The 243,793-nt window shown below is 42.0% G+C and overlaps 4 protein-coding genes and 1 long non-coding RNA gene across 22 annotated transcripts; 3 read left to right on the top strand and 2 right to left on the bottom strand.

Moving 5' to 3' along the window:
* Positions 1-811: 811 nt before the first annotated feature.
* On the bottom strand, positions 812-91,628 carry NEDD9 (neural precursor cell expressed, developmentally down-regulated 9). Of its 3 annotated transcripts, XM_031589362.2 has the most exons (8): positions 91,477-91,628; positions 66,431-66,645; positions 22,064-22,504; positions 7,452-7,553; positions 6,330-6,431; positions 4,654-5,877; positions 4,244-4,333; positions 812-3,348 (listed from the first exon to the last, which is right to left on the bottom strand). In XM_031589362.2, the coding sequence occupies exons 2-8, from the start codon at positions 66,431-66,433 to the stop codon at positions 2,839-2,841; spliced, it is 2,472 nt and encodes an 823-aa protein (XP_031445222.2). In that variant the 5' UTR covers positions 66,434-66,645; positions 91,477-91,628; the 3' UTR covers positions 812-2,838. The 3 variants fall into 3 exon arrangements, with proteins under 3 accessions (XP_031445222.2, XP_089993066.1, XP_031445221.2); XM_031589361.2 differs by lacking the exons at positions 66,431-66,645; positions 91,477-91,628 and adding an exon at positions 36,697-37,510 and having other exon boundaries at positions 813-3,348; XM_090136940.1 differs by lacking the exons at positions 7,452-7,553; positions 66,431-66,645; positions 91,477-91,628 and adding an exon at positions 36,697-37,510.
* Positions 37,520-137,459, top strand: LOC149918398 (uncharacterized). Of its 8 annotated transcripts, XM_090136943.1 has the most exons (9): positions 56,709-58,654; positions 61,551-61,695; positions 73,863-73,986; positions 78,746-78,866; positions 126,452-126,545; positions 127,303-127,357; positions 129,733-129,777; positions 131,953-132,038; positions 135,063-137,459. In XM_090136943.1, exons 5-9 carry the CDS (start codon positions 126,511-126,513, stop codon positions 135,133-135,135), a joined length of 294 nt encoding a protein of 97 aa, XP_089993069.1. In that variant the 5' UTR covers positions 56,709-58,654; positions 61,551-61,695; positions 73,863-73,986; positions 78,746-78,866; positions 126,452-126,510; the 3' UTR covers positions 135,136-137,459. The 8 variants fall into 8 exon arrangements, 4 of the variants coding, with proteins under 4 accessions (XP_089993069.1, XP_089993068.1, XP_089993070.1 ...); XR_016464986.1 differs by lacking the exons at positions 56,709-58,654; positions 135,063-137,459 and adding an exon at positions 37,520-37,839 and having other exon boundaries at positions 131,953-134,944; XR_016464985.1 differs by lacking the exons at positions 56,709-58,654; positions 135,063-137,459 and adding an exon at positions 48,708-49,918 and having other exon boundaries at positions 131,953-134,944.
* Positions 137,460-137,655: 196 nt separating this feature from the next.
* Positions 137,656-153,217, top strand: TMEM170B (transmembrane protein 170B). 2 transcript variants are annotated; one of them, XR_004166320.2, is made up of 4 exons: positions 137,656-138,055; positions 145,982-146,152; positions 150,746-151,593; positions 151,790-153,217. XR_004166320.2 is itself a non-coding variant. In XM_031589364.2 (3 exons), the coding sequence occupies exons 1-3, from the start codon at positions 137,959-137,961 to the stop codon at positions 150,874-150,876; spliced, it is 399 nt and encodes a 132-aa protein (XP_031445224.1). In that variant the 5' UTR covers positions 137,656-137,958; the 3' UTR covers positions 150,877-151,782. The 2 variants fall into 2 exon arrangements, 1 of the variants encoding a protein (XP_031445224.1); XM_031589364.2 differs by lacking the exon at positions 151,790-153,217 and having other exon boundaries at positions 150,746-151,782.
* Positions 153,218-174,533: 21,316 nt separating this feature from the next.
* LOC149918397 (uncharacterized) lies at positions 174,534-209,831 on the top strand. Of its 8 annotated transcripts, XR_016464980.1 has the most exons (12): positions 174,538-179,766; positions 179,914-180,065; positions 181,274-181,388; positions 183,516-183,684; positions 184,531-184,623; positions 185,492-185,654; positions 186,818-186,939; positions 188,464-188,578; positions 190,033-190,155; positions 204,016-204,103; positions 207,917-207,979; positions 208,069-209,831. It is a non-coding gene; the product is annotated as an uncharacterized LOC149918397 (long non-coding RNA). The 8 variants fall into 8 exon arrangements; XR_016464977.1 differs by having other exon boundaries at positions 174,534-179,766; positions 186,818-188,674; XR_016464981.1 differs by lacking the exon at positions 188,464-188,578 and having other exon boundaries at positions 174,540-179,766.
* Positions 191,875-216,576, bottom strand: ADTRP (androgen dependent TFPI regulating protein). The gene is made up of 5 exons (XM_031589435.2): positions 216,124-216,576; positions 208,987-209,121; positions 207,534-207,635; positions 197,102-197,217; positions 191,875-192,551 (listed from the first exon to the last, which is right to left on the bottom strand). Exons 1-5 carry the CDS (start codon positions 216,274-216,276, stop codon positions 192,266-192,268), a joined length of 792 nt encoding a protein of 263 aa, XP_031445295.2. The 5' UTR covers positions 216,277-216,576; the 3' UTR covers positions 191,875-192,265.
* Positions 216,577-243,793: the final 27,217 nt, after the last annotated feature.

The following is a 243,793-nucleotide window of genomic DNA, read 5'->3' as shown; positions in this document are numbered from 1 at the left end:
AATGTATCTCAGATGAACTGATCAGAGAATGCTCTTGGGTGTGAAGATGCTGGGGTGTGATTTGGTGATGGTCTGAGAGCTTGACTCATATCTCCTGTGTTTCCTTTGCTAGAATGGCAGGCAGTGGATTTGCTAAAGCTGCAGCCGTGCAATGCAGGCACAAATGTGGCAGCTGTGCAGTGAGAAATCCCAGAGGCAGCAGCAGGGCGTTGTGCAGGATGAGGTGCAGTGAAGTAGTTCTTCTGGGCTCTGATGAAATGTAGATATTGTTATGATGGACCAGAAAGTTTCCTTAAAATCTGCTTTCAAGAGTGACCTTTCTCCCTCAGATAGCTCCTTCACATGGGCCATCACTTGGCTGCCAAACAGCAGCAGTTCATTAGCAACAGCCCAGGGATATCGTGGCTCAGCAAGGAGAGAAAGAGAAAAGGATCTGCCTAATTCCCCCTTTATTGTTAGTTTTTTTAAATTTAGCAGAACAAAGCAGTACTCCAAGGCAGCACCTCCCTGCTTCTTGGCTGACTCTTTTCAAGGACAGGAGCCACACCAGAGCTTCAATCCCATGGCTTTCATGGGTACTTTCCCAGCAAGAACTTTTTGCCACAAGCATGCAGCCAATTCCAGCCACTCACTAGCTTCATTGCTGTTCCTTACACATCTATGGTGTTTGACAGGAGGACTGCCTCAACAACAGGGAAACGGGGAAATAAGGTTTGGAAAAGATCATCATCCTTAGAGCCGTGTGGTTGTTTCAGGTGCTGTCTGGAGCCTCGTGTGCTCAACTCAGCACACGTTAGAAGTAAAAGCAAGAAAAAGTAAGACCAAATGTTGGCTTTTTTATTTAAAAAAAAAAAAACAAAACAACAACCAACCAACCTAGACATGTAATGATTTTTAAAATGACTCTACGAAATAACAAACTGTACTATGGGCTTATGATTAATGTTCTCTTTTTGAAAGCACAAACTACTGACATAACAGGTAAGCTTCAAAACGCCTTCTCAGTTTCTAAGAATATACTATGAAAAAATGAACAAGGAAAACCAAAGCAATCCCAAACAGCAAAAGTACAAAGTAGGTTCAGGTTTTTGGCAGTTGGCTGTTGGTTACAGTAAGACAGCCAGTGTGTGGCACTAGGGCTGACTTTGGTGCTGCTGCAGTTGCACTACCTCCTATCTCCAGGCCTTGCTGGGGACCTTCTGCAGACTTGGGAAGCGATGGGATGGCAGCTAAGACCAGTCTTCTCTCTGAGGTGACGTATTAAGGCAGTAAAATATCACACACTGCTGGAATGGTTTTGTTTCAAGGCAACAAATCCCACTGCAGTAAGGCACGTGTTTAGATGTGATCAAGGAAGCTTACAAAGTTAGAAGTGCCTGTTCTCTTGGTGCTCTTGTGCAGTCCGAATGTATCAATGCAGGACTACCCTGACTTATCAGAAGCCAGTTGTATTTCTCCTTCCAAGGTGATTTCCAGTGATCTAAGCTAGTCTTCTAGTTTGAGACCATGGACAGTTGGTGTTCCAGGACTTAATTTTAGGGAATTCAAAAAGGAAAGCAAGAAAAACAGGCTGATGCATGTTTTGGAGCACTCAGCATATAGAGAATTTGTAAAAGAGCCTGCAACTCTGTATAGTTTTTTATGGGTCCAAGTTAAAAGTTACAGGTTGGGATTGTGTACCCTACTGATGGAGTGACCTCATTAAGACAGGAGGTCATCTCTGGCAACAGTGTAGTGCAGAAGGATCAGTAGCTCTGGAACAAGTTTTTTGGGGAAAAAAAGCCCAGTACTTGAATAGAAGACAAATTTGCGGTGGTTGCAATTAATTACCAGGAATATCTTAGAAACTGCACTTTTTTTCCTTCGTTAAACTCAGTATGCTCTATACAGATATTTAATTATCTAATATTTCAAATTCAGTTATTTTCTTCCCATATGAATGATGATCCTTATTCAGTGCTTTTGGAGGGATTGGTATTTTAAGATGTTACACATCTGCCACCTCAAAGATGAGCCCAAATAATTTTCTCAGGATAACTGAGTCCACAGTGAGCACAATGGCTACATTTAATTGCCAATGCAAGGATATACAAGGTAAACATGTAAATTCATGTTGCTAAGACTTGGAGTTTTGAAAACTTATCTTTACGATTATTAGAAACAGCAAAGTTTAAATGCCATGAGATAACAAAAATATACAATTCCTTCCTTTTTAGAAGGTTCTGCTTCTTACATGGCCTTGTATGGCCTTAAAATGCTTTTCTCCCAAATACCATATGCTTTGACTGTTGCTTGCAGCAGCTGTACATGTATGCTACTCAGAATGAATGTATCCTCTATATATAACAAAATAACAGCATGAAGAGTTAATGAAATTAACCTAGTAATTTCTAACAAGGGAAAGGGGTTCTATGAGAACCATTATGATTCATGGATTGCTACAAGCAGGTTTCACAACCGAGTCCATGTGCCAAAATTAAGATGGAATGAATCAAGATGAGTGCAGCATCCAGTTAAATATACTGAAGAAATAGCAGTATATACAAAAGATATGCACTGCTTACCCGACGCATACTTTTTAAGGTGCTTAATGATGTTTTAAAGAGTGTAGCAACATATACATATATGGAGGGTATACAGAACTAACTGTATAGTAGGAACATAATACAGAGCCAGATATTTTCCCAGATCCCTGATTTCATTAGATTCTCTAACTCATTAGAATGTATTTAAAGCATTTCATATAAAATATCTACACACCATAAAGGGTGATGTTCACATAAAACCACTCCAGTTTCTTTGATATTTCGCCGTTCACGGGTTGGGTTCTGCTGTGTTTCAAAAAGATGCCATCTGGATGAGCGAGAGTTTGAACAGCTGTGCGTGGTAGGACAGCTCTGTCACTCGGTTCACCATCTCCTGCAGTGCTGCTGTGTGTGGGTAATGCAAGGCTGCCATCTTGGTAGCCATCACGATGCTCTTCAGCAGTTCGCACAGCTGGTCGCTGGAGTTGCGCACCTTGTTGCGTATGTCCTGGGATGTCAGCTGCCTCGTGAGCGTGTCCCCGATGAACACCAGTTTGTGAGCACTCAAAATGACAAGTTTGCTGTGAGCGACGAAGATCCGGGGGGGCTGTGAAGCACTGACACAACTGAAAAAGGCATCGATGGTGTTCAGGAGGGAATTGAAATGAGTTTCGTATTGGTCAGAATAGAACAAAAGCGGTTGTCTGTCGTGGGAGGCAATAGTGCTGTTGGCAGTCTGGAGGGCCTGAGGTGGCTTCCATTTCGAAATGTCGTTCTCCACAGGCTTTGTGATCTCCTGTTCCAGTCGCTGGAACTGATTGATCTGAAAGGTGAATAAAAAGTCTCTCTTTAAAGCCCGTTCCTATAAGATGTTATGTATTACGATTACATCTGCTCAGAACAGCAGTGAGTACTCTAGGTTAGTCTTACGTTCAAGGAATACTAGCATATGCCTTTTAAAACATATTGGAGAGTAAGGGATGCTTTCATTAACAAAAGTCCAGACAGAGGTCAGAAGACAAAAACATCACATCTACATCACTTCATCTGTATTCAGAAGCCTACTGAATTTACAGGCTGCTGCTCATTTAGAGTATGCTGAAATCAGAAGTGGGAGCTGGACCGGAGTGGCACTGACACCTACGCAGCCTTTAAAAGCCAGCCATCTCCGTGGGATTTTGAGATGACAAACCTTCAACTCTCAGCTCCTAATTACTTCTAAAGGAAACAAAAACAAATGGGAAATTAAAGACAGAATGCTTAAAGTGATGACGAAGCTGAAGTTTAATATGCTCAGAAGGCAGGAAAAGCAGAACATGTAGTCACTGTCCTCTCCATCAAAAGTGGGGGGAATGGCCATGTTCTCAGCTCTTTTGTTTCTTCCATGTAGAATTTTCTGCTGTGTGTGTGGCAGTGCACGTTTTTGTTCTTTGCATTTCTAACTCTCTTAATTTTGGAGACTGATGGGCACAAATCTTGCTTGGAAAGAAACTAACCCAGTGCTACTTGTTAGCCAAGGTCCAATACCTTCCCTCTTTACAATATGGCACCTGGGCCTTCCCAACTGTTTGTTCTGGCACTCATACACACCTCACAGCCACACGGCTAACAGTCACACACTGCTAAGGAAAGGGCCTCTCCTGCTTTATTTGACCAGTGCTCCTTATGTGCAAGGAACATTACATTTCCATGTGATTATTGCACCTGAGCAAACATACCTGATGGTGTTCTAGCTCCATTTTGCTCTGCTTGATGATATTTTCTTTTTCTAGTAGTTCCTTCTGTTGCCTTTCAAATTCTTCTTTCCCCTGTTTTGCATAATGTAAAAAGACACTGTGTTAAAAACCATTCCTGAGCTAAATGACAGCCTGGAGGCCAAGCAGCAGGCTTCTTTGTGAGGGCTTTTTCACTGGCAGCACACCTCCTGAGAGCTCAGAGGAAAAAAAAAGGATAGTGTGGCAAGGGCAAAAGGCTATTGCTATCGTCTATGCAACAGACCTATCTGAGAGCAAGTAATCACCTAGGTGAACTTACTCTTTAGTTAGTTTAGCGTGACAATCTGTTTGCAGCTTTCCTGCAAACAGGTCTGTCTTGGTCTTGCACAGAATAAGATGTTGGTTTTACCTACCTGTAAGTGAACATAATCGTAGTCATCCATCCAGCTTTTTTCTGAGCTCTCGTTAGCAATATTGTGAGGTTGTTGACCTTTACTCAGGAAAGGAGGAAGAGAACTGAAGTGATTCTGTGTTTTTTCTCCATGATGCTGCATGTGAGGACTGTTATATGCGTACTCAGGAGTGTTCACATTCTCTGGGACGCTCCTGAAACGTGAGCTGCCTGACCCCTGTTTGAACAGGAGCTCTGCATTGACGCTGATGGTGGTGGTCAGTTGCTTGGCATCATCTGGCACTGTCTTTGCCACCATAACAAACCGATCCAGGTCATCGCACTTGTTCTGCAGTCTGTTGACAGCGAGAACATTCAAAGACCAGTTGTAGCTGTTCAGGTCATGGCTGGTTTGGGTAAGGATCTGGTGAGAGTCCTCCAACCTTTGCACCTCCCTCCTCATTTTGTTATGGAGGCTGATCTCAGAGAGAAAGGAAGCGTTGGCTGCTGATCCTTTTGCAAACTGAAGGTACTCCAGCAGTGACTGCTCTACCTTATCCACGGCAGTGTGAATTTCGTTGATGTGTTTCTCCATATAGCTGTAAGACCGCCAGTCTGCTGTAGTGAAGGCCATGAGGTTATTGACTGCTGTCTCCACCATCTGCTGAAGACGATAAAGCCTCTCTATAGCAGTGTCTGGATCAAGGATTAGTCTTTTGTCCTGTGCAGTTGATGCTGAGAAGGAAGAGTCCTTTGATGTTGTTGAAGATGTGGACATGTTACTCCTTGTGCTTCCCGTGCTAGAGAAAGACAACCTATTCATCCCATCAGTCACATCTTGTAAGCCTTTAGTGTCTTGGAGCATTGGTGGTGGCACATCATATACACCTTCTCTTCCCTCGGAGGCTAGACTTTCATTGAGTCCTGTCTGTTGTCCTGGGAAAGCAATTCCCCTCGGGGTATCATAAACATCTTTCTGAGGTGCAATTTGCTGTCCAAGAAAATGGTTTTGATGGTTTACAGGGATGTCATAAACACTCTGTTTGTGTGGCGCTCCATCAGTCAACACAAGGCCCTCAGAAGAGTATTTCTTAATCAGTTCTTTCCCAGTTGCTTTGGTGATAGGAGGAGGAATATCATACACTCCTTCTTGTCTTGCACTATGCCCCACTGGAGAAGAAAAATCCTGCAAATTATCCCTCAGGCCTGCATCATCTCGGCATGCAGACGGGGGTGTAGCATACATCTGAAACACAGAAAGCAAACCATGAAAACTCTGGCTAGAATAGCAAAACAATTTTACATTTTCCATGTGGCAAACAAAATGCTTGGATGGAAGATCTGCCGTTGAATTCCATGGAGTCAGACACTTATCTCAAGTTTGAAGGAGCATCAGCTTTAATACTTCACTTTTTAATTTCCATCCTGATGCATGTTCTCACAGGCAGCAAAATGCAAGAAGGCAGGATGCTGCCAGAAAGATAATTTAGGTCTAATGACCAAATCACATTACATAATATTAGAAGTTTTGATAAAATGCTTCACTATAGCAGTTTTAACAACCACCCTAAAAGCTTAAGGAAATCTTTAAAGTTCTGAATCTCATTTTCCTTTGGGATCATACATAAACTCTTGCTTAAACACGTCTTTGGTCACACAAGAAAATACAGGATCTTGTGGAAATTGTATGACACTTACTCCTTTGGCAGGTGGTACATCGTAGACTCCTAAAGCTTTTGCATCTCCAGTGGGAACTGGATGTGCAATCCCCTTCGCTGATGTGGGGGGGATGTCATATATCTGAAGAAAAAATAAATTGGACAGTTAGGAAATACACTCTGCAACTGAGTGAATGGCAGGCTGGAGAGATGAAGTCATGGCTGATTTCCATCCCAAAGGTTAAGTCAAGGTCAGTTTATTACAGATGTCTGTTGAGGTAAAAAGGGGAGCAGTATGTTCATGTGACTAGAACTGATGACACTGATAGAGATCAGAGGGATGGAGGAATAAGCTTGTAGTAATAGATGCTATTAAATTCTGAGATTAGGGCTGCCCGTGCTAGGACCACATATCTGCTTCATCAGGTGTGGGTGCTCCTAATAGCAGGGAGTACAGCTGCTAGCTGTTTAAAGTATTCCACTTGGTGGCACGTCCTGCATTCCAGTGGGTTCTACATATGGTCTAAGGCTAACTAACACCTGAATGTCTCTCCTTCAACATTTCTCAAAAGTTCCAGCCGCTCAGTTTCTGTCTGTTATGTACTATTGGGCATCAGTGATGTTCTCTAGAGGAGATGCATTGTCAAAAGAGCTACGGAGCAATGTGGGGCTGTTGAGTTACAGATCCTCCGTGCGTTTACTTTGGACGTCCATGGACTTGAGGACCATGTACCAAAGGTGTTCCCCAGAACAAAGATATATTTCAAGTTCAGTAACGTGGTGCAGCAGACATATGATGAAAACAATTCCCTGCATGGTAGTTGTTCATCTGGGAGATAATTTTACCCTTACTGAGAGAATTACTGTCAACTATGCAACAACAAAGTAAGGGGAAAAAAGTGTTCCCAGGCATTAAGTTTATTCTGTTTAGACATTCTGTTTGATCAGGACACAGAAAACAAATGGGATTTTTGTGTTTGGTGTGCTGCCAGACCTTACTCAACATCAAATACAACTCTGAAACACTTTCTGCACTCTGTGAAAAAGCTACTGAATCTAATTGAAACTTGTTTTCTCTAAGAGAGAACTCTGCTCATAAGCTTCTGGTAGAAAATAATCATCTTTTGTGCCCTTTCAGTGCTTCAGTTTTATTGATACTTACCCCCTGGAGAGGGCGAATGGGAGGGATATCGTAGGTATCCTTCTGGTATTTGGAAGGGAATTCATAAACATAACCTTGTCCTGACCTGACTGGAGTTACTACCTGTGAGATAAAAGAAGAGGAGGAAACATAAGCCTTTGAGGATGTTGGCATGTTTTCTCTGTAATTGCAAAGGGTCCTCAGTGTAAACATTCTAGTACTATGAACATTCCCGTTTTAGGTGGCAGTGTTAGTAACACCAGTCTACGTGTATGTCTGATAGCTGAACACTGCAAAAAGCTACGTTTGTACTGTTGTTTTTTTTTACTTTCAGGCCAGTTCTGACATGGCTGCTTGCTTATCTCTTATTTGTCAAGCATAGATTCTCCATCAGATCTAAGGGAACTTTGTCCCTTCATCTCACTGACTGCCCTTTAGCACAGACACATAATGTGATGGTCACAGCACCCACTCACTGAGATCAGCACTTGGTACACCTTGCTAATCCTACTGAGGTGCCCTTCCATATTGATAGAGGCTCAAAGTAACAAATGAGGCTCTGGAAGCATTCCCCCTTTGCTCATGGAAGTGCTTCCCACCAACTCCAGCAGAATGTCTTGCATTACTTTGCCCCACAGGAGAACATTCCATATGACAGAGTATGAGCAATGGCTTTGAAAGTTCTTTACATAGAAAGGCTATGCTTTAACTTACCAAAGTGAGACATTCATTTATGCTGTCTCCATTTGGTTTTTCTGTATTAGTGGCTGAGAGGAAAGCCATTCTTGAAGCATACAATGCAAGAACAATCTTTGGAAAAAAAGCTCAGAATTTACATTTTTGTCATTCTATAAACCATTAGCTACCATAATGACTTCAAATACATGTGGTCAAAAATAAATGCCTTATGTTTTGGACAGCATCTGCGTGGCAGAATTTCAGTATAATGTGGTATATAAAAAAAAAAAAAAAGATGTTACCTAACCTAGAAAGAGCTGATTTTATAGTGGAAATGCTGACATCTTAACCTCTGCCAGTGCTATTTAACTCCAACAAGAAAAAATATAAATACCATAACCTGGGGGCATAAAATGACAAATTCAACAGGGCCATACAAGATGTGGTTTTGTGCTCAATTCTTTAGAATTCTTTACCAGAGCTACTTAACTATCTTTAGAAACGTATGCAAGATGTGAAACTCAGTTTCTGACCATGAGCTCAGTAAGAATCTCATAGCAGTTTTTGATATAAGAGATCTTAGCGTCCTGGCAAAATTTCAATGCGAGTATCTTTGCTACCTTAACAATGCAGGCTTTGCTTCTTTTCACTTGCTCTGCAAATATTGCTGTGTAGTTTTTGGCACCGTACCACGAAACAGTCACTTGATTTTTTTTCCCCTAGGGTGACTGTCATTACCTGTTTATGGAATATGGGTTCCATTCAGTTGGGAGTAGCCCAAGGCAACGTTCCCTGCAGTGCCAGCACCGCACTGACTGTGAGGTTGTGTTAGGTGAGGGGGAAGGACAGCTCTGGCAGGTGAGGAAACACAGCACTTTACTGCAGCTGCTTTTCCTTGAATTAGCATCAGAGGACAGGGAAGACAGAACTGGAAGCAATAGTATACCCTGAGTGCTGAGTGGGAGCGCCCTTGAGAGGAGTCCTGCTGAAGTGAGTGTGGGATTTTGTTGGGGCTTAAAAAGAAACTAAAAATGTATTGAATTTACTGAGTTTATTCCTTTCCCCCAGACTCACCTACTGCATTGTAGGAGAGATCTACAAAACTTTAAAGCAAGTTTTCCCTTGTGATACTAGAATTTTACCAAAATGGATCACTGCAGACATTGTCCCTCCCTGGCCATTCTCATTTAATCCTGGCATTATGTTGTTTGCCTGAGAAACTTTTAGCTTATGTCAACACCTCTTCCTCATGCTATTTCTGGCCTGTGAGGGCCAGAGATCAGACCAGCACAGCTTGCATCCCTTTTTCCTTCAGTTGGGTGCTGCCAGACAAACACTTTCCACCCAAGTTAGGAAGAGAAGGACTTGGCTTTAAGCAAAGTACACCCCAAAGATCCTTCCAAGGGTTTCAAAATTACAGCCGTGGCCTTACTTCAATAATAAGCCACTGAACTTTTAAAGCAGCTTTATGGCACCTCAAGTTCTTCAACATTTGCACAGCAGCATTACCACGCAGCTGCTGTTATTCTTGTTGATAGTCCTTGGAGATGATCCCATTTCTCAGAGAAGGCTGATGTACCAGATGCTGTATGAAAGGCTTCAACAGCTACAAGGCTGCTGTTTTCATTTACTGTGCTAAAATAGCCTGAGAGCGGCCTTTCAGTATCTAAAAAGGGGCTGTAAGAAAGAAGGGGACAGACTCTTTAGCAGGGTCTGTGCTGACAAGATGAGGTTCAAACTAATACAGGGAAGATTTAGGTTGAATTTAAGGAATAAGTTGTTTACAGCAAGGGTGGTGAGGCACTGGCACAGGTTGCCCAGAGAGGTGGCAGATGCCCCATTCCTGGTCAGGCTGGACGAGCTCTGAGCAACCTGATGGAGCTGTAGGTGTCCATGTTCATTGCAGGGGAGTTGGACTAGATGACCTTTAAATGTCCCATAGAATCAACGATTCTATGATTCTTTGATAATGGAAGCCTAACTAAGCTGACATAGTAGTGAAACAGGGCCACCCCTTTATTTGAGTGAAACAAGCCCCTGCTCTGGGTGTTTCTGGCTGTTGACAATGGCAGTGAGAGCTATGAACATGACATACCTTATTCGGGGTATTCATGAGCACAGCCTGCCTACGTGGGTGACTGTGAACACAAGACCTGAGCTGTCTGTGGGGCTGCGCTTAGCAGTGCGCTGTATTGAAGGTGGCATTTATTTTCCAAATAAAATTGCCTGAGGCTATTATGTCTGCTCATTTTTAGGCTTTTGAAATAGCAAAGTTGTAAAAAAAAAAAAAACAACAAAACAGCAACACCCAGCAACAGCCAAGGTTTGTTGATAATATGAAAGACAACTTTGTTCTCCTAGTGACTCAGGTGTATTTTCCTGTGTGAGGATTATGATCCAGTAACAACATGTTCTGAGTGATTTCACCATAAAATTCCGCACAAATGCTGATATGTTCTGCGCTGAGTACAAGAACATTTCCTGTTGTACCCCCGCTCCTCTTCCCTCCCTACACTTCTCACTAGGTTAAACTTGCCTTCTGTTGGACTGCTTGTTCCCAGTCAGATCAGAACAGAAGCTGCTCATCACCAAAACATACCTTGAGCTAATGTTTTGTTACACTAATTAGAAGAATCATAGAATCATCGAATTACTCAGGTGGGAAAAGACCTTCAAGATCATCGAGTCCAACCACAACTTAACCATACTACCCTAACAACCCTTTGTTAAATCATGTCCCTGAGCACCACATCCAAACAGATTTTAAACACATTCAGGGATGGTGACTCAACCATCTCCCTAGGGAACCTATTCTAGTGCTAAAAAGAATGCCCATGCTGCTTGATGAAGTGAAAATGTGGAACAGTCTCTCTAACTCTCATGTTACCTGAAACACCAGTATCTCGTATGTGAAGCTGGGAGATGGGGCTGTACTGCTTCTTCTGAAGGAGGAAGAGGGAGGTAGCAGGGTGGATGAACTGAGAAAGCCATCAAACCCAGTATCTGCAGAAGCAACTTTTGATTTGGGGCTATTCACCAATAAATATGTTAAATGGACTTGCTGCTTCTGAACGGGATGCTCAGGCCTTTCAAGGCATTGCTGAACTAGATTGCATGGTTTTGCATGTTTGATGGCACTTTAGTTTTGAAGATAGTCTTCAGAAGGAAGGATGTGGCTGCAAAAGGAAAGGTCCCCTTTCTCTCACTTGTGAAAAAGTGATAGCAGCCCTGCCTGGTATGTAGGGATTTGTTTCCCAACAAATGTCACTGAACTTCAGACCACAAGACAATTCCTTTTTGTCTTACCTCCTCTATTTTAAGAATGCCTGTGGTTATCTGAGTTTAAATAATCCTGCATTTCAAACCAGCAATTTTCCTTGTTTACGTGTTAAAGGAAACAGATGGTGTTCCCACAAAATATCTAGCCCAACATTCTCAAAACATCGTTAACCACTTAATCCATGCAGAGCAACTAACAGGGACCAGGTTTGGCTCTGGTGAAACACGTAATGGGCCTACTTCAAACTTTCAGTACTGGAAAACAAAGGCAACTGAACAGAAAGTTTGTTCTGTTCTTGCTGTAGACCACACTCTTCCAAAAGCAATTACTTGTGCTTTTTCCATGCCAACTACATGCTTCTGACCAAGAAAAAGAGCTGAATGCACATGTAATTTGCAAAATATTGAGCCCTGTGGTTCATTAAAACCCTCTTCCTTAAACATAAGGAAAAAAAAATAACATTCTATTTCTTCTGGAATTAAAATGGAAGTTAGGTTACAACAGAGAACATTCCTAACCAAAGCAGTAACAAAACAGTTCTTGTGTTTCCTACAGGCACACAGAACTGTATTTTAAAGATTACATAGGACAAATAAGCCTACAGAAGCCAATTGAATTCCTCTGGATTTGCAGCAGTACTGTGGAGGCAGAATGCAGCCTCTTGTCAAGAACTGCAGCACTCGATGTACAGAATGGTGGGAAATGAGCTTTGCTGAGTTTCACAGGTAAGAAAACCAAAGCATAAGTATGCTGAACAACTTGCCCCAAATCAGCTAGCTGATTGCTTTTAAAATAGATGAGTGCTCTTCAGAGGTGAGAAAGAGAAGAGATGTGTGGTAAGATTTGATAGTTACGCTTTCAATCTGGATAGTGTTAAGACAAGGAGGAATGGTCTTAAACTGAGACAGGGGAGATTTAAATTAGATAATGGGAGGAAGTTTTTCACACAGAGGGTGGTGATGCACTGGAACAGGTTGCCCAAGGAGGCTGTGGATGCCCCATCCTTGAAGGCATTCAAGGCCAGGCTGGATGTGGCTCTGGGCAGCCTGGTCTGCTGGTTGGTCACCCTGCACATAGCAGGGAGTTGGAACTCGATGATCATTGTGGTCCTTTTCAACCCAGGCCATTCTATGATTCATGCAAGACAATGTGTTACTTTTCAGCTCTTTCTGTTTTGCTTCGCCTGTTTAGGAAGCCAGGTGTGTCTATTTATTTAAACTTTCTGGAACGGTTATAGGACTACATGGGACAGCAAGAATGTTGTATTTCAAATGGGTATCTGAAAAAACTGGGAAGCAGGCACAAGCTCTGTTCTTTCTACTGAAAACACAGTGGTTTCCTCTCCTGGCTTTTACAATCTGTATCAAGATTTTCAGCGACTGATAATGCGCTTCCTGTAAATAGCACCTATCGTATCACTCAGTATTGGCTGGTAATTTCAGTAAGCAACAGCTTTAACTTACTTACATGCTATACATGATGATACCCAAACGTTTCCAGCTGTTTGTGAATAAAGGTTGCATCTTCATTCTCACATGTGCTAAGTATGCCTGCACTTACTAGTGTTTGTTTCTGTGAGCTGCTATAGGTCTTAGGATCAACAAACCAGAACACTTTAAGCTGAACAGTGAATAGCCACCAGGCCACTGTAAAATGTTGTGGTGAAGTATTTTCTGTCATCACCAAACTGCTGGAAAGCGTTTGATCAAGGCTAACAAGCCTTGAGAGGAGAGGATGCCTATAGAGACACTTCTAATGCGCTAGGTTTGTAGATACAGCTGTGAGTTGTTTTCTAGTGCTCTGAGCCCAACCATTTCTGCAAGGTGAAAGGAAACTCACAGCACTGACTGCGTTCTCCTTCCTGGGCTCTGCTCTGGTAATGTAGTATCAAAACACACACAGTGACACTGCAGCTTTTGTGCAGGCTGCCCACAAGTGGGTGCTTCCCAGTGAGTTTTCTAAGAAGTGAGATTGAGATGTGTGAAGATAAGGACATGTGACAAATGCAGCTTTGATAAAGAATTTGTTTCTTGGTGTTGCATGCATCTTTACAATGCCTGCTTATGTCTCGTATCTTTTGTGTCTGTTTGTTGTCCGTGATCCTTGCTTATGATGATCTCCTTTTCTGCTCTATCTGCATGGACTAAGGGCTAAAGCATGTCCAGATGTCACTGACTCACAGCATGTGAAAATGCCTAACTTCGCAGACTCAGGGCTTTAAATGGAAACTATGATGTGGCTTAGAGTGCCTCACCAGTAGATATCCAGTCTTAAAACAGTAAAAATAAAAATACTCCATGGTACTGTAATGCAAATAATAACAAGTAACAAAAGTGGATGCTACTTTTTTTTCTTCTCCTTTTGAGGTCATAGTGCTTCAACAGGGTTTAAGCAAGTTTTGGGTAGTGATTCTTGACAATGTGAAACTGAAGTTGCGAAACGAATTTAAAAATAAAAAAAAAAAGTGAAATCACAAGCTGGTTTTGATTCCAACCATGAACTATTGGTGATATGGGTAGAGAAAGCAGCTTTGCAGCTAGCCTGATTGTGACTTTTTAACTCCTGGTCTAAGCCTTTCCATAAACCAGCACACAGAAGCCCATTACGCTGTTCTTCAGTTTCGTGTTTTTTCCTGCATCTGAAATACAGGCTTATTTAGTTTCCAAGTGACTTTGTTTTGGTTTTTGTTTGTTTGCTCTGTTTGTTTCTTAAGTTATGGAGTTACACAGATGAGCTAAGTTTCCACTAGCATAAAATCACAGGGCTGCAGTAAGTGCAGTGGAATGGTGCTGATTTGCATCAGCTGTAGTTTTGGATCACAGCACTGAATTTTCTGCTTGCTGCTGGTGTTCGTGATCACAAACTAAATGCAGTTGCAAAGCTCCATCTTTCTACAGACCTTACTGAATTAGCAATAGAAGACAGAATATAAGATCAGCAGTTTTATTTTTAATGATGCTTTCATGACTCAGTCCTGCTCTCACTCGCATCAGCTCTGGAGTTTTCTGCCAGTTGTGTTCTGAACAGTATTTCTGCTTGCTGCAGTGGAACATGCTTGGTGCTGGCTGCCCTTGAATAGCAAAGCTGACTGGGAAGGGGTACTCCCAGCTTCTGAAGTCATTCTTGCTTACAAAATCTCATTAAAAAGAGCCAAACTAACACTTCTGGGGGTATGCCACTTTAGAGAGGAAGCGCAGCATGTACCAGTTAGTAATGAACTATCAGCATTTTCAAGGGAACTGTGAAATAGGATACTTGTCCAAAACTCTCGTCAAGAGTTTTGCCAGTGCCATCCCTATGACATCTACTCACTTCTGACAGAGTGATGTTGTAATTACTGCATGTGATGGCCAACAAGGCTAAAGAGCTGATGTGTTACACCACTGGTGACAGAACAACCATGCGTTCTGGAGTGCTGAAATACATGTTTGTGGGGAAAAAATCTGCCAAAATTATTGCGTTGATAAGCTCTTCTGGTGGAGAAGTACGTGTATTTGCTAAGGTGGTCTTTGGAAACCCGTGATCAAATTTGAGCATGAGTTCTCACTGTGGTGAAACTTGGCATCTCAGTGCTTTGGTAGCTTGCTCCTGCTAAATACCTGCAGCAGCTTCTTGTCTGTCTGGTCTTCTCATTTTATAAAGGTTCCAACATGAAGAACACTTCAGCAAATGCACGCTTGTTTCCTATGTTGGTGATACTTTTCTCATCTCAAAGACAGAAGCCTAAATTTAGGGCAGGTTTGGAGGACAAGAAGGAACAAAGATGAAGTGCTGGGGCACTGTGGTGGAACAGAGAACAGTCTTGCTGTTGTGGATGACATGAAATCCTGAAGGCTTACAACAACAAATCAGTTTGGTTAAGTCCAGACTATCTGTTTTAATTCTTTTGAGGACTTCCATCTTACAGGAAAGAGGAAATAAATATTAAATTTCTAGGTAGAAGGTAGGAGAAGGGGGAGAAAAACAGTCTGCATTTGGAATATGTTGAAATCAGATGTTTTAATGACGTATTGCTTCTCTTCAAATATTTCATTTCTTCATTTGAGACGTTTCTCAGAAAAGACTCTACCCTGTCAACAGTTTCAGTTTTGGCAAATTGGCATTTCCCAGTGGGAGGAAAAACTGGTTGTGATGAAGCACTGCTGGTTTCAATTCCACAAGACCACTTTCAGGGGTACACATAAGCAGAATAGTGAAGTGTCCCTCAATCATTTAAGTTGAGAATCATGATTTTCCGAGAGAAGCGGGCAAATAAAATCTCCCATTAGGAAGAAGTTCAATGTAGTTTGATTTGTAGATGTTCCCTGGCTCATAATCTACACTCTGGCTCTATTTTTGTATTGGATTTCTCAAGGCAACTGTTCTGACAAGCTCTCCTACTGACTGGTTTTTACATTCACATAGCTTGTTTTGGCAAGTTAATGGGAGGTATAGACTCTTTGTAAACATACATTAATGCAACAGGCAATTAAGGATGTAGGTAATGCAGTGATTAGACTAGACCTCAGACAGGTCTGACTGTGCATGTGCATGTGAATGTTGTGATAAGACCCAACAGGAATATGTTAGTGCTCTTTAAGAATTGAGGATGGACAGTTTTATGGAAGGTTTTTATCTCCTAGGACTAACTGCATTTATTTCACTTTAATTCTATTCTAGGGGTGTTTTGGTAGAAAGCTTCATTTAGATTTAGAGGTTTTTGAAGGAAAAAAAAAAAAACTCAAAACACAATATTAACACTGCTATTTAAAAAATAAAAAATGCTAACATTTCATGCCAGATCTGGAATCATGATCTTTGGATGATAATTAGTTTTCTGCCAAAATAAATATCTATAAAATCATCCAACACCTGTAAAGCCTCCAGCTATCCACAGAACTGTATTTCCTGACAAAGATGAGTCTTCATCCATCCATTTCCCATCTCAGAAAAAGTGCTTCCTCCTCATGATGACAGCCACTTTTGGAATAATCAACTTTCCATTCAAGTTTTCCAAAATGCTCAACTGCTGTTCTGCCTGAGTTTTGGTACTTTGTGGGGAAATGTTAATTACCCAGACATATTATTTGGCTAATCTGTTTTCAGATGTAACCAAAGATCCAGTTAGTTCTAACTATCAAGAGAGAGCCCATAAACCTGTATTATTTACTTATTTAATTTAAGCTAAGGTTTGATCCTGTACTTGTGCCTGGGCAGGCAGATTTGTGTCCCCAGGGGCTCATCTGTTGGTTGAGGTAGCAGGACCAGCCTTATTTCTGGTGCTACAGGGAAAAAATGATGCCCTCTGGTCTACAAACAGAGCTGATTAAAAAGAGCCCTGTGCTTAGGGAGAAGCAGGGAGTAATGTTGAGCTCATATGTTTATTCAGCCTAATAAAACGCAGCTTTTTCTTAAAATAGTTCTCTAGAAATCACACTGGTGACTAACTACTGCTTACTCAGATGTGTGGATGAGGTTTTCTTCATTTGTTGGTTTGCATGGAGACTCCTGTGGATAGATTACTGATGCAGGGTCTGTGCAGTTAAAATGGCACTTCTCCTATTAATTCCACGTGGAAAGTTCCAAGAGAAATTCCCAAGTCTAAGGCTGTGTGCTGCCTTTACCATTCAGCTTGCATTTAATTTGAGACAATTTCATCCTTTAAAGCACACTTCACGAAACAGAGCCGCGAGTGCCGAGGTATGCATTACAATTCCTGCAGCACTCAGCAATTCTGCTGTGTTTTCAGCACTTTAACACTGAAACAATATTTTGTTACGAAGGTTAAAAATCCCCAAAGTGGAATTTACAATGTGAAAGTAATAGGAAAAGAGAGATGGTAAGACGACTGCTCGGGCCCTTTGAGTGAACTGGATCAGAGGACTTTTAGATTCAAGGGTAAACGGGGACATTATTCTATCCTGGAATACAAAAACATTGTTTTTATGTGAGGAAAAAGAAAGCTTGTTGGCAAAATGTGTCTGCCACGCTTAAAGGTAGCTCTTTGCTTTGCTAAATGTCTGCATTTTCATACTTTGTGAATGTGAAGCTAGACAAGTAAAAAGAGGAATGTGAAGCTAGGCAAGGAAAGGCAAGCTTATTTCTGGAGCACGCATTACAAGCAGCTGTTTGTACCCTCCCAGCTAAGACAGTACTTCTTTAACTGGAAGGAAAAACGCCATAACACAGCTAACTGACTCTGCTACTGAAGTCTGTGCCAAAGCAGTCAGGGTGGTGCTACATGTGGGGCTGCGTTTCCACTTTCTCATGGATCCATCGAGAGTGACTCTGATTTAAATAAAGACCATAGGGAAACAAGGCCTATTCCCTCAGCCTGTGCTTTACCCAAACCTCCTGCTGAAGGCACTGAACTCATGAAAAAGGTGGAGAACGCAGGATGGTGGGGTGTGAAAGGGTCTGCCAAGGGCGTGTTTACACCTGGAAATAGGCCAGGGATGTTCATGCGTGAATATGAGCTCCTTCCCTCCTCTGCTTCATCCATCTTTAAAAGGCGGATAAATCCAAGTGTTTCCTGAACTGTAGAGCTCTAGTTTAAAATAAACAAACAAAAAAGCTGTAGAGTTCCAAGTTGGCATTTGTCTCCATTTAGCTGAGTTACTCGGGTCCTTGTGAGAGCTGCATGTCAGGGCTGATATCTGCTGCAGAGCTGTCTCCTCCCCACTTGAGCAGCTGTGGTGTGTCAGCCTCGTATTCTGTTTTATGCTGATTCCTGAAAGCTATTGGTTCCTACAGAAAACTTTCAGAATTTGTTGTAATGGCTTTCCAACGTGCAAAAAATTTCCCTGGAACTTTTGGCTAAAGCTGTTTTCAGGATGGCTGAGACAGCAGAGCAGATCACTTAGGGAAACACTGAACTATGAGAAGAAAAAACCTGAGTTATGCTGGTGATGTCCTGTAATCATTAGTTCTCACAAGGACTTTAAACTAGGGAAAACTATGTGTAATTGCAGATGCTAAAGACACTTGATGTTTTGATAGCACCTTTCTCGAAGGATTTTCTGTACAGAATGAGTTCTCTTATAATTATAGCCACATGTTTTGTAGATGAGATCACTGAGGTGCAGAGACTCCACTCCAGACTATGTAGAACTCTGTGGCAAAGATAAAACCCAGGTTTCCTGAATACCAGGTATGTCTGAAGGTTCCTTCTCTTTGCTTGTTGCAATGAAAAGTGAGTAAGGCTGAGGGTTGAGCACAGATGGGAGAAATAAACTGCAAGGTGCTTTTGTACCTTTAAGTTCCCCAAATGCTCTTCACGTTTAAGGGTGTAACTGTTTTGTGACCCAACTTGCAGCAACAGAAGCTTGCAGCTGAACACGGCTAATTTTCAGTCACCCTTCCTTATCTCTGTCGTTTGTAGAGTAAGTTTTAGAAGGTGGCATTTTTATTTGATAGAAGAAGCTGTAAAGAGCTCTGTTGTTATCAACTTGCCTGGCCAAAATCAATTCATCATCATAATCACCTGCCTCAAGACTCCTTTTTGGTTTGCTTTGCCTTTCTGGTTAACTAGATGTGTTACCTCAGTGCAGCTTTATAACATGCTTGCTGTTGATTTACTGTTACCTGAGGCTAGACAATTACTGCCTGACAGCAGTTCCTGAGCTTTGCCTGTAAAAAACCTGTATGGCAGCCAAACCACACATTTGCACACACACACAAAAAAAAACAAAACAACAACAGGCAAATGTGCACAGAAATGCATAGGATAGAAACTGCTGCTGGCCCTGCTTAGGGTGGTGTTTAGGACATAGTCTTCTTGAGTTACAGTTGTGAGAAAGGAGAAGGCTTACATATGCAGTGAGTGTAAAGTAAAAGCCTTTCAACTTCTATAGCCCTGCCAAGATGCACAGCTTGCTGACCAGCTGTTTCTGCTAATGGAAGAAAGCAGAGTGGCTCAATTATGCCATTTGGGCATGTGTCACAAGTCTGAGGAAAAACTATTAATTCCTTTGGAAGTGCAAGCAAAGTTTCCTTGAATCAAATGTTCAAGATTTCCCCTTTTCCTCAATACTAAGGACTGTTCTTATGGATTCCTAAAGGAGGATTAGGAGGACAGGCTGTTACCTTGGACATAGGAGGCAAGTGCTAAAGTGCTTTTCCTTGGTTAGATTTGCTTTCACAAAGGCATTAGCAGGGAGTTGCAGCAGCTGCTTTTGGTGAGCACAGCTGTAAAGACAGCTTTGCAAGGTTAGGATGATAAAGAATGGAGAATTTGCTTCTTTACTTTTTGCCTCACTCTTCTGTTACTAATAAACCTACAGCTCTTACTTGTTCATCATCATTTCAGTTCCAACGGGCTCTTTTTAGTCTAAACCAGAGAATTCCACAGGACTAGACAGATGTCTGCCCATAATCAAAGCAGGACGCTGGAATGAGGTTTGCCATCCAGCAAGCCTGCCACTACATACTGAGCACTGAGACTTGGGGCCTGTACACCAAATTAACTGACTCAGGATCAAAGCAATCCCATCCTGAGTAACAAATGCTAGCCAGCACTAAGCATGTTGATAGCTACTTTGCTCAGGGTAAACTGCTTTATAAATATGCATTTAATTTATTCTAGAGTGGTCAATTCACTTGCTTTTGTGTAGCACAGCTCACTTTTCATAACTTGCAAAGAATTGAGCAAAACAAGTTGTAAGCCAAATAATTGGTCTTATTTTCCTACAGAGGGTGACTTCAGAAAAATGCATATTCAGATTTGCAGAAAAGTTTCTAGGCATAAACTTAGAGAAAACAGGTGCGTTAGCATCACTGATTTTTCATTTCCACTAGAAGTTTGCATTACTGAAATCTGTTTCAGTTCTGTGTATTTAGGGCTTTAGCATGCTCCACGTTGCATCCAGGCTTATGCAGAATGTTGTAATAATTTTGATGGAGCTAGAGAAAGCAGAGGGAACATGAAGAGATTTCTGTATGCAGAGTGCACACCATTACACCATGAATACTATGCCAGTGGTCATTTATACACTGGTCATTTATATTTTCTAAAAGGAAAGTAGCTGGTCAGTACATAGCACTGCATGTGAGCTAGCATCCTGGGCTTCCCATCATACTCTGCACAGCTCTGCAGTTTGGTGCACCTTGTGTGGCCTGAGATAGCTAGCTGAGGTATCTCTGCACAGGACTGTGCTATTATACGCACACCAACGCTAAAATGCGAACTCTCCTTTGAGTCAGCTGACTCTTTGCTGGGTGTCTGGTGACTGCTTTGGTGGGTGTCTAAATACTAATGTGGATAGATAAACCACACTGCCCTGAGAAAGGTTTAACTGTATCTAGCCAAAGGGAAAGGAGAGAGATGTGGGTTTTCTTGGGTAATAATTGCTCCAACAAAGACGCTGCTTGCAGGAAGTGCAGTTTGCTCATCTTATTCTCCTGCATGTCCTACACAACATAACTAGAAAAGCTGAGCAAACAAAACTCTCCTCTAACTTGATTTGGAATGATTTCATAGATTTTTTGCTCTTGCACAGGAGAAGGAAAACAGTCCATCTATTTTTATCAGTGAAAATGAAATTATAACAAGGAAATAAAAGCATTAGAAGAACTCTTCCAAGTGCCTGATGGACTGAGTTTAGGGGCTAAAAACAAACACAACAACCCAAAACAGACTGTCTTGCCAATATAAATCTGGAGTTGAAAATCTGAACTAGTCAACAAGTTGCTGACAGAGACATCCTCAGCTCATTTAACCTTAAGCTCTGTAGGTAAAGAAGATGCTAATTGCCAGAGGTGGGAATGGAGGGACAGTAGGGCAACTTCTTTTTGGCTGGAAGGAGCCTGGAAGGCTCCTCATGCAAACTCCTCTGCTTCCTCATACAGACACACCTTCTCTAACACTTTCAGCCACCAAGGCCCTGTTGCCACCTATGTAGGTGGCACTGCGTACCAATTTATCTGCAAAGGTAAAATGAGGTAAATATAGGAGATGAGGAGAGACTGAGATGGACAACAAGCACAAGGAAGGGGCTCAAGTACTGGAAGGTCTTTCCTATGCTCACTGAAGCCTTTGGAGCTTTCTGCTGTTCCAGTAATAGCTGCACTGTGTAGCTGCTGCAGCTCCCTCTTTTAGTTTAGAAATCTGCATTTTAGCTATAGATAAGCATCAAATTCATTTCTGTAAACTTCAGGCTCATTATTAAACATCTCTTGTTAACATCCTCATGCTCCTTCACTCTTCCAAGTATCTCATCTCAGCAATCATTGCTCTGTCTTTGAAGTTTAGGTCCACTGGGACTTTTCCAGCAAGGTACATCATATTTAATTAAATAAAAATTACTGGGGCAGATGATGTTACTGTTCATTAACTTGTGGGAGAGTTAGTCTCATTGCAACAGCTCTCCTTTGAGTAGATAATGCAAGAGTGCCATATGCCAGATGTGCTTCAGGCTCCTTAGAGAGCCTGTGAGGACATAGGATAACACACTTTCCTCACCTTCAGCAGTGCATGCTCTACTGAGTTATGAAATAAGCAAGCCATTAAGAGCTGGGCCTTTCTTTTCCTCCCACAGCAGTAAAGTTACAAGCAGGGAGTGGGTAAGCAGTTCAATTTATTTATTTATCCTTCCTATGTCTGAAGTCCGTAGCCTAATCACTATACATTAACTACATCACTGGCAATCAGCACAAGCAACACGAGTTTTGAGTGTGACATGAAGGTAAATGCACTCACCTTGTTAGTCAGAGGTGGACCGTCAAGGCATCTCTGCGTGGAAGGTGGCACTTGGTAGATATCTTGCCCTGCTACACCGTGACCAGTGGGTATTTGGTAAATTCCCTGATTCATATGGGAAGGAGGCACCTGGTAGACAGGGTCCCGTGCTGAGGCATGTGAGCTTGGCACTTGATAGATCTTTTGTTGGTTGAAGGATTGATGCGTCAGTCCTGAATTGGACATATCCTGGCTGGGAGGACTGTCCTGTACCACTGGACCTATCAAAAGCTTCACGCGGTTGCCTGGAACAATGCCTTGCCGGCCATGGAGGGAGCACAGCCACCATCCTTCGAGGCCTTCGGTGTTCTGCTCTATCACGGTCAAAATGTCTCCCTTGCGGAAGGCCAACTCTTCTGCACATTCGGGGACGTTATCATAGAGAGCTCTTGCCATAAGATTCTGGGGAAGAAGAAAGAGAAGAAAAACAAATGAACAAACATACTCTCCAAAACTTCAAGCACGTTCTAGGTAGAGAGAAAAAAAGAACTGAATTTGACAAAGAAGTGTGCGGGAAACCAAAATAACAAAGAAAATGATGCAACCTAACACAGCATTCCTCTTTCCAAAGTTGGAGAAGTGAGATGCTGGTGTATTAGCAACTCTGCAAGTGAGAGCTTTTCCAGCAATACAACGTCCAGTGGAGGCTCTTCAAATGGTTTCTTTCTTGATCCTGTCCTTTCCAGCAGAGCACTGCTCTCAGCTCTGAGTGTTGTTCTTGTTCCTTGGGGCTTGCAGCCTCACTTCCCTCCATGGATTTCCCTATTAACATGTATGATCCATGTATTGGTAAGCTAGCTAGTTGATACTTTAAGTCAAACTTGAGCGAGACTCCAAGTGATATAAACTGTGGATCACATGATGAGGGGAAAAAACAGCCTAAAACACAAAGAGAATCTACATCAACTTGTGGTATGTGAGGTTCAGATGTCTTACTGAGAAGTGCCATGTCTTCTCATGGATTGAACTAGCTCCTTCCCTCTCTTGCTGCAGGCCTGTATGGTATGTTTCAGTTCCAAATCATTAGCCAAGCTTAGGTATTCAGTGGAAAGTAGGCAGGCAGTACATGCTGACATTCTTGGATTCCTCACAAAGGCTGTGAACATTTCATTTCTTGGCTCTGGTGATGTTTCCAAATGTCTTGGCAGGAACTGTTCTATGCCTGCCTGCTTTTTGGTGAAGGCAGTCAGCAGAGACAGTTATAAACTAATTGTAAGCACCTGAAAAAACACAGGGAGCCCCATATCTGGAGTGTTCCAGCTAAAGTATTTGGATGCAAGACACAAACCAAAATGGTGCTAATCCATTGTAAAATAGGATATGCAGCTGTCTTGAAAGTTTATCTATCATAGGCACAGTGGCAAGTACAGGTCAGTGTTTTATCTATCATATTTATCCTCCCTCTTGGACGTAACACTTTTATTTTCTTCTCCATTTGTTACATCTTTTCCTGTTGTTAAACACTAGTTTAATGATTCCCCACCATTTCTGTGCTTCATCCATTTGACCTAGCTCAGTTCAGTGTTTCTTAAGTGTAGCACACAACCAGGAGGTTGCACGATGGGGTGATCGGTGGGTGAAGAAAGGGGAGCTTGAGTATCACATAAAAGGTAGATGAGTGTATGTTTTTCTCAAGACATGTGGTATTGAAACAGGGTGTATGAGATCAGTTTTTTCTTCTCTGACTGGGAGATCAGCTTTCAGACATATGAGAAACATTGGCTTTGCCTTTCATCAGCATCATTAAGGAGGTCAGTACAAATTAAGCTCTGGCTTGGACTCTGGCAGGACTGCCGTTCTGAGCTCTGCACTAGGAGCCACAATACTCTCTGAGTGAAGTCTGCTCCGTTCATCAATCAACAACACTGAGAAATACGTGTAGAGAAAAAGCACAAAGCAATTTTGCCCATGCCTTGGCAGAACTGTAAAACTCTTCTTTAGCATGGTTAAAAACAGTCATCTTGCTCTTGCTCTCTTGCTGGGCTGAATTTGCTGCTCATCCGACTTTTCAATAAGGAAAAGCTCCTGTCTAGTCTGGAAATACAAGTTAATCTCTCATCTTCCTACATTTCTTTTGAATGCATCTTTCACACGAGAAATCAACTAAGACGACTGGCTGTGTAACTAACCACTTAAACAGGGCTTTTGCAGAGAATGGTGTTTAAAGGAGGATGAAAGCACAGGGGGTCCACAAAATGAGCAGGCTAAACTTATGATAAATGTTTATTCTCCTATACTTTGTTGGTTTAGGGTATTTAAAAAGCCCGATTAGCTTCTACATCACAGCAGTTCTGAGAACAAAGAATGGAACGGTGGTACAATTAGAGCAGATGAAAGTTCCCATGTGATTTTTTTTTTCCAGTTGCTCATTATCTCTGTCCCAGTGACCTTCTGACCACCTGGCATACAGCATGTTAATACTTTCTGGATGTGTTTCAAGAACTTTGCTTCTAATAGCTTCAGATTCTTGTTGTCAGAGTTAACTTGGGCACCAGCATGTGAATTATACTAATTGGTTGCTGCTTGTTTCACAGCAATTTTCCCAAAGTCTTTTGAATGGCTCATGGTCATGTCACCAGCGTCAGTCACTGATGGAGCAGTAAAGCAGGCTAAATATTTCTCCATGTAAGCACTGGGACCAAAAACAACACTGCTGCTTCCTTGCCAATTACATAGTGCTCGTGCTAAGCAAACCTCCTGTGCTGAGTACTTCCCTGACTCTATTCTTCCTTCACACGATTTCTCAATACAAGCTACAGAAACAGTGTCACAAATGTTCTCATTAGTCAGCATAGTTGGCCTTCAGGGTTAAAAAAGCAACACGAAACAGTCACCACAGAAGGTCATCAAGAAAGCTTCTGAAAACCACAAAGCTAACATTAACCTGCTGTGGCAACTGAGCTGGTGGTCCCTGCTTCTCTACATGCAGAAAGAAGTTCCAATCAAAGACTCTCTTCAACACTTGCAGGCTTTATCTGCCCACTGACTGGACAGGCTTGACTAACTTTGGGATACTGGAGGCATCTGGTCACATCTCACAGCACACCGTTTGGCTCAGACACTGCAGAGGGTGTCCTCGTTTCAGCTGGAAATTTAATTGTTTCCTTCAGAGTGTCTGCTATGATGCAACATTTTTGGTTCTTGGAGAAAAATAATGTTGATAGAACAGTGATGTTTATACTTTCTGCAAAGCAGTGCTGTACAGAGCCAAGGCTGTTCTCAGCAAATGGCCCAAGGAGCTGAAAGGTTACAGGAGCAGGACAGCTAACTTAAACTGGCCAAAGATAATCCATGCCATCTGACATTATGCAAAAGGAGTTCTGAAGTGGGTGGGAGCTCATCTTCTCTCTTCTACTGCTAGGGGAGTTAGCTGGGCACTGGTCAGGGAGTGGTAAGCAATTGCTTGTGCATCACTTGTTATATACATTCATATATATATATATATACACACACATATATAGTCATGTCTATTATGCTTTTCCCTTTCTCTGTCTTAGTGAATAGTTACAAATATCTGGAATGATCTGGACCTGCCCTTAGAGGCCTGGTTCTATTGCTCATTTATCTGTGAAGCACCAAATAAGCACTAACACGTAAGATGACAAGGCAAAGGCACAGCAGAGATCTTTTTGCATGACCAAGTGCTAAAAGCCCTCAGCCATTTCCTAAAGAAATTGGCAACAGAGAAAAGGCTGATAAGAATCTTGTCCTGGAGCTTGTTTATGCAAACGGTGAATTGCACAAAAATCCCTTTATATTTTCAATATAAAAATGAAAAAAAAAAAAAAAAAAAAGGAGGATGACAGATTCAAAGCTACAGATTCAAATTCTGTAATTTAAAAGGAGAAATGATCTGATCCTAGATAGGGATAACCTAGGCTGTGCCATAGAAATCAGCTGTGCTTCATGAAATGAACTGAAGAGCTGTTACAGCCTTCTTCTGGGAAGATGAAAGATAGTCCATCCCTTGGTCCATCTAACCAAATGCTATGTGCAGTTGTGCTCCCTTTGAAAACTGAAAGCACCTGTGGTCTAAATACAGCTTTGTTCCCCTGAGCCTTGTGTCACAGAAGCCACGCTTCAGTTAATGACAGCTTTGACTTTCGTTGACTGGAAAGATTCAGTTTGACTTTTGAATCCTCGTGTCTTGTTAGTAATACTGCAGTGTTTGAAAGCCTAAGCCAAGGTCAAGCTTCCTCTGTGTTAACATTCTGTACAGACAAAACAGACACACAAAAATTCAACCTAATTTTTTTCATTCTATCTCTAGGTCCATTATTTGGACCTAAAGCCAATATGAGCCTATAGATTTGTTAGATGAGCCCTGGAAAGGATCCTCTCTCCCAAATTTACAGGAATCGATGGCTAACATGCCCACAGCTGAATAAAAACACATGAAAATACCCTGATGATCTGCTAGCTTTCCCTGCAGCCAAGAAGTCTGCTCTTTGTGGTCTGAAGGATGAAAAAGCTACTTGTTAATGAGGCTGAGCGGCAGAAGAGGGAACAGCTCAAGAGAGCGGTGGAAACATCTACACTTTCTCTTAGAGTAAACACAGCCAATGACGTGGGTAACAAGAACGTGTGAGGTGCACGCAGCCGTGGAAGTAAACACGGGAATAATAAATGACACGCCAGGAGATTAAACACAATGGTCTCCTTAAGCCTGAGGGCTGCGGTGCCAAGCTCCTCGCGCAGGGCTGCCTCAGCCAGCGCTGCCATCAATGAGCACTCATTCATGGGAAAGGTTCAGCCGACCGTGAGCTCAAAGAAGTTCAGTCGCTTCCCTCAGAGGTGCAATCTGAGGACGTTCCATACAGGGTTGTTGTGTGTTCTGACTTCTACTCTGGTGGTTGTTTTTTTTTTTTCTTTTTTTTCTTTTTTTTTTTTTTCTTTAAGTATTGCTTCTTAGGCGTAGAGTTTATGTGAAAATAGAACCAGGGAAGTCATCTTTTCTCTTATCTGAAAAGAGGTGGGACCCCTTACTTTATTTTTAGACAAACAACTTCTTAAAATTCCAAATGGCATCTCTTCTACGTTAAGATAGCTTAGGAAAAGGAAGGAAGAGAGCAACAAAAGAAGGAAAGCTGGGAGAGACGCCCTGAAAGAGCGGCTATGCGCAAACCAGTATCTTTGTCTTGGTTGAATCACTCTGAATTCACCATCACAGAGTATTTTTGTACAGATTCTTGTCTCCTTTTGGTTTTTGTTATCCCTTGCTTCTGCTTTAGGTTTCTTTAAAGTGAATCATAGCTATTAAAGCGTTTATATACCCTTCTATGGTTGCAGGCCTAGCAGTAATGATTTGCCCTTGAGAATGAATGCTCCAAACATCCAATAAAGAGTTACATTCTGAGAGAAACCACTTGACTACAAGCAGTACTGGTGGAAGAGGGTGAAGTTCATGCTCTACTGCACCTTCACATAGAAGAGCTTCACTGCAAGAGCCACTTAACTGCAAGGGCAGCTTAACATCGGTGCTTTTAAGCTCCTGTCTCCCTTCCTACTTCTTGTCTCTGCCACCGAAATAAAGAATCTGCTGCTCTGTGTTAGCAAGGAAAGAACCTGTTGATGCGTGGTAGGTCTAGCTGCAGTAAGCAACTTTTCACAATGGCTATTTAATACAAGTTGAGGTAGGTCAGAATAAGCCACTCTGCTTTGGAAAATGTCTTTTGCTGGTCTCCTCAAATAGGGAACAAGGCAGCGAGAACAGAATTTTCATGGGAAATGGACTGCAAAATGGTCCCTTGCTGCTTGCTGGTAGCAGCCCACAGGCTGGTAACAGCTGATTGCCAGCAGCAAGCTGGCTGCAGGTACTTACGTTTTATCTTAAGTCAATAGTTACACCACCGAGGAAGCAGGAAATGCTACCACAACTTGTATGAAACGGCTTGCTGCAGCACCAGGGTGTTGCTGTTACCACAGTTACAGGCAGGCAAGCAGAAGGGCTTTGAGAAGCCCTTAGCATCCAGTTCAGACTGTGGCTCTGAACTTCAAGGACTGAGCTTCCTTGGCTCACAGCTAAGGACCAAAGAGGGAGCCTGGTTGCAGAATCTCAGCATCATAATGTTTCAGACAAATGCCACAATTGCACTTTTTAGGTTCTCTACTGCTTTTTTCCTCCAAAGAAAACAAGCTTGCTTTTAGGGCAGACACTTTTCTGGTTAAGTGTTACTAGCCAAAGTAATTATAAGTCCTGTTGGCTGGAAATTAAGGCAGTTTTCCATGTACAGATTTGGAAGATTGACTTCACAGCTAATGAGAGAGCAAGCTAGGAGGCAACAGCCTAAGCAGAGCCCTAATAAGGACTGTTCTTCCACCCTGAATATACTCGTGGTCTGGTCCTCTGCATTTCTGGAACGGAGGCTGCCAGTCATGCTACAGTATGCCAAGCTGTCTGGAAGTTGTGATGTGGAAAATCTTGGGTCTGCAGAAGGGAAAGGCAAGTGTCTTATTTCAGAGATCCACTGAGCTGTTCGAGCTCCTCTGTCTGGCCTCAGAGGCCTGAACTGCAGAGTTTGCTCCAGGCTGCTTTTTGTAGTGCCATCAGTTATGCAGTAATGCTAAAAAGTGGGAATGTCCCCTCCTTAATGGTTCACAGTGGGGTAAACCAAAGAGGGCGTGATACCTGTCAGACTCTGGCTATACAAAGTCAGTTTATGCAGGCACAATACCCCAGCCAGGAGGGGTGGCAGGCAGCTAGGTCTCGGGCACTTCATGCTCCCCCTCAAAATGCTGAGGTAGTCCATCAGTTTTTCCAAGATAGGGATTCAAATGTTAAGTAAACACATGAGAGACCAACAGCTCTCAGCTCCAAGGACATTTTTGTTTCACCATAGCTATTCCATTTTAAGCAAATAGGAGACATTGGTGTATGCAGGTTTTTGCAGGCAGTCAGCAAAGTACTTTGCAAAACTTTGCTTCTCTGGACAACCCATTCTAGTGCCTCACCACCTTCTGAATGAAGAGTTTCTTCCTAACGCCTAACCCAAATCTCCCCTCTTTTAGTTTAAAACTATTCCCCCTCTTGTCCTATCACTATCAGACAACATAAAAAGCCTGCCCCCGTCCTGATTATAAATTTTGGAAGGTCACAGTGAGGTTTTCCCAGAGCCTTCTCTTCTCCAAGCTGAACAAGCCCAGTTCCCTCAACCTTTTTTTTTTACAGGAGAGGTTCTCCAGCCCTCTGATCACCTTAGTGGCCTTCCTCTGGATGTACCACAAATGCCACTGTATCATGTAAGACCTCTGCAGTGCATAATGATAATTCAGGGGAAGTTCAGCAGAGGCAGAGACTTCTCCTCACCTTCTGCTTGCCCTCTTTGCAATGGGACCAAACAGGCCATAGCTGGGCTAGAAAATGGCCTGCCTGAGGCAATGCACTTTGCTCAGCATCAGGGAACACCCATGAGATTCACACACTGCCTCTGTACTGTCAGACCACCCACTCTGTTTTGGAGTGATCATAGAAGGCAGATCTGGTTAGTGACAGCAAAATTTACAGTGAGGCGGAGCAGTGATCCACTGATCACGTATCCTGATGTTATTCCCCTGCCCTCCTGAGTTTCTGGAATGCTGAAATCCCATTTTCTTTGCTCTTTCTGGGAATGCAAACCACATCCCCTGACTTCTTACTTTCAAGACCTGCTGATATTTTGGGAAACTCCACCACACCTAACTCACAGTTTTCTGTACGGTATAAGCAGTTTCCTTTCCCCCCACCCAAGGAAGGGTGTGATCTAGCTCCATGACTTTAAAAAGCCTTTTCAAATCTGTCTGAGGGCTGTGTGCCTTCTGTGACATCAACAGGAAAAAAAAAAAAAGAAGGGAAAAAATAAAGCATGCAAACAATAGACTCAGTGTAAATATGATCTCACTGTGATTAAACCACAGTACATCAAAATCAAAGAGCATGTGGAAAACCTAACCTCTTTCCCTCAGGCAAGCAATTAAAAACTTACTGAAAGGAGACTGGATGATGAATGTGTAAGAATTGAAGAAGCAAAGCAGAAGGGGGGGGGGTGGAGCAAAAAGAAAAAGGAGAGAAAGAAAGAATGCAAAAACGTGTGTTTTGAGTTCTCAGTTTTACATTTTCTGGCATTGGTGAGCAGCCTTCTCCCAGACAAGTTTTCCTTAAAAGAACCCCCTGCTCCCAAGTTTAACCCTTCCATAGACACAGCCTTGGGGAAATAATCACAGCTCAACTCTCGAGAAACCACAACTGTGTAGCAATAAGACTTCAGTACTGTTGCAGACTTTTATCTGATGTCTTTGACTCTGGAAACTATGATTTATTGGTTTTAGCTCTAAAACTGAACCAGGACGTGCTTCTCTCATCTTTCTCCTAAAGTTCTCCACAGAAAGGAAAGCCAGCCTTCCCTGTAACTTTACCATCACCAACCAAGGTGCAGCTGCATCTTGTGGTGATGCCCTGAGAGTCCAGGTTACCAGCAGCACAGCAAGGGGACAGGAAGGCAAAGCTGCTTGCTGGTCACACTCTGGGAGGGCAGGAGGGCCTGGCTGGCAGATGAGGCACAGGTCCCACCCAGTCTTCACCAGGGCACTTGCTAAAAGCCAACAAGCATCCCAGCACAGCTCAATTTTTGGCAAGCTGACGTTTTCTAGGGAAGCAGTTCCCTAGAGATGAAAGCAAGGGAGTGTGTTTTGGCTAGTAATAATTACTATGCTTATTCTCAAATTGAAATAAAACTTCATTTGTGTTCTTGACTGCATGAGAGAATGGTTCATGTGATTTAAGGGCTGCAAATGAGAGGAAGAAGGATAAGAAAGGAGAAAGAAATAAAATAAGGCTATATCAGCTTGTAAACAAGGCCTTTCTATAATAATAAAATGCTTAGAGTAATAAATCAACTTTTATCTGAATGTAAAGTCCCTAGGACAAGGGCATTCATGAACCTACTACTGTAAACTGCATGCTAAGCAGGCAATGTACACTTCTAGAAGCTTTGCACTTAACTCTTTGGATTAAAAAAAAAAAATCCTTGAAGAGAATCACAGAATTTTCATGATCAGTGCTTTCTTCCCACTGCCTTCAAGTAAGCCAGACTGGAGGAACTGAAATCCAGTCCTAAGATGGCTCAGCATTTTTTGAGATTAGTTGTGATCAAATGATTCACATTATTTCATCTGCTGAATTCTTCAGCCCTGGTGTAAGCAAGTCCTGTTTAAGAAAGGGCTTCTGATGTGTCGACTGCATTTCTGTAGAGTTAAACCCGTTCTTATTATTTTTCCTTTTCCAGGCAACATAATCCACTCTGACTGCCAACGTAGCACCTTTAGAACAAATATAAAAATAGAAAGGCAGGAATAGGCTTCATCCCTACAGAGGAAACAAAAATGTACAGTTTTTGTCATGCTACGCACTTGAGTTTCTAGGACTGCAAACTATAGCTTTAGCAGTTCTGTTTCTTGTCAAACACAAGCTATGTCCAAATCTGCTGTGGAAAAATGAACTCCTTAAAATTAAGACAGTTTCCACTACTGTAATGTCTAGACCAATAGGCAAAAGAAAAAGATCACTTGCCAAGAGCAGCCTGTGATAGGCAGCAAAACGCAAGGGCTGTACTCTTTACTGCTGTAAAGAGACCCAGCTTCTCTGATATTGAGAGCTGCAGCCATTCACAGGCAGCAAGGAGTACCTTTAAATGCAGCTTTAGTTAGCAGTAGTCTGACTTACAGATATTTATGGTGTGTATTCAGCAATATTTGTTTGGCAGTACGGTCCCAGAGGACTGTCTGATTAACCCTGCTGCAGACCTACTAGAAAAGCACGCTTTGGCAGTCAGAGTACTGTTGTAACAGATGAATATTCACTGCTTTTGTGGGTATTCAGAGAGCTTGTATTACAAGAAGCATCTTATAAACGGCTTTCAAATTTATGATTCCTAATACAACTGAATGTGGGCTCTTTGAAAGACAGATTGTCTCTCCAGAAGTTCACCTAATATCTTTAGTAATGGCAATGAAACCCCATGCCTCAATCACGTTTTTCTACTCTACACAGGCAGGTAGTTCACAGATAGGATCCTTGTTTCTAAACTTTCCTGAAGTTGGCCAAAGAAGCCAAACAGGTACACCCATTCCAGTAGTGGAGTGCAGAGGTTGTGTGCGAGTCAGAATTTCCTCATCTCAACTTTTACTCAGGTCACTCGTCACACCTGACCCTAGTGCAATGACTCTGGTATTTGTAATGTTGAATTGCCTAGTGCCTGTTGCTTTACAACCAAATAAACTTTTCCTGAGACACCTCACGTAGGAGGTTCAATGTTCAGTGATATCAGTACAAGTACAATCTTTTCTAACCCTGACTGTTACTGTGCTAAAGATTATGAGATTCCAAAGGTGATGCTGTACACAGGACTAGGAACTGTGGTCCAGCTGTTAACACTGAGGTCGCAGTAAAACTTCCTGACTTCTCCAAACACAAGCCTGCATAGTGCAAAGTGGTGGCTGTTGGCTTTGAAGGGCTGCAAAACTTTTCTTCTGCACTTGATTTTTTTTTTTCTTTTGCAGAAGATGTTTTCATTACACCTTACCATTAGGCAGTTCTCCTGCTCTCTGTCCCAGCAGAGCCTCCTCTGATCAAGTCTTTAGATGGCACAGCATTGTCTGGAGTGATTAATGTTGTGTCAAGGTGATTCAAAGCAAAGTAATAGTCCAGTGTAACTGCATTCTTTAGTAGGCTCTTAAAAGTGAAGTGAAACCCCCACATAAGCAAACACCCAATGCCTCTTATAACATCTAGGGTCACATTGATTTGGAACGACCAAAAAATACAAGGAAGACTGTTCACATGGCAGTTCTGCTTCCCATCCTCTACAAGGAACTAGTGGACAGAGACAAACTGGACAACTAGTTCTTGATGAAACAGACTTACGAATGAGCAGCTGTTAGCATAAAAACACAGAAGTTTAGAAAACATTCAAAAAAACCCAAACTGCATGCTGCTGTTATCTGTAATGCTTTGTCATGGCTCTTCTCCTTCCTCTAAAACAAGTCCTGTAACGTCTCTAAGCCTCAGTATCTCCACCTGTAAAATGGAATTAACAGCATCTTGCTATCCTATGAAGTCTTTGGGACTGCAAACAAATTCTGTCATGAGTTTCTCAAATATTCTGAGGTATTAGGCCAAACACCTCTCTTAAGTATGCAAATGCCTACCTGACCCTAAACTGGAGACATATAAAGCAGTCCATAAGTCAACTGGGCAGCGAAGAGCAGAAATCTGAAAACGACAGTGGTTCTCCACCAGGAAGGAGCCAGTCCTACTGCTACTTAGTGCTGCTGATGCTAAATGCTACCTGGCCTGATCATGCTAAACTCTGTCCATCACCCTCCATACATGCACAGCAGAGAGAAAAATCATGAAACTTGCATTGTAAATTCACAACTGTAACAATGGCAGCTTTCAGTTTACTGATTTGTTTCTCTAGTATGTTTTTTTTTTTTTTTTTTTTTGAGGTTTTATAGCTCCTCTTTACTTCTAGGTTTGATTGTCACACTGTGATTGCTGAGATACCAAGAAAAGGGGAGAAAAAAAAAAAAAAGGAAAAAAAAAAGGAAAACAAAGAGGACTGGTTAGTAAAGTACAGGCAGTTCTTTTCCCTTTACATGGCCCAATGCTTGAAGTCTTTCATTGCCAGGGTTACAAGCAGCTTTTCACAGGCATTTCTGGTTGGGAATATAGTATTTCTTCCCAGTGACACTATTTTGTTTGTCTTGGCATGCAAGCATTGTAATCAAGTCTATATATTACAGCACTGTGCCTAAGCACAAATGGCAGGCATTTCAAGCCCTATTTACTTAGGTTTCTTCCTTGCCCAACAAATTATCTAAAAATAGATAATCAAGACCTCATACTTTACATCTACGTCATTCCTTTTGGCTTAAGTGAGGTAAGGAATGTAGTTGTTCTTTTTCTCTCCTCTTTCACCAACTGTTTGGAAATTTCAGTAAACAGATAAATCTCCTTTCCTCCTTTCCCCCTCTTTTTTGTCTCATTTGTGAACAGCCAGCAGGCCACAAAAGCCTTGTTATGATAATGCCCCCGTCCTTCTGCTCGTGTTACACTTGTATAACCAGAGATAGGACATAGAGTTACCAGGCAGAGAGAATCTCTCTCATCCATGAACTTTTTTTGATCACAGTTACCCACAGATATTTCTGTTCCTACAAGTTGCATTTCAGCTGTAACTGCTTCATCCTTGGAATCACAGTCAGGGTTTGGTTCCAGAACGGGTGGATTCCGCCTTCCAAATTCAAGAATTCTGAACGGCATCCTGTGAGAACTTGATGGGATGCAATTTCGTGGTACATGGAGGCTGTCATCAAATGAGGAAGAGCTCAGGTATTGCCATAGTAGAGCTGCACCCTACAGGAATTAGTTTCTGAAAGTAGCTTTCAGTCCAGGAGGACTAAGAAATGCTAACAACCAACCTGTATGTATCTGTTACGCTCAACAGTTCCTATCTTCCCATGGCTCAGTTAGAATAACTTTTGTATTCTCCAGTATTTAACCTGAACAGCTGAACAGGTCCTAACCTGGGGTCAAATCTGTCCTTGGTTTACATTCACATCTTCATGGAATTTCACACAGAAGATAGAAACGTACAGACATCTAAGGCTAAATTCTGAACTTGCTGAAATCCACAGGAATGTCTCACTGGCTTTCAGAGGACTTGGACTTGAGTATTCTCTTAGAAGAAAGTTTAAAGAGTGGAATGAAAAATAAAAGAACTTTGGGTGAAAGAACAAAGAAAGGGAACAAGTTTTCAAAACATTTCTGAGTGAAAAAGGAGAGAAGATACAGACTTAATAGCAGAAAACTGAACTGAACAGAACTGCAGACCAGGAATGACCCCAGGTTAGTCATACTGAAAGTAAAGACAGTAGTGCTGGAGAGATGCACTCGGGGTCTCCTACACAAGCCAGTTCCTGTTCTGCCCAGCTCTTATAGTATTTCAATCACTTCAGTAAATACGGCCTTATCTCATAGATTATCACAATGAAAGTAAAGAATGACAGCTTCCAAAGTAATGCCACCTGGAGAACACTCAATGCTGCACCTGGATGCTATGTCACCTCTGAAGTGCTGGCATGTTCCCAGGCAGGACATGAGTATGTTCTGTTATATACAGAAAATAAAGGATATAGAATATATAGAATAAAAAGCACAAGACTGTTGTTTTCCCATGGAAAAAAGAAAGACAATAGAGAAAGAAAATAAGAGAGACTGAATGAGCAGGTGTTTTCTTTATGCTACTCCAGGGGTAAGAAGTAGATCTAAAGATGTTTGTCCTACTTAAGCAGAGCAAGGAACTGCTTCACATTTCCCAGGGAAAGTAAACACCCTTATCTGACAGGGTTTTTGAGGCCCAAACTCTTCTTGTATTTAAGGCTTGCTCTTGAATTACGTAATCACTTCCTCAAACCAAAATGTTCATTCCAACCAGACAGAGCAAGAGAAGCATTGCATAGCAGGGAGGACTAGTGTGTTTTAAACCCTTAATTCCTATTCCAGCAATGTCACTGGGCTGCATAAGAAGCGTGATCCTACAGCGCAGGAAGGATGGATGGTGATAAGACAAGGCAGAAAGTTGTTATGACTAAGTAGGACCATTATTTTGCCATTGGGACGCAAGTGTCGCTCAGTCACTGACAGCTGGAACTCATCTCACGAGGTCTGCACTGACAGCAACACACTGCTCTGTTACTCCCAGTTGCCTGATGCTTTCTGGTAAAGCTTTCCTAAGCAGGTACGGAGTCTGCCTGGAACAGTCTGAGGGGCAGGAGAGGAATTCAATCTCAGCCTTGAAATGAATCAGTTGTCTGCATCTTATATACAAATCCCCTTTCCTGGTCGTTCTTACCACCGAGCTGCCAGCAGCTTTGAACACGACTTTTAACCTTTCCAAGTTTGGGTCTGAGAGCTCTAGAAAGTTTGGGCTGAGCTCAGAGACCCCCAGCAGAGCTCCTATGAGAACGTGTGCGCCTGCATCTCATTTTAATCCAGCGTCGCAGGGATGCGAGCTCTGCCCAAGTGCAGCCAGAAGACAGGCTTTGCTTCCAAAATCTCCGGGTCCGTAACGTGTGTGACACTCCTCCGTCACTTCTTCATTGATGCCAGAGTTATTTTTGGCGGAGAAAGGAAGGCTTTTCCTCCCCTCCCCTTTTTTTTTCCAATCGCACAAGATTGCGGTACGTCTGCACGGCAATCTCATGCGATCTAATGCAGCCCAGACGGCTTCATGTAATTTTAGGGTGAAACTCTCCACTTCTGCGTCTTCTGAAGGAAACTCCAGGAAAAGTCCCAAATCCCGGCTTATTATTTAGCGGCGGTAAGAGGGAGAAGCCATCCATCCGCCCATTTTTTTGAAGCAAGGAGTTGTACTGCTTTCGCGAACAGACCACCCCGAGAAAAGGGGATAACCAGCCCACAGAAAGGGAAGCAGCACAGCACCACCTGCCCCACTCACCGCACGCAGCCCCATTCCCGCAGTGCCGCCAGCCAGCGCTGCTGAAAGCAAAGCGCCCTCCCTCACCACCCGAGCGCCCCCTCCTCTCCCCGCGCTCACCTTGTACTTCATGGCTGCGGCCCGGGACGCCCAGCCACCCTCCGCTCAGCGCCGCATCGCCAGCGCCTCTCCCCGCCGCGCCGCCCGCCCCGCCGCCAGGCTACACCGCTCATTTGCATAGCGCTCTCCCATTGGACGTTCTCGTAGAGGCGGCCCCGCCCTCTGCCGCTCCGCCGCTCTGCCCCGTCGGGCCGGGGCTGGGCGACTCGTGGAAAAGCGCGCGTGGTCGTGAAGCCGAGGCGGCTCGTGCTGTGCGCGAACAAAAGGCCTCTGTCTGTGGCACCCGTCGCTGGCAGATCTCTGCTCAAAGCGCCCTGGAAGCGTCCTTCAGAACTGATCTTTCTTGCCACTGGAGTCAAAACGTCCAGCGCTCGCTTTGTGTGTTTAAACATCAGTTAGACACCAGAGGATGGATGGCCTCAGCCGCCTCAGTGATCTAGAGATGGCTGTTGGGAAGTAAATTCTCTCCTTTTTGCCCAGGCTGCCTCTTAGCCAACATTTCTAGGTCGCAGATGGACTCAAGACTATTTCTAGTGGCCTAAGGACAAACAGCAAAGAATAATCTTCCACTACCGGACCGCAAACATAACTTCATTCCGTGGCACAGTGATATCCTTACATTCTTATGCGACTAATCCCCTAGAGAGGGATCCTATTGCTGACATGGCTTCAGAGCCTCTAAAGAATGCAATACTTTTATCTGTAATCTCCTTCTCCGCTTTGTCGTTCTAGGATAAAATAAGTACTGTACGTGTTCACTGGTGTTTCTTTTTCAGTACTGTTTTCCTGCCTGCACATGCCCTGATAGTTCATCAAGTATGCGCTCTGTGACCATCCTTGGTCCCCGGTCCCTATGCAGTGCCATGGCTTTGCTGGCTCCTTGGCCTCACGTTGACTGCTTACACTCTTCTGAGTGTATAAAAATGGATAAAAATTTCTCCTAGGGTATTTGTGCGAAGGGCAGAGAATGCAGTGGCCAAAGTAGTAGCGTGGTGTTGGACTGGCACCCAAATCCCGTTCCCTGGATAAAGACTGTATCATCTCTTAATGTATAAACTCTTAATGTGAAAGCCTCCCTTTCTGGCACCATTGTCGTGAAGATGAATGCATTAAAGGATGTAAAAGCACGTTAATAAGGACTGGGTAAGTATTAGAGACAAAAGCAAGAAAAGTAGAATCATATTTCTGACTTAATCTATGTTTTTATGCAGAGTGTGTCTGTTTTCCAGTCATCCTACCAGTGCTGATACTTTTCATGTAATTGGTGTTTTCCCTTTTTTGAAGGGCTTTACAATCAAACTAAGCACAATTGAGAAGGTGTGCCACTTGCTTTTGTTTTAGCTTGTTTTGCTTTTGGTGTATTTGAAGTGTCCCTGACTGATTTTAATACGAGGTAACAGATGTGTGAATGTAAAATTCCGGCTGGGTTGTTCCCTTGTATTTACTGTTTTGCATGTACTGCTCTCCATAGCTCACATTAAAAACTTTTAATTATATGCTACTGGAATGAAATTTTGGGCATCATATCCCAAAACTGATTGATGCTGATAGCTATACATTATAGTCGTAATTAGTATTTCACAGGGAGGAAAAAAGATTGCCATCTCTCACCGCCTCCGTGGTAAAACCCCACTGCTCATTTGACTCACGCATCCTCCCTCTCTCACCTCCTCCATTTACAACCACAGCTTTTCTTTGCTCTTTGAGTGGGTCTTTAATTTCCCCAAGGGTGAAATATTCCCTCTTAGTTACACGTAGCAGAGCTCGCAGCGTGGCGGAGCTCCCCGGTCTATCGTGAATATCAGGAATTAGATATACCTTGAAAGAGAGATTTGTAAATATGATCCTCTAACCTTGGCGTGTTACTATAGAAAGTGATGATTGTGGAAAGTACATGTCTGTGGTTAGTGCAAGCACTTTGCTTTCTACGATGACCTTGTTGATGGTTGTTGCTTTTACTGTGTAATATTGTATTTCAGGCATAGTCTTATGAAGTTTTAAATTGGTTGCCTTGGATAATCAGCTAAATTATACAATGGAACATGCTGGTGAGGAAGCCAAGACCTGGCTCTGCTGATGTCTGTGTTGTAGAGGCAACTTGAACGATGCTGCCAGGATTTATAACGAGGGGGCCCTATTGAAGTTCTCAGGAGGGCAATTCATGTAATGTGTCTTTTTGCTTCACAGCCCAGAAATGAATTGAATCACTGCCTCATATTTTATGCTGCTGCAATTTCAGTGGAGTAGTAAATAGGTTCTGTGACTTTGCCTTGTGCCTGCATCAATGGCCTTTGTTTCTTTGCTTTTGCTGAGGGCAAATTAATATTACTCTCTGCTCATTTGGGCAACCCAGTGTCTCCTCACACACCACCCTGGTGAGCTTATTGCTTGCTTTATTGCCTGCTGTGCCACTGATGTGGAGTCCTCTCTGTGCCCTCCAAACTGCCAGCTGAGTATATTTGAAGTGTCTGGGGGTCGTCAGCAGGTGAAATGGCCCTGCAGCACAAGGGGTGCTTGGCCAAGATCAGTTCTTACCACACAGCCCTCAGTGTACAACATGAAACAGAGCTGTGGGCCAGGCTGGGAGGGGAACAGCCATTGAAACAAATCAGCCAGCTATCACCCTGTGACAACTGATAGGAGATGAACACGAGACAGATATCCTGCTCTGAAAGGTTACTGAAACAAAACTCCCTTGTTCCGCTTTCCCCATGACACAACCTAGGAAAAGAGAGGCACAGCAGAGTGTCTCCCTCACAGTTGAGAGAGCCTTTTCAGGAAGGGTCTGTGAGCCTGGTGTTTTGGAAGCACTGAGTGATCTTTTTTTTCCTGCACAAAGCCTCAGCTATCCTTTGGTTGTTGTGCAGCATCTGCATCACTTCTTGCTGTGATAGTTGGCCAGGGGATTAGGATTAAAATTAATTTAGTTATAATATCACTGCACTTCATGAACCAAGGAGAGCCTTGATAATCAATCTTGGTCCTATCACCTATGTAATACTATGCAGAATGGTTCAGCTGGTATTCAGTGGAGAGAATTTCTTCAGTATAGAACAGTTTTGTATACAGAATGGTGGAATTTGCTTGCTTGGAGAAATCTATGAAAAGAAGATGAAATGCTGCTGTTTCCTGAAAAGAAAGTTGACAAAAATTCACCACTGACGTGGGCTGAGTTCTATGTCTGTGTGGACAGAAAGGCTACCTCTCCCATCTTAGGAGGAGATAAGGAGAACAAGACTTCATTCTCATCCAGAGAAGGCAATATTTCGCATTTCAGTAGATCAAAACAAAATCTGCTCTGTTTTCCTCTGACTAATGAAGGAAATATTTTCAAGCAAGCAGTTTATTTCATATAACTGTAGCAGAAGTCTGTCCTAATGGCACAAGGTTAGACAGTGATCCTTGCCATGATCAGATTTAAATGCAAGGGTCAGATTGTGGAAGAAAAAATGTTGGTAAAACATGTTAATTAAAAAATGTTAACTATCTTTTTAAATGCGACTATACCATTCTGCTTAAATAGCCTTTAAACTGCAGCATGAGTTCGCTTGCCTTGGCCTATAATTCTACATTTCCTTTAACATTTATGAACTAAGGCATCCCACATCCTTTTTATAATAAAGCACAAAAGCTGTTAACATTCTCAAGAAGGGCATTTTATGTGGTGTTTGTTAGGAATCGCTCGCTTAACTCTGTAAGTCAACCATCAAGGCCCTGCTTATTGAACCTCCTTCAGATAAAGAGAATAAATGCAGCTCCCTCTGTCCCCTCTGTTTTGCTTCAAATGCCAGCCAGAAAGAAACACACTGGTGTCCTCCCACCCAAAAGATTTAAAACTGAATCCAGCCTTTGTTAGCCTGAGAAATCATGGAAGGCAATTGCGGTTTAGATATTCTGGCACTGGGTTATCACTAAGCTACCAGCCTGATCTGGTGAACAAAAAAATTCAAAATCTATTCCAGTTTAACATAAAGTATGAAAATAAATACTGCTGCAATTTCCACTTGTTATTTGAACCAGGCAGTCAGGTTTTCAGGAGGAAATGAACATGGGAAAGGGAAACAGTGGAATCGCTATTAAAACAGCATGAGGGACCCATCTCACTCTGGGGAAAGGAAAGGAGAGAATGCAAAATCAAAACAAAGGACATTTATCTCTACTCTAAGGCCGAGTACTGACTGCAGATGAGGATGGAGGAAAACAGCCCATCCAGGCCCGTGCAGCATAGCTAACCCAGCAGAGCAGAGCGTGTGGATGGGGATCGCCGAGGGGATTCGCATCCTGAGCAGCATGAGCAAGAATTTCTGGAAGATGGCAGGAATTGGAACTGAGCTGCCACCTGTACTGTGAGAAGCCAAAACAAGTAGGAGCCTTGGGAACATCAATACCGTTGGGTGTGAGAGATGGCAGAAACTGGTGCCACTGGAGGCAATTTCTGCCCTTCACAAAAGCAGCAGCACAGTGGCAAACTGGGTTCCTAGCACCCTAGGACCTGGTGGTGTTGAGGAGGCAAGAAGAATGTAAGGTATTTCGGAAAGGCTGGAGACAGAAAAGAATGTCAGGATGCAGCATGCACTGGCCCATTCCTTCCAGAGATACCGTAAAAGGCTTATTCATTTCCCAAACAAACAAAACAGTCTTAACAGTTGTGCTGGTAGAATACGCTCCTTTATTTTCCCTTCTGGCACTGAATGTTTTTAATACATGAGTTAAAATATACAGGCTTGCTTCCAGACGTGTGGCATGCATGCCATTCAACCTACTGATGCCAAAAGAGGCATTTTTTTGTTTTTCTTAGAAAAGATGAGAAATAGCACAACTATGGAGGCTGCAAAAGACTTCTGTTCTCTCTAGTTCACAGTTGTGTCCGTGACATATGATAGATATCATACAGGGAGATTGCTCAGGAGGAAGATATGCTTAGACATCATAGCTAGTTTTAGATGAAAAGAATGGAGAATTAGAATTGCCTCAGACAAGAAATTTCCCTGTAACTTAGGCATGTTAAGCTCTTCATGCAGTTAGTCAGAGTGTTAGCATTGAAAAGCTCAGATCTTTGCCTAGGCTTCCAATCTGAACATTACCCAGTTTGGGCAAAACTCTAGAGCTGAGTATTAAATGTGGAAGGTTCTCCTTCTCCCTAACTGGCAGAATGCATACTACTTCAGCTTGGCAAAAATTCAGAACTGCCCCTAAAATGCAGTTCCTTCTGATTATAAAGTACCCATCAGTTTTACACACAGTCCAAGTAATTGTCCTTTGACTGGACTAGGCAACTGTGTCCATTTTGATTGCAAAGCCTGTGGTTTTTTTGGTCTCTGCTTTTAAGAACCTCCTCTCAAATGTTTCTCATGCTTATTTTAGCATAGGTGATCTGATGTGTTGTACTGTATATTCTCACTTTCTCCTTTCCTCCACCTCTCGTCAACCAGCCTTTCATAGCACCAAAAGCATTTTCTCTGGTAGTGCCCCTTACCAGCAACCAGTTCGTTTCAGTGGGAGGAAGGGAATCAAAAGTGAAAATCAAATAAAATGCAAATTGGGGATTAAAAAAAAAAAAAAAAAATCAGTTTGAAGGGGAAAGTCCTGTTTTGCCTTTATCACTGAGCTTCCCATGAGGTCCTGGCCTGGGGGTGATTTGAGGGTTGAGGAATTTTAGGGAAATTTGCTTCTTTTGGATGTGTTTGGAGGGAAAATATGTAATAGGAAAGTGAGCGTCTTTCCTTTCTTTTGCTTCAGCCAGATTTGTGGAGACTCGTTGATACCCATAACAGAGAAAAGCACGTGAAATATCTCACACTGACTTGTGTTTTTCTCCTCTTTGGGTGTTGCTGTTTCAACTCTCATCTCATCCTCAGTGCAAATTTTAATCTTCACAAAACTGCCAAAAATGGTTATCTTTGCTGCCATCTGTTTATGGTCTGCACTCCCAAAATCATTCCTTAAAGGAAAATGACTGATTTCCAAACCCCTCCTCCTCTTCTGTTATTTTTAACAAGCAGTTCAGTCCAATGTCATCTAAAGAAAAGATCATTGCCTTACTTTGTGTTGCAGGATTCTCAGGAAACAATACTAGAAGAGAAGGAACGTGGGAACTGTGTTCCTTTTCTTTTCCATTGCTGTCGTTCATGCACTCTGAATGCTTCCAGCAATAGGGTAGCCAAAGATGGGGTGAAAAGGACAAAGTGTGTTCCCATTGGCAAAACTTCCTTTGACTTCATTGGGACCAGGATTTGGCTCACACAACACATCACCCCAAGCTTTGGCTTTGACTTAATTGGCTCCTCTTAGCAGATTGTCTCTGCGGAGGGAGGCAGCACTGCAGATAACTCAGCTGTCACATGTATCCACCACTGTTATTCTTTCACTGACTTCAGGCTGGATACTGACACTGGCTGAGCTGATAGAAGCACCTGTCTCCAGGCTACGTGAAGGGAAGGCTGCACATATCAGTTTCCTGATCTCTCCTTCAGCATCTATGTTCTCTTTTCTGTCTTTACCCTCTGGGTCGGACTTTTCCCACACATCCTGATCGACTCACGTCTGCTTCTGAAGTCTAATGTGGGCTTGAGTCATGAGGCTGACATGAAGATTTGACTCCCCACCTCCTCACAGTTCAGCCCTTTCTGGGAGTTGTATGGCTTTTATAAAACGACTTTCCAAGAAGAGGCATAGCTCATTTTTTGTGCCATAAAGCCCTGAAGTATGTATGTCTGGAAGCCATTGCTATAAAACTCTTGGATATGTCAGGGTGTTAGTGAGGCTGTCCTTTTGCTTCACAGTTTTGAGGCAGTGTGTTGGCTCTGCTTCTCTGGTCAGTAAATAGGCACTGTAAAAGGACCGCTCTTTCTATGAAAAGCAAGGCTTTTGAAAGGGCTCCCAGCTACTGTGGAATGGTTCCACAGTGGTGTTCCAGAAGCTATTGTTCCAATGAAGATCATGGTATGGATGAGTCTTCATGGAAAAAGAAGATTGAGAGGGCTGTGCATACACAATCCCCTCTCCCCAGAACACAAGAAATGATCGAACATGACTATCTAGTGGTGGAAATGTGGGCTCAGAAACACGAGAGTCAAAGATGTGCTGGGAGAGCAGTTTTCAGGTGTGTACACGTAGACAGGGTCAAAAGGTTTTGACTAAAATGACTTATCATTTCATTTTCCTCTTTTCTCAGAGATAGGTCTTCTGGTACAGACAGATCAAAAGTCAGAAAGCTGGAAGAAATGCAAAGATCTCATATGCTGAGTCCTAGTCTGAGCAGATGGGTGAAAGAAAAGTCTGTTGGACCAATCTGTATTTAAAGGAACAAGAACCACTGTTTGGAGGAACGGAGGGAAACATTTACTTAAATTTGTGGGAAAAAAAAAAAAAAAAAGCAAGAAAAGGAAGATGGGTAGAGAAACAGACTGTTATTAATTGACTTAATGAGAGAGAAATGGTCTCTTACTAGGATAGGAACATTAGGGATCCAAACTACCTCACACCTCATGAGGATCAGTACAGATGATACCCTTTTCTGCCTTTTGAAAAATCTGTTACCTTCCTTACTTTGCTATTTGAAACATTTCACACTTGGTAAATAACAAAAAATGCGGTTCTAAAAGATCAAATTGCATTCTGGTAGCAGCCAGGATAACTTTATGAAGACAGACAAACTTTTGTTAAATCAAATAAATATATATATCACACCAGAAAGTTATGTAAGATTCTATTTTAAAATCATCTGGTCCTAATTTACTAAATTTACTGCCTCAGAGCTAATGCCAAGCTGCTACATTTGATTTATAGAAATACTTTAGCACATTTTTCCATCAGGCTATTGTAGAATATATTTACTGCCTTTTTTACTATTGTGAAAAAAATGCAGGCTTTTTGAAGAGCTTACTGATAGTTTCTCACAAGATGCCAGGAGATATGCAGATAGTAAACAATGCTGTGTGCTTAGGAACATTCCATTCGATTTTCAACTCTTTTTCCATCTTTCTTCTTTGTAATTGAACAAAGTGATCCATCTGGTAAATGGATGTTTGAAAACGTCCAGTTTGTGCCAAACCACTTTTCTTAAGCACAGACTACATTTTTTTTTTATTCTTCAGAAAAACATTTAAACAGCAGCCATACTATGATGCATTACTAACCATTAAAAAAACACATACAAAACCCAGACAGCGGTTAGGGGAGAGCTGGGGTGGAAGAAAGCTTAACAAATATTCCATTAAAAATCTATCTAAAAATATCTTGCTAAACAACCCTCTTTTTTTAAAAAAAAAAAATCCCTTTTCTTTCCCTGAAAAGTCTGTCTAAATGGGAAATGAATGCTAGGGATTAAAACCTAAGTCCTGTATTCAACAATTCCGTTGGACATGTGCTTAACTTTACGCATGTGCTCAGCACTGCTTTATGCATGTGCTTTCATTTGCATGTGTGCTTTGCTGAACTGGATCCTTGATGAGTCTTTGTCTACTTCCACAAGAAAACTGTAGTCAGGACAGTTGTTTTTTTGAAGGTTTTGAGAAGAAGGTGTTAACTTTTTTTTTCTTCATCCTGCATCCATCTTCCATGGAACTCAACCCAAAGATGTAACGTGCTCTCAAGGGTTTTGGATGGAGCTCTGGTTCAAGCCTTTCTGTAATTTGTTTTTTTTTCATCTCTGTATACTGAACCCAGAAGTGCCAAAATACCACAAGCAAAGGGAATTTTTCTGGTATTTCCAGCTTGAGCAGAAGTAGGTAGCATTAGACATCTCTTCTATGATAATTCAGACTAATTCAGATCTAGTCTAATGTCTAACCATACCAATACTAGATGCTAGTCATACCCATACCTCTTCTCTAGAAGTCCCCATGTATCTAAACTACCTGGAAATTTTATTGCCTGCTTTCATTTTCATACCTTTCTTTTCTCTCCATCTCTACAATTACTCTATGTTGAGTCTCAGATTCAAACTCTGAAGTCTGCAAGCCAACTCCATAGAGCTTATCTTTAGCCCATTTTTGAGTCCATAAAATCCATCTCATTTTAAAGCTTAAATATTTGAAAAAACTTGAAGATCAAGGGACTGGAATTTTTTGTGTTGATGCAGAAAACATTGGGATCTGAAAATCAGCTTCAGAAAAGCATCAATGCTTTTGAATTCTCTGGTCTTATGGCAAGTAATCCTGAGGAGTTGGGTTTGTACAGCAGAACACTTCAGTGAAAGCATGAGGGCATTTGAGTAATCCTGATCTAGCAAACCTGACTTGAATTTGGCTATGGCTCTGAGACTTCGTGTGTTTAGTCTCAAAACGGAGAAGACTTTGTCAGCTCTCCCAGCCGTAAAGTGCCAAGGCAAAACTGATGTCTAGCTGATAGCCATGACAGTGTTGCATGTTTGTTTGCTTCTGACATCCCAAGAATTGAGGGCATTTCAGTTTGGTTTTCAATAAACAGGTTACCAGGCTGTTGTAGTTTTTGTAGTTGTTATGGTTGTTGAAGAAGGACTGTCAGAAAATGGGAACTCTGTTTTGCCCATTGTGAAAGGCTCCTGTTCACCAAGTACAAATCTACTGAATCTTCTCAAATGCTTCTGGGATGTAGATGCTTGAGAGCCACTCATAAAGAAACAAAGTGACATGAAAGGGAAGTAGAAAGGTCACAGATGGGAAAATAAATGATTCAGCTCTCGTTTTTTGTAGCCTGGCATTTGTGTTTGCAGGTCAAAGTCAGTGTAGAGTTGTAAATGTTCTGTGTTCTGCTCTAGAAAGGAGGTAAACGGCACATAACAAGGAAAGTGCTAAAGGCTAAATCTAATCTGACACCCCATGAAAATGAGACAATTGTGTGCTAGCTGGTTGAAGTCCAGAGATGTCACCTCCCATTACTATCATTTGTTGAGTGGTTGCCAACGTTTGTCCATTTTCACAGCCCCATCAGTGCTATAGAAGAGTATTTCTGGGAGTTCTCAGCACTCTGAGGAAGAGTGGAGCTTTGTTTTTTCTGGAGCTAATCCCCTTAAACCACTTCCTCTTCCTATTGGAGTGAGGTTTTCTTAATGCCTTTTTGTATGTTTTGTTTTGTTTTAATGACCACTGTTCTTGGGGCTGTTTCCAGGTCTCCCTGAAAGGTCAAATCTGCTTTTCTCTTTGCTTGCCATTCATATGATGAGTGGCAATTGCTCCTCCTGCCCTCATCCCTCAGGCTTTTAGGCTGCTCTGTTTGCTGACCTCAGTCCTATTCTTTGAGGTTAACAGTGGTTATTTCACTACTTTAGTCTTTACAGGAAAACAAACAAACAAACAAACAAACAAGAAGAGTTGAGTTTGTGAACTTATATCTGTTCCTGCTTTTATCGTTACTTCATCCAAATACCTCAGTAAATAAAAAGTGTGTTTACATCTTTTTCTGTGCAGTCATACAATGAAAGACACCTGATGCAGACAAGCATTTTTCCCCCTGCAGCCCTGGACAGTTTTCAGCCAGCCCTTAATGTTTGTTGTTTTCTCTTGCAGAGCTTGCTCTGCATTTTAGAAAACAAAAACAAGCATGTATGTGACATGTTTATCTAGTTGTGGTTCTAGAGCTACAATGTATTATTAGTAATTACACGTCCCCAGATAATCTAAATTATGTCAGGCATGTCATTTTTATAGATACATGTGCTGTAACCACTGATTAAACTAGCCATACATGCTGAAGACCACATCTGTCTTTAATTTGTGCAAGACCTTGGTGGTGTTGAGAACCCACAAGCTGTACTGAAGCTGCTCAGTTTTATGAGTGATTACTGCCGCTGGGACCAGTCCAAATGATAAAGCTTATGTTGGAGTAGGTGACAGTTGCATTCATATGTGTAAGGTAATAATTCTAACTTCCTATGTGTAGATAAATCCAAATAGATGAACTCTAGATGCTCACCATGAATGATGTAGTTAGATATGGAAAAGTTAGGGCATGGGAAGACAATTTAAAAGTGAGTCTAGCCTTCAAGCAGGAACTACTTCCTCTCTAATCAGGAATCTTCTTTTTATAACACTGTCAAGTTTCAGAATTCAGAGCTGAATGGAGTGATGAATTTTGCATCTCTCTTCATCACTTGCAAACAGTTTGTGATTTTCTTCAGGTTGGCTGATTTCTGTTCAATTAATTTGAAGGGTTTTTTGCTCATATCATGCTTTCCTTATTAGAGGTTTTCTCTTGAAATCCTTTCCTGCTAGTCATGACTCTAATAATTCCCTTCAAAATTTCATAAGAGAATTAATTGCAGAGCATGCCACTTTTGTACCAGGTGAGGTTAGAAAACAAGCGTTGAGATGTCAATATGAACTCCCTTCTGGACTACAGCTGTGACTGATGTGTGTAAAGAAGCACAGGAGAAGAAGCTGGTTTAGGTGTACTTTTTAAAAGAGGGAAATAAAGGAAAGCTTACAGATTTTTCTCTGGTACATGCTGTATGATGGCAATCTCTGAAATGCTGGCTGTGGTAGAATCATCATCGGTATTTTGCAGGAAGGAGACCAAGGCACTTAGTGACTTATTGATTATGACACAAAAAGTTCTTAGCAGCTGCAGTGCAGGCAGCCATGAGCTGAGTGGCAAGGATAGCTGGATACCCAGCTGTTACAGCATGGCTCAATAGGGAACATATATGATGCTTGTACTTTTCTGGATCTCTCCCAGTATATCCCTGACTGTATTGTAACGCTACAGGTAGCAACTAGTGAAATTTTCCTTGCTCTTGGCTCTGTGTCCTCCTTCTGTTTAAAAATCAAAGTGGTTTGGAGTTTCAGTTCACTTAAGCATGTGAATATTTGAGGGATGGATTTTCAAAAGTAAATGTGGGTCCAGCAGGAATGGGACTGGGTTGCCTAAGTAAAGAATCTATGGACAAGTATCTTAGGTTATCTCAGCTGACATTTAGCTGCTCTTCCAATAGATCCTGCCTCATTATGCCCACCCTCATGCAGCTTGCTGAGAGCTGGGTGCCTGAGCCTTCTGAATCCAAACTCTGAATATTTGTTGGGATTATAGCCAAGATATCTAAACAGCCTGGCTCAGTGAGCTAGAGTTTGAGACCTGCATCTCCCTGTCTACAGCTGCATTTCTGCTGGCAGAAATGAGATACGCAGAGGAGAAAACACATAAAATAATCATCATAATCTCTTCAAAATATGTTTGAGCTCTTTCCAGGTAAAATTTTGTTTCAGAAATTCTGGGAGCGGGAGAGATTTGGTAGTCAGAGTAATAGCAGTAGAAAAATCCAGGCCAGTTTCTGATTCCTAGGGTTCAGCCAAGTGAAAATTCATCCATTGTAAAATTTCAAGGCCTACTCACTTACGCTGCCATGACCTCTGTCATTTCTATCCCGTAAACAAAAAGTGGCCTCTTCCATGGTCCAGCAAGGAGCAGAAAAAGATTCACTGCAGACAGGCATCTCAGTGCTCAAAGTAGCCAGTATGATTTCTCCCAGAATTTCTGAAAAGCCTGTTAATTTCATGCAAGACATGAAGAACACAAAGATATGGTAAAAGGAAATCACTCCTTTTAGCTGTTATTTGTATCTGCTAATTTGTACCATGCTTAAAAGCAAAGACCCCTAAATGCATTACTGATTCAGTAACCTCTGCATCAATATCTTACTCTCTGCACTAAGCTAGCTACAGCTTCAAAATGTCTTTCTGGCTTTTTTTTTTTTTTTTTTTTGAGCGAAATCACACCTCACTCTGAGAGTTAGTAGGTCACATTCTGAAAGGATGTGGTTTTCCTGCTCTGTAGATTGCAAAGCAGAGCTGCATCAAAATGGACTCTGACAGTACCAGTGCCAGCGGTGACAAGCACTGACATTTTGTGGGTGCTGAAGGGATGGTGGTATTGAGAGCACCAAACCCTGCCTTACTTTCGAAAGCTTATGTACACTGTCTGCAAGTGTGAAGTTTTTACTACATGGCCAAAAGACAGCAGCTAGAAGGCCAAAGGGATACATGCAGAGTACTGGTTCTCAGTGCAGTTGTTAGTACAGCTGGCCCCTACTCTTTGCTTTTGCTTCTACTCATATTGAATGTGTGTAGCAGAAATGCTAAGTCTGAACCGGTGATTGAGCACCTGGTGGGAAGGCAGAGCCAAACCAAAAGAGCTCAGCTGCAAGCAATGCACTTGAATGGCCGGAGCTCACAGAGTCATTTAAGGGTTGGCAGTGGAGGTGAGGGTGTCTTACTGGGGATTTCTGCCTATGTGAGGCTTTCTGAAGGTGAGCAGTTTTTTTCCTTTGTTTTTGCATCTATGGCTGCTGCATTTGAGCTTATCTTCACTTACTCTGTAGCCTGGGGCTCTGCTATCCCGTTGTCATTGCTGTGTTTTCCATCATGTTATAGTGTTACAATGTGCCACTTTGATAAATCTCTTTCCTCCTCTTTGGACGGTACCTGACTAGACTTTGCTTCCTGCCTTGACTCCATATCTGCAAAGCTATGTTTTACAAGGAGTCCTTATATGGCACCACCTCTTTATCTGCTAAACATGTACTACATCTGTACTAGTGCTTAGGAGGTCTAGTCTGTGCTCTGCAGCTTTGGAGGGCCTTACTGTGCTCATGGATGCTAGTTTCTGTAACCAATTCTCACTAATTTATGAGATCCTTAGCAGACTCCTCAGGCATGTAGAATAAATGCAGATGGGGGACACTAAACCAAATGCTAGGGTAAATCTGCTGTAGTAGTTCACCTAAAGCTTTCTTCCAAACTTTCATATTTCACAGACCATGCCTCTTTATGGATGAGGACCAAAAGTTTTCTGTCCTCCTTCCTGATATTTTTCAATAGATCCACAAGTTGAAGAAGGAGTTCACAGTATTGATGATATTCTTCCACTTCATAGCAAGGAGTTGACACCTCCTGTGCTAGACAGTGGGGATAGCCTTGATCTGATCAGTTGTGCACAGCTGTGCAATTAAAACATCCACCCATGCCCTAGGAGTATCTGCCATACCCACTACTATCAGCCAGTGGATTAATGCAAGCTAATGCCTTAGTAAATCTACAGCTTCACCATGCTTGATGAAACTGGAACTGCTGAATGTACTCGGCATGGATTTATTTTTTTAATACTAGCGCTGAAATAGTCTCATTTAGAGAATAAATAAGTAGCTGTATAATCTAAAAGTCCTTAAAATCATGGTTTGAAAATGCTACCAAAGAGAAATTCTAGGGAAATATTTGACCAACCAGTTAGTCAACTCATCTTTAACAAGCTTTTGAGATTGTTGCATAATTCCCACTCTCCTACTGTGTAATGAAAAAAGTGTCCTTTCCCTAAAACCAACACCTAGCTACAATTCATGATTTCAAGGAAAAAATGACAAATTAAGTGGAGCAGTTCAATATATTACATTTTAGTAATCCTAAAACCATATAGTTTACACTGAAGTGGCTTCTCTTTTTTCCAGTGAAAATGTCTGAAGAATGATCATTATGCATAGGGTTGATTTCTTTTACCCACAAATCTGGTTTGTGTGTGAAGTAGAGGTTTTGCAGTGATCTGCTTTTGGGTATGATTTTGTGTGGGTTTTCAATGGTGTATACAACTGTGTCAAAAGGGCTTCTGACCTCAACAACTCATCATTTTTCCAGTAGGGCTGGAAGCCCTGTGTGACCCTCCTAACAGAAGGCTGTGTTTTACCCAGAGGAGGTGTTACTACGAAATTTTGGCCCTTTCTGAAGATAAAAAGGTTGGATCAGATACAGACTTAATAGTTTGGGACTGCGAATTTAGATGGCAAGCTCAGGGAGTGTTTGTACTAACCCACTGAAAGAAACATGATGCTTTCTCCACCTATTTCTTTATTCAATCACTGTCACAGGTCTGCATTATTTAGGTTTTCACGCTGCATCTTCCAAAAATACCCATGACAAGCCTGAGTATTTGTACTTAATGTATTTGTAGCCCTTATGTGCAACTGTAGAGCTCTTGAAACTCTTTAATCTTCCAGGAAAGAGGGTTCCTACTACTGGGAAGCCCTTGTGGTTACTGTGCAACCACTGAGTGTAACAGCAAGGCTGTTTGTTGCACTACTATGTGAGTGTCTTGTTCATCTCCAGTATAACTTTCTAAGCTCAGAGAATCCCAAAAACAGATGATGATAACTTCCCTCACCTTTCTATCAAGCTGGCAATACTTTTGTTGCTCCATTTTTGCAGTTCAGTGTGCAGTTTTAACAATTTGAAACTCACCTATGTGCATTTTGCTGAGCTTTGTTACACTAACAGTGAAGCTTAATGTGGAATAACATTATCAGTATATCTATTACCAGAACATTCTTGTCCCTAAATATTTTCTTAACACTGTTAAATTTCAAATAGTTTCTGTCAATCTAGCATTTAAATATCTAAATGGTGATGAGTGCAGCAAGTATTACTGTATGGAAGTCCATAAGCAAGATTAAATTCTCTACTCTCTCTTCTTCATTTGTGAAGTATCATAACCTACTCATCAGCTGAGGCATTTCCAGTAAGAATAACAAGATATTTTTTTTTTACTGTCAGATTCTTTCTTTTGGTAATCAAATTTCTAATTGATAATGAATATTAAAATGTCTGCACATTATATTATGAGTTAATATACTCATTTTACTGTTTTCATGGAATCATTCTATTGAAATCATAGACTGGCCTGGGTTGGAAAGGACTACAATGATCACCTAGTTTCAACACCCCCTGCTACATGCAGGGTTGCCAACCACCAGCTGCCCAGAGCCACATCCAGCCTGGCCTTGAATGCCTCCAGGGATGGGGCATCCACAACCTCCTTGGGCAACCTGTTCCAGTGTGTCACCACCCTTTGGGTGAAGAGCTTTCTCTTAATTTCTAACCTAAACCTCCCCTGTATCAGTTTAAGACCGTTCCCCCTTGTCTTATCACTATCCACCCTTGAAAACAGCCATTCCCCCAGTTTTTCCTGCTTACAGCTGATATGTTAAAACATTTTCCTGCTTTTTAAATACAGTGAATGTATCTTAGCAGAGGAAGTAAATACTGTCTATATGCTTCATTGAAAGCACTGCTCTTTCCTTACTCATGTTGGTTAATCTCATCTTAAATTGTCCATTGCTTTTATTGGTGCAACAGATGTAAATATTCTAATTGAGAAAGAGTGATCGAGTCTGACCCAAGTGACTGGATTGATCTGCAGTATGCAGTTCTGCTGCAAGACCTCAAAGGAAAAGGAATGTGAAATGTTTGATGTTTGTTCCCTATTTTATGCCATTTTTCTACTGATTATTAAAAGCCTAAGTTGGACACTGCAATTTAAAAGGTATTGTCCTGAGTGAGGGAAAGAAATGGCTAAAAATTCTTATTGTTTTTCACCAGTGACCCCTGAAACTTGATTTATATGGATATAAATAAAGCTCCATTTGATGTCAACTGCAGTCTGAAGGGTGAACATAAAAAGAAAAATCAGACTTGTCCTGAAAGATAAGAGTTAAGAACTAAAGTCAGTTTAATTTAGGAACAGCAAGCTTTCATTTCCCCTGGGATATGAGCCACTCATATCCAAGCAGGATGTAGTATGGGGAACATATCTATGTTGTTTCCTTTCAGGGATTTACAAATAGCTGCTGTTTTAAGGCACAGAACTGTTTAATCTTGAATATTTCAGGTTATTTTTACATAAGCCAAATTGACAGAAATCAGCTATTTCCTATTCCACTGTTGAAGGGAGCCTTTAAGACAATGGAGAAAAACACTTTCTTTTCCTTTCTGTTCATGTTGTATCTGTGAATACTGTCTGTTTGTTGTTCTCAGACATTAAAAATGTGGGCAGATAGCATGGGAAACAGCATTCCTGCATCTTCTTAGGCCTGCCTGGCTAGTGAGGGTACCTGATCAGATGTATGGTATGTGGAATCAAATGAATACAGTATCTTGAGGGCAGTGGTACAACAGTAATTAAGTTCTGTGTGCTCAAAGCCATTTGTTTTCTGCGGGTAATAATCCTTAGTCAGACTAGAAAACAAAAATATGTGCTTTTAACATGGAGTTGTTCAAGTTTTGCTGGCAGAGATTTAAAAAAAAAAAAAATGCCAGGTGACCTTTTTCTATGTAATTGATTAATTTCTGGGAAAAGAAACAATGTGCTTGTATTTTGGGGGTATTTCCACCCATTTCTCTCATTTTTCTCTTATGCGTAAAAAGATGGGGAAGCAATGGGGTTTCTAAAGGCTTAGGATGTACCTCATTCCCAGCTGTGAAAATAATACTGATAGTGTTTTACTCTCTTCCTCCTGAGCTTCTAAAAGTATTTTCCAGTATTTTTAAATGAGAGAATAAAAGCTCTATAATAACGGGTGGGGGTGTTCTCTTTATGTTCTACACCCCTTTACTAATGCAAGCTCTTGATATACTTCTCCCTCTTCCAGGGAATGTTTAGGCTGTTAGCACCATCCATTCCTTTAGTCTGATCCAATATCTCCATTCATCTCCTACAAGTTTGTCACCACAAACACTAACCACTAGAAGACTGAAGCTTTATGTTTATTACTCACCGTAGCTTTGATTAAAGCAGAAGCAGTTTATTATGCAGATTAGCAAAACAAGATTAAGGCTCTTTCCCAACACCTAGAAAAACAGATACTGAGCTCTTTCAGAAAGGCTTTAAAGGATCTTCCCCTGATATTGTGAATATGAACTCATCTAAAATACAGGCTGTCGAAAAGGAGGTAAATGGAAGCACTTACCAGATACTGTAAGATCTGGAAATCATTCACAGAAAAGCAATAAGGTATGTTTAAATACACAAGAATCTTCCAAATATTTGGAAACTTGAGTAGGTAGCTTTGGGAATGCCTGTAAGTTTAATACCTCCCAGACCTGCCCGTCACATCTGTTGCCAAAATTTAATCACAAAAGTGAGGAAAGAAGCTGGCTCATGAGGAGTGTAGGAGCGTTCCTATGTGCAGACAGATGCTCTTTTTTTTGCAATGTCCCTTACAAATCCCCAATATTTTCAATGTGCGGAATCAGCTTGTACCTGGATAACTCCTGTAACGGGAATTTCTGCATTACAAAGAGATGTTATAGGTGGTATTACTTTGTTATACATCAGTGACTTCACAGATAGTTGATATTTTGCTAGACTATGGATGAGCTACCAGCCCTGGTTCCTCAGAAGGCAATTGTGAGTTTCTTAAGTTCAGAAAAATGGTCATCAAGTTATACCAGGGTAAGTTTAGGTTGGATATCAGGAAAAACTTGTGTACAGAAGGGGTTGTTAAGCACTAGAACAGGCTCCCCAGGGAGGTGGTTGAGTCACCATCCCTGGATGTGTTTGGAAACTGTTTGGATGTGGTGCTCAGGGACATGATTTAGAAGAGGGTTGTTAGGATAGTATGGTCATGTTGTTGCTGGACTTGATGATCTTCAAGGTCTTTTCCAACCTGAGTAATTCTATAATTCTATGCACACAGTAAACTTTCCTAAGAAATACATGCGAGAACAGTCTGTCATTCCTTAAGCTTTCACTTCCTTTGAAAACTAAGCACTCACACACATACAGATTGACAGTGCACTACCTGAAGTGCTATTTTGTCCTGTTTCCCTTTTATGTAGGTTGCCTTGGTAATTGGCTTTAGGAGGGGAATTTGAGGGAATGCAAGCAAATGTGTGCGGTTGCTCTAATGCTTTCAACATACATATTACTGCAGATCCTTGCTTCCCTATGTGTTAACCAGACTTTGGTTGTGTTTTTGCGTAACTTCTATTTCTGCAGCAGAAAATCTCTTCCTGTATATTGAATTCTGATCACTGAAATCAGAACCTGAGAGGATAGTATTTTAGGTATTTTATGGCTGACAGTTCACATGTATTCATCCCATAGTTTGTGTCAGTGTTTAGGTATTTTGAAACTCAGCTTGATTAATGTTATGATTTCTCCTGTGTAAAGAAATGCAGGCTAGACTTCATCAGTTTCTCATGAGTATGTCTGTTCTTTTACTGCTGGAGTGCATGAGTTATTTATACAGTGCTAAAGTAGGACCAAGTTAGACTGCTTGGCTAATGTGTAGTTCAGGGATCCTTCCAGCAAGTGAGATGTGTAATTCATTGCAATTAATCAACTATTCAGTAGGATGATGTTATGGAGTAATGTGGGTTTTTTTACCAGACAGCAGATGAATGACAGCTCTCCCTGTGCCTGGAATGTTATTGTGGTGGACTCTTTAAAAAGTTTTGTCACCTTAAGTATAACAAATATGCTACCCATTTGCCTCTGGTTACAGAATAACAGCTAGGCGTTTACCCTTGTTATAGAGAACCATAATTATAACCAATTACTAAGTATGCAAACATATTTTGTATACCCAATGGATTTAGACCTATTTTCATTCCAGACTAATTAGAAAGCTACATGGTAATCTCCAGCCCCAGGCTTTTCCTACACACCCTTGAGTGACTGCTTAACCTCTCCCTTGAAAATAAACAAAATACTGCCACATCCTCAGCTCCAGATGGAGGCCCTGGCACTGATAGTTGACCTTTTTTAGTGATTCCCATTTCTTTCACTCTGCAGCATTGTCTGCTAACTACTAGCTTCAATGGAAAGTTTTACATTTTTACTTGATTTTTAGATCAAGTCAAGTCAAAGTTAAATGTTTTTCATACGTGACAGGAGAGGAAGAAAACAGCTACATTTGAAGCAAATACTAGTTAGCTAGCTTTAAAAAAAAAAAAGTCTAGGAGTTTGAAGTACTGAAGCAGGTATCTGAGTGTTGATAGAGACAACTTTCTTGTATGCTTTCCAGTACATGAAGATAAACAACCACTGGAGTTAGCCTAGGGATATCTGCCCTGCCTCTAGGCAGTCACAAGGTTGCTTTAAGCCCTAATTTCCTAAGATTAAACTCAAATTAGCTAGGATACTGAATTGTGTCAAACTTAATCCACTACTGCTATGACTGAGAGTGCCCACCCCGTTCTTCCTGTGTCCCAGAAACAAGCTTTGTGCCTTTTGAAAGAAGGGAGGCTGAGTTCTCGTGGTCTCCTCTTGAGCATGGGTTTTGGGTGGGTTTCATGATGAAGCCTGCTGTAGGATCTGTGTTCAGTGTGCAGTAGGCACCAAGCAGCTTTGAGATGAATGAAAGAAGGATGTTCAGTATCTTAGGCTGAGTTCTATGACAGAAGACAGTCTCATCACCTGATGTGCAGCCTCAGCCACCTAATGTGTTGGATGTCACAGCAGTAATGCTTCCATGAAAATGCGGAGAGTTTAGAATAGTTCTTTTGCAAGTTTAAGCGAAGGGCAGGTGGACACTTACAGTTTCAGATGGTGTGTGGAATGGCACATATAGGTTGGCTGTAGGACAAATATGCTTTTGGGCCATTGGAGAGACCAGAACTGCTTGTTTCCATTTACGAAGTTAGGCAGCCTGCCCCAGCCAAATCACACTGCTGTATTTCTCTGTATTATGTTTTTTTCTGTTCTAGGATACAGAGAGATGTTGTGACCTCAGGAAGAGCTATTTGTGCAAATTATCAGGCAGATCCTTGGTATGTACATTCCAAGGATTCATAACTCAGGCAGAAAAAAAAATACATCATCAGATGGCTCAAAGGAACTTGTTTAGGGTGGCAATTTCCTCGCCATATTTCAACTATCTGTCTCCAGCTATTCAGGTTGTCTAAAATAAATCATTACTTTTTTCTTGTATTTTCCTAACAATGAGGGAAATTAGATCAGTTTGTAACTCTTTTTTTGAATTCTTTAAAACCAAATAAATTGTCTGCTTTTGCTGACAACTCTACCCTAAGTCCTGAGCATGCAAAATGTTTCAGTGGGGTTAAAGAAGTGTTATAACTGGGAGAAGCCAAATAGCTGAACTGTCCTACCTGCCACTGGAATGCAATGCAAGCTGTTTACACAAACCAGGCCTCACACATTTAAAAAAAAAAAAAAAAAAAAAAAAACAAAAAAAACTTGAGTAAGAGGTGAGATCCATTCCCTCCTCTGGAAGCTTTCATCCTTCACTGGAGGGATGCTCAATCCTGAATCCTGTTAGGTGACCTCATCCTGGACAATGGTAAGTCCACCAAAAATCAACACTTGTCCTTTTTCTTTTTGGCAGCAGCTAAATGTATTTGCTTTTGAAGTAGTGATGGTGAGGAAGGTGTTTTAGTATGTATGGTGTTAATGCTGTTTCAAAATTTCACCTCTGTTTTCATACTAAAATAAGAAGTCTCATCCATGAGAGGTTGAGACTGGCTTTTTAATTACAAGCTCCAGTTGTTCTTTTTCCTCGTGAGGCTTCTCAAATGAAATAAAGGCACTACTTAGGAGTGGGAGACCAAAGGATGTTTCTGAGCTAAAAGGCAGGCAGAATAGGCTTGGCTTGTCACCAACTTGCACTGAATTTGACGAATGAAATTTCATTAGAAGTGCAGGGGCAGTTGTGAAACTGCCAGTAAATAACTGTCTCCCCAGAGTTTCACATGTTTTCCAGAGTCTATTTTTTCTTTGGACTCCATTGTGCCAGCAACAGTATTTTAAAAGCAAGAAATTGAGTAAAAGGTTAGAGGTAGAAGTTAGTAGATAAAGGTCAAAAGCATTTTTTTCCAGGACCTACTGGAATTTAAGCAGTTATTTTATCTTCTCTTTTCTTTCATTTTCTTCTGCAGCTGTTACCATAAATAGGCCCAAGCCAAGGCCATGAACCTAGACAAATTCAGAGATGGTTCCAAAGTTTCGTTTTGTAGCTGACTGCTTTCTATGCAATGAACCAAAGCAAAACCAAAACCTCATTCCCATCCTCGTGATCCCCATTCTCTGAACAGATGTGGAACTGTGTTAGACCTGAACCTGAACTTCATGGCTGATGACCTTCTATCATCATCATCCTTCAGCAGTTCAAAATATCATCTAAACCCATGTTATAACACCAAGATGGGAGGTCCAGTGATGGATGTGAAGTGAGAGAACACAGCTCCTCCTCAGTTACAGGGTCTGTATCACCTGTGTCTGAAGTACCTAGCAGCATCTCCACATGGAGAGTAATGTTAAAGGAGATGGAGGTACTCATTCTCTGGTTTCCCTTTTGAAGACTTCAAGAACTTGAGTGTGTTTTTTGGCTAAATGCATACCTTCTGCTGTCAGAAGGATGGAGCTGGGATTTCTGCTCTGTAATTTGATTTTTTTAAAAAAAATAATTTACTGGGAAACAAATCCAGCATATCACATGCTTCTGCTAGTAATATCAGCACTATTTTGCTGCCTTCTCTTATTAGTCTGTATTCCATTCGTTGCTGTTGTAAACAGAAATCACTGCACTTGTATTTTACAGCAGCTTAATTTATGTTATAGTGAGAACAGAGCTATACTCTTTGCTCTTCCAAGTTTCCTAAAGCTGCAAGTGCTTGCAGAACTGATGCAGAGTGTGTTTCTAGTGTAGATGAAGTTGGAGGAGTCAGTTTCTTGGTATAATTTCTGTTTTCTGGAATCTTAATTAGAACTTTCAAAAAACACTGATAACCCAGCTGTCTTGCCTCTGCTCTCAATGTAAGGTAATCCTAGATGACCTTCTGCAAATCCCTCTTAATTAGCCTTTTTCCCAGGGTGTGCTATTCCAGCAGATGATTAATACATTAATCTTACTGTATTTGCAGCTGCTTCTTTAAAGATGGAATTTTATTTTGAAGTTTTAGGTCACAGAAATCTACAATAAAATTTCACCCTTAGGGAAGTCTAGCCTTGCTTTTTTGGGGGAAAGAGAATCTAAAATAAAAGTTTGCGGATGATATTGCACAAAACAGCACTCATACACAATGCGCTGCCAGCAGTCCTGCTGCATAAAGATAAATCTCTCTCTCTCCTTCTGTAATCTGAATCAACAAGTTGATTATAATACTACTGAATAAGTTAGCAAATGCAGTATCGCTGTACTGCTCACACTGGAGGCAGTGCTAATGTATGTATTAACATTACCAAGGTGTGGGGTTGTAGCAAGAGATATATTCCTTATTACTGACAACTGAGAATTAACTTACGTTGTTTACTACTGAGAAATAATAGAAAACAATTATCAGAAATTTTTTCTTGTGTTTATAGCACTCAATATTTATCATGGTATTTGATAGGAAAGAGCCATGTGGATGTAAAATCAGGGTGATCTTGCTGAGTTTGCTTTATCCTGCATATCACCTGTTGCAAATTTGATCAGAATTTGGATCTCCAATTAGATGTGATATTGAAATCTAACATAATGCTGGGGAGAGTTCACAGTGTGAGACTTTGTAGTTAAAATACTGTAAGCCTTACCAGGCAGTGTCTATATCAGCTGCTGTGTATGCTACTAAACGAAGTCTTTTGCAACTGGTATCAAAATATTTTCCTTGAATCTTCTGTTTGAGGGGGAAAAAAAGAAACAGGAAAATGTACTTTTGCGATCATCAGCACTCTGAGTGACCCTAGGGCTGAGGGTGGGAGGGAGGATGGCAAGGGTCAGGGTGAGCAACTTGTCACAGAGTGCCTGGGGATCCTAAAAAGAGGAGCTATCAATAGGTTTATCTGTCCTGGTAGCAATGTGGGCACCAGCAGTTACCTGAGGGTTTATAGCTATCCATTCCTAGATGAAGGTTAGGGACAAACTTCCCCTCTGGGGAAACTGATGGGTTATTTGTGACTTAGTTGGGCAGCTGGTTTTGATGGAAAACTCTGGACTAGATTTTGAAAGAAGTACAGTGATTCCTGTGTGCTCCAGCTGCCATGCTGCATAGAGAAGCTCTGTCAAATGGTGAAAACACACTTGGCAAAAGACCTACCAGTACTTTCTTACAATAGCTGTATATGTACCATACAGTTAAATGCAAAGAATTGGGTTCCTACAAGGCTCTACAGTCACTCTCATTTGCAGATATCATTGTAAACTCAGGATGCTTTGCAGCATACCAACCTGGGCACTTGAGTTGGGAGGATGCCTCTCTCTTGGGACCAAAGGGAAAAAAAATTAGAGAGCTGTGGAATCAGATGGCAGAGAGATCTGAGTGATAGGCTGCAGAGAAGGGTTCAGCAGTGGAGTTTTGTACTGTGGCCCACAATATTCTGGGAGCCAGTAAAGATTTCTGAAGATGTTTGCTTGGTAGAACACCCGCTGCTTGTTTCAATTAGCTTGGTCTCATTTTTAATAGGCACCAGATGAAAATTTTGGGCAGGATCTTGCACGCATCTTGGTATTAAGGCAGAAAGATAGGCCTGACAGACTGAGCTTGCATCTCTGGGCCTGTCCTGGCAGTGCAGGGAGAGTGGCATTACCCAACCAAATTTGTTGTTTTGAGCTGTCTTTTGTGTTTTGCTTGGGAGACTTGAAACATAAAATGTTCCCCTAGATGCCTTGCTGTCAGTCTCTGTTCAGGGTTGCTGAGGTCTTCTTTTGAAAGCAGTTGAAAATAATCAAATATCCATTGCCAGTAGCGGATAGCTTTTCTACTAAGCGATAGTTAAAACATGTCAGCAGTCCTTGATTGATAGCAGACAAGCTAAGCTGCTCTCGTGTTCTCTCCACAAGACTTTTAAGTCTTGCTGACATGCCTGGGATTTGAAAAAGCCCATGATGAGAAGTGATAACTGCTTGCAAACACTGAGTGCAGCCACACCTTGCAGTGCCTACAGCTTGAGGGAGCAGATCTGCCGATCTGTATCTGCCCTTAAATTCCAGGAAGCAAGTCATTGGTAATACAACACAATGACTGCTCTCCATCTGCAACCAATTGCTGTTTAACTAATGATTTTAAGTAGAAAATAGCCACAGTCATTTCTTATTAGGTCTTTGAATAAACAATGGCTGTCTCTTGAATGCTTTGTTATCATGGAGGATGTAGTCACTACTTTTTCTTTTTTTCTAGGTGTTTGCAACTGCTAAGGATGGCAGAGCTCTGAGCAGGCAGGTGGGACCCATTGGGTTATGGCCACTGACCTTTGCTTCTCTGATGAGGGGCATGTGCCTCTGCTGCCCAGTCTGGACCAATGCACTGAGCTCACATCAGTGAGGTAAGATCTGCAACTTAGTGAAGGGAATCTTTCAACCAGTAGCAAATAGCTTTGGCATCAACTCCTGGACAAGAAGGAGTTGAAGCCTGGGCTGCTTTTGAGCTCTTCAGCAGAGAGCCTGGGGCAACCTGCCCTTAATTTTTCCTTTTTCCCCTTAAGTGGGCTTAGGGTACAGCTGCTGGTGGCATTGCAGCCCCATCTAACAACCCAGCTGCACATGTCAAGATGTTTCTAAGTTTTGAAGCAGAGATAGCTTCAAGATATAACGTGGGGATTGAGGTCCAGTGCAAAAGTTGTGAAAAGGCCATGATGTACTTTCAATTTGGCTCACAAAAAGGGATATGTAAGTACCCCCCTCTCAACTTTCTAAGCTTAAGATTATTCACCCTGAGTTAGCTTGTGTGACATCTACAAACTGCAAAGCCCTGCTCTACTTAAGTGGAAAGTCTTTGCCCTATACACAAACAGGGCTTGGCTGGTCTCTTAAAGCAGGATGTTATGCCAAATAAGTAATAATGAGCATAAGGAAATCTCATGAATGAGGGAGAGGGGAGGAATAAAATTAAATAAGACTCCTTGTAAAAGTATTCTGGAAAATGAGCAGGAAAACAAAGCTATTAATATTTCTAGATGGGTTTGGTGAACCTGTGCTCTTTAATGGAGTTCTAGTGCTGCTGCTAAAAAATGTGTTTATTCATGGGACTTCAGTAGCAGATAGATACCCTTGTTTTAGGATTAAAGTAAATAAATCTTAAAGGTATTTTCAGAGAGCTACTTCACTTCTAGTGTGCTCCTTGTTAGTTTAAAAAACAAAACAAAAGAATTCCTAGAAGAAAATATTTATGCTCATTTACGGAAATGCAAAGCCTTACATTTATTTTTGTTTTGAAAGGCAAATATTTATGTGGAGCCTGAGCCTGCCCTGCAGGTGCTGTGGCTGGCCCTGCTCACCTGAATAGACCTGCTCCTGCATGCATAAGGGCTGCAGGTGGCTTACCTTACCGCATTTATCTTAGCTTCATTCTTTTTTGGAGGTGTTACAGGTTGGTCTTTCTTGTGAAGATGTGAGCGTTGCTGGCTTGAATTAATCTAGAGGAACTGTGAAAGAAAGGGGAGCTGTTTTGTTCTCTCTTTCCCTTTCATCCTACTCCCTGCTAATTGCTTCAGGCAGATCCTTTGTATTTACCTGTATTTAGCTTACTATTCTGGATTCCCCCTCCTCCAACAGAATATTAGCACTGATTATGCATTTCAAGCGTGTTTTATGTAAAACGGCTCCTTACTGCTATAAAAACGCTTTACTTTGGCTGTGACAAAAGTGTTGTAGCTCTGCTGTTGTGAATCCTAGTGAGCAACCATACACAGCAGTAAAACATGAGCAGAGGCTGTCTTTAGTTGTGCAAGGCACTATTAATGACTGTACGAGCAGTCAGTGCAGCTGGAGTAGCCTAACCCTTAGCACCCTGCTTACTCAATGGCTGGTGATCACAGCAGTTGTGTCCCTGGTTCTCCCTTCTGTCCTTGGCCTTGTTAGTTGCTGATACTTTCTCTCATTGATCAGGGATGACAATGACAGCTTCTCCTTCATCTGTATCTCCTGTTCTCGTTGCTCTCCAGGAGAGCAGAGCTTGAGATGCACCCAACACATGCAGTGTTGTTCTGGGAAAGAGAGAGGCCTGAGCCACCTGGGGTCTGGGAGCTGCTGGCTTGGGGACAGCCACAAAGCAGAGCAGGCTGAAGTTTTTTCCTTACTCTTGTCTGCCAGCACCTCTTGAGATTAATCTGACATGACTTCTGCACTGAAGAACAGCAAATGCAGGAGCTGCTCCCAGAGCCAGGCTTCCTTGAAGCATTCCTTTACACAAACCACGGGTGCCCAACTGCTGAGTTGTTTCGTTCAAACTACTTAGAAGTTTGTATTTTATAAGAAAATCGAAGCACTTGGTATTTTTCCTCAAGACCTGTTAGGAGATGCTGTTTTCCATGCTGCTTCACTGGACACAAATCCCAAATTTCTCCATGGTAATTTTAATCACCTAAAATTTGGAACACAATGTTCCTGTCACGAGGTGTGTTTCAGGCAGTTGCTACTTCAGATCTTATTTTGCTAAATCTCAGCGGAGGGGAGCATAAACAATCCATGTTAACTGGCAGTAGAGGCTAGAGATGGAAAACTTTGGCCCCCATGAATGAAAGTATTATTCATGGAGTGAGGTGTAATCCCCAAAATCCAGGCTGGGAGAGCTGCTGCTCAGCTGAGGCCACTTTTCAAGCCTGTAAGGCAGCTGCTTTCCTTGTAAACTGAGGAGTTGGGTATAAATACACTTTACTGCACCTTTAAAGTACAAAACAAAACAGATGGCTGAAAGTACTGTGCTCTCTTGTCAGCTCTCACCCTCTTTACGTGGACTTGTTCCAGCCCTCCCAGTCTTTGTAGGTTTTAAGACAGTTATTAATCTTTATTTCCATCCCCCTCTTTTCAAGGGGCCTTTGCCTATCTCTGTCCAGACAATGCTACTGCAGCCTGACTCAAAACCTGATGATGATGCTGACCTGAGATTAGCTATTGTTTGGAAACCCTCTTAATTAGTCAGGATGTACCTATTCAGCTGGAAGCCACAGATCTCGTGCAGGAGCTGAGGGGATGAAACAGTTCACTAGGCAGGCAGTGCAGAGCAGCTCAGGTGGCTGTAGGACAAAGCATCAGGAGATGCACATCAAAAACCTGACACTTATGGAGGGTGTCCTCAGGAAAGGCATGTTGTCATGGACCGGGGTGCTTAGCTGTATTGTCTTGAACTGCAGAAGCAGATAAAACAGCGGGGGCCGTGTTAAAAATCAAAAACTTTAAATAAAATAGAATGCTGGTTGGTTGTTTCTGTTTTTCTACAGAATGTGGGAGCTGGCAGGGTGCTGTAGAAACCAGCACATGTTTCAAGTCTTGCGCTTCAGAAGATGTGTTGTGCTGGCAGAATAGGACAGCAGGAGGAAGGCTAAGAAAGGTGAAATACTAATGCTGTGTGCTTCAACTTGTGGAAGTAGAGGAGGAGGTGTTTGATTTGAATATAACTTGTTTGCAGGATGTCTGAACCTGCAGATCAGTTCCAGCTAGGGGAGAAGGAAAGTTTCTGCTAAATGGAAGGAATAAAGTGAGTCCAGCTGAAACCTCCCTAAAGTTAGGGAGTTACTTGCTACCTTTCAGCTCCTGTGATTTGGCAATACTCCCATTCTGCCTGCAGTTTCTTCAGTGTCACTGGGTTTTGTAAAAACCTCCTTAATCCAACACAGAAATACTTTATGTAACTGCATCCAGTGCAGTTCTGTTTTGCTTGATTTAAATAAGTTAAATCTCAGTCTAGACGGAGTGCTCTCTAGCTCTAGTGAATCTTGCACCTGAGGAGATGCATCATCTATGGGTATGTTTTTCATTTTCCTGATGAGCCCAGGGGATCTGTACCCCCCAGTAAAATTCCTATCTGCACAGAACTGCCTTCCACTCCTGATTTATTCCTCAATAAAACACATAACGAGAAGGAGAAAATGTTTAATTGTATAACTGCTGTGACTTTTGTGAGGTACATTTTTGGTGGTTATTTATGCACTTGTCTTCTTTTAAAGAAGCATAAAGACCCATTACTTTCATTTACAGAGGGAAGAGCGAAAGAAGAGGGAAAATAAAATTGGTGAAGGACAAGAAGTAAACCTTGAACTAGTGTGTTTTCTGAAGAAGGTCTTTGGTTAAAAGATCCTCTAAAATTAAGAAGAATTTCAGGCTGAAATTCAGTTTTTAAGGGCTCCCCAGAAAAAGATCCCTTCTGTACCCTAACAGACCAAGCCAGAAAGCAACCTCCAGTTGGGGCTGTTTGATTTTGATTGTTGGAAAGCACTTATTTTTTTCAAAGCAGTACCAAGTGAAATATTCTTCTGTGTTGCCTGTGAAATCTCCGTTTCTGTCTACTTGCTTAATTTATTTCACCTTTTCAAAATTAAACTGTGGTTTTCCTTTAAGATAGCTTGGGGGCTGAACATGGTCCTAGATCCAAGCAGCAGGCATGCAGGTCTGTCTTCAGGTTTCTGCTGTAAGGTTTCTACTTGCTACCTTGTTCTAGTGGTGACAGGCATTTTGGCAGCATCTTAAATGCTCAAGTGGTGCATGCAAGATAAGAAGACTCCAGGATAATTAGAAGGAGTGGGCTATTGGGAAGTTGGCATTATTTACTTAATTACATCATAAGCATGCTTCCTTATCTTTTCTATTGCTTGTATAATGATGTAGCTCCAAAGCTTGTTCTTTAGGGGTTGAAAACTGAGGAGCAAAGTTTAAGCTTGCTGTTGAGCTCCAATTTAGTCTCATTACTGATAAAGTGTTTATTACAGAATGGGAGTCAGTGCTGACATGTGCTTTGTTCTGCACAGGACTCTTGCCTCAGGGGCTATCTAGGCTTCAAAAGAGCGGGTGTGTGGTAATGCAAATATGTGCCTATATATCTGCACACTGGGTTGATAGAAGAGAAATGTCCTCAGTAGAGCTGTACCAAGGCTTACAGCACTGCTGCCTGCCCATTTGGTTGCAACCAAACCTAATGATGAAAGCCTGGCCTGACTTCTAAACAATGCGGGTGTTCAGTCAGTCTCAAGAAAGAAAGCATTTTTTTTTGCTGAACTCCATGAATAGAAAAAAGGCAGTTACACTTCTATTAAAATGGCTTTTGACTTTGTAGAAAGTGAAACTTACCATTATCTGACGTTTTTGGCCTCCACCTACGGTATGTTAATCAAAGAAACATAGGAGCTTTGTGCATCGTTGATAGTTATCTCTATAGGAAATCCAGTGTTGTAGTAAACCATCTGGTTCTTGCTTTTCCCAATTGTTCAATTTCTCTTTCAATTCCAGGATTTCCTTGTTCCAAATACTTCTTCACAGACCTCAGTGCCTTTTTCTTTTTTTCCCTGTGAAAGAAAATTTCAATGAAACAGAGATGAACCAGGAAGGAAAGTCTCTTTCCATTTACTTTTTATGGGTTTTAAGCTTACTTTCATTTAATATTTCTGTTGGTTTGGTTTTTGTATTTTTGGTGTTTTTTTAATTGAGACAGTGCCTGAGAGCCAGACCACCATTTGGATTATGCAAACATAAAGCGAAGGCTGATCTCTATACTGCAGATCATTAACCTGAATTTAACTGACCAATCAAGCTTTCAGAGGTCATTTTGGTTTGTTTTTCAAACCTGCTTGTTGTCTCAAGTTACCCAAACGTCACATTGTTGGGTCCCTGTCCTTACTCTGATGGGGAACACACAAGCTGCTACTGTGCTTTCAGATGCTGAAGTGTCTGCAAGCTGACAACCAGTTCCTCAATGAGAATGTTCTGAGATGCATACTTTTTCAAAGAGAGACCTTGGCTGCGTGAGAGAGAAGCATAGGAGTTGTCAGCAAATAGCTGTGAGAAAATTCTGAGCTAAGAGGGCTCCTGCCATGTGTGGAGGGAGTCAAGTTTTAGATGGGTTTATGATATGGCTGCAGGAGCTGAGTGGAGCTATTCTGCTTTGGGATCTTCTCCTTTTGCCAGGAGAGTCAGTCTGAAGGAAACTTTGGAAACGGAGTACATTTACTTGTTGTGTATTTATTTTTGAAGCTCTCGGTAACATTCATCACTTGTACTTCCAAATGCAGAAAAATGATCATCACATATGACCATTTCTCTTGAACTGTTGAAGTCTCTAAGGTGTGACAATGGCTCCTGACCTTTCACTATCCTCTGCAGTGAACAGAGAAGCCAGGAAGCGTGACTTCCCCATCAGCATTTTTCTAGAGAGTGCAAATGCCTTGTCCAAAAGCTATGGAAGACAAAAGTGCTCAGAATGAGGTAGAAATGATCATCTTTTTTAAAATACTGATGCTGACACCTCCCCCTCCCATACAAAGCAGACAAATAACGGTGCTGAGTAAGCTGACTGTGAGACTGCCAGTAAAGGTTGCACAGCAGTCGCCTTTCTCTGCTCCCAACAAATGAGGAAAACGGATGTCTTGGCAAGGATTTTTCCCATATGTCTGGGTCTCAAGTGCAGAAGCAGCACTTCACAAGAAAGAAAAAGATATCATATTTTTCTGTGTGAGTAGCAGCCGACTGCAGGGTGGCTGGTTTGGTTGTTTGTTCCCTCTGTCCCCTGACTTCTGAAACATGTTCATCATGTTGAACTCAGTTTCTAACCCCTCATCCAACATGGAGTGAGTTAAAGAACAAGATCAAATTAATACGTTGGGATTATTGCCCTACATTTCAATTAATAAGTTCGTTCCTTTAGTCCACTCTGAGACATACAGTTCGGCTATGTTTGTTTTGCCAAATGATGCCAGGGACAAAATGATCCTTCTGTGATGTGTGTGGCTTACCAGGGTAAATCATGGTAGTAAAAATGATGGAAAGACAAATCCAATTAAAATCCTTCTTGAAATAAAAATGCTAAAGAGATCCTTGTCGGCTGTGTTTAAGGAAGAAAGGCAAACATAAAGTCTTAATCCCCTCTCCTCTGAAGGACAACATTGTACTGAAAGGGCTGACTGCTGTTCTACATACTGCGTGTTTTTACTTTGTGCCCTTTCCTAGCAGTGAGGAAAGAAAATAAGGTGCAACCCACATGCTGTCCAGATCTGCTGTAAGGTATTTTCCTCCTTTTGCTGCATAATGAACAGGTGTTCTGTGTTTCTGCTTCACAAACAGGTTATTTACTGCTTGATGTTGAATTCCCCTTTTATTTGCTGAAGGATGAAATTCTTGCAACCTGAACAGGCAACGGTGAGAGCAAGCACTGCTATGGGGGTGTGAAATGACTTCTTGTAGGCCTGGCAAAGAATGGGGTGGTACTAGGAATCAAGTTCTTAGCTGGAAAAACCCATCCAACTTGATCTGCTCAAGGAGGAGTTGGTCAGAAGAGTCGTGCTGGTCAGATGCTTATATGGAGAGGAAAGTGTTAGTAATAAATGTGAAGAGAGCTGAGTGAACTTGGAGAAGAGCAGGGGTAGGTGGCTGACTTGTAAACCTTGATGAATTGGCTTCACTGTTCAGAAGTGCATGGAAGGAAGCTGAAAGGCTGCAATAATCATGGAAAAAGTGTGTTTAAGTTATAGAAACACACTCAAATAGTCATGGCAGCTGTAGAGCAGCAGGCAGTCAGAGTTGCCTGGTTCTTTGGGCTGGAAGATGTTTGTACCAGACTTTGAGCAGGTATGTGGATGTTCTTGGGGTCAAACTGCAGGCACAGATCCTGTATGGTCCCCGCTCATCAGCTGAGGGCCACTCCTGTTGTCACCTGGAACAAACCTCACCTGATGGTTGCTTCTGAACTGCAAGTAGGGAAAGGGGCACTTTAACCACCCCACTTAAACCATAAATGCCTCACAATCTGCTTAGCAGGCTGGAAGATGAGTGGTTGAGCATTACTCCAGAGGTCATTCCCCTTTAGGGCCTGGAGGAGCAGCCTGGGCCGTGTGTCCTTTCTCTGTAAATTGCCTCATCTTCCGTAGGAGTGTGAAGAATCTTGCTTTGCTATGGGTTCTTGAATTGGCTCAAGTAGGATGGTGTAAGCATTCTTTTCAGAAGTCCATTTCACAAGTAGGAATCTGTTATTCCAGTGTATTGTAAAGTATTTGGAAAGTGATGTTAGAGGCATCCTATTAAGGTTTGATGGGAGATATTGATGATACTGATAGTGTTTGTTAAAAAAACTAATGCCAAAGTTGAGGTGGTCTGTATGACCTTTACTTGAAGTCCATTATTTAAACAATAAAAGCTTTTCTCCCTATTACTCTTCTGTAGTCGCACCCTTTCTGTTACCATTTCATGCTGCATGGTCTCAGGTCTTACTTTGTGCAGTCTGTCCTCTTCAGCCCTGAATTGCATAGTTACTTTTATGTCTGGCTACCTGGTGGTGCTGTTATTGTAGGTGCCCACATCCTGTTCATGTCTCTAGTGAGGAGAGACAATGTTCTACAAGGAGCAGAGAGGGATGAAATTCATTCAGCATTGTTCAGGGCAGGAGTTGGTTTGCTTGCCAACAAGCATCTCATTTGAGCTGCTTCTTTTTATTGCTGTTGTTCATGCATTTCAGCAAAGCAGGCAAAAAAATTTTCAGTGTTGAAAATTGGTATTGGAATTGGTGGAATATGAAGCAATCAGTTTTTGAAGCTTAGGGTTAAATGAGGTGATAAGCATTTTGTGGGAACTGCAGTGCTTTCAGGTGCATTCTGAAGTTATGGGAACTGTTTGTTTTTGTTTTTTTTTTTAAACAGAAGACTGATTTTTTTCTTTCCACTAGCTACATTCACTATGTCAGCAGCATGTTATGACTTCTGCAACAAATACAGCAGGGCCATTTGAGACTTATTAGAGTAAAACCCCTGACTAATACTTAATTTACTGGCAGTGAATGAGGCAGTGGATTTGTGTGGAGAAAAGAAGTGATAAAATGCACATGGGTGAAGGCTAAAGCTAAGAAATTCAGGTATAAAGGCTGTTTGTACAGACTTAATTCAGGCAACTTGACTTTGTAATTAAAATGTTCTTTTAAGCTGTAATCATTTTTGGTGCCCCAAGTGCTAGAGTGAGATGTGCCAGAGAGGGTCTGGAGTGTGTGTCTGTGTACGTACATACCTAGAACACATACATGTGTACACTCAAAATGTATATATTATTCTTAACCCCATGTGTAGTGGCTCTTCCTCTTTGTTCAAGTTGTGTCCATGTTTAGAGATCTGAGGTGGAAGGGACCTGGGCTACTTTTGTTTCTCAAGAGCTGCAAGCAAGCAGACTGATGCTTCCTGATACCATTTATCTGCTCCAAGCAGCATGTGTGATAGCAGACAACATAGCTGGGTCAACAAGACTTTCCTGTCATTGAAACATCACTTCTTCAAGGCAGAAAAGCAGTTTTGATGGCTGCTTGTGTTATTTCATCTCATTCATTCACAAAAAAGCAGCTGGCAGCATGTAAACTGGTGATGCATGGTGCTTGGTTCTGGTGGTAACTACTTTGCCCAAGGTGAGAAGAGGAAACTGAAGATTCATTTTCTGAGTCTTCTGCTTAGAAGGATGAAATTTGTGTTTCTGAGTCAGATACATATGGGTACTTCAGCCTTGTCCCATGTGCCTTGCAGTGCAGTAAGTATTGCCGATGCTCTGCAAGTAGCATGCAGCTCCCAGGCCATGCTGTCAGCTCCCAGAGCAAGCTTTTGCTAAGTACTGCTAGTTTGGTGTTCAGCAGAGAAGCTGGGTTGCATATTGGCAGCATTTGGCAGTGTCTTTCCTGTCTGTTACAGAACAGCCTGAGTTATAACACAGGCAATTAGAAGAAACAGATGCAAGGTCTGAAAAAAGCTTCTGTACCATGCCATTGCTTGAAACTCTGATGTAAGCTGTTGCTTTGGGCCTCTCTCAACATATTTGCAAATAGTGAACAATTTTAGAGAGTCTAATTGGGATGAGTACTGCATCAATCAGAGCTGAGTGTGCACTGGGCCATGACCACATTCAGACACATCACTTTGGGTAGCAGTGCAAAAGCTGGAGGCATGTCTCATCACTTGGGTTCCAACTATATTCTGCTGAATGAGCTGCCTAGGGATAATTACCACACAAATCTTGTAGATAACACGAGGCTGTAAATTTTTCTACAGCACTGTAGATGGGACATTTGCCACCCACCAAGCCTTTAGCAGTGCCATGGGTTATAGAAGGAGGTAAGTTGTGAACTGTAAGAGGTCATAAAGAACCTAAGGAAAAGCAGACGTGAGTTAATGTTAAAGTAAAATAAGCAGAAAAGTTAAAAGCTAAAGGGAAATAAAGCTTTGGCTCTGTGTTGGATTTGCATGTATTAGCAGGAGCCCTCATGTTCTGATGTAAGTGAAGATTTAGCCATGGGTGGCAAAGCAGAGCCTGGGGGAGGTAACATAGCTCCTGTAGCCACTTACCCCATTTGTGCCAGGAACCATCTGGGTTCTGCCAGCGGGCAGATAGACATCAGTCCACTCCTACATTAGTACATGGGCTCTACTGAGCAGGACCAGTTGGTCCTGCAATAAATATTTTCACATTTGGCAATAAATGAGCTATAGAAGTTGGCATGTAACCAGGGAGCAGCTTCAGGCACCCGCAGGGCTCTACTTGGATAGTCTACAGGAGAATGGTGCTCCAGCTAATGGGAACACTGTAGTTGTATTTGATGATGGCAGTAATGATCAGAAAATCATCGTCGGAAGCTTCTGCTGCTTATGTAAACATAGCCCACAGCTGTGGCTGTCTTTTGCCTCATCATAAACTAGTTCACACTTGCTCTATCCCATACCAAGTGCGGAAGAAAAGATTACAAGTTGTGAGCTTTCTTCCTTGCACCAGCTTTGAAGCCAAAGATGTGACATTTCCTCCTTGAGATAAGCATTATGAACAAACTCTTTGGAGATAAGGCACGACTGGCATCAAACATTTAAATTTATTCCACTCAGAGTGTGAGGAAAGGCTTGCAATTCCTCTCAGGGATTTGAAATGATGATTAGATGATGGTGGTAAGGCATATTTCTACAGTTGTCATTGAAAGCTCACTGCAACTTGTATTTTGCTTTTGGCAATGATGCGTCAGCTCTTTGTGTTAGAATTTGTAAATGTCTCTTGGATTTGAGGGAGGAGGACAAATAATCTAGTTATATAGTTTAGTTGTAGGATGCTTGGGTGCATAGCCATCTAGATATGAAATTCCTAGGAGAAGGAGCATGAACTTAGAAATGTAGAGGGGGTATAGAAACTGACAGAGTCAGCAGGACAGTGATTGATCTCATCACTTGCCCTCCTGACTGTTGATGCCTGTGTTCCCTCTACTGCAAGAGGTGAGCTGGGAACCTTGAATGATTCTCCTGTTTCATGGTGTAAGCAGTGATTTGCACTGGTCTGAGTGTTAGGGCACATATATATCAAGAAGCAAAAGCTCATTCTGGAAGGCAAAAACCACAAGATTTGCCTTATGTAAACCTGTGAGTAACAGCTCTGGCTCTTTACCAAACTGGATCTTTTGGACCAAGTAGGGAGTCAAAAACTTAAGTCTCTAAATCTCAAATTGAGTAAGTCAGTTTGGACTTCAGTGGCCAGGATGTTTGCCACCCCTGCTCTGTGCAAAAACGTATGCCATGTCTGACAAGGCGGGTAAGGGCCTTAGCCAGCAAACTCCATCTTTCAAACACTGTGTGTGACCGTGGTGTAGCTGCCTTCAACCATTTGCTCCTGGTTTCTTCCTCCCAGCTGTCACAAATGATTTTCCATGTGAGATTAGGAGGCTGAAGTGCTTAAACATTAGTGGAGGGGACTTCTGTCCAAGGTGATGGTAGATTTTTAGTGCCCAGTCTCATGAGATGAATGACCACTGATGAGGTAAATGATGGTTTCAGCTGTCAGGGCTGTAACTGCAGACAAAAGGACTAGTTCAGACTTGCGTTCGAAAAGAAAAAACAAAATCCCAACTATAAGCTTTTATTGAAACCAAATGTGCTTGTAAAAGGCAGGGGTTACTTAAGAAGATGCATACTTAAGTGTGCATAGTTAAGTGCCAGTTGTCAGCTCTTCATTTGAAGCCCTATAAATAACTCCTCATCCATTTCTGTATTACGAGACGTGCATGTGATAGTAAGAGATTATCTCGGGCATGCTTTCCTCTCAGCACCCATCCAATTCTGCTTCAGAAGGATCAATTCATTCCCTTTCAAGTTTGTTTTCCCCTGACTTACTGCAGTACTATCAAATAGTCAGAATTCTTCCTGCTGAAGATTTGCCAAAGGATAATTGCTTTCAGCACTGGGATAAACATGAAAACACTACTTGTAATGTCTTAAGCCATTCATTGGCGTGTGAGTTTTTGTTTTTTGTTGGTTTTGTTTTCAGTCCACCAATCACAGCAAGTTACATCCCTCCATAAACATCTCACCAGCATACCAATTACAGTCATCCAAGTAGAAATGTATATGTGCTGTTTGCTAACAAAAAGAAGAGCACACCATTTGGCAGCAGAAGCTTTCAAAGTTCAACAAGCCTCTGACATATAGTAGTATACATATATGATTTGAAAAAAAAAAATTCTGCAAACTATTTTCTTTAAGCTTGACCAATAATGAAAACCACTTGTTTACAGAAACTCCTGTGCTGCAGCACGAGAGGCTCGCCTGGAATGCTGTGGCTTGGGAGGAGGATGAGCTCATGGCACGGATGGGGAGGTGAGCACCAGACGGCGCGCTGCAGCCAAACGATGCAAGCAGGTAATGGTGGTATTTGGCTTTCTCACATACAAAAACAGCTTTTGAGAGCTTCATGCTCCAGCATCTCTGCTGCAGTGTGTGTCACCCATGGGAGATGGTATGAGGAACTGACGCCTGGCCTTGGCATGGACCAGTTCCAGGGGAATTCAGCTTGTGAGAGCACCGATTGCTGCATGGACTGAGCTCAGGGCTTGTGCCAGTTCAGCTTGGGGTCTGGCATTCAAAACAGTATTTCCCTTGCTGGGTCACTGAATGTTCATCATGTTTATGTCGGTACAAGGCAGAATGTGCTGCTAGGGGCTCTCTCCAGTGGTATGCCTTGTGCAGTGCCTGGTTATCTTCTGCTCCTCCATCTCACCTCAGGTAAGGCCGTGCATGGCCATTTGATTTCAAGAGTGGGAACGAGCTGTTGTGTATATTTCTCTGAGCCATTCGGTCTTGATTAGAACAGCAGTTAATGTGAAATTCATGCACTGTAATTCATGGCTCCGAATAAACCTGGTTCACTGCAGTATGGTTGTGGGAAACTCATCTGGGCAGACCTTGAACAGAAGGTCATGTCTTCACTGCAAATATGAAAATGTCACCTACTGGAGCACTGTGGAGAGCTGTGGCTCCCATTTTCCAGTGATCTGTCACTGGATACAATAATGTGTGCAGTTGCAGCTGAGACCAGTTTTAAAGGAAAAATGTTAGTAGCAGATAAAAGACGAGGTGACAGTGTGTTGCCTTATCAGCCACCCTGGCTACACCTGTATAAAAATGTGATTGCCCTTACATGGAACAAATGGGAAATGAACCTGAAACACTGCTTCCCAGTCCTTCCCTGGATCAGTCCCCTACTTCTGTTGGGACCACCTGCCTTAGAAGGAGTGAATCCACTACCTGTGCCAGCTTTTCCTTCGTACGTGCAGACAGACAGCCTGGCAGGAGAAGCAAAAGGAAGGCAGCAGAGTTGGTAGCTTGTGCATCTCAGAGCTGCCACAAGCACTAGACTTAGCAAAAGAGCTGTTGGAAAGCACGATAATCTCAGCCCCTTCCTTCATGTCCTCACAAGATGAGGCAGCGCACATGCTGGTTCATACAACATGGAGTCTGGCTTCCTGGTTACTGACATGCCTGACAAGTAGGACCTGGCTTCTGACCCCACCTTCTCCTTCCTGTCCTGTTGCCATCTGCCTGCAGAATTGGCCAGGGCTTACAGGAGAGAAGCTGGGAGAAGTCTACCAACAAACCTGACAGCAGGTGCAAGCCTTGGAAGCGAGGATGACAAGTTGCCCTTCACCACACAGTGCATTTTTCAAATGTGCGAAGTGATTTACACTGGATGAGATTGGGATTTGTGACCAGTGGCCCTGGCAGTACTCTGACGTGTGCATGGGCAAAGAAGGCAGTCTCAGTACTTCTGCTTTATACATGAGTTTACCACCATTGGCGAACTAAACACTTTTTTTTTGTTGGACAGACGACAGAGGAAAAGATTCTGCATTCGGAAGAGCAGTGCAAGCCATTTTCTGGTGACACTGGAACATGCTTTTCTAAGTGTGGAAACTGTGGAGGTCAGAGGAGTGTCTTCCTGCTTTTGCAATACCAGGAGGTTTCAGTTTACTGAACAGTTTCCCTGGGAGACAACTCAAGGCATCTGACAGCGTTGTTAGAGAAGTTGCTTGGAGGTGACTTTCTCCAAATCATTTTTGTAATAAGCAAAAAATCCTACTTTGTCTCAAATTAATCCTTTTGACAAGAATTGATTTTTTTTTTTTTTAGGGACTTTCTAGCTGTTAATTTTTTCTGAATTTGAAAGGACACATTTTAGTATTTTTGGGTCGAAAAACAATGGTCACAATTACTTTTGTTTTGATGTTTGACCTTATTATAAAGAACCCTGAAACAATTAAAAAACATATTTTGTTATGCTCAAAACTTAAATAATAGAGTGTGGGGAAAAGGGTTATGTTTTTCTCAGATTTCTTTATTTTTGAATTTTCTTTTTCTTCAGATTCATTCTTTTGAAACCTCAAATATTTCCCCTATGTAGTATGTAGCCCTATTATTCCCCTATATGTATCTAGCCCAGTTTATAATGGACTCAGTAGAAAAACTTTCTTTAACAACAGATAATCTTAAAAATGTTTTCCAAGGAGGGAAGGAAATCTGACCCAGTCAGCCCTCCCATAGAATTACTCAAAGCAGAGACCTCTTCTACGTGATGATATGAATTTCTGCCTTCTCGATGATCCTTTCCAGAAAGCATTCTTTAGAGAAATGGATGGTGTCTCTGAACGGAGGGATCTGGATATGTGAAGGCTGTGGGATGGTAGATGTGAAGGATAGAATGTTCATGTTAGGAGGTTGGTGCATCTTTGAGATCTTGTGGTGGACATAGGACACTTCAAGCAGGCTGTAGTGCCAGCATTCTAGGCCTTTCCACTGGTCTAGGGTCACCAAGGGGGATTGAAATCTCCACCTGCCTGCTCTTTATCCCCAGTAATGCTAGGTGGTCTGAAGGCACCAGGGGGAGAGGAGTTTTTAGTAATCCTGATGAGATCCCAGCAGTGAGAATTTGTTGTTGGGAGAGAAAAGTGGTTGAACTCCTGTGCTTCCACCTCCTGCAGGATTTCAAGAGCTCTTGTTTCTCTCTGCTTTGGTGCTTTATTCTCCTGCTTTCTTCCTTTACTGTTTTATCCTTCCCGTTCTTATCGCCACCCCCCGAATTCTGCTTTTGTTTTGAGTGCCAGCAGTTAATGAGAACAGTTCCATAGCTTAGGGCTTACTGTGAACAGAGCTTGAGCAAATCTATTTCTAAAAGCATGGGCTAGTTTTGTTTTGTTTCTGATTACTATTTGTTCAGCACTGAAGCTCTTAAATTTCCAGCTTAAGGAGATGAATCGGAGGTGTGCACATGATGGTAGAGCTGCTGAGAGCATCTCAAAGGATTTGCTCTGGGAACACAGCACAAGCTGAACTGAAAGAAGCTTTCCATAGTGATGCTCTCATGCTTTCTCTAACCCTTCAGAGAGTGGTTCTCACCCTTTCTGTAATTGAAACAAGCTGACCAGAGAGGTGCCTTGCGGCAGGTCAGCATGCCTACTGCTATTTGAAGGATATGCTTTGCCTGACCGTTTAGCCTTGTACAAGTTTTCCCTGCCCTGTTACTGCCCTTCCTGCTGGGAGGGAGCGAGTTCATCCAAGAGAAAGCACCGGGGCAGGCTGTGGGAGAGGAAGCATGTTCCTGACAAGGAGGAAGAAGGCAGGGTGGGGAACGAGGCTTTGTGCAAAGACCTCTTGGAAGTCCCTTGATCATCTTCTTTCACAATTCTAGTGCCTCCTGCATGATTCCAGAAAGTCCTTAACTCCTTACCTAGTTTCCTAAGTATTGCTGTCAGTAAGAAAATAGCACTTAAACCAAGTGCTAGCAGGTCTACAGAAATACTGAGTCTGTGCTGGCTTAACTCCAGCAGCCAAGGACCACCGCTTGAAGGCTGGCCATCCCCAGAGTAGCCCTGTAAGCTAAGCCCAGTGAGCAAATCTGTGTGGAATGGCTCCAGCACTGCAAAGACTGCTTCACGTTTCTTTAAACTCAAAAGCTGGAGAATTTGGAGCCAGCACTAAATATTTGTTCCACTTTCAAAGCTGAGCATCAGGGAGCCATTTCTTAAATAGTGAATGTCTGTTCTCTGAGCACAGATGTGCTTATAGCATAGCTCTTGCCAGCTTTTTCCCTTCCTCATGCTTTCCACAAACGTGCATATAGATTTTTAGCCATCCATTTTTACCCTTTAAAGATGGTGTGAGGAGTAGTGGTTATTTCTTCTCTGATACAGGTGGCAATAATGTTGTACAAACTGTTTTCGGCCTTAACTGGTAAAGCTTGCCACACAAGCTATCCTATTTCTTGTCAGAAGTGATAAATTGGACACAGTTTTGGAGCAGATGAAAAGTTAGACAAAATACATTAGTCAAAGACACTTCAGCATATCGGTTACTCTCCTGTGGTATGCGGGTAATAATTCAATTCTTAAAACCTTCCATCTGGGTTTGGGAGGTCACCTGAGTTCCCGTTGCAGGAATTTAGCACTGAGTCAGTGTGAGGTAGCGGTACTAACTTGCACGTGAATTGATAGATGGCTTTGCATTGCTGTCTGTGTAACTAGAAACAGCAGCTGGCTCCAGTCAGGAATTTGGGATCCTGGTCTCCACTAATCCATCTTCCTGGAACATTCACATCATGCACTATCACTTCACACAGGCAATCAGTCCCAACTTAACTCAGCTCTATCTCTTCTTTAAATAGCGTGAGCTGGGCAAACCCAAGGTATTACCTTGGGACAGCTCTCAGAGATGCAACAAGTAAACCTGACGTGTCCCAAAGGTCTGTTGTCCACTCCTTCCACCTATGGTGGCTTTGTCTTCCTGGTTTATGCAATGGACAGGTTGTCCTGGTGCTGCCTCACTTCAAGGAAATACAGTAAGATCTTGATGTAAGGAGTCAAGTCTTCCTACACCTCCTGCGTCAGCTTTCTTCCCCAACCAAAAGAAAAGTAAGGGTGAAAGTTTTCAGTGTTTTGACCAGATTTTCTACTAACAGTTTTTAGTTCATTTGCTTTCAGCAACTATGCTTTTGCTTCTGAGTAGAAATTTTATTTCTAACCCCGCACAGAGGACAATATGTAGAAGAAGCCAAGACAAAACTGCAGAAATTTCTACTGCTGAGATCTCTACTTTGTGCCCATTTACCAAACCCTTATATCCATCATAGTTCAGACAGCATCAAGAACTGGAAAATAAAGGCAGTCATCAAGATGTTGAAGCCAAAAGCAGCCAGCTGAGTCAAATAAAGAAGGATGGAAGGAGTGACTCAAATAGTTGAAGAGCATGAGGTAAGCTGATAAGTTCTGGGGTAAAATACAGGGTAGGTGATATATAGTGGTTAAAAGAAGATAATAAAATTAATGGTGATCAGTATTGTTTTTGAAAACTGTATCGTGTCAAAAATCAATGTGCTTTTTGTAAGATGTCACCTGTTTATTTGATAATGGTAATTGTTTTGGTATTTACTTAAATACACATTTCTATATGAATTTCTATAAAGCAAGTATTTTGTTCCAGATGATATTAGGAGTCACAACAATGCAAGAAATATATAAGATGAATTCAAGACATTAATTGAATTGCGATCTGGCAGACAGTCAAAAGTGCTAAAGCAATTGCAAAGGGGGAATCATTCAGAGAGGACACTTTTGACAGATGCACCAAAAGTCTCAGTCCTTGGCTCAGAGCTGCTCAGTCCCTTGGTTTTTGGCTCGAAAACAAATACTGTATTTCATTAGGCAAAGATCATGATGATACAACCAATGATGAAGTAATTTTAGGACAGCGTCAAGGGCAAAACTGTTTTGTCTGGTAAACTCATAGAAACAGTATGTATTCAAATTGCTGGTCAAATTCAAGGTACTTTCAGACTAAAAGTGTGCTTTTAGTCATGCTATATAGACAGTGTTTTGCAAAGCACTTAGCCAGGCTGGTTGTTATGATGGGTAATCAGCTAAACACGCGCTCCCTTTGTGATACAGTACACCTGAAAGCAAATGCTACTGTCTTGCTGAGTAAAGGTCAAGGAGGTGATATTTCCATGTGCACCATGATAATGAGACCATTACTGAAATGCCAAGTGTGCTTTTGGCGTTTACACCTTTTAAAGGGATATTGACAGATGGGCAGAGAACAGAGTGGCTTAGAAGCATGAGCATAGGTTGAACCACGCTGTCTAAAGAGAGGTGAAAGAAGTTAAGTCTGTTTAGTTTGTGAAAGATGAGGTTTGATATTCTTCCACCGGTACTAAAAAGCAAAGGGGTATCTAATAATTAATTGTTAGATGCTGAGGGTGGACAGATTCAGAGTAGAAAACAGGCAGTAAAAATGTCTTTTGTTTTCAGCGTCAGCAGCCAACTACTTACTTTGGGATGTTGGGTTTGTCTGTCAGGTTAAGTCTATAAGCAGCAAGAACAGAGTCTTTTTAAAAAAAGATAGGATACTGGTAAGCAAATTTGTGTGAGGTGCATGTGTTATGATGAAATACCGTGGTTTAACAATTTTGAGTAAAGACAGTGAATGTCTGGAAACAATCCAAGTGTTACAGGCAGTAGCGCAGTGAAACTTGGTTTGGTATGAGCACTGCAGGTAGAGATAGCAGAGCAAGCAGCAAGAGTCGTCTTTCAGCTTGCAAACTGAGGGTGAAGCTCCTTGAAGATGCTAACTAGAGCAAGCTGCCTGGTATACCGTGTTTAGTTTAGTCCTCTTGCTAACTTGGAGCCTTTCAGGATCTAACATGCCCTGAAGCTCTTTCACTGTGGCTGTTGATCTGAAGACAGTCTTTCAAAATGATGGTGAAAGAATGAAGTTCTTAATACAAAGGGAATTAACAGTGTGTCTCTTGCATGGGTTTATGACACACTGAATATTGATGTCAATTTACAGTTGATTTTCAAATCTGGCATGTCATCAGAATATAAATCTAGTATAACGTAATAGCTGCCAAATTAAAATCAGAACAAAGCATGAGATGAAAATTCTGTCTAGGTAGACATTTTATAGGTGATAATATAGCAATAAGTGTATTATAGTCATTGAAGAAAGACAGAAAGGGAAACTCTTTGTTCCCTTTCTGCTACTCTGTGGGAAAGAGAAATTCTGATAAAGACTGAGAAGTAACCAAGATGCTGTACATGTATACGTAGGGAGGTCTGGATTAGAACAAACTTCCTGGTCCACAATGGGTTGTGAATCCTAGTTTTGGGAGTGGCTGTTAGTGAGTGACTGAGAGTACTGGCTTATATGCATGCAAAGCAAAAATCATCTTCAGTCTGAAGCTTTCTTCCTACTTGAATGTGTTAGCAGTTCATCATTGGATATCTGTCTGCATTGTGATGCAAGAGGTAGCATCTATATGTTAGGCAGTATTTTCAGCCTGAAAATCTATTCCTTGCTGGCTTAGTGAAGTATTCTGTGGGCTGGAAGAAGTGTGATAGCAGGCATACCTATCTTTACAATATGTTTTAAATGAAGCAATTGCATTTTGAAGAATGTGCTGTGTGGTGGGGATAAAGTAGGAGTGAGAGTCAGGAGTCACTGACCTCTCTGATATAGAGATAGAAGCTGAAAGAGAGGAGTAGAGGATTGTTAATCAACATAGAAATAACTGACTTTTTCATAAATGGCCTGCCCCCACCACCTCTGAGATCAGTGTGGGGAATTTATGAGGCCTGTCGGGCTTATGAGAAGTATAATGATGTACTATGTGTAAATATCTGTCCTGTATGTGAGTGACTTGTACCTGAGTAAACCCTGTTAAGGCATCATGGGCCAGAAATGATAACCAGTAGCACTAATACACTCAAAAAGCCTCTCGATCCCTTTTGAAGGGCTTTCTTATTACTTCCAACAAAAGCAACAGAGAACAAGCTTTTCTCTCACAGGTAGCATGTAACAAGGTCTCATGTTAGTTGTGACTATTTGGAGGCTGGAAGAAGCTTGACTTTACATCTATTTTTTGCTCAGATAAATTTCCCAAATTGGATAAATTTTACCTGTAGAAGGACTTCTGATGTCAGTATGATTTTTTGCCTATGCCAAAATCAAAATTTTGATGGGGTCATTTTTTTTGTCATGTATTTGTCTTCACAGCTGTGCTAGCCAAAGTGTAGAGAAGGTTTAAGGGGTCGTGCATCTCTCTTTCATAGCACTTGCATTAACATTTAGAAGTTGTCTATGAGGCATGGTTTCATGGGGAAATGTTGGTGCTAGGTGGATGGTTGGACTAGATGACATTGGAGACCTTTTCCAACCTTGGTGATTCTATGATTGCCCATATGCTTGATCTACTTCATGAGACCTATTGATAAAAGCTTGTTTTGTAAAAATTGCTTGCTTGTCTTGGCATTCCCAACCACTGTATCAGCATCTCACAGAGGAAACTCCAGTGCTGACTTGTTTGGGTCAGCTGGGGAATTCAGCACTCTGCTTGTCCACACTCATAGGCCAACATTGACTCTTCGTGTGACCAAGGTAAGTGGCATGGCTCAGAGATGGAGCGATCAGTCACCATAAAACTAAGTAAAAGAAGGGAAACATGGACAGAGGGAGGTGAGATCTTTAAACAGCACCAAAATGAGCGCTGAATGGGGCAGTCAACAATAGCCAATAGGTTGGCATATTCACTGAGAGGATACAGGCAAGAGGTGGACATGCAGCATTTCTTCAGACCTATGTACTCAAAAAGCTGTCTTATTTCACTTTGCCTCATGAAAGCTAATGTTTCTCTCCAAGGCCTTCTTGTCACTTAAATCTCTATACTGCTAAACCTCGATCACTGAGGCAATGAGGGAGAAGTTGTTTTGCAAGAAATGCTTAGGGTGGATTGACACCAATTGTTTTATTTGTGGAGGCAAAAAATGCTGAAGACTGAAGGAAATAACTGAAAGAAGAGGAAATGAAAGCTTATTCTAATTTCCAGCCTCAGCTCCACTACAGCCCAGGCTACACCCGTTTTCAGAGTGTGGGAACAGTACTGTCTGTCATTTGAAGTCCGTTGCTCTTTTCTGTATGATGTTTCCCCAATGAGGGTGTGTGTGGGGGTCACCCAGACCCTCCCTGGCTCAGGCTCAGCTCAGGGACTGCACTGCACCAGGGTCCTGGCCAGTGTGAGCTGGTAGCAGCTGAGAAGAGCAATGCCACCCTTCCTCCCACTTGGTCAGCATCGCCTGCTGGGAGCTGTGCTGCTCTCTGTCCAGCCTCCCACATGGCTATTTTTAACATGGATCAGCATCTCGATTCCCTTCATGTGGCCTCATGCTCTTGCCAGCAGAAACAGACTGTGAAGCTACAGAGTTAACCTCAGCATCTTCAATGAGAGCAGGCTCCTTGCCTGCTGCCCATCTCTGTCTGCTCTGTGTGGTAGCACCCCCTGCATGGACAATGTCCCGAGGTCAGTGCCTGGCACACATTTCTTTACCTGTGCTGGAAGCCTTTCCCACAATAATATGGAGGGCTTTTCCCATTTTTGTGGTGCATGAGTACAAGCTTATGCTGCTCAGCACAGCATACATAGGCCTGGGATCACTGAAAAGCTATTCTATCCCACAGTACATGCATTACTTCTAATGTCTGCTAGTAGAGTCAGGTGTTTTCCTTTTCATGAGAAAATCATGCTTTCCATTATGAAATTTCACTCAGTTTCTTCCTATAGCCCCCAAGCCTGTAGTACCCAATACATGAAAGAATTTCTGCTTGAAAATAATTAAGATAATTAAGAACTATGGGAATAGAACTCTAAATGGGAAACTGCACCAGAAGTGCATTTCTGTGTGGAGTTTGAATACTTTATTCCTGAGTCTGACTGTGCTGACCACAACAGGCTCCAAGCATAATCCATCCCCCAGCTGAAGTCAGTAGGGGTTAGGATCCATCTCATCTCACTTGAAAGGTCAGCACTATACATGGCTGTATCCAGAGCAGTCAGACAGGCTCCCTTTGTAGTCAGGAGAGTAAATGTGTTTTGGCACTCAGTCAGAACTATTTTAGATTTCTGTCTAAAGATGTGGACAGGCTTCTCGTGGTGGGCGGTCAATCAGTTGCCAATAATGAGTTCAGGTTTGGATATCTACATCCCAAGTCAGCTGATATGTACCCTCAAACTTTCCACTTACTTCACCTGGCTCCAGACCAGATCTTCGTAGATCAGCATTTAGTCCTGACTGCTCACGTGATTGTGATGATGACCTTTTGAGTTCTTGCTTCATAACAGCTTGAACTAAGTGAATATGATGGTAGTGGAGGTGCATAATTCACCAACTCTCTGCATTCTTGCCAACTGTTCAGTGATGTCTGCCAGCTTTTTTGTGACTTTCATACAAATTACAGATTACAGTACAAGATTCACAGAATAATTCAGGTAGGAAGGGACCTCTTGAGCTCACCCAGCTGCACCTAGCCAAACTCCTGCTTGAGCAGGAGTTGGAACAGGTCACTCAGGGCTTTGTCCAGTGGATTTTTAAACTCTTCTAGGGTGAACACTGCATGACCTATTGCTGCTACTTGCTCCACTCACTGCTTGGCTGTGTAAGTGGGGAAAATTACTTTCCTTACATGGTGTCAGAACATCTTCTATTGCAGCACACAGCAGGCACTGCTGGCTCTTCCAGGACTCCCAGGTCCCTTGCAGCAGTCGGTTGGTCCCCCACCAGTGCTGTTTGATTGGTATGATTTTGGCAAAAAGCATCGTAGGGACTGGGAGTTGTGGTGAGAGTTAGCAGTCATTATTATTATTATTAGTTATCATTAAGCCACGTATTTAATTTAGAATGACATCAGAGATCAAAAGTTCATTGGTATTTTTTGGGAATATTTTCCTAAAACAAAATGCTCACTGGCATTTATTATTTATTTGAATCCTGGAAAAAAAGAATAAGGAGTCTGATGTGGAAACTTTAATAGCTCAAATAAAAAGAACAATCAATTATATTTTAGGAGATGCTGATCTTTTCTTTTTGGCATGAAAGTTGTGAAGTGCTGGGGTGCTCAGGCTTGTTGTGTGCAGGCTTTTCTTGTCTTTTTGGCACTCAGCAGTGCAGCATATGAACAACCTGCTGCTGCTGTTGTATTCAGCCTTGTGACTCCCTTGCAAAGCAGGAATGAATTGTACTCACTGTTTGAAAGGGAGAAGCTCTGGAGCAGAAACTCAGACACCTCTTGCCTAATTTTAGCTGCCAGAAAGTCAGGCCTCCAGACCCAGGCTGGCAAACCACAATTTCTCCAGAAAGGGAGAAACAAGTTTCTCAATTGATTCCTTCACTTAATCTCTTTCCTACCTATTTCATAATAATTAGTCTTAATTACTAGTTTTTAATCAAGGCTTGAGGCTAAAATCTCAGCTCGGTTTAAGTTTGGTTATTACCAGGTAAGTGCTTCTCATTCCAACTAGCCACAGGGAACAAAGAATCTTTCTAGGATTTTCTCCAAGTTAAACAATCCTCCAGACCATCCCTTGTGTTTCCTGAAAAAGACCTTGGAGACACTGGGGGCTGAGGGAGGTGGTGAGCAGACACTTGTCCCTCTTTTCCATCAGTCTTGCTTTTGTTAGGACATTTGCTCTCTGTTAATGTAGATTCATGGTTGCTGGGGGGTTGGGCTTGGTATTTCCATTCCTACCACCTTGCATCTGTGAGTGGTCTTAGCAGTGGGGCAAAAAACACTCCCATTGAAAAAGACACTGACCTATGTCAATGGAGAAAACATTGCTCTTTAGCTGATAGAGCACTTGGAATTTCTTTCAGTAGAAACAGTACTAAAGTACTCCTTATTTCCTTCACCACTTCTTTGCTACTGATCTTGACTACTAATTTCAGTGATACATCTCTGCAGACTTCTAGGTGAAACCCAGCTGCAGGCAACTTTTGCTGGAGGTAAGGGCTTTGGGTTTTTGCTTTATATGGTTCTCGAGACGAGCTGAATTCTCACACTGGAAGTAAAAATTACCAGTGTGTGTGCAGTACAAAGCAAACTGATGGCATCCTGGGACACAAGCTATCAGTTTTATATCTAGCCTGTGGGGGTCCTGGCTGGGTTGCACTATTCACAGGTTTGACTAAGAGAGCACTTCAAACAAAGAAATTTCAATACTGAACAGAATCTTTGATCTCGTTTTCCTGCATATTGAAAAGCTCTCTTGCACAACCAGCTCATAGCAGCAAAAAGTGCTACAGGCTCCAATTCCAAGAGCCAGCCCCTGCCCCAGCTTTTCCTCAAAGGCGCCTCAGTGTTTTGGGTAGAAGGGTTGTGCGGTAACCTAAATGACAGCAAGTCTCTATTAAGATTTAGTTTGGAGGTTAAAACTATTCAATGATTTAGTCTCAGGGATTAAGGAAAACAAAACCTTACCGACGGCTGGATAAAATTCACATTCCTTTCAATTGTGATCATCCTACATCAAGGAAATGTTTGAAATGTTGGCAGTCTCCTACGATATGCCTGTGAAAGTTATTATATTGCTTTAAGAAAAAGGAACCAAAAGCTATAGCACAAATGTGTTGTATAAATCTTCATTGGGTTCACTGCTGTTTTTATAAAAATAGTTTGATCAATGCTGGGTCCCAGTGGGTGACCTTTAAAGAGACCACATCAAATACAGGAGCAGAGTTGTAGATCTCCACCTCCATGCTGGCTCTTCACAAGAGAGCCTCTAGACAGCTATGTCATCTCTAGCCATAAAATAAATTGAAGAATGTCTGTGTTGCTAAAGAGTAAAAAAAAAAAAAAAAAAAAAAAAGAGCCCTTTCCTCCTCTCTGCTGGAGCAACCACATCCCTAGGCTGCAAGGTGAGCTGCTCACCGGCATGGGGAAGTAAGGGAAAATGAAACCTCCCTCTTGCTCACTTTGAGTGAAAGGGTCCTGGGACAGGAATTATAGTTACATGGCACCTTTAGTTATCTGTTTAATTAGTGTGAGAACACTAGCAAATAATGCTAGTTATGTCTATCAACAGCAAACTCTTAATCCTGGAGGAAGGGGAATGATTTTCAGAGGGGTCTTCTGAAACATAGTAACTCCTAGGATATGTATATGGGATAGTACATCCCCAGAGATGCTCCCTTTGCTGAGTGTTTATGCTTAAAGGAGTAGTTCAGCATGACATTAGTTGTGTGGTTTTTTTTTGTGAGACTGCCTATCCAGTACTTGAACTAAGTAAATTATGCAGCAATTATAGTGGTGGAAAATCTGCTTAGGCATTTTCTTTCCTTTGTCTTCAATGTTTCTTGTTGTCGTTGCAGCTTAGAAAACCTTGTTCTTGCCACTCTTAATCAGAAAGCTGAGCAGAAATAATCAGCACTGTAGTTACACAATGGTGACTTATTTTTAGAAATATATGCCAGGGAAATATGAGACAAAACAAAATTCTGCTGGGGTGTCCTGTGTTGAGTCACTCAGAAAACTGTTTTGGCAAATAAGAGTTCATCTGATGGCACTTGTGGAACAAGCCATTACTCAAAGGAAGATGAAGTGTTAATGAAAGTGGATTTGTTTCCTTTTAGCTGCATTTTGGATTCATGTCTATGACAAAGAGCAGCCAAGGCTCTCTCTGTACTTGTCAATCCCATGCTGCTTTGTGGTGGCCAGTTACTCAAATCAGATTGCTCAGAATGGTTTCATTGCAGTTGTTTGCTGTCAAAAAATGTACATTTCCAATCAAGTGCTTTTCCCACTATTTTTCTCTGGGATTTTTATCCTAGGGACATTAAAATGTCCGTGTGAGTACAGGAAAGCTCTGTGATGAAGTTACAGAGCCTGAGTGGCAAAGGGAGGTACAGAGATGAGGATGCTTTGTGGCCACGTCCTCCTCTATGAGCAAATTCTTGCACTGTCACAGTATGTCTCAAGACATGACGTGAAACTGATGAAGAAATGACATTTTGATGCATCACAAGCAGTCAGGCCAGACAAGGCAGCCTCTTTCAACTTAAGAACCAGAGTAACTGAGGTCATTTTTTGCTATTTGGATGATTTTGTAAAATAAGATCCCTTTCCCCTTCTTTAATTCTCTTCATGATCACATGAAAATATACTTCAGCTATTTTAGTCCTTAATACTGCTTGTCATTTTCTAGAAGAGCCGTTCAGTTCTTTTCTAGTAGCAAATGATAAGAGGAAGAAAACCACCATGGAGAAGGGGAAAAGAGCACGGACCGGCTCTGGTTTAAGCATCCATAAAAACCACTAAATCCTCCAGAGTTTTCACTGTCCTAGCTGAGCACATAGATATTGCAGTCATTTCCATACAACAAGTGAGGTCTAGAAAGCAAGGCTAGGCTTTCTGTGACAGGTAAGTAAAAGACAAAGCAGCAGGCACACATTTGCTGGAATGCCTCCCCATATAGCTCAGGCACTGGACAGAAGGATCTCAATCAGTGGCTGAAGGGAATAAGGCAGATATTTATCTGATTTTTCCCCAGCAAATCTTACTAGCAGCTGGGTTTTATCTAAGCATCTGCTGAGGTGTTGAAGGAGATGGTATTGCAGCTGAGCTGTGATGAGTGTGTCACTTGTGTCTTCCTTGTTATCCCAGGGTTCGTGCTCTATCTCAGAAGTCTTTCCAACAGGAATACTGGATGGATCAATTACAGAGCATGCTGTGCTTACAGCTTTTTTTCTGAACTGCTCTCAAGCGCCGTGTAGACACAATCACTGTGTTTCAATCAAAGGGATTGTGAAGATAAATTGAAGATTTTTTTTTCCATGTTGTACAATGGTCTGTCTGTATCTCCTGGGAATCTGGTTATTTAGACTTCTTTTTTTACTGCTGAGAGTGAGAATTGTTGGCCTGGCCTTAGGTGGGTTGTCAGAGGGTCTGAGAACAGCTTACCACATGCTTCAAACCAAATAATGGCAAATGAAGTCCTTGTTATGCCACTCACAGACAAAGAATAGTCTCTGCTTTTCAGTTTGTTCCCCAGATGCTGTTGGGAATGTTTTAAATATTTGGTATTCATGATATACTCTTTGGTTAGTATTTGATTCATTCAAATAGTTTTCCGCTGAGTAGCAAGAACAACAGTTTCCAGTTTCAATTCTTGAAAGTACAAATGTCATATTTCTTTGAAATGCTGATATTTGCTGCTTCTGATAAAATGCCTGCCATTAAGCTTGTATGTTACAGAGCTCAGAAAGTAGTTTGTTCTAAAGGAGCAAATAAGGGTGTAAGAAAGCTAGCAAAAATGATTTTGTTAAAAAATAACAAATCTAAACACACACACACACAAAACAACAACAAAACACCGTAACCTACGACCAAAGATATTTTGAGTAGATACGGAATATTAACTATTGCTATCAATTTGCCCACCGTGGTTACTTGGGACAAGCTCTACCCAGGTGCAGGTAAAACCCATAGGTTTGGATTTAGCAGATGTTTTAGTGCCCTGGGAGGTGTTAAGGCTGTCAGCAGATGCATTTTCAGCGATAGGCCCTTCAGGTTTGCGCTTCTCTGTGGAGTACCACATAGATCGGACTGCATGGAGTTGTGGTAGGAAGAAAAATTGCTTTGGGGTTGATTAGAATGACTGGCAGAAGGAGCTGATGGGACTGTTAGGAGAGTGAAACACCTTCCCCAAATTACTTCACTCTTCCTCATCCCCTTTCCCTCTTGAAACACCAGATTCTCCCTTCCCTATTTACACTCCTCTCCCCCCTTGTTGCAGGCTTGAATTTTGAATGCTCCTGCTGTAATCTGCTGTGTTTCACTAACCTTCCAAGCTTGGTCCCACCCCATTCATTCATCTCCAGTACCAGAAGCAGGCAAGCCAACAGCACCTGGCTTGGAGGGGGTATCAAAGCTGTTTCTAAGAGGCAGGGTGGCTTGTCTGATGAAGCACAAGCTGTTATTATCTGCCTTGCTTTGTTTTCCTTAGTAGCAGACCAAAAAAATCCATATTCCAGACATTTAGCTTCAGCACAACACTCCTTTGACTATCCTTGGTCAAGCTTGGGCTCCTGATTATATGACATTCTTAACAGCACATGTAGCTTTAATTGACCCTGTGAAGCTATGTTCATAGAATCATAGAATCATAAAATGGTCTGGGTTGAAAAGGACCACAAATATCATCTAGTTTCAACCCCCCTGCTATGTGCAGGGTCCAACCAGCAGACCAGGCTGCCCAGAGCCACATCCATCCTGGCCTTGAATGCCTCCAGGGATGGGGCATCCACAGCCTCCTTGGGCAACCTGTTCCTGTTTATCACCACCCTGTGAGTGAAAAATTGTTGCTTCAGAGGAAGTCTTGGCACCGTAAGCTGAGTTTTCTATCTTTCTGTTATTTTCTAGAGAGCAGTGGTTGATACAGACTTCAGCAACCTACAGTGAGCTTGCTGAGGGTTGCTTTTTGTGAAGCTTGACCACTGTGCAGGTGTTTCCATCCTTGTCTTTTCCTCCTGACTGTGTAGGGACAGGTTGCAAAAAGAGAAGTATAAAGAAACCCCACAGGAGAGTAAAAGGAATGGGCCTTCTTTAGTAATTCATGGGGTGTTGCTTAGCTGAATTACACTCTGTGAGCATTTTATCCGAGTATAGCTTTTTTACTGATGCAATGATTCCTTGAAATAAGGTGAAAGCAGACAATGATTCATTTTCTGCTTACAATACACAGTGTCACCCAAGGCGTATCCTATGGTCATATCTCATATCCCATTGCCCCAATTAGTGTTTCTCAGAGGCTGGCTGGGTGGCAGGAGGCCATGTCATATTTGTGTGTGCAATCACAGATCAGCAGTGAACATCTGTGGAAAGTGAAAGAAAGAGCTGTGCACCGCTGACACAGCTTTGCAGTCGTTATTCAAATAATGCTCGCAGATGCTTTTTAGCCCATTTTTTTTCTGCTTCTTAAATCCCAGCAGCATTAGAAAACACCTTGCCCAACACCACAGACTAGCAAAGCAGTGATCAATTTCTCTCAGAGAGTGGTCAGGCACTGGAATGTCTGCCCAGGGAGGTGGTGGAGTTGCTGTCCCTGGCAGTGTTCAAGGGGCATCTGGATGAGGAGCTACGAGATATGGTTTAGTAGCTTGTGGTAGCAGTGGTAATGGGAGGATGGTTGGACTAGATGATCTTGTAGATCCTTTTCAACCCTGTGATTCTATGATTCTATATTATGTCCCTCAGTCATCATGAATCATGTAAATTAAGCACACACACAAAAGCATGATTAAAATTCAACCATGTGAAAATCTCTAGGCTAGAAAGCCTAGGATTGAACAGGAATGCTGAAACAGGCCTATGTACCTTGCAAAGAGCAATCTCTTCTGTCTTTAAGACTCCATTTTAAAATTATCTTTGAGCTTTCTCACACGCTAAAGCTCTGTTTAGAGAACTGCCACTATGCCTTGATGTGTCCACAACTGCCTGAACCAGACTTTACTGTATATTCAGCAGTAAAAAGGAAATGAGAAACTTCCTGTCTGATAAATACAATAGATGAGATAATTAAATGCTGATGATCTGTTTGGTTACATATAGCTTCTTTGGAGTAAGGATGGCCTTCTCCAGAACAGTTTATAGTGTTTCCTCTCAGCACACAGCAGGTGGATGGGCTTTGGCCACTCAAACAACTCTGCAAATAAATCCACTGCTGTCAGGCAGCTTTCTGGTTCATCTTTGGAAATGATTACAAATGAAACAAGTCTTTGTATAGAACTTAACAGTAGCAGAAGAGTGGGAAAAGGTAGATCGCAACAGTCGGTTGTCAGTCAGAAGATATTCCTCCAGTGAAACAGCCTTTGGCAGTAAAATGGAGAATAATGCAGCCTTCACAGAGCTTGCATGAGCTGACAGGGTTGCTCAAAACCCGCCGTGCTGGTGCTCAGCTAAGCCCAGAGGGACCTAGCTGAGCTCGGGCCATGCGGTATTGCCTCTCAAAGCAAAGGGGGAGCAGCTGGGGTCACTTACCTGGCTGGGGATGCTCCAAAACCTCTCTGCAGACCCTTCCCACCTCGTTCCTTGAGTTGGTAGCCTGAAAAGGCTGTGTCCTCCCAGTGGTTTGTTGGGCAAGAGTTGGTTGTAAGAGTATGCTTGTACTCGGTCTCCCCTCTTTCTTGTAAAAGAGAGAAACCGCAAATGTTTTTCTTCCGGTTTTAGTCATTTCCTTTCAGCTTGACAAACCTTGTTTTTTGACAGGATCTCACAGATATTCAGGCTGAGCACGCCTTGAATAAGGCAGCTCGTGTAGAGTTCTGCGGTCTCCTTTGGATACCGCGTTTGGTGTAGCTACCCCATAAAATCATTTCCATATGATTTTTTCATTTGGCAGTCCTAATTCCTGAGAGCGTTGCTTCAGTGCTACAAATTTTGAATGGTATACTTCTGCAAAAGTCACAGTGTGGGCTTTAGCAGAGTGATGGCTGCAGGCTGCCTAGCTTTGTGCAGCCCTGCACCAATCTGAGCAATAGTCACAGGCTTCAAAATGTCGTGAAGCACTGAAGTACACTCCTTTCCATTCTTGCAAATGAGTAAGAAGTCAAGAACTTGAATTACTTAAAAAAGTGAAGGTAAGGGATATCAAGATTGCTGAGGACCAAAGTTTATTTCCCTGCAGGGAGGGATGGAGGCTTCCTGTGCACCTCGTCATCGGCATGGAGATGGGACAGGACCCCACCTGAATCAACAAGGTGGGAAAGTGGGGTTAGGTGTCTTCAATGACAAAATTCCTATAAATCACACAGCAAAGAATGTTCAGTGGAGAAGAGAGCAAGAGAAGATGAGGATAGGTTCACACCTCCTCATACCTCTTGTGAAGCCCCTTCTTCAATCCCCAGCCCAACAAAGGTAGTGCGGGCTCTTCAGGAGCTGTTTGCAGAGTCTGAAGGGAACAAGATATCAAGAAGAGGCCATACATCCATGCTGCCCTTCTTCAAGCAGGGGAAAAGTTAATTAATTCAGGAGAACGATGCTAATATCCATCACTGGAACAGTACAGAAAAATATTAGATTGGTTATAAGGAAGAAGTTTTTTACAAGAGTAGTGAAGCACTGGAACAGGTTGTCCAGAGAGGTGCTGGATACCCCTTCCCTGGAGGCATTCAAGGCCAGCTGGATGGGGCTCTGAGCAACCTGTAGCTGTAGGTGTCCCTGACTGTATGAATCCTATGATTCTATGAATATTGAGTAATTGAGCACTCTGTGTTCAAATTTTAATCAGTACTGAGATGTCTCTAAGTTTACTGCACTGTGTGATGGAGCATGGATGAAGGGGGGAGAAGGTGGTGTGGAAAGGCAAGATCCAGAGGGCTCTTGCCACTGAGTGGAAAAATTGAGCCAGACCTCTGAGGTCAAAAGAAGTGGACAGAGGGGAGTGGGAAGCAGCAGGTCTGATGGGCCATCAGCAGGAAACTGGAGATAGCAAGGGGAAAAGGAGTGGGAGAGAGAGAGGTTCATTTATCGCACTTCACTTTTTCAGTCTCTGTGCACATGGCTTCAGAGTGGGATACTTACTAAAGTGCTTCCTGACGGAAGGGTAAATTTATTAATTTAAGAGAACCCCTTCAGTCTGTCCCCAGCTTTGTTCTCCTCTGAAAGGGATAAGCAGCCGCAGCTGATTTATCACCTTACAAAGCTATTTATGTTTTTGCCTTTATTTAAACTGCCTGTTTGCTAGCGCTAGCCATTTCCATCCGTGACATGTTTTTAACATCATCAAATATTCCTAATCTCCAGACTAATCAGCTGCTCCCTTAGGTAAACATGCCTGTTAAGTTGCTTGTGGAACATTTTGCTGAAGACTGGTGTTTGCATCAGAGATAGGAGGAACCAGACCTGCAGCTGGTCATGCCAATATCTTTTTTGAAGTTGCATTTCCCTTGTGCTTCATGGGCCAAGCTGGCTGCAGCTCCTAGTCCTACCAAGGATAATTTATTTTGAAGATGGCAAAATCAAGATTTCAATTTCAGACACAAAGAAATGGTTTGGGGACCCTATTTCCCCCTTGAACAAATCTTCTGCTGTACAATGTTCTTTCCAGTTGCCTGCCTTGCCCCAGTCCTGACACTGTCCTCTCTAGTGGTGCAGCAGGCTGGCACTGTGGCTGTTCCTGCACGTGGCTGTGTGTACCACAGTGACTTGCATCAGCTTCATCTTGCATGCATACATGAGCCTCTCTCTGTTAATCTCTGTTGCCTTGGAAGGACTGCTGATTTTTTCTTGTGTTGGTGAACATGCCGTTTGGATTGTCCTCAAGGTCTCGTTACGGGTTTTTAAACCCTTTGCAGTAATTTCAAATAGGAAATATTGTCTGGGGTGTGGTAATTGCTCCTAGAGAGATGCTAAATATTAAGTAAATCCAAGGAAACATATCTAAAGACCCTCCTCTGTGTGGAAATGAAAGGTTATTTTTAGATAAGAGAGAAGAACCATATGCTTTTGCCACTGTGTTTTGAGCATATCATTTTCCTATTCAGTACTGGGCCAATGGATCATTCTTCCAATGAGTGGCTTGCACCCCTGTTGCAGTTGTCTGTAATCATTTCCCCAAATAGCTCTATTTTTCTGAAGATACTTATTTCCCCAAATCCTATTCCTCTATTGAAAGATTTCCAACTGCAGAGATACTGAAAATGGCTACAAGCTGTCTGCCTTGGGTCTCATTCGCCTTTCTCCTTCTCTCACACCAGGTTCATTTCTCTGCTGAGAAAGAAGCTATCCTGATGCATCCGCAGGCATTAGAACATTTCATCAGCTTTGGCTGAGCTCATGTTGAAATTAGGTGAAATGCTCTTCTCGCTGGGCTGTTGAGTGAAGCTACAAACCACTCAAAGCTGCGCTCCCAGCATAGAATCATAGAATCATAGAATGGTTTGAGTTGGAAGGGACCCTTAAAGATTATCTAGTCCAACTCCCCTGCAATGAACAGGGACACCAACAGCACATCAGGTTGCTCTTGCAAGGTCAAGCCTGACCTTGAATGTCTCCAGGGATGGGACATTCACCACCTCTCTGGGCAACCCGTGCCAGTGCCTCACCACCCTCACTGTAAACAAATTTGTTCCTTATATCCAATCTAAGTCTCCCCTCTTCTAGTTTGAAACCATTTCTCTTTGTTCTATCACAGCAGACCCTGCTCAAGAGTGTGTCCCTCTTTCTTCCAGCCCCCCTTTAGATACTGAAAGGCTGCTCTCCAGGCTGAACAGCCCCAGCATCAGGGGTTTGCTGGAAGAGTTGTGGGCCAGAAGAAGCCTTTTACAGTAAATCCGGTCCCACGCCTGGTTTGACATCCCAGTCTGAAAATGGGTACATTTTAAGGAGTTTTGTGTTCTGCCAGAAAGGCTGCAGTACAAAGCGCTCGGTATGTTTTTCTGGCAGTGGGACAGACCAGCCCAGACGGCCTCTGGTTTGGATGAGGACTAAAGTGAGAGAAAAGACAACAGTGGCTTCTGGCTTGTTGTTTTTTCTTTGCTAAATTGAAAATACGTGTCCAAGGGACACGCTGCATGCACAGCCGTGGAGAATGACACACTGCCTGGTTACAGCAGTGTACAGAGTCCTCATTGCCATACCCCGTGCACAAGGCTGTGCTGGGCAGGGAGAGGGGCCAGGACCAGGAGAGGGGAGGGACCAGCCTGTAGCTGGCCTGATGGAATCATTTTGGGGTTCTGGTTCACTTCCTGGCTTTGGGATGCCAGGTATCAAAAGAAATAATAGGAAGAAGTCACTGTGAAATGGGAAAAATGCGATCGGATCCATGATTTATATCAGCTGCACTTTAAATCCCCTTTTGTCTGTTTTGTAACTGAGAGCTTTGGAGGCAGGCTTTCTTTCAGGGCAGATAGATTACTGCATTAAGATGTTCTTTGGATATTTTGTTTATCTGTGCTAAGGTTGAATTGCTCAACATGCACTTAAGTCAATAACAAGAAAACCCAAGCTCTATCTTTAACCACTCCAAATTGTTTTTCCTTAAAATAACGGAATGCATAATTGCTATGGCTTGAGCAATTGTTTACAACAGTGTGTTTGGGTATTTTTGGTGTAGGGGAAAGAGGGCAGAATGGCAGGGGGAAGTGGAAGCAAGGCACTTGCCCTTTCCCATGGGACCAAGAAAGTGGGGGGCTGCCCTGAGGCCGTGGAGTGACATCGTTCTGAGGGGAAAGGGCTGAGTGGGGCTGGGGGGCTGCAAGTGTCAGATGCTGATGTGCAGGCTCCTGCTTCCTGGGAAAATACATTTAAACTGGGACAGGTGCAGAGATGGGTAATTAGGTTCATGAAGTGATTAGGGCTTTTTTTTTTTTAGGGAGAAGTATTACAAAAGCTTGCTTGTTTGTTTAGCTTTGCATAAAAAGGTTTCAAGGGAATACGACTGTCCATAGATACTTCTGCAAATACACAGCAGTAGAAGAAGAGAACTATTTATGCTGAGAGAACACACTGACCTGAGGAAAATGTATATAGAGTGATTCTGGGAGTGCTGAGAGAAGACCTCTGCAAGTGGGAGAGCAAGAAGGGAGCATTTCATTCCAGAGGAAAGCAATGAAGATGGTGAAGGGACAAGAAAACAAAAGTTATGTGGAGTGATGGAGGAACTGGGGCTGTTTAGTCTGCAGAAGAGGAAACTGAAGAGAAACCTCATCACTCTCTACAGCTATCTGAAAGGAGATGGCAGGGGTGTGTGTGTTGGTCTCTTTTCTCAAGTGACAAGTGATAGGGCATGAGGAAATTTGCAACTCCCAAGTTGCACCAGAAGAGGCTTTGATTGGGTATTGGGAAGAATTTCTTCATGGAAAGGATGATCAAGAGTTTAAATGAGCTGCTCAGGGAAGTGAGGGAGTTCCCATCCCTGAAGGTAATTGAGAAATGTGGATGTGGCACCAAGGGATATTGTTTAGTGATGGTACTCGGTCGTGTTGCATGATGGTTGGACTTGATGATCTTAAGGGTTTTTTTCCAACATAAATTATTCTATACTTGTATAATAAGTGCAACAAGAACAAACCCAGTTTGAAGGTGCAGGTTGAGAGACACCGTATGACCTATGAGAGGGACATCATTTTCAATCTTGCTGCAGTGGTTACAGCAGGGTTTACGATATCTATTGACAAGAAGAGAAGCTTTTTAGTTGATGGGCAGTTTAATATGGGGAGTATTTAAGATCACCCCAGATATTTCTAATGCTTTGTGCTTGCAAAGTTTTGTGAACAGTACAGTGATGCTGTTTTGACTTTGTTTTGCTTTGGGTTTATGTAGACGACGGTAGCAACAGGATTGAGAAGAGTAGCTGTGAAGAAACAGAACTTTTGTGAAGGACCGAAACATGAGTGAGGGCACTTTCGGCAGTGCTGTGCATTGCATGCCTTGCTTGTCCTCGCTGTTTATTACCCTGTTGTTTAAAATTAATGGGGGTTGTATGTATCTTGTAAATGAACATATAGGATCGTTTCCAAAGTTTCCATCCATTTATTTCTCTCCTAAGAAGAAGCTAATGAGATCTGCAGAAATTGTTCATCGTAAATAAACTCCTTGACAAATATTTGAATGTCTTTGTTTAATAAGTCAGTTGTAAATATTTTTACCATAGCTCAATTATTACCAGAAATAAGTCAGTCCTGGAATTTACTCCCTAATATGTCAGATCTTCCTGGAATAACTGCATTCCAGAGGTCACATTCTGTGAATTTCTTTCCTCACTTAAATCACTCGCCAGTCTGAAGGGTCCTATATGCCTGCTGTTGTGAAACCCAGTAGCCATCTGCATTTAATCACTTCCAGGGAAAATAGCTATATGTAGTGCTTCTGGATCTGTGCTTTGCCTTTGAGAGCAAGCATCATCATTATTCACATTTTATGTGCACATGAAGGATGGCCTTACCCTCCATTCCCAAAAAAGCACAGTGGGGTACTGCTGTGATCATAATGGTCATTCTTCAGTGTGAAGTGGTAATGTTACGCTTTAATGTTATTGCTATGGTACTATTTTGATATGAAGAAAGGAGAAATGTGCACTTGGGCTTCAGTGAGAACAGAATGCTGTGGTTTCATGCATCGTATTGTTTTCAGTAATTTAAGAACTTCCAGTCTGGCTAAAAGTTAGAAACTGGCCAAGAGTCTGGAAAGGGCACAGAGGGGAAAAGGAGAAATAATTCCTTAAATCAGACACGTCCAACCCACGGCCTGCACGCGGCCTGGCCCAGCTGGCAACATGGCCGCGCCTGGCCCTGTGATGTAAAGGCTGCGGCTCTTAGCGGAGTGGCCCCAGATGGGCACCCATCATTCACAGCAACCCAACCATCGAGCCAGCCTCACGCGTTAGTTTCACAAAAACAAACTCAAATATCCCACTCGTACGGTTTTGTTTCTCTCTTTCTTTAATGTTTTAAGAAAAATATGCTGAGTATGCTGAGAGATGTGTTTTATGGCTGAGCATTTTCTCTATCAAATGGCATTATTGTGCTCTTTGCATTGGTTGACAATTCCTTTTTACTCACTGTGGCCCAAAAGTTTGGACACCTATGCCTTAAACCAAACTGAAATTGTCAGTGTCCTTGGGCAGGACCCAGTTGGCTGGGAGAAGAATGAGGGAGGGAAAAGGGACAGATGGGGTATGCAGGTGGTGGGATGTTCCTCAGAAGACATCACCTGAATCTACGAGAACTATTTCACCGTATGTCTTCAGCATGAAAGATATTCAAGTTGCTAAAATGGGTCAGAACTAAAGGCCAAACTCCCTTTTCCTTGTTTATGCCACCTCATTTTCCAGTAGGCAAGACTCATTTCAGGATCAGAGGAAAGCAATCGTCTTTGTTTTCTTCTAGGTGAAAAAAAAAACAATTCCACAATCATGCATCTTCCTTCTTAAAGTGTAATTTATCATGTGCAAGCAGAAAAAAAATGCTCATTCTGAACAGCCTACATAACTTTTTTTTTTCCAGGCTAACAGCGAGACAGTGATCCTGGTCATTTGATGAGAAAATAGGAAAGTGGAGGGTCCCTCTAGAACAGACCCCACTTCTCTTTTTAGTATTTTGCATGGAAAGATGCCGAGTTTGGCAACCTTTCAAAGCTTGCAGTCTTTTGGCTGAACTATTTTGAGTCTGGGAGCATTTGGTTATTCTTTGCCCAAATGTCAGCACTTTGCTCTCTATTAGACATGTGCAACGAATGATTTCACTTAACCAAAGCCCTGGTTTTCCACAGGAAACTGTTTGCAGTGGAAGAAGACTTGGCTTTACCTTGAACAGCATTGTGGCAAAACCAGGTGCCTGCAGCAGCCTCAGAGAATACATTTTCACACAAGCTTCTCAGCAATGCTTCTGACAGCAAGCAGAGCAGCCACCAGGACCCACAAGGAGGGCAGGGAGAACTTTTACTTAAGGGACCAGAAAATGCTGCCTGTGAAGTTGTTTTGTTATTCAACAACTTACCTTGTGAGGAGGGAATACAGTGTTCTCCAGATGAGAGAAGAGGATTTTCTGTGTTTTGGACTGATTCAGAGAGGCCCCTCACAAAATACTTCAGAACAACCTAAAAATAGCCTGCTCCACTAATACCAAGGAAACACTTCTTTTTGCCAAGAAACTGCAATCCTATTTTTCATGCCCACTGATTTTGGAAGGCAGACTTACAAGTCCCTTTGTGTTGGGCCCCTTTCTGAGTAAAGAGCATTAGGAAGATCAAGGTTTCTTTGTGCTTTGTTTGAAGAGCTATCAAACAGCAGCAGTATCAGATAACGTGGATTATAATGCTACAACTCTCTACAGTTTTATGCATTTTAATTACTGGTACAAAATGTATTCCGCAAGACATCTGAGGCTCAGAAACAGGCACTAATTAAACAAAGTGTGTTGATATCTCTGTTTTCCTGAACTGCATCAACAACAAAATTCTCTAATAGGTCAACACAACCTTCTCCTCCCCCTCTCCTCTGTACTGCCGGTGCTGAGCCGCGCAGCATTTTCATAATCATCTGGTTTATGTAATGGCAGATAAACTCAAAAGGCAGGAAGAAATTGGGCCAGGAAATCCAGTGGCCTTTCCAGCGACTTTTCACAACCTCTAACACTCCTTACCTCAAGTATCCAGCTGAAGTTTTACACAAAGAAAGCCCATTTTTCTCTTCACAGGACCAACAGTGCTACAAAGACACGCTGATATATGGAAAATAGATGCACAGTTGGCATCCCCTGCTCATGGAAGACCTTATCCCAAGCCAGCAGTTTGCAGAGCTTGACAGTGAAATAACTCAGTCTCAGAAACCTGCCCTGCTATCCTCTCAATGCCTTTTTGGGAGCCCAGCTGTGCAGGGGCACTCTGATTACCTACCTTGAACAAACATGAGTAGGTCTGATCACTGAAGAAGGTGCAACTTTGAAGGATATGTTCACTTTGAGAAAAAGCATTTGTTGGGATGGAGGGAGGAGGGATGATCCACAGGGTGTGTCAGGACATGCAGCTGCACAGCACTAATAGACAACAGCTGGATGCCCCTCTGCCCATCTACATGCTTCAGCCCAGTTTGAAACTGAATAGGATTTCAAGCCACTTTTGAAGAGTTAAAATTACTGGTTGCTTCATGCAACTCAGCGTGGACTGAGAAACCAAGGGGAAAATCTTCACCTGGTAGAGCAGCCAGAACCAAACAAAGTCCTATGCAGACTCTGCCTTTCACCTTCCTTCCTTCCATCTCCCTTCTTTCCATGCTCCTTAGGGACGTGAAGATCACGGACTATGTACTGAGGTAATTGGGAGACTAAAAGTTGATCCTGAAGGAGTGGAAAAGGGACACAGTATGATGATAAAGCAAATGCATAGATTAGGGGAATGTAGGCTACAGGTTAGCAAGTTATTCCAGCAGCCTTCTTCTTTTGACAAAATGATGGTATTTTAGCTCCTGTCCAGACTTCTGGCTCTGGGCTGGTGAACAGGGTTATGTTCATTGGATACAGTCTGTTCATTCATCAGCTACATCCAATATGGAAACTACAGTGCTATATAGATTTGCTGAACCCAAAGCATCTTTCATCTAATTCATTCCCTTCCTATGTAGAGTCATGCCCATGGGTAAGAGGCACACCACTGTGATCCACAGTTACAGCACACCATGATATTTCTAGGAGGAGAGTGCTCAGAGGCCAACAGTTCCCAGTGTGAGCGTATGTGCCTGTACTGGTGTGCGTGCTGACTGTGCTGTTCTGCAGAGCAGGAGATAAGGATGGGATTATCCCGTGTCTGGCAGCCATAGGCTCCTCAGACCTCTCTCTGAAGCATCTGGTGCTGGCTAGTGTCAGAGCTGGGGTATTGACCCCTGTATCTCAGAGAGTCTGGCAGTTCCCCTGTTTCCAGGCACTGGACAGAAGCAGACTGTTTTCTAGCATTGGGTGGCTCGTATTTCTTACCAACACTGACAGCCAAATGTCACTTTCGCATTCCCTCGTGCTCCTAACACACAACCTCAGGCTGAAGGTCAGGGGGTAGATCCTGGATGTTCCCAGGCAAGGAAAATCAATTTCAGTTCAGAAAAGGCAGAGAAGTCGGTGCAGGAGGTCACAGCATGGTTATAGTTGCTCTTTGGGTTTAGAAGTTTGAATGAGGAGGTGGAAGGGGGATGAACAAGGAGCTATTGATGGAACAGGGCTGTCTCCAGGCTGGCAGAATGAGAGCGTGAGGAAAGGTGTAGGCAGAGGGGCCATCTGCCAGAACCCCAGCCAACCCCCAATCTCACCACTAGCTCTACTTTGGCCTCACTTCATCTCATTGTGTAACGGGATCCCTACCAAGTTGGGATGTCAGATATGACCGGAGGCTTTTTTGACTTTGTGGAGCATTTTGATACCTGTTTGTCCTTCTGCTTGCTGGCAGGCACATGGAGCTGTGCATGGCTTCAGGCTGTGGCACCAAACGCCTGCAAACAGGGATGGTGTTACAACTGTAAGGTACACAGCAAAACGCAGTGGTTCCTTAGGCCTGGAGCAGTGCTGTTGTCTTCATCTGGTGACAGATTCACAGTGTCCAGTGCTTCACTGAATTCAGTGAGTTAAATCAGGAGCAGAAAATGAATCGGGATCTTAGCTTGTGTTGCCAGGATCTTGGCATTTAGTTCATATTTGGTGCTGCTATAAATACATTATTTGGCTGTGATTCTTATTTACAGATTTTTTTTAAGCTCAGCCTCACTTTTTTTTTTTTTTTTTCCTCCAAGAAAACGAGATGAGTTCCAAAACACCCACCAGCCCTTGGGAAGGCAGAATAGCTCAGGCTGGGCTCTTTCTGTCCCCACACTGCCTGCTGCCTTCTCACCATGCACAGAAAAAGCCCAAATGCTCCATTCAACCCAGAGTTGTTTGGAGTTCCCAGGAATTTCACCCCATGACTTTGACCTTTGACAAGAACACTTAATTATTTCCAGCTCTCAAGCCAGGTCATAAACCGGCCCTTTGAAGAAGTTTCCTGCTATCCATAAAGGAGAGCTCCGGGCTCCGCTCATTGTGGAGTTTACATTCCTTGAATGGAGGGGCTTCTTGAACTGATGGGGCCCTGGGTCAAAGAGTTCAATGTTTGGGTTTGTTTTTAGAAGAGATGGATCCCTGTTCCAAAATTTGTTCCTCTGTCCAGACTTTATACTTCAAAATATTTCCCTTTTTTATTTCTGCTCCTTTCCTTTCCTGCCCCCGATTCTGGAATTTGAGATTGCTTCATTATAAAGGCAGAATTTGTCTGCATAATCATAGAACTATTGGTGGAATAAAAACTATTCTTGTTCTCTTGTCGGCAGGGTCACGCTTGGAGACTAACCAATATTTTATTCATCCACATATTCTGCAGCAGCTGCTTCGTGCTCCTGAGCCTTGGATTTTTGGCAGCAGCTTTTGGATGTCTTTCTTCTCCCGGCTGACGTGCGGCACACATTCTGTGTACAGCAAGATAAACTTTTCTTTTCTCCTTTTCTTCTGAGGCTCTTTGTGCACTCCAGTTGGTCAGGGCGATATTTCCCCTTCAGCCAAAAAACGACCCGTGCAAAGCATGAGCTATGCTGGGCTGTGCAGTGAGCTGAAGGCAAGGCATTGCCACGGGATGGGACCAGGTGGAGCATCAGGCCAAGCTCTGCTGGCAGTGAGGTCTGGCAGGGAGCACAGCTCTGCCTTCCCCTGGTTGCAACGCTACCAGTAATTGCTTCTTTTTCCTTACATGGGGATGTGGTTGGTGGGGACATTCTTTGGAAATGAAAAGGCAGCTCTTGCTACCAAACAACGCTTGCCCACATTTCTAGCGTGATGCACCGTAACACAGCAAAACAGAGCTGAAAAAAAAAAACAAAAACAAGTTTTTACTGAAATCCCTATTTTTAGAGCAGTTTCACAGCTTTTGCAGTTGTGGGCAGAGACATGGTGCCTGGAGCCAGGGTGAGAGCAGGTTATGGACTGAGGGTTCAATTTAAGCATGCGAGATCATAGAATCAAAGAATGGCTTAGGTTGGAAGGAACCTGTAAGATCATTTAGTTCCAACCTCCTGCTATAGGCAGAGACTCCTCCCACTATACCCAGAGTGCTCAAAGCCCCATCCAGCCTGGCCTGGCTTCCAGGGAAGGAGCATTCACAACCTCACTGGGCAACCTGTTCCAGTCTCACCACCCTCACAGTAAAGAATTTCTCCCTAATATCTAGTCTAAATCTATCCTCTTCCAGTTTAAAGCCATTTCCCCTCATCCTGTTACTACCATATAAAAAGTTCCTCTCCAGATGCCTGCAGGTGTCCCCTGCCTGTACACCATGTCTAGAGAATGCCTTCTGCATTACTCTTGGCAGCGGCCTTTGCAGCCAATGAACGAATTGTGTTTCTCATCTGTCCTTTCCTCTCACTCCATTCTTCCATTCAGACTTGCAAACAATTGACTTTTTAATTGCAATTCCACGCTACCTGAGCAGAATCCTTATCCAGAGGCTGCTTTATGCTCCTCTAGCAATGCCAAGCTGTTAAACTGCCAGCATGGTACAGAGAAACATGGGTGTTAAAAAAATCCTCTAATGTCTTTAGAATGAAAACCATCCCCTTACGTCTTCGGAATATTTTCCATATCCTACAGAAGCACCAAGTACTTCTGTTTTCTAAAAAGAAAGGAAACCAAACAGCCATTGAATGTTCCTATTCGCTGTAGTTCACTTGGTATTTTAAATACCATCTTTCAGAGCCCTTCTTTTTCAAAAAGAAGGAAGTTTTATGGCATAAATATTTCACTGTGAGGTTAGGAAACCAATGTGTCGGACACTGTATTTTCTAACAGTTGTGGTGTATTAAGTCATGGTGCTTTGTGGTTAGGTATGACATCAGGCCGCTACAGAGCTGCATTTGGAGAATCATGGCTTTCATCCTCTAACTGGGACGATGAAAAGCATTTCATTATCAGCAACAAGAATGTTATTCTTCTTAACTTGCTTTACTGTGCTCAGGGAATATATATATCTATATATGTGTGTGTGTGTGTATGTATAGCTTTTTTGTTGTGTTGGGGTTTTGTGGGCTTCTCTGGTCAAAACCTCTGATCTGGTTTTAAAGCTGCATATTACTCCCTACTCTGCTGTTCTGCTTAATGAAGGGACACAGGGGCAAATACGTGTTGGAGGAGTGAGGCTCGAAGAAAGAGGGATCTCATTTTCTTCTCCGAAAGACAGAGACATACACAAGCTGAACTCCCAGGCACACCATTGGATAATACACCAAATTGGCCTCCAGTGGCTTAATCCCAGGTTTTCAAGATGCTATCCTGAGCAGGACTTAGGAGGAGGCCCTTGGAGCCCCACATATTGTTGCCAACAGTTTGTGTGCTGTGCAAATCTTCTGTTCAGCTGAGGTAGCCCTCAATATGAGCCAGGAGGTACAACTTGTGAACATCTCAATGCTACATCACGCTGCACTTGTGCATTCCCCATCTTTTGGAGCAGCAGGAGAAGCCTTATTGGAAATATACATATCAGTAGACCCTCCAACAAGTGCAAGATTCTCAGAGTTTTCTTGGTGTTGAGTTGGACCAGCAATGGCTGTGCTTCTAAGATCTCAAGGACAGGGGAATGCTCTGTCTTTGCTTTGGGTTGTTGCAAAACATAATTATTGATGGTTTACAGGCATGTATGAGAGGATAAACAAGGAACTTCTTGACTTTTCAGGGAAGCATGTAGCGTGCCTTTCCTAAGCCACCATGTAATTATTATGCTCGTGGTTTTACAAAGAAAACCCTCTGGTAAGCGGTGAAGGGAGGCGTGGTTTCTAAGAGCCGCAGCACAGCTCCTCTTACAACTGCAGGGGATTAGCCAAGATGCTGCTGGAAGGGAGGCTCCTTTGTGTGTTATCTGCAGATATCGCTGAGAACAGTACTGCCCCGGGATGGCCTAAAGGAAGAATTTGTCCCAGTTGCAGCAGAAGCTTTGGAAATTAGTGGAGTGATAGAGCTTGTTGTTTATCTAACAGCAAAATCCTCTCTGTGCTCTGTGACAAAGATAAATATTCTGGGTTGGAAGCTCTACAAAAGGAGCCCTTAGAGGCTTTGCAGTCCTTGATTTCAGGCCCCTAGCAAGCAATTGCTTCGAGCTTTAAAAAAAGAAGTCTAAACTCTCCTTAGTTAACCTCTTTTATCTGTCCATAGTTTTCTGATGCCCCGAGCTGCATTTTCATGTATTTCCTCAATGGAAAGGGAACAGGTGGAGAGAAAGCAAGGCTATGTACAGCACAGAGACTCACTCTTACAGAGTTTGGAAAGCAGAGAGAATATGTCACAGAGGCAGCAGTGGTTACTTGGGCTATTTCACCCTTCTAGTATGTTTTTACCCCACTGGTTGATGATTGCTAGCATAAACAAAGTATTTATCACTGTCATATTACATCCTTATCTTTAAATTAGAGAGACATGGATGTGATGGATGGACCACTCAGTGGCTAAATAATTGGTTGGATAGTTGCACTCAAAGAGTTGTGGTCAGCAACTTATGCCCAAATGGAGACCTGTGACAAGTGGCGTTCCTCAGGGCTTGGTATTGAGACTTGCACTGTTTCATACCTTTGTTGGCAACATGGATGGTGAGACTGAATGCACTCTCAGCACATTTGCCAATGACACTAAGCCATGTGGTGCAGTCAATATACTGGAGGAACAGGATGCCATCCGTGACATGGACAGACTTGAGAGGTGGGCCTATGCAGGTCTCGTGAAGTTCAGCAAGGACAAGTGCAAGTTCAATTGGGCTGGAGTAATCCTGAGTACAAATACAGGCTGGGTAGAGAATGGATTGAAAGCAGCTCCAAGGAGAAGGACTTGCGGGTGTTGGTAGATTGACATCATGAAGGTGGCAAGGCACTGACAGAGCTGCCCAGAGGAGATGTGGATGCCCCATCTGTGGAGGCATTCAAGGCCAAGTTGGAAGGGGCTTGATCTGATGGGAGGTGTCCTTCCCCATGGCAGTGGAGTTGGAACTGGATGGTCTTCAGTGTTCCTTCCAATCTGTTATAGTTTAACCTAGCAGGAGGCTAAGCAAACAGTCATTTGTTTACTCCTCCCTGTCCCAGTGGAATGGGGGAAAGAATCAGAAAAAGAAAAAAGGAAGCAAAATTTGTGAGTCGAGATAAAAACTATTTGCTAAGACAGAAAATAAAAGTGTAAAAAAGGATAATAGCTATGATAATTATATATATATATATATACACACACACACAACATGAGTGATGCACAAGAAATTGCTCACCACCCACTGACCAATGCCCAGCTGGTCCCCAGACAGTGGCAGCCTACCCCACCAACTCCCCCCCATTTTAATTTTTTTTCACATGATGCCATATGGTATGGGATATCCCTTTGGCCAGTTTAGGTCAGCTGTCCCGGTTCTGCCCCCTCCCAGCTCCTTGTACCATCCCAGCCCATTGCTGGCAGGGCAGTATGAGAAGCTGAAATGTCCTTGGCTCTGTACAGCATTGCTCAGCAACAACTGAAACATTGGTGTGTTATCAACATTGTTTTTCTACTAAAGCCAAAACATGGTATAATACCACACTATATGAAGGAAGAATCAACTCAGTCCCAGCTGAAACCAGGACACAGCCCATGATAAGGGTTCCCATGCTGGTGGTTTTGAGTGTAGTTAATCATGACTATCAATACAAGAAAGTGTCAGAGGTGAAGCCCTTGAACTCTGTGTTGGCTAAGACCCAAGTATTGCATCTACTTGTTCTGGTGTGCTACAACATATCATAAAGCTCTTATCACAGACAGAGGCTAGACAAATGCTGCTGAGACAACTGAGTCATGTGATAGTGGCCATGGGGAAGAAAAGCAGTGTTTTGTTGCTAGGATAGTGTTTGTCTTCTGGAGGAGGAAGTGTTGTCTTTTTTCTGCTGCTAACAACTTTCCCTGGCAGAACAGCTGGCCTTCCTAAAATGAGAAATGTTACTCTTACTGTAAAATCCAGCGTAGTTTCTATTTTTCTCTATTTTCTGTATCAAACTATATATAAAAGACCACCCATTCATATATCAAACGTTAAATCCTTCCATTCATATATCAAACACATTAAATCCTTTCAAGCTTAGTTATGCACAAGAAGGATTTTTTGGGAGTTAATTTTCAGACAATGGATGGGAGGTGACACTAAATGTTTCCTTAAGATCCATAAAAAGCCTTAAGATCTTTCTTCTCCTCCCTCACTTGTGAGGAGGGTACACTCAGTGTTGTAAAAAACGTTTTCGTGCTGTAAGGAAGCTCTGGTGCTACTGACACCAGCAAGACTTAGAAAAGCAAGTGTTATTCACTCTTTGATGGTGCTTAATTGTGAGGCGCTCATGAAAGTTGGTTTTCTGTCCCAAGATAACCTGTTTCTCTCCTTATAATGAAAGGAACTGAGTAATGTACCCACTACTGGGCTAGATATTGTACTGTCTGCTGTTTTTCAGGAGATTCAGAGTAAAGCCATTGATAAGACTAGTGACCAAGCCAGAACTTTCCATTAAAGGCAGTATACTGGGCTTTTTCCACCTGCATAACCAATGCTTGTCAGGCAAGTTGTTTGATGTACTACAAATCTGAACTGGAAGAAATGGAAAAAGTAAATTAAAATAGGCAACTCTTGGAATGATGTAGTGACAATAATTTACCTAAAACAGCACCTACTGCAGTGCCAGTTACATTCAAAGAATCATAGAATGTTGTGAGTTGGAAGGGACCTTAATGATCATCATCAAACTCCTGGGTTGCCACCCACCAGATCAGGCTGTCCATGGCCTCTTCCAATCAGGCCTTCAACGCCTCCAGGAATAGGGCATCCACAGCTTCTCTAAGCAACCTGTTCCAGTTTCTCACCACCTTCTGAATAAAAAATTTTCTTCTAATATCTTATCTAAATCTCCCCTCTTTTAGTTTAAAAGCATTCTCTCTTGTCCAGCCACTATCTATCTATGTAAAAAGTCAGTCCCCCTCCTACTTGTAAGCTCCCTTTAAGTATGGAAGGCTGCAATGAAGTCTCCCTGAAGCCTTCTCTTCACCAAGCTAAGCAAGCCCAACTCCCTCAGTCTATCTTCATAGGAGAGATGCTCCAGTCCTCTGATCATCTTCGTGGCCCTACTCTGGACCCACTCCAATAACTCTACATCCCCCAAGGCTCTGTTGCATGTTACTGTGCTCCCATCAACCCACAGGATCACTGCACAGCCTTTTGCTGGGGAATGGCACTGAATGTGCAGTCCTAGTGTCTTCTCTGACCTCTGTGAGGTCTTCTTGTCTTGTGCCAACTCTGTTGTGAGGCTTAGCCATAGGATTATATAAACTTGTGTTTGGAGTTATGTCTTCATAACTCTGGTAAGAGGGAAGATGGAACCATTTAAGCATTAACTGTGGTGTGATGGACCTAAGGGCTAATTACAGAAAATTGCATAATTGCATGTGTTCAAGGGACCTCTAGAGATCATTGAGTCCAACCCCCTGCTGCTAAAGCAAATTCCCTACAGCAGGTCACACAGGAAAGAGACCAGATGGGTCTTTAATACCTCCAAAAAATGAGACTCCACAGCCTCTCTGGGCAGCCTGTTCCAGTGCCCTGTCACCCTCACTTCTGCATGTTTGTGTGGAACTTCCTATGTTCTGGTTTGTGATCACTGCTCCTTGTCCTGTCACTACATACTACTGAAAAAAAGTCTGGCTTCATTCAGTTGCCTCTTGCACTTTAGAATTTTATAAACATTGATCAGATCCCCTCTCAGTCTTCTCTTCTCTAGGCTGAACAGACCTGGATTTCTCAGCCTTTTCTTCTTTGTTGCCCTCCATCCAGCTCTTTCTAGGAGATCTCTATCTTTTTTGAACCGAGGAGCCCAGAACTGGACACAGTATTCCAGATGTGGCCTTACCAGGGCAGAACAGAAGGGATCATCTCCCTTGACCTGCTGCCCACACTCCTTATAATGCACCCCAGTATACCATGAGCCTTCTTGGCCACCAAAGCACACTGCTGGCTCGTGGTCAACCTGTCGTCCACAAGGACATCCAGGTCCTTCTTTGCAGAGCTCACCTCCAGCAAGTCAGCCCCTAACTTGTACTGATGTGTGTGGTTATTACTCCCTGGGGCCAGGCAACTGCACTTGCTTTTGTTGAAACTCATCAGGTTCCTCTCTGCCCAACTCTCCAGTCTGTCCAAGTCTTTCTGAATGGCAGCACAGCTTTCTGGCGTGTCAGCCACTCCTCCCAGTGTGGTATCATCAGCAGACTAACTGAGGGTGGACTCTGTCCCTTCATGCAGGTCACTGATGAAGATGTTGAGCAAGACTGGACCCAGCAGCAACCCCTGGGGAGTACTGCTAGCTACAGGCCTCCAACTAGACTCTGCTACTGATCATAAGTCTCCGAGCTCTGCCAGTCAGCCAGTTCTCAACCCACATCACTGTTCACTCCTCTATCCCACACTTTCTAAGCTTCATTACGGGGATGCTGTGGGAGATGTGGATGCTGTGGGAGTGTCAAACGCCTTGTTGAAGTCAAGGTACACAACATCTACTGCTCTCCCCCATCTACCCAACCAGTGCTGGCATGGTAGAAGGCTACCAGGTTGCTCAAGCACGATTTCCCCTTGGTGAATCCATGATTGGTTTTGGTTTAAACAAACAGATTATCTTATGGACTTTTTTCTATATATTCTTTGGGGGGGAAATGCTTTATAATTTAAATAATTAATTAAATTTAAAAGCACAGATTTAAATTTGGAATGCTTCCCTGGCCCAGCAAAATAGAGTATCTGGATTTTTAAACTGGATGATGTCTGGGGAGAAGGAGACCTTTGTTCTTTCTTGGCAGCACCTCTGGCTAGTGGGCTGTCTTTCTGTAAGCCAGCATTTGAGACTTTCACCTCTTTAAAAGGGTGTTCTATGATACCAACCTATTTGGCAAAGTGCTTTGATATCTATCTGTAAAAAAGGGAGTTGAGGGGTGAGATGCCTTCGCAAATTTTGCATGTTTCAGGCTGGTACACTGCTATGTCTTGGAAAATGGGCAGGTTTTGATGTTTGTGATTCATTCAGAGGGAATTCTTGTCGTCTTTAAATTCTTCCCTTATTTGTAGGTATTTGCTGTCTGGCTCACTAAGTGGGCCATTCTCAGACTGTTTGCTACACTCCACTTGCTCACTCTCCATGGGATGCGTCATGCTCCGCCAGCTCTCACACTCCCAAGGCAGATAAGGCAGACGGAAGCACAGCCCTAGGTTGGAGCAGAGCCCATGATTCGGTGGGGTGTGGTAAGCAGCAGCTCCCCTTCCCATGTGGGATGATGCCTGTCTATGACTCAGGTCAGATAACAGGGCAGAGAGGAGCTGTTGTCTGGGGTAAACATTCCAGCACTCCCAGTGCAGATGCGGTGTTCGGCACGCAAATCTTGAGCTAAGCACTACACGTGGAAGGAAGGTAACTGCAGTGGGAGCATATGGAGATCATTTTATCCATAGTTACTTCCTTGATAAAATAATCAGCAAGCTGTGACAACACTTCCTCTTTTTTCCCACAGCTCCACTGGATGAACATTCCTATTCAGTGTCCTGAAAAATGTTGTGCTACTTTGAAACCCCCTGCAGGGAGCAAAACCATAACCATGTCCTGCTCGTGCTTTCTAATGAATTGATTTGGAATGTTGTATTTGGGCACATTGACCTCAGTTTGGTACTCAGACTGAGATCTTCCATGAAAGCATACAGCTGCCACTTGAAGGGAGATAAGTGATTCAATGAGATGTCATCTTGCTGTTGTTGTTTCTATCTTACTAATGAAACAGACTTGTATTATATGCCATCACAATTTCTTTTTTTTTTTAGTTCAAATTAGAGCTACACCTTCTTCAGTATCTAAACTTCAGTATCTGCACCTTCTTTTCAGTATCTAAAGGGGGGCTGATAAGAAAGAAGGGGACAGACTTTTTAGCAGGGTCTGACAGGACAGGAAAGTGGTTTCAAACTAAGAGAGGGGAGTCTTAGATTGGATATAAGGAATAAGTGTTTTACAGTGAGGGTGGCAAGGCACTGGCACAGGTTGCCCAGAGAGGTGGTGAATGTCCGTCCCTGGAGACATTCACGGTCAGGCTGGATGGGGCTCAGAGCAACCTGATGTGCTGTAGGTGTCCCTGTTCATTGCAGGGGAGTTGGACTAGATGGCCTTTAAGGATCCCTTCCAACTCAAATGATTCTATAATTCTTCAACCTTGTTATCATCTCCTGGCATCAGAATTTTGTCCCAGTTCCTTATTACTGCAGTGATAGGTACAGACTTGAAAGTCCTGATCTCCCAGTGCTCAGGATCATGGCAGAAAATATCATTCCAAGTATTACACATGGATTCTTTCTGTGGTAGAGGAGGAGAGAAATACTGGCATGGCATGTTTGCAGCTAATACTGCTGGTGTGATGCTGGCAGCCCATGGCTCTTGGGGCCTCTGGAAGCTGTACTCTCTGTTTAGCCTCTGAGCCTGAATTCCTCCATCCCTGTTCAGTCTCTCTGGACTCTTAAAAGCCAGCTGGGAGAAAACAAGTACAGGATTCTCAGGCTCTCTCCCCATCTGGCAATGCCAGGAGAGTCTGGGTGGCTGTGTCTGAAGAACACTGGTGTGAGAGAGATTATCTCTTCTTCCTTCTCTTCCTTCCCACATAGTAAGTTTTGTTCCCCGAATACATGAACCAGACTTAGTAACAATTCTATTCTCAACAGTCCTTGATATTCATCCTAAACTCCAAACCCACGCATATCCCTCATAGCCCACAGCTTTTTCTGAAGCTGAGGAAAAACAGAGCTGTTGTCATGGGCTATTTTTACACAGGACGATAGTGATGGAACAAGGAGAATTGTTTTAAACTAAAAGAGGGGAGATTTAGATTTGACATTAAGAGGAAATTCTTCACTCTGAGTGTGGTGAGGCGCTGGCACAGCTGCCCAGAGAAGCTGTGGTGCCCCATCCCTGGAGATGCTCAAGGCCAGGTTGGATGGGGCCCTGGGCAGCTGAGCTGGTGGGGGGCAGCCCTGTACATGGCAGGGGGTTGGAACTGGATGGGCTTTAAGGTGCCTTCCAACCCAAACCATTCTATTTTGTTTTTGTACAGCAACATCTAAAATACTTCATTTTTGTAGTACTGAATGACTGCACTATACTTGTAAATGAGTTCAATTTTATCTTTCCTTCTTCAGTGAATTGACAAATATGTCATATGAACTCAAATAGAGCATCTCTATTTATTTGTTGTTGTTTTGTTTGTTTGTTTTTGTTACTTCCCAGATCGTAAGCCTCACTACTAGCTTTGCTCTGTTCCCCCAAGTCTCATTCAACAGAAAACACCGAGGCAATTCCTGCCTGGGATGGAGGATAGTGGCCTTTGATCTCAGCCTAAGAGCATGTGAGTGATCACAACACCTTCATCCATAACCCTGGGGACAGATACCAGCATCATGCTGAGGTACACCACTGAGGCTTTGTAACAGAGTGGCAGTGACCAGGTGGAAAGACAGCAAGTACCCAGATGCCTGTTTTCTGATGCACAGCAAAGAGTTGTCATTAGCCATGCTGGAGGTTGGTTGGATGTTTTTCCAGGTTCTGGTTATCTTTCCCTTCAATGCTGCTGAACTGTTTGGACAGCCAGTCTGTTCCCTGTTTATTCCTATTGCTGCTTTTCTTCTCTAAAAGCAATACTAACTGTGCTTGTGTCTGAGTAATAGCAAGTAGCCCAGCGTACAGCCTCTTGCCTGTCTAGGTTTAAATTTCTGCCAGCAAAGACTGCTCCTGCTGTGCCCTTGGCATCCTCCAGCTGCTCATGAGCAACCCCAGTGGGCACAGCACAGCCTTTGACTGGGAGATGTCCATTAGAGTGAAGTTTTCCTTTTTTCCCCCCTTTTCCCTTTTTGTTCCCATGCAATTAAGTATCCGAAATCAGAAGTTCACTAAATGGAACACAGGATGCTGCTGAATGCAGAGCTGTTTCAAAAAATAAACATTAATGAGAGTGGTACAGGCACTCATCATCTCTGCTTTCTAAAAGACAAACCAAGGAAATTAAAATGTTTCAGGTTTTATTCAGGCCCTCATTTAGGAAGCACCCTGCTGCCCTGGGGTGTGAATAAGGTGATAGACTTCCAAAAGGATTCAGGCAGCTGATGCCCATTTTAGATGCTCCTGTCTATATGCAGACCCTCAAAGCCTCTCTTCTGTCCCAGGGGACCTGGCAGCCCAAGTCTCAGCCTCAGAAATGAGCTGTTCTTAGGAGTCCCAAATTTTTCTGTCCCTTTTTGGTTTCTCATCTGTGGGGTACGATGCAAGCATCTGTATCATGTCAGAGCTCAGCATGAAATGATGGCAGCTGCTTCTTATCCCCTTATTTGATAAAAGCAGAGATAAAAGCATTCACATCTTCCCTGTCCAGGGGAATTTATTTGAATTTGTCCCTCTTTCTTCTCCAGAGAGCGCCCTGAATAGAGAACTGGATGCTGCCCTGACACAGTGCATTCTGTTACAACTTATTTGGCCTAAAGTAATTAAATGGTTAATGATGAAGGTACACACACTCATGCACCAGAAAGCCTGACTGTGTGGTGGTTAAACACTCATTCAAGGCCCCAGCTCTTACTCCAGGATGTTAGGATTTATTTATACATTAATTTATGTAAGGCAGTGAATTGTTCAATTCAGAAGAGAACAAAGACAGCTTATTGAGCCTTCACAAAAGGTTGCATTAATTCAGCTCCAACGTTTGGGACTGTTATATGTACACAAACACAGGCCCTAAAGGCCAGGCTTCAGATATTTTTAACTGAGCAAAACATGTTGCAGGCAGCCCTGTCCTGCTGCAAAGCAAGCTGGCAATGGCAGCAGCCTGTATAGTGGAAAGGAAATGCTTCTCTTGCCTGTTCATAGCAGGTGTGACATCAGATGGGTGCTTTCATAAATGTGGTATCATGCTGCTGTGTTACATCTGTGTCGTTTAAAGAAAGATAGAAGGGTAATTAGTTGCTCTCTCCTTTGCTTCCTGCTTTCTGAGATACTTGAGATGCTGATCTCAAGGCAGGACATTCTGATCTTGTACATGTAGCCTAGATTGTAATAGGAATTGCATTCTAAATATTCAAGGTAAAAACCATACTCCCAGAATTTTTTACCGCCAAAAGGGACAATGTCAATTTCTTCATAAGTATCTTCTGCAAAGCTTTTTCAAACGGGTTTTGTCTAATATGTTTTTCCCACTGTCTGTATCATTTTGACTGACTGCTACTACAGCATCTGGAGTGCAGTGCATTACTGTGCCATTCTTGCACATCCATAGCAATGTAGTCATAGAATCACAGAATCATTCTGGTTGGAAAAAACCATGAAGACCATCTAGTCCAACCACCAACCCATTCCCACCATGCCCACTAACCATGTCCCTCAGCTCTTGAACATCTCCAGCGACAGTGACTCCACCACCCCCTGAGCAGCCTATTCCAGTGCCTCACTACTCTCTGAGAAGAAGCTTTTCTTAGCATCCAACCTGAACCTCCCCTGGTGCAACTTGAGTCCATTCCCTTTCATCCCATCGCTGTTCCCTGGGAGAAAAGGCTGACCCCCATCTCACCACAACCTCCCTTCAAGCAGTTGTAGAGAGCAACAAGGTCTCCTCTGAGCCTCCTCTTCTCTACACTGAACAGTTCCAGTTCCCTCGGCTGCTCTCCATAAGACTTGTGCTCCAGACCCCTCACAGCTTCATTACCCTTTCATTAGAAATGAAAGCAGTCACTGAAAGCAGCTGCTGAAAGCCATGTCTGCCAGGACAAGGGTGCTGAATCTTTGAAATCTTCCTTCAGACTGCTCATGGCCCCTAGAAAGGTGGCTTTTGAACCTCTCATTGGACTGGCTAAGAAACAGCAGTCAGACAGGTTGGTGTATCCTAAAGAGCCAGGACAAAGGTGGGGTAAATCATGTAATTTCAGGCCAGTGCAACTTCACTCTGGAGACAGTAACATCCCTATCAGGATCCTGGGTTGCCCAAACACAACTACTGAATTTCTTTCATGGGCCGTTTACAGCTAAGATCTACTTCCTCTGAATATATTGTTTTATGGAGCAGAAAATAAGACCGTGTGCTTCATTTCTCCCTCCTTGTGAGGTTCAGCAGCCGCTCTTTACAGAGCCAGCCTTTCCTTTTCCTCCCTTCAGCCCTCTGCCCAGACCTGTGCCACCTTCCTCAATGTGCACTCTCCTCAGGAAACAATTACAGATTATATCTCGTGCATTTTTAAAGACACACAACTTCTTCCTCGGCTGTTTTTCACTAAAGCAGCAGGTGAGCTTGTTCACTCCATCTGCTGCTCTTTGCACGGAGCTTATGTTTTTTAAACAAACCTTAACATCCCCTTCGAAATTAAAGAAGCGATGTTTTCAGCAGGAATGCCCTCAGTGTGATCATGATATACGTACGTGCCCATTTAAAAAAAGAAAACAGTAATGAACATCTGTCGCTTTCTTAGTAAACACTGTGATATTATGTCACAAACTCAATTACGCTGATCACTGGGGCATGGACAGCAGTTGCTGCTTTTTTAAGATACGTGTTGAAATAAAGCTTTGCTTCAGGTGCTGCAAACCCATTACTGGATGTTCATCAAAGAGAAAGGGCTCATTTCAGCCGGCTGTGCGTGCTCCCTTACGTCAGTGGGCACAGCAGCTCACTTCTTATTGACTCATGTATTTATAGGCAGGGTCAATAAGCAGCACCAGTTGCTGCAAAGTCCACCACCAGACATTCTCTTTTCCTCAGTAAGTGCTTGCATCCCGATGTTTGGCTAGGCCTATTGGGAAATGATAATGACTTTCATCAGCTCTACTCACTGCCCTAATATCGCCTCTGGGGGTTACAGGCCATAGGACTGGTTTTAGGAAAATAATCATTTATTTAGAAAGGAAGCGCTGAGTGAGTACAGAGGAGGAGGCAAAAGAGAATTTTGTTTATGTGACGAAAAAAACCTGGTGACACTTTGAAACCCGAGGTTTGAAGATTCTAGGGGAAGTCAGAAGGAAAGTAGGGCTCGGCACTGTTGCAGAAGTGCTTAAATTCATTAAGCAAAGGCAGTGATCTGAGATGGAGAACAAGCGAGAAGAAAGGCAGAAAACTGGCAATAAGATTCAGCAAGCATTTAAAGACCAGGGTGCAGGATGTTATATTTCTCCTCCCTCTTCCAAGAAATCACCTTGTATTCATTAAAGAATGGCAGAAGCTATAAAAGAAAAAAGTTAAGAGATGCTTGTTTTAAGTGGACTCTTGGATATAAATAATCTGAAGCAGTTCTTAATTGCACACTAGGCATGATAATGCAGAGAGTAGCACCTGCTAATTGAATGAGGAAAGCATCATTCAGGAGGGGAAACAAGTTTAAGTCTATAGGCAATCTGTATTACAAATCTGAGAGGAGGATCATGGTTATAGCTCCAAATTTAGAGCAAACAGGTGACTTTCAGCCTGGCTCTTCAAGGATCTTTAAGTGTGTGTGTAATTGGCTTATTCACATGCATAGAACAGATGAGGCATGCTCCTCTCATTCTGCTTTAGTACTGGTAAATTGATGTTGGGATGATATGCCTGCAGTTACAACAGCTGATGTGGGAGGGAGGACAGCCCTCTGCATTAGCTGGGCACAGCAAAACTTTTGATGATCAGGCTGGCATTAGAGGAAGAAGGATTAGTCCACAGCCTTTCTCTCACAGGTTGGTTTTTGTTGGTTTGGTTGTGTTTTTTTTTGTTGTTGTTGTTGTTTCTTTTTTTTTTTTTTTTTTTTGGCAAAAATGCAACAGTACATGAATCTTTTGCATTCAGTGAGGCACAGCCAGAGAGCTTTTAGAGGTTCCCATGGTCTGTTTACTATTCAGGAGGTGCCTGTGTTTGATGTGGGGGGCACATTGTGCCTGATTTGTTACACCTGTTTGGTTCTCAGCTGAAACCCACTGGTGCAAAACTGCAGCCCATTGTACTCAGCAGACTCGGTTCTTGGCAGGTTCATTATGGGAAATGATACGTATCCCTGCGGCTGAGCAAGACCTTGATGAACTTGTATCAAAGGACTTTGTGAACTCGTTTGAGAGCGTGATGTGAATTATATGGGGCAGGTGTGGGTGCCAGAGGAAGGCGGAGGCTGGTGTCACACTTCACAGCTGAAAGCCACCCACCATCAAGGCCGCTTTTCATGTGCTTGGCTAGAGAGAACTCTACTGTGAACAGAAAGCTCTCTGAGGCAATGGTAAGCCTGAAAGGACAGAGCAGGCTTTTGAGGGAGGAAATCAAAAAACATTGGAAAAATTTCGGCTTTGAGTCAAGGTAACTTTTAATGACTTGTAAGTCAAAACTAGACTGAAGAAAAAACATTACGCTTTAGAGAAATCCTCTCCCTGCCTTCAAAGTAAGTGCAGCACTTTCCGATCAGATCAGCTGCACTACTCCATTGCAGTTGAACAGAAGAAGGCTTTGTAGAGGCAGCAGGTTACAATCCTAGCATTATGGTGGTGCTTTCTGTTAGGATGGAGTACGTGGCTTCATGTCAGTCTGCGCCATGTTATGTGTGAGGATAGAGTCCTTTGGGAAAGCAACCCATTGCCCAGACTGCAAAGCAGTAATGTGCTGCATGCCTTTACTTTTTTTTGCCTGAGGAAGTGGCAATTTGTATTCTTTTGTGCTATTGGTGTTTGCTTAGAGCCACCAATGCTCAGACTCTTTTCTCTTGGTGAAACAGCACTGATGATGTCTCAAGGGAAGCTGCAGAATGTCTTTGGCCTGCAGTTCTGATTCCAGCAAAGGTCACTGCCTGCTACAGCTGACAGAGTTTTGTTGGCATGGGGAAAATGGAGTTCATCAAACTTCTCGTTTGTAGAGCATTTTTGGCTTGCTCCTAGCCCTTAGGAAATACCTATATTGTACACAGCCAATAACATGAACTGGCAAGTTATTTTTGTCATTTTGTCTTCTAAGGCACTGATATCTTAATTGTTTTTTTGATAATGTCCCTGTCCTTCCAGTGTTAGATGCTCCAGAAGGCATCTCAGATGAAAGGAAGCTGAAATCCCAGTAGGCTTGATGGAGACTGTATATCTGGTCCAGTATGGGATAAACCTGAATCATGAAGTGACAGAGATTTGGGCACCCATTCTCTCTGAGTTGCTTGTGTTAAACATTTAAATTCTGTATTTTTTACTTGTCTGTTTTGTTTTCTAAACTGGGTTGACTCTCCTGTGTTGATCCTCCCTGGAAGAAAGGATGCCCTCCACTTGCAAAACTCTGCCATGGCAGGCTTCTCCATGGTAGTTAGACTAAAATGGAGGCCCTCACTATGAATATGCTGTGCCAGGTTTTGCTAAATACATCTGTCCATACCAGTATTTTTAGGTGTGCAGGTCTTTACCCTCTGCCTTGAAGGGAGTCAGGAAAAGCTGTTCCTTTAGTGATTCTAATACAACGTTTTGTTTTCAGCAGTTGAAATTGGGAGAAACAAGAAATAACATTATTGGGAACACAGCAAGTTACCCAGAGAGGCAATAAGTTTGATGGACTGTCACACAAAGGAGGCTTTTTTCAAAGCTAGACTATTTCTTCACTATGTTAGGACATATCTGAAAAAATATATAAGATTCAGTATGTGTTTGTGATTATTTAAAAAAAAATGGGGAAGATGGATGGATTACAGTGTTACCTCATATTGGCATATCTTACATATTTCTAAGGCAATAAAGTTACACAATTATTGTGTAACTTTAGAACACAATTATGAATGTATTTTTCATAGAAGATCTTGAATACCAGTGTGTAATAATAGCCATTACTCCTAAAGGAGAGGAACACTTTCTGCCAGCTCTTAAGGGTTACGTTCCCAGAAATGACCTTGGTTAGGGATTTGCCTTTCAAAGCCATAATCCTCTGAAGTCATGTTCTTAGTAGAGTTATGTTCTATTGGTGTAAATTGTGATACCTATGCATAACCTCACATGCAACAGTTAATGTTTGAACAAAGGCTTCTGGCTAGGTTGGAACCTCTCATAATTAGATTGTGATGTTAAATAGATTTTTTTTTTCCTATTTCTCGAAGCCAGCTTAACGCATCATGCCCCCAACCTTATTGCTTAAATGATACAACAAAAGATGTCTGTCAGGTGATGCGTTAACATCTGCTAACTTGAGTTAATTAGTTGTCCCAATGTAGTTTTGAGAAATGAACTCCATTTGTGGTGAGTGGGACTGTGGATAACGTCTGCTACCAGAATGGATGGGGATGGCACATGATCAAGTAGTACACAGGTAGCAGAGTAGTACAAGAAGCAGAGCTGGGTTATTCTAACAGTTTTTCTTCTCTGTAGTCTTGATTCGGCAGCTTGCCTTACCTGTTAACTAGAGCCCATTCTGCCATACATCATCCTCTTACTTGTTCTTTTCAGTCTCGGAATAATGAAGAATACGCTGAGTCTTCTGATGAAAATCCTCCCAGCAGAGCTAATTTAAAAGAACACAATACCACAATTGCACTCCAGTCAACAAACAAGCAAAACAGAATAGCTGAGTTACAGCCATGAACTATGTGTTACTTTTCACTAGTAACAGCCTTGGGGTGGTAAGAATGATGACTAATTCTCCTGGCATAAAGGAGTTGAGGAGCAGAATGGACTTCAGACTGCACTAGGAGAGGTGAAAGCTGATGTTTTTCCAGGCTGGCATTTGTCAACCTATTGGTCTATGTAGGACTTATAAGACTGTAGGTGACTGCAAAAGACACTTCTATGGTAAACGTTTGCAGGAGAGTTAGATGTACAAAAGTAAAGAAAACAGATTCTCCTTTGTTTTCCCTTCTTTTGAGAAGTGTGTGTGTGATGTATCAGCTCTTCCATCAAATGGGCTTTGTATTTGCTAGCATTATTTCCTATTAGCCCCATCTCTTCCATCAATATCTTCTGTGAATGCTTTTGGCTGGGCTTGTTCAGCCTCGAGAATAGAAGGCTCCGGGGAGTCCTCACTGCAGTCTTCCAGTATTTAAAGGGAGCTTATCCACAGACCAGCATGTTCTGTTAGTGACAGGACAAGGGGGAATGATTTTAAACTAAAACAGGGTAGATTTAGATTAGATATTAGGAAGAAATTTTGTACTCAGAAGGTGTTGAAGCTCTGAAACAAGTTACCCAGAGAGGCTCTGGATGTTCCATCCCTGAAGGTGATCAAGGCTTGGTTGGATGGGGCCCTGGTCAGCCTGAACTGGTAGGAGGTGGCTTTGACTGTGGCAGTGGGGTTGAAACTGAAAGTCGTTAAGATTCCTTCCAATCCGTGTTTCTATGATAACTCACACTGATTGTTTTACTTTCTTAGCTGGAAGGTTCTGCTTCTGATGGTGTAGTTCAATATTACCAATAAAAAAGGTGTTTGTTGGGGCTCTGGGTAGCCTGAACTGTTGGGAGGCAGCCCTGCCCACAGCAGGGGAGTTGGAACTGGGTGGTCTTCAAGAGACCTTCCAACCCAAGCCATTCCATGATGGCAGGAGTGGGAGCAGGTACTGAGGACTGTGGCAAAGGAAATTTTTCTGAACCAGTCTGTTGCATTCTGATGTTCTTTCCATTTCGTGGTGGTCTTGTTACCCCCTTGCTTTCTTTTCCCTTTAAGTGTTGAGTGATGTTGTCCATGATGGAAATTGCAGATGTAGGTTGGTTTAACACCCCCTCCCTCCTGCCTCCACCCATGGTTTATGGTTACTTTAGTCAGGCTGTTTTGCCTCTTTTAATATAACAGGTGGCAGGTGCTGATGGCCTGGACTAAGGAAGTGTGATGTAATGTTAAACATAACTTAGTTCTTCTAGCTATTTCTTAGATTAGAAAAGTGTATTCCCTCCTGCAGCAAACTAAAAAAAAGTTGAAAATTACATTTGGAGACTAAGCACAAGAAAACTAAACAATAATTTGATGCTTTTCTTCTTCTTTATCCTCCAATAAGCAGTTTTTTGTTTTTTGGTTTTTTTTTCGCTGAATGCTTTATTTGTGCTTAGTTTGCTCTTCAGGAGTAGATCTCATGGGTATTGCCCTCCTAAATCCTGTTTGGAAAGCAGCTCCAGTGCTGTTACAACATTCATTGCCATGTTAGCATGAAAGGGACTGATTGGAATAAGCATGTATGACAGAAGTGAAGTTGTCTATATTTGGAATACCAGTATCAATGTGCACCTTGCTGATATTTCAACAGAAACAGTGACAGAATCAAAACATTCAAGGTGGAAAATAATACCAGACAGTATAATAATGCCAAACTACCAAAGCCCACCTTTTCTGAGTGTGTAATGAAGTCCCTTTCATTTCTTCAAAACCCTTTGAATTCAGGATTAAAGCAGTGATCAAATACTGTACAATGTGTTACCAGAATTATGACAACTTGTGACAATTGTAGTATAGGAGAAATGTATGCTGAAATGCTCAGTAGCTTCTGCAGCATCTGGAATCCTGGTACAGTATTAAAAAAAAAAAAAAAAAAAAAGATGCTAATGAAGTAATCCTACAGTTTTTTTCTTTTACTTTTCTAATGGTCAGTATGAAGGATTCCCTATAAAATGCAAGTGTAGAAAATGACACTTTTCACTGAATGTTAGCTCCCTCTTCTTTTTCTTTTCATCAGTGATGTTTCTTTTAGTATGCACAGGTTTATCCCCCTCTTTATGTCTGCCTTGTTTCACTTTTTCCTGTTGAACTTAATGCTTCTCTCAATTAAGCAAGCCTGAGGAATTGTGCTCCCATCTAACACTAGCAAAATGGAAAGTGTGGAGAATTCGTGCCATGTAAACCTTAAGTACAGCCCAGATATTGAAAGGTATCTGTGCTTCTGCTGGCATTCAGCTAATAGTTTGCTGAGTGAAACGAAGAGGTGAAAGGCAGCTACTGAAAGCTGCAGGGGGGGGGGAAACCTACCTTTGCTCAGAGAGGCTGGTTGCTGACAGGGTAAGTGGCTGATACTTTCTTTGCAGCAAAACAGCACCCATAGGGCAGCTTTGTTATGAGAGAGGCTCCTATGGCCTTCTAGCATTCCTAAGAACTAGTGACACAGAGGAGTCTGTGGGAATACAGAAGAGGAAATAGAGAAAAGAGGTTAGACATCTGAGCGTGGAGTCCATACTTGAATCTAACCAAAGATTTTCCCTTTTCTTTCCCAAAAATGTGTCAGTTAGAGGATGTAGTTATCAGAAGCATGTTATTTATTGGCAAGGCTGATCTAAGGAGGCTGATGAACTCTCATTCCTGTAACTGTGCTGCCATATGCCAGCCTCCATGATGCTGCACATTGAGTGGTTTCCCCTGCCAAAGGACACAGAGTGCACTGACCACTCGTGTGCAACAGCTACGTGGCATGCTGAAGGCTTGACAAAACTTTCTGGATAATATCATGCAGAACTGGCAAGTGATAATGCAGTGATATCCTATTCAGAAAAGCTAAAAGCACCTTTCACAAGACTTCTAAAAAAGACTTTAGGAGGCCATCGAGCTGTGATTTCAACTTATAGCTGTGTTGTGCTTGTCAGAAAGATCATTTCACTTCCCAAAACACATTCCAGGAGACTATCCTGGAATGGATATGGTCTTGCCTACCATATATTCAGAAGTGCAAAATAGCACACTGGGGTACCCCATTTCTCCATTTCCTATCTTCCCAGTAAGATCTCCTATGATTTGTGCTCTCCTCTTCTCTTCCCCTTTTCAAGAGGTTGAAAATATGCTGCACTGTCTTCTGTAGATATGAAGGAAAGTTCAGACATATAGGCAATGCTCAGCAAATTTCAGATGTCCTATAGGAAGAGAGCCTGCCTGGTTGTCCTAAAATCCTAGATTCTGTGCAGGGTATTCCTTTAAAACTTCAGTGTGCTTTTCATAGTTACAGTATTGACTGAGAGACAGCCGTTCACTAATAAATATTCTAATTGTTTAGAAGTGTAGGCCTTTGGGGAAGGGAGAAAACTGCAGATCATACCTTTTGGAACTGTCATGGAATATGCAGAGTCTGGTGGCCTCCTGAATAATGAGAGAGAGACTTGCATTTTAATTAGTGTAACAGTCTGCTCCTGAGTAAAAGAGAAAGCAGTTTGCCCTCAGGAAAGGTATGTGACAGAAGCCTGTGTTCTTTGAAAGCTACAGTAAGCAATGCCAGCAATATTCAGTAGATACAGGATCTGATGTTACTTGTCTGTGAAATCAAATTGAACCACTGGCTCCTATGAGACTTATTAGAAATGTTCCTGGCTGAAGTACTGCTTTATACACCCAAGTACACACGCTAAATGCTTGTTACGACTCTTTCACCACTATTGCTAGGCATCCTAGCAGGCAATTGTTAATTACAGTTGTGTTTGTTAGAGGACTTTTAGGCAATGAAGCATTAATTCTCTAGTATCATATGCTCTACCAGCCACAAAACTGAACTAGTCCCATTTCTGTCTAAGTTTGGTTACTCTACCCAAAGACGTTCTCTTGAATTCAAGAATGTCTTTGAATTCAAGAGAATGTCTTTACTAACTTAAATCAAAAAACAAAATGAAACTCTCATCTCTTCCTAGCGACTAATATAGGATGGATAAGGCAAAGCATGCGTGTTTCTGAACCTTGTGTATACCTCCAACTCAAGATATTTATAGCCTGCCTTGAAATTTGACCTTTATTTCCAAGTCATTTGTGGCATGTGGTTGAGTCAGCAGAGAAATCAAAATGAGTTGCAGCTGGATGAGAAGGAGGCTGGAATAAAGAGAATGAATGGTCGTGCCCAGTGCTGTAAAAAGGAACTTTGGAAATTCCAAGGGCTGGCGTTAAAATGTCAGAAGTTACAGATTATAGAAACTGACTGGAAAGCAGACTTGTGCTAGGGCTGTGGAGTTATTGTGTTAATAACATGAAGATGTGTTTTGAACTATTGACATTTTATTAGTGATGCAATGTTAATTCTGCAGAGAGCTCATTCTTCACTGTTGATGTACATTTGGCAGCCTTTCAAAGGTAATGTTTTAATTCACCACAAGAAGGGCATGATCTTGAGCTTGTTGAGACAAAGGCTGCAATAGAAAGACATGGAATTGATAAGATAAAAGGAGCAATTTCAGAAATGTGCTTTCCTTTGTTGCTGTTTTCGTGAAGGATGATATTTCAGCCCTACATGAAGAACCTGTCTAAAGCCTAGGCAATACCTATCTGGTTACATTCAAAGCTTATGATGCTTTTACATAAAATTTATTAGTCCCATATCTGAAGAGAAGACCAGATCTACTTAATATTGTAGGAAACAAACACAGCTGCTGGACTCATCTGCCCAGGTGCAGCACATATTCTGTTATTCTTCTTGTTGAGCTTCTTTAATTTATCTTTTTAGGCAGAGAAAAAGAAAGGTTTATATTGAAAGGCATGTTTAAGCACTGAGGCTCTTACTTTCCTATTTGATACCATCACCAGGGAACCTCCATTTGGCGTTCTTATTTCAAATACAGTGTTATTCCCAGTACTAGAACCTGTAACCAGAGTGAAGTAATTAAAGTGTCAGAAGCTGGCCTCCCACCAGAAAGATTTTATATTTCTTTTGGCTTCTTACTGTATTTTGGTACAGTCTGTTAGGATTGCAGTGAGTAGCAATAGCAGTGACATTGCAAACTGTCAGATCAAACATCAGGCTAATATTCTGCTTAGCAAAAAGAGTATGAGGATTCACCCCTGTGGAGTGCAGAACTGAGGAGATTATCTGCTCTATTAAATCCCATCCCTTGCAATCAACTGACCAAACCAAGCTGCTCTTGCATACCAGATTCTACAAAACATCTCTCATAACCATTCGGCAGGTGCAAGGTCTGTAATTAAAGATGAAACACAACACAATGTACACTAGTTGAGAACCTGCTGAATTCCCTCTGCTTCCCTTTCCTTTTTGGCTCTTTAAGATGTATCTTATTTTATTTTTTTTTATTGTGTCTGGTTATGAATATCTTTTGCTGAAGCACCAATGCCTGAAGTGGCAAGAGTCTGTGCTGCATATTGAAAAACAGTGTGAAAGGGACTAAGCTTAAGTACTTCTAAATAAAATTATAATGCAAAATAATATACTCCATAAAACACTGAATGTAAACAGGGCAATATTGGCCTTGGTGAAGAAGTCACGTGTTTTAATTATGCTGCTTAATGTTTCTGCTGCATTTTCCACGTCAGACATCTGTATGGCAGCATGAGGCCAATCAAGCTGAGATTGTTATTCTAAGTGCAGGGTGAAATAACCAACTACAACCTGGATTATAAAATGTTGACGTTAAAGGTCTGCTGCTCCTTGTAAAGAGTGTGTTTTTATAATTTAAAGAAATCTGATCTCCTGAAAGTATCCTGCTGGGCTTGCAGCTGACATCATATTAGTCTGAGTTTTAACAGATTCAGCAGGACTAGTATGATTAAAGCAACTTTCAGCTCCCTGTGTATTTGGAAAGGAGCTGTGGAAAAGACACTTGGAGTTAAAGATGACAGCTCCCAAGAGATCTTGACTTCATCAGCCTTATTAGAAGTTAAATAAATAACAAAACTCCAAGCTATAGCTGTAAAGGATCCAGAGTTTATTTGTGATTCCTTGGTTACCTGTGAAAAAATATTTCTTAGCTGTGTTAATTTAGGGTTAACGTGAAGGGTACGTGCCCAGGAGCAAGTTACCACAAAGTAAAGTAAAATTAGAGGTTGCATTTGCAGCCTCTAATTTAACATGCAGTAGCTGGCAGTGCATCTGCTCTTACCCAGCTGTAAATGCGTGGTAGCTAACCCCTCAGTAACTAATTCTTGGTGAGGCAGTACAAGAAGGCATTCTCCTTGCTTTGTAGTGATTAAATAAAGAGCAGACCTTCAACTCTGTAACTGCACTGTTGGCATTTTATCGCCGCGCTCACTGAGAAGAGTAATGGAAGGCCTAGAAGGAAGCAAGTGCATGTAATTACCACATATGCAAACAGAACAATTGTATGCATCAGTGAGATAATTCTTATCTACAAAAGACAGCAGGTAACTATACCTGTTGCACTCCTTTTGTACAGAGAATGACAACCAGAAGGTAGCAAGGTGTCTTTCTGCACGTAGACCTCAAGTATTACTTTAAATCACAGGTATCCAAACCACTAACTTGCCTGGGCAGCACTGAGTGAAGAGGAATTGTTTTGGACTAAATATAGATATATATGGTATCATTGATGTATATAAGTAACAAGACTTTTTCTATTTTTTCAAGTATTTTTAATTAAAGTGGGAAAAAGTGGGGAAAAAGAGGGCAATAAAACCATAAAACCAGCAAGTTGGACACGTATGCTTTAAGGCAGTTCTGGTTGTTGCAGTCGTTTAACAATATAATGATTAAATTATGTTAGGTAATTTCTGTATTTCTACTCCCATTTGAGCTGATTATGTCCTCTTGATCATTGCAGCTGCCATCACTACTATTACATTTTGTCAGGAAGATCTTCTGGAAAACTACTCTTACCTCATGAAAGAACACTGGATGTTTGTCACCACTGTGAGGTATCTGATCTTGCTTACTTTATTCATGAATGAGTTCTTCTGTGCAGTCTGAAAATGTGAGTGAAGTTCTAACCTTGTACATAGGTTGCTCTGAAAGTAATGCCTCCTGTTTATTTCCATGGAAGCAACAACAGATATAAAGAGCACAATAACACTATTTGATAGAGCACATTCCCAGCTACAAAGCACTATTTTTCAACATAGTCACCAAGACTAGCAATGCATTTTCACCAGCAATGAATTGCATGTATCACCTCACTGTTCTCACATCCACTCTTTGGACCTCATAAATGTTCAGCAAGCATTGGTGAATTTTAATGAGTGCCATTTTGTCCACACGGGGGAAGTCAATGGCATACCTTTGCTCCATATGCACTTCCATGTCTGATGTCATTTTGTCACACCACCCCTCTGCTGCCATCTGTCCCACAGCAACAGTGTGTAACAGATACCACCAACATCTGCTTCTGGCATCTTGGGCCAACATATTAAAATAGGAGATATTAGTTTTAGAGCAAACCTTGCACTGATCTCATCACTTAGCAGTGAATGTCTGTTCTTAGAAAAGAAATAGAAAAACAACAAACATGGATTCTACTCACAGAAGTAAAAAGAATGCAATACGGCCAAAAAGAGACTATGGCCAAAGCATATCTACTATAAATCCTTAGAAATAGATTAAATTTTCAACTAAAAATGGTTTAACTTTGCTTTAATTGAAGCCCAATAATAGTTACTCTAGACTTCATGTTTTCAGACACAGTTGGAGGAAATGTGTTGCTTGTAAACATTCAGAAGTAAAAGACTTGAAGGTAAGTGGTCCAAAAGGCTCTTTGCATGGTTTTGGAGAACTGTGGGGAGGAATGTGTCCAAAAGCAAGGCAAGTGGTAATGTTGAGATATATCTTCAGTGCACAGCTTAACCTGGACAAGCCTTGCAGTTATTAAGTCTCCATCACTGCCTTGTACAAACTGGAAAGGAAGACAGTGAAGGTGTTGCAGCTCTAAGTAAGTCTTGGGCCACCTCCCCAGAAGAGCTGTGGAAGGGGTGGCTGCTGGTAGAATGAGCTGAGTCGTTGCACACTGGAGGAACAGTTCTCTTCAGCTAACATCATCTGGTTTTGAAGCAGAGCTGGTTTCCTCTGGTAGATATGGTTGCGGGAAGGTTGGAGCTGCTTACTCCCACTTCCTCCCCAGACAGACAGACTGTCTGAGGGCTCTGTGCCAGAGTTTGTGCTGGCACATGGGCTCAGTCCCTGTGTCTGTAGGGTTTTGTTACTAATGCGTTTATAAGACTGATGCCATTAGTACTTACATTACTGTCATTCGTGTTACAGAAGCTGTATTTGTCTACTTCTGCACTAAAAAGCAAAAAGAGAAAGGGATTTTTTTCGTGTCATGTAATGAGAAGTGGAAACCAACACTTAAAAACTTTTTCCCTAACGTTCTGTCCTACTGCACTCTGTTGCATTGCCCGTAGAGACTGACACAAAGAGAGAACTTGGAGCAACTTGTGTTTCTCCTTGTCTTGCAAACTGACCAGATTCCCCTTTCAGATGTGAGGTAGTACATGTATACATGCTGCAAAACCAAGCTGTTAGCTAATCCTCAGCTCTGGAATCCGTCTGACAAAGGGGTAAAGCAGTGAGACATGTTCCTTTTGTAATCTGTTTAAGTAAACGAAATTTAATCTCTTCTTGGCCAGTTTTAAAGATCGAGTCATGAAAGCCTGGAATAGTCCAGTTGTATACATTTCCCTTGGAAAGTATCTGTTTCAGCTTTTCTCATTGTTAAGCAGATCTGAGACTTCCATTAGAGCATATTCAATCCTAGCTTTAGTTAATATTTTTCAAATGTGCTCTGTTTGTATACATAAAGTCTTGCTATCTCAGCTCTCAAAGAGCTTTTGAGGACAGGACAGCAAATGCCTACTTGAAGCCACGCAGATTATTTTCCTGCTGTCAGTGTAGGGGCAGGAAACTCATCTGTGGAATATAACTTATTAAATTAGTTGTGGCCCTTTTCTTTTTGTAAGATTATTCATGATTTTATTTATTTACTTATTTTCCTTGGTAGTTGATTGTTTAAAAGCAGCTTCTTTATTCAGCACACATTACAGGTAAGTGTGTTTTGTCTTAGGGAAGCTATCATTCGCTCTACCATTTCTGTGATGATTACTATCACAGAATTACAGAATTGCCAGGGTTGGAAGGGACCTCAAGGATCATGAATCTGCATGCACTAATTCTACTGTACAGTTTATTTTCCTTAACATGAACCAGCAGTGTGCCCAGGTGGCAAAGAAGGCACCTTTACTTGTATCAGACATATTATTGTCAGCAGGACTAGGGAAATGATTGTCCCCTGGTATAAAAGCACTGGTCACACCACACCTTGATTATTGCCTTCAGTTTGACGCTTCACTGCAAGAAGAACAGTTACTAAGTTGTTTGAGTGTGTTCAGAGATGAACAAGAAAGCTGATCAGGGACTGGAAAACAAGAACTATGAGGAGCAGCTGATGGAACTGGAGCTGTTTAGTCCAAAGAAGCAGAGGCTGAGGGGAAACTTCATTGCTCTCTACAACAGAGGTGATTATCCCCCTCTGTTCTCTCATGAGGACCCAGCTGGACTACTGTGTCAAAGTCTGGGGCCCTCAACACAGGAAAGATGAGGAGCTTTAGGAGAGGGTGCAGAGCAGGGCCAGGAAGATAATCCAAGGGCTGGAGCACCTCTCCTATGAAGACAGGCTGAGGGAACTGGGCTTGTTCAGTCTGGAAAAGAGAACGATCCAGGGAGACCTTATTGCAGCTTTCCAGTATTTAAAGAGAGTCTATAAACATGAGGGAAATCAACTTTTTACACTGGTAGATGGTGATAGGAAAAGGGGAAATGGTTTTAAACTAAAGGAATGGACATTTAGATTAGATGTCAGGGGAAATTTTATACTAAGAGAGTGGTCAGGTGCTAGAACAGGTTGCCCAGAGAGGTTGTGGATGCCCTGTCCTTGGAGAAGTTTAAAGCCAGAATGGATGGGCTCTGGGCAGTTTGATCTAGTACTTGATCTAGAGGCTCGCTGCCTTGGAACTTGATGATCCTTGAGGTCCCTTCCAACCCAATTCATTCTATGATTCTACAAACTTTTGCAAATGAGGTTGTAGTGAAGAGAGTGTCCATCTCTTTTCTCAGGTTACAAGTTATAGGATGCAAGGAAATGACCTCAAGTTGTTCCAGGTGAGCTTAATTTGTGATATCAGGAATAATTTATTAATGGGAGAAGCATTGGAACGGGCTGCCCAGGGAAGTAGTCTCTGGAGGTATTTAAAAAACGTGTAGACTTGGTGCTTAGGGGCGTAGTTTAACAGTAGACTTGCAGAGTAAGATGGATGGTCAGATTTGATGATCTTGAAGGTCTTTTTCAATTGAAATAATTGTATGATTCTACAATCTTACAAAGCAAGTAGAAAGTGAGAAAAATGTTTGCGAGATGGTCTTTATTACCTCATCAGGACTTGGATTATTTTTGGGGAAGGGCAATAGCAACTGGTGCAGTCAAAAGCTAGCACTGTGCATACTGGGAGTACTGCCATTGCATTTTTGCCTCTTTGGGTGAGATCTTACTTCTCCAAGTAGCGATAAGTTTTGTGTTTTCCTTTTCTGCCATTGCCATACAAAGCAAGAATTTAAGACATATTTGTGTAGTGATCCAACTACAAATATCTCAAAAGAACTTTAACTGTTTCCTCCTAGTCCTGCAGGCAGATAGCTCAGCTTACCACTCTGGTCTCAGTGTGCAGTTTCTCCATTGTTGGCTCAGTGGAGGACCTGAGAGAAGAGCACGAGACTCATTTTCACTGTCAATGCCACCTTAAATGATTGAATTGTCTATGAAGCAGCACTTTTACTTAATTAGGGCTTTGGACGGGGAGCCAGGCAATTAAAATTGTTATATTTGCTTTCAAAATGTCTCTGACTAGGTATTTCCATGTAAGCAAGTGCAGGCTACTTTCATGCAGGTCAGCCTCCATGGCTCTTTGACCTGGGAGTGCAGAAGGATGAAATGCAGAAGGCAGAACTTCTCTCCCACATTGCCTTTTGCAAACATTGTAGCTCGACTGTTTCCAGATTCAGAATGGCACAAGTGTTGTACTCTGTAGCATTCTCAGTTACTCTCCACCACTAGGTGCTCTGCACCAAAAAAAAAAAATAAATAAATAAATTCCCACATCAAAGAAGGAAAGAGTTACTCAGAGCTGCTGACAGAGGGAGGCCGTGCCCAGACGTAACTACTGAGGCTGTCCTTTCAGAGGAATAACGTACTTTCTGTTCTCACTTTTTCCCCTGTTCTTAAGACCACTGAGTATCATGATAACCCGTTTGGAAAGGACTGGAATAAGTGCTTGGGAGGGTGATAAATACCAGCTCAAACTTCACTTTTTATTCTCTGTATAGTTTTTAAACAGATAGAGGCTAAACATCTAGCAAATGAAATATTTCTACCACTAGTGGTACTAAATTGCATGCAAAGCACTGTGGGCTGGTAGCCAGAACAATAACGAAGCTGCCCTGAAAGTATTTATCTTAGGCAATACTTTTCACTTCTCATTGCTGTCTATCTGAAAATTTCAGTGTGAATTAAACCTCACAGGTAAGGCTATCTCTCTTTTCCAACTGCAGAAATCGAAAACCAGAAAGGTTACAAATAGAATTTGCTGACCCTTTTGTGTTTTGAGTACCATCCAAGCCCTGGGACCCACAGAAGACAAGAGGGCTATTCACAAAGCATGGCACTGCATAAAGTGAATCTGGCCATGTCAACATGGGGTTAGTCTGGAAAGAGATGTCATATCTCTTAGTTCATGGTTATGTATTTCAGTTACACTGCTGTTTTTTTCCTGTTAGAAGAAATATTATTGAAGAATCAGGTAGTGGTAGTATTGAAGAGCTTGACAGTGCAAACAAACACTCAGAAGAAATACTTTAGCTTGTGGTTTGATCACACAAAGAATTTTCAGTACCATCGAGGCATAATCCAAAATAAATGCAAGATATAATTACTGTTTTCACAATTGGAACTACCTGCAGTTTCATGTACCTTTAATCTTCTTTTCCTCAGAAGGGTTTAAAAAAAAGTGTTGAGGTTCCCTATATTGTAAAATGACCATGGTTATTTACATAGCTAAATGGGAGGTCAGTAAAGTGTACTGTACCATTCAAAATTAACTTAGTGAATATCTATTAAAGAAAGCTGCATTGGAGAAAGGGCACAAATTTTAAACCCATTTATAGACTAATGGAGGCAAAGTACTGCATGAATGTTCTGATTTCACTTAATTACCAGATCTTGTTAGACTGAGTCAAATAAGAGTCAACTGATGCAAATGTAAAATGTCACATTTTCATCAACAGGTTTATTTCCATAGCCTTCTGCAGAGACTGTATTGTGCTGACATATGTAATAACTTATGCTTCATTAGTGATTCCTCTTTATGTAGGTAAGTCCATGTTAAAATAACACACAGTCTGTTGCACAGAAACTCCACCACCTATTAGAAAAGGCAAAAAACCATTGGGATAGAATTTCTTCAGAAGACCGTGGAATATCTAACATAGAAAGATTTGAAGGACAAGTTTGGCAAACCCCACAAGAACATGTTTGAAAAGCCAAGTCCTTTTAACATTTGGCTTAAGAATTCTGGATCTGCTGTCATTGAGAGAGATAGGCCACCGTGTAACTGGTGAGATCAGAAGAGGAATTCCTATCCTCAAAGCTCCAAATTCCCTTCAAGTTTTTATCTGTATCATCCCCAAGCAAAAGCTGGACTTTAGATTTGGACTTTAGATTTGCCTCTGCTACTTCAGAGTTCAAACCAATCATAAAAGTTTGCCATGTAACTATGCTTTCCAAAAGTATTCAGCTTTGCATTGTTGAGCAAAATGCCATAGAGTAGAGAAAAAAAAGAAAAAAAACAGCTCATATCTACAGCAAGAGAGGAAATAGAAGGTATGACAGGAATTCAAAGACTTGTTGAAACAGCTTCAAAATTTCAGGAATTCAGGTGAGGCTATCAAAGTGGTCCAAACTTATATACATATTTCACATATAAAAGTGAAATTAACCATTTAATAAAAATTGAGTCAGATTCTGAATTTCATCAGATTGTGGCAGAAAATAACTCCTTCTTCTCCATTACAGCTAAAGAGATAATTTTATTAAAAATAATTATAGTTTATAGTTAAAGAGAAGACATTTTGCCATTCAGAACTAAATATGAAGTCCACTGAGATCAGTTAAGTATTTCCATTTATTTCAGTGGAATGAATTGAGGAAGAACCCGTGTAAGAACTTAGTGTGGTACTGCAAAGTGCAGAATTGATGTGTGCACAGCACAGCTGCCCTGGGGGGAAAACGAGGAGTTCTGAGGAAATGTCCTGTTTTATGATGCTGATGTGTCATCTCCTGTCTGCTTACCAGTGCACTGACTAAGGAGCAAAAAAAAGAGGAGAGATGGAACTTGATGTAGGGGTGGGCGCTGCAGATCTTAAATATATACATACAGATATTTGTATATATATATACAGAGCTTTAACTGTGGAGGTTTCAGCTACAGGCATTTCATCAAAATTTACAATATTTGAAGTCGACTTCTCCTGAATCAGAAAAGAAATGCAAATGTGTTGCAAATTAGACTTGTTTGTAATTAGGATTGTATAAACAAGCTATGTATAAAATTCTATACTCTGCCTGGAGAGTGACATGCTTGTGTGAGGGTTAAATAAAAACTACTTTAATGAAGGAACAAATTTCTCTACCAAACTACCAGGGACTTCAAAACAAAGAATTTAAAAATAGGGTATTTTAAAACAAATAGCTTGACAACATTATGTCCTTGCCTAAGCATAAGAGAAATCTGACTTGACTACCATGCATCAATTTGTTGCCATAATTCTCTTGGTTTTGCTATATTACTTAAAAAATAATGGGGGTAGAGGTAGATGAGAAAGGAGCTATTGTAAGAGAGGCAAGGCTTGCAAGAAGTAAGCTTTTTGCATTTTAGCCAAACAAGCTTTTTGAATGTGGCACTAAGGAGAACAAAGGAGAAAGGATTGTTCTCCATTTTTACTTTATTAAATTCTGAGAGAACAGTGAAATTAGTTTTATATCTGTTTTGAAAGACGATAGCATCCTCTAGCCTGTTTCAAATGTTTTCCAAATTTTTACAGCTAATTGCCAGTTTTCAACCAGCTTAAAAAGGGAAATGCAAATGACAACTTAGTTTTCAGTAGGAAACCTGGTTACATTCTTAATCTAAGAAAGGAGTTCTTTGAAAGCGTGAACACAAAGTAAATAAGACCTTATATTAAAGGTCGATTCAAACAGCGGGCCTGACTTAGAACGGTGTGAATGCGCACGTCTTCGGCCGGAGGTGCCGAGATCTTTGGTAACACCGAGCTCCATCTACTGGCGTGCGGGAGAAGCCAGGAGACTTGTGTGTACCACCTCCTCCCCTTTGACAAAAATACCTTCTTCGGCCTCGGAAACCTGCGCTGAACGAGTTTTGATGGCTTAGATCTACTGGTGGGACTGTTCTCATGCTGGAAAGAGTTGCAATGTTTAGCCTATGATATCACCTTAGTTCCTCTCCTACATCGCTGTAAAGGCATCTCCATCTTCATCGGGACCAGGGGCTGAGATTGCCTTTCAGCCTTTTAAGAGCTGAGATTACCAGGCCAAGTATCTCCAAATGACCCAGTTCTCAAACCACAGCTAACTGCAGCTGCCAGCTCTTCTGAATGAGTAGTAACTGTTGTACAGAAAGTGGCGGTCTTGGAGGGGGGCAAGTATGCAAAAATCTATTTGCTAACATCTGAGGTATTCATTTGCTATCTGCACTTGGTAATGTCTTGCAAGTGACTTGAATCAGAGGCTAAAAAAAAAACCAAAAAACATCTTTGAAGTGGAAACGAGTGCCTGGATATCCAAACTATGCTGGGGTTATCCATTCAGTAAAAGTAGGTTGTCTTGAACAGATCTTTGCAGTGCCAATCAATCCGCACAGCTAACTCAACTTAGAAATTTTTTTGTAAAGGTAACTGAAATATACTGTTTGGATTTTGACTTTTTACTATTAGGGAAAACTGATTTTGTGATGCAAACAATCGAGTATTTGTTTCAAAATGTGACAGTCCAGGATGCTCAGTGTTTTTCATTTCCTTAAAGAGATGTGACTTAAGAAACTGTTCCATTTGGAACATTACCTTTTCAAATGGAAAATGATGCAGCCAAGGGCTTTCCCAATCAAGTTTATAATTATTTCTTCAACTTCTGAAAGTTAAAATAGAAGTTCTGAACAGTGTACATAGACATAGTCTAGTCTTTTAGAAGGCAGAGAAACTACACTGGCCCATGTAAAACTGATCTCCTTTGTCCAAAACCATGTTTTACAATTAAGTTTTTGTTTGTTGTTTCTTTTTTTCTTTTCTTTTCTTTTTCCTAACCATTCTTCACATTCACACAGCTCAAAGAACTCAAATCACACAGCTACATTCAAAGGAAATGTGGAACTGAAGTCATGCTGGAAAGGGAGGTGAAGTCTTCTGAAATAAAGACTAGTCCATGCATAGGTTTTCAGGAGCTCTTTGTGGACATTTTCACTGATATGTTCATGCTCGTGAAGGTAGATCTGAGCCTTAAAAACCTAATTAGCACAAGTGACCAAGTCATCTTCATGAGCTTGGAGCTTCATGAAAGTCAGGTACCTCTGGAGTTTACTAATAAGCTGCAGATATTGCCTGTCTTCCCAAGCCATGGGAAAGCAGGTGGCATCTGAGCTCAATGAATGTGTACCTCAACACAGATATTGCTGGTTGTTTCTCTCCCCACTCTCTCGTTGATGTTTTTCTATGGAAACTGTGCCCAGGACTTTTCCCTCCAGCTGTAAATCTTCCCCTAATTCCAAATCTAATTGCATTAAAGGCCCGTTTATATCTGTTCTCCTCTCCTCTCCTCTCCTCTCCTCTCCTCTCCTCTCCTCTCCTCTCCTCTCCTCTCCTTTACCAGTGCAGCTCTGCCCCTTGTGATTTCTCATCCTTAAGACCTTCCCTTCCCTTCTCTCACTGGGTCACAGGTTCAGCAGCAACCTAAGCTGTGCTGCATCATCCCCACTGGGAACCTCATTCAGCATCCCTTTATGTCCATGTCTTTGCCCTGTATGTTCCTGTCTGCAGAGCTCATCATAATCCCTACAGTAGCACAAGGAGTTAATACTCTCAGGCCTTCCTTGTCAATGTCTCCAGGTGAGGGTGCTTTCTGAGAACAAAGCACTGGCCCCAAGTCCCTGCCTGTACGATGTTACAGCTTGTCAGAGTGAATTTTGGCTATTTCTGCTGCTTCATTCAGAGCACTCAGTTCCTCCTGCATGGCCCACCCCAGACTGTGCTACCATTAAATGTCACTGTCATGTTCCACCCTTTTTTTGCTTGTGTCAATGTGAACAGTAGAATGGTTTTCCTCCGTGATCCAGTCAGATCAATATTCATACAACAAAAAGCACTTTTCAAATACATCTGCAGATTACCTCCCCAGTGGCTATGAAAGAGAATAGGGCATATCGGAGAGAATCCAAGGAGAACATATTTGAAAGCCAAATGGAGGCAGCATACCCAAAAGCACTGAGGGAATGAGTTACTTGGAGGAGCACTGGAGAGAGATGTGGGGAATCACAGGGTAAAGGGCACAGTAAGAGCTTGAAAAGCAGATCAGAGCAGTAAGGCTGAGGGCACCACAGGCAGCACGGGGCACCATGCTGAAGGCAGGTTGTGGATTGTGGAAGATCAAGCAGGACTGAACAAAACCACAGGTCTTAGAAGAAACTGTGTAGAACCCTGTGCAGAGAGGGAAAGGATTGCTGAACCTAAGAAGAAACACAGGAACAGAGGTAGATGTCAGAAAGCAAGAACGATGTGACTGAGGATACATTGAATAAGCTCGAAGAATTACAGCCCAATATGAGGTGAGTATCTGCCATACAATCAATTCTGCATTGTGAGCAGAGCTTCTCCAAGCACGTCAGCGGTGTTTGATACAAAAGCAGTCAACTAATTGAGATGGAGACGTTGTACACCCAAGGTTTAGCAAATGTTTTTATGGAATCTTTGATGGTTTCAGCGGAAGGAGGGTTTGGAAGGAATTCTAGGAGGGAAGCTGGTTTGTTCTCAAAGTTGAGAATGCGAAAGTAAAAAGGAATAACTGTTACCAGCCACTTAATCGCGGGTCTTACAGCCGAGCATAAATGATAAGCTATTTTGCCACAGAGCCCTGTTTAAAGCACGGGATAGCTCTGCTGTACGACTGGATCACCCACCGCTGTGCAGTGCAGGAGGCTGGCGTGTGTGGGACCCCTGCCTCAAGCTGACAACCGCAGCAACCAGCCTGCAGGCTGAGGGAGGTGGGACCGTCCCTCCACGTCGGAATGGGGCCCCGGCAGGGCGGCTGGGCTCTGTCTGTGCTGCAGTGATGCCTTGATTCGGCAGCCAAACCGAAGCCTTCTGAGGAGCCATTCATTGCGTGCTTTCGGTGCCAGGTACCTATTGGCAGAGATGGCGAGCATTGTCAGCAGCAAACAAAAGCCTTTGGGAGCGGTCCGCTGAACTGAACGCCACGTGTGTGAAAAATCAGGTCAGCGGCACCCAGCATTTAGCGTTAGCTGATTTACACGTCGAGGCTTCATCTACAAACTGCAGGCGGTACCGCGAATTACTCCACCTCTGCTACGCCGTACATCAAAGGATGCTGACGGCCGGCACCGCACTACTCGTTTCAGGCTGGAAATGCGCAGCAGCTATGGCATATTTAAGAACTGAGGGGGGAGAGAAGGGAGTGGGAAACAACACCGCAGCGGCCGCCGCGCCCCCGCGCGCAGGCAGGTGAGCGGGCACCGCGCCTCAGCCTAACGGCGCCCGCAACCCGCGCCGCGCGTGCGGAGGCGGGGGCGGCGCGGCGAGCGCGCGGGGCCGAGCGCGGCCAATCAGGGGCGGGCGGGCGGCTCGCGCGCGACCTAACGGTCACCGGGACCCTGCCCCTTCCCCGATCCGCGGCCCGCACTGCGCCTGCGCCGCCGCCGCCGCCGCCCATCCCCTCCGCAGGTGATGCCGCCGCCCGCGGGGACGGGGCCGTTACCGGGGGAGACGGCGGCGATGGGGCCGGTCCGCGCCTCGCCCCGCCCCTGAGAGCCGAGGGGAAGCGGCAGCGTGGCCGGTCCCGCCGCCCGGCTCCCTCCGGCCGCCATCTCTCCCCGTCGCCCCGTTCTCGATGTCTCCCCCGCGGCGCGGAGGCTCCTTCGCCGCCTCCCCCGCCGCCTCCCCGCCGCCGGCTCCAGCGCCCCCTGGCCGAGGGGCGGCCCGCCCTGCGCCACCATGAAGGTGGAAGCGGGGGACAACTCCATGATCAACCTGTCGGTGCAGCAAGTGCTCAGCCTCTGGGCTCACGGCACCGTCCTGAGGAACCTCACCGGTGAGCGGGGCGGGCGCTGGGGTGCGGGGAGGCGAGGGGAGGATGCCTTCCTCGCCCGCCGGCTGTTCCCGGTGTGTGGGTGGGGCTGGCCGTCCGCGTGTGCGGAGCTGAGCTCCGGAGCTGAGCGGAGACGCCGACGTGTTTTCCCGTTGTGTGTTTACGATAGGAAGCTAAAGGGGTGCATGTGTGCGGTGGGGAGGTTGGAACTTGATGATCCTTCCAACCCAAGCCGTTGTGTGATTCCATGGGCACCGGCGTGTGAGTAAGGGGCCGTGTAAAGCGTGTGAACGTATGAATGTGTCTGAGTGGGTGGTAGCAGAAATAACCATAAGAAAGAGGTGCTTTTTATGTGTTTGTTTTGTTGGGGTTTTTTTCCTTTTTTTTTTTTTTTTTCCTGCTCTCCCCCTGTACAGTAAGAGAGGTGCGAGCAAATGGAGCGGCAGATGTTTCCTGGCGAGTAGCATAGTTTTAAGCATCAAGGATTCTTAAAGACAAAGCCATTGTGTCGCACTAAAGCTCTGAGAGGGACGGGCGAGGCAGATCCCTGCTACAAGGGAACCCCGGCTAGCTTTGGCAACAACGGGCTTCTTTCCTTTCTGCCTCACACTGAGGAACAGATTCTGACCTGAGGACTGCTATGAGACAAGCCCATAGGCATGCAGTGCAGAGGTGTGTCTTGTGGGCTGCCTGTTCCATCCAGCCTTGAAACAAATCACAAACTTCCAGCTCTGGGCTGGAAGGGGTTTCATATCTGTAGCGAAGGTGTTGCTGAGTACATTCTTTCTATTGTTATAAGGGTATAATAGCTGGTGACAGATTAATGGTAAACCTCATGCTAAGGGCATATGTTTTGAATATTTAATAAAAGAGCATATTAGGTCACCTATTTCCTTCTGACTGTACGAAGATATGTGGAAACATCTGTGAAATATGGGAAATGTGTGATGGAGTTAGAGGTGTGGCTGAAGTTAGATGACGCGGTGAACTAAATGATTGTTTTAACCTTTATGATCATTCCTTTCTACTTCACCTTTTTCAGTTTAATAAGCTATTCATTTTAAACGTGATCAATAAAATATTGAAAATACGTCTGAATTTCAGAGGTATTAGAAAGGTGTACAAATACAACTCATTCTCTGAGTAGTTTTTTTCTTTATTTTTTTTTTTGTGCATGCTTTCTATAAAATGACAACTTGTGCTCTTGAAGGGAAGAGTTAACAATGGATTTAACTTCTCTTTGTGTAAGACATCCTCTAAAGTTTTCCTAATTAGAACATTACACAACAGAGGTGTTTCTATGAAACCCAGTGCTGAGTATTGGGCAAGAAAAACCGCTTCTTGGTGCTTTTGCAGTGTGACAGGGGGTTGCACAACGTATTTTCAATGTGGAATGGTTGCTCTTTTTTAACTTAAAGAATATGGAGAATAATTATTTATCTGTAGTAACACTGATGGAGAATATGTTAGTGCTGGTTGTCCTTATAGCTGTAAGTCGTTGTGTGGCATGACAACAATGAATGGCTTTAGTCTTCTACATAGGGCAGTGTTCCTGATTGTAACCTAGGAGATGTTTTTAGTGTAGTAACTGATAAATTTCACAATTATTCATTATTATCTAAACCCTTATTAAAAACATATACCAAATAGAGAAGTGAACATTGCTTAAAAACGTGTTCTGGTTTTCTGTGCTAAGGAAAGAGCATGTGAATGATTTAGTTGTGGTGTTTAATTTCTTCATTCATTTTCTTTGTTTATGTGACATGTATAATCAATGAATGTGCAGATGTTATAATTAAGAAATATACAGGAAGATAATAAATGGAAAATGCTCGTAAGGTTCTCCACGAGGAGTGATCTCTAGGAGCAGATCCTTCCTCAGTGGCAGTCAGCACTTACATGGGGTCTAGGAGAGGTGGAACCAGGCTCCATCCCTTCCGGTAGCACAGGTGAATTACCATACTCCATTATACAGTTATTTGTCCCCTGATTTGTCTAGATTGTCATTGTACCTTATCCCGTAACTTCAGGGGACTACTCTCTAATTTATGATTTAAATGCTCGTCAGCAAGTTCTTCTCTTCCAGTTAAAAGAGCAGAAGCGTAACACCCCAAACAGCAATTTGACTGTGTAGTCCTGATAGCATCCAGGGCATCAGTTTCGGAATTCAAACTGCAGAAGCACGTGTTACTTTGTTGACTGAAATTTGTATCTTTGTATTCAGAGCACAGATACATGCTTGACTTAATTTGTAGCTAGCAGTGGTAGACTGGATACATAGATGAAAATAACCAGAACCAGAATTTGACTTAGAATTTTTTTTGGAACACTCTTAATGAAGTGTTCTGGACATTCATTTATGGTGGTGCAGGCTACAAACTAGAGGGAAAGAAAAAAACATTGAAGATGTACTAAGGACATGCTGTGTGTTTACAGAAACTAAGTGGTAGTAGGACAGCATGATCACACATGAAGGTCGTTTTGGAAAAACTGTCATGGCTTTAAAGTAGGTTCGAAGGAGGGAGGAAGCGGGTGGTGAGCCTGCTCATCTGTAGGTGTGTGACAGCATAGCTGTGTTACAGGGGCAGGATGCTAGTGGGGGCCTGCTGCCCCAGATGTGTTGGCGACACTGTAACACACTTGAATCTTATGATGGTGAGCCAGGGACCACTGAGGCAATAGGGGAAGGCAATGGGGAAACTCAAGGAAAATACTTCAAAGGAATTAAAGAATTGTCCTCTAAGAAGGTGAAAAGACTGGCTGCCCAGCTGAAGTGCCTCTACACCAATATGTGCAGTTTGGGTAACAAATAGGAGGAGCTGGAAGCCACCATGCTAGAAACCATGCTGTAATTGCCGTCACTGAAACCTGTTAGGATGATTCCTATGACTGGAGTGTGGCCGTCAATGGCTACAAGTTGTTCAGAAGGGATGAGAGAGGAAGGAAGGGAGAAAGAAATAGTGTGAGGAGCTGTCCCTGAAGAACAGCCATGAGCAACTCAAAAGCCTGTGAATGAGTTAGAGACTGAGGCAATGAAGGGAGATGTGGTTTGTGTCTACTGCAGGATGAAGCAGAGCCTGGTGATGAAGCAGCTACAGAAGGCATCGTGATGACTGGCTCTTGTCCTGCTAGGGTTCTTCTGACACCTGCTGGAAAAGTACCGCATGAGCTGTGGGCAATCCAGCAGGCTCCTGAAATGCATTGAGGATGAGTCAAGTAATAGACAGCCCTACTAGAGGGATGCAGTACTGGACTGTTGCTCACCAACGTGAGTGAACTGATTGGTGACATCAGGATTGGAGGCTGCCTGGGCTGTAGTGACCATGCAAAGGTGAAGTTTGTGCTCCTGAGGGATATCAGGCAGATAAAAGTAAAATCAGGATGCTGAATTTTAGGAAAGCCAGATTCCAGTTCTTCAGGAAATTAATCAACAAAACCCCCCTGGGAATTTGCCCTCAAGGACAAGGGAGCAGAGCAGTGTTTGCAGATCTTTCAGGAAGCTTTCCATAAGACACAAGAGCATCCCCAGGTATAGGAAATCAGGAAAAGAAGGCAAGAAATTGGCATGGCTGAACCAGCACCTGCTGGTCAAACTGGAAAGCAAGAAGAAAATAGATAGACAGTGGAATCAGGGGCAAGTACCCTGGGAGGAGCATAGGGATGCTGCTAAACTGTGTAGGGACGAAGACAGGAAGGTCAAGGCCCAACTGGAATTGGATTGACAATAGGTGTAAAGAAGAAAAAGAAGGGCTAGAAGATATTAAGAATGATTTATAATGAGAAAGTATTGGGATTGTGCTGATGTATGTAATGCTACCTGCACTTCTTGCTTTGCTGACTTCCAACTCTGAGTTGAAAACCTAAGCCTCTATGAAGCTATGGTCTATAACTGGATTCTTTAAACACTACAGCTGCATTTGTGTGGAGCAAGAAATACTTCTGGATGTTCTCTAATTTCCTTTTGAATGCATTTGATATATATGTTGCTTTAAGGAATTGCTTTAAGGAGAACAAGGTGTCTGCCAAAGGACTTCATTTTATATTCCTTTACCCAACAGGACATTTGGGGCTGGTTCTATTCTGACGTCTCCTGCCCTAAATATAAAATGCAGCATGATGCTAATTTTCTTCAAGACTTATTTGGAGTTGAAGATCAAAGTTGTTGATCACTATGCAATTATTTTGTTGTGTAAGGAGTTTCTAAATATTATTGGATTTTTAGTTACAGGAGAGTAGTTAACCTTTTCACAATCTTTTATTTTCTTCTAACAATACACTTGCCATAAGTCTCCCTACATGAGGGAAATCAATTCTGTTTTCCACCAGGTGAAAGGTTCAGCAATGACCACAAACACTGATTTCCTCAGGGGCATTGCAGTGCCTAATAAACTCTGTGGGAACTGCAGGGATAATGATGAGTAAATCAGATTCCAGCAGGAAGCTGGGCAATTTCAGTCCAAGCTCATCAGCTACCATGACATATTAAGAGAAAACAAGTGCAGAATTCAGAGTACTGGGACTGCCCCTTAGATTTGCAATGGCAATACTAACAGCTTTACTTCTCTCCAGACCGTTATTGCAAATTAATGATCAACTTCTAATTGACTGGCTACTTAACAGGCTGTCATAATCTCAGATCCCTTCCCAGCTAAATAACTACCAGTCTTCTGTTCTTGGGTTTTAAGTTAAAAGTTTATCTTGTTTCCATGCGATTTTGTGAAATTGTTACTACCTGAATTCAGTATCCCACAGCAGCATATATTCTAGAAGTTTTGATTTCTTCTGTAGAAGAACCAATGGGATAACCTTCATCAATACACTGTTGTCATACCCATGGAGTGTTTGGGAATCTTATGGCATACAGAAGCTGGCAGTTGTAACGTAACAGTGCAGAAGAACCAAGCTGCTGCTTCACCTGTGGATTTGAAATGCCTACTCTAAGTCCATCAGTGTGATGTGAGGTTATTTTGACCCTAATAACATTGTAAGTTGTTCTCACTTTTCTCAGGCAGAAGTTTCACCTTTTGCATTTATCTTAGCCAAGAAAAATGAAAGCTTGAGACAAAAACCTTTTCAAGACACTGTTCTGATGATACAGGTTTCTCTTTCACTATGAGTATTTTGTGTATCAAGGTAATCTGATTTAATATTTGTGATACTAAAATTGTGTAGCTGACTTGATTGTAGGGAAGAATGCTGCATCCAGAAAATGAGTAGCATCTCTGCTACAGTATTTACTGGCAAACAAAGCAAAGCCTCCTCTCATGCGTAAGAACAAGTTAATTTTGAAATTATGTATTAAACATTGCACTGTCCTTCCAGCAGTTTAATTCTGTTTTCTCTAAGTAATCTGGCAGATGGCTCAACCACGTTGTCACGGAGGACTCAAGTGTAAGATCTAAGATGTTAAGTACCTTCTAGGACTGAAGGTTGTCAGATCTCAGCATCTACAAGCTTGGAAATGCTTACTCCTGGCTGCTAAACACTTTCTTAATTCCTATACTGAAGTGCTCTTCTGTAACTTCTGTTCTTTGTGGTTGTTCAAATGATAGCGCGGAATATAAAGCTTGCATTTTTTCACTACCACTTTGGCCAAGCAGTGTAGGCTTGAGGACCTGCTCATTCTATTTCTAAACTATAGTCTGCTTAGTCCATACTAACAGTCCACTCTTGCTCCTACCATGGGTCAGGAGCTTAGTTTTCATCATTTTGATAGAATAATGTTTCAAGCCACTGGGAGTCTGATTTGTGATGCCTTTCTTAACATCTTTCTATGAAAGGGTCTTCCCAGTAGAAGGGTAACTCTTCTGATGCAATCTGTAAGAATGGAGGAGGATTGTTCCTTTATGCAGAAATGATTCACAGTGTTCCTTTAAGAATGCCAATTTACATCTGTAGGAAAGCTTTTTCCCTCTCTTAATTTGTATTTACTGTAAGTGCTAGTAGGATTGTAAGATTGACAGATCCTCTGGTTAATCTCCTTGCTTATTTGCTGCTTCTAGGAGGAAAACAGAGCAAAAAAAATGATGGGGATACCAAACCTGTGCTAATAACAGATGAGGCCTGCTAGGACTGCAAGAGATGTTCCCCTCCTAACTATCTATGACCATGGCAGATTAGATCAGCAATTACCTCAGTCTTTCTTAAACTAGTAATGGAAGTGCAGTGTCATGGCTGAAACCAATGACTGAGCACCTGGTGGGAAGGCAGGGCCAACCCAGGGGAGCTCAGGTGCAAGCACTGAGTGACTGGAAGGGGTGGAACCACGATCCACCCTTTCCCAGACCTCATTTAAGGGCAGGCAGTGGTGGTAGAAGTATCTCATCTGGAGATCCCTGTCTACCTGAGGACCTTACAGGCTTTCTGAAGGTAAGCACCTTCTTATTTCTGCACCCATTGCTGTCGTGTCTAAGCAGATCCTCACTCGCTGTTGCCTGGGATCTTGCTGCTCTGCTGTCTGTTTGTGTTACACCTTCTAAAGGGGTTTGTCATATAGTTGTAGACTGATGTGGTACTCCTGCACTGTTCTATAGCTTCTGAGAACAAGGCGTTTACTACAAGAGTGCAAAAATTGTTGTGACCCAATTTGGGGCTGAAGGTAAAGGGGTGGAGGTGGAAGGCTTTGATGGAGCTTAGAACCACCCTTAGTATATGCGTGTATGTGTATCCAGTCACATGGACAGATAAGTTTCACCTTAAGTTACAGCTGTTAGTATTAACTGTATGTATTTTTACTAGCCGTTTTCCTTGCTCCTCTCTGAAGAGGGTCTTTTGGTTGTCCTCGAAGGACTGCAGTTGGTGTGTAGCAACTGTTCTTTCTCAGCATCCTTTCACAATATGCTTTGTTTAATGTGATGTATTGATGTATTTTTGAATTGGCTAATTGGGTCTTATTTCTGCTCAAATGAGTGATGTGTGTCCAGCTGCAGTAACACAGGCTCGCCTGATAAATAGTATCCTGCTGTTGTAAGGAAATGTACTTTTTTGGGGGAGGATCTGCAGCAAAAACTCTAAACTTCGAATGACATTAACTGTGAAAATGTCTCCCAGTTTGCTAGATTTTGTGATAGGAACATTTATGATCATTATAGTTGACATTTTTTTTTAAATATGGGTACCATTAGGATTTTGCTGCTTGTATTTTCTTACCCTTTTGAATCATCATGTTTTTAGAACGTTATCATGAGCAAGCTGCTTTGATTTCTGTGTAGATTGATGCTTTCTGTACCTCTCTTGGAAAGTAATGGTGATGTCTGATATTTTTAGAAATACTTGTGCTCTGTGTTCTCATGATCTCCTGTCCTTGCTCAGTAATTTACATAATGCTGGCTACTTGTTTCTATCAGGTTCGGTGCTAACTAATCAGAATAAAGCAGATGTGCTAAAAATTCTTGTTTAAAAAAGTGTTATTTCTATTTTTTCCTTTCTGAAGATACTTGGGTGGTATGTTCCCCCTACAGCTCCGTGGTAGATAAATTCAAGTCTTTAATCTCACTTTTTCTATTTGATGTTAGCTTGATGCGGTCTTTCTTTGTAAAAGATGGTTCTTTTTCCCCTGGTTCATTTTCAGAGAGAATTTCATCCTGCACTTGTAGTTAAATATCTCAGCAAGAAATTACAATTAATGAATAAAGAAGCCATTGAAAGAATGATGGTGTATGTTAATCAGATCTGTTATTACAAATACTGTACTAGAACTCTTCCTGTTGTTTGTTTGTTTTTTAAATCACAGTAGTACTGTTCCTCTAAGTCAGTCTGCTGAAAGATGATGGTGTCTTGATCATATGCTGGTGTTTTCATGTTAACTCCTTTCAAGACTGAAATCATTGTTGCATTTCTTCTATTAATGATTGTATGTAATGTTTCTAAGTCTCTTATAATGTTTTTGCCTGAGAAACATTAATCTTTTATTTGACTGCTTTCTTTCAGAAATGTGGTACTGGGTTTTCCTCTGGGCTCTCTTCTCCTCTCTCTTTGTCCATGGTGCTGTGGGAGTATTAATGTTTGTGATGCTGCAGAGGCATAGGCAGGGGAGGCTGATCTCTGTCATTGTGGTCAGCATTGGATTTCTGGGTTCTGTAACTGGAGCGATGATAACCAGTAAGTCTATCTTTTGTGTTTTTACTTATTTATATCTAAAATTAAAAATATATTAAAGCGAACTTTCTCCTAATGATTTGGTAATTACTTATTAAGGATTTTGCCTTAATTGCGTAGCAGTTCTAATAAATATGATGGCTAAGATGTTCTTCCTATTTTGTAAAGATAAAATGATTCCAGAATTGTTAGCAGATGGTTATCTAATTCATTTTGTCTGTTTTGTGTACCAAGCTATTGAAATATCTATGGTCAACAAGTAATATCATTTGAGGATCAGAATTTGCTGTCCTGTTCTATTGCAATTGTTGCCAATTTTGGCCAAAGTTGTGTGTTTTTTTTTTTTTAATCAAGTGCACCTATCAGTACCCTTAAAGCCATCAGTTTCTTTTAGAAATGAGGCCCCAGTTCCATTGACTTCGGGACTGGCTTCCTACTCTCTTCCTGGAGAGCTTTCATATTGGATCTGGAAAGGATATTGCTCTTTTAAAGGAACTAGAGGTGCTGTGTACCTCTACAGGAAAAAACAACTCAACTAGTGGCTTTTATTCTGTGTTTTTAATGAGCATATAACAGTCTGAACTCTGTATGCCACTCAGAACAGACCAAATAATTGTGTGCCTAAAGGATTTGAAAGACCTTTCCAGTCTTCCATTGTAGTCAAATTGATATTTTTCTAATGTATTTGGGATAAGGAGTAATGACAGTAGTTATCATCCCTGCTCTGTTCTTCCCCTCAAATAAAAAACAAAAGCAAGGGAAGTATGTGTGCTACAACTTAGGTATGATGCTATTCAACAAGAGCATTCTAATGATGCTATTCCAAAGCCTCCAACCTCCTGAGAAATACTTTACGCTTTTTATTTCTTTGCACTGGGGAGTTAGTGTCTTATCTGTGGAGACGTTTTTCTGTTAAAGCATTGTGCTAAAAGATGAGTAAATATGAGTTCCATAGAGCAATAATTAAAGGTACTACTTTGATCTAGCTTATAAATGATCTGTAGTATCTTTTCCAAACAGGCAGGAGAAGATGAAGTTATCTGTTTGGGGTGGGTGGTGGGAAAGAGAATATTTCTAGAGAAAATAAGCTTCTATTTACTGTCAGAAACAGTGCTGGTAATATGGAGTTCTCAACACTGCAATCAATGGATTCTGTAATGTGCCTGTAATAACTTGAACAGTGGTTTCCGTCAGACATCTTCTGTGTTACTGACAAGGTGTCTAACTTGAAAGGCAATAGAGCCTTTGAAGGTAAGGAACTGTAAATCCAGAGACCACCATAGGGCCTTAAGCTGTGGGCAAATACTCTTGCCTTTCTCTTTGAGCTCTATAGATTGTCAGAGTAGGGGTAGCACTTCAGCTTTAGACACTCATGGTTTTTTTGTAGCAGGTTTTCTTCTGCTTTCTCAGGCTGGAAGTTCTTACTGCCTATTAATTTTAAAATTTGATTAAAAATACAGACTTAAGAAATGCTTCCTTGGGGCTTTCTTCAGAATGATGTTTTAATGATGTTTTAATAGCTGTATATTTCCCAGCTTGACATTCTATTGTCTAACAACATTTGGGTTTTTTTTCTCCTCCTAAGGTGAGGCATGTGGAACCAACTAATACCTTGTATTGCATGTTATGTTGATATTGAATCATCGTGTATTTACAATGGCAGTGGCCCTGTTATTAGCTCAGCTGCATGACCACTTGTGAAGAACAAGTGCTAGGAAATGTAATGCTGAATTTGCAAGCAGAAGTGGGGAAGTCTCAGAGTTTCTGACATGAATTTCCTTTGCCTCTTTCATCTATGCATGAAAAGAGGAGCAACGCAGTTGTGTTTTTTGATATCCAAATTTACACGTTAAAATGTTTGAGTAAGCAGTTCTGTTTGTGTGTAAATAATGCATCTCACCAGGGAATTTCTCCGAGCTTACACTGTAGACTTATGTTATTCTCATTGGTTTTACACAGAGAGATGAAACTGGATTAGCCAAGAATGCCGAGGTATCTTCATTTCTGGACAACACTGGGTTATTTTGTGCTGAAAGAAATTCTGTGGGGAGCTTCTGAAGACAAAATATTTAAAAGAGGATTTCTAACTGTTGCTGTGTAGTGAAGTAGAATGTAAACAAGTATTTAGCCTTTTAGATAGGCCCAATCCTGCTTTTAAGAGATGGAAATGGCAAATCAACTTTTACTTCCATTTGTTTTTCCAGTTTTCCGTGTTATTTGTGTAGACGAATGTGATACAACCTGTTAAATGGTACAAGTTTAGAATCATAGAAGGGCCTGGGTTGAAAAGGATCACAATGATCACCTAATTTCAACCCCCCTGCTATGTGCAGGGTCGCCAACCAGCAGACCAGGCTGCCCAGAGCCACATCCAGCCTGGCCTTGAATGCCTCCAGGGATGGGGCATCCACAGCCTCCTTGGGCAACCTGTTCCAGTGTGTCACCATCTGTTTAATTTTGTTCATGATCTTTAGAACTTAGGTGTTTTTGAGATCTGTTACCAACATTTAGCAATGTGTTTAAAAGCAGCAGAACAGAACCAGAAACCAGAGTGAGTTGTGGTGCTGCCATCAAAAATAGCCTCAGGAACAGTTAAGTATCAGGCAACTTGAGGCAAGGATTTTCAGTTGCATTTTATCCCAGAGGGTTTATTTTTCCTCCTCCCCCCCAAGCACACTCTTTTTTTGGTGACGTTCTCATTTCCCTCAGTGGCAAGCTATTGTAGTACCCTTTGGCTCTATACCAGTTGTGCTGGGTTTTTACAGCTTCTATTGCGTGCTGTTATCTACAAAACAAAAATACATGATTATCAAAGCACAAAACACTTTGGTTTTGTTATTGATGTTTTTCCCAGAATACCTCAGTACCTTTCTTAAGAAGCCAGACACTGCTGTTATTGGGATATGGTAACTTGATGCTACTGGTTAATAAATCTTAACTAATTTGGATTCACTTTGAGAGTTCAATCACCTGAATAATTTTAGTGGCAACACTGGGCTCATTCTCAAGGATCTCTTTCAGTTTTTGGTAGTTGATAGTCAGGGTAAATGGAAAAGCTAACCAGGGTGGCTGACTGAAATAACGCTAGCCTAATGTTTTAGTTAGGTAATTTAAAAAACTACCTGCAAAGCACATCTTGTGTAAAGAAACAATTAGTAGTGAGTGCTAGCCTTCCTAAAACACTTGTAAAAATGAGGTGGTGTTCTTTTTTTGTCATGTGACATCTTAGAAAACTTGTTGGGATTTATTTCCGTATCACAGATGGATTTTGAATCAATTCTGCAGGCTATTCCCGGTAGTGAATAAAAACAAGGGAATTCCCACTTTAACTCCTGCTATTTATTTCAAAAACTGTTGCAGCTTTTCAGTTTTCTTCGAGTTGGAGAGGGCCTTTGTGTACTCTGAAAGCATTTAATTGAACTGTGTTTGAGATATCACATACAAAAGGTCTATCACTGAAAAATTCAGTGTTTTCTTTAGGCAAGGGGATAAGCACTCTACAGCAAATACTAGATGAAAAAATACTAAAAAAAAAAATCTGATGTAGATAAATTTGAGGTATGGATTGAGTTATATTTTTACTACAGGCACAGCTGTATACAAGCCTCTTTCTATTTTGCACAAACATTTGTGTATCCTTACACTGAGAAGTAATTTGAGGAGAAAATGTTATTTATTAGCATGATAATTTTTTGAAAGATGGATGCAAAGATTTTCTTTCTTAAGCTCTTATTTCAAGTCAATACAACCATGAATTTGCTCTGTGGCTTTTGTTCTTTAAGTGCACGTGAAGAAGTTGCCATATGAAAGACGGTAGGAGGGAGATGAGAACAAGTGACTTGTTTTCAGAGCAGTGTTTAGTGCTGGTTAATCTTTGGTCATTTGGTGTTATATTTCAAAGGAGAATTGCACACAACTGTACAGGAGAAATGGTTTCTTAATTTCATATAAATGTAAATCTAATGATATTGGTTAGGGACTTCTCCCCATATGCATTCATAAATTACAGTGCAAGACTTCTTGATCCTTTTCACGTTTTGCTTGATTTGCCAAACAACTGTTAACAGTTTAGTAGTTTAAGTCAAAGCTAATTAACACAGTATGACCTGATTGTTTAACTGAAATACTAAAAAAGCTGCTAAACATGTAGATTTTTTTAGTCAGTTTGTAGGCATTCACGGTCTTAATGTTATCATCTTCTCCCTGTTTGTACAAAGACAATTAAGCCACATTTTGGACTTGGTAAATTCTAGATGCATGTTTTAGAGATTTTTTTTGCTAATTCTTCAAATTAGCAAAAGGAGAGAAAGAAAGAAATTTGAAGGCACCTTAAGGGAAGCGGTGAGTAAGGTTTTTATTTAATAAAGCTTGTGTTGGAACAGTTAATCTGGTTCATTTGGGAAAATTATCCCTGAAGGTCTTTGAAACTAGAAAAAGTCAAGCAAGGCTAAATAATTGCGTAATGCCATGAAGTAATTCCATGTTTGGTAATGTTCTAGAAATAGCTAATGCATAAATACAGTGAATCATGTGTCATATATTTCAGCCTTAGTTTTACTTCTGTAATTTGACCATTGTTTTTCTTATGATTCTTAGGTGCTGCAGTAGCTGGAATTTACAGAGTAGCGGGAAAGAATATGGCTCCCTTAGAAGCTCTTGTCTTTGGTGTTGGACAGACAGTACTGACATTAATTATATCATTTTCAAGGATTCTTGCAACTCTTTGAGACTTACGTAAAAATAATGTCAACTAGCCTAAAGAATCTCTAATCTGAAGAGAAGCTTCCTGAAAGTGGATTCATCAGTTATGAGCGTGAATTCTAGTCCAAGAGAAAGGAAGCAATGAGGAGCAAGCACTACATATCTAGAGGTTCAGTCAAATGAACAGGCTGTCCTCTAGTGTCTGAACTGTTGTACTTCTGCACTGCGCCTTATGTGCCTCAGTCAAAGGCAAGGTGCAATCCTTGTGCACAGCGCTGAGATGAAGCACCTTGAGCAGCTGCCAGTCAGGTTATGCTTGGTAATGGGATCATTGTTCTTATCAGTGTTTTAATAAAATAAAGGGATGTTCCTGAAAATTGCTGCACGTGCCAAACTTGGAGTTCAATTCTTAGTTACTGGTTGGATAAGCTTTTTGAAATTGTAGTTATAGAAGAGTGCTGTGGGTGTACCCCCTGATCTCAAGTGGAATAGTAAGATAACTAATTTTTGTACTAACAGAATATTTCTTTGAATATTCTTATTCAGCACTAAACACAGCACTTCAGTTTGATTCAAGCTGCAGATAAATATTGATGGGATTTAAGAACTACAATTGGAGCAACCCTGTTGCAATTGCCATAGTCTTAGGATGGCTTGTGTCAATTTTGTGAAGATCAGCACATTGTTTCTTCTTGGTCTTGACTCTTCAGACATCAATAGTTTAAGGAGACACCGTGAGAGAGGTACAATTTGTTGTATATGCATCATAAAATGATGCTTTCCTTAAAATTATTTTGTCTTAAAATTGCAGATGGTTACCAGCCCTTTTCTGAAAACCCTAAAAAGACTACCTGCTGCAAGTAAGCTCCCTTTATTTGCTGAAGTGCTGGTAGAACTCTTAACCCTACACTTTTCTTTTTTTTTTTTTTTTTTTTAAAGAACAGGCAAATGTAACACAGACTTTCAAGAAAGTTCATCTATGACACAAATGAAAAGCGATAAAGAAAAGAGATACCAGTTTTCTACAGAACAAAATCTTCAAAAGTTTGGAAGCAGGGCAGCACTGATGTATTTACTACCTTGTTTCTGAACACTTTGTATTCTTGAAAAGGTTAAGGTACCTGGAAATTTCAATTACGTTGCTTTCGGTAGATTTTGTGCTTTTCTAGTTCAGAAGGAACAGTAGTGTTGTGCATGTGAGATGTCTTAAATGTGAATGTTTGGAGTGAATAGAAATTTTAATGCTATTTATGAAGTGCAAATTTTAAAGGGCACGATGTTCTGTGTGAGGAATAAGACATCTTTTACTACTTTATTCAACTGGATATTTTTCAGGAGTTGGTTATTAATGCTGACAGGAAGAGTAAATTGCCCAAAGGTTTTGCTGTTAAGATGTCAAAGAGACTTTTGGAACTGTTGAAATCATTGGCATCTGCTGTACAGCTAAAAGAATATGGGTTCTAATGCAATTTACAATCAAAATGCATTGCTTAGTGCTTCACAAATATTACAGTGAATTTACTTACTTGCCATTATTTTCCTCTGTGTAAGCTGTTTGGCTTTTTTACGTGCTAAGAGTGCTAATAATTCTTCTGTTTAAAAGTATTGTCAGGTTAGTTTTGTTTTGGGTTTTTTTTTTTGGAAAAAAAAATGTACAAAGTTACAGGCTATGAAGGGAACAAAGAAAAATAGGGATTTATAAATGTTTTTAATGGTATACTTTGGCTTTAAATTGCTTTAATGTGTGGCTGAATGCATATATTCTCATTACTGTGAATGTTCTCAAAACTTATTTTAGATGTTTTAATTTTTTTACTTTCTGCTGGTAGCTTTTGAGATAACAATTCATTGCACTTTAGACAATTTTTGCATCTGTAAAAAGGCAATTTAAACTTCTCCTCATTGTTTTACGATATGGGAAAAAATGGTTTCAGGTATCTAAATCTAATGTAATAAAATGTCTCCTAATGTGCCTTTCTATATGTATTTTTTAGGGGAGAAGATTAAAAAGGTTTTCTTTGTTCTTGTTCTATTTTTGGTATTATGAATGATTTAGTTATTTGATATGATGTTTTATTCAACAGACATTAAAACATTTGTTTGACAACTTTGGAAATATTTGTCTAGATCAAAACCAATCCTCACAAAGCGTTGTATTCAGTAGCTTAAACTGTCTTATGACATTACCTCACCCTTTTACTTCTTCTTTCACAGTTTCTAAATTGCATTGAGCATCTCAATTCTTATTTATTATATGGGATTATTGTGGTATCACTGTTCAAGGACTTGCTGTCTTTCACCACTTTAAACTGTCAGACTACTACTAAAGTAAGCAATGTATGTAACTAATAAAATTTTATTGATGAACTTCATTCTTCCTTTTAATTGTAGTGCCTGTGAAATGTCTTCCATTGTAACCTCTTAGCCAAGGAGGGGCATCCTTGTTAAATAACCTTCCTCTGAGTAATTTCCATTATATGGATCCTATTAATGGCTTTAAATCAATTAGGTGCTTAATTGTGTTCTGCTTTTTATGTCATTATTGCCTCCCTACAATCAGTAGGCAGATACAGTAGTTAGTATAATAGTTGTGTGTTTGGATGGGAAACTGGTCTTAGTTATTAATTGTTAAGGGTAAATGAGGCCGATTACTTTAAGAAGTTTTCCTTGTTTGTGGTATTAATCTAATGCATAATAATTCCAGAAGAAAAAGAAAGTGCAAGTGGTCTTATGCCTCTGACACTTTCAGGATTCGCTCCAATTCTATAGGAACAACATTGTTAAAAAGTGCCCTAGTCAAAGAGCAGCGTATGCGTGTGTGTACATATATATACATACATATATACATATACTTATATATATGAATGATGATAATGTTTTGGAGACGTTCTATACCCTAAACAGACAATTTAAGAACTTACACAAGAAATAGAAAATAACTTAGGATAACCTTTTTTTTCTTTGCTAGCACATCTTGTAGATAAATGGCACTGATGGTACCGATTTGCTTTGAACAATAAAGTGTTGTGTGAATGTCTACACAGGATCTTTTAGAGCTATATTTAAATAGCTCTGCATTGTATCACTAGGCACATTCTGTGCATTATTTATTAATTTCTAGTAGAGAACAAGTAACAACATCTTTAGGTTAGAATACTGAATATATTATTTGCTGCAAAGGCAACTTTCCTGCTTTGTTAGAAGCTGTTGCTAAAGATACAAACATTCCTCATGCTTTTAACATACCTCTATGATCAAAAGCTTTGTTTTGAGAAAACCTTTTAAGTAACTATTCTTTAAGTTTGTGGGTAATTCTGGATTTATGAAACTAATCTGTCTATTACCACTAACAGCATTATATGAAGCTTATGCTCAGCTTCTTAAGGAAACAAATAATTTAACCAGTTCTAAACATTCAACACAGACCTAAGAGAGTACACCTGTTATCTATGTTCACCTTTTTGATTTTAAGGTACAGTGTTTTTACTACTCTGATAGTATTTCTTTTATAACACTGGACATTAGGATTTAATTTGGTTACTGTTTTTATCTATTTGAATTGTGTTAGGGCTGGGGATTGAGTAGTATATTGCCATTTGAGAGGAAGCTGAAAGGGATTCAAAGCTCTGATAACTGCAAGAATGGATTTCATGGGTGCTTTATGTATTTTATTTACTAAACAGGTTGTAGTAATGCCTTTTCTTCAGTAAGCCGCATCTTCTTCTACAAAGCCATTCAAAATCACACATGTATAATCCCACAGATTAAATTAATTTTCATCTTCAGTCGAAATAGTATTCCTAGGTGTGGATGAAGCAGTTTAAGCCAAATCTTAACAAGGTTTAAGGAACATAGTTGTAAATATAGTGAGATCTCTTTTTCAGTTGTTGTTTTGTTTCTGGAAATACACGTTCATCACTTGTGCCTTTCAGTTACAGGGGAAATGTGGGTACAGCTCAGTAGGATGGAAATTGCAACTTCGATAGCAAGCAATTTGAGATATTTGTAGCATAGGCATGAGAAACACTTTAATAGCTAAATTCTAGTGATGGTTTTGGCTGGCAAGCCTTTTGGGATGACTTCCTCACATACTTGTTCAGCATGCTAGTGAACGTGCAGGGGTCAGGCTTGTGTATTTACATAATACCAGTTGAAATACAGCTTCAAGGAGGAAAACAGTGAGATGTACAAATGAATGAGTAGAAATAACACCTGGGCTAGCAGCTTCTCTGCACTCTAGCGAGTCACAAAACAGAAGCTGGTTGATAGAATTAACATGAGAGAGATTGGGTAAGAAATCCAATGTTGTGCAATTCAAGGCATGTTGAACTTCGATCTAAGCTGTTTTGAATTTAATTTCCAAATAAAATTTCATTAGTTAATTTTTCATAAGGAAAAAAATCACTTTCTTTTAACTTATTTGTAGCAATGTAAATTACTGTTGGTGTTAAATAGAGTATACAAAAGACTCATTCTCTATATTTTTTCCCTTAGTATATTTGCAATTGAAATAATGTTCCATGAGCTTTCACAAAGTGTTGAAGTCTGATATATCTAAACATAGCTGCTAATATATAACATGCTCTCAGTTCTTCTGTGAAGCTCCTGTCATAGGATTTTTCAGCTCACTAGCTACTACTGTGAGCAATATCTTATTTGTGCCACTTGCAGCTATGGAAGGTAAAATTAATGATGAGGCACTTAAGGAGAAGTAAATCTTGGCTCAATCTCTTTAAATCCTTTCGTAACTGATTGTATTACCTAGAAGAAATAAACATTTTAAAGTGTAACTGGATTATGAAGATGTTCTTCATTTCAAATTAAGTAAATTATCTAGACAATCCAGATGCATTAAAATTTATTTTCTTCTGCTCATGGCTTAGCTGTATGCTTTAAAGCTGATCTATCAAATATACAAAAAGTTGGACGATAACTTGATTTAAATTCTACACAGAATTTAATATCCAATTAGAATCATAGGATGCATTATTATATTGACAGAATATCCTTTAAATGGTTTCTTAAAACCAACACAACTCTAACCTGTGAGCCCAAGATTAAACTAAGTAACGAGGAAAGGCTGCTTGAATCCTCAATTGTTGCTTCAAAATGGATTAAATGTTCTTTGTGCATGGGTAAATTTAACTCAACTGAAAAATTTTATGGCCTTTCAATTCAGTGGGGAAAAGTGTCCTGTTCTCTGTTACAGTGATGAAATCTTCAGCTAGGTGGCATTTGTTTCTGGACCTACCTGTACCTACTTTGGTGAAAATGAAGTTGTTACAGAAAGCAGACTTTAACCCTAATGTATGCCATTGGATACCGTGTAAGATAGAAAGATGGTGTCCTGATGGCATCTGTTTTGACCCTCTTGTATTTCACATGCAGCTTTAGGCACATTTAAATTCAGTGCACATAATTGATGCAGACTTGAGACATCTTTGTTATTAATATTTTTCTACTTGGGGCATTCCACCAGTTGTAAAAACAGGTGTAAAAACTATTTTATTTTTTTGTCTATCTGAAGTATTGATCTAGAGAAATGTTTTTCCTTCAGAAGCACTTCCTCCACACTTCTAGTTACCAACACTTCTTGTCGTTACCAATTGCTTTAGGAAGGTACTGCTTGAACACTAGTAAATTTGTTAGTAATTAAAGGGAAAATGGATAGCATGTTCTTTTGTGCTACTTTTGTGAACTGGGGAAAAAGAAAAGGTAAAGTAAATTTCAGAGAGATTTTTTTTCAAAGAAATAATGGTTGATTTAAGTGATGTTCTATTTGAGATTTAACTTGACCTGTATTGCAGATGGTATTTAAGCACTCTAAAGAATCACTACGAAAGGCAGTAGCAGAAGTGGTTTCTTGAAGTAAAATATTGTAGAAGTGGCTTCAAGTATGATGGCAAGGTTCAATTTATTACTATACGGAGGATATATCAATAATTCAGTTTCCAATACAAGATCTCACTGCCTGGTGGTATGAGTTACTGAAGAGCTACAGTTTGTAAGGGGTCTTTCAGCCTTGAGTAAAGTCCTTGAGAGATGGCCCAAATCATGGGAAGATCACTGCCTTGCAGCCACCAGCTTGGCAGGGAGAGCTAAGCTCAATTGGGCCATCATATTTAAGGAATAAATTGCTTGGTCTGTAGTCAGATTACAAAAGATGGAGGAAGTAATTGAATCCACAACTTGTTCTGTTCCTTGATAGACTAGTCTTGGAAGAGCCTCCTTCTATTCATGTGTTAATTACAGAATCAATTTTCTGGTTTCAGAACTTGGGAACATCAAAGCATGCCATGTTACCTGCTTCTGTGTGAGTCTTTCAAATGAGATGTTGGAATTAAGGAAGTTTGTGACCTGATTACAACGCAGGCCTTTACTTTCTTTGGTGCCTGAACAACATTTCCATCAGTTTGGTCAAGGAATTGAGTGCAGCTGACACACTCGAGTAACAAAATCTTACGCTCTGGGAGTCTGATTTAAATGTACAAAACATAATGTAAAATAATCAAATTCAAAATAAAGCTAAGATTGATACTTAAATGACATATGTTCCTTTAGGCCATAATGGTGTGATTCCACAAGCATCTTATTTCTGCTTGATAAATGAAAGAAAAGCCTTTAGTGGTAAATATGTTGATACCAAGCTAGAGTGAGTGAGACTTTCAATTCTCAATTTTTCTCACCATATTTAATACATTCAGCTTCTGCTGGCTAAACTTTAGCATGTGAGGGGGAAAAAAAGGTCAATAAGTGAAATATATGGCTAATTACCTCTGAGGCACTTCCTTCTGTAGAGATATTAAGAATTTATTTGTTCAAGTAGCTATGCGTAATTTAGAAAAAAAATGGTGGCAGAAACAAAAAAAACCAGTTTATTTTCTGCAATTCATCATCAAATTGTCAACTAGTAATTAAATGCTATATGGAAAATATTCTAAGACAGCATGATATGAGTGTTCATCCCTAGCTGATTTATGTTGACCTGCTGAAATGTATTGATGATATTTACTCCTGCTTTTGTCCCATGTGCTTTGTTTTTAGAGAAGCTTAATTGAGTATGAGTGTATTATTATGTCTTAGAGATGCCATTTTAACAAACTCTAAAGTAAGCTTTGTGACACTTAATATAAGTGAAAGTATGGTTTTATCTGCTTTCTATTTTATTAAATCAATTGGGCAATATTGATCCTACTTTTTTTTTTTCCATGCAGACTGAGATTACTGTTTTATAGGCTGCTTCAGCTAATTTCTCATGAACATCTTAAGGGACCCAGGAAAGTGCAAAAACAGATTGTTGTGACTTAAGGTAGTGCTACTTTGGTTTTTCCTTGATTTTTGTTATGTTTTTTTTATTTGCAAGTAAATGTTGCTAAGACAAGCTTTTAATGCAGGTGATAGAGGCACAAGAATGGAAATTGGTCAAAATGCTCAAGTCTTCTGATTACAAACTGTAAGGGACTCGTATGATACTGTGTTGTACCTTACACAAAAATATACTTCTGTATTAACTGCCAGAAGAATGTAGCAACTCTAATTTTGTACCCTCCGTGGATTCTGTCTCTGCGGAGCAGCTGGGCACCTTTTGGGTTCTGCCTCTGGCCACAGCTATGCCTCACAGCCACAGTGCTTCTGGCTGCCTGCCTGATCTTTTGGCGGGAACATCTGTGGAAAGCTGAGCTGTGTCTGCATCAAGAGCAGGTCAACAGGAGCTGGTGAGGGTACCAGAGCTACTCCAAAGGTCATCCCTGCTCCCAAATGGGGGGTCAAAATGGGCGGTGGGAAAAATCACTTCATAAGGTATAAAATGGCTTGAGTGGTATGAACTATAGAATATGTTAAAAAAAAAAACAAATGTAGGGAACCTACATTCAATGGAGACACAGGGCAGCAGGTGAGGATGCCCAAGAGGAAGATGTGCTGGGCTTTGGCAGAGAGTTTTTGTAATGTGTAAAAGGGAAGAAGACAGGACGGAAGGGGGGAGGGGGAGGATTGCAATAGTAAGAGGGTAGATTGCATGAACTTAATCTAAAAGGGTAACTATAAAATAGTTTTTTCCTTTCTGCAGGGAGAAATGTATAAGAAGAATTTTAAAAATATGTATACTTAAAATTATAGATATCAGCATCAAATATAATCCATCAATGTTACTATTTTGAATTATGACAGTGTTGTCCGTGGTGGTGGCAGGGAGAAGGTAGTGAGATAACAGAAGAAATGATTTTTTTGTTGGAAGAATTAAAGGCAGATTCAATGGAATCTCCATAATTGCCCATTTGTAAAAGCTCTTTTAGAAGGAAGCTTTCTTTTACATATATGCCTTATCTTGAGGTTTTTCAGGTATATCACTGCAGCAAAACTTAAGCTTTGAATCTTGTCCTACTCCTGAATGAGGATACAGTCTTTGTATTAGAAAACTATAACTGTAAAAGGATTGGAGAGTTTATTTATCTGAGACAACACTTACACTCAAGTATATCTTTTGCAAAGCAAAAATTCTGTCACTAGATGGTGATCTTGGCCTTTGCATGCTTTCTGCTCTTCCTTTCTTCTCTCCCACATTATTTCCATACTGCGCTTCCAGACGGTGACCAAAACAATAATCCTTACCTCCAGTTCAGTTTTAAAGCTGTTTCAGAATATCATGTTTATAGATTAAAAATGTTTTAAGAATTGAAGTCTAAGGGCAAAGAGAAACAATTTGTCTGCATCGTTCTCCTCCCAGTTTTATCTTTGTATACGATGTCCTGTACTCAAGACATTATTATTTATGTCTGGTATTGTTCTTATGAGTATTGTGCTGTATAACATGAATGCTTTTGAAACTCAAGCTACAGAAATAGATAAGAAAACATAGAGTGGAACACTTATGTGACTTATATGACTAGCATGTGACATAGTTGATTGGTTTTTTTAATAGAAGAGTGGAACAGTACTTGATTTTGTAGTCCAGGATACAGAACTTTTGACTGGTGTAAATATGAGAGTCATTGTCAAACTGGTACAGAATCAAATCTCTCCTTGAAACTTTGACTCCTTACAGCATGTATTTTTTTCGTCTACATTCCTTCATTCCATGTGATGCAAATGTAATTCTGCCCCCTTAGAGACATCCAGTGACAAGTTGGGAATTTTTTAGTAGTTTACTAAACATTTACTAAACTGTGTTCTGTGTTTGCCAGTGCGAGTCAGAACTCAGTCTTGCCTAGTCCTGCTTTAGGCTCACTTATGTCAGTACAAGGCCATGCCATTAAAACTGTTATTCTGTCATGTGTTTTGGAAAGTGAAGCTCCCTTTGGCATTCTCCTTGGTTGGGTTTCCTTTGCTTGTAAATATGAAACATATTTCCAAAATGGAAATTTCAAGGATGTTAAAACATTTACATGAGAAACTTCACTTTCTCATTCTTCAGTTCTGTCGATATGTCACCAGCCAGTTTTCTGCACAAGGGAATGTGAACAAAAAGGGAAGTCTAGAAACTAGACTATAAACTTACCCTTTTTGTCCACCTGTTGAACATCTAACTGTTCTTTACATGTTCTGCTTTTCTTTAGAAAATACTGTTCCTGGGTCTTACATATCCAATGCTGGTATCTGGCTGAATGTGTCTCCCAGAGTAACTGATGTACCAGAAGTCATCTTGCTGCTAGTATTCTTCTCCATAGCTCTTGTGTGTGGAAATAGATCTGGTCACCTGTCAGTTAATTATTGCATTATGTAGCATTGACAAAACTCTTCTTCAGTGTTATCCTGTTTCTATCACTTTATAGATAGCAGTAGTGATTATTTTGTTCTGTGCTAAATAAATTATTTGATGGCAAAAAGGAAGAAAAAAGATCTAGAAATAAGTATGGTGAGTTTTTTGCGTATTTTCTTCTATAGTTCTTTTTTTTTTTTCTTCCCAGCTCTAGAAGTTCAAGAGTTCTGTTTTATACACTAGATAGTTGAGAATGAGACACTTCAGTATTAAGACAGGGCCTTGCATTTCAGTCTTTACAAAGGACTAACCATCTATTAGAGTAATTTCTTTGCTGACAGACAGGATTCGGGTCAACTGATGTCCTGACTGGCCTGCTTCATGAAGATCAGACTTGTAAACAGTGAGGTCAGTCAAAATTAGATTGGAATTGACTGAGAGAGAAACCTATCAATTCCCACTGGAAGCAGAGCTAGTATACAGGACCTCATCTCCCAAACTGTTCTGTAGTTCTGAACTTCAACTCCATCAATAATTAAAATGCAAAAGGAAAGTCCCTGAAATTCCTGAGGTAAACACTTAAAAGCAAACAAACAAACAAAAAAACCCAGTACTTTCTCTTATCTGCTTAAACGGTCTCATAATCACAGTGATTTTCTTATGCCCAAAGTTGAGCTACTCATTTTCATATTTAACTTCAAACCTGACTCTACTTCCCAGCAGGTCTTTTAGAAATTGACATTTTGAACGATTCTGTTGATAGCATGCCTTGGATTTGATAAGTATTATTTTCCAGATTGAGTGATTGCTTCAGGAGATTTATTTCAGACAAATATGCTGATTTGAGCATGCGGTATTGCAGAACACTTGGGAAATTCAATACTATTTTGGAATAGAGGAATGACTGCTAGGTGACCTAATGTGGAAGGAGCTTTTTATCAAGTGTTCTTTTATGTTTTAAATAATGAAATCTTTTTTTTTTTTTAAATTTTCTGGCACTATTGCCATAAATAATGCAAGTGCTGCTATTTTTCCCATGTTTGACAATTCTCATCTTGATTGAGAAGCATTCTATGATATAACATGATATAACATTGTCTGCTGTGTTTGTTAATATTGTTTTTATTGATTTTTAATGAAAATGTATTTTGTAATGAAATGGAGGAAAGAAGGGACTTCAGTCTTTGGAGACCCCTAGCAGTTTAATGTGAACTTCCTTTTTGCATCAGAAGGGTAATTTTACCTTATTAGCACATGAGTATGGATTTCAATAAGGTTAATATCAAGATCAAAATTTGGAGATGTCTTTTTTTTTTGAGGGTTTTGCTTTTTTTCTAAGCAGGGCTAAATGTATCTTTTCAGAGCTCATCTGCTAATTGAGGTCATCCAACTAATTACTTGAGTCGGGAAAAATCTGCAACAACTACAAACATCAGGATATTTTGTGGAAAATTCCAGTTGAAAAATAAATGGCGAGTCCCTGTTACAGACTTTCTGTGCTAATAACAATAATATTCTGACCTTTACCATAGGTCTGGGGGGGGGGTGAGTTTTCTGGTAAGCTTCTTCAACTACAGTTGAAAGTGTCTGCCTTTGCTGAGAGGCCTCTGAGCACGTACACATAGTGTACGGGTCATGTGTCTGAAAGATACTTTAAATAAACTTTGCATGAGATTTATTACTCCAATAATTGAACAAAAAGGGTAAGGCAAACATTTATTAAATGCCAGAAGTTGCGTGATGGGCTATTGTTCCTGCTGTCAAAACATTAACTTAGAAGTGCTGGAAGATTCATTGCATACATTCAAACAATTCCAGTTTTGAACTTGAAACTTGTAGAGCTGTGAATTCTGCAGAAATAATGCCCTCATTCAAAAATAAAACTAAAAGGTCAAACTGAACTCTGAAAGTGTAAAAGGAATGAGTGCTGGTAGTGGCCTTCCTTCTGAGGCCAAGCAGTGCAGTGTAACTCCTCTGGAAACCCTGTGCTGATCAATACTGTGATCTGGATGAGGATGTGCAGCTACAGCTGACTGTGAGATTGTTGCCCCTGAATTTGGATGTCAGTGTGAGGGAAGGAGATGATCTCTGTTGGTGAAGTTTCAGTTAGCTAGACTATGAGCCTTATCCAACTGCAGATGTGTGCATACGAGGCTTTAAAGTGCCTTTGTTGTTTGGTAATATTTTAATGCACGTCTTTGCAAGGTGCGGCTTAGTGCAAGGCTTTTTCAGACTTCTCTTTGGCTGATCTTCCTCAGTGTTTGGTATCATTCTCCCTTGGCTCAAAAAGGTTCAGCCCACTGATTTCATCCTATACCCAAATCAGTGATTTAAGTCTGAATGTCCAGTAGCCCCATGCCCACAGGAGCAGTTTATACCTGTGTAAAACCATTAGTGACTGTAACACCATCAGCCCAATTACTACTCCTGAATAATGTTCACGTTGTATCAGTTGATCTCTTCTCTTCTAGAATTGCCAGGAAACTTCTCTTTCCAAGCTCATATTCACAAACATGCAATTTAATATTAACGTGGTTGAATTGCTTGGCTTGGGCTGTTACCTGGAAATAAAGACTGAGAGCTCCTGTGTCTCGTGTTGTAAGAGCATGCACCATTTAGGAGGATGGGGTTGAGGGGGTCATAGCATTTGCAGCTAGGCCACAGTGTAAAAGAGCTGTGCACAAAGTGACCTCGGTGTTAGTTATATTTCTACCTACAGCAGTGAACATTCTGTGAGATCTCCCAAGTGCTTACATAGTCTCTGCTTTTGTATAAATAGCATGTGGAGCTGTAGTGTGTTCTAAGGCTGATCTAGGTGTGAACAGCTTGTTTTTTTTTCCTTCCAAATCGCTAATAGGTGCTACTCTACTGCCTTGTCATTTACAGGTTGTTGATGTGGTTATTGTAGCAGCATTCTGCTGAAAGGCTGTAATTTACATACACTTATCTCTGCTCCCTTCTGCTTCCCCTGGCCTCCTGTAATTTGCTTGTTACAGTGAGTATGATATTAAGTAAAAACATGGAACATATTTCTTTCATTGTTGTAGTCAGCTGAGGCATTTTGGTACAAAATAAGTCCTCCAGGCATGCACTGCCTCATATGCTTGCTTACCAAGATAATACAAGCTGGAGTGAAGGCATAATTCCTACTGTGTGTTAGTCTTGCAATTCACAACTTCATTAATTTGCTATTAATGTTTTTAAGAGTCTCTAAATCTCAGCTGTCTGCTGGATCGTATTCATGCTGTATGTTTGTACCTATGTTAAATCTAAGTCCCTTTTTCAGTGATGATTACTTTCTTCCAAATCACTCTTAATTTCTGCTGAGGATTTCTTTCTGATTTCCCATTTGTTTTTTTTTAATTAAGAGGATTTTAATGGTTTGATTTATATTCTGATGTTAAATGACAGCTGCTTTTGCATGTCTTGGCACCACTCCCCTATTGGAACTTGAAACATTCAAAATGATTTGCCTTTAATTGCCTGGGACAGTTGGTATTAAAATTACGGTGCTATGCATGGACAATGTCATATTCCTTTTCTCCAGTATTTTTTTTTGTCTGCATCTTGTTGGCTCTATTCTTTATCTGGGCTATGGAAAAGTGAACATTTCCTTTATGCAGTTTGAGATATATATTTTTAGACTGCTTAATATCTATTTTAAAATCTATGTGAAGTATGTACTAAAAGAAAAAATACTACCATAGTAGGGTCAAACAAAATTGTTAGCTATGGGCAGTGGCACTGAGAACTTTTTGTCTGGTATCCTAACCCCTACTACCCTAACCAGCAGTGGCATGTCTGACTGCTTTCAGTTGTACTAAAGAAATAGAATGGCTGATTTATGTCAGGCAAGATGATGTCAGCACATAGAATGTAGTTCTTGGTTTTTAAGGGACTGGAGAATCTTACAGGCGTACAATGTGAAAAATCTTCTCTTTGCCTTTCCTGGATTACCAAGGAACAATCTCCAGGGAGCTGCAGGGAAAATCAAGCTGAAGATGTGTGAGATTTTTCAAGTGTGTCTACATAATTTTGTTGCTTTTTTTGCCATGAGAAAATTGTGTTGCAGATAGAGTGGATAAAGGAGAAAAGATATATTGACATACTAACATCCTTTAGGTTGAGAATTGTGGTTGCTTTAGTAAATAGCAAGCCAAGGAGAACAGCTTAGGTTAACGATATTCCCTAGCTAGAAGAGGAGTATTGCACCGTTAGTTAGAGAACATGCAATGTTTTAAATTTAGTTTTGATAAGCTGCATATTCTAACATCTCTGATATGTTTTTCGAAGCCAAAAGACATTGAAAACAACAAAAACAAACAATATATTGATGTTTCATACTTTGCAAATGACTGTATTGCAAATACTACCTTAACAACATATTACTGTGTTGTAAAAGATAACTTGAATTGAATGGGCTTAGGGTAGAGCAGTTTTCTTACTGCAAGTGTTCAACATTTCCCTGAGGTAGCAGTATTGTGAGAGAAGGGCTGAAGGAGCAGGAAAGGAGAATATGAAGTCCTGTAGCTGTTCTGTGATGTATGAATTAGTCGAGTGAATATTCCTTATTGCAGTACTGAATGAGTAGTGATGTTAAGCCCTTCAGGAGAACTGTTACTTCAAGCATGCTCTGATTTATTTTCCTAAAAATATTTTGGGTAACTGTTTCGTGCCACTTATTTTTGTAAGTAAGCACTCCATGTTTTGCTGAAGCAGCTATCAAAGGAAGGCATAAATTAGTAAACACTCCTCACCTGTGATTCTTTGTTGCTGTACATTTCATGGGTGCATTGATCCAATGTCAAAAGAAAGGGTCTGTCAGCTTTTCAGTTATTCCTCTTGTGATAGCATACTCAATCTACGTAAAGACAGACCAAATGTCAGATATTTGAAAAAAGAGGCTGACAAAATCAGATGTGTAGGACTTGGCTTCCGGTGGATGTTTTCTATAATATGAAATAAAGGTGAAATTCTGCAGTAAGAGGGCCCATGTACACAGATAGGTGGCAAGAGCTAACCTAGATTATGCGTGGACAAATGATGTTATAATAACCCTGTTAGATTGGTGTGTTAAACATCATCATATGGAAGACACAACTCACGGGTCCCATGATGCTGACAGAAATGATCTAAAGACTCCAGCTACTTCCGTAAAATGTTTGCTTACTTTCATTACTGGACAAAGCACTGATGACAAAGTCCTAAAACTCTTCATGCATTCTTTTCACCACAGTCATGATATTTCTTAAAAAAAAAAAAAAAAAAAGTAAAAAGTGAAGAAGCAGTTATTCAACTTGCTAACCTACCTGCTTCTTACTTGTTTGTGCCTGTAGTATGGTGGCATGTTGTGCACGCTCTTGTGCACTAGCAGTAGTGTGCTATGCTGCTATCTGGAGAACAGACTTTGGTGCATTCATTAGGATATGTTTTCTTCTGGGCAAATGACCATCTGGTGAGAGGAAATGCCAGTGGAAAAAATTGCTGAGTGATGTGGAACTGTGGAAAGTAGTAAATGAATGGCTGATGATTTAGGGGGAGAGAAAGAGATGTTACAGGTTGGTTCTGAGAGTGAGAAGCCAAGTATTTCAAGCTAATTGCCTGGGGGAGGGGAGGAGGCAAACAATTAGAATGAATACAAATGTCTTCTGCTTTCTTTGGAAAATATCTTTAAACGTGTTAGGAAAAGAATTAAGGATCTGTAGTAACAGAAATGGGAAGTCTGATAATTAGCCAATTTAGCCCAAACAATAGATCCAACGCTCATAAATAAGATCACTGTCTTGTCTCTGGCTGTCACTGAGTGAATCAAGCCTTTTGTAGAACACGTTTTGAATGAAGACTAACGCGCTTCCATATAGTGGCTTCTGATTTTCTTATAAAAGATACAACGCTAAAACCAAGCAGCAAGATGTTCATCTTGTAAGCTGAAAGGAAAACTGTGAAATTCAGATGCTGAAACTTTGCAGAGATGATGATTCTGGGAGGAGGCTGAAGTCTCCATTTAGTACAAATGACCCTAGCTCCGTTACTCAGCTTTACTTTGCAGGTGGTTTTGCAAAAGCAGTAGGTTATCCCCTGGGCCAGCTAGATATCTAGTCAAATTGTATAAATAGAGAAAATCCTCAGCTGTGTGTTAGGGCTCTGGGGGAGGTAAGCACTGCATTTGCTGGTGACTGAAAGCTCACTCCCTTTTTAGTTCTTTTTAGTTCTCAAGCTTCATAGCATGCCTATGGTAACATCCTAAGTCCACCTGCCTGGAGGTTAATCACAGGTCAGAGGGTGCATCTTTAACTCCCTTGAATTAGCTTTCTCCATTTCCAGGGCTTCCAGCTCCCTCAGTGCAAATGATGTGGAATGAAGGGTGATGCATGTGGCTTTTTGTGCTGCACTGGGTCTAATGGCCCTACTTGTCCATCTCACTTCTCTTAAACTGACTGTTTTACATCAGGCTTTTCCAGAGTCGGTCCCTGGGATAGATTCTGTTTTTCACCTTTGAACAGTAACTTAACTGGCACACAGCCAGGGGTGGCAGTGCCTGGGGAGGCTAGGAAGGAAAGAATCTTACAGGAAATAATTGTGTAGGAGGTTTCTGAGGGTGAGGAAATTGAAAGCAAGAATCAAGTCTACATCTACAATAGAACTGTGGTGAATGCATATGTTCAACTACAAGTGGTGCCTGAATAGATTATTATTATTTTACTGGGTTTTTTTATTGTTCTAATGTGCTATTGTTTTGTTTTTAACCGAATATATTAACCTCTGCCAGCAGATCTGAATTAGAAAACTAAATCTGAGCAGCTCTGAACGCTTGGGGAAATTTAGACTGTAAATCCAAACCCAGAATCCTTTTCCAATGTATGTTCGTTGGAACTATATGTTCATAAAATGTATGATACACAATGTATGTTCATAGAATCATAGAATCCTTAGAGTTGGAAGGGATCTCTGAAGTCTGTCTAGTCCAGCTCCCTTGCAATGATCAGGGACAAGCACAGCTAGATCTGGTTGCCCAGGGCCTAATCCAGCCTAATCTTGAAAGTCTCCAGGGATGGGAAATCAACCACAACACTAGGTAACCTGTTCTAGTGCCTCAGCACCCTCACTGCAAAAGATTCTTTCCATATGTGTAACCTAAATCTATCCTCTTTGAGTTGGAAACCGTTTCCCCTTGTTCTATCACCACAGACCCTGCAGCTTTGCATTTCTTTAAACTCACAGGTGGGGATGCGGATATAATGGAGAAAGCTTTGGGTGTGGATTGCCAGTGAAACAATGGACTGATCTTCTAAAACGTACTTTTTGAAAGCAAAGTGAAATTAATCTCAACATTTGGGTGCTTCTTTAGGAAATAGTTATGCTGACAAATTACATTTGGAGAGGCTCAAGACAAGGCTGGATCAGGCCCTGGGCAACCTGATCAAGCTGTGCGTGTCCCTCTTCATTGCATGATGTTTAAAGGTCCCTTCCAAATATAAGGATCTTTGATTCTAAATAGCCTTTCCCCACTTTCTTTGATCAGGTTGACATTTGGGGTATTCTTAATTAGAACCTGCTAGAGAGCTTGTGGATCATGTTCAGTCCCTGCAAAATTACAGTAACCGTTAACCTGTAGTTCTTTAATTTTTAAAGTATGGTGATCTAAACAGTGCTCTGTGATTATTGTGAGAGATCTGTTGTGCACATGGAGCCAGAAATAAAGCCTGGCATAAGCCTCCGTACAATACCCACAAATGACACAGCCACAGAAATACATTAAGCAACGGTGCCAGAAATGAAAACTATCTCCTAGGACGCCCACCTGTGTTTGCTCTTTGATAGTTTTGTGGTCCTAGACCCTCACACAGCAGATGGGTGTTTTGTATTTTGGTGGTGTTTGAGATGAGGGGAGAAGGGGAGAGGTGTTTTTTTGGTGTGTGGGTTTTTTTTTCTTTTTTGCTGTGGATGTGTTTTGTATACATGGTGACTAACTTGCTGCAATTCAGCTAACTGGCAGGGAGGCCTTCATCTCGCTGTGAAAATGGTGTGCTGTGATACTCTGCTATAGAGAGGTGATCTTTGAATCCCAAGAAGTTTTAACAAAGCAACACCATAGAGATCTGTTATTTGTACCTCTGCCAGCAGGAATATCTGAGTGCTTCACATCTGAAATAAGTTTGAGATTTGCTGCTTCCAGCACCAGTTGAGAGCAAGGTGAGGTAGTAAGCTTGCTCTGATTCACAAAAGTGCAATGTAATTTCTTTGAGTTCTGGGATGCTCTTGATCATCCTTTCCGCAGTTCCCAGAAGGACACTGTGAGCTCTACTACTGTTAAATCTTATACTGCAGCCCATGTTTCATACACACATACTAGAATTTTGTCTGCTACCCTAGCATGGGAGTTGTGTTTGGTCTGCCATTCCATTCACCTCTTTTCCCTCAGCCTATGGTATTTGGTTTGTAAGCCAGCATCAATAACCAACAATGAATAACAAATGCTTGCTGTAGTCATTTAATGATGTTTATTAGCACAGGCTGGTCCCTGAACAGTGGCAGAGAATAAAAGAATGAGTACCTCAGAGTGTACTCCATTTACAAGCAGCAGTGAAGGGACTACTTAACTACAAAGGGCAATGCAGTGCCTAAATGAAAAGGGTAAGAAGCCCAATGTGGAGAAATGGGTTTAATCTTCCTAGCTGGTGGTTAATACTACATCTAGACAAATAGTTATTTCTAATGTACAATGGAACTACTTGTTTATCAACTCAAAATTGTGGCATTTACTTTATTTTCAATCCATCTTGAATGTGTACGGGTGTTTTTTGTGTACTTAAAAAAAAAAAAAAAAAACTGCTTAAAAAGTCTTAAGGTCACTTTGTGCTGTCACTTTAAGGCCAGTCCCTCTCAAAAACCCACGGCTGTTTGATTTTTGTTTTCAGAAAAAAAGACAGAAGTGACAGAACTTGCCAAATCTTTCCTTTTCCTTGAAAGCACAGATGTCTAAGGGTGCCTTGCTTTGCAAGGACTTCTGCAACCTTTGTTTTTTGACTCCTCAGGAATGTGACACATTGTTATCACAGTTGCCTAAGATGCTTTAGCTGCAGGTTTATCGTATGCTGCAGGCTCATGAACTATTTCCCTGGGGACCACGCTGCATTCTTGATTTACATGGTATCTCCTCACTAGCCAGCACCATTCAATTCCTGTCCTCTTGGCATCCTGTCTTAGAAACTGACCTTCTATTCTATGTTAGCTGCCCTGAGTTGCTATTGAAAGAATGCCTGCTGTTCAGGAAGACGCACAGTGGTGTCTGGCAAGGGAAAACAGTGCTGGAGTTTCAGTGATGCAAAGACATACATATTAAAAGCCACCTCAGGAAAAGCAGCCATGTTTGTTCCTGTCTTTGAATTGATAAACTGTACATATTTGGAATTTTTCTATATTAATACAGGTGCAGAAGAATGCAGAGGCATGTTAAAGAAAAAAAAAAAGATAAGAAAAAAGCCCCAGCTTCCAAAACACTTGCTTATTTCCAACAAGCGTTTAGGGAGATGCCAGTGTGGAGTTTTGGGTGTCTTGGTGGTTGTTTTTGTGTGTGTTTGTGTTTTTTCATTTTAGTTTTTTTTTTAAGGTATTTGGTTTTGAGATGAAGAAAATATTCCCTTTCTAGGAATATGCTGCCAAATTGTCAAAGTTTCTTGGAGTTCTTGAATAATAATAATGTAGGTCTTGATGAAGACATTTGTGGGCTTTGCAGGATCCTCGCAGGACATCTGTAATTTGATGGACGCTATCTTAATTGAGGGCACAGGTAAAGCTATGTTACGTATTTGGAAACATGCTCACTATCTCCTCTGCATGGAGGAGTGACCCTCTGAAAGACACCTTCTCATGATAGGAAAAGCACTCATATTCTTAAGCATCTCAGAAATAAGTGTGCCAATTATAATTCTGCACACACAAGAGCTTTTAGACTGGACACAAAGAAAACATTTTTATCTTATGCTTAAGATTTCATTCCAAACTGCCCATATGCTCCTGCTTTAGAAAATGGAACAATAAGCAAAAATACACTTCCTGATTTATTTTGTACCAGCTCCTTGCAAATCTTACATTTCACTACCTTGATAAATTGGGAACTGTATATTCAGCTGTATGTGTGCTGTTTTCAGTGAGTTAATGGTGGAGTTCATACTTAGACACATTGGCAAGGAGTTTATCTTGTGCAGTCTGATCAGTCTGCTATTTTCAAGAAACACAAACTGAGTCTAAGAGCACTGCATATATGGAAACCCTATTTGTAGGGAGCACATGCATATGCATGGTCTTTTGGAACATCTGTCTACATGTTTATGCACGTGATGTCTCTACAGCATATAGACCTATGATCACTTAAAATACGTCTAAATATATTATTAATGAGTATAGACTGGGCAATGTGTTAGTGAACAAATGGAACAGTTTGTTCCATTTATTGCTCTCCTATGAGTAAATCCCCTCCCTGAGCTGTATATCTGGAAACAGAGGTGCTCCTGAGTAGGTTAGCAACTCTAAAACAGTGTGGTTTGGTAGATCTCTGACCTTATTGAGAGGCGTCACAGGGAAATGTTTGCTCCTTTATTTCAATTATATGTTCATTTCTCTAGGATGTTTGAAAGCCCTGCCAAAGAGCAGTGCCCTAGTAAACTCTGGCTTGCTACCCAAGCATTTTTTCGCTCATGTTTCAGTTTCAAAAATAGCGCTTCTCATTAAGACTAATCTCAAAACAATAGAATCGTAACAATAATAACAAATCCATGCCTTCCAGAGAGATTAGGTAGAAGTTCATGTCCTGATCTTTCTTTCAAATGTAATCTTTCCCAATCATAGTTTTTAATGCAATTTGAATGTTAGCGGAGACTGAACAAATGGTGATATTACACAGAGCGCTGAGCAGGAAGGTTTTCCCTTAATTTACAGTTATGAATCTTTCAAACATTGAAATTTGTTCTCTTCAGATATTTGTCTTCAATGCTGACAAAGCTGATATCAAGAGTCAGAAGCTAATGTCATCAGGCATGTACTTTTCCAGTTCCTTGTCTCAGTAAGTTTTAGGGCTAAATGACATTTTGATGGAGATGGTGCTGAAGAGCCTTGTCTAGTGGTTGGCAACCCTGCCCATGGCAGGGGTTGAAACTAGATGATCTTTGAGATCCTTTTCAATCCAGGCCATTCTATGATTTTAGGGATGGGGAAGATGTTACAACTACAAAAGCTTTCTCCAACTTCAGTGCTAGAGGGCGTTCTGCTGTTGCTCTGTGCCAAGCTGGAGCTTGGGTATTGCTGTCTTTCCTAAATGAACTCCTGCTTATGTAGTAATGATGCAATTAAAAAATACATTAAATAGCATGATTATAATTGCAGTGTATCTGAAATTTGTGAGATTAATCAGTAACAGGGATAAAAATGCTAGCTGAAATCTATCACCTGATCACTCCTCACCAGGGAGACAGCTGGAGGTAATGAAAAACAACAAATAACACAAACACAGAGAGAGGAAAAAAAAACCACGAGAAATTGCTCAACTGGACTACTAGTGTTTCTGTGCAGTGTCTTTACATTCCTGACTAGTTAGATGATGTTTCTTTGCAGCAATTACGTATTCATCCCCCCAGGGGCCCATGTCCTCATGTAAGTGTTAACATGCATTCCTCTCTGACAGTTTTTGGGTCATGATATTTAGAGACAGTAAAGACCCTTTGGATCACCATGTCTTTCCCCCAGCCAATACGCTTCTGTTTTTTGTTTTTGGTTTTTAATAGGAGATAAAATTTCTAAAGCTTTGTCAAATCAATTTTCAAGTGACTCAAGATGATGCAGCTACTCATTTTTAGGGAGACTGTTTTGCATCATATAGACCTGAAGAATGGTCTTTTTAATGATGTTTTCTTATTTTCCTTTGCTACGGTTACTATTTTCATCTAATAGGCACCTAAGAATTCCCTGTAACTATTGAATTTTGAGCTTGTTCTGTCATGAGAAACTGACTACCTAATCATGTTGTGCATTATCTCTATCCCAGAGTAGACACTGGGTTCAGAGCTCAGTGTGATGCGACATTTTATTGTATTGTTTTTGAGCTGCTTTCTTCCCTGGAAACTCTTATTCTGTCCTGGTCTTAAAGTCAAGTTTGCTATGTGAACAAATGCATATCAAATGAAGCCAGATCTGCAGGTAAAGATTTTGGTCAGAGGATTCGCACGAGGCACACAGTGGGCAAGATGTCCTCTGGGAGCAACCAGTACAACATCATCGGGGCCAAGATGAGCCCTGCTTTGAGGAGATGACTGGACTAGTGGACTTCTGCAGGTCCTTAGCACAGTCTCCAACCTTATTCTAATGGATGGCCGGGAGAAGGGCCTAATGATTAGTAACAGGGCAAAGTGTGGTCACACTGAAGGCCTTTTGCTTTGGCGTGGCTCTGCCAAGCCGTTTTGCTGGCCAGAGTGAAATGCTTCCTTTCTGGAACTGGACCTGCTCTCCACCTCCCCTTGTCCTCAGCTTCATCCCCATCCCACAACTGGAGTCCTCTCAGTTAGCTGGCGGCAACAGTCCACAGTCTTTGTTTGTTTTCTGACCTTATAAATTCAAACTCAGTTCCCTTTAGGACAAGATTACCAATCTAGTTGACCAAGGGAATCCAGTATATGTAAAGTTTTACAATTTTAGCAAAAGTTTTGGTACTGGTCTCATAGTATCCTTAAAATCCTTCTAGATAGCATGCAGCTAGAAAAATGTGTGGTACAATGTGTGAACAATGTAGATCCCTTCCAAGTCAGGATATTCTGTATTTCTTTGACTGATCTGCTGCTATGCTTTGTGCACTGCTATGGAAGGTCTGATTTCATTTTCCATCACGTGTTGGGTGTGCCTCCTGTCCTCAAACTGAGATGCCTCTTTCTTTTCCATTCCCATGTCATCTTTCTCCCTGCTGCAGAGCCTTGTGTTAACTGAATGCCTCATGCGAGGGCAGACTCAGAGTCTAGATTCATTAAGTAAACATTACTTGTGCAATGATGTACTACTGTTACTGTTCACAGAGAAGCAAAACAAGTCTGAATATCTGATGTTCTGTTCTTCCTCTGGAGCTCTGTACTGTACTAGCCTGATGTTAAACAATTTCTTGTGCATGTCGTATTTAATTATGACCATTGTCTGAGTACAGCAGTGAAATAGCTAACAACAAGTCTCCAGCACAAAACTAATCTGCGCCACTCATTTTTCATTCTGATGTGAATTTGATACAATGACAGACCAATTGTATTAGAAATTATGCTTCATGAGTAGCGTTCATTTCTTTCATTAGTTACACTATTTCTAACAATATGCGAACTGTTCTGTGCCCTAAAGGAAACAAAAAGGTTTCTTAGGATGTGCAGAACAGGCAATGTCCCAGTCACACTGAGTTAAAGAAAATATAGGTGTTACTTACAACTATGAATCAATTCTAAATGGACCTTCTGCCTTTGTTAGCTGCCTAGTTTAGATACCTACCTTATTAGTATAAACTTTAGGGAGAGAATTAAAGAGGTAATAATAAAGATTATTTTATTACTATCATTAAGAATAAATAATATTTTTTTCGTTTCTGAAATCTCAAATTTCAGGTAAAAATCACAATACTGCTTGACACCCGCTGCTCTAAAAGGATATTTCTTCTTGTTTCATCTAAGGAGGAAAAATCTTCCTCATGCTGATTGAGTATTCACAAACTTGGATTAAATGAAAGCTTACCAATACTATGCTTAAAAAAATCATTACTGAATAAAACAAAATGGAGAGGAATATTAATTATACCATTCTGTTTCTTATACAAGTCAGTTATTGCAGTTTTTGTTTTGAGAAATCCTGAGCAGATCCCTCCCTTTTGAGAAGGATTGAAGATGTTCTGTCTGCTGTGTCGCGCCTGACCTATGCTCTCTTATCAGAGAATTGCTTATGTGTTTTCCCTTCGTGGTCTGGGGGATTCCAAGAATAGTCTGAGGACTTGGCTTCATCTGTTCTGTGATGCTGACTGATCTGCAGAAGTCTGGTTTTGTCACCGTATTTGGAACAGCTCAAAGCTGACAAAAGGGTAAGTATTTTTGTTTAATTAAAATGAATGTGGTTCTTCATGGAGGAAACTTCTTGGCTTCATTCAAAGATGATAACCATGATCCAACTATGAAATACTTTGCTAACAAGGAGCTTGCTATCTGCGTGTGGTCCATGAATAAATTGAGTTAAACAGATTTTGAGAAAGGGAACCCTACTGGATCTGGGGTAGTTACCATTCTTTCATCTTAAGCTAAAGAACACAAGAGATACTGAATGTCTTCTGAGAAGCTGAGAACAACAAAAAAAGACTGAATACAAACATAACATGAACTACTCGGTAATGTAGACCAACTTAGGGCTATTTTCTCACATTTCACATATGGAGGGAAGCGTCAGCTAATAATTACTTTGTGTAGATTACCAGACAACCCTTTTTTCCAAACTGAAGGGGAAAGCTTTCTAAAATGACAGGGGTCTAAATTTTTATGTAGGTTAAACACTACTATTGTCAGTGCAGCTAAGAACAGAATTTGATCCATCATTTCACTCTTCCATGTGCATTTGTATTTCAAAATGCCTGATTGTGTGGGAATGTGATGAAGTTGTTCGTTTGTTTGAAATCTAGATGAGAGTTAAAGAAGAGGAAAATCCAATCCCTTTTTTCTCTCTCATTTTTATTTTTGTGTGGGAATTCTCAGTCTATTTTGCTATTTGAATCCACTGGCTATAAGCAGCCTGGCTTGAGGTTGAACTCAGTGCTGCACAGCTGCAAACGGTGTACTTTGAGATCAAGTGGTGCCTCTTTATTGTAAATTCATTCACTGCCATCTTGTTGCCAAAGCAAGCCCCTGTCAAAATATCAGTTTAGATTGGTACAAAGATAAGGTTGTCTTCAACTGTCTGCATGATACAGTTACTGATCACAGCAAAGTAAGAATAAGCTGCTCTGAGCTGCTATGCTGGCAGTAGGAAAAGAGGACAGGGGAAGGTGAGTGTGTGTGAATAAAACAAATATGGAGCTGTAATTGTGACAAAAGAACTTAGCGTGCTTATTTGATTGCTTTGCTTTTCATTTTAGTATGATCATGTAAACTTCATGGCCAAAACTTTACTGAAACAATGGATGAGTTTTGTAATGTTTGCTAATTAAAGCCATAATAATAGCATGTGGTTGTATGGGAATGCATAGTTGAGTGGATGGCCAAAGTTAAGCCTGATGCAAAAGAAACAATTTTGCCAGCATTGATCCAAAGACCAGTATAAATAAAGGGAATAAAATAGTGATCTTGTGCCAGAAGGCCTCTTCTGTTAAGCCTGCAGTGTTCTGGAGAGACCTTCTAGCTGGAAGTGGAATGAATGTAGGTTTTGGTTTATGTGCTTTTCTAATTCAGGGTAATACAGGCAGCACAAGACTCCTGCAGCATGGTCATCAACAGTACTGCAAGGCAATCTTTTCCCCTTCTATTTGTTGTGTGGAGCTGTACTGGAAATTCAGTCTAGACATTTTTTCACATGCTTCCATCCAGAAGCAGTGGATATCATCAAGTTCCTAGGTCTTGTATTCTCAAGACCGTGTCCCTGCTTGCAAACGTGATATGTGATATAAAGTCTTCATCCCATTTTCAGGTTTAGTTAATATTTTGGTGGTATTTTGATAACTTTAAGTGAAAGAATTATTATGCTACGCCAGTGACTCAAAATGTGAACTGATTTGCTGCCACTGACTTCAGATAGAGCTGTGCTGATATCCAGCTTAAGATCCTACCCAAAGTACCTGCAGATCTATTCAAACAAAGCATTGTTTAATATGCTCTTAGCAGGAAGGTCAATCTGCTGAAGGAGAATTTATGATCATTATTCTCTGACATTCGGTCACACTTAAAGCAGCAAGGAAACCATTGCTCTGGGATATCAAAAACTCTACTAATACCTAGCAAACTATAAATCTTTACCTGAAAATCTTGTCATTAGCTTAGGGTTAAGAATGTTCTGTCATATTACCTTGTTTGCCTCAGAGCAGACATTTAGAACGAGAGAGTAAGGAGATTCAGTGTTTCGGTGAGGTCCAAAGGGGAAGGAGGAGGGAATCTCTGAGAAGGAAAGAGATTCTTTGTAGAGAGCAGTGATTGGCATCTGCCAGGGAGTCAAGTTTGGGATGGAGGGGGAGGAAAGGAGAGATAAAAAGAAGTAAGAAGGCTTTCTGTTAATTCAAAGTAATCTGTTTAAGGCAGACATGGAAAGTTTGAATGACAGAAGAGAAGCGAGGTAGTCCTTATGTTTCCAGCTCCTTCGGGGGAACAAGGGAATGCCCTGGAGGAGAAATTGAGAAGAGCTACAAAGGCAAAGCTTGCATTCAAATTTAAATGCATTCTTCAATATTTAGCTTTTAGAAATGCTTTCAAGAATCAGCTGAGGGACAGATTGTATAATAGAGGTTGAAGTGGTGACAATTACTTTTTTGGATAAGAGCAGCCTTGTCAAGGAAGAAACTGTGAAGTTTCTCTTGTAGGGAAGCTGGGAGAACAGAATGGAAAGCAACTAAATGGGGCAGCTGGAAGCAGGTTGTCATATTAATTGGTGGTTTTTCTGGGTTATACGAAGTGTTGTCAAGTTTTGAAGCCTAGTTAAAAGTATGGCAAAGGGAATTATAGTTGAGTGTATTCTGGAGCAAATATAAAGGGGAAAAATAAGGGAGATGATTGGGAATAGGACAGAGCTGTTTCTAAGGCTCAGAAAAAGATAAAAACAGCAGTTGTCTTTGGGGTGGTTACAGCCATTGATTCACAAGGCAAAGGCTCACGTGATGTATACTTGTAGGAGAGGACTGGAGCATCATCTGAGATGTCCTCAGATGCCATCCCTGTGGACCTTGCCCATGGCAGGGGGGTTGAAACTAGATGGTCTTTGAGGTCCTTTTCAACCCAGGCGATTCTATGTCAGAGGCTCAGTGGCTGTGCACTGTTATGAAAGTGATGGAGGAAAGAGAGAAGGGGAAGGAAAGGGGGAAGTGTAATCTCTCCTGCAAAAAAGAAGGTTTGTAAGGAGAGGCTATCTCATAGTCAGAAGCCAAGATCAGCTCTGTGCGAAGGAGTGCTGTGCAGAATCAATATCAAATATGTGCAGAAATAAGAACTACACGCAAATACAATGAAGTACGATGGCAGACCGATGGCTGAACACTCAGAGAGCACAACGCATTTCAGACTTGAAAATCTGAAATAACAGAATCCACTTAACCTGCCAGCCCTAAAGTAGCACCTATAGAACTTCTATCACAAGTACGTGCAAAACAAGTGGACGACTGTGTCCTTCATGTTATTTCCTCTCTGCTGCAGTCACTGCTGCAGAAACACGCCCTGGCTGCTGCACAGATCCACGTCGCTGGGTAAGTTGTTGTTCCTATGAAAACAACATACTGAACGAGGAGTCCAGTGCATAACAGTGCACTCGTGTCACTTTGGCACAAGCGGAGCAAGCTGCTCTCCTCCCAGCCCCCCCTCCTCACACAGGAATACCCTAATCAGGGAAATATGTGCTGGCTGCTTAGCGGAGGGGTCAGATCCATTTGGATGAAATTCCAGGGCTGCTGTGATAACAATGGCAGGAAGCAGGGTCCTTGAGCTGGCTGTGGTGGCTGCTTGCCTTCAGCAGTAGGGTGCTGGAAGCTCTTCCCACCATCTGCTGCTCCGTGCTGCCCAAAAAGCCCTGGTTGTTCCCTGCACCGTGGAGAACCAAAAGCTGACCGAATGCCATCAGAGCTAAAAGGCAGGAAGCCCACAGTAACCAGTGAACGTTATTCTGTGACTGAACCTGAATCGCCTCTTTAACTCTTTGGGAGTGGGAAGCTGTATGCACTTCATGTGGTGATGTGTTAGCAGACAGTGAATTCCCCTCTGCCCAGTGGAAATTCCTCCTGCATGAACATTGCTATAGGAATGCATTACAAGCCTGATTCTCAGATATTTTCAGTTTGTTCTAGTAATTCAAGCCTGTCTGAGGGAAATTCTGCACTGTTTATTGCTCTTCAAAGTATATGGCAGTACACAAACAACTTCACAAGCTTGTTACTAAACTCTTAATACAATATTTAATTTTCATTCTTTCCGCTACTGTTTTGGTTTTTGTTGTTGTTGTTTTCTGCTTGACTGAACCTTCCCATCAGTTAAGATAGGTGTGCAAAAGGATCCAACCCAGGGCAAGGGAGCACGTCTGGCATTTCCTGGAGCAGTGCAACAGTGCAAGTGCTGTGCACTGCAGGAGATGTTTGCCTATCTCACTCTGACCCTGAGATGACAAGGAGGAGGAACCTGAAGGCAAGTGCAAGCTGAAAAGAGCATGAGTACATTTTTCATTTCTAACATGCCATGGAGTACTTCGATTGCCCGATAGCAACTGTATGGGAAAATTCTGCCTTATCACTTAGTTTCAAATTTCTTTCTCCTCTGGGGACAGGAAACAGCACTTACATGTGCAGGCAAAAAATGTGGGAGTACTCTGTGAATTCTCTGATGACTAGAAAACTCCAGACTCCAATAACTTAACAAAACAAACCCAAAACTCCTAAACAGCACCACCTCAGCCATTTAAAGGAAATACTTTTTCTGTCAGTGTATTCACCATTTCGATCTCATTCCTGTTGTGACTGTTCTTCCTTTTTTTTTTTCCCTTCCCCAGCTGCTGACAACAGTGCACTTGTGCAACTATTTCCTGCACTTTCCTGCAGGTCGCTTCCTTTCCTCCAGCTCTGGACGGAGGTTGCACCGTGTCACCTCAGCTGACCAGATCTGCACCCACATACTTGTTTCCCACGTGGATGGATGCTGGGCCTGTCAACATAAACACCTTACTTGTGAATGTTCAAGTGGAATGTATGGAGTTGCAGTCAAATGTTCAACTCAAACAACAATACGATCATGTCTCTTTACCAGTCTCCCATAAGCTCTCTCTTACTGGAGAAAAATGCCTCACTTCACAACTGCACCTTATTTGTCTTCATTCATTGGCATATTCATACGGCAAGCATTTGTGAGCAATTGTTTTCAAGGAAGAAGCACAGGAAGAGCAAAATTTCGTCAGAAATCTCTGCCAAACACCTTGAGAGCTCCCTGAGAATGGCAACTGCTGCTATCAAACTACACTTATGTGTTAGTTCCTCAAAAACAAGGTCACGTATTCCAGCAGATTTATGATTTTCTTATTTTAATTAAAAACATTGAAGATTAAAATAAGTTTTGTTACCTATATGCATTAACTCTATAATATATTTGACAAGGGCTGCTCTGGAATTAATGGCTTCTATTTCATCGTGTAGGCCTGCGACGTCAGAAGCAGATGTTGGTGGTATGGCAGCAGAGGTTGAACCTTCCCACCAATACTGTTACGTGTTGTTGCTGTGTGACAGATGGCAGCAGAGGGGCAGTCTGACAGAATGGCATCTGATATGGAAGTGCATATGGAGCAAAGGTGTGTCATTGAATTTCTCCATGCAGGGTTTATACCAGCACCCACAGACATTCACCGGCAATTGCTGAACATTTAGGGATACCAAACAGTGGATGTGAGCACAGTGAGATGGTGCTCGGTGTTTTAGCAGTGGTAACAGCGGGTTGTCTCCATTGGTACAGATTTTTGTGAGTGTAGTATGCAGGCTCTTGTTCACTGTTGGCAAAACTGCATAGCTCATGGTGACAACTATATTGAAAAACAGCATTTTGTGGCTGAGAATTTGCTCTGTTAGTGTTATTGTGCTCTTTGTATCTGTTGTCGTCTCGATGGAAATAATTAGGAGGCATTAATTTCAGAGCACCCTTTGTGTATGCAGCCCTAGACAATTCCTATTCATGCAGTGCACCCTCTGCAAGGTTTGAGGCACGTGTCCGACCTTTACGTTTGCCTGGGCTGTACTGTGTCAAGAGGAATTGTCTAGGGCTGCATATACAAAAATTGCTCTGACAGGGACAGAGCTGCTGAATGGCACAGGCTTTGCCTACAGTGCTTTAAATATGTTGGTATTTTTCTCCCTTATAAGGTATGTTCACATTTAAAGAGAGCATAACTCAGTTTCCCCCACGGTCTGGTCTTTTTGGCCACTTGGGGCCTGACTTTTGTTTCTTTCTTTTATTTTTTTGTTCTTCAGTGTTTCTCTGCTATTCTTCTGTGACCTTGTAATGCCACAGATCATTCATCAAGTACTCAGTAATGGCCAAACAGAGGCCTATTACAGCAAGCATACGCAGCATTTTGCCAGCAACAAATATGCTGTGGTTAGTAAATATTGTGTAATTGGATAGCGTTACACAGAAATTAGCTTTGGTGTTTGCCAGATATTCAAGTTGTACTTTAAAAATAAAAACTAGATAATAGCTGCCATCTGAGATAGCTGAGGTGATATTTTTGGCCCGTTATGGTTTTGCTACACTTATGATTCAGAACTTAGGTTAAAGTTCAGAGCTCTATTTGATCAGAGTCCAGAACTCAGACTTTGAATGACTGAGAGGTCTGATGACAAGATGTGAATGAAAACTTGAAAGTCACATTTTCATACCATGAACTGTATGTATGTCTGTGGATTTTTCCTTTTGTTCAGGGTGTTCTTTATCAGTGAGATAAATGTAAAACTACAGAGAGTGAATGACTGATGGCATAGATAGTCACCTTTATTTTGTATCTAGAAATATGCAGAAAACAACAATGTGAAGTTCTCCTGGATGACCAAGATGCCTTAGCCATGACTTGGGCTGTTGACAGCAGAAAAGGCAAGCTGCTCCTTCACTTTTTGGGCTCCAGGTAGGAAATAAATAAATTCAGTTGCTAAGGAAGAGAGTCACTGATGCCTATCAGTTTCCAGATATTTTGCCTTCACATTTCCCAGCCGAGACTGGTCACCATTTTGTGATACCTCACAAACTATTATTCAAGTTTGTTTCTTGAGAACTAACGCAGGCAAATGCTTTTTAAAAAAGCCTTTCATAGGAAGAGTTAAAGAAAGAAGCTGTAGGAGAAAAATTAACTCAGCTTTCTTTACATTTCCCCTCTTTGAAATTAATTTTCTCTCTCAAATCAGAGCAGCATAAAAGTAGAACTAATCGTGTAAGTGTGTAACTTCCGTGCTCAAGAATAACATAAAATTCTGAGAGACGTAAGCACAGGGATGTGGTACCTAAATACTTGTGTTCTGTTCTCACCTGCACGAGGCAGCAACACAGGACAGCCCCTTAAAACTCTGCAAGCTTTTAATGTGTGAACTCTTCCTCATAGTGTCTTTTCCCTCTTGCATCCCCTGCCTCTTTCTTCTTCCTGCCCCCCCACTCCCAACGTTTCTACATGTGTTCCAAGCTGTTCTGCTCCTTTCTGGTTTATTTGTGCTGCACACCATCCATAGTCAACTCTGGAAATAAGTGCTTTTGCAGAGACAAGAGTGGGAATGCAGTCGCGTTCTGTATTATTTTTGGCAAGATGCTCCGGGAACAATGGCTGTTGTTTGGCAGCTAGCAACAAGAAGGCTGCTTTAGCGAGGTGGCAGCTTAAAGCCAAGAGGGGGGCTGTTTCTCAGAAGGCCGTGATCCATTCGAAGCTATGCATTCGCGGCGGGTGTGAGCGCGGCGGGTACCGCTGGCTGCGGGTGAGGAAACCAAGCGCGGCCTCTCCCGGGGCGGCGCTGCTCCGCGGCCGGCCGCCAGGTGGCGCTGTGGCGCCTCGCAGCCGCGGGTCGGGCCGCCCCTGTTCTCCGCCCGCCTCGGCCTCTGCAAATTGGAAAATCCCCCCCAAAAAATCACAGCGTCACGTTCTACCGCGAAGCCAAGGGGCTCAACTCGAGTTCCTTTTGCTGGAGCGGCAAGTGAAGAGCTGTCATGTGTGCTCTTGTTGCAGTGAGAGGTGGCTTTAGCTCAAGAACCAGGCAGCCAGTAGCGTCTTCCAATGGGATGGGCGGTTAAGCAGCAAAGATAAACACCAACAAAAAGGATTATGAACCCGTATATGAATACCATGGTTTTATTCCAATAGTTATTGAATACCTTGCCTGGGAAATGGCTGTTTGTTTGGCTCTCATGGATGACTCTAAGCCTCCTCTTCCCAATACCGCAGAGGGTCTATGAGTAATTTTGTGGCACAGAGTATTTAATTATGTGCTCTGCCAAGTGAAGGCAAGGTCTCCAATTGAATTTTAACCTCCCTGGACAACTATTTTAGATGCTTTGGTCGAACACAAATGCATATTTTCTGCATGCCAGATTCCGACCCCATAACCATCAAAGAGTAAATCTCCAACAAGTTCCACCTGAAGGCTTTGAACAGGCAGGCTGGTAACAGTGGACAAGAAGGCTGAGGAACTCCACAGCTTTTATGCTTCAGTCTTCACTGGCAAGTATTCTTTGCACATCCCTCTAACAGAAGGTGGGGACTGGAGGAGCAATGTCCCTCCCATTGCAAGTGAAGGTCGAGTTCACAACCACCCGAGAAACCTGAACATCCTATGGATCCCAAGAGATGCATCCTAGAGTGCAGAGGAAACTGGCTAATGTAGGGACCAAGCCATCCTTAATTATATTTGGAACATCTTGGCAGTCAGGTGGTCTCTGACGAATGAGGAAAAGGCATGTACCCATTTTTAAGAGGAATGGAAAGAATGACCCAGGGAACTACTGACCCATCAGCCTCACCTCCATGCTGGGGAAAATCGTGGAACAGGTTCTCCTGGAACCTGGAAACGGATGAGACAGGTGATACGGGAGAACCAGGCTGGCTTTACCAAAGCCAACTCCTGCCTGACCAGCCTTGTTGGTTTTTATGATGATGTAGCTGTGTGAACAGGGGAACAAGCACTGATGTCATCTATCTGGACTTCAGTAAGGCCTTAGACATGGTCCCACATAACATTCTTCTCTCCAGATTGGAGTGATATTGTTTTGACAGGTGGACTGCTCAGTGGATGAGGAACTGGTACCAGATCGTACCCAGAGAGTGGTGGTCAATGTCTGGATGGAGATCAGTGCTGAGTGGTGTCCCTCAGGGGTCTGTACTGGGACTGATGCTCTTTAACATCTTCATCAATGACACTGACAGTGGGATCAAGTCACTCTCAGTAAGTTTGCAGATGATGCCAAGCTGTGTGATGTGGTTAACATGCCTGAGGGACAGGATGCCATCCAGAGAGACCTAGACAGGCTTGAGCAGTGGTCCCAGGTGAACCTCATGAGGTTCCACAAAGTCAAGTGCAAGGTCTTGCACCTGGATCATCACAACCCCCAAAGATTAAAGTTGTGGGAGGTGATCCTGCCCCTCTGCAGTGTGCTGGTGAGACCTCACCTGAAGTACTACGTCCAGGTGTGGAGTCCTCAGTACAGGATCTGTTGGAGCATGTCCAGAGGGACACAGAAATGATGCAAGGGATGGAACACCTCCCGTGTGAGGACAGGCTGAGAGAGCTGGAGCTGCTCCATCTGGAGAAGAGAATGCTCCTGGGAGATCTGAGAGCCACTTTTCAGTATCTAAAGGGAGTCTATAGGAAAGAAGGAGACAGACTCTTTAGCAGTTTGTGATAGGACATGGGAAAATGGTTTCAAACTACAAGAGGGGAGATATAGACTGGAAATAAGGAGGATGTTTTTTTACAATAACAGTGGTGAGGCACTGGAACGGGTTGCCCAGAGAGGTGGTGGAAGCCCCATACCTGCAGACATTCAAGGTCAGGCTGGATGGGGATCTGAGCTCTGTGATGCAGCTGTCCCTTTTCACTGCAGAGGAGTTGGAGTATAGGTGACCTTCAAGTGTCCCTTCCACCTCAAACAATGCTATGGTTGTACAAACAGCACTCAGTTATGTTCTTGAGGTTGAATCTCGACCTTAAAACCCTGGCAGGGACCCAGACCAAGAAATCCATGTGGGAAATTGGAGAGGGAGTAAATTAGCATGTCTATGCTTTTTGCAGAAGTGAACTGGTGATGAAGGCATGAGCTGGGATGGAAGCTCCTCAACATGTTGGACACTGTCTCCCAGCTGCTGCTGCTGGAAATAGCTTGGGGTGAGTGTATGGGATAGGTCCATGTGCTGCTGCTCTGCTACAAATAGCTATCCCTTTTATGTTTATCAGTGCTCTCCTCAAAAGAAAACAGGAAAACAAAAACAATTTTGTAAAAAATAAGTCCAGTGATAGGTGGTGGTGGTAGGTTGTTTTTTTTATGTGCTTTTCCTCTGGTGAATTTAAACCTTCATTTTCTCTCTGCCAAACAAAAGTGGCAGGTCTAAGGAGTATTAGGTAATTGTGGTTGTCAGATTGCACATAGTGTTGGGGAAATATTAATTGCTGTGTTTTTGCCCAAGGCTTTATGCAGCAGTTCCTTCATTTACCTGGGAGCAGGTCATTTCCCTCCCGTTCCAGACTGTGTACTGTTGAGCAGCATGAAAGGATTCCTGTACGGCTGCACTGTGTGTGTAGGCGGGCATCTCATTCAGTAATAATTTCTAATTTATACAGCCATGAAAATCTGCTGCTATAAATAAACAGTTCTGACTGACTTTGCATGCTTACTCAAAACAAAATGTGTGAGAGAGAGAAAGAGGCTGGAAGAAAAATCTAGTGTAAATGTCATAAAGACCAGTGTTCCTCAGTGAAGCCCATCACAGAATCACACAATGGCCTGGGTTGAAAAGGACCACAACGATCATCTAGTTACAACCCCCCTGCTATGTGCAGGGTCGCCAACCACCAGACCAGGCTGCCCAGAGCACTTCTGAAATCATAGGGAAAATGTGATCAACAATGCACAGTGTGCATTAGAGAAGATGGAGCAAAGCGAAGCTGAGATCCTGCCCTTTTGAGTTCTTGAGACGAATATTCCTGATCTCCCTCTCAAAGCACATAACCCAGACCCAGCCTCTCCCTCCTCCAGGCAGCATGCGGAATGTGGCAGAGAGCAGAGCCTTCCTTGAGTCCTCAGTATAGCAAGTAATGAATGCAAGTGATCCTCCACACGCTTTGGCAGTCCAGCAGGAAGGTCTTCAGCCTTAGAAGCCACAGCAGGAGCCCAGTCTGCCCTTTGCATCCTCTGGCAGGTGGGTGGGGAAAGAACAGTCTGGTTGCCAGGGCCCAGGCTTTGAGCTTCCAACATTTAAAATGCTTGCATTAGGTTATCAGTAAAAAAAATAAACAAACAAACAAAAACCCCAAATAGCCATATAAGGAGTATCCTGAACTCTTTCCTCTTCCCTAACCCACTGCATGGCTTTCTTCTGTCTGCCTCTCAGAAATATTTCCTCTGACCAGTGTCTTTTAGCTGAACCCTTTCCACTCTCTCCTTCAACAGAAAAACTGTGTGTAATTTCCTATATTCCCCCAGCAAAGTTAGCTGGAGTGCGTTATCCAGATGGACTGTGAGCTGCTGGATGTGCACGTGTATCTCACTGCATATAGTCGGTTTGCAGCCTAGTTCCAGCGTGTAAACTTACCCAGTCTAGAACTTAGTCAGGTGCTTAACACCTGAGAAAAACAATTGTACGTAAACATAATTTTTTTTTGCTCACAGGCAGCTTACAACATGTTTCGTTTTTCCTAAGCTACAGCAGCACTAAAAAAGATGAGAATAAGACCCTGGTGAACTGTGTGTGCAGTAACTCTGAGCTATTTGGGTTTGGGCAATGCAGGCAGAAGTATTGCAGCTGGTTTCAAATCCTCATTGAAACGCAACGCTAATAACAGAGATCTCTCCCGTTCACATTGACCATGAAGGAGTGCTTACGCCACTGCCAGTTTTGTCTGTTTATTGGAGTTTACAAAGCACATCTCCAGTGTTTTAGATGTTAACAAGATGTTGGGGCTAATAACAGAAATCAACTGTATTGAGCGAGTTTAGTAAACATGTGAATGGGGTGTAATTATATGGCAGGCAGCTTTATGTTAAACAGTGCTTTAAATTAACGTGCTTTCTGTCAAAGCAATCATACAGTCAGTGTAATTAGGTTACTTTTGCTACAAGATTAACTGAAACCAAGAAAAAGGAAAAAAAGTTGCGTTCAGATTTCATATTAATGTGGAAGGGGGAGGGGGGATATTTTGCACGTTAATATTCCAGAATGTTTCTCATTAGAAGAATTTGGCTTCGTGGTGAACTTTCTGAGCAAACATTCCTAATTGCAGTCCTTGTTAACCCAATTTGTTATCTATCTAGCTTGGAAGTCGCAGCAGTGTTAAAATTATCCCTCGTCTTAATTTCTTCCAGACTTGATGAAAGGCAGTCCAAACAAGAGCTGGCTTGCATGCGCGGGTCCTTCACGGTGTGGTGCCAACTTGTGAGGGAGTTCATTTACCAGTGACAAGTTTTAACCGTGGACACATCCCGATGTACGTTGTGCAAGAGACGAGAAATCTGTGTAAACAGATGAACACGATTTTCTGATTCATAGCAGTTGCGGAGTTATCATGTAAGAGGCAAACGTTTCACATTTTCCACCAGTTTTCCATATGTCTGATGACATAATGGCTTCACCAGAAGCTGCAACGCATTGGAGAAAGGATTTATCACAGCTGCATTTATTTTCCTCTACTTCATGGCTTCAGCATTCATGGAGAGATTGTTTGGCTTGAAGAGGAGCGTTCACTTGCCTTTCCGTTTGTAGTCCAGTATTACTATTGAATCTCCTGTTCCGAGGCAGAGGAAAAAAGAATGTTTAAAAAAAAAAAAGGTCAAGTAGAGAGAGAAGTCCTCAGATAAATCAGGCATGCTGCTGGGAGGTGGCTGTGAACCTGTCCCCAGCCTGCCAGCAGGAACTGAGCTCGGTGGGGATTAGGAGCAAAATGCCTTGGACCAGCTGCCTGCAGGAATCAAAGGAGGTTGGGATGTCCCTGGCAAGTAAGGGATTACTCAGTTTCTGCAGGAGGGACTTCTCATCTGCCAAGGACCACGTCCTTGGTTGGGAATAGTGGTGCTTCACTCGTGGAAAAAGTGTCTGCCACCAAGCAGCCTGGTTTGCTATAACAATATGTGAGAAGCTTTCAAAATAAAGCATCTCTGAAAAGGCAGCAGCTGGGATATCTGTAGGATGGCACAGGACTTACTGCTGAACCACGGCTTTTTGAGAGCAGCTGTGTTGCCATGGGCACTCAGCATGGCAATAACCAAGTATGTTGGGGTACTTTTATCACCTGAAGCACTGTCTCAGCCCCTGTTCCTCTGTGCTGATGATCACTTACAGGGAGCCCCTTTTTAAAGGTGCTGTATTTGTCTGCAGTCCTCAGAGGGCCTGAAACACTGTAATTGCTGGGTTGTATTTATCTCCAGCCTGCACAGCATGTGGTGACTGACCTGATAAGTAACAAAGTCCTGGCATTTCTTCCTTCCTAAACGATTCTGTGAGCATTTAGTGCTGACCAGGGAATAACAGGGAATAACTGCAGGGAATAACAGACCAGCCTATGGGGCCAGAGACAGCATATTAGCAAACACCTGTTTGTATCTGCCCTCCAGTGATGAAATTGTAAGCCTGGGGTTGCCAGAGCTTCCGCCTGTGTGTCCCTCTCTCCCCTGCAGATCATCAGATAAACCTGTCAGCACCACCAGGGCATGTGACAGATGGTGCGGGTTCCCTTTAAACAGCTGAACTCCTGTACCAAGGGGTAATCTGCAGCTCGGGGGAGTGGCAAGTATGACGGATATAAATATGCCATCACGAGTCTGTGGCATAACTAGGATGAATGAATGAGGCAAAAGTGGGTATTCATACGTGGCTTGCAAACTCTGGCCTGTTAAACCCTCTTAAACACGAGTCCCATTCGTCACTGGCAATACTGTGAGACTGCAGACAAAAACATTATTCGTTCACTGAAATAAATGGATATACCTCAGACTGTTACTCTCCTGTCCTACAGGCTCGATAGAACAAATGCTCTTGATAGAACAAATGAAGATGTATTCTAGAAAAGAAGCTCTGTTTAAAAATCCCTGCTAGACCCTACAGAAAGAAGAGGACTGTCATAACGAAGGGTGGGTTCTGTCTCTATGCTGACAATCACCTGCAGAGCATCAGCATTTTAGGGTTCTTAATAAAGCTGCTGTTTGTGAGCCTGTGCCAGCACAACGGTAGGATGACTTCTCAACCCACACAGCTTTGCTTTGTACCCCTCCATTTGCCACTTGGGTTTCTGCAATCTCAACTCAGTAGCTGCTCAGGAGGTGTCAAGACTTCATTTGTATAGAGGTATTTGTATTGTGCAGGTTCCTCTGCCACCACGCAGGCTGTGTATCCCAATAGCTGAGCACTCGGTATTAAGGGAGCTTGGCTTCACAAGCACGTAAGAACAAAAATAAAAGCCAGGGAAAACAAGCCAGCTCCTAAAACAAGTTATATGGTTCTGTAAAATATATTTTGCACAGAGGTGCTTCAAAAAGAAGAGGGAAAATATGTTAACGAGAAGATTGCCCTCTAATTTTAGCTTAGCCTTGGGTGAATGTATTTCAGCTAAAGCTTTCCAAAGCATTCAGGAGCTCCTACAGGTTCTGTAAGAGCACATTCATCTACACCTGAGGCTGTTGCTAGTTGCTCACCTATTGCTCCTGTTCACCTGCACTTCACAACATGAAAATGAAACAGCTGCTGAACGTTTTATCAGACCTGCTAGACAAAAGGCAAATGAATCCTCTGCATCTTCAAACGCTGATGCCAGAGACCTCATCTGAAACGTTGCTTTGTCTGCAATGGAGAACTTTGATCCTGAGGATCTGTTTGTCTCAGCTGGAGCAAAACCTGAGGGAAGCTTGCTTGGCTTTTGCTGTTCGGGCTTCTAGTTTTGCAGATCAAAGTTGCCTGCGTGATGTTTCCTACCCATCAGGAACGAGAGAAGTTATCATACGGTTCATCTTAGGCACCCTGGCCCTGCAGCCAAATTCTCGGGCTGAGGCAAATGTATGGCAATGAAAGAATCAGCCCATTGTTTCCAATTATCCTCTTTGGAGTTTCTGTATTACTCAACATTGTCTAGTACTCCAGAAACTCTGGGATTTGAAGCAACAAAAAAAAAAGTCATTACTTGGTACTATTTTCTGTGCCTCTCGGCCTGTGCAGCTGGGTTGCCTTAGTTACCATGAATCCAACTGTGCGACTGGAGGGAAAGGCAAGTGAGAAATAATACATTTTTAAAGCCTCTAATACTATATGAGGCAGTTTGTCTATAAATAATAAAACAAATTTAGGATCTGGTATCTTTGGGCTGTTCTGAAAAGGAAAAAAAACAAGGTTATATTATTAAACAGCCTGCATTTTTAGCTCGCAGAAATGATGCTGCATCTTTCTGGTGGAGCACAGGACATAGCTTTGAAATGACATGCCCTAAGCTGAAAGTTGCTATCCTTGGACTTCGGAATAATTTGGAGCTAAATATACATTTATGGGTGGAAAAAACAGTAAACATTTACGTAGCTGATGCTCTTTGTTTTGGCAGAAGTGGTGCTGGCCTGAAGCTACAGAGGAACGTGGCAGAATCCTTATGGAGCACAGTGCTGTGGGACAAGCTTCATTTGCTGCCTACAGTTCTCCCCAGGATGCAAGTGCTCCAGGAAACCAGGTGTGATGCTCTCACTGAGCTATTTGCTAATCACTTCTTGCCTCTTCAAATAAGCACAGCTTATCTCCATTGCTCTAGGCACAGTCTCAGCCAGCAGCAGCCCAGGCAGGTTTTGTCCATTCCCAGTGCAAATTGCTTTGCTTTGTTGGTTTGGTTTTTGTTTTGTTTTGGTTTTGTTTCATGTGTGTGTGTTTCTTTCCACTGGCTTATTTTAACTGTATCATCTCTTACTGTGATGAGAAGGTGAGATGGGAAAGGGTAGGATGAGAAAAAAAAAAACATGTGGAGGCATTTTTGCTGCAAGAAGAAAGGTATGTTGGAATTGCATCTTCATTCTATTTGCAGCTGTTTTTACTCTGGCAGCACTGAGCAGATTTGTTTCAGTCAGGAATACATTAAGACTCTGGCACACTGTAATTTGGAATACCTTCCCTCTGGCTGTGTTTCAACACTATTGGGATCTTGTTATCAATACCGGCTTAAGGAAGTCCTGCCTCTCTCTTGGGTGGACACAGCTGGGAAATGGATCGGCAAAATGATCTGTGTTAAAAACAACCCCTGCTCACAAGAAACAGGCATGTGTGGTGGAGTAAGAGTTGGAGGTGGTGGGCAGGAGCTCATTGAGATGTTATCGCTCCCAAAGTCCCCATATAATCATACTGCAGGCTCAGATACCACAGAGGGACTAGCTATTGGGGTGTAGCTTGCAGCTTTTTGTATCAGTGTGCTGTAAATCTAGGGAATGCCATCAGTCCTGGAGGTAAGCAGCTGAGGATGCATTTAAAGAAATAAGGAGAAAGCGAAAAATATAAATGGAGAGACAGATCCAGCACATGGAGAGGGCCTTCATGGATTGTGAGAGCACATCAGACATCAACAGAGAATTATCACGTATGCTGCACACATATATATTATCTGCAGTTACATTAGCACACACTCTAGACCTGAAATTGTTACTACCTACTCGTTGATGAAAAAAATCTGATTCTTAACTAATATAAAACCTGATATCTAACATGAGACCTAAGCTGTCTTGTGGGGGTTGTGGCGTGGTCTTTGATTAAACAAAGAGGTCAGAAGTTACTCATAGTAATGGTTGCTATTTATGCCATGCCTCTTTAAGCAAAGCTAGTGCAAAGTGCCTGCAGATCTGTTTTCAGTTACTCAGAATCCTCATCATGCATCGTATTTATGCAAGAATAAAATTCATCCAAAATTTCCAAACTTGGTATGTAGAGCAAGTGTCTTGTTTGCAAAGGTATGAACCACTGAACTTGGTTATTCAGCACATTTGAAATTCAATCTGCTGCTCTGAGGTAGCTGGGTACGGCTGGTGAGAGACTAGCTACAGACACTCCACTTTGGCTTGACAGGCATGTGAGACTTCACAAAATGGATCAGGCATCAAATGCTCCCTGAGAACAGAGGGAGGTTGTCTTATTTACTTTCAGAGGTGTTTCTGCAGGGCTTTCTCTTTCATCAGAAATCTAGTTTAAGAAATTGCAAATGTTCACACATTTGTCCTAAATAAAATACACACGTTTTCTTGACAGAAACGCTTTCATCCTCAAAAACTTAATCTTGAATGAGAAAGAGGCAACCAGAAGGAAAAATAATTAATAATAATAAAGTCCCATACGAGACTCTCATGCTTCATCAGTTCTCTTTCCTCCTCCAGTGTTGTCCTTCTAAGAGACATTGTTTTTCCTAACTGCTCATTTATCCGAGTAAGGTTGACTTTTATTTTCTTTAAAGCATTACTGATCATGCCACTACTGAAGCCAAAGGGAGATGTTTCAGCAGCCCATTAAAACTTCTCAAAGTGCTGCTGCATTCACAGAGCTTTCACTTGGATAGACTAATGCCTTCCTATAAATTGTTAGTAAACCATTCCTGAGTCTGATAAACACCACGCGATATAGGAAAGGGAGTTTAGAGCAGCAGAGCTATTTTGCTTTTCTGAACCACCGTTTGAGAAGGAATTCAAAATACAGTGATTATGCTGGTGAGAGGCTCTTCTCGAGCCACATTGGAGAAAACTGGCCCAGACATTTGTTTTTGTTTGGTAGAGTTGGCAATCTTCTGGTTTGTCCTGTTTGTTACTAAATACTTAGAACCTGGCAATCTCTATCCAAAAGTCACCCTCAGCCCCAATGTATGTGTGTCCCTCTCCCCACCTGCCTTGGTAGTCATAGGAATTCTTTTTTTGTACGGATAGAAATAAATAAAAAAAATTGGACTGACCCCATATCATACGGTTTAGGAACTCTCCAAAATTGTAGAAACAGACGACAATGGCAAGGCTACTGATGAAAAAGGCTCCTAGCCCAGCTGGGCTGAATGAAGCAAAGAGAGGGTACACCCACTCTCCTGTTACAAAATAAATCCACAGGACCCTGGGGGAGAGGAGAAACAACATTTGGTTAGGGTCATTCAGTTAGAAGAATCACTTGTTGATTTCTGGCTTCTAAAGGGCCACGTTATCAAAACAGCATTGATACAAAAAAGATTAGCTCAGCTGTTGATGCATCTCCTCAATATTTAGGCTATTTGCTGTGTAGCACACTTGAATCACTGCTAAATTAGATGGATTTTGGTGCAGCTTGAAATACACACAATGTTCTGCTGTCACCTTGGTGACATTGGCTATTAAAACAGTAAAACAACAGTAAAATAGTAAAATGCTCAGAAAAACAGGTGTGCACTTCAGTATAGAAATGAGGCTTGTTCAAATACACTCCTCCATAGGTGTTTGCTCTTTTACTGTGACTTTTTGGTCCCTATCCACAATCCAAGGGTCTGTGGTGACAGAGGTGCTGTTTCTCATTCTTTCTGTCCTGCTGATGTTGAATGCTGTTTTAGAAAGCAAGAAGAGAGGTTTCAGGAGATGACAGGGCATGGACTGTTCTCTTAAGTCCAAAATTAGGAGAGGAGGAACAAATGGGTAGGAAAGAGATGTGCTCACTTTGCTCTTTTGTTCCAGAACCAATTGCTAGGTACTTGTTTGGAAGATGGAAAGAATGAAAAAGAGAATGACTGTCTGATGCAGGCCCTCTCTGCCTTTTTCTTTTCTTCAGAGGAGACGTGTGGCTGCTGCCAGTTCACTAATACTATTTATTCCAGTACTTACAGCTCGTAAGAGTGGATGGAAGCAAGTGCCTAGATTTAAGAACATAAAAATGGTGTCTAGATATATATTTGAATGGAATATGTAAAGAATATAAAATATATGGCAGGTCTCCGGTGATTTCTGTTTGGCTGTGCCCTTATAGTGTAGGGCTGAACTTACCTAAAATGGTCATCTGGGACAAAAGAATCCTAAAAAGATTTAATTACTGACTGGAGAATACACCCGTTGAGTACTTCCCATTACCAGTGCTGACATGGGAACAGCATGGCACTCTCTGAAGGTGCCCTGCCTTGCTAGGGGCATCATGCCTCAGCGAGAGAAATGGAAACAGGTTGTCCCACCAGCATGTCACAGAACTAAGACACAAGAGAATGCTGAGGAATAAAACGTGGCTGAAAGGATGGCTTCTTGTTTCTCCAAGTAGAAAAGGAAGAGGTAGATTAGAGAGATGAAGAGGGTTAGCTGTCTTTGCATGAAGATGTGCAGTGTGCAGATTCATTTGACCACAGAAGTGATGGATGTCCCATTCCTGGAGGCATTCAAGGTCAGGCCGGACAGGGCTCTGAGCAACCTGATGCCCCTGTTCAATGAAGGAGAGTTGGACTAGATGACCTTTAAGGATCTTTTCTAACTCGAACGATTCTATGATTCTATGGTTTTCCAGATTCGAGAGAGGTTCTCTTATCAGACAACCTGGGCTGCAACACAGCCATAAAGAGAAAAAGGCCTGTGCAAAGGCTGGGGAAAGATGAGTAGGGATGTCAAAGACCAGGTTCTAACTGGAGCCTGTGCAATACAGATGTCCATATGCATTCTTCACTGTACTGGGGCTGCTGTTTTCTTAATTCAACTCAAACAGTAAAACAGAGTGAAAAAATGCCTTTATATATTGAGGAACTAGATTATCTTGATCTAATTTAGCTGGCTGGAGTGCCTGATAGGAAGCACTTCAACTGGAAATTTTGAACTTAAAAAATTACTCGACTGTTCAGAAGCACTAAAGAGCTTTCAGTTTTCTGACCTGACGGAAGCTGTGTGTAACTGGGTTTTTATCTTGGGACATACCTTCAAGTTCATGAGCTTATTCATTTTGACTACAGAATGGTCGACAGATTTTTATTTTATTTTATTTTATTTTGCTAGGGACTTCGTAAAATTTGCAAACGCACGTTGCCTCTTTCTTGTGGGCAATCAGTTGTTAAACATACATGCAGTGTTCAGAAGTTAATTATTCTGAACATTTAGTTACACCAAATTTCAATGCTTAGCAAGCTTTTACAGTGATAATTTAGAACTATACAATGCCCAGAATTATGGAGGAGATAGACTGAGAAAACAACCTGGGTATAAACAAAGTTGCCAAACTGCTGTGAGACTGTGTACAGCATGTAGATAATGGAGGAAAGTGATGTGCAGCAGCCTGATAAGGCAGTTTGATGCAAGGGAGAGGTTTACTCTCTCCTTTTGTTATCTGTCCATTACAGTTAATGGGAGCTCTGCATTCACTGGAGGAAAAATAAAAATGTTTCCCTAGGAAATTGTTGAATGGGAAGATCCAAAAAGGAGGAGAACATATTGGCCACATATGAGTTTTCTGAGGTGGTGGTTAATGCAAAATTAAAAGGTTATGAACTGAAGATGAGCATACAGTAAAAGAAAAACATTCTGATTCCTAACAAAGATGAAATATGGGCATATTTTAAGAAAGCCATCACTTTCTAGATTTGATTTTTTTTTTTTTTTTGTAGTTTAGGTCTTTATAGATGGTGTGCAATCTACAATGATTTATATTCCCTTACATTGGTAGTTCGATCTTTTCTCCAAAAACACATGCACAGTTGTGAGGAGTAAGATTTATTTTATCCTGATCTTTATTGCTAAATTGATATTGCCACTGAGATGGGAAAGAAGTCGCTATTGTTACCTCCTTTCCAAGATTTAAAATGACAGTTCTGAAATTTATATATATTCATTATGGCTTTCACTGTGGTGGTTCCAAGAATAAGGCAGGAGATGCAAGATCCATCCCTGCAAGAATTAACATACTGAGCAGTTCTCTTTACCCGGATGACCTATAGCTGGAAGCTGCCTTTTCTTTTTAATCCTATGGGTACTCAAAGCTATCAGAGGCAAGTATTTGGTGCAAAAAGTCACCAACTGCTTGATTTCTCACTCCTTGGAGGGACCTGGCAGCTCTCAACCCATCGATACTAGAGGACGGACAGTGTGATGACAACAGTGACAACTCAAAAAAAGGCTTTAAGGGAGCACTCTGTGTTGCTTGTGAAACATAAGGCACCCAAATGGGGCTATTTAATCAGCAGGTTGCAGCACCAACAGTAAAATATGTGCACATGTAAAGTACACAGACTGAAAACCTCTTCTGTTAGTTGGAAGCTTTTGTCTCTGGCTTCAGGAACAAGAAAGGCAGATGGGAGGTTCCTCACTGTCTCAGAAGGAGAGAAAGCAACAGCACTGTACTCCTAAGAAGCTTGAATCCAGGTACCAGGACCCTGGGCCACAGGGGACAAGCACAACAAGGAGACCAGCACCATGCAAGGCCAATTCAGAGAAGATATGAGAAGGAGTGAAACAGGCAGTCTGACCAATTTCTGACTGAACTGAATTTCCGTGAAAGCTTGCCCTCATTATTATTATTCCCTGGCTGGAAATCAGGGGCAGGAAAGGTTGTCCTATGGGCATGGCATACAGCAGTTTGCTTCTGCATCCACCTATGGCCTTCAAGGCTGAGGCAGAGCATTCGCTGGGGAGCCGGGGGGCTGGTAGTCCTGTGTGCTTCAGGCTTCCTCATGGGCATCAGGCAGGACTGACTGGAAAGGACTTGGCAGGGAAACACGTCTCTCACAGCTGTAATAGTATTAGGCTGTGGGCCGGATTAGGATAAATGGCTCCAAACTGGGTTGCATAACATAGAGCTAAAGTCTGCTGCTTCCAAAGCGGCTCCTTATGGGTCTCACATCACGGGAGTGTTTCATCTGTGCCGCTTATTTTCTGTTCCTGTATTTCAAACAGTGGGCTGAGGTTACTCTCATCTAATGGGTGGGTGGAAGTGGGAAGGCTGGATCCCTCTGTGGTTCCAGCTGCTTCTCAGAAAACTTTGGGTGAGCGTACCATGAAACTATGCAGATCCACTCCAGAGCTGAGTCTCAGAGTGATCTGAAATGTTAGCAGCTGCCCATAACCTGGATGCTATGAGCAGGAACAGATGCAAACACAGCTCCAGGGGTGTGCAGCACATAGAGGAGGTGGGTGGAAGGCTGCGGACAGGGTGTTGATGGCCTTCGTTTTCTCAGGATCCCTCTCAGACAAGGTGGTGATAAAATTGGGCACACTGCTGGCAATGTAGATGGTATCCACCAGTGGAGATGGAGGTGGTGGTGGGACAGATGCCTCCTCAGTACCCATCACTTTGCACCTGCCTCCAAGTATCATTTTCTAACTTTCTAAATCCAGTCTCGTGCCCCTGCGAGATATAAAACTGAGGTCTACTCCTTTCCTGCTCCCCTGGCTCCTGGACTTTGAGAGTTGATGTTTCTGATAATGTAGGGTCTTCTTTAAAAGAGGTTATGGAAGAGCAGGGGATACCAGGTGCAGTCTCAGGAGCTGTACTTAGTTGGAAGAAACCCGCTCTGCCTGCATCTGGAAATGATCTTCGTGAGCCTCACCTGGTGTTTAAATGGCTTATCCACAGACCAGATTGCTGTCTGAGGGAGAACTTAGCATATGTGTAGAGTGTGGTCTTGTTGTACAAAGCAAATCACTTGAAGTACGTGTTTTAAAGTACGTGGTTCTTACCAACTGACATAAAGAAAAGAGGCACATCCTAACAGGAACAGTCCCTTCTTCTTTGCTGGGTAGCGATGAGGTGTGGCAAGGATTTCCAGAAGAGCAAGTGGTAATACAGCTGTGTGCTGCAGAGAAAAAAAAGAGTGCGTCACAGAATGGTTGCAGCGCTGCTCACAGAGCTCAAGAGCTGGCATGTAGGCAAAGGGTATGGTTTGACAGGAGAAACTATTGCAAAGTCATTGATAGTTAATGGGAGAAGGAGAGCAGGATAGCAGAGAAAGATGCACAGGTTTAAAAAATAGAGGGAAAAAAAAAGAAAAACACTGAACTAGTAATTTTTTGTTTCCCTTGTGAAGTCACAACCTGCTGGATGCATAGCATGATGTTTCTTCTTGTCCAAAGGAAGTGGTCCTATTACTTTCAATGTTTATGTTTGTCAAAAACTGTGCTGAGTATAAGATATGGTAGTATGGTACCAAAATTTATTGCAATATGTAGTATGAGATACCACAAATACACATGAAATTCTTTAGATGCACACTGATCTCTAAATGCACACGTGTACAGCATGGATGAAAATGCTCTTTATCTATTTCTTTAAGAGGCAGCCATCCATTTTTGTCTGCCGCTGCCAAGTAACAGCTGACTGTACGCACTCCCTCGAGACCCCCAGTGCACCCCCAGGAGTTGCTATTCATACCTGGCTGTCACACTACCAAAACAACCCATCTGTCTCAGTTATCATTTCTCAGAGAAAACAGAGAGAAAAGATTTACTTGATGTTCCAGTTTCTCTCACTTATTGGCACCAATATTTTCTTCTATTTTGCTTCACAAAGATATTCTTCAGCTCTACGACCCTGATAGTTGATGGGAGAGGTCTAGTTGTATCAGTACATATTATTCCTTCACTAATTTAACCAGAAAAATGCCTCCAGTGCATACACTCTATTTCATATATGGTCCCTGTAACTGTCTGTAACTCCAAAATCTATGCATTAGAGTGCATACCACCATCATAATGGTAGTTATGTTTTGGCTGTGATAGTAAACAACTTCATCCTCACAATTAGGCTTTAGCCATTCATGGTGGATTTATCCATTTTGCAAAGTGGATATAAGTTCTGGTTTTCATCTGACATGTAACAGCCTACAAAATTCCTTTGGGTAACAAGAAATGTCCTTGCTAGTCCTTTAATTAATTTAAACACTTTTAACAACTATAAGCTGGTTGCTCCTGCTTGTATTTTTGCTGTACTGAGAAGAATTTAGTACTAGTAACCTGGTGAAATAATCCTTGGTTAAAGCAAACAGTTTTCAGGTAAGGGTTATTTTACATACTTATTTCTTCAGTTTGGGGCTTTTTGTTCTCAGAGTAAACACTAAATAAACACAATTCACAAGTATGAGGCTCCTTTAATAGAAAAAGTATATGATGCTCTGGGACAATATTAACAGGAATGTTGTGTGTAAGAGCTGGGAAGATACTGTTCTACTCTATTTGACACGGATGAGATTCTGGCTTTCATTCTACCTCTCATCAAGGACACCCCATTTTGACGGGGGCAAATAATTTGGAACACACCCAGAGAAAGAACAGCGCAAATGACAAGAGAACACATGAGTGGGAAAGCAGCCCAAAGACGAGTAGAAACACATTATTGAATCTTGAGAGAAAAGGAAAATGAGATTGACTTTTAAAGACTTAAGATGCTGATACAGCAATAACTGTGATGATTGCATTCTCCGTATCCATCACAAGTAGGACCAAGAGTGATTGGCTCAGTTTCCTTCAAGAAAGATTTGGCTTTGCATTGGGAACCACTTCATATGGACAAGCAGAGAAGCAAGGACCTAGGGCAGATGGGCAACCGCTTTACAGAAGAAGCTAAGACAAAAGGTTGAATGTGTTTCTGCCAAGCCTCAGTTTTCCTCTTACTTAACGATCTGAATCGGCTCACCAAGGGTAATCATGCAGAATCCAAAGCTGATGCAAGAGCAAGTAGAGCAAGTAGAGGATGAAAGCATGGAGAAACAGAGGGTCTCCTTTTCTGGTAAGAACACAGTCACAACTAAGACCACTGTGGCTCTGGGCAGCCTGGTGTAGTGGTTGGCAACTCTGCCCATGGCAGGGGAGTTGAAACCAGATGATCATTATGGTCTTTTTCAACTCAGAAAGGTCATTCTATGATTCTATGATGATGACCACCAGCATCTCTACTTGCTTAACAATCCTCTATCTCAATTAATGCATCTTCGTGCTGTCTTACAGTACGGATCCCACAGGAAAAGAGAAAGAGGAGAGAAAGGCACCTCATTTGCAATTTCTCAATTTCTCTCATCTGCTTCCATGAGATGATGGCTCAAGACATCCCGCTGCAGCACACTCTCTGATACACTCATGGGGAGCAGCAAAGGCAAGGCAACTATACTAACACACGCTGGCACTGGGGAAGTTTAGGAAACCAGCAGTGGTTGTGAGAGACAGTTGGGAGCTCTCCTTTTTATTATGTGTTGATTTAGAAATTGCTGATCTGCTAAACTAAGTCATTTATTGGTGGGTCCTCCTCTGTTGGAGGAGACTGAAAAAATACTCAGGGGCCTGTAGATCAAAAAAAGTTTGAAAGTCTCTAGCAAAGCTGAAAATATGGAAACTTTTGGAAATAAACAAGAGTTTCGAGATAGGGACAAGTTCAGATTTCTCTGTCTGCCTGATTTATAAGGGCTTAAAGACGAGTTTCTCTCTCACTGGAAGAGTACTGCCACCACCAAGAGCAGGAAAACTTTGGGAGTGGGACTGCCTGCCTCTTGTTTTGTGAACAGTTTCTCTCAGCTCATGGATCTATCTTGATTTGGGAGAGGAAAAAGGAGAAAGAGAAAAAAGTAGAAAAAATATAAAATGAAAAGAAAGTAATCTGTTGTAGTGTAGGAAGGCTTTATTTCCTCCCAAGTTTAATAATGACACTGGTATAGAATTTGTTAATGCGTGTGCTCTATTTTCTATACAAATTACTGTAGATTCTAAACATATTTTGCCATACATTAACCCAGTTTTACATAGCAATGTATTTTCATCTTTTCCTAGCTAGAAGGTCACTGTGTATGTTAACTAGGTGCTCTGTCAAGGGCCATTTGTAATTGCCATGCAGATAACTTCTCAAGACAGATAGTCCTCGGTTATTTCATGCACATTCAGAACGACTGTGTAACCTTTTGCTTTTGGATATGAAGTTTCTCTTTTCTTTATATGTACAACCTAGTAACCAATTGCTGGCTTGGAAAATGTGTGGTGAAATCTTTCCTTGTGTCTCTGCTATCCTACAGTCTGCTGATGACTTCACGTGTTTCTGCCAAGGCCAGTTTGTCCATGAGTGGTAAAATGACGGTAGAATTTCTGCTGAATAACAGAGCATGTTTACAAGAGCAGACGAGTTCCTCACGACACATATTTATACAGCAGATACCAGAAGAAAGCATAGCTTGCCACAGAATGCACAGCCTGCCCTTTGCCTATGACACTCTGTTAGCTTTCCAGATGACTTCCCTCTCATAGCTGATAGACGCTGACTTTGGCAGCATCATTAGCGATAGGCTGTGTATCATAGCTAATCATATCTGCTGAAAGCCTTTAAAGTCTTTTCACATCCTCCTCAAAAAAGATGTATTTTTTCCCTCTCATTATTTTCACCACTGGTCTCTAGTCCACAGTTCATTAAGCAAACTTTCAACCCTGTTTAGGTACGCTTTGTCTAAAGAGCACAGCATTTGTACGGGACCAAATTCAAAGACAAAGTTTTGTTTCTTTCTTTAAAGAAAACATAATAATTAAGCTCGGATTGACACAGATCAAAACATTGGCAAAAATTGCTGGAAACAGTGACTCAGGTTTTTTTAATTTCAATTAACAGTTTCTCAGTTTCCCGTATAAACAGTGAAAGTGTCAAAAATAATTATCTTGGAGAATAAACTATTTTACTGCAAGGTATGGAAAAGTGGGTGTAACAATAGTGGTCTGTACTGGTTTGCCTGCCGGTGAACTGAATTGAATCACAGAGACATTTTTTCTCTTGGTAGGAAACCTGTTAGTACTTATTTTTCTGTTCTTTTAAGTATTAATTTACTTGTCTAACAACCTGTTTGTTGAGGAAAGCTCTTAGCTCACAAGTTTATTAAGGATAGAAGCATTCCGAGTGGCAATTCTTTTATTTGTAGAGTGGGAAGAAGAAGGTTATGGGACTTTCGAAATCATCATTTTAGTAACAAAAACCATTTATTTTTCTGAATTATTTTCCCAGTGGCTCTTTTTGTCACTTACAGTATTCAGCTTGGATTTGATTTCTTTGCTCTGACAAACTCAGGTGGATCTGACCTAATTATAAAATTGTACCTCCTTCTTTTTGCTCATGAACTTTGGCATTTGACTACAGGGGAAAAGGTTTCTTAAACATATGTTGAACTTGGTCTGAAATATTGGCATGCTATCTTGTCTCCTACAGAGAACGATGAAATTATAACATTTTCCTGTTTCTCTCTCCTTTTGTTTCCTGCCCTATGTTGTCAGTTGTTTCCTAGGATACATTTCAGGTTCATGAGTTTAAACTGAGATAAACAGTCCTCTCTGGATGTTATTTCCACTGTTGGGTAAGACCACATGGAATTTTCACTTCCAGTACATGTTATTTTGAGTAATTTGTGTTTGTTTATTCAACATTATATACTTGCTGTGCCCTTGAGAATATAAGTAAAAGCAGGTTTCCTAGGGCTAAGAAGACGGGGTTGGTTAGAGCTGTTGTTCAGCTGTAGCTTCCAGCTTTGCTGAGCTTTAAGTCCATGAATATTCTCCCCAGAGCTGCTGAGATCACTCACACGCCTAACGCGTGCATTTCAGTTTGACTCAGCTTGACCCTGTTTGACTCCACAGTCAAGGAAATGATGCCACGGCTGACCATAGCTGTTTGTTTCTCATTTGTCTGCATTTACATACCCTCTGTGTCTGCTTTTCATTAATATGTGAGACTTTAGCAGGGGATTTTCACAAACATTTACCACTGGCCAAACTAAATTTAATTGGGCTCAGTTGGACACCATTGAGTGCTTTTGAAAAATTGCCCGTCTTTTTTTCAGACAAATTCCCAAGAGTGCTTGTGAGCTGAAAACCATTCATGGTAGATACCCGTGTTTGTGTCTTCTCATAATAAAACTAAATGGCTTCCTGTCACCATAGACACTGTTTAGTTTTATATACTCCTCATAACTTTCTGGATCCCGGCATGTCCTCTCCTTTCTTGGCTTCATCTTGAGATAAATTCCCTCTTTGGATTTCGTTTGCTAAGATACTCTCTTCATTCAAATGCCTCCGTTAAAATCTTATTTTATAGTTTGTCTGCATCCATTTTTAATTCTTCTCTGAACCTCCTCTTTTTATTTTTGTTTTTTATTTTGGAGTGGAAGAAGGTTTTAGCAGCACTGTTCACTGAGATATTCATTAAGATATTTAGCAACATAACTGATTTTCTCTCAGAGTTGTCAGCTGTCTCTTACAATCTTAGCCATGAGAGCACGCTCAAGAACTCACTATTCAAACTTGTATAGATAGAGTAGGAAGTACAAGGAGCCCTATTATGAGCACACATGGTGCCAAATTAATTGGGAAGCTACTGCTCAATTCAAGTCCAGTAGCACTCTGCACTGAACTTCACTGAACTGCTCTTTGTGTCTCTCTTTCCCGAGCCTATTCACGCTTATCTTAAAGGCATTTTTTTTTTTTTCCATGTTTTCAAAGACACATAGGTAGTTTGGGAGCATGTTTGGGAAAATGGATGAAACATCAGACCAACTGTATGATCAAAGGTAAAGCAGTATCAGAGGTGACATTTCCTGTAGGCATTTTTGCAAACAAGGTCCTGGCTGAATATCTGAATTATTACTAGCAAATGTTTTGTATCAGTGTCAAAGACAGAATTTTAATTGCACTTCTGCCTGGCGTTAGATGCATAGTGTAGGAGCTGATGTTGCACCGCAGATGGAAGCTGACGTGGGACTGAGATGACATCCCTCACTGCAGAATACTTTCATCCAGATGTTCCTTCTCGGGGTGGGATATGGGGGCTGCACCTGTGCACACCAGAGTAGCAGCAGCCAGGGAGGATTCCCTGCCATAACATGTGTCTGTGAAACACATACTTTCTCCCTGAGGAAATGAGCTTATGTCAACAAAAATGGGAACTTCAAAAAAATATATGTAGTGCTGGGAAAAGCAAAGCATCTTTGCAGTTAAACTGTGTGGGGTGATTAATTTAATGTGTCATAGCCCTCATGCACACATTCTTCTTCTTTGCCAAAAGCTGAATGTAATTGGAAACCTATGATTGTCCATAGGTGCCAGGCAGCTAAAAAATTGAGACTCTATGAAATGCAAACAAATTGAAATGTTTGTCTCTTGTATAAGTAACAAAAATTATTAAGCATTAAATACCAATTGCAAGAAGAATTGTTTGAGATGGCCAAAAATGAAACTGTTCTTGTGTACACATTTGGAGCAGGAGTCTAATTGGAGTGGCTTGGACAAGCAGGTTCTGCTCTACACAGTGGTTTTGCATGCTCCAGGCTGGTCAGTGTCACAGCAGCTTCCTCAAGTATTGAGAGATATAATCATCCACATAGATACCCTCATACATGAGTAAGAGTGAATTGCATGCATACACCTCATTTTCTTTTCCAGATGGAGGTGAGCAATACTCTTGCAACACAACATTTCTGTTGCTGTAGCTGTATCCACATAGCGAAGGCAATGGTTTAGTTAGATACAAGCAGCTTGTAGACACCAAGAAGCTCCAAGATGAGAAGACTGTCAAGTCTTGATCCTGTTCTTACTGTCACGGCACCCAAATCTTTGACTCCACAGTATTTCCTTTTTACTTTCAGTTTCACCGTGGCATTTTAGCTTCACCAGAGCAGAGTTCAAAGGTAGATGACGTGGTTTATGTCGTCTACTTTGCTGAGAGTCTGCCAGGTAAGTGTTTTTTTCTTTCTTTGCCTCCGTTTATCATGGCTCCTTTTTAATTCCTAGCTATTATGCTTACAAGATCTTCAGAACAGTAACTATTCATAACTACGTGTCATTAAAATGCCTAGGGTACTAAAATGCTGAATTTTTTTTGAAGGAGAAGAGGTAGTATGGCTACATAATAACGTAGGAAAAAGATGATAGCTAAGCTAAAATTAGCCACATCCTAAAAATAAAGGAAAATGTATTTTTTAAAAGAAAATGTGCGTTTTACAGGAATTGTGACTTGTAGACAAAAAACAAATAAATAAATAAATACAAACCTCCTTTATGGAAACACAACTATAGTATTTCCATTTTTGGAAATGCATCTGCTCAACATTGACTTATTTTTGAGTGATCTCTTCTGACCCAACATTGCCCTTTTTTGTTTAGCATCCGATTCCATCAGCCCCATCAAAATGTGGTATTCCCCTAAACTACCATTAAGTTGAATAATACATGCATATGATTTAATCCAAGCTGTCTCCAGCAGTTAGTGGTCTTCTGGAGACTATCCAGATACTGCATGAAAAGAGATAACTGGGAAAGAAATAAACAATTTTGCTTGACAAATGGACCAGTGTATCTTTTGTCCCAGCCATCTTACTCTAGCAAAAAATCTTGTTCAAATACAATTATTTGCTTGGAGACATAAATCGTAGTTTTTTTCTTTTTTCTGTGATTCTCAAAGCCTGGTACAAAAGCAGCATTGTTATCCCAGCCAAACAGGAGATGGAACCGAGGCAAAGCCTTTGGGTTAAACTCAGCAGAAAGCTTTAAGAGAACCCCAGGTAGCTGGAAGTTATTAGTAAGATTCTTTTCTGCATTAGCCATCTTTTCTGCAGAATAGGAAATGTTTCAGCTGAAACTGCTAAAACTTGCCTAAAATGGAAGCTCTGGATGATTCTGGCTACGTGGTGGGAAGGCACTGACACCTTCCCACTCTGAGAGCAGGGAGTGAGAAAAATAAGTGGCTAGTTCATTTTTGCAGGGAAAGTGCTGGAGCATCACTGTGGACTCAAGAAGCTTTATATTCCTGAATTTTGTATGCTTGTTTTTTAGGCTCACTCTTTAGTTACATAACAACATATGCTTTCCCTATTTACCATGTTAAAATAGGCTGAGATAAACTCCCACTGCAAATGATGCAGCACTGACATATACTGCTGATACACTCATGTCTTTTTCCACCAAAGTCAGATAGATGCTGCCTCAATCTGCTGTGAAACGTCTGTAATCTCAGAGCCATAAAGCACAGCAATGTGCAAGAAAAAGTGTTTGCTTGGCAGTACCTGAGAGATTGCCCCTTAAAATGTTGGTAGCTCCCCAGATCCTCCCAGTGAGTATTTTGTATTGGAAGAAAGAAATACCTCAGCTATGACTGAAGACCTGAATGCTGTTGGGCTGGAAATAAAGCTTTTTGTAATGCTAAAAGAGAGCTTTTTTTCCTGAAGGGCACTGAAGATTTATTTCCAAATCTTCATCATGGCATTATTAGAATCTTTGCCTCCAGCAAAAAGAACTTTGCTACACACCTCGTCTGCTTCCCCAGCGAGGAAGAAGTGGTAGTTCTATCAAATACTTTCTTTTGGAGGGCTTATCAGATTTTTTCCAAGATGGACCGTGCAGTGCAGTGCACATTGTACCCTGATGAGTGGTGTGCAGATGATTTCTAAGAGGCCCCACAATGAAAAAGTGTCCCAAAACACACGGATTGTCAATAGCAGGGATCAGTCTGCACTCGTGGCAGATGTCTTACACTCAATAGCTAAGGAAAGGAAAATTTACCACCCAGAAACTGTCAAGCACAAGATGTCTGCAGTGTATTAAGAGCTTTAGAAATAAAATACCAGGTTGTGATAGAGGTTTGCTTTATGTGAAGTTTCTCTCGTCAAAATAATTTTGAGGAAGAATTGTTTTCCTTTTTTAACACTCGTTTTTGACATTTCTGAAATGGAAAAGCTTTTTGTTGTTGTCAAAACGACTCTGTTATGAAATGTAGATGTAGGTAAGGGTAAGGAAGACGTTATAACTAACACATTTTAGGAGTTCCTGCAAATAGTTCTACCTCATGAAATAAAACTGTAAGTTCTTGCAGCTCCTAACCTTCCGTGTCATAAACAAATGTGGAAATGGAAAGGGCAAATTCTCAGCTGTGCGCCGGGATTAAAACAAGAAGCGGAGCCCGTCTCCCCTGACCACCACCCTGTACCCTCCCCTTCCCCTGTGCATCTTCTACTGTGAAGATTTTAAAATTCAGCCTGCCACCAATACCCAACATTGGTGGATATACTTCTGGACCTGAAGCCAATATGATATTGAGGACAAAAGGAATCTTTTCTGTATTTAAGAAGGAACGGTGCCCTTTTCCATCCATTCAGAGGTTTGCACTGGTGCTTAAGAGCCCCAGTGGAGATAGATTGGTGGGCAAAGAGCAGGTGATAAGGTTAAAAGTGCACGATGGCTGCTGTTGATCAGTCAGATATCAGCAGTGCAAACGTGCCTACGTGTGTTTGGATTCCAGACACATACATTCAAAAACAGGCATCTCAACCAAAGGGCTACTCAAAACTCTTAACAAATTTACCTTCAAAGCACAGCTGAGCTGCTGCAGTGGGTTGGAAAGGGGTGCACTGAAGAAATGAAGTCTGGAGAGAAGTGAAGCTGAGACTTCTGTGCGCTTATTTCATACTTTCTGGCTGCTCCGATTCAGTCTAGCTCTGAACCTCTCCCTTCTCTCCCCCTTCCCAGGAGCCCCATGAGGCCTTCCTGACCTTACAATCCACCCACGGTTTCCATGTTACTGTCATCCTCCTTACACTTGACTGATGAGAAATATGTGATTATTTAACACATCATAAAAACAGCCAGAGCAAATGAAGGAGAAATCTGGAAAGTATTTTTAGAAATCTGTAAACAATCATTTCGATTCAGCTATTCGAAGCTGTGCACACGTTAGCTTATTAGCTGTTGAGCTGTCAGATGTTCTTTGGTTCTTTCACCTTTTTAAAATAAAATTAAGAAACACTTTGTTATACTCCCAGCCATTTTGTATGTCGTGGACTTCTGTTTGCAGAAACAATTTCTTTTTTGAGCTACAATAAACAGAGAAGGTTTTTCTTCCCTGTGACTGCGCATCATTTCATTGGCTTCAGAGGTTTGACAAGCAATGATTCACTGACATTCCTGGTGTGCTAAAAGGCTTCTCAAGGCAACTTCAGGCACATGCATCTGCTCGTTGTGTACAGCTCAACATCAACGTCAGATAAGCAGGAAGAAGGAGGTGAGAAAGAAGAAGCTGTAAAAGTTTTCTGGAAAGATGCCCAACGCAATGGTGGGACACACATTGCCAAGGCTGTCTGCTGTGCAAGAGGCAGGAGTGTTTGTTACTCACCATGGTGTGATTTAGCCAGGTTGGAATGACTCCATCAAGGCTTTTGGGGTAAACCAGCTCTCGGTTGTAGGTGTACAGGATCCAAAAGGATATAGAAACAAACTGGAAACAAAACACAAGAGGGAACGCATTTCAAAAGGAGAGATATGGAATTGATGGCATTTGGACAGTGCTTTCATTTTTGAGAAAGTGAAATATCTCCCATATGAAAAATGGTGATATTGCCAGATAATCTTATGTATCTCGCATGTTACAACATAAAGAATTTACATTGAGGTGCAGTGTTCTGTGCTGATAATGTGAGAAAACTCCTTTTATAAACTGACAGCACTGACATTTCTGTGGAATGTGTGATTAACTTTAAATGTTTTTTCCCTTTGCAGATGGGATTTTTTGATGGTCCAGAAATTCTCTTTGAGGGATTGGCTGTCAAGCCACACTGCTTGGTAATGAAGTAAAAACAGACCTTGCTAAGGCAGTTCACCTAAAACTTACTCTACCTTCACAATTCGTAAGCTTAATTTCTAATTTTCAGGTGCAAGCAACATGGTGGGTACCCATCTTTTCCAATAAAGGAGGACTTAACAATAGGAGAACTAAAAAGGAGGAAAAAAACTCTGGTGTCAGCTACCAACAGCTGGAGACTGATTTGCAATTTCTTCTCCTGGCTTTGTATTTGGGCATACGCTGTGTCTCCTGGAAATAAACTGGAAGAATGTGACTATGTTGTGCCTCTGTGCTGGTGAAGATGCATGGGGGATAGGACAAGCACATGAATATTGCTGTGCAGGGAAGATAAATTAGCCTTCTCTATCCCTGGCAGAATTTCTTTAGTGAGCCAGCTGGCTGATCTGCTTGGGGACAAGATTTAAGCAGTGTTTCTCAGCCCTGTGAGATTCAGAGGTGATTGCAGGTTTCACTCACACGCAGTGGTACCCATGGGTTCCAACACTCAGCACCAAACAGCGCCGTCCGTGAGGGAGCAGGTGATCCATGGTGAATCTGATGTAGACTATGACAGTAATTATTGTCCTGTGAAGCTGTATCTCTCTGGTGCTTATTTTAAGTCATGTTGGAATCGGAGAAGGAGGAGTGAGGCGTTGCTGTCTCCCAAGCACCCTCTCATGTCCTCCTGGCCCATGCTGCCCTTTTGAGAAATGCCCTAAGTGGATCATTCCAGAGCTATTTGGAACATAAGATTAACAGAGGGGTTATACTTCACCCTTTGGGGTCAATCTCTGTTCATTCGGGGACAGCAACCCTCAAGTTTTCAGAAGAAGCTTTGTATTCAATCGTGGATGCTAAAGGGCTTACATTGTCTGCTCTTCTAGATGGTCCAAATCTGTTCTCAAGTGGTAAAAGAAGGTCTGCAATCCTTATTTGTTTGACATACGTGCATGTTTTGCTATTCACATCTATGCAAATGTTATTTGTATGTACAGCAGTTACTTACTGTGGACACTGGGAAAGCCAGGACACTGAAAAGAAGGTCTCTGCTGGAAATTACGCACTTAGCACATCGCAGTTCCTTAATTAGCCTCAAGACATCAGCCAGGAAGGACACCCCATAGAAGACAGCCTGCAAAAACTAAAGTAATTACATCTAATGAGGAAAACTCATCCAGCTTTAATTAGCATGTTCCTTACTGAACTCCATTCTTGCTCTTTAGGGAGCTGTTTTGTTCGCGAGCTGCAAGCCCGCGTGAGGGAAATAGCTTTGGGCTAAATCTTTTTTACTAACTGAAAGTGATTAAATAAAGTAGTTTGGGAGATAACTTTAACGGTATCTCGTTTAACAGACTAAACAGAGATGTGCCACGTGATTCGGATCAAGGAATGGAAGGACATGTTGAAAGCAGCTCCATCGCGCCTTGTATGTTAATGGTTATGTTCAGTGTACAGGAACAGAAGTAAACAAAATTTGGCATGTGCCAGGAGATTGTTTCCTGTAAGGGTGCTGCTCAATAACTTCTCCCATGGTTTAGTCAATGCAGGGTCTTCTCTCTGGGTACTCACAGTGCAGCTGACTCCAGGGCTGTACAAGCCAAGGAACTCAGAATGCTCCAGTATGAAAATCAGCTGCAGAAGTCACCAAACCAGAACCTCTGTTGCTTAACTCAGGGGGATTCAGGGAAGGATTTCAAGTGCTTGGAAGCAGAGATCCAGACTTTACGAACGCTGAGTACATTAAAACATAACTAATGAATTTCAGAGTGCGTGTGGGATCTTTTTTATATATCATATGCAAGCTATGAGTGTAGGGCTGCTTAGGGAAGATGGTAGGAAGATTTTGTAAACGATCAGGTAAGTGCAATGTGACAAAACAGAATTCTGCAAATTGCGTGTGAAATTGTGTGTGAAATTGTGTATGAAATTGTCAGAATATTGTGGTTTAAGCCAATACTGCTTTTTCTGATTACTTTGTTTTCTCTCACAGTGCTATCACAGCAACTCATGCTGAACCAGATGTGTCAGACACACAAAGCCAAGCAGAAAAAAATCTTCTCCTGCTATCTCGCATTCAGACAGCTGAGTCTAGTTTGGTTCTGTTAATTCATGGGGTGGCCTCTTCTTTAAGGCTAGAGTGGACCAAAGTGATGCAACATGGGGAAATCAGCCTACAGCAAATTCTGGGCAGCTACTGATGCTCAAATGCTGTGTTACAGCTTTCAGGATGAGATCTCTTTTGCCATGATCTTATTCTGAATCAATGTTTATTTCAAGAAGAGTTGTTGCTGATTACTTCATTGGTTTGTGAAGGAGCTGAGAAGGGTGGTGCTTGGGAGGGGACAAAATTAGTGCAGCACTTCTCCTTCCAAAATCCCTGTTATGAAAAGGATTGAGGGAAGGAAGGACTGATTTCACCAAACCAATCTTCACAGTAGGACTTCTGCAAGCTTTGATAGAACATTTTAGAGACCAAGGTGCTTTGCATGTGGCCACTCAGGATGAGGTCACGCATCACCTGGTTCAACTGCAAAACCTCACATTTCCTCTCTAGAGCATGAGGTGATCAGCTGCATTTTTTAGATAAAAATACACACATGGTTTTGTTCAACTCTATCTAAACCAGCTCTTTAAATGTGGTTCCCAGCATAACTTCATAGAATTGTAGAATGGCTTGGGTAGAAAGGGACCTCAGGGATCATCCAGTTCCAGTCCCCTGCCACAGACAGGATTGCCAGCCAGGGCCCCGTGTGACCTGGTCTTAAATGCCTCCAGGGATGGAGCATCCACAGATTCTCTGAGCATGACTCTGAGTTCACATGGGGATTCAGCCCTCCAAGTCATGGTTCTGGTACATAGAAGTATGTGCCAGGGTGTCGTGTGCTTAGAGCCATACATGTGCTCAACCCAAACACATGTCCGAGTGCTGGCCTCACCAGGACACCAAAACCAAGTCCTTGAAGAGCTAAGAAAAGCCTGGTAATAAACAGAAGCTCTTGTTACACCCTGTAGAGCCAGCAGGAACTTTCTGTAAAAAGCCTGAAAAATGAGCATGAGGGTGGTGACAATCTGGTGACACATAGTGACTAATGGCCAATAAAGCAGTTAGGGGAAGGCATGGTTCCCAGAGGATGGGGCTATTATTATCTCGCTTGTGTTCAGCCTTATATTAGTCATGGGACAGAGATAGGCTTCTCCCTCCCTGTGACCCTTCAAAATTAATTAAAACAAACAAATCTGAAAAGAAACACAAAGTTCCAAAACAGCCATATTAGTCTGTTACGTATTCTGTCTTATTTTGGGGAGAAGAATGTTATCTTCTGAATGGAAAGCACACATCCAAATATGTAGCCTGATCCATTTCTCTAGCTGAGCGCTAACAGCATCTCCTGGAGAAGTTTGAATTCTGTCTCAGCAGCTCATTTTATGTACTGCTCATAGCTCAACCCATGTCCATCGGTGTGGATTCAAAGGGTATTCAGTCACTTTGTGGTCACCCTGTATTTTCAGAAGCAATGGAAAGACGTACAAATACTTTTCGGAGCAGAAAACTGAACCTAGCAAGAACCATCCCTCTGACAGGATGGGAAACAGTGACTTAAATCAGAGCTCCCAACTTGTAGTCTTCCAAACTTGGTCTTATTCCTGAAAGAAAAAGGCGTATCCAAATCTTGCAGCCCTTCACTGATGGACTAGATAACCTTTAAAGTCCCTTCCAGCTCAAATGACTCTATGAATATTGAGAAACGTTGGGAAAATGTTGAGATTAAAAAAAAAAAAAAATTGACATGAAAACATGACATTATCCCAGATGTCCTGTGAATTTCCCAAAGATTGGAAGCATTCAGAAAGCTAACAACTAACCCAAGAGGGAGAGTACGGATATGACAATCCCTTTTGGAGGGATGTTGCTTTCCTTTGCAGACCCTGCACAGCTCCATGGTGCAAAATGCCATAGAAACCCTTCATTTGCCAGATCCATTTTCCAAACTAAGAGTCATTGTGACAAAGGAAACCCCTAATTTTTATCTGCTTCACTCATCAAAGGGGTGTTTCACTTTCACGTGTGAGATCAGCTGTATATACATACTGAATTCTCCAACTTGTAGAAATAATCTGGGCCCCAAACTGTGCCCTGCAGAGGAAACAAATCTAATGATCTGGAGTGACCTATTAGATATAACAGTCCACACTTAGTGCAGACACAAGTCCCTTCACACATCTGAAAAACAGGTGTACTAAATGTGAGGTCTATTTGGAAATATGTAAAAAAATTTTCAGAAGAACTGAAAATATTTCAGTTGTATGAGGCAAAAGCATAAGGACAAAAATGGAGCAGGAATGCAATTAATAGTTTTTAAAAGTGCAGTGTGCTCATTGTTCAATGATTTACTAATAGATTTATGGCAGAGAGCAGATTTTCATGAGCTCAGCTATTTCAGGCAGTGAATGATTCTGTTGGTATTCTTTTGTATCACAGACAAACAAATACAGAACTAATTTTATCTAGCATTTCTGCTTGTTCACTAGTCGGTCAATTAACTCCTTTAGTGGAAAATCCACTTTGCTTTTTTTTATTTCTACAAAAATATTGTTTCCCTTCTGAATCTCGATTGCTATGATCACTAGATAGATAAATCAAAGTGAAGGAACGTGAGAGCTGCAGCTCTCCTGGGAGCACCACGTGTCTGGCAGTGCATTGTGCACAGTGCTCAAAGAGAACTGTATCTAGAAGAAATTCCTCCAGCATCCCTCCAGCAGAGCTGGGAGTCAAACTGCATTCCCATCTCCTGGAAATCATCATGTTTCCCCATATTTCCATAGCAGATCAGAGTGAGCTGGCCACAGCAGCTTTCTGCTGGATTGAATTTAGTGCCTTTTTAAAATGCAATTCTGAACTGGTAGGAGGAATTTTTTGGGAAAGTTTCCAAATGATGCCAGAAGCCAGGCAGTCATGGCGTGGCAGGAAAGAAATAGAAGAGCTGAACCAGAGCTCTGCACGACTCTGGGGAAAGCTTCAAGGGCACAGCATGGCAGCTCCTCTGCATCAGCATGTTGGGAGCCTCTCAACTCTTCCATGGCACTGTGCTTCCTGGCACCCCAAGGCACTCCTGGGCCTATTCCCAGTTGTGCAGGAGCACAGCACAGTGGTTTTTGTGGGTGCTGGTGTAGGGAGGGAGCTATCTGGGCAACCATTGGTTTTCAGGGGATACAAGGAAATACAATGCTGGGGATGTGCACCTTAGGGGCAGGCTCCATCCCATGCAGCAGAGTTGGGCTGTCAGGCAGCTTCTTTGAGGCAGAAGGGCTGCTGACCATGGAAGAGGAATTTTGCACTCCCTGCATTATTGCCACCTTTTCTGTGTCAGAGCAAGGCAGCCCTTCACTACCTTCCTGCTGGCTGACAGCTCCATTGTAGAGTTGGTACCAGATCAGTGCATGGTTAAAGACTGGAGATGAAAGACTAGAGAAGTGGAGCAAGGGCCCCAGCTCAAAGAGATTTAATGGGACCTGAGCTGCTCAGCAGATTCATAAATGAGCTGGGGAAGGGAGTGAATGTGAAGGTGGCAAAGCTTTGTAAATCTTTTTCTATTTTTTTTTTTCTGTTGAAGCTAAGCCTGACTGTGAAATTGCCAAAGAATCTCAGGACACCGAGTGCCTGAGAGATCAAATAGAAAGGCAGAAATCAGTGTTGGTAAATGCAGTGCGGAGTATTTCAGGATAAAAAGCATCTTCAGTTATATGTTTTGAGATGGTGGGCTCTAAATTAGCTATGGCTCTTCAGGGAAGAAATCTGGAGCTCAGTGTGGACAGCTGCCTCATACTGCTGGCTCCTTGCTCAACGGTCATCAGAAGAAATTAACAGAAAGTTAAGACTTTTTAAGAAACAGACTGGGAAACAACCTTAAGCCACTGTATACATACGTGTGATGTGTTCAGAGCTCAACCACTGCAGCCTGTCCTACTTAGCCCTTCCTGAAACTAGAAAGCATAAGGAGAAAGGCAACAAGGAAGTTTTAATGAAAGAAGTGGCCCTTTGTGAAGAGAGATGAAAAAGACTGAGACTTTCAGCTTGAAGAAAAGAATAACCAGGGGAGGAAATCTCGGAGAGGTCTGTAATGAGTAACAAAGAGAAAGTGAACAAGGACGGACAATTAAATTGTAACATAGCAGTAAATGGGCGCCCAATTCATGGTGAAAATGAAAAGCTCTTTCAAAATGAATTGCTCTTTCACACAAGGCATCATACGTGGAACTCATTGCCATGGGACATGGAAAGAACCAGAAGTATAAACAGGTATGATTTTCGTTTATAGAGATGAGAAGTAGGCTTTGAATAAGTACTAGCTAGCTTAGGTTTACCTTCTGGTTGGGTAAGTCTGGATGCCACTGGAATGCAAACTGAGAGGGCAGAACTGTGGAAAGATCATTTTATGCCTACACATAGTCTTGTCTTTGTGCATGTAGCCTTTCCCTGATTAACCGCTGGATATTGAGTTCAAGGGAACCTAACTATCCATTCCAATGGATTTTCTGCTTCCCAAAATGCTGCGAGAGGGGCACTTGTTTTCTCTTCTCAATCTAATGCTGTAGGGGCTTTTGGCATACTGGGTGGTAGATCTCAATATTACTGTGGCTGGGGATGCAGGATGGAGGTGCTGCTTTGACCGAGGGCATGGCTGGTGCTTTAGTGGGCAGCTTTAATCCAAAAAAATACAAAGGAGAGGAGCTGGGCACACAGGGAGCAGCTTGTCCAGGACTTAACTACAGATGTTTTAGGCTACTGACAGATGCCCCAGCACGAAGTACTGAATATCCGTAAGGTAGTTGAATCCTGTCCATTTGATTGTTGGCATTTCAGAATAAAATAAAATAAAATAAAATAACATAGAAAATTTCACAAAAAGTCTAAGTGTACTGATATGAAAATAAGTCAACAACAAACCACTCATATGTCATCCTGACTGAAGCAATACACATGCCCTCATCCTTCCATTTGGTGCTTGCCCACTGACAAGGACCCTGTGGCTCCTTGAAGTCCAGGCTGGTATCAGCCACTCTGTGTGCCATTAATTTCGTTGTGAATATTTCCTTCAATAACAGAAACAGTGAAGCTGGAAGGGATCTAAATTTCCCCAAATCCCTGAGTGTGTCCAAAAGCCCTGCTTGGAGCTGGGGACACCTTAGGCTTCCAATGACCACTGCAGTGAGGTGTCTCCTTCTGAAGAGTAAAAGTAAATATAAATACATCCAGTGCCAGGCTTCCCACTGATACTTAACTCTGACTGTCACACAGAACAAAGAAAAGACCAAAGGGACCTCCATCCACTTGGTCACCTTCAGGTTAGCTGAAATCTGTCACTTGTAGGAACCTTTTCCCCGTGCTCAGCTTTTCCACCCCACTGCTGCCATCATCACGAGTCGCTGATGAACCTTTTGGACTGTGAACAAGTGCTCAACCTCAGAATATCTCGGGCACTTTCATTTTATGTCTGCTTCATATGATGTCTGCATAATAGGAGAACCAGAACGCATTATGGTCTACATTTTTCAGCGTGATTTTAGGAAATGCAGCAAACAGTTGACAGCACTATTAAAACAAATGTAATAATGTCACAAGCATCTCTCTGTAGGCTAGAATATCTTCCGTGTTCTAAACTGATTTTCAAACTCTGAACGCTTAAATTAGCACTATGCCATGCCTTTTTTCACCCTTTCTTGAATTTACAGGAAATGCAACCTACTAGAGAGTGGAAGTCAAATTGCAAGCACATGATAACATGCATTGCTGTTGCTTAACTGTTAGTTAAGGGTTAGACTGCATGCATCAGTCCTGCTGGACATAGTCTACTTTGTTCCTCCCTTCTCACTGGTAGCTCATCTTTCACAATGAGGCAGCTTGCTGTAGAGCACTCACTTTTCAGAAGCCAAGCAGCTTGCCAGCCAATGCTCTTTCTGCATAAAACCTGTGACTACATTTCGCTGCACAAGCACAGGCACCCACTGAGCTCCCTTTGGGCTATAAACCGTTAAAGGAAGCAGTTTAACAGCAGCAAATCCACCAGCTGCATATGTCTTGAGGCACAGACGGCAGACAAACAAATAGACATATTGGTATCACTGTACAACACAATTTGCTTACCAGATTGAGGACTGTCAAATATTTCCACTGCCCACCGTAAAGGAACACTTCAGATGGCCGTTCTTCTGTTCTTAGATGAGTGAGTGAATAGAGGACGAAAAAATACCAGGCAAGAACAAGGCAATGGTAAGCTGCGAGAGTAGAGATTTCCATGCTTTAGCAAAAAGCGAGTGGTAATCGGTCTGAAAGCAGCTTTTCTTTTAAGGCCCTCGGTGGCTGTGCATGGAGGCAGCAGGGAGGGAGGGATTGCTGCCTCTGAGCAGACTCGGGCCCCTGTGCCACTTTATCACGTTGGTAGGAACATTCACAATGCTGTGAACCTTGCTTCTGTTTTTCCCCTTTTTACTGCAAAGAGAGGCAGGAGGGGGACGGGGCGAGAGGAAGAATAGGCTTACTCCTGGATTTAAATGCCTTGCTCAAGATTAGCAAAGATTAGTTGCAGAGTTACATAAGTTTTTTGGTGGTTGGTTGGTTTTGTTTTGTTTTTTTTTTTTTTAATGCGAAAGTCTGGGGGGAGCTTTGCTACTGATTTTGTGTAACTGACTGTGATGCAAACAAGTGAGTGAAAGCAGACATTCTGCTCGCTTGTAGCTCCAGGTATAGGCACAGCTCTGATTCATTTTGAGCAGCCTTTGTGACTGCCTTCCCTTGTGCCAAAGGGAAACACAGTGAAAGAGAAACTGAGTTGTTAATAGGCTGGGGAGGTGGGAGGGAAGCGGAGAGGATTAGTAGGCAAAGGTTCTCTGGGTTGAAAAACACTGAGTGTTGACATTTTTTATGGGAAAAAGCTCAGCCTTTTCCACGCTGCTGTGTGCAGCTGGAGCCCTTCACATAGGAAACCCCGGAGGGGATGGAGCATGGGTGTAGGTGACAATGGCAGAGCAGAGCTCCTCACCCACCTGCTCCCCTAGCGCTGCCATCCAGACGACCTCTTCCACAGTGTGACCAGATGAGGTAAAGGGGAGCAGAACTGGCACTCACATCGTGGACACAGAGTGAAGATCTCATGGAAACGCTCATTTTTTTCTCCTCTCCCACCTTGCCAAAATGCCCTGATTAGCACCGGACATTACACCCAACACTTCCTATCTGGCTCCCCATAATCGCAGTGCTGCTGGCAGTAATTGCCACCTGGGTATTTTTCCATGCTCGAGCCCTGCAGGATGTGGCAATGGGGTGCTCCTCTCGTCACTGCAAAGGCTTTCCTTGGGCAGGGCTTGGCTTTGGCCAATCTGCATAAAATGAAGTCTTTTTGCATTTCCAATTGTCGTGGAGGGAGCATTGAGCAATCTGCTGTGTTTTGAGTTGGTTTGGTTTTTTCTCTTGGATTCATTTTTCCCCTCTGATACTGGACATAAGGCTCCACGTGGGTTGATTTGCTATGAGCTCAGGCAGTGATTTGCATGTATGTTGGGAAATAATCCTTTCAGTAAGGCTTCATTGACCTCTCCCTTGGTTCAGACTACCCACATCCCAATACCCTAAGCATTCCAGCCCAAATGAAATATTTCTGACTTGTTCAGGAAGATGTAGATATAGATGTTTTTGTGGTTGTTTGAGGTTGGAGGAGAAAACCAGAAAAAAAAAAAATAGTGAAGGAAAAAAAAAAATAGGAATATGTTTTTGGACACTGACAAGGCCATTGGCCTTTTCCAAGGAAATCCAGCAGAAAACAGCATTCAGTTGCCTTCACAGACAGTCTGATGAGGGGCAGTGTGGGATGAGAGGTAAAGACCTCAATTTGCATCCCTCAGGTTGGATATTAGGAAAGAAATTATGCTCTGAACAGTGGTGATGCACTGGCATAGTTTCCCCAAGGAGGTGGTGGAGTCACTGTCCCTGGAGGGGTCCAAGAAATGTGTGGATGTGGCACTGAGGGATGTGGTTAGCAATCATGGTGGGGGCAGGTTAGTGATAATTTCGGTGGTCTTTTCCAACCTTAATGGTTTTATGGTTCATGAGCTTCTTCCTCTGCAGCTCATTAAGACATATTAAGACTCATCCCTGCAACAAAAGGCAGGAGTAGAATAGGAGTATGGCACGGAAGGGCCCTTTTTATTATTGATTTGCATATCAAAGGCACCTGGCATTCAGCACTTAACAAGTTATCTTCACACCAGTCTTTTTGATGGATTTGCTACAGTGCAACTTTAAAAACAGGAAGGCGTCTGCTTTTGCTCAGCACGTTCCTGAATTCATGCAAATAAATGTAAATATATGCAAAATGGCAAGGTATGTTTTTCTTTTCTGGAAGATCGTGGCCGGTAGGGCTGAGAAAGTGTCAAGTATGGTGACAGTTTTTTGATGTGGACACCTGTCCCACAGACTGAGACCATCTGCTTTGTTTTCCAGTCTACAAGAAGCAGGATCCGTATCCTTCAGCATAGCTACGGAATGTAGTTCAGATGCAGAAAAATCACACAGGAAGGATGAGTGCCAGGTACGTCTGAAGCCTCACACACCGTGATTCACAGAGTCTTCTTGTGCTGCCAGTGCAATGCAGGGAGGAAATACACTGGAAAAACAGTACATTATGCCTTCTCCCCACTGGGATAAACATCTATTCAAAGTTCAGTGGAACAGAAAATTCAACCCAAAACTTTTTTTTTTTTTTTGCAAGGGTTGAAGACGAAGAAGAAAGAGGGAGCACATGAGGATGTAGGCATATCTAGCACAGCTGCAGAGCAGACAGGATCGGCAGAGGATATCCCATTATCCATCTGCTTGGTCCCACATCCCAGCTCACGTGTGCAGCTGAATTACATGAATGCATTAATGCTCCCAGTATGCTGCAGGGGCTCATCTGGTTTGAGTAGTGATAGCTGAATTTTTGCTGAAGGAAACTGGGGGCTCCCACTTGGTGCAATAATGTGGTTAAAGGACAGTAATGACTAACCAGAGCTGTGAAACACCTTACGTATGCAAAATGCCCTCTGCTCATACTCTCTTCTAGGGGAGAGAGTTAAGCCAGTTTACCTGGCTTTGCTGTGAAATGGCCTTCAATCACTCATTAGAAACTCTTTACTCAGAGAGCAGCGAGGCACCAGCACAGGTTGCCCAGAGAAGCTGTCAGTGCTCCTTTGCTGAGGCATTCAAGGCCAGGTTGGATGGGGCTCTGGACAGCCTGATCTGCTGGGTGGCTGCCCTGCCCACAACACAGGTTTGGAACTGGGTGGGCTTTAAGGTCCCTTCCTATCCAAACCATTCTGTGATTCTATAATTGTTATGGTTCAGGTAGGAGTACTATCATAGACCAACATGTCTGCTTGAGATGCAAACAGTGTGCCTCCAATGGTTGCACAGTACCTCCAGGCTCCCAGGCACTCCTCTTATTAAGCATGTTGTTACCATGCAGTGCTTGGTTCACACCTCAGCCTGTCTGTATTGAGAGTGAAACAGGGAGTGATGAGCCCTCACCTCCATGATGCGTTTGTGTGATTCTGTACTCAAATGGGCTGCAAGGTGTAACGCACAGAAAAGACTCCATGCAGGGACTTGAAAGCTGCCTCTGTTGATAGAAACAAACATTCCTGTTTTCTCGTGGGTTAGCAATTGGTGAGATGCCTTTCTTATTATACTTTACACTGGCAAGTTTTGCTTTCTGCCAGAGATGCCTCCATTGATAAGGCTAAGCAGGAAATTGCCAGCAGGTGGATGCCACTAAGGGCAGGTGGGAGGGAAGGGCTCAAAACCAAGCAAGCCACACAGGAAAGGTTTTGAGGATGTGAAATCCAAGCTGGGTCTTTGTGCCTAGTTTCTTTCCTAGGCATGCTCTAAGAATCTGTGAGTGATGTGAAAATGGAACTTGCTCCTATCAGAGGGATTTTATTGGGTGAACAAAGTATGAAGGGAGAGGTAAGTACAGTTTTTCTTCTAATTTTCTGCTGCCTGTTTTTGTCCTCAATGCAATTCTGTTATCCTAGGCTTGAATGTCATAAGTTGTTCATCATTAATTTATTGCTGTCGTAAGCTGGCTTGTGTTGAAGATAGCATCCCCTAAAGCAGGACCCATGGCTGCCCTTCTGTGGCATCTTTTGTATTTTATGTGAGCGTTTCCAGAGCTAATAGAGCATATCTCAGCTGTGTTCTGGTAGCTGTTGGTGTTGTAGGGGTTTGTGTAAAGATACACCGTCTGATGAATGTTAGCCAAGAAAGCTTTTTAGCATGTAGAAGTAGTCTGCCTGAGCTTTATATCCTTGGGGATGTTTGTAATAACGGTTACAGAAACAATTCTGTAACTGTTCTGACATTCAAAATGAAGCATAATTGACAAAATTGCAAGCCTGGTGTGGTTTGCTCCAAGCATCCTCAAATCCTGAGGCAAGCTTCTGGAAATCATGCGGTTAGTGTAAATCATGAGACTTAATTCTTTCTGATTTTATTTGTCTTGGGCTTTAGTAGCTTCTAGGGGTCTGAGTTTTCCAGCTCTTTCCTCACAGCTGTGTGAATGACAAATGTAAAGATGCTCTAACTGCTAATCTGGGCCGAGGGCTTTGTCTTATTGCATGGCAGCGATAGCTACAACCGATAAAAAACAAACACTCTGAGACACTGCTCACTCCCCAAATTTTAGAGCTACAACTGCTACTTGCTGCTCATGGAAAGCAGAACAATTCAACTGTTGATAGACATCATGCATCCTTCTGCACGGGCCTCTCATCCTTGCCTTCTGTGAGATTTTATTCATATGGATGTTTAAGGCCAGGACAGGAAGTAATTTATCTCACCTTGCTAGGCTTCTTCTGAATGGTTTTTAAAAACTAGTTCGATGTTGTCAAAGTCCAGAGGGGTTTTTTGGTCCTGTGGTGACAATTGGTGTGCTGGCAGAAGCTGAATGCAGCAGGTGGCTTTATTTGTGTCTGTGCCCCGACTTCAGTCTGTGCAATACAGTGAGTTGCACTGGTGTTTAAGCTGTGCATTTATTCACGCTGCTCAATGAAATGTCACTGTGATACAGAAACAACTCTTCCTGAGTAACAATAACTTGACACTTGTGACAGTGTTAAATGAATGAAAATTATGACATTACAGTGAAATATTTCCAGCAAAGGTAAGAAGGGAGAACAGGCTTCAACAGATATGGAGAGGGCTGAGGTACTCAGTGAGTTCTTTGCCTTGGTCTTCACTGACAGCCAGGCCTCCCACATCTCTTGTGTTTCGGAACCATTAGGTAGGAGTTAGGGGATTAAAATCTCTTCTGCTTTAAGGCCAAGTGCAAGGTGTTGCACTCGAGTTGGGGCAATCCCAGATATAAATACAGGTTGGGAGAAGCAGCCCTGCAGAGAAGGACTTGGGGATCCTGGTGGATGAAAAGCTGGACGTAAGCTAGCAGTGTGTGCTTGCAACCCAGGAAGCCAGCAGTATCCTGGGCTGCATCAAAAGATGCATGGCCAGCAGGGAGAGGGAGGTGATTGTCCCCCTCTACTCTGCCCTTGTGAGGTCCTATGTGGAGAACTTCATCCAGCACAAGAAAGATGTGGAGCTCTGGCAGCAGGTCTAGAGGAGGCTCACAAAGATGATCAGAGGACTGGATCACCTCTCCTTTGAAGACAAGCTGAGGGAGCTGGGTCTGTTAGCCCAGAGAGGAGAAGGCTCCACAGAGTGACTGAGGTGACAGTGAGAGTGCATTGTCTCCTCCTTCAGTCTTGCTCTCTCTGATTGCAAGCTTAGAGAAGGAGGGAATAGCTGGACTTACCTCTTTCTGCCCAGACCTGCCTGCTTCTTGCGCTGCATCACAGTCCTGTGGATTGAGTCAATGCAAGGGTGGCTTCTCAAAGAGCACCTTGCTGTTGCTGCTTGCAAGGCAGGCTGTTGCTATAACTTTTTAAGGTTATTTCATGTAGGAATTGACTTGGTTTAGGGAAAAGGAGAGAAAACAAACAAAAATATATTTTTTTCCATCCTTATTGACAAAATCCACCTTAATGTTGTTGTTGCTGCTGGCTTTGTTAGATGGAGCACATTGGCATTCTTCTTTTCCTTATGGCTATTTTCAGGGCTGAGTAAAAGTGCCTCCAGCTTTTTCAACACTTCACTTGGCTATTGGTAGATAATCAGATTTACCTATGAGGAATCCGAGCTTGGGATAGGCCGTTTGCTACAAAACTCTTGTACTGATATGATCCTTTTTGCAGTCCTCTGGAAACATGGCTCATGAATGCTTCACTACTTCTGAGGGACCTGAGATTTCTTGGTCTGTGTGCTTTAGGTTCCTAATGAAATCTGAGGTTGTCCATAGATCTTTGTCTCCTGGAGAGCTGCTGGAGGGGCAGTGGTTTTTGCTGTTGGCTTTCTGTTTCATATACTTGAAATTTTCTTGTGTTCTTCCTTCCTGAAAGTGGGGGTGGAGAAAAAATCAAGAAACCTGCCCCTGCCAAATTCAAGATGCTGGTTATCAGCTCTTTCTACTGTTTACCATTCACGCAGCTGAAAGCTTCCTGTATTTGGCAGTGAGTTTGAGTTCATCTGCAGCCTGCAGGACAGAGCTTGTTCCTTGTTTTCTACAGAAGCTTTCTTCTGTTGTTTGAGTTTAGACCTGGGAGTGATCCGTAGCAGTGCTTTCTGCTTGCATATTGTGGAGCCCTTTAAAAAGAGAAAGCATTGTGACTCCTGCTGTGAAGGAAACCTGTGCTCCTGGACAAATCGTTCAGGGCTTCTGATCCCAAAGTAAGAGGTGGAAATTGGTGAAAAGACAATGGTTTTGACTTGTCTTTTCTTGCCAACCCATGCCCCACTGTAGTGGCATTGCCTATATTCACGTGGGTGAGACTGGAGGAGGCTGTTGCTGGGTACCATTAACACCAGCCTTGTGTGAGCCCAGCTGGAATTTGGCTGAGGCTGAAGCTGGGCAGTGCCAGCTCCCACAGAGAGGAGTGCTGGTGCCACCTAATGAGGCACCAGTGCCACTTCTCTCTATGCCCTGGGCTGCCAAGAGGAAATATCGGCTTCTGCGTCATTAGTGACGGCCTCGTGGTGCTGAACGAGCCTTTGATCCCTTCCTCCCTTGCAAAACTGCCTAGTGGGTGGTAAATTAATCCCTGGAGTTCAGCCCAGCATGTGTACAGAAAGCACAGTGGAAAACGTAGGTGGTGTGCGCTGATGCTCAAAGCCAGAAGCTTGCCTGTGCTCTTGGGCTCCGTTTGGCATGATTCCCCTGGCTTTGGTGGCAGAAGCTCCCTTGTGCAGGTGTTCACAAGCATGTCCTCCTCTCTGGAGGAGTAACGTTATCAGTGTGGAGCAGTGTTTTTTTTAAAAAAAAAAAAAAGCTGAGCTGGGTGATGCTAAAATTCCAGAACTGTTTCTTGCTCAGAACTCACCTTTGTGGTTTGCCAGTGTCTCCACAACACTCACCGTGATGCTGGACTTGCAGAAGCCATTCCAGCAGCACCTCCCTCTTGCAGAGGTACAGTAACAGCCCTCATCAGCAAGCCTAGTGCAGTGGGAAGCAGCAGGCAAATTCTGAGCCTTTCTTTAGGGCTGCAGCAGTTGTCTTGTGCTTCAGAGTATGGCTACTCTGAATGCACAGAAAATGGGATACCCTGATTACTTATTTGTACTTGTTCCAGATATATGGTGGGGCAAAAAAGGTCAAACACTGTGAAAATATGGAGAAAACAGATGTAGGCAAGCTCTTTGAACTGTTTCAGTGCAGTGATCTGGGCATCTTGATGTTTTTGGGGATTGCTGTTGCAAATCTGGCTTGCCACCTCAGTCTGTGCGACACATGCAGACTTTTAAAAAATGTGTTTGAAACGTATTTCTGCAGCGATGACAAAAAAAGCCTTCCATTCTAATTGGTCTCACTGAATTCACCTTCACTTTGTGAGCTTCAGTGGTTAGCTTTGCATTTAGGCCACGGAGAGAAGTTTAGCAGGCAAAAAAAGATGAAGGCAAGGAATGAAAAATATCCTACAATCTATAGAAAGAAAGTATGCAGATGAAAATAGCAAGAAATCGAAAGGAGAGAGCACGCAGCTTTCAGGAAGCTGGAGTATGATTCTTCCAGCTGTCCTGCTTTTCAAATGTAGCAGCTGATCTGTGCAAGCAGGTAGCTGTCAGCAGCAGCAGCTATGAGTGCCTTGTTGCCTTTGGGTGCTCTCCTTCTAAAGGAGGATATGTTGTGAATGCTGCTGGTTTAGAATCAAGGACTGGTTTGGTGAAGTGGGGAGGGGAATTCTGTCTCTTGGAATCCCTGTATTTAAATACATGTATGTGTATAGATGTATTATTTTGTCCACCTGCTGATGAGTCTTCCCTGGGTTGCTTCATTTACAACAGAGCAGCTCAATGGTGGAGGAAGGAGATTTTCTGAATTGTGCTTTGGTATGACACCCTGCTATTGGACTCTTCTGACTCAGAGGTCGCATTTAACTTGCAGTTTGTTTATTTGTTTTGATTATGGCACTGACTAAAGCAGAATGAATGGAAATGTTGAGCAAGTCCAGTGTATCTCCAGTGTGCTGCTTAGTACCTGTGTTGTGTAACTGGTCTCCAGTGAAAATCACAAAGCATCAGCAGCACAGACTTTGTCAAAAAGTTGTGGGAAATCATTAGAAGGCATCTTTTCTTCTTGCTTTGGTCATTTTCCAGCCAGTTAGGTTTTTAGGGGCAGGAGAAATAGTTTCCAGTGGTGGTTGTCTGCTGTGAACAAGCAGAGAGGCACAGTGCAGCGTGTTGAGATTTGAATGAAACACTGGGGAAAGGGATCTGGGCTTCTTGGGGATTCAATATGCTGTAAAGAACTGCTGTGCGAGTCACTGTTGTTGTCCTATTACCTCTGGTCCTTTCCCCAAATCAGGGGGTCCTACCAGCTGCCACGAGGACTCTTGCTCTGCATTAATGCATTTAATCCTTCTTCCTCAGTCACTGCAGTTTTGTTACAGCCCTCAGTGGCAGACTGATGACTCTCCTTGCTCAACTGTTGAGGTGAAATAGTAGTTAATGGTAATCAAGCTCTTCCTCTCTCTTCATACAGATCACTCTGTTACCCCTAATGAATGAGGCTTTGTTCCCTCAAGGTAATCCTATCTCTCCTTGCTTCTGGTGGAATCTTTCACTGAGGACAAACCTGTTTGGGTTTTTTTTTCTTTTTTCCCCAGATGTGGAGAAGTGGGGGGGGGGGGAAAGCAGAAGATAGGCATGCTTTGTCATTGATTTCATTTGAGTTTTGGTAAGCCTTGCTTGGAAGCTGCTCAAAGCTTATTGGCCTGACATGTTTGTTTTGGAGAGAATGTTCCTTATTAAGTTAGTGGTGGTTACGTGCAGTGTAAGTTTTTTAAGTGGGTCAGCTACCCAGAGGTCCCAGAGGATGATATGTTTTTACAGAGAGGATGCTGGAATGGGTGAAGAAGTGTCATGAGGGGGTGAACAGCACAGAAATCTTTCCTCCAGAGAAAGTAACAACCATCTGACCTCACTCTGCTTTAGCTTTCAGCCCTCCTTGAGCACCTGCTGGGCTTCCCTCCTAGAGCTGAGGGCATCTGAAGCCTGGTGCAGGCCATGCTGCTCACATCCTTCCCCATCTCTTGGGACTTTTGGGTTGGGGATACTGGTTATGATGGTGTCAGGCCACAAGGCATATGGAGAGGAGCTGTATCTGGAGGTGTTGTGACACTGGGGTTGATCCTTGCAGAAAGAGGAAGAGCGTGGAGTTCCCCAGTGAGAATGAGTAAATGCGTCACTTTATGCCAACATCAGAAATGCAGGGTGTGTACTTTCCCCTCCCCCTTTCACTTCTCTATTTTTATTTAGAGCAAAGGAGAATCCCCAGACCTAACAAAAATAAAAAAAAATTAAAAAACGTTTGCATTGTTTCATTTTCACACATGTCATGATGTGGCTATTCCTGTGGTTCTGCAATGGCTGTTCTCGAGTGTGCACAACTGAGGGAAGCCAGAAGCAACTGGGACTGCTCAGCATGAGGATTTGGTTGCACAGAGCAAGGCCCTCCTCGGGGCTTTGTCTTCCAGTCCCTGGGGTGCTCAGAAGGGGCTGGTGCCTGCAGAGGTTGCTGCTCTTGTGCAACAGCTGCAAATCATCTCCTAAACCCATCCCCAGCCAACACTGAGCACGGTTTTATTTTGCTTCCCTGAGTATTGTGAGGTGCTCAGCAATCCCAGGGGTTGCAGTGCTCCAGGGCTGCCCCATAGGTGAGCCCATCCAGGCCTGGGGATGCTCAGATCCCCAGCCCCGGATGAGCTCACAGCTGTTCAGGACAATTTGTCTTTAGAGACCAGGCGTCCTTGGGAATACAGCAGAAAAACAAACTACTCTCCTTTCATTTTTTTATTTTTTTTTTTCCCCTCCTGCTTAGCAGTCCCCTGGTGCTTCGCCCTCCCTCACGATGCTCCCACAGCTCCTCTGCCAGCATCTCCCTCCCGGCCGCAGCCCGCGATTACCGCCGTCGCTCCCCAGGGATGCCCGTGTTTAGCACAGTGCCACCAGGGACACCCCACGTGGCACAGAGCAGCCCAGCCTGCAGATGCAAGGCACTGCGCTGTGCTTATATACGCCTATAGGAAAGAGATGATTTAGCTGCATAAACTCTCATTAACGGCAATGAGATCGCAAGGCTGACAGCTCCAGGAAGCTGTTTGATAGCTTGCTCCTGACGTGCAGATTTTGAAGCCCGTGGCCATACCTGGTGATTAGCTTTTCAGCAATAATCTGCTGCCATGAAAGCAGAGCCTCTCAGTGGCTTGCGTGAAAAGGCTCCTGAGCGAGCGCTGTGATTCATGGCCAAAAATAATACATCTCCCTTAAACAATGCCAGCTCTGTGGTCCAGGCTGACAAAAGCCAGTTAAATTTAAAGGGACCCTGTTAGAACAGGCCTAAAAATAACTCCGGCCAGCTGTGTTTTGGTGAGTGGGTGCGTGCTCACATGGTGCTGTCCTTCTGCTCTGCCAATTTTGTTTTGCTGTTGTTGTTCTTTTTCTTGCCTGACTTTGTCTCGCTCTTCTCATGAAGCAAACACAGGCTTTGCATGTCTGTAAGTATGTTCCTCTTTCCCTGTCCTCCTCCTGGACAAGTGAGATAAAATACATGCAGATTGTGCATGTATGGAGCACAGCTGCTTGAAGAGCAGAAGCAGAAGAGCTTCGGTTGGTTTCCCCATCCGAAGCAGAAATCATAGCAGATCTGTGTTTCTCAGCATCGATTGCCAACTAATTTTCCCGAGTCCCCTTTCCTGTGTTTGGAGCAGTATAACAGCTGCTGGAGAATCCCTTGCAGAGACCATGATAGGAGACATCATCCATCTCCCCAAAGGCAGCTGCTCCGTTTGCTCATCCCTCTCCCACGTACCCACCAACATTGCTGGGGATGTTACTCTGGATGGTTCCTGCTTATTTGGAATAACGTGCCCAAATTGCACAATTACTGACCGAGATAATAACAAAAACAGCTCAAGCATTTCCTTCCCACTCTTTTTCTTGTGGGTATAGGTAGGGATTGCAACACTGAAAAGTGAAGCAGAGGTTGTTTTGAAGAGAGAACACCAGTGCTGTTCAAGCTGATCAAGTGTCATCTAGAATTGACAGAGTTCACTTCCTAATGTTATTTCCAAAAGAAATCATGAGCGAATAGTGACATCTTGATATGACTTTGATATGCTTTGATTTTGCTGGAATGCTGTTTTCCAAGGGATCTCATGCTTTCCCCAGGGTGGTTTACCTACAGTGGATACTTTCAGCATCAGCGGGATCTGATGTGCATTTTGCTGTAACAACTCGATGCAGTTGGCTACAGATTTGGCTAGTGATAGGATATCTAAACTGCTGCTTGCAATTTAGCAGGTTTCTTTTCTAGAGCATTCTTTCTTGGCTTTGGGTTTACAAATACATCAGACGACAGCATTGTCTAAGGGTGGAGAGGGTATCTGCCACCAGGGAAAACAAAGAGAATGGAGATTATCAGATAGTCTCAGATATTCCTGCAGGCTTACACTGGTTGGAGGTATAACAAGCAAGAAACCCTTCATTTTGATCTCATTACTGGCACTGAAGTGACAGTGGAGTTCAAAAGGCTTTTCATCTTAAGAAACAGAGAGGACATCTTCAAGATATTCTTCAGAAAATAGTTAAATGGAAGACCCCAAGTCTATAGTTTTTTTTTCTGCATTCATTGATCTGATCTTAGACAAGACAGACCAAAAAAGTTCACTTCAGAACACTTTGACTTTCCATCTCAGCAAATTGTCCACAGCTCATCAGCATGGATTCATTACTTGCCTGAAGAACCAGAAGTCAGAGCAAGTGTTGCAGAAAAATCTTGTAAAAAATGGATTCCCATTTCTGCAAGAAGCTACTGGAGTACATCCACCTTTTGTTTACTTTCTGCAAATTGACTTACTGGTGAGAGTGCTGTGGATTTTTTTTTTTTTAAGAAAAGGCAAATGTCACACAGTAGTCCTCAAAAAGCAAATTCTGAATTAATAATAAACATTAGCATTTTTTTCCCCAAAAACTGGAATTAATCATTCAAATACAGCAGGACTGCTTGATTTTCTTCAATCAGGACTAATCAGCACAGTCTGAATTTTGAATGTTAAATGCTTACGGAGTCTGCTCACAACTGATCTATAGGACAAAATATGCAGACAGTTATATGTTTAATTATTTCAACAACATATATCCAAAGGTTGGTATCTGCCCAACTGAGGCGGATGTTAAAGAATACAGACAGTGATTTCCTATGAACAGTTTACTCACTTCTGAGCTTGATTCTGAGGTTTACAGTGTCTCTTGCTGTATATTTACAAGGGAGCCTTCTCTCATTAAAAAGTTCTGGGTGTGCCTTGGGGGGAAGCATCTTAGCACTGCTGAGATGTGGTTGGTACATGTATGGTGCTGCCTCTGGAACAAGATGACTCTTGAATGTGTGGTGCTCCCATCTGGCTGTTGATGCCATTCCCCTCTTGGTGGTGGTTGTTCTGTTAGCCTGTGCCTCTCTGTGGAGTGGCATTATGCAGAAAGGAACATCTTGTCTTTGGTACCAACGTATCACAGCCCAGACTCCATGGGAGCGTGATCTAACTTGAAACATGCAAATTTGGACTTTCTAATGAATTTTATAGGGTTAAGGAAAAGAGTAATATTGTGTTTTGGGCTTGGATTGCTTACACAATAGGCTGCATAGCTAATTAAGACTTTCTTGTTTTGGCACAATTTGTATCTGCGGAAAGAGCCTCAAATCGGCCTGACAAGCAATCAGATGTATGTGGTAAGAATGATAACACAGACAATATTTTTGCCAAAATGTTAATTTGAAGTAGATTTTATCAAACTGAATTTCACCCAAGGTTTTCATTAAGGATAAATCTTAAAAATAGATTAAATAAATAAATCCCAACAAACCAGACATCCTTTTGTAGAGGGACCCTGGGCTCTCCCGTTGCTATCATTGTCATCTTCCTGTGACCTTCAAAACAAAGAGAGTTTTCTGACATTGTCATCTTCATCTATTGGAATGAGTTTCTGATTTGCCACAAATTAGGCAGTGATAGGAAAAGAGTTGCAGAAAATGCCTCTTTTTTTTCTGTTTTTTAAGAAGTTCCATTGTCAGCAGCTGTTTTTCATTCACATCTCCGTCCCCTCCCTGCTTCTGCCTTTGCAACTAAATTCCCCCAGTGAAACTGAACCACAAATAAAGATGAAATTAGCTTGGTTATCCAATTTGAGAAAGGTGCAAGAAATGAAAAGTATAGTCATAAGTCAGAGGGATTATGCTTACTATTTTTTTCTTTATTAATAGGGTTTTCAGTCACCAGAGCAAGTACATTTATTTGGGGCCATTAAACTTGTACTGTATTTTCAATGAAGAATTAAGTATGGGCCAAACAAAGGTGTAACACAAGGCAAAATCACCTAGGAAGTTCACACATGGCTTTGCCTCCCTCAGTGATAGGCCTCTCTGCTGGAGGTGAGAACAGAAGGCTTCTGATCTGCAAGAGGAACGTTCCATTTCACTTTCTCCAGTCAAAACTCGCTCATACCACAGGGCAGCTCACTGCGATGCGCTGCTTCAAAAAGTCTCATCCAGGAAATTAGAGGTTTCATCCTCAGTCTGTTGAAGCCTGTAGAGATCTCTCCTCATTATTTCAGCTAGTGCTGGAACAGGGGCATAACTGATCCTGACAGGAAAATGAAAATGTTCTGGGGAATCCACAGTAGCTTTCAAAAAGTACGTTGCTGTGTATATGGTGAAGATGCCTTGCTAGATGAAGGAAGATTGTATGGAAGTTAATATGCTTTAATTTGTAAAGAAAAACAAAAGAAAAACAAACAAAAAAACCCCACAACCAGGGAAGTTGGCTAGTTGACTAGATAACAAAAATATCCCAACTCCACGAGTGTATGACAGCAAGCATGCATCAACAGCTTGAAAGAATCTCTAACTACTGGAGATTAGGGAGAGGTCTATTCAGACAACCCTGCATTTTCACTCCTCCTTAACTTAACTCACTGCAATGAATTGTATTTTCCCCAGGGGAAGAGTAGAAAGGTAGATGAAGTGAAACTGGCTTAGTTGTTCCTCTGCCCCAAAAAATGCTGATATGACCCATGCAAAATGCTCAGTCCACCACCCTGTTGCCCTTTGTGATGGGATAAGGTGAACAGAAAGTTGGCTGTGCAGTTCTTGAGCATAACAGAAGAGAAGGACCCCTCAGAGTTGACAATCTTGTTTCAAGGCCCAGTGCTACTGGCAAGGTGTGGGGTATGTGAAGACGTCAGAAAATAGGTAAGAACAGAAAGAATTCCTTTAAACTTGAAGATCTGTTGCTCGCTTGTATAGTAAAACATATGATGGTTGTTTTGTGACAGAACTCAATATCACCAATCACCTAGATAGTACCTGCAGACTTATTTGATCTTCCCTTATACAGTGGACCTATCCATTACCTATGGGATTTGTTTCCTCTCAGAAGGACGGCTTAGGTAAAACAAGGCACTTTGTGCATTTACACAATGAAATGAATGCTTCTAAGGTCGTAATCTCCATCGCTGGAGATATTCAGAAGCTGTTTAGATGTGGTCCTGAGCAGATGTCTCTAGGTCACCCCATTTGAATGAAGCGTTGAACCTCAAGAGATCTCTTCCAATCTCAGCTATTTCCAGTGGGTATTGTTCTTGGTGATGCGTAGCAGTAGGACAAGGAGTAATGGCCTGAATCTTGAACACAGAAAGCTGTATACTACCATGCAGAAGAACTTCTTTATGGTAAGGGTGATGGAGCACTGGAACAGGTTGCCCAGAGAGGTTGTGGAGTTTCCTTCTATGGAGATATTCAATACCTGTCTGGATGCTTACCTGCGCAATCTGTTGCAGGGAACCTGCTTTAGCAGGGGGTTGGACTCAGTGATCTCTTGAGGTCCCTTCTAATCCCCGTGATTCTGTGATTCAAGATGATACGAGTCCAAAAAAAAAAAAATTAAATTCTCGCCCTGTCACTGCTGTTCTGCCTGACTCAGCTTGGTCTCTCAGAGTATGCCAGGGAGCCTGTCTGAGGGTTTGTTCATACTGCTTAACAGCTAGCTGTGTTTTGGACATCTGCTGGAACTGTCCAAGATGTGCTGCTCTTGTTGGGGTTATCCATAATGCGGTACCCGTGTCAGGGCTGGTGTTCATTCCTGTCCTCTCTTGGTAGTGTTGACATCGCCAGTTTCCAGTCTTGGTGAGAGAGAATAATAATGAGGTGAAGAATGGCGGAGCCTTTTCAACACTTCAGGGCAATGAAAAGTGAGCTCTTCAGATCATGCTACAGTAATTGTGTGCGCTTCCTCTATTGATAAATGTCTCCATAGTTCTGGCTACAACTTCTCATAATAGCAAATATCAGGGGGAAAAGATAAAATATGTCTAGTGAAACAACTAAACTAGCAATAATACCCCCCAGACATGCCTTTTTCAACCCAAACCTTGGAACATAAAATGGCAAAACATGCCAGAATCTACTTCATTCCTTTTAAAGCTGTCCTTTATCTACAATTTCACCCACTCTGAAGCAACTGCAGTAAGAAGGAATTTGACTGTCAGTTTTTCTCAACTTTAGATACTGTCCATCTAGATTTCCTCTAATGCTTCCAATGCAGACTGTGTTAAAGAAATATATGGTGTGAGCCTGCTTATACCAGACATGAGCAATGAGCAAGGAAGGCAACTGATGGGTGCCTGATGGCAGTGTCATCTTCAGTGTCTGTGGTGCTGCACCAATGTGTGAAAGCCATGGAGGCAGCGGGGTGAGCTTGAAGAGAGTACAGGGCAGGTGCTTTGCTTTGGTCATCCACAGACTACCTGGAAAAATGTTTTGAATCCAAGGTGAAAAGCTGAAACTCTACTGAAAGCAGTGTGTTCTTGGTTCTTGCTTTTGTAGAGATGTTTACCCAGAAGTCTCGAATTGCAGCATCCCAAGTTCTTCTGTAGCTCTGTTTATGATCCATTTCCTCCTCCTTAAAAAATAAAGTAAAGCTGTCTCTTGAGGACAGTGGGAGCTCAGTGGCATCTTTTGTGTTTGCTTTTTTTTATTTGCTGGAGAAGTATGAGATGTGGCAACAAGGAACAATGCAGTACAGTGACTTAGCAGAAAGGGAGATGCTGTAATTTGGCGTCTCGCGTGGCACACAAGCAGTAGTTTCAGATGTGCTTTTCCACATGGATGAATGTCAGCATTGCTAGCAAGTTTTTCTTCTCCAGTTCTAATCAGCCCTGTAGCAAAGGCACAAAACTGTATTCATAAGTGCCTATATGTGTAAGGGTGGCAAACGGTAGAATGGAAGGCTTGAAAATGGAATTCAAAGGACCAATCATCCTTGTGATTGTTCTTGTTATGAAACAGTCTTATGACGATACCTGTATTTTACAGAAGGGGAGATGTGTTTATTCCTAAGCTGCCAGAGGAAGCTGTTTTGTCTCTGTTTCATTTTCCCTGGTAATGAAATGTGGAGTTTTTCACCTGGCAGATCAATAGCCTTTCAACATCTTATTTTTTTCTCCCCCCGTGCTTCCCAAATGAATGTCTGTTATTTGGAAGCATAACAGAAAAAAAAGAGAAAATGACTACAGAAAAATTTGAAGCAGAATCTTTCATTTGAGCAACTGCAATGCAAGAAAAAGGGATGAAATCCGATTGTTGGAGTTTTTTTTTCCTTCTTTGCGGTGAAAGAGGCTGTTACTGCACAATGCCTTTGATTTGTAGATGTTGGATCCTTTTTTGATGACAGACAATCAACCAGAATCAGCATCTTCACTAGCGTGCTCTGCACCTGGTATTTCAAAAACTTTTGATGTAGATATCCCCAACTTTTGCTGGGTGCCTGGCAATGACTGCTTTGAGTAGGCTGGATTGGTCTTGCTCAGGTTTCCAGCTAGGCAACTGGATGTACTCAAAGTTATCCCAATAAAGCTTAAGTACTGCCAAGACAACAGGATTTGCCTGTCTGCAAAGCAAAGATACTTAAAAGTGTTCCTACGTTGCTGCTGTGGAGATTCCTTGGAAATGAAAGTTTTGCCTTTATAAAAGGTAGGAAAAGAATCTGTGGGCAGACCATCCACCAGTGCACCTATCCTCTTTTCCAATTACTTCTGAGGGAATCTTGCTTGTCTCTTGGTGGGTACCAAAGCCATGAAGGAAGAAGAGCAGGCTGAAGAAAAGTAGCGAGTATGGGCTTCTCAAACCTCTGGTGCTTAGAGAACCCAAAAAGGAGGCAATGTAAGGAGCAGTAGTTTTCAGCAGGCTCTAGGCCACTGGGAGTATTTAAGACTCAAAGGCAAGATTTTGGCACTCCTCTGAAGTTTGTGTTTCCAATCTCAGCTACATTTTACACTGGCCTTTGTCCCGGATGAATGCTGCTTTTTATTCAGGACAAGTTGTCTTTTCAGCAATGTTTAAATGTATTTTTAATGTGAATTATCATGTATGGTACAGCTTCTGAAACAGAAAGAGAGGCTTTGAGAAAGCTTTTTGCTGGCAGTAAATTAGATTCAAGTTTCTGTGATAAGCTGTAATAGCTCTTCAGAGCAGATGTGTTTTATCAATTTAAGAACACAGACTCAGAAAACATGTACTGCGTTTAGACTTTCAAAAATGTATTTTCATGTTATTGTGTACACAGTCAGCAATAAATCTATAGAAGCCATTACTTTCTTTCAGTTAAACAAGATGCAGCTTGCAGTGCACCTATTACTTACATTTTGGGTGTTGGAGGAGCTTTTCAAGCCACATGTTGCTTTTTACAGTGTAGCTGGGTGCTGGCTGAAATGATGGGCTACCAGCCTAGGTTTGGCCAAGGAAAAAAGCACCCTGCACGAGGCAGATAATCCATATGCTGTTGTATAGACCCACAGCAGACAGGAGAAGCCTCACACAGTTACATCTGTGATCCAGTTCCCTGACATGGGGGCTGCTGTGGCTACTGCTTCATGTGGCAAGAAACACGTCACTGACATCTCCTCCTCCTCCCAAATGTTGTTGTTCTCAGCCTGGGAGAGGACGTGGTGCTAAACTCCCAGCAATGCCCTCTCATTGCAGCACTGCCCATGCATCTCCCTCTGCTCAGGGGGATGGCCCTGCATGGTGGTACAGCAGATATCAGCTAGATTGTACAGCCCTGTGATGGCGATCCACAAGAGAATCAACATGGTCCCCATCTCATAGGTGCTTCTGTGGCAGATCACTATTGAGTTTTATAGAGGAAAGAGGTCCAGATTTTCTGGGTGTTGTATGGTAGGAATTTTTCCTTTCCGTTGCCTGGCCATCTACTTCTGTTTTGCAACAGCACCAGTCTGTAAATGAGGCACTTTTACTCACCCCAGCTATAAGAATTGATGAACACTGCCAACCAACACTTTTAAAATCTTCTTCCTGGGAAGAGCATATCTCAGAGCAGGCTGCTCATTTCTGCACAAATGTCTGTTTTTCAAGCAGGCTGTGAAAATAGTCAACAGAATTTTCATGACATTTTCACCAAAAAAAGCAGTCAAACGAGGGAAGGTTTTGCAAAGCAGCAGGTTGATTTCTTCACTGCTGTAGAACATAGGGTACCCCTATATTGAGAGAGGCCTTGAATAGGACCTTTCCAATACTGCCCATATTACTTCTGTTCATGGAACATTTTCCAGTCCTACTGATAAACTGGCTTGCTAGGATTAGAGAATTAAGAGGCTAGGAAAGAGGCTACTTGAAATTTATTTCTTTCTAGCAAGGCTTTCCTAAGGAAGCAAGTCTTACGTAACAGCATTAACTGTCTGGACCAGATCTCTCAATGGCTGAATTCTTTGGTTATTTTAGAGAGTCCTGCAAAGGAGGAAAATGGTCTGAGTCATCGGTAAATTCCATCTGTCATGAATATTAGAGCCCCAAAAAGTAAAAGGCAAAATGATTGCCCCAGATTCAGGCAAAGTCTGCAACATCATCGTGTTTGTTGCTAACTGCTCAAGTACCCACATTAGAGAGACAGTTTGCGGATGTCCCAACCAAAAAGCTCCCTTGAGAGCTTGAAATCAACCACAAGACACAGACCTGCAAGAAACTAGTTTTCATTTGGTTCAAGTGTGTGAGGAACTGGCTCTCAAACCTCTGATTCCCCTCACCAGCACCATTTCTGTATGGCTTGATTGCTTCCTGAAATGTTCTCTGCAGCCTTGAAAAAAATGCTCAGATCTCAAATATCTAAGACAACTTTCCCCCAGGAAAGGCAATGGGTGCTGGTAGACTTGCACACTCAGGCCGTACAAGGAATTTTCCAGAAACCTCTGCAGAGCTGAGATCAAGCAGAGAGAGTTAGATATTTTCTGTCTTCATTGCATCGTTCAGTTGTCTTCAATCCTCAAAAAAGCCTCTAGGGTTTCCAGGCTGGCTCCTCTGATGTGGCACGATGCTGGCTGTGTTGTTTCCTCTGATAGTTAGATGTTTTTCTGTTTCATTCTGTGGTTAGGTTGAAAGGGGTTGCCCATGGTTTGGGATTTCCACCTCAGTTCCTTCTTTCAGCACAGAGGAAATTCACAACTTCTCCTCTCAGTGCGACGTGATGTGGATCATGACTATTTTTGTGAAAATCCTTTTTCTAGTCCCATTCTGCCTGGAGTTTCATGACAGCAACCAAAACAGATCTGTTCACTTTCAGTTATTTGCACAGAGTGGAACAGTTCCAACTGTAAATACTGAATCTGATGGCAAAGGAGCCAGCAGCCCTGTGGTACAAGTCCATACAGGCATCTCCAGCCTGTGGGATAAGGGAACCTGAAGCGGTTCTGTCTGCTGGAGTGCCCTTACATCAGACATCCCTTTTGTGCTCAGAGTAATAAGCTTTGGACAGGATTGGGTCAAGAGCAGAGAAGCTGGTAAATGCCAGTGTGGTGTGTAGGAGGAAGTAGTTGTGCCAAAGAAAGCCACAGAAAACACAGCTTTACATTACCTCATCTCTACTTTATGTTCTTCGGCTGCGGGGCTGAGTTGTCCTGGGGCAGATTTTCTCATTAAATTGTGCTTGATTCTTCTGTTTAGGGCCTGGTGCTCAGCAGGATGAGTGCTACCTCTTATTGCAAGATTCTGTAGGGTCTGCCACCGTGGGTATTGTTATGGGCCAATTGTGAGATCTTTTAGCTTTATCCTGAAGTGCAGAATAACAGCCCTTGTGAACACATTGGTCGCCGGTAAAGTTCTGGTGGGTGGCTAACTAGGCTTGGAAGGAGATATTGTAGGAAAAAAGTGCTTGCTTATACCCAGGTTGATTGTTCTTCTGGTGTCTGAAAGCGGTGCTGGCAGGGAAATGTTGTATTTACCTATTGCACTTCACTTGTTTGGCCCCAGGAGATGAGAACCAGAGGCTGTGGTTTCTGCAGCTGCTGATTCAGTTTCACAGACTGCTGTCCCTGGTTGGCAGATGGATCTGCTGACTGACTTTGGAACGTGGCAGTGAAGCTCTGGCCCACGAAGGTGCTCTCGAGGAGTACAGATCAGCAAAATTCCACTTTCCGTTTGCTTCAAAGCAGGAATGTAATTTTCCCTTAGATGCAATTCCTCCTTAAAACAAAACCTCCATGAACAAAACAAAGTTGTGACTTTGGATTGCAGTAGGGGAAAAAGATGAGTCACATGGTTATAGTCATGCAACCACTGTAACTTTATTTTCTGCAACAGCCACATAAAGGCTTGGATCTCTCCTAGACACATTAGAAAGAAAGAGTTCAGAGGTATGATTGTGTGATTTAAGAGGAACAGTACTAGAAGACTTTCTTAGAAAGGTTTATTTGTGTGTTCTTATGCACTGAAAGCCATTTGCTTGACAAATTCCATGAGCATCTATGGTGCTACTGAAAGGCTGAGGCTCGTGTCAGTGTGCATACAAACCCTCTGACAAGAGCAGGTGACATGGTAAATTCAAACCAGCCAAACAAAAATATTGGCAAAGCCATAGGTTGTTATTTTGTTTGGGAAAACTTAAGAACAAGTGACCATGACCTCGGGTGGGAGGGCAGTGAAAGTTCCTATTATTTAAAAAAAAAAAAAAGAAAAAAAAGAGCAAATTCCTACAAGCTGTCATCACAAGTATGGACAGAAGGTGACTGCGCACCAAGCAGAGCAGAAAGCTTTCTGTTTCACAAGCTCTCCCACAACCAACCTTTTATGAAAACCCCCTGAACAATCTGGGCTATTTCGTAGTGCTTAAACTAAAACTACCCTTCCAGCTTGCGGATGAAGCATTTGGATTTGTGAGAGCACTGCTCAGCACACATGTATGCAGGGTTTGCAGGAGCACTCTGCAGGCAGGGCAAGCAGTGGGGTTGGAGGAGTCCTGGGTGCAGCCGAGTCACCGTGGCACAAACAGATCCTCTGTTCTTGCAGGTGGGAAAATGCTCCTCTCGGAGTTGTCTGAGCTTTCTGTATCTCCAAGGACACTGTCAGTGTTATAAATAGCAGTGCTGGGGCTACGAAGGAATGCAGGGCTGTGACTAATGCTCTGTTTGAATAAAGCGCCTTCTGCTGTGGATTTATGTTTTTATTTGCAGTTTACATCCAACATTTACAATCTCCCCGTCCTGGAGTGCGTGACAAATTTGGTAGCGCAAAGCTTTACTTCCTATTGGTAAACTACAATGGCCCCCAGTGTTGGGCCTTTTGCAGATCTTTGCCCAAACGTAGGCCACAGCATAAGAAGGTGTAATTTACTGTAAGAAGGACTCTAAGGCTCTATCTGTGGGCTAACATATTGTGTGAAACATGATTCAGGTGTGCAGATGTTAAAGCATCTTTCAGGAGCAAATCATTTTTTTTTATATGTAAGTGGAGATGAGAAGTCTACTGGCACAGACTTCATCCTGGGTGAAACAATCAAAGCGTTCCTCCAGATTTAATGGCTATTTAATGAAGAATTCAAAATTCAGTAGTATAAACAAAAATATCAGTCTGCAAACATTTTCCTAATCCTCTCAAGCTCGTATAGAAAGCCTTGCTGCTTAGTAGGATCAAAGCTGGCTTCAAGGAGCAATGGGAAACAAATTGGACTGGGACCATACAAAAGGCCTTGCAGGATTCCAGTTAGACAATATCAATTGCTCTTCCTTTGTCAACTGATGCAGTCACTCCATTGTAGAAGGCCACCAGGTCATGGACATGATGTGCCCTTGGTGAAGCCATGTTGACTGTTTTAGATCACTTCCCTGCCTTGTCCATGTGTTTGCATAGCTTCCAGGAGAATCTGTTCTATGGCCTTTCCAGGCACGAGGGTGAGGCTCACTGTAGTTCTTCAGATCTTCCTTTCTATCCTTTTTAAAATGGTAAAAACTCAGCATTCTTTACCATGTCCTTATTGTAGATCAGTATGAGGCTGCTCTGCCGATATGCAGGACAGGATATGCTCAACCCAGCTGCTTCTGACCAGTGGGAAATCCCACCAGGGGAGTGTAAGCGGTGAAATGAAGCCATTGCTTCAAGAACTCTGCTTTTCTGCCACGTTGCAAGCACAAACTGTGAGGAAGTGAGATAGTGGCTGTTAATTCTGGGGACTTTTGACAGGCACCCATTGCATCCATTGATGTTGTGAAGGGTCCTGGAGGAGATGAGGAGCCTCTGCCAGTGATTGATCACAGACCTTCAGCCTCTTCAGTGTAATATGTGCATCTGACCCTGAGGCTGAAGAGAATAAATGCTTGCTCTCATGACACACAGCAGGTGAGATCATTGCTTGAGGAATGCCAGACAGTGTTGTAATAGTCTCACATGCTCATCTTCTGGACGGGCTAATTTTGCTTGAGCTTTAGAAGACAATTTTTTGTTACTTCTGAGGTGCTTTCTTTCCTGATAAGCTGTTGTAAAAGGCAATAAAATCTGCTTTATGTTCTCAGCTTTCCAGAGAAACAGCAGCTCTCAGGTCAGGGCAGCAGCATGTTGCAGATGGCAAAGCACTGCAGTTCGGTTGGTGACTTCTAACTTGAGAGCTGTCTGACTGCCATGCACACCGGGTCTGCCCTAGGAGGGCTGCATCTCATTTAAATAACTGAGCTGTATCCAGAGAACCACCTAAACCCACGCTGCTCACCTCCCTTCCACTCTCCATCTTGTTAAGAAAAATGGAGGTGGATTTTAGGCAGAAAGGGCCTGCCTCAGCATTCTCAGGGACCACAGGATCAGTGCAGCCCTGCAGCTGGACCACAGGAGTGATGAAGATGCACGTATGAGCCCGGCCACCATGGTGTGTGCTTTTGTGGCTCTTGTGACCTCTGCTCCCAGGTCACAGGGTTGCTTCAAGCTGCACTTCTGAGAAAGGGAAATGTCCTAATTGCACTCGCTTTACCTCGCGCTGCTCTAGTTCTGTTTATTATACTGAACTCTTTTCTTTTACTAGATCACTTCTGCTTCCCCTACAGTAAAGAGTGCTGACCAGATCATACATTATTCAGAAAATACACTGGTTTTGTTACATAATTTAGCATTTTTTTCCTTCTGTTCAAGCATCTCCAAAATTTACATCAAGGAAATTAATTTGAAGAGCTTTTCTTTCCTTAAAATCTTCCAATTACTGAATGCCAATACTGAAAGAAACTACAAATTTCTGTTTCATAGAGCAGATAAAAGGTAAGAGGAAGCACAGCCTTCTTTGTACCCCACTAAAAGTTAATGGAATCTCTTTGTTTCACTCTCCTACAGTTATAAAAGTGCTGCCTTATATCACAGTCTCTAGAAACATAAATAAACCTGTGTATTTATGCACATAGATGGTGACTCGACTGCTTCAGATAAAAGGGTCTCCCAAAATTGCTATCTGATAGGGAAGGGGGGAGAAATTTAGCAAGTAGTGCTCAATGTGATGCAAAATTAAAGCAGCAAAATAGCAATTCTAACTACCCTGCTCTAAAGTATCAGATGTATTGACGCAAACAAGAAAAAAGGGCTTAATCAGTATTCACTCCGGTATCTTGCCGTGCATAACACTGGAATATCTCAAAATATAATGGTTTTGTCCTCATTGGGATAGGTTTTGTTTTGACATAAGCAGGAGCAGATAGTGCAGTATGGGTGATGTGCTTCATGGCTGGTAACCAGCTTGAACAGCCACCTGAATGTGTGATTTGTGCCAGTCCCTGGTCAAGCAGAGGGTAAGCAGAGGAGTAACGCTGCGCTTTCCCTGCCTGAGCTGATTTACTGCGCTGGTAATTCTGTCACTAATAATAGAGCAACCGAAGCCAAGGGGAACTCTAAGGCAAAGCAGGGATTTACAGTAACCAGAAAGCAAGGGTTTAAAGCAGCCAGGAAGAGAGATAATTGCAAGTTGCAGCGTTATTAAATTGTAATATCAGGTGCAAAGCATTAAGGGGCTAACCTAACAGCATGCACCCATGCAGATCTGCACAAAACACTTGCCTGTTCCTCTAGGGTTTTGTTGGCATCAACTCAACAATCCCCAAACACAGCCTGAGCATAGATCTAATCCAGCAAGGAAATGCTTGGAGGTGAGATCTCTCAGCATCTTGCAGTGTATTTAGAACTGATGTGAGTACCGAAACTTCCGTTCCAAATGCTTTGCTAAGAGTCCTATTTGGACAGGTGAGAGCTTTATTTACCAGGCAGCCACTCCTCCTGTGCCATGCACAGTCTGAGTTTGTGCATGTGGTGAGACAATGCAAGGTGTATTGCTGCTGGAGATCACCACGGTTAGAGGAGGGATTTGAAACAGAAGAGATATCAGTAACTTTGAGGGGAAAAAAAAAAAAAAAGAAATAGCAAAGCAAGGTTTTTACCATCAGGAAGGGGGGGACCCCTTGTAGCTTTTATCCTATATTTTTGGAGCTGGGTGCTGGTTTCTGGCACCCTGGCAGAGTGCTGCTTGGGGCTGCTGCTCTTTATCAGACTCGTGTGATCCACGATCCAATCAGCTGCTGGGCTTTTATAGAGTTTTCAAACGTGTCCCTTTCTCCCCACCTTCATCTGTGATTTGCATTTATTAACTGTATGTACAGCAGCAGTGTTCTTCAGCTTAGTTTTCAGTTAAGAAACAAAAAGAAGTCGTAGCATTGCTGTTGCTGCGCAGGGGCGATCTCTACTTTGAGAACTGAAAAGATTGTCAAAATAAGGAGGTGTTTTTTTTTTTTTTTTTTTTTGCTGCTGCTGCCCTGTGCCACGTGCACAGGTATGGGAGGCCAGTGTTGTGCAGGAGGATGGGGCACAGGACCTCCATCTCTTCTGAGCTGGAGCAGCCAGGTGAATGGACGTGTCCTGCACCTCACCTCGGCTCCTGTGGGAACCCGCTTTGTTCAGGCATGAGGCAACCCTCCCCGGGCTGTGCTTACAGATCTATTTTTGCCGCTGCTAGGTTTGAATTCCCTATAAGCTATTGAGTAGAGCAGAAAAAAAATTCTTCTGGAAAAATGACTCCGTTGCCCTTTTGGATGCAGTGCTGTGATCTGACCTCTGGCCCAGCGTAGGCCTATTTTTCCAACACCGGGTCTGAGCTCAGGAGCTGCTGAAGTGACACTTTCCCACTCAGATGTATTAGGCCGCTCACCAGCTGATGATGTCTTATCCAAAGCAGGTCTGAAGGATTTGTTTGTCTCTGAAAAGATAATTTCTGTTAAACTAACCCTTCCAGCAATATGCCAGTTCTGTGTTCCTGGCCAGACAGCACTTATCTAAGTACATTAGCAAACCGGTACTTAGATCAATGTTTCTCTGTTCTATCTTCAGCTGAATGATTTTATCTGTTTTAAAGCTATGCTATTTTACAGAAGCCAAAATAATGGCTCTTTCTTTCCAGCGAGCCTACCTGAAAGCTTCATTAAACTGAGCTTACCTGGGACGTTATACCCCAGACAATTTTGACAAATCAATCATGCTGTCTTAATTCAGACACAATGACAAATTTTACTGTTCTTGTGTGAAGTTCTTTTGTTTTTATCTTCTCAGTGCGATTATCACTCTTGATTATCATAGAAGGATTTCACCCGACTTTGAGTTTCAGTGTACTTGAATTCATTATACTGTCTAATTTATATTTGATATAAAATGACAATAGCTAGGAATTGTATTGACAGAACTTTATTGAAGATAATTACTCAATAGGAATCATTCTGGATGAGTTAATCAGATTGAAAATTTGCTTCAATTTTACAGCACTCCAGCGCTAAGAAGTGTAGCTATACACATTTTCCTTGCTAAATTGTAGCTATAATTTTGTTTAAAACTCTTTGAGTTCTATCAGGTAAATTTGAGCTCCCCAGAGAAGCCTGTAACACCTAAGCTCAACTTCTGAGATTTGATTAATTCACAACTGAAGATGGTATTGCTGCAGGCAGACATCTTGCTCGTTTCCCTACGATGGCAGGTTGTCACTTGCTTTGGGAAGATGGCTTGATGGAAAGGCTGGGAGAAGCTGCTGCCTCCCTCAATGTTATCGAGGCAAGCGGCTGTTCTCCTTTTGTGAAGCAGGCAGGAAAACTGGCTGCTGCCACCAGTCTGGGGTTTTCTCTCCTTCTTTGAAACCCCAGGGAAGAGCTCGAGGCCCAGGTTCCCCCCCAGCCCTTTTTCTCTCCAAGTTTCAATCACCAACCTCCATGGGACTAGACACAGGCTCTCATTTAACCACGCACATAACGTGCTTTGGGATTTCAGAGGCCTTATGCTCAGCGCTTTGCAGAATCAATATACCGACATAAGAAATTGATTGTAGCTTTCAGTGTGGTTATGCACATTTTCCCTCAATAGGCTGTAATAATTTGCTCGCTCGGTTATGATCTATGTCCACTTGAAAGAGTTGTCATAATTGAAAACATAAAACTATGCCTTTTTGTTAATCTATTAAAATCCACTTGGAAGCACGGGCCTTCTCTGTGATATAGTGGCTGTTTCCCATCTTTGGCTGGAAACTGGTATGCATAGGACTGGTTTTCCTGTAACTGCCTTCTGACGAGATGCTCCAGAAATGATTTTCAGCCAGAAGAAAAAAGAAAAAATTCTAACAGTAAACAATGGAATGAAGGGAAGAAAGAGACGAACAATTGGCCATGCATTGAGGTATATCTACGCTGTGCTCACACAGAGGAGGCATTCAGTGGCCACAATAGCTTATATAGGCTTGACCTAGTAAGTGGTGTAATTGTCACTCAGACATATTCAACTGGTATTTATTTCATGTCATATCTAAAAATGAATTGAGTCATAAAAGTGAGAAATAAAGAATACTGA

Source organism: Phasianus colchicus, chromosome 3 (genome assembly GCF_987193195.1).
Source record: "Phasianus colchicus chromosome 3, bPhaCol1.hap1.1, whole genome shotgun sequence".
NCBI lineage: Eukaryota > Metazoa > Chordata > Aves > Galliformes > Phasianidae > Phasianus > Phasianus colchicus.
The sequence above is the reverse complement of the archived record's forward strand: the minus strand, read 5'-3'. Positions and strand labels throughout refer to the sequence as shown.

Coding starts and splice junctions, on each gene's coding strand:
- TMEM170B (XM_031589364.2), top strand. CDS start 137,959: ATGAAGGTGGAAGCGGGGGACAACTCCATGATCAACCTGTCGGTGCAG. Junction 138,056..145,981: donor CGTCCTGAGGAACCTCACCG/GTGAGCGGGGCG, acceptor GCTTTCTTTCAG/AAATGTGGTACTGGGTTTTC. Junction 146,153..150,745: donor AACTGGAGCGATGATAACCA/GTAAGTCTATCT, acceptor TATGATTCTTAG/GTGCTGCAGTAGCTGGAATT.
- ADTRP (XM_031589435.2), bottom strand. CDS start 216,276: ATGGAAATCTCTACTCTCGCAGCTTACCATTGCCTTGTTCTTGCCTGG. Junction 197,218..207,533: donor CCTGGCTAAATCACACCATG/GTGAGTAACAAA, acceptor TTTTCTCTGCAG/CACACAGCTGTATTACCACT. Junction 192,552..197,101: donor TCTTTTCTTTATGTCAGTTG/GTAAGAACCACG, acceptor CCTCTCCCCCAG/GGTCCTGTGGATTTATTTTG.
- NEDD9 (XM_031589361.2), bottom strand. Junction 7,554..22,063: donor GTCCACCTCTGACTAACAAG/GTGAGTGCATTT, acceptor TTTATCTCACAG/GTAGTAACTCCAGTCAGGTC. Junction 5,878..6,329: donor ATGTACCACCTGCCAAAGGA/GTAAGTGTCATA, acceptor TCTGTGTTTCAG/ATGTATGCTACACCCCCGTC.
- LOC149918398 (XM_090136941.1), top strand. CDS start 117,208: ATGTGCTTGGCTAGAGAGAACTCTACTGTGAACAGAAAGCTCTCTGAG. Junction 117,339..126,451: donor AATTTCGGCTTTGAGTCAAG/GTAACTTTTAAT, acceptor TGATCATTGCAG/CTGCCATCACTACTATTACA. Junction 129,778..131,952: donor ATGACCTCAAGTTGTTCCAG/GTGAGCTTAATT, acceptor TTTCATCAACAG/GTTTATTTCCATAGCCTTCT.